Source organism: Tamandua tetradactyla, chromosome 2 (genome assembly GCF_023851605.1).
Source record: "Tamandua tetradactyla isolate mTamTet1 chromosome 2, mTamTet1.pri, whole genome shotgun sequence".
Classification (NCBI taxonomy): domain Eukaryota; kingdom Metazoa; phylum Chordata; class Mammalia; order Pilosa; family Myrmecophagidae; genus Tamandua; species Tamandua tetradactyla.
In genome coordinates this window covers 34,458,291-34,746,648 of record NC_135328.1, presented here as the reverse complement: position 1 = coordinate 34,746,648, position 288,358 = coordinate 34,458,291, and the positions used below count along the sequence as shown (strand labels likewise).

Here is a 288,358-nt window from a genome sequence, read left to right as displayed (position 1 = left end):
AGACAGACATGCTGTGACTCATGTGACAAGGACTCTCTTGGTTGTGGAAACCTTTTCAGCTTCTCATGGGTTTGAGCTCTGCTCCCCTGGCCCCTGGGGTCCTTGCTGAACTGAGCTGCGGTGTGCTGACACTTCAGGGGAGTTTGCTCTGTTAAACTCTGTTAATCCTTTAAGCAGAAAAACAGAATGGGCATCACAGTTCGCAGAGTTTATCCAAGGGTTTGGAGAGTTCCAAGGCTTCCCATCTTGGTGCTGGGGCTGTTCTCAGAGGCTTTTCATCTCATTTTAGGAGCATGATTTAGTTTCCTTACTATGGATTATCAAAGTGGACAAACATTTATATCATGACTGTATTTATGTCTGGGCATTCAAATGTGGATAGAGGTATATTATGGAGTTGGGTAGGTCATCAATCAATGTGTGGATTGCAGTTTTCAGGGCAACTCTGGTGTTTACCTATGCACAGCACCTGGGGAGGCATGTGGATTAGAATTTTCTACATGGTTAATCTCAGTTTGTACATGATTAAAGCACAGGGCCAGACAAAGGTTATTGTTATATATAGCACAGATGCTTTAGAAAAACAATGTAGGCATTTCCATAGTTTAGGCCCAGGGCAGTGTTTTGAGGATTAATATTGAGGAAAAGAGATACTTACAGAATGCTGGTCTTGCCACTTACTAATTGTTTATATATATTGTTGTTAAATATTCATAACATAAAATCATTTTAGCCATTTTAAAGTGTCCTAATTCAGTGACAGTTAGTACATTGACAGTGCTGTACCACTTTTACCACTGTCTATTTCCAGAACATTTGCAACTTTCCAAAGGAAAACTTGTACCAATTAAGCAATCACTCTTCATTGTCTTCTCCCCTAGTCCTTGGTTATTCTGCTTTCTGTCTCCATGTATTTGCTTATTTTAAGTACATAATATAAGTGAAATCATGCAGTATTGTCCTTTTGTGTCTGGAGTATTCATTCAGCATAATACTTTTGGCATTCATCCATGTTGTAGTATGTACAGAACTTCCTTCCCTTCATGTCTAAATAATATTTCATTATGTGTATATTATATGTGTGCTTTGTTTATCCATTCACTTGTTGATGGATATGTAGGTGGCTTCCACATTTTGACTATTGTGAATAAAGTGCTATAAATTTGGTATACAAATATATGTTTGAGTCACTGTTTCAATTATTTGGTATATATACCTACAAGTGAGATTGTTGGGTCATCTGGTAATTCTATATTTAACATTATGTGGGACTACCTAACTTTTTTCCACAGTGGCTGTACCATTTCACATATCTTGTCAACAATGTACTAAGGTTCTTATTTCTCCTTATCCTTGCTAACACTGTTCTTTATAAGTTTTTAAAAAGTACAACCATTCTAGTGCATGTGCAATGGTATTTCATTGTGGTTTTGATTTGCATTTCCCTAACGACTAATGATATTGAGCATCTTTTCATATGCTTATTGGCTGTGTGAATATCTTCTTTGGAGAAATATTTATTCAAGTCCTTTGCTCATTTTTAAATTGGGTTGTCTGTCTTTTGTTGTTGGAGTTTTTTTTATATATTCTGAACTGTAACCTTATCAGATATATGACTTCCAAATATTTTCTCTCATTCTGTATGTTTTGCTTTCACTATCTTGATGCTGTCCTTTGAAAAGTTTTTAATTCTGATGATATAAAATTTATTTATTTTTTCTTTTTTGTTCATGCTTTTGGTATAAAATCTATGATTCCATCATTGCTTAATGTAAGTTCTTGAAAGTATCTCTGTTTTTTTCTAAGAGTTTTATAGTATTTGCTTTTATATTTAGTGCAGTGATCCATTTTGAGATGGTTTTTATATACAGTGAGAAACAAGGGTCCAAATTTATAGCTTTGCATGTGGTTCCAATTATTTCAGCACCATTTTTCAAAAAGACTATTTTTTCCCCATTGCCCTTGTAGAAAATCAACTGGCCAAGAAATGGAAGATTTTATGCAACACTCTTAATAATGCATAGAATACCCAGACAGAAGATCAATAAGGAAATAGAAGACTTGATTAATACTATAACTCAATTAGACCTAATAGACATATACACAACACTTCACTCAACAACAGCAGAATACACATTTTTCTTAATTGCACATGGATCATTCTCCAGGATAAACCACATATTAGGCCACAAAACAAATCTCAATACATTTAAAAGTATTGAAATCATATAATGTATCTTCTCTGACAATGGAATGAAGCTAGAAATCACACAGAGGGAGAACTGGGAAAGTCACAGTCATGTGGAAATTAAACAAGACACTCTTAATCAATGGATCAAAGAAGAAATCACAAGGGAAATCAGGAAATATCTTGCAGTGAATGAAAATGAAAACACAACATATCAAAAGTTATAGGACACAGCTAAGGCAGTGCTGTGAGGGAAATTTATAGCCCTTAGACACATAAATTAAAAAGAAGAGGCTCGGGCTGGGGTCAGCTGGAAAGCTCTGGCCCCCAGGCACGGGGGCAGAAGGCAGGAGGGGGGCAGGGCAGGCGGCCGTGCCAAGGCGAGGAGACCCACCCACCAAGCCCACCGAGCTGCAGGCCCGTGCTTCAGACACTATGCTTTGGCCTAGGCCTGGGTGTGACAATGTGGACTGGGGTGAAGAGGCACTGCTGATCTCTGGGCTCATGGGCCTTGGGGCGCCGGGCTCCTCTGAAGGACTGGCTTTGGGAGTGGGCCAGGCGGCACCATGTTGACCAAGGTGTGGTTCCAGAAGCTGGAGCAATGAGAGCACCCTGAGCGTCAGGATACTGCTCGACATGCATGTCTGCCTGTGGAGTGGAGCCACTGGCCCTACACGGCTGTAAGTGTGTGGCCACATTCGGCCAAACCATTTACACAACTAGTGAAAGAAATGCAGCTTTATCGATAAGACTTTGAAATAATTAAAATAATTGGAACAAGTGATTTTGGTGAGGTTACTGTTGTAAAAATGAAGAGCACTGAAAAATTTATTTAATGAAGATCGTCCACGAGTGGGAAGTGCTTAAAAGAGTAACGATGGCCTATTTCCAAGAACAGCATGATGTCCTGGTTAACAGTGACTACCAGGGGGTCACCAAGCTACACTGCCAGGATGAGAACCACCTGTACTTTCTCATGGATTACAATGTAGGCAGTGATTTACTGACCTTGCTCAGTAAATTTGAAGACACATTTTCAGAGGACATACAAGATTCTACATTGATGAAATGGTTTTGGCTATCAATTCCATCTATCAGCTTCATTATGTACACAGAGACATTACACCTGACAATAGCCTTTTGGATGTGAATGGTCATATTTGCCTGGCTGACTTTGGATTGTGTTTGAAGATGAATGATGATGGAACTGTCCAGTCCTCTGTGGCCATGGACACTCCTGATTACATCTCACCAGAGATTCTGCAGGTAATGGAGCAAGTATGGCTCCAAGTGGAGCTGGTGGTCTGTGGGGATCTGCATGTACGAGTGCTGTATGGAGAAACACTGCTTTCTGCAGAGTTACTTGTGGAGACCTAATGAAAGCTCATGAACCACGAAGAGTGATTTCAATTCCTGTCACATGTCACGGATGTGTCTGAAGAAGTGAAGGACCCCATTCAGAGACTGATCTGCAGCAGAGAGTACTGTCTAGGGCAAAATGGGATAGAGGACAAGAAGCATGCATTTTTTTTAAGATCTAAATTGGGAAAATATAGGAAACCTAGACGCAACTTACATTCTAGATATTAGCGGTCCTTCTGACATATCCAACTTTGATGTGGATGAGAATGTGCTAAGAAATACTGAAATATTTTCTTCTGGTCCTCACACAGGCCTTTCTGGATTACATTTTCCATTCATTGATTTTATGTCCACAATGGAAAGCTGTTTTTCTCTCAGAAGTAGATAATGCAGTCTAATTAATATGCTAACCAAAGACAAGCATGTATGTGGGATTTGGAGAATAGCTTTCAAATTGAAGCTTATGACATAAGAGTATGAAGACTCAAACGAAAAATTGGAGCTGAGTAGGAAGCTGCCAGAGTCCACATAGACTATATAGGCACTTCATGGTTCAACATGTGCACTGGAAAATTCAAACTGAGATAAAGAAATCAAAAAGCTAAATGAAGAGATAGAGCACTTAGAGAATAAAATAGCAGATTCAAATCAGCTTGAAAGAGCATGAAGACTCCAGTCGTTGGCTGAAAGGACTAGAAAAGCAGTACCATGTGGTGCTGCAGGAAAAAGAAGGTTTTCAAAAGCAACTGGTTGAAGATTCAGAGGGATTAAAATCCCAGACCAAAGAAAAGATGCCCACCAGCATCAAAAGCTGGCTTTGCAGGAGTTCTTGGAGCTCAGTGAGTGCATGGCAGAGCTCTGCTGCTAGAAGCAGAAGGCATCCCAACAGCTTTGGAGAAGGAGGAGGAGTTGATGGAGGTGGCCCTGCAGAAAATGGAGATGCTGTGACAGGAAGTGCACAGATCCAAAAAGTCCAGGAAGGAGCTGGAAGTTCAGCTTGAGGACGCCGTTGCTGAGGCCTCTAAGAAGCACAAGCTTCATGAGCACAGTGGGAGCTTGTCCAAGCAAATAGAAAGTGAGCTTGAGGCCCTTAGGGTAAAGCAAGGAGGTGGGGGACCTAGTGCCACCTTAGAACATCAGCAAGAGATTTCCAAAACAAAACCAGAGCTTAAGAAGAAGGTCTTGTATTATGAAGAGGGTTCCCACGTGCTAGAAGTACAAAATGTGAAAAAAAAAGTTGCATGATTCAGAAAGCCACCAGTTGGCCCTGAAGAAAGAAATCTTAATTCTGAAAGATAAATTAGAAAAGTCAAAGCGAGCACAGCATAACAAAATAGAGAGGCTATGGGTACAATGAAAGAAATATGAGCAAGAAAGAACAATGCTATTTGAAAAAAACTATAAATTAACTGGTGAAAATGAAAGGCTTTGCTCCCTTGTAGATTAAAGCTCAAAATGGACATCTGGAAGATGAAATTCAGGATCTGGCAGCCAAGAAGGAATAGTTTGCCTAGTGGGAAGCTCAGATTGCAGAAATCATTCAGGGGTCAATGATAAGAAAGATGCATGGGAATATCTTCAAGCCCTTGTGAGGTAGTCAGATTCAGTTGTCAATTTGGCCAGGTGAAGGTGCCTAGATCTGTTGCTGTGGACATGAGCCAATGGCATGTGAAACTCATCTGTTGTTAGGAGGCGTGCCTGCTGCACTGAATGATGTTTGATTTAATTGGCTGGTGCTTAAATGAGAGAGCTCAATGTAGCACAACCAAGCAGCTCAGCATACCTCATCTAAGCACTCGCAGCTCAGCCCAGGCCTTTGGAGATACAGAAAAGAATCACCCCGGGGAAAGTTGTTAGAACCCAGAGGCCTGAGTTCTAGAACACAGAGATTGCTCTGTGCCTTCCCACATAAGAAAGAACCTCAGTTGAAAGTTAGCTGCCTTTCCTCTGAAGAACTAATGAAATAAATCCCCTTTTATTAAAAGCCAATCATCTCTGGTGTGTTGCATTCTGGCAGCTAGCAAACTAGAACAACTTGCTTTCAAGATGACTGAAGAACTAGAGACTTTGAGAGTTCTGGTTTTGGTTCCACTTTGGAAGGTCTACTACAGTCAGAAGCTAAACATGACTGTGCAGTTAGAATTGTAGTCTGTGCTGGAGACCGATATCTAGGCTAACAGCTTGTTTGGGAGGAGTTGAGAAAAGTCAAAGATACACATCTCTCCTTTGAAAGTAAACAAAAGGATTCCAAAGCCAAAAATAGAGAATTATTAGAAGAAATGGAAATTTTGAAGAAAAAGATGGAAGAAAAACTTAGAGCAAGTACTGTTTAAACCACCATATTTTCAGGATCCAATTTCAGAGTATTTCAGCACTATACCACTTGCACATGATCTGACATTTAGAACTAGCTCAGCCAGTGAGCAAAACACACAAGCTCCAAAGCCAGATGTGTCACTATCAGTTTCTGTGCCTGCAAGCTGAGACCTACAGGAAGACCTGGCTCCCCCACAGGAACCACCCACCAGGCTGCTGCCCACCACACAGGCCCTTCTCTGGTTGGACAAAAGCCCAAGGCTTATCAGTTCAGTGTCAAGTGCTTTTCTGGTCCTACTCAGTGCAGCCATTGCAACTCCCTGATGCTCAGCTGATCTGTCAAGGCGTCACCTGTGAGGTGGGTGTGCTCCTTTACTTGCCACATCTCCTACAAAGACAGTGCCCCCCAGGTGTGCCCAATTCCCCTTTCACCCACTGAACAGGCAAAGAGACCTCTGGGGTTGGATATGCAGCAAGGCATCAGGACAGCTTACAAGGGCTACCTGAACATACAGAGCCCGCTGGGGTGAAGAAAGGATGGCAGTGGGCAAACATGGTGGTCTTTAAATATAGGCTCTTTTTGTATGATCTGCCTGAGGGGAAGAGCCCCCAGACTGTTATGGAGGTGAGCCAAGTCTTGAACCTGAAAGGTGAAGATTTTTCGGTGAGCTCGTTCTTAGCTTCAGATATCATACATGCTGTATGTGGAGCTTTCCTTTATATTTAGGGTGACAGCCTCTCTCTTAGACACACCTTCTAAGATGAGCTCACTGCTCATCCTAACAGAAAATGAGAATGAAAAGAGGAAATGGGTGGGGATTCTGGAAAGCCCCCAAACTATTCTGCACAAATACAGACTTAGAAACCAGGTCATGCACATTCCACAGGAAAGCTATGACAGCATGCTGCCCCTCATTAAAGCCATCCTGACAGCTGCAACAGTGGATGGAGATGATTGTGGTGGGTTGGAAGAAGGGCTTTATGTCACTGAGATTAATCGAGAGATGATAGTCCATGCTGCTGACTGTAGGAAAGTGTACCACATCGAGCTCACTCCCAATGGGAAGATCATCGTTTTCCTCTGCAGCTGCAATCAGCATGAGCCTCTCTATCTGTGGTCTTCCTTGGACAGAGTGGAAGGTAAATTTGACATCAAGCTGCCAGAAACAAAAGGCTGCCGGTTTATACTGACTGCAAGATTGAGAAAGAGCTCTTCAACCTATCTAGTTGTCACCATGAAACGGTTGCTACAAGAATCACAGAATTAAACCTTTGCACAGAAAACTCACTGAGATGGTGGCCCTGGGAGTTGTGCCGTGGATGGCCATGTTCAAGGACAAGCTCTGCATTGCCCACACTTCTGAGTTCTCTCTGTTGACCATCCAGGGGGAACAGACAGTCCCACACCTGGTAAATCCCAATGCCCCCCTCGCTTATGTTCCTTTCACAGCAGTCTTTTGATGCCATTTGTGCTGTGGAGCTCAAAAATGAGGACTATCTGCTCTGTTTCAGCCATATGGGATTGTACATGGATGTGCAGGGCCAGAAGTCATGTGGGCAGTACTCCTGTGGCCTGCAACTCCTCTTGCCTGTAGTAGCAGCTCCTTACACATCACTGTGTATAGCGAATATGGTGTGGGTGTTTTCAACGTGAGCACCATGGAGTGGGTGCAGACCATCAATAAGATCCTTGAATTCAGATGGCAGCTTCAACCTCCTCAACTGCGAGCCTCTGTGCCTGATCTACTTGCTCAATGTGCCAGGCCCCTCAGATAATGGCAAGAAGCAGATGCTGTGAACCAGAAGCAAAGGGTAATTTGTCTTTAAGGTTCCAGAAGAAGAGCGCTTGCAGCAGAGATGAAAGATGCTCAGAGACCCCAAACTGAGCTCCAAAATGGTATCCAATCTAATGAACTTCAACAATGTGGCCCACATGGGCAAAAAGTGATGACTTGCAGGTCCTCATGGTCCTCCCCCGAGGTCTTTGCCCATGGCAGAGGAATGACCTGGCCCCTGGCTCACTGATCTGGTCCAGTAGCTCCCATCCAGGAGGAACAAGCTGTACATCTCATGGCCATCATCTAGTGAGTCTGAGCGGGGATGTAGCCGTGCCTCTGCAGAGTATGTCAGACCCAACCAGGACTTTGACCAGGAACAGGATTCAGATTCCACCACGCACTCGACTCCATCTAACAACTCCAACCCCAGTGGCCCACCTCCCCCGACCAGGGCCAGCTGCTCCTCCTGCAGTACCAGAGTCTCCTGTGTCCGGGCCAGAAGTACACTTAACCTGCCAGTTTATCCAGGAAATGTGGAATCTATTTGTAGGTACAAAGATGAAGACAAATCTTCATTATAAAAATGATTTCTGCGCAGGCTATGGTAGCTAAGTGACAGAGTTCTCACCTGCCATACCGGAGACCCAGGTTTGATTCCTGGTGCCTGCCCATGCAAAAAATGTATATATACATATATATATATTTCTATTGTTTGTGGTAGTAGACCAGCTCAATGGCCTGCACAGCCAGGAGGCAACACTGTTCCATTTGTACAGGAAGGTCTGGGACCATGTGGGGCTCTGCTCCCTGCACTCTGGAGTGATGCCAGGCTCCCTGGCAGGGACCCCTCAGGCAGAAGGCAGCCTCTGCCTGGAGACAGACCACTCAGAACATAGCCTCACTTCAGCCTCTTCTCCATTTCCTGAAAATGTTTCCTAAGACCTTAGGAGCAGCAGCAGACACAGCTCACGTTCCCCGGCTAAGCACAGGTGGGACAACTGCCCCTCACTGGCCTTTCCCTGCTCTGACTGGGTGACATCCTCGGCACTGCTGCATGGGGACTCACACTTAACCACAAGTTGGCATTGAGTGATGTGGCACCATTGGGCCAGGCCCTGCATGCCCCATCTGGCACCTGCCACTCCACTGCTGTCTGGGGCCTTTGCTGCAGCTGACACAGGCTGGGGGTTCTAGGTTTTACTTTTCAGATGTAAGTCTGAGTCTGTGTAATTACTGAATCTTGAGGGCATTTTTTGAACAATTTACCTGTCAATAAAGCAAAGATGGCCATTTTAAGGTAAAAAAAGAAAAAGAAAAAGAGCTCAAATCAGAGACCTAAACTCACAATTGGAAGAGCTAGAAAAATAATAGCAAACCAAACCCATAGTGAGTAGAAGGAAGGAAATAAAGATTAGAGCAGAGATAAAACAAAAAACAAAAAACAAAAAACAAAAAACCCAAATAGAATCAGTAAAACCAAAGTTGATTCTTTGAAAAGATCAATAAAATTGACAAAACCTTAGCTAGACTGAAAAAGAAACAGAGATGATGCAAATAACTAAACAGAAAGGAAAGGGTGGGAGACATTACTAATGACATCACAAAATTAAAAAGTATAAGAGGATAGTATGAACAATTGTATACCAGTAACCTAGAAGAGATGGACAAATTCCTGACAACACACAAAATACTCCCACAGATTCAAGAAAAGATAGAAGTATCTCAACAGTCCAATAACAAGTAGAGATTGAATCTACTTGTCAGACAAGCGAAGGCCAGGACCAGATGTCTTCACTGGTTAATTTTGCTAAATACCCCAAAATGAATTCTCACCAATCCCGCTCAAACTTTTCCAGAAAATCAGAGAAGAGAGAATACTTCCTAACACATTCTATGAGGCCAGCATTATTCTAATAACTGCACCAGATAAATCTATCATAAGAAAAGGCTATTACCGATGAATATCCCTGATGAAAACAATTATAATTGCTCAACCTTCTTGCTGGATTGAACCTTTTATAAAGATATAATGTCCTTATTTGCCTCTTGTAGTCTTATTTGCCTTAAAGTCTATTGCCAGACAATAATATGGCCCTCCTGGACTCTACTGGTTCCAATTTGCATACAATATTTTCCCATCTTTTTGCTTTCAACCTCTTTGTGTATTTGCCTCTGTTGGCGACTGCATCATGTTCCCCACAAAAGACATGCTCAAGACTTAATCCGCCTTCCCGTGTGCATGAACACGTTGTCAGTGGGATCTTTGATGACATGGGTTGTAGTGAAGATGTGGACTCATTTGTGAGTAAAATCTTCAAAGTACCTATTTAGATGAGGCTAGATTGAAACAGGATAGATATTAATCAATGTCTGAAATCCTTATAAAACTAGCCAGAAACACAGATGACTGAGCAAGAGAAGTAGAAGCCAGGAACAACAACAACAACAACAAAAAACAAAAAGAGAGAGAATGAGGCAGATTGTCTTGTGACAGAGGCAGAGATGCAAACCATGAAACCCCAAGGATTGTGGCAGGTCAGCACCGGAAGGCTATGGACTCTGGGAGAAAGCATGGCGTGTTGGGACCCTGATGTTGGACTATTCATTTCCAAAACTTAACAATAAATTCCTGTTGTCTAAGCCTACCCGTTGCATGCGATTTTTCATAGCAGTCCTGGCAAATAAAGACTGTATCTAAAGTGATTCTCTGTTGCGGAAAGCATATATATAGGTGGATCGTGCTTTTTTTAAAATCTAACCTGCCAATTCCCATCTTTTAAATTAATCCATTGACATTTAAGATGTTCATTGAAAAGGAAGGGTTTACTTCAACCGTTTAGCTATTTCTTTTCTGTATGCCTTATATGTTTTTGAGTCTTCATTTTCTCTATTACTGCCTCTATTTATGTTTGGTTAATTTTGATTCCCTTCTTTCCTGTTTTCTATATTTTTAAGTTATTTTCTTAGTGGTTACTTTTGTAATTACAATGAACATCTTAAAGTAATAAAAGCATAGTCTGAGTAATAGCATTTTAATTTCAGTAGTATACAAGCACTCTAGACCTAGACATCTGTGTTTCTCTCTTTTATATTTTTATTGTTTCAGACTATATCTTTATACATTGTTTTGCCCATTAATATAGATCTTAATTATTGTTGACTATATTGGCCTTTTAAGTCATATAGGGAATAGAGCAGATACAGACCAAAATATAACAATACAGGATTTTACATTTACCTATGTAGTTACTGTTATCAATATTCCTTATATCTTCTATGGCTTCAAGTTACTAACCTTTCATTGCAGCCTGTAAGACTCCTGCTAGCATATGTGTAGGGCCAGTCTTTTGGTGATGAAATCCTTCAGTGTTTGTTTATCTGTAAATGTATCAATTTCTCCTTTATCCTCAAAGGATCATTTTGTTAGATATAGAATTTTTGTTGACTTTTAATTTTTCTGTAAGGATTTTAAATATGGTATACTACTGCCCTCTGGCCTCCATGGTTGCTGCTGAGAAATGGCTTCTTGAATATGTATATTCATGTCTTTTATCAGACTTAAGAAGGTTTTGTCCATTATTTATTCAAATAGTTTTTTTTTGTGCTTTCTCTCCCTTGTCCTTTTGGGATTTTTATGGTGTATCTGTTGTTAAACTTCATGGTGTCCCACTGATTCCCTCAGGCTCTGTTAATCTTTCTTTATTATTTTTCTTTTTGCTCCTCACACTGGATAATTTCAGTAGTCTTATCTTGAAGTTTGCTGATCATTTCTTTTGCCTGCCCAAATGCTTCAGAATCCCTCTAGCAAGTTTTTCATTTCAATTATTTTACTTTGCAGCTCTAGAATTTCTGTTTGGTTCCTCTTTATATTTTTTGACTCTTTGTTTTATTCAGACAATGTTTTCCTAATTACCTTTGGTTTTTTTGAAGATGGTTTCCTTTAACTCATTGAACATAGTTAAGACAGTTGAGTTAATATCTTTGGTTAAAAGTTCTAATATATGAAATTTCTCAGGGTTTCGTTCTGTCAGATTCTTTTTTTCCTTCCTGTGGAGGGGTCAGACATCCCCATTTCTTTGTGTATTTTATAATTTTTTGTTGATAACTGAACATTCTGAATATTATGTGGTTTTACTCTGGACATCTAACTCACTCCTCTGGGGTCACTAGTTGAGGGCTGGCGCTAACCATTTGTGACATTTCTAAACTTTTTTTTGCTCCCAAATGGGGAAAAGAAAGAAAAACGGTACTGGTTCTTTAAGAGGCTTTTGGAGTTTGAAACAATGGCCATCACTACCAGTTCTCTGATGATGAAAAATAATGATCAGCAATCCCTCCTCAGTTTTTTAGACAAGATTCTTTCTTTCCACCTTGGCACCAACAAGTTGCACCAAGAATATGTGCTTTAGCCCCAAATATAGCTCCTGCCAGTTCAGTAGTTTTTAAGTGGTTGGACTGTTCCTGAAGCTTCCTACTCCAACATCTTCCCATAATCTCTTACTGGTTGTTTTTAACAAGTTAATTAATCTCTATATGCCTTAGTTACTTCATCTGAAAAATGAGAATAGCAACTATTTCTGATAGTGAGTGCAGAAAGAAAACTTTTATTTGAATTTTTATATAGAGGACAATATGGTGAACAACGTCCACAAAGTCTTATAGGAAATGCATTCTGCTGTTGTCCTCAGTATAAAACATTGGCTTATATAATACAGCTGTGACCTTTTTTCCCTTACTTTTGAGTTTTTTCTTTTTTTTAAATTTTAAGCTGTTAATTAAGGGTGTGCTATAGACACACACACACAAACCCTGTGTTTGTTCCTGGTTCCTCCACTTACTAATTATGTGACCTTCTTCCTTTATACTCACTCGTTCAACAAATATTTGTTGAGTGTCTTCTACATACTAAGTACTGTTCTAGACATTTGTGATAGAGCAGTGAGCAAAAGATTAAAAATATCTCTCTTTTGGATTTTATTCCTCTAATGGGGGAGAAACAGTTAATAAAATATGTACATGATAAACATATTGCACAATGTGTTAGATGACAATAATGTGAAAGAAAACCATAGAACAGGATCAGAAGAATTTGAATTGAGGAGGCTTAAAGGGATTGAGGATGTGTTATGGGAGTGCTTTAATTTATATATTGTGATCTGGATAGCCTCACAGCCTGACATTTTTTTTTAAGACAAAGAAGCCTTAGGTTTATTTTATTTTTATTTAAAAAACAATAACATCAATGTTACATTGGATTCTTTTTCACTGAACCCTGAAGTCTTTCAGTTTTCATACTTATTACCAAGTAGTTTAAGTCTTAAAGATGATTGTTACTTATACCCTGAACTTTTCCCCTTTTATCTCTTCATGGATCACCATTTCTCTCTCTCTATCATCTTTTTCCTATATCATTAATCATAGTTATCTCCTAAGAACCAAGAGCCAAAACAAGTTTTAGTCTACTGAACCACCTGTACATTATATTGGCACTCCTTAAGAAACAATTATTTAATGTAACACAAGCAGAAGACACCTGCACCTATCACTCTAAAATTGACTTTGTGCATTTTCTCCACTCGCATTTATTGATTATATCTGAAATGTAAACTTTAAAACCATGTAAATTACATTATTTGCCAGCCCATATTTTCCCCAAATTCCCCATTTCTTTTATGAGGTCCATATCAACATCCTTCTAATTCCTCAAGCTTCCCCAGAATTTTATCCTGCTATTCAGACTTCTGTATTCTTAGGTATCTCATGGACTCCTTAGGCATGCATATTCCAAGATCAAACAAATCACCTTTCTTTTTACATCTACAAGCTGACATTTAAGCAGAGATTGGAAGGAGATGAGGAGCCTAGATGGTCTGTGTCACGGAAAGCAAGGAGGTCCTGTGACCAGAGCAGGTAAGTAGAGGATATGATGCCTGAGCAGTAACTACATTAAGTTAAGACGTTGTGGACCATTGTGAAGATCTTGTCTCTTACTCTATGGGAAATGGGGAGAAATGGAAAAGTTTTACAGAAAAGTGACATGATATACTTTAAAAGACTCCTTGTGGGTACCATGTTGGGAATAGAGTGTAGGAAAGCAAGGATAAAGCAGAATGATCAGTTAGGAGGCAGTGAAAGATTATGATGGCTTGGTTAAGGGTGATGGCGGTGAAGGGGGATAGTTCGAGAAGAGAGAAACAACAAGATTTTCAGACAGATTGGTTGAGGAGTATGTAGAATGAGTTAAGGATGACTCCAAGGTTCTTGGTCTGAGCAACAGTAAGGACTGGGTAACCATTAATTAGAATGGAGAAGCCTGTGGGGGACACATTGAGAAGGCAGTGAGTATACAAGTCCAACATTAAGGGGAGAAGCCTTCTGGAGAGATACTTTATTTACTAGTGCCTCAGCTTCTTGACATGTAAAACAGAGATAATAGTACACATCTCAAAGGGCTTTGTGAGGATTAAAATATGACAATACACATAAAGCACTAAGACAATGACTGGTAAAGGTAGATCCTTTTCAGATATTTCCCTTGCTCTTTAAATACTCCTTATTTTGTATCACTGTTGTTCAGAGTTCTGTGGTTATTTGATTTCTTTGTGAAGTAATTATCTTTGTGAAGTGATTATTTTTATCATAAATTTGAAAGCTATTCTTTCCCTTCCCTGTGGTTCTTGGAAAAGCGGGAGGTGATGTGATGTATGGTGGGGCTGGTAGTAGTTGTGACATTTGTGAATAAGTGGCTATGGGGGAGTCTAACCATTTTCTAAAAAGATGGTTATTTCACAAGTTTCTGGGTGTATGCTTTACCAATCCTTCCAGATTTTGTTGTCTCAGTCAGTCCCATCTTCCCTTATCCTTTATTTGGACTACTCTGTGGCAAGGAAAAAAAAACCTGACCTATCCCAGGGGAAGAATAAAGAAAGGCTCACAAATAATCAGTTAGGTGTCCATGTTCAACTTAATAAGCTAGGGAAAGAAAAAGAAAATAAACCTGCAGAAAATTGATATGAGGAAATAATGAAGGCAGGAGTAGAAATTAATGAAGAGTAAAATAAAGATAGAATTGATAAACAAAGCTAAGACTTAGTTCTTTAAAAATGTTAATAAAATATGCAAGTGACTTGCAAGATTTCCAAGAAAAAATGGAGAAGGCATTCATAAACAATGTTATCAGCAAAAGGAAGACAATTCTGCACATATAACAATTATTTAAAAGAAAGCAAATTAAATCGATGTATTATTTAAAGTGAATACATTCTAAAACTTTCAAGAACAAATAGAAAATCAAAATAGAGCATCAACATAAAAACAAATGTTTCTTTATTCCAGTAAAGAAATGGAATCTTTAGTTACAATCTTCCCTTCAAAAATTATCAAGTGATTTCAATCAGTCGTACCAAACATTTAAAGGACAGATAAAACCTGTCCTTTGCTTCATAAATGCAAAAATGCTAGGCAAAACTGTTAGTAAAACCTAAATATAGGAATAGGTATATAATAGATAAATAGTGAATATATGTATTCACTATACATCATGACCAAGGTTGCATTTACTACAGGAATGCAAAGATAATTAATAGAAAAACATTTTAATGTGCTTCATCATATTAACATAATAAAAGAAAAATCATTTTCATCTCAAGAGATATAATAACAGTATGTGGCAAAGTGCATCTATTCATGATAAATATTCTTAGCAAATGTTCCAGTTTGCTAAAGCTGCTGGAATGCAATATACCACAAATGGATCGGCTATTATAAGGGAGGTTTATTAAGTTACAATTTACAATCCTAAGACTGTTAAAATGTTCAGATTAGGGCACCAACAAGAGGGTACCTTAATTCAAGAAAGGCCGATCACATTGAGGGTTTCTCTGCCAGCTGGGAAGGCATGTGGCTGGCATATCCTGGTTCTTTGCTCCAAAGTTGCATTGCTTTCAGCTTCTGATTCCAGTGACTGGAATTCTATGTTGACTCTCCAAGCATCTCCCAAATGTCTGTGTCTAGTTGTCTGCTCTGTGTATCATCCCTGAGCTCTTTCTCTCTCCATGAGCTCTTTTAAGAACTCTAGTAAACTAATCAAGACTCACCTTGAATGGGTGGGGTCACATCTGCATGTAAATAATCTAATAAAAGATCCCACCCACAATAGGTCTGTGCCCACAAGACTGGATTAAGAACATGGCTTATTTTGGGGGTGCTCAAAAACAGTTTCAAACAAGCTGATTTGAGGGCTTTTCTGGAGCCTGTGCCTTCCCCAGGGGAGGGGTGAAGCCCAACTCAGGTGGAATCCCTCCCTTAAGGAATATGGACACCAAGGCTTGGTAATCTGAAGCCATTAAAACCAGCCTACAACCTCTCCTCTGTCTCCACCATGCCCCCAGAAGGGAGAGTCTTCCAAAGTTAAAGATACCACATCACCTTATGCTGGTGAGACCTGCAGGCAGACAAGCGCCACATACTGGGCGAGATAAGAAAAACAGAGTCCAGAGACTTCACGGGAAAGTATTTCAACCTGCTGAATGAGTCTCACCCTTAGGGAAAACTGATGCAGGTGACTCTTTCCTCCTGATAGGAGGCCAGTCTGGTCTGGGAAAATCCGGCTGGGTCTATAATACCTAAGGAGACCCTTCTAAGGGTGGGCAGGGGGAAGGCATCATACAGGCAGGACAAGAAACTAGAAAACAAGAACTGAAAAATTCTCCTCTGTTAAACAAAACCTAAGCTAGTGGTCCAGAAAAAGCTGAAATGAATGTCAAAGAACAGATAGACAACAAATTCATCCAGCAAGAAAACCTTAGGTAAAAGAAGTGAAAGCAATCTCCAGAATAAACTAATTAAGGTAATTAAATATCTAGATGCCAGCAAAAAATAACAAAAAATTAAAAAAATAGGAAAATTGAAGATATGGCTCAAAGGAACAAACCAACAATTCAAATGAGATACAGGAGCTGAAACAATTAATTCAGAATATACGAACAGGCATGGGAAACCTCATCAAAAACCAAATCAATGAATTGAGGGAGCATATAAAGAAGGCAAGGAATGAACAAAAAGAAGAACTCAAAAGTTTGAAAAAACAAATCACAGAACTTATGGGAATGAAAGGCACAGTAGAAGAGATGAAAAAAACAATGGAAACCTACAGTGGTAGATTTCGAGAGACAGAACATAATATTAGTGAACCAGAGGACAGAACATCTGAAATTCGACAAGAAAAAGAAACTATAGGGAATAAAATGGAAAAATATGAGCAGGGACTCAGGGAATTGAATGACAATATGAAGCACACAAATATACATGTTGTCGGTGTCCCAGAAGGAGAAGAGAAGGGAAAAGGAGGAAAAAAACTAATGGAGGAAATTATCACTGAAAATTTCCCAACCCATATGAAAGACTGAAAATTACAGATCCAAGAAGTGCAGCATACCCCAAAGAGAATAGATCCAAATAGATGTACTCCAAGACACTTACTAATCAGAATGTCAGAAGTTAAAGAGAAAGAGAGAATCTTGAAAGCAGCAAGAGAAAAGCAATCCATCATGTACAAGGGAAGCCCAATAAGACTATGCATAAATTTCTCAGCAGAAACCATGGAGATGAGAAGACAGTGGGATGATATACTTAACTTACTAAAAGAGAAAAACTGCCAACCAAGAACTCTATATCCAGCAAAATTGTCCTTCAAAAGTGAGGGAGAAATTAAAACATTTCAGACAAAAAATCTCTGAGAGAATTTGTGACCAAGAGACCAGCTCTGCAAGGAATACCAAAGGGAGTATTAGAGACAGGTATGAAAAGACAGAAGAGAGAGGTATGGAGAAGAATGTAGAAAGGAAGATTATGAGTAAAGGTAAAAAGAAGGAAAATTAGATTTGACCTATAAAATCCAAAAGGCAAAGGGTAGAAGAAAGTACTACCCATGCAGTAATAACACTAAATGTTAATGGATTAAACTCCCCAATCAAAAGACATAGATTAAAAAAACAGAATGGCTTAAAATGGCAGAATGGATTGAAAAACAGGACCCATCTATATGCTGTCTACAGGAAACACATCTTAGACCCAAAGATAAACATAGGTTGAAAGTTAAAGGTTGGGAAAAGATATTTCATGCAAATAACAACCAGAAAAGAGTAAGAATAGCTATACTAATCCAACAATTAGACCTCAACTGTAAAACAGTTAAAAGAGACAAAGCAGGATACTATGTATTAATAAAAGGAACAATTCAGCACGAAGACATAACAATCACAAATGTTTTTGCGCCGAACCAGAATGCTCCAAAATACATGAGGCAAACACTGAAAACACTGAAAAGAGAAATAGACACATCCACCATAATAGTTGGAGACTTCAATTCCCCACTCTCATCAATGGACAGAACATCTAGATAGAGGATCAATAAAGAAACAGAGAATTTGAATAATACAATAAATGAGCTAGACTTAACAGACATTTAAAGAACATTACACACAACAGCAAGATACACCTTTTTCTCAAGTGCTCATGGATTATTCTCAAAGAGACCATATGATGGGTCACAAAGCAAGTCTCAACAAGTTTAAAAAAGATTGAAATCATACAAAACACTTTCTCAAATCCTAAAGGAATGAAATTGGAAATCAATAATAGGCAGAGTACCATAAAATTCACAAATATGTGGAGGCTCAACAATACCCTCTTTTTTTAAAAAAAAATTTATTTATTAAAAAAATTAAGAACAAAAAAACAAAAACATTAACATATAATTCCGTTCTACATATATATTCAGTAATTCTCAATATCATCACATAGTTGTATATTCATCATTTCTTAGGATGTTTGCATCAATTCAGAAAAAGAAATAAAAAGACAAGAGAAAAAGAAATAAAACAATAACAGAAAAAAAAGATTATACAGGGTGGGCCATGGTGGCTCAGCAGGTAACGACACTTGCCTGCCATGCCAGAGGACCTGGGTTCGATTCCCAGTGCCTGCCCATGTAAAAAAAAAAAATTATACATACCATACCCCTTACCCCTCACTTTCATTTATCACTAGCATTTCAAGCTAAATTTATTTTAGCATTTGTTCCCCCTATTATTTATTTTTATTCCATATGTTCTAGTCGTTTGTTGACAAGGTAGATAAAAGGAGCATCAGACACAAGGTTTTTACAATCACACAGTCACATTGTGACAGCTATATCATTATTCAATCATCCTCAAGAAACATGGCTACTGGAACACAGCTCTACATTTTCAGGCAGTTCCCTCCAGCCTCTCCATTATATCTTGAATAACAAGATGATACCTACTTAATACATAAGAATAACCTCTAGGACAACCTCTCAACTCTGTTTGGAATCTCTCAGCCATTGACACTTTGTCTCATTTCACTCTTCCCCCTTTTGGTCGAGAAGGTTTTCTCAATCCCTTGATGCTGGGTCTCAGCTCATTCTAGGGTTTTTCTCAATCCTTGATGCTGAGCCTCAGCTAATTCCAGGATCTCTGTCCCACGTAGCCAGGAAGGTCCACACCCCTGGGAGTCATGTCCCATGTAGACAGGGGAGAGTGGTGAGATTGCTTGTTGTGTTGGCTGGAGAGAGAGGCCACATCTGAGCAACAAAAGAGGCTCTCTTGGGGGTGACTCTTAGGCCTAAATTTTAAATAGACTTGATCTATTCTTTGTGGGGTTAAGTTTAATGTGAACAAACCCCAAGACTGGGGGCTCAGCCTATAGCTTTGGTTGTTCACACTGCTTGTGAGAATATCAAGAATTCAACTTGGGGAAGTTGCATTTCTCCCTCTTCTCATCATTCCCCAAGGGGGGCTTTGCAAATACCTTTCCACTCACTGATTGAATCACTCTGGGATTCATCGGGGCATCACTCTGGACAAACCAACAAAATCTTATGTCCTACCTGAGATTCCAAGTACTTATGGTGTTCAATCAAACTGTCTACATAAGTTATATTAGGAAATGCACTAGTCAAAATATAAATTTTGTACCAAATAAACATTTTTTGCTTTAGTCTCACACATAAGTTGAAAATTTAAAATATTAATTACCATCTAATTTCAGCACCCTGCAATAATGATATTCCTTTGTTCTTCCTCATGCAAAAACATTTTTAAAATTTGTACATTTAGTCACTATTATTATACACTCTAGGCATTCCTAGATTATACCATCTCAATCTTTAACATCTATCTTTATTTCTGATTTCATTTATGTCCCCAGCCCTCCTCCATCATTCTCACATGCAGCTTCATTCAGCATTTTAACACAATTGTATTACAGTTGGGTAGTATTGTGCTGTCTATTTTTGAGTTTTTGTATTCAGCCCTGTTGCACAGTCTGTATCCCTTCAGCTCTAATTACCCAATATCTTACCCTATTTCTATCTCCTGATGATCTCTGTTACCAACGAAATGTTCCAAGTTTATTCACTAATGTCAGTTCATATCAGTGAGACCATACAGTATTTGTCCTTTTGTTTTGGGCTAGTCTCACTCAGCATAATGTTCTCAAGGTCCATCCATGTTGTTACATACTTCATAAGTTTATTCTGTCTTAAAGCTGCATAATATTCCATCGTATGTATATACCACAGTTTGTTTAGCCACTCGTCTGTTGATGGACATTTTGGTTGTTTCCATCTCTTTACAATTGTATATAATGCTGCTATAAACATTGGTGTGCAAATGTCCATTTGGGTCTTTGCCCTTATGTCCTCTGAGTAGATACCTAGCAATGGTATTGCTTGGTCATATGGCAATTCTATATTTAGCTTTTTGAGGAAGTGCCAAACTGCCTTCCACAGTGGTTGCACCATTTGACATTCCCAACAATAGTGAACAACTGTGCCTCTTTCTCCTCATCTTCTCCAGCACTTGTCATTTTCAGTTTTGTTGATAATGGCCATTCTGGTGGGTGTGAGATGATATCTCATTGTGGTTTTGATTTGCATTTCTCTAATGGCCAGGGACGTTGAGCATCTCCTTATGTGCCTTTTGGCCATTTGTATTTCCTCTTCTGAGAAGTGTCTGTTCAAGTCTTTTTCCCATTTTGTGATTGGATTGGCTGTCTTTTTGTTGTGGAGTTGAACAATCTCTTTATAAATTCTGGATACTAGACCTTTATCTGATATATCATTTCCAAATATTGTCTCCCATTGTGTAGGCTGTCTTTTTACTTTCTTGATGAAGTTCTTTGATGCACAAAAGTATTTAATTTTGAGAAGTTCCCATTTATTTATTTATTTCTTCAGTGCTCTTGGTTTGGGAATAAGTTCTAGAAAACCACCTCCAAGTATAAGATTTATGAGATATTTTCCTACATTTTCCTCTAACAGTTTTATGGTCTTAGACCTAATGTTTAGATCTTTGATCCATTTTGAGTTAACTTTTGTATAGGGTGTGAGATACAGGTCCTCTTTCATTCTTTTGCATATGGATATCCAGTTTCCTAGGCACCATTTATTGAAGAGACTGTTCTGTCCCAGATGAGTTGGCTTGATTGCCTTATCAAAGATCAATTGTCCATAGATGAGAGGGTCTATGTATGAACACTCTATTCAATTCCATTGGTCAATATATCTATCTTTATTCCAGTACCATGCTGTTTTGAACACTGTGGCTTCATAATATGCCTTAAAGTCAGGTATCATGAGACCTCCAACTTCATTTTTTTCCTCAAGGTACTTTTAGCAATTCGGGGCACCCTCCCCTTCCAGATAAATTTGCTTATTGGTTTTTCTATTTCGGAAAAGTAAGTTGTTGGGATTTTGATTGGTATTGCATTGAATCTGTAAATCAATTTAGGTAGAATTGACATCTTGACTATATTTAGTCTTCTAATCCATGAACACGGTATGAACTTCCATCTATTTAGGTCTTCTGTGATTTCTTCTAACAGTTTCTTGCAGTTTTCTTTGTATAGGTCTTTTGTCTCTTTAGTTAAATTTATTCCTAAGTATTTTATTCTTTTAGTTGCAATTGTAAATGGAATTTGTTTCTTGATTTCCCCCTCAGTTTGTTCATTACTAGTGTATAGAAACATTACAGATTTTTGAATGTTGATCTTATAACCTGCCACTTTGCTGTAGTCATTTATTAGCTCTGGCAGTTTTGCTGTGGATTTTTTGGGGTTTTTGATATATAGTATCATATCATCTGCAAACAGTGCGAGTTTTACTTCTTCCCTTCCAATTTTGATACCTTGTATTTCTTTTTCTTGTCTAATTGCTCTGCCTAGATCTTTGAACACAACGTTGAATAAAAGTGGTGATAGTGGACATCCTTGTCTTGTTCCTGATCTTAGGGGGAAAGTTTTCAATTTTTCCCCATTGAGGATGATATTAGCTGTGGGTTTTTCATATATTCCCTCTATCATTTTAAGGAAGTTCCCTTGTATTCCTATCTTTTGAAGTGTTTTCAACAGGAAAGGATGTTGAATCTTGTCAAATGCCTTCTCTGCATCAATTGAGATGATCATGTGATTTTTCTGCTTTGATTTGTTGATATGGTGTATTACATTAATTGATTTTCTTATGTTGAACCATCCTTGCATACCTGGGATGAATCCTACTTGGTCATGATGTATAATTCTTTTAATGTGTTGTTGGATATGATTTGCTAGAATTTTATTGAGGATTTTTGCATCTATATTCATTAGAGAGATTGGTCTGTAGTTTTCTTTTTTTGTAATATCTTTGCCTGGTTTTGGTATGAGGGTGATGTTGGCTTCATAGAATGAATTAGGTAGTTTTCCCTCCACTTCGATTTTTTTGAAGAGTTTGAGGAGAATTGGTACTAATTCTTTCTGGAACGTTTGGTAGAATTCACATGTGAAGCCATCTGGTCCTGGACTTTTCTTTTTAGGAAGCTTTTGAATGACTAATTCAATTTCTTTACTTGTGATTGGTTTGTTGAGGTCATCTATGCCTTCTTGAGTCAAAGTTGGTTGTTCATGTCTTTCCAGGAACCCGTCCATTTCATCTAAATTGTTGTATTTATTAGCGTAAAGTTGTTCATAGTATCCTGTTATTACCTCCTTTATTTCTGTGAGGTCAGTAGTTATGTCTCCTCTTCCATTTCTGATCTTATTTATTTGCATCCTCTCTCTTCTTCTTTTTGTCAATCTTGATAAGGGCCCATCAATCTTATTGATTTTCTCATAGAACCAACTTCTGGTCTTATTGATTTTCTCTACTGTTTTCATATTTTCAATTTCATTTATTTCTGCTCTGATCTTTGTTATTTCTTTCCTTTTGCTTGCTTTGGGATTAGTTTGCTGTTCTTTCTCCAGTTCTTCCAAGTGAACAGTTAATTCCTGCATTTTTGCCTTTTCTTCTTTTCTGATATAGGCATTTAGGGCAATAAATTTCCCTCTTAGCACTGCCTTTGCTGCATCCCATAAGTTTTGATAGGTTGTGTTTTCATTTTCATTTGCCTCGAGGTATTTACTAATTTCTCTTGCAATTTCTTCTTTGACCCACTCGTTGTTTAAGAGTGTGTTGTTGAGCCTCCACGTATTTGTGAATTTTCTGGCATTCCGCCTCTTATTGATTTCCAACTTCATTCCTTTATGATCCGAGAAAGTGTTGTGTATGATTTCAATCTTTTTAAATTTGTTAAGACTTGCTTTGTGACCCAGCATATGGTCTATCTTTGAGAATGATCCATGAGCACTTGAGAAAAAGGTGTATCCTGCTGTTGTGGGATGTAATGTCCTATAAATGTCTGTTAAGTCTAGCTCATTTATAGTAATATTCAGATTCTCTATTTCTTTATTGATCCTCTGTCTAGATGTTCTGTCCATTGATGAGAGTGGGGAATTGAAGTCTCCAACTATTATGGTATTTGTGTCTATTTCCCTTTTCAGTGTTTGCAGTGTATTCCTCACGTATTTTGGGGCATTCTGGTTCGGTGCATAAATATTTATGATTGTTATGTCTTCTTGTTTAATTATTCCTTTTATTAGTATATAGTGTCCTTCTTTGTCTCTTTTAACTGTTTTACATTTGAAGTCTAACTTGTTGGATATTAGTATAGCCACTCCTGCTATTTTCTGGTTGTTATTTGCATGAAATATCTTTTCCCAACCTTTCACTTTCAACCTATGTTTATCTTTGGGTCTAAGATGTGTTTCCTGTAGACAGCATATAGAAGGATCCTGTTTTTTAATCCATTCTGCCAATCTATGTCTTTTGATTGGGGAATTCAGTCCATTAACATTTAGTGTTATTACTGTTTGGATAATATTTTCCTCTGCCATTTTGCCTTTTGTATTATATATATCATATCTGATTTTCCTTCTTTCTACACTCTTCTCCATACCTCTCTCTTCTGTCTTTTCGGTTCTGACTCTAGTGCTCCCTTTAGTATTTCTTGCAGAGCTGGTCTCTTGGTCACAAATTCTCTCAGTGACTTTTTGTCTGAGAATGTTTTAATTTCTCCTTCATTTTTGAAGGACAATTTTGCTGGATATAGGAGTCTTGGTTGGCAGTTTTTCTCTTTTAGTAATTTAAATATATCATCCCACTGTCTTCTAGCCTCCATGGTTTCTGTTGAGAAATCTACACATAGTCCTATTGGGTTTCTCTTTTATGTGATGGATTGTTTTTCTCTTGCTGCTTTCAAGATCCTCTCTTTCTCTTTGACCTCTGACATTCTAACTAGTAAGTGTCTTGGAGAACGCCTATTTGGGTCTAATCTCTTTGGGGTGCGCTGCACTTCTTGGATCTGTAATTTTAGGTCTTTCATAAGAGTTGGGAAATTTTCAGTGAAAATTTCTTCCATTAGTTTTTCTCCTCCTTTTCCCTTCTCTTCTCCTTCTGGGACACCCACAACTCGTATATTTTTGCGCTTCATATTGTCCTTGAGTTCCCTGATACCCTGTTCAAATTTTTCCATTCTTTTCCCGATAGTTTCTGTTTGTTTTTGGAATTCAGATGTTCCATCCTCCAAATCACTAATTCTATCTTCTGTCTCTTTGAATCTATCATTGTAGGTATCCATTGTTTTTTCTATCTTTTCTACTTTGTCCTTCACTTCCATAAGTTCTGTGATTTGTTTTTTCAGTTTTTCTATTTCTTCTTTATGTTCAGCCCATGTCTTCTTCATGTCCTCCCTCAATTTATCGATTTCGTTTTTGAAGAGGTTTTCCATTTCTGTTCGTATATTCAGCATTAGTTGTCTCAGCTCCTGTATCTCATTTGAACTATTGGTTTGTTCCTTTGACTGGGCCATATTTTCAATTATTTGAGCGTGATCCGTTATCTTCTGTTGGCGTCTGCGCATTTAGACAGATTTCCCTGGGTATTGGATCCAAAAGTTTGGAAGATTTTTCTGTGAAATCTCTGGGTTCTGTTTTTCTTATCCTGCCCAGTAGGTGGCGCTCGTGGCACACGTTTGTCTGCGGGTCGCACCAGTAAAAGGTGCTGTGGGACCTTAAACTTTGGAAAACTCTCGCCGTCCGGGAGGTTCGGTAGCCGAAGCGGCTTGAGCCGGCCCGGGGTCCGAACGCAGGGAGGGTTGCTGGCCGCCGCAGCCCGGGAAAGCCCGTCCGAATTTCCTAGTCGGCCCTGGGCGACAAGCGTGGCAGGAGGGCGCCAGCGGCAGTGGCCCGCCCGGGAGAGTGCACGTTCCCCGGGAGTCACGGGTTTGGAAGGGGCCTCCCCCACCCGTCACCGTTCTCCGCGGCCTGGGGATTTCCGATCCAATTCTCTCAGTTGGTCCGGGGGGCCGCGCGTGGTATGGGCACCAGCTGCCTTGGTTTCAGGGGACCGCCTCTCCAATTCTCCCAGCCGGCCCGGGAAGGGGGAAGGGAGTGACTCCGGCCGCTTGCCGCCCCGCCCGGTGAGGCCCGCGCGCCTTGGTGATCTCACCCGAGCTGCTTCTCTCAGCCAGCCAGCTGTTCCAGGATGGGGTATGCTGTCTTTTTTATCTCTGTTGTGACTTTGGGTGCTTTCTGTATCGTTTCTACTCCCCTAGTAGCTGTCCTGGAGAAGAAACTAAGATCCGCGCGTCTTACTAAGCCACCATCTTCCAGGAAGTCCCCCCATCCTTATATATTCTTAATATGAATGTTAGTTTTATGAATTTTGAATATCTTTTACCAATCTGCTGTCCTTTTATTCTATGTTGTCTTTTGATAAACAGAACAGAAGGACTTGATTTTAACACAGTTTATTTTACTATTCTTTTCCTTTATAGTTAGAACTTTCTGTGTCTGATTTAAGAACTATTTTCTTACTTTGAGGAGACACAGGTGTTATCATATATTATTTTCTGAAGTATTTTTGTTTTTGTTTTTCCTATGTAAGTTTATAATTTATCTGAAATTAATTTTTATATGGTATGGATTCCTAATTATCTTACCTCTGGTTATGAAAAAGTTCTCTATAGTGCTTACTGTCATAAATTAAGTGTGTACCTCAGGGCATTCTGTTGCAGTTTCATCTGGTGAAACAGGATTAATCTCTCCAGACAGAGGAGTAATGGCGGTTTTCCCAGGGGAGGTTTGCCAATTTCGTAGTCACTGAAGGGTTAGTCTCTTTAGGTGAAGGTTGGATGGCAGACTACTCAAGGCAGACTGGAAGTTGGAAGGATGATTTCTCAGGGAAGACTATTACAGGTTTGTCTAGAAAAGGCTCAGCCAAATCCTGGGTTCCAATGTCCCCACTGCCATCATTATCAACCCCTATGCCCCCATCCCAAGTTTCAGGATTCCATTCCTTTCCATTCAAAGCAGACACTTAACAGTATTTAACAGAAATTTAACAGCAGATACCATGCAAGTTTGAGAATTTGGTTTATGCTGTAAATATGCTATTCACATAGTGAGACTCTAGATCTTCTTTTCAGCCATCTCAAGTCTGTGACTACAGGAAATAAGATTTTCTTTCAGGGCACACATAGAAACTTTTGCATCATTTATATGGTGTTTAAGTTGTAAATTTGAAGCCTTCAGCTCATCCCTTTCTTTCATACCTCTCTCCAACATGTCTAAGAACAACCAGCCAACATCATTATACCTCTTAATTACACAAAACTGCATAAAGGTGGCAAAACACTTCTATCCAGAGCCTTATCTCGTGAAGAGTATGATTAGGAGAATTAAATCGTGATATTTTTGCATATCTGTATTGCCAACTCAGGCCATGGACTGTCAGTGCCATCTTGATTATTGGAAATAGAGTCATTAGTGCATTTGAATCTAATCAGAGTAGAAAACCAATTACACGAACCCATTTTTAAGATTCTGTTTCTCAAGAACCACTCCCAATACCAAGCTATATTAATCAGGGTTCTCTAAGGAAACAGAATCAACAGGAGATAATCTGTAAATATGAGAGTCTATAAAAGTGTCTCATGCAACTGTGGGGATTGCTCATGTCCAAATTCCATAGAGCAGACTATAAGCTGGCAATAAGGAAGAAGGTATTCCAAGAATTCTGCAGGAATGGCTGGCTGGCTGAAGTAGATTGGATTCTCTCTTTGTAGAAGACAGTCCCCTTAGTTGATCACAGATGTAATCAGCTACTGATGCAATCAACTGACTGATACTTTGATAAACCAGCCTTCTGGTTTATTAACCAGTCACAAAATGTCCTTACAGTAATGGTTAGGTCAGTGCTTGCCTGACCAGACAACTGGGCACCATCACCTGACCAAAGTGACACACAAACCTAGCCATCACACTAATGCATGATGTATTTCTTGACTCTCTATCCTGCGACATTAGTCTTGTCTAGTGCTCACTAACACCACACAGTCTTAACTACCAAGACTGAGTGAAAGAAATCAGACAAAAAAGGAAAATACTGTATGATTCATTCACATAAAATTCTAGAAATGGCAAAGTAATCTTGAGTGATAAACAGATCAGTGGCTGCCAGTTTATAGAGAAGAGGGATTGAAGAAGAGGCTTGTGGGAGGAATGGATTACAAAATAGAATGATGAAATCTTTGAAGGTGTTGGATATTTTCACTGACTTGGTTTTTGTGTTGGTTTCCAGAATGTATACGTATTTTAAAACTCATCAAATTGTACACTTTAAATACCTGCAATTTATTTTGTCAGTTATACATCAATAAGGCTGAAAAAACTGTAATAGAAGCTATATATAAAAATAAAACCCTATTAGTCTTTATATCAAGTAAGAAACCTAATTTTTCATTAAAATCTCACCACAAAAAACTCCTGGCAAAAATGTCTCACTGGTAAATTTTATTAATCATTTAATGAAGAAATAATACCAATTCTATACAAACTTCTCCAAAACATTGAAGAGGAGTGAATATTTCCTGTGGTAGGTTGAATTATGTATTCCAGAAAGAAACATGTTCTTAATCTTAATTGACATAGTCTGAATCCATTTATGAAAATTATTTTCCCTAATCAGCTATAGATGTCTCAGTATTTGGAATGGGAATTTTTCAGTTTTATATTGATTTTATCTAATCATTTCAAATCTTCTTTCTTGGTACAATATGTTAGGATATTTTGCCAACTTCTAAAGTAGCACATTCTTTTGGTTTGTTAAATTTAAGAATTAGTAGTAAATTTACTACATGAGTATTGTTTCTGGTTGATTTCTTATTTTTAACATTTTAAGAGTGACCATTTGTAGAATTGTTTAATCTACTAATTCCCTTTCAATGAATTGGCCGAGTCCCATGTAAATAAAGTTATACAGAGTTCGCACTAAAATGGTATTCTTAATCCCTATTAGTTTTCTCTTTCCCTTACATAGAAGATCATAGATGAAGGAAAAATACCTATGGGCTAAGGCTTGCACTTAGGGTGACTCTAGTGGTCTCTCTGTTTGGATCTAACAGGCTGGTTTCACAATCTGACTCTTGATGAGTCCTACTGGGTGCCCAGACACTGCTAGTCTCTGAGTTGTGGGGAGAGGCAAGGAGTAAAGTGCACAACCCCTATCCTGGTGGTGAATAGAACTTCCTGAGACACAAGAAGGAAATGTGTCCCCATAAGTAGAGCAGATTGTATGTATGGTTGAGAACTGAAGCTTGTGTGAAGTGGGGAAGAGAGAATCTTGGAAAGAAGCCTGTTAAAATGTCAATTTTTTTGTTAGAGTTCAAGGGGAGCAACAAAGGTGGAGTATAATAGGGTTGGTGGGTCCACTGAAATTTGAACCAGATAAAGTGTTGCTCTTTGTAGAAGGTTTAGATCTCCTTTATGGATGGTGTAGATTGTTATTAAATTCTGAATGTTTTAATAATCATTTCATTTTGTTATTAATTCAATATCCATAATTATCTATCTATAGACGTACCTGCATGCAGTTACATTTATTGGAAGATACAAAAATAATGCTAATCAGAATTAATGTTTATTGTGCAAATATTATGTGCTTTAGCGTGTATTATTCCATTTAATCTTAATGATCACATCATGATAACAATACTATTATTATCTGCACTTTTCAACTAACAAAACAAGGTTGAGGGAATTTGCTTTAATTGTTCAAAGCCAACAAATAAACACTGGTAGTATCCACACTCACTTCCGGTGTTCTCTGACCCTGTTCACTGACTACATCAGAGCAGAGGACGACTGGCTACTCCTGCTTCCCAGGTGGAACTCTGAGCAGGAAGCAAGTGGCCCAGATGTCCCCAATATCCAGTCCTCTCTGGTGACTCTAGGAGCCCAAACCCTCTGGTCCCTGTCCAGCCTCCTCCCAAGGTATGAGGGAACATTTCAGGCAATTAACCTACTTGATTATTTCCTTCACCAGGAGCTTAGGGACTAACCTGACTGCTCTCTTGTTGATAAAAAGTAACCTGCTGCCTATTTCTTTGGAGTTCGTGGTCCTACATAGGAAGGTCTGGAGGTCAGGGCTCACAGAGTCTTTTATTTACTCTTTTGTTTCTGGTGTTGCGAAGAGTCTTTTATTTACTCTTTTCTGTTTCTGGAAAGTGGATTAGAAGGTGCCTGAGGTCACCCAGGACTGGCAAAGGTCAGAATGAGCTGGGAAGTTTTCAGTAGGCAAGGTATATCTATGTGGTTATAGATATGCAGATATATTTCTGGTGGGTCTATGTGGTGCTTCTTGCATGTGTGATGTACTTGAATGCATATTTTCTTTGTCAGTTCAGTCTCTGTGTGTGGTGATTGTGTGTCTGTGTGTGTGTGTGTGCGTGATATATAATTGACTCACAGCCTGCTCTTTTCCCCTTTGACCCAGAACACACAGCTCCAAACACGGCCCGGTAGAGGAAGTGCACCACTTGTGTGCATGGTGGAGTCTCTTATTCCATGTTATTAATCCCAAACACTTAGCCTGGTCTCCTTCAGAATTCCCACTTTTTCACCATTGGACTGACATCATAGCCAAATAAATGAATGTGGAATGTGGAGGAAGACCTAGGTGCTCCCTAACTGGAGCACAAGTTTTCTGATGTTTCCTATATCCAGCATAAGAGAGAAGGCTTGAAATCTCTATTCCGTGGTGTGGGCATGTGTAATCTCTTTTTATGAGATACGTTTGTGTGTATGTGAGATGGGTGTGTGTTTGTTGATTGTGTTTGTGTACTTGCCGTTGGTTTAATTGTAGGTAGTGACTGTGTGACTGCATGTGAGTGAATGGGGCCCAGGTGACTCACACACTGCCCGCCTGCACCTGCACTGTGTGGAGGCTTGAGGGGGCTGGAAGGCCTCACCTGGAGGGAGGGTTTGACCAGGTGAGTTCTCTGTTGCCTGAATGTAAAGGGGCACATGTGTGCTATTGGTGTGTTTCATGTATGATTTTGGCGTGATGCATGTGACATGTACTTCCATTTGTTCATATGTGTGCTTTGTGTGTCTAGACTCAGGGAATGAGTTATCTATATGTCATAGGTGATGTGTGTTTTATGTGTTTTCTATTTGTCTTGTGACTGTACCAATTTTAGTGCTTGTGTGTTGTATTTTTTTCTTGTGTGTTGTATGTTCAGTTTTAAGCATTATGTATGAGTTGGGTTTACATGATAGTGTGGGCAACTGAACCACATAGTTACTGTTGACCACAGGTGGCTAGAATTCCTAAATCAGTACCTTGTGTGTGTGTGTGTGTGTAATTCATATAGTGTTTCAGGGGCTTCTGGTTGATACCTAAAAACAAATACAAAATTATGTCCTTAAGTGTCTTTCGACAGTGCCCTTTCTTCTAGGGGGAGGTATTTCTACCAGTGGGCAGGGGTCATGTTCTGGTGCATAAGAGTGCAGTGTCTGCTGTAAGTCAGTCTGGGCTCAATCTTCTGTCTCATCCTTACAAGTTTTGTACTCTTAGAGAGTCACATCAGCGCTCTGCGATTCTGTTTCCTCACTGGTAAAGGAGTGTCAACTATACCTACTTTACAATGCCTATGAGAAAATACACTTTACTCAGTACAGGGCCTGGCATATAGACAAAGAGACTGTATATATTGTTCTCTATTCAGTGTTTAGTGTATTATCTGGGATAAGGTTTATATTCAGTAATTATTCCTTGAATAAAAAAAAATGCTCCCTGGTTTCCGTGGAATAAAACTTTGTTGGTTATTGTGAGATTTTATTGCATTATTAGAGCCAAATGGGAGAGACTCGTGATTCATGTAGCAACAGTGTGAGAAATAGACATAAATGTAGCTAAAAATCAATAGTTTTATACTAAAAAGACATTACCATAATGTTATAGCCATGTTCACTATTTTTATGTCTTGACATTTCCCACTTTTCTTACTTTCCAAGAAAGAAAAGAGCAGCATGCGGATGGAGAACCAGAGCAGTGTGTCTGAATTTCTCCTCCTGGGGCTCCCCATCTGGCCAGAGCAGCAGGGCGGGTTCTTCTGCCTCTTCCTGGGCATGTACCTGACCACGGTGCTGGGGAACCTGCTCATCATCCTGCTCATCAGGCTGGACTCTCGCCTCCACACCCCCATGTACTTCTTCCTCAGCCACTTGGCCTTCACTGATATCTCTTTCTCATCTGTCACCACCCCAAGGATGTTGCTGGATATGCTAAGTAATCACAAAACCATTCCCTTTGGGGGGTGCATTTCCCAGATGTACTTTTACATACTGTTTGCTTCTGTTGACAGTTTTCTTCTTGCAGTGATGGCATATGAGAGGTACGTGGCCATCTGTCACCCGCTGCACTACTCCACCATCATGCGGGAGGAGCTGTGTGTCTTGTTGGTGGCTGGGTCCTGGGTGTGCTCCTGTGCCCGTGCCCTGCTGCACACCCTGCTCCTGGCCCACCTGTCCTTCTGTGATGACAGTGCCATCCCCCACTACTTCTGTGCCCTCTCAGCCCTCCTGAAGCTGACCTGCTCAGACACCTCCCTCAATGAGCTAGTCATCTTTACTGAGGCAGGAGTGACCTTCTTGCTGTCAGTGAGTACTATTTTGGGATCTTATATCTGCATTGGGGCCACCATCTTCAGAGTCCCCTCCATCAAGAGGATCTGCAAAGCCTTGTCCACCTGTGGTTCCCACCTGTCCGTGGTGTTTCTGTACTATGGGACTATTGCCATTGTTTACTTCTTTCCTTCATCAAACAATTCCAAAATCAAGGATATAATTGCTTCAATTATGTACACAGTGGTGACTCCCCTGCTGAACCCCTTCATCTACAGCCTGAGGAACAGAGACATGAAATCTGCTCTGGGGATTCTGAGAAGGAGGGTGACTATTGTCAAGAGACAGTTAGCCACTCAATTTCTTACATCTCCTAGTGATGCCCCAGGGATGACTCTTTGAAAAATCATGTAGGTGGTTATGGTAAATTGGAAAAATACCAAAATACTGAGCACACATTTTCACATATGGAATCTACTTCTCCATTCCTTAAATCTGGCAGGGCTGGTTAATTCCTTTGCCTAATAGATTCATTGGAAGTGATATGCCAACGGGTCCATGCCAAGGCCTCTACTGTCTTTGAAGATTTTTTCTGGCAGCTCTTGGACTTAGAGACCACCATGCGAACAAGCACCAGCTAGGATGCTTGAGAATAAGAGGTCAATGCAGGAGAAACAAGATGTCCCAAGAAGCCATCAGCCAGTTGCCAGGTGATATGGTAGGTGATTGAGAGGCATATGACCCCTCCTTACACCAGCTGAACCTGGCCAAACCAGAGGCACCATCCTGTGAGCCCAGTCCCAGCCCCATTGCTTACAAACCGAACTGTGATGTAAATAGATGATTTTTCAAGCCACTAAGTTTTGAGATGGTTTGTTGTGCAACAAAATGCAATGTCTGCCCTCACCTGTGGTACACTCCAAACTCTTCTTTTCAATGTTCCATTCCTCTTTTGGTTGCTGCTTAGGTTTTCTGCCCTGCCTAACTTTCTGGAATCCACAGAATTCAAAGCGTGCAGATTCACAGAAAATCTGTGCTAATATTCACAACCAGTTGCCTTAGCTTTAGGTGTATTCATTGTTCCTCCATCCTCGCATAATCCGCAGCATCTGGCATTGCCAGTGACTCTCATGTCCGTCAAGTCAATTGTGTGAACAATATGCCTAATCGTGTTAGGAAAGTGCCTTATCTGTTGGAAGAGATGTGAATGACTTGTTATGACACCAAAAGTACATATCCAAAATGCATATATGTCTTTTTTTAAAGGAATATGATATCAGAAATATTTGTTCCTTTTCAAAGAGGGGAACCATTTTAGACTAAGAACAGAGGTCTGAATAATATTGGATTCTATATAAGTTATATCTTTTAATTTCTCAAGTTATAAATACCATAATGAAAATATAAGTATTCTCAAACGTAATGATACCTGTATTGACATAGAAAATAATTTCAATTGGGTTCATTTCAAGATTTGGTGAGTATCATTTCAGATACCTCTCGTCAAATGGGTAATTTGAAATTTGATGATAAATCATAATGTGTATCTTTTATGTAAGTAGAATAGCAATCAGATTTTGTTTGTCTCATTGTCTTTCATTTTTTCTGGTTCAGAAAGTAAATGTACTTTCAAGTGTTTAAGGTTGTGGAGTTTCAGAAAGCTTACATTTTAAATGTATTTGCTAATTAATACAACATTTCTAATGATTTGCTAAAATATAAACATATTGCAGTGATTTAGGCTTTATTTATCTTCAAATTTGATTGTGCCTGTGAAAAGAATCCATTAGAAGTGTACAGAGCAGTCAATTCCATTACTGAATTCCTAAACCAATGTAAAATGTATTTTATCTCTATGTGAGACTTCTTAGGGATAGCCTAAAATGCTTGATAATTCTAGATTTTGAAGATGAATTATCTTTTACTGCCCAACAGCAAAAGTGTCTTTTAAGGAAGATAAAGCCAAATGTATAACTGTCATTTACTCTTTGATAATTATTAACCATATCCTTGGATATTTCTATAAATGCACCAACTGGGAGCAAACATACTTTTGCTTTGTAGAGCTTATATTTAGTGGGGAAAATTGAAAACAAACATAATACATCAGTAATAAATGAAACATTATAATATAGTAAATCATAATAATTATAAATATAGTGAATCATCATAAATATAATAAAAACATAGTAAATATGTTTTTTTGTTATGAAAAGCATAGTAATCATTGGATGTCATGGAGTTTAAGAGGTATCAAAGGCAGCAGTCTTATTTCACTCAAGGTGAGGTTATCAAGGTCCATCCCTGTTGTTGCTGGTATGAGAACTTCACTCTTTTATACAGTTGAATATTATGCCATTGTATGTATATGCCACGCTTTGTTTATCCATTCGTCTGTTGATGGACAACTGGGTTGTTTCCACTTTTTTGCAATTTTGAATAATGCTGCTATGAACATTATTGTACAGATTTCATGTTGAGCGAAATAAGCCAGACACAAACTGACAACTCTTGTATGATCTGACTTTAGGAAATACTCAAATAAATTCATAGAGAAAGAAAGTTGATTACAGTTTACTAAGGGAGGATGGGTGTGATATGTTGAATTATGTCCCAGAAGACAAAGACATGTTCTTAACCTTCATATTTCTAGATGTGCATGTATTTGTAAATCTGTATTAACAGCTGTGGTGTGGCCTCATTTGCGAATAGAATTTTCTTAACTGTTACATGTGGTGAAACCGAATGTGGGTGGGTAGGCTTTAACCTGTATTTCTGGTTGCCTTATAAAGGAGGAAATTCAGAAACCAAAATCAGAGAAAAGCTGTATTGAAGACATCCCATGTGGAAGACAGCCATGGGATAGGAGGCAGAAACACAAGACCAGGAATCCCGAGGATTTCGAGAAGCCTGCACCAGAATGCTACAGACTTCAGGACAAAGCAAGCACTTGGTGATGCCTTGATTTTGGACTTTTTACCTCCAAATTTTGTGATCCAGTAAATTCCTGTACATAACCAATCCATTTTATGGATTGTTTGTCATAGCAGCCCTGGCAAATTATGACGGGTTAAGAGAAATGGAAAGTCATTGCTTAATGGGTACAGAGTTAAGAATGGATGATGAAAACATTAGGCATGTTTGTGGTGGTAGCACAGTATAGTGAATATAATTAATATTACTTAATTGTACAACTGAAAGTGGGTAAAATGGGGGTTGTACGTACATTAGCATGAAAAACTAAAAAAATAAAAAAAACAGGTTCATGAAGACATTAGGAATTATGGGAATAAGTTGCAATTTGAGTTGTGCAATGTGGATTGGTTTCACCAAGAAGATAATATTTGAACAAAGAATTGAAGGTGAAAAGGTAGTGAGCTGTGAGGATATTTGTAGGCAAAACATTGTAGGGAGTGGAGATAATAACCTCAAAACTGCACAGATGGGTGAGTGCCAGTTATGTTCTAGGAACAGAGAGGGGGATAGAATGACTGGACTGGAGTGAGGAGATGAAAATTCAAGCTAACAGAAATGCAGGTCTATTATAAGCTTTGCAATTTGATTTTTTTTGTGAATTATTTGTGAAGTGCTTGAAGCTTCTCTCCAAATGAATGACAATTCAGCTTTAAAGAAGACTGTTGGCTGCTGTGTTGAGAATAGACAGTTGGAAAAGGGTCATGTATGAAAGCACGGAGACTATCTGAGAAGCTATTAACAATAGTGTTGTTAAGAAATGGTCATTCAGTCTGTGTTGTAAGCAGTGGGGTTGGTAATATAGTTGGAAGCTAGAACTAACAAGAGTTGCTGATGAATTAAGAGCAGTTGAGAGAAAGATAAAAATCAATGATTCCTTAGACTTTTTTTGGTTTGAATAACACAGAGTTGTGCTGAATTGTAATGACGTCTTGGCCCAACAGGGCTTTTCCAGCTGAAAGACCAAAGAAATTTCCAGGTACAGACTGAGATATGAAGTTTGTTATATAGGAGAAATCAAATAGCTCTGAAGGTGGCGGTTGAAGTGTGGAAGCAGCAAACTGCAATTAGGCGAGAATCAGCAGGGCCAGTTATAGGAGCCCAAACAAAGACATCCCATTGAGTGTGAGAACATGGATAAAGTGAGGGGCTGGCTTGGTAGGTGATGTAACATTTCGATCTTCCCAGGAACATGAGGGCCTATGTTGGCTATCTGCACATTCCTTCCTCCCTAGGGAGACTGGTTAAACTTTGGGTAACTGCCCATGATCACACAGGCTGCTGTGTGCTTGAGTTTCACAGAATCTTAGGGAAGTACCACAATCCACCCCCATGCAGCAGTCTGCGCCGATCATAGGACAGACATTATTACATCTATGGTTCACAGCAACAGTACAATATGCAATAGATTATGAACAGACTGGCACATAAAGAAAGTAGTCCTATTAACAAGGGGCGCAATGGACAGAGCAAAGAATTAAACCATTTCTACAGAGGATTTTCAGACAAATGTTCAATATTCATATATACTTTTGCATATGATGTAAAACTTGTATGGTATTTTTTTAAAATTATCAGGAATATATACCTAACATTGGATATTTATTAAAGTATGCATGTAGTGTAGTTTCTTCATTAAGCAGTGATATAGTGAAGTTTTGATTCACTAAGCATGAGTGATGTGATTGGCTAAAGCAGCTACATGTTTTTTAGTTACTATGGCAGCTCTTCTTGGAACAAATATGGCTAAAGGATAAAAGCACTAGGCGACTGCTTAATTCTATATCTGTTTTTTTTTACCATTTCCCAATTACTGGACTTGTGTGGTAGAGAGTCATAAACTCTGGCACATAAGGCTGTCCCCATGTGTATTAGCCAATCCAGTTATAGGGCAAGTAGGGCCAGCTGTTTTGCCCACAAATGCAGAGGCACCCTTCAGAGAGGGGTAGGTTCTAGTTTTGCTAACAGTATTTTGCTCACTGAAAGTGGCTGCCATTTTGCAAATGGATGGTTAACTTGCAGAGTTCAGGGCCACCTCCAAGTATGCATCCTTTAATACACTCTTTAATATGCATCCTACAGACTGGGGCCACTTTCTCTACAGTTACAGTGTCAGCAGTAAGCTATCTTAATTTATTAAAAACTGAATGCCTAAGTAAAGGCTGGCACTTATTAACCTGTTTCCAAACTAAAGAATGTATGTGTGGATACATTACTGTCTTAGAAGGCAGAGTTTCTGGTGATAGGAGAAAGAGAAGTAGTCATTCCAAACTTGTCGCTGGCTGGTATTTGGCCACGTCAGCATCTCTTTCTGCATTGTCGGTTTGGTGGGAGCAAAGGTTCCACGGAAGCTGGGTGGTGCCTGATGAAAGTAAATCAATGCATACCTGGCACTGAGATCCACTGAATGCATAGGTTACTGCAGAGGCCCACTGTAGAAATGTATTTCCCACAGCGCCATGGGTGAAAAGAAAGATGTTTATGGGGAGCAATAAAAGTAGGTCTTGGTGATCTAACAATATTCCAGTGAAGTTGTCATTAGCAGACAGAAGGGTTCCTAGGGAGGGGGTGTCATGAGGGTTTTTCAGATAACATGCATTTCCCTCCCCTGCAATTGCAAAGAGTCTTCCGGATTAAATCTATGGTCAGCCTTGGCAAAACAAGTGTCCATAGGATCATACATACAGTTCCTTAGATATGGGGACATCCCGGGTTGAATGTGCGAACAACTTTTGGCATTTTATGTGCAAACTGTGGCCTAATGCTTAAGTTCTGAGTAACCCCAGTACCCCATGGGCTTAGGAATTTCAACCAATAGGGCTGCGTTGGCCAGGAGCACAGTCAATCGACTTTATTTTCCCTAATTTCTAATGCTTGTGGTGTAGGCAAGAGCAAATTAACATCATTACCTCATTGTGGTTGTAACTCTGCTGGTCTTTTTACCTGTATCCGTAACATCTGCATGGACCCCACCTCACTGAATTCAATGCAAGCAGGAGCAACGGCTCTTTGGTTAACCTTTCCCACTGGGTAGGCTAGTAATAATCCAGGGGCTGTGTCTATGGCTATGAAGGCATTTTTTGCACCTATAGTTAAGGGAAGGGGTCCAATTTAATTTACCAGCCACCAGGTGACAAGAATCTGTTTGTGGCCCATATGGCTGTGTTGATGTGGGTGCATCCTTGGGCATCGTAATGAACAAGAGGGGCAGGCATCCATAACAATTTTTAATGGGCAGCTGGAATTGCTGAATTAGTCTCCACAGAGTATGGTATCCTCAGTGTCCTTCACTGCGATGTTTGCTTCAACCTATGAATTTATGCCAGAGCATCTGCTTCAATATTATTGGGTAAGGAATCACTATTATAGGCAGAGATGCGAAACGTGTGTTTCCTTCCCTCATAAGGGGAAGAGCCTCCAGAGTGGACTCCACTTCATTTGATCCCACTTGGCTACTGGTACCTTATTTTATTACATTGTTTTTCCTCCTTTTGGTCAGGAATGCTTTGTTGATCCCATGGTATCAGTGCTGTCTCATCCCTGGGAGTCACACCCCACATTTTCAGGGATACTTTCACCCCTGAATGCCATGTCCCATGTAAGGGAGAGCTTAATGATTTTTCCTGCAGAGTTGGGCTTAGAGAGAGAAAGGTCATATCAGAGTAATAAGAGGCTTCCTGGAAGCAACTCTTAGGCCTTGTTGTGGGTAGTCTTAGCTTTCCCCCCCAGAAATAAGTTTCATAAGGGGAAGCCTCAAAATCCAGGGCTTGGCCTATTTTCTTGGAAGTCCCCAATGGTTGAGAGGGCACCCTGAGTTTCGCAGATGGCAAAGTTTAATAGTTTTCCTTTGGACCCTCAAGGAACTCTACCAGTATTTTTTAGTTATCAGCCCACCATAGTCTGAGATGTATTCTGGTATTACATTAAACTATACAGAATTACAAGTCCTCTTTTTTATTCGAACTCTAGGAGTTTGGGTTGTTTAAATGAGATATCCAGACAGGTTGATCTAGATTATGTGGTAAAGAAAATTTAGGCTCTAAACATAGTAAATCTCTCTGCCCTTGGCCCCATACAGCAGGCAAAGGTCTAGAGTACATACACTATTATCTTTTATCCTGCACTCTAATTTACCTTAGACCCAGCCAGATTGGCTTCATTTTAAACTCTAATTAAAGCCTGATCTCTCTTTTCTTTGTTTATTTTAACTGGTATTATATATAGCTATGCTAACTTTCAAGGCTTCAGCACTCCATTTCCAAGTTCTAGTTGTTACACAGCTACTGAAAGTTCCATGGAAATACCAGCTGATATATATATATAGCTCAATGTCTCAGAATCTAGAAATACACCCACAACTTCAGACCAAATGTGGCTGCTATTAGGGGCCATGAATCAGGCTCCCATTTTCTTATAAGTATTTTCTGAGAGAGATCTTAGCATATTTGTTCTTTTGTTTCTGGCTTATTTTGCACAACACATTGTCCCCAAGGTTTTTTCAGTTCATTGTGTGCCCCTCGACATCCCTCTTTTTTGTAGCCTCACCATATTCCATCATACAACTGTATCACTGTTCACAATTGTGCTTCTCTATCATTGTAACCTTTGGTTCCCTCTGTCTATTGGGCATCATGGATAATGTCCAAAATAAGCAAACTATGTCTTACAGTACCTTCATTTGGTTATACAATTAATAGCACTCTCAATTTTAGACAATTTTCATTGGTCCATAATGACAAAGAACCAGCAAACCTAGTTTGATAGTGTCACCAACTATCAAATCAAGACTACCCCTGATCACTTGTCACCCCACCCACCCCGTTAGTTGCCCCTGGTATTGCTGTGGTACTGTTGATATCTTCCTGTTAACTATTGGCTACAGAATGCGTTTTTGTGCCCCCTTCCCCATATCCCTCTACTATTGACTCCATGTCCAATAACAAACCATTGAAATAGTTCATGCAAGAACTTATTTATAATTGTAAATTTAATCAATGGGATACATGGCACTATATATCCCCTTTCAATCATATTCACCTTCAATATGGTGATGTTTCTTACAACCCCACTATTTAGTTCCATCACGACTATCTATTCCATTGTATTTGGATTCAGCCTCTTTGGGTAGGCTTTCCTCCATCTCTAGCTTTTGTGTAATGCAAGATCGCTATATTCTACAGTGTAAACTCTGAGATTAACTTTACCAGAGTCATGATAGTGAAATCATACAGTATTTGTCCTTTCGTATCTGACTTATTTCACTCAGCATTATGTCCTCAAGGTTCATATACATTGTCATATGTTTTAGGACATGATTTCATCTTACTGCTGCATAATATTTTCCATTGTATGTATATACCACATTTTGTTTATCCACTTTTCTGTTGATGAACACTTGGATTGTTTACATCTTTTGGCAATTGTGAGTAGTGCCACTATGAAGGTATTGATGTTTGAAGCCTCATTCTTAACTACTTTTCACCATTAATATTTAATTTACACTATGGTCAAGCAACATTACAACAGTAAATAACTATTTTAAAGGGGTCCCATTCAAATACAGAACAATTTTTAAAAATACAACCCAAAGGAGACCTAGCTAGGACATCCTGAGAGTTTTCTATGGCTTGGCAACACTAACAAAATCACAAAGACAAAACATTAAGACAGGAGTTTTTCAAAGTCAACAAACATAGCATGAGCAGACTGATGAAGTGAAAACAATCACAGATTAGTGGAGAAAATATTATACACTTAGCACTGGGAAAGTTTTAACTTTAAAATCACCATCACATAAATGCAACTAGTGTCCATCCACAGCAGAAGGCTCACCTAGGATTTCCAGCTTCAGTGCTCCAAGGAAATCCCTAGGCAGCTTCTAGGTATGGAGCTGAGGGTTCTGGGAAAACTCCCATGGCCAACAGGTTATGGGTCATGATTACATTTCAGAGCAACATGTGGGTCCTGGAAGAGTTGCCAAATTAATACCACAAGCATGTCTCTTTCCACCTAAGGGCCGCTTGACCTGGTGCTTCAAAGGAGTGAAGGTGATTTATTGTAACTACATTTTGCAAGGAACTGGAAGAATCTTCCTTAAATCAGTTCAAAGTGGGGATTTGAGTTATTGTTTTCATAGGTAAGGAAAAGGGTATTACAGGAGGACTGTAGGAGGTTAGAAGTCCTGCTTTTAAGAATTTTTGGATGAGAGGTTAGATACCTTTAATGTCCTCTTGCCCTATCATGCTGACAAGTTGATACTTCTAAATTCTTACTTACACAGCACAGCCTCTTATTTAATGCATCTCTTAAGTCTGCTTGTTCTATCTGCATGTCTCTTTATAACTTAAGCTCTTCTTCTAGGAAGCAAGCCATAGTCTTTGCTGCCAAGGCCTTTTCTGTATCCAAATGCATGGCTCCTAATAGAAGCCATGTGATGGCCATGGTGACCCGATAGCTTTCCTTTATCTAATGAAATCCTCACTCTTCTGTGGCTTGCTGCAGGATAACTAACAATTTGGTGGGGGAGTTTTGGACATCCTCATACTCCTTTGGTGGCCTCAACTTATCCAGGAGGGCAGCCATCCCACCCCACCCACACATGGATGTTACAGGCCATCCTGGGATTTCCCCTGAGGAATCTCCTTTCCTGGAATTCATGTTGTCAGTGGCTGGAGTCTTTAGACTCCTGGCTGGCTCACCAATTGTCTTGGCCCATTGGCATTTTTCCAGCCAAAAACAAACAAAAAAACACCAGACACAGATTGGGACATGAACTTTATTAAGGAAACTTATGTATAGGAGAAATCAAACAGCTCTGAAGGCAACAATTTCAAGTGTTGAAACAACACCCCATTACTAGGTGAGAATCAGCAGGGCCAGTTATAGGGGTCCATACAAAGACATTCCTTTGAGGATGAGGACATGGGTAAATCAAGGGGCTTACTTCATAGCTAACAATAACATTTCAAGGTTCCTGGGAGCATGCAGGGCATATTTTGACTATCTGCATGTTCTTTCCTTCCTAGGGAGGTTGGCTAAACTTTGACTAACTGCCCAAGGTCATTCAGACTGCTATGTGCTTCAGTTTCACAGAATCTTAGGGAAGTACCTGAGCCCTGGGCTCCCACAAATGGCCATGAAACAAAAGGTATGTGTGAACAGTAGAAAGTAATGAGTCGCTAATAATAACAGTATTTAATGAAGGTTTACTAATGCCAGATAATCTAAACTTGTGATGTGTTTTCATCATTTAATCATCTCAACTGTTTTTAGAGGTAGGTTTCCCATCACCCACGCTGTGAAATTCTAAGGTAGGAAATGGTGTAATCATGTCATCTTAACTGGAAGTGCCAAGGAAGAGACACTGGCAAATATTACAGAGACACTATACAAATGATTTCCTCAGAATTCTCAGAGAATCCATCATTTTCCCTAATGCTCAAGGTAGCCTGCTTCAGGGAACATTATCAATTGTGGCCAATTTGGTAACTTCTGGTCAATTAGTTTACTGAGAATTTCTCCAGTTTTTCTTCCTTCTCCATCTGTATGAATATTGTTTCACACTTTGAAGGATAAAAGCCTATTGTTCATTCATTCTCATTTATTGCACTATTTATGTCTAGCAAACTTTAAAAGGAAATGAAGTGCATCTGTTATTCTTTTATTTTATTTAGAGAAGTTGTAGGTATACAGAAAATTTATACAGCAACTACAGAGCTTTGTATAAATCTGCATAACTTTTCTGTATAACCCACCACTTCAAACACAGTTTTCCTTATTAACAGAAGGATTACTCCTCTCCCTTGGGAATAAGACCAGCACCCCAGAAAGGAAGTGCAGGAGAGCTCCACATAGCATTGGGGCTTGTGGGAAGGTAGGGTCCAGGAAAGGTGCCAGAATCTCTTCACAGTTTTTTTTTTTTTTTTTTAGGTTGGGTTTTCTTGATTCAGCACTCCTCCAGTTACTGGAAACTTTTACTTGTTTCTGGAGTTTTGAGGAAGATTGCATTGCCACATTTGATAGTTGCTCAAATATACCTTGGGGGAATGGGTCCTTGCAGCATTTTATGCCACTGTCTTGGTCAAATGCCTGATTAGTCTTTGAAACCATTTTCCAGTGGAGGAAATATTTATTTATAGCCACACCTATAAGACCCACGGGTACTAATTGTACTTTAACACTAATATTCGTGCTCCCTTTGCTCTATAAGAATATTATAAACTCTTATTTACTCATACAATTTAATTACTTAACAAAATTAGCTCCTGTCACTGAGAAGTCCCAGTTACACAAGGAAACCTAAGGGGTTTCTGGCATAGGAAGGGATATAAGACTAATGTTTTGGATATTTCCTTATAGAGCTACTAGGAACATTTTCTTGATTTACTGAACTCTATAAAAGGTGTTATTCCTCCACAACCATGACAATAAAATCAGATAATTAGTACCTACCAGTTATATTTTTATTTCCTAGTATAAAAGAGTAAGTACAAAAAACTAAAAGAATGGAGAAAGATGTAACATGCTAACCCTAGTCAATAAATCTGGATTGTGTATATTAATATCAGGCAAATATATTTCACAGCAAAAATATTTGAAGTGATAATTAATATCATTTTAAAATGATAAAAGTATCAATTAATCAAGAATGCATAATAACTGTAAGCATTTATGCTCCAATAACAGAATGTCAAAATGCATGTAACAAAAACTCATAGCATTGCAAGGAGGAATAGAATATCTGCAATTAGAGTCAGATATTTCAAGACATCACTCTCAATTGAATTTATTGAATTCAATTTATTGAATAAATAGAACACCAGTAAAAGATGTAGAAGGTTTAAATCCTACTTATTTAGTTTACCTGATTGGCTTAAACAATAGGACATTGTCATCTCACAGGTTTGGAGTCTAAAATTCTAAAAGTAAGGTGTTGGCAGTATCATACTTTTTTTGAAATCCGTAGTGTATTGGTGGTGGATTGCTGCAAATCCACAACTCAGTCTCTGCCACTGTCACATGGCTTTCTGCGCCTATTCCACTGAGTACAATTTCTTGCTAATTAGAACCCCAAACATATTAGATTAAGACCCATCTTAAGTATGTCTTATCTTAAGTAGGTCTCATCTTAACTAGTAACAACCTCAAAGAACTCATATATAAATAGGTTCAAATCCCCAGGACTGAGGGTAGGACTTGAATAGATCTTTGTGGGGAATGTGATTCAATTCAAAATAGCCGGTCCCCTGAACTCCTAAAAAGCATGTAGCTATCATATTAAAAAAACCACACCCTACTTCCCAAAAACCTGGAAACCTTAAGCCGTGTCAGTAACAACTCTGTCACGAATCTCACCTAAATCAGTCATGGGTATGTTCCATCCTAAGTCAAAATTTCCTTCCAGCTATGGACTTACCAAAACTAGAAAACATGTTATCTGCTTCCAAACTATAGTAGTGGACAGACACAGGGTAGATCTTTCCATTAAGAAGGGAGAAGTTGGAAGGAAGAAAAGAGCCATTGGTCCAAAGCAAGTCCAAACCCCAGCAGACCAGTTCCCATTAGATGTCATAGCCTGAGAATAATCTGTGACTTGATGCTGTGTCTTTGCACCTGCTGGAGCAGCGTCTCCATCCTCTCTAAGCACCACTGCTGTGGCCATGTTCTCTCCAAAACACTGGGATGTGTCCACACAATTTAAACTCAGTGGTGGTGGCTCCTCTCTGTTCATCAAAGGCATTCTCTTCAAACCCAGACCTTGCATCTATGTTTCTGCCTATGGCCTTCGTGGTGTCCTATCTCTGTCCCTTCTCCTTCAGGCTGATATTGTTCCACTAATATAAAAACCTTAAATATCTTTTTGCTATTCAATGCAATTCATGGGGTTCCAAGCCTTTAGACAAAACGATTTCCATTGATCTTTTCAGGGTAATTACATTTCCATTTCTGACTTACTCTGTGATGATTGATTGTGATGATTGATTGGATCCATAAGTTAGACACAGTAAAGAAAGATGTTTTATGAGCAAATGATGCTGGAAGAACTGAATATCTTTCATCAAAATGGAACCATAGCTAGACCTTGCACTATTTACAAAAGGGAAGACAAAATGAGTAATACAAATAAACATAAAACCTAAAATGACAACACTTAGTAAATACTATATGAGAAAAACTTTATGATCCTCTATTAAGCAAGATGCCACAACATATCTGTTAGAATGTTAAATTTAAAGAGAGTGGCTACACCAAGCATTGGTGAGAATTAGTAGGGATTTCAACTCTAACAAGCTGTTGTGGGGAATATAAATCATACAGCAACTTTGAAAAACCCTCTGTCACTTTCTAAAAACATTGATCAAGCACTTATCACATAACCCAGCTATACTACATTTAAGTATATACCCAAGAGAAATGAAAATACATAACCACTCAAGTTGTTTATATCAGCTTTATCTTTTTTGTGTTACAATATAATTTTATAATTTCAGTTTGAACATGTATAATCATTATAACTAGAATAACTCTATAGGCAATACTTAAACATATATATATATTTATATTTAAATGTTGTATCTTAACTTTTCTCAATTCAGCTCAATCATCAAATACACTAAATTTATTTATTTATTTATTCATTTATTTGTTATTATTTATTTATTTTTTGCATGGGCAGGCACTGGGAATTGAACCTGGTTCTCCAGCATGGCAGGCGAGAACTATGCCTGCTGAGCCACCATGGCCCACCCTACACTCAATTTATTTTGATACATACTTCTGAGAAAAGTTTGTGATGTGCCATTGAAGCACATCTTAACCAATGGGAAGTGCCTTAAAAATCTTTTAAAGATGCCTTATGCTTTTTATTGCTTTAATTTTTTAAAACATTTTTTATTGTGGAATATAACAGATACAAAAAAGCAATAATTTTCAAAGTATATTGTAACAAGTAGTTATAGAACTGATTTCAGAGTTTGGTATGGATTACTGTTCCACAATTTAAGGTTTTTACCTTCTCGCTGCTACAAGATACTTGAGACTAAAAAAAATATCGATTATGATTCAGCAGTCATACTCATTTGTTAAATCCTATCTTCCCTGCTATATCTCCTTCTTCTCCTGAAGAGAGGGATACTTGGGCTATGCTTATTCTAACTTTTCCATGTGGGAAAGGGCTGTTGATATGATGGAATAAGGGGCTGGAACTAGTTGATGTTCTTTGGCCCCTCTGGGTTTCAGAGTTTATCTGGCCCAGGAACCATCTGGAGGCTGTAGGTTTCTGGAACGTAATCTTAGTGCATGAAAGCTTTGTTGATTCTCAGATAGAACCCTAGGTGTTCTTTTAAGGTTCACAGGAATGGTTTTCGTTGGGGATTGGCAAACCATGGCAATTAGGAATATACAGCTGAAGCTCACCTAAAAATAGCCTCCTGAGTAGCCTCGCAGTTGTACCTGACCTCTCTTAGCCACTGATGCCTTATTTTGTTACATTTCTTTCCTCTGTTTTGGTCAGGAAGTCATTGTCTACCCCATGTTGCCAGAAAGACTTTCACCCCTGGATGTCATGCCCCATGTAGGGTGGAGGGTCTCAAAACTTGCAGAGTTGGGCTTAGAGAGAGAGAGAGGCCGCATCTGAAGAACCAAGGAAGTTTTGAGTTTAAAAGAACTCCACTTAAAACAATCTTCTACAGGTCAGTGGAGCTGTACTTCCCCATCCAAGCACATACTATACCCACCACCCCTCACATTGCTGTTATCCAAATTTAAGTCAATAAGGAAAATTTAGTTTCACATCTAGGTCACGCCTGGAGAGCTGGCTTGCCATGCACACACATCTCTGCTGGGAGGCGGTGCTGCTTACAGGAGTACAGTATTTCCAGTGTGTGGTTCCAGGTATGCATAACACACAGCACTGCTGTCTCAGTGACCATGTGCACAGGGGAAGATGAAGCCCGGGCTTATAGAAAGCAGTCCAATGGAAATCGAAAGGACTTTCTCTTTCAGAGTTCCCCTGTCTTTTTTTGTGGAGGTTGTCCAACAATTTCCTTTTATTAGGTCACATGCTTCTGAGTCCATTCCCAAGCTGCGCTGTTGTACTTTTCTCTCTCTTTTTTTTTTGTAGATCTGAGAAATCTTAGGCACTAAAGGATCATCTGGATTGGGATCACATAACGGAGAACAGATGGACAAGAGTACTTCTGAAATAGTTAGTGCTGGAGACCACTCTAACTGTGGAATATCAAGACAAATGCTGCCACTGCTGTTAATATTTGTATAGTACATTTTTGCTGTAAATGCAACCTCAGGTGGTTTGAAGAGGTAATCTGTTGGAAAACGAATTGTCACGAAGAACACTCCACCCTGATAGAAACTGTCATTTGGACCCATTATTGTAGCTTGCCAATGGAACATTATCTCACAGGACCTGATGAACACTGCTGGGGGGTCCCATGTCAAGTCGTTCAATTCCTGTGGATTCTCTTTAGAGCTATCATGAGAGGTGGGTGGCAGCGGTTCCTGGGGCAGAAACGGGGTGGGGAAGGGACAGGGAAAGGATGAAGGGACAGGAGGTCGCCTTGGTGATTGCAGATCGGCCAGAGAAGAGGTGGTGTTTGAAAGCGCGGGCTCAGAGGGAGGGGCTGAGGACTGGGACCCACTGGGCTCCTGGGCCTGCCTCAGCAGTCACGGCATCACCCCTCGGAGGCCCCTTTGTATGTTGCCTTCCAAACCGCTGACCCTGCGGTAGCTACCTCTCCCTCTTCTACCACAACTTTTAAATTATCAGCCCACCATAGTCTGAGATGTATCCTAGCATTGCATTAAGCTATACAGAACTAGAAGGCCTCATTCTTTTTCTGGACTCCAGGAGTTTGGGTTGTTCAAATGAGCTATCCAGACAGGTTGAATCTAGATTATGTGTTACAGAAAACTTAGGTTCTAGACATAGCAAACCTCTCTGCCTTTGGTCTCAAATAGTAGATGAAAGGACTAGAGTACATATACTATATTCTTATTTACTTTAGACCAAGCCAGATTGGCTTTGTTTTGTTCTTATTGAGGCCTGATCTCTTTTTCAGTTACTTTAACTTTTATCATATATAGCTAGGCTAACATTCAGGCCTGTAGCACTCCATTTCTGGGTCTTAGGTGTCACAGAGTTACTCAAAGATCCAGGGAAATACCAGGTGATACACATATAGTCAGGGTCTCAGAATGTAGAAATACACTTACAACTTCAGACTAAGTGTGGCTGCTATAAGTGCTTACAATCTAGGCTCCAATTTTCTTATAAGTGTTTTCTGAAAGAGACCTTAGCACATTTGTTCTTTGGTTTCTGGCTTATTTTGTACAACACATTGTCCCCAAGGTTTAATCAGTGCACCTCTTGATGTCCTTCCTTTTTGTAGTCACACCATATTCCATCATATAAATGAATCACTGTTCGCCATTGTGTTTCTCAGTCATTTTATCCTTTGGCTCCTTCCATCTATTGGGATAATGTCCAAAATAAACCATGTCTTCCAGTATCGTCACTTGGTTGTACAATCAGCAATACTCTCAATTTTAGACATTTTCATTGGTCTATAATGACAAAGAATGGGCAAACCCAGTGTCACCAATTATCAAATCAAATCTACCCCTTATTACTTGTCCCTCCCCTCCTAATTAGTTGCCCCTGGTAGTGTTGTGGTGTTGTTGATGTCTTCCTGTTGAGTGTTGGTCAGGGCATTTATTTTTAGTTTTCTCCCATACCGCTCTACTATTGACCCTTTGTCCCATATCAAATCTTTGAAATAGTTCATACAAGAACTTATTTATGACTATAAACTGAATCAGTGGGATACATGGTACTATAATCCCCTTTCAATCATACTCATCTTCAATATGGCAACATTACTTATAACCCCACTGATTAGTTACCATCACTTCTATCTTCTCCCTCGCATGTAGGTTCAAATTCATGGGGTAGCTTCTCCCTCATCTCTAGGTTTTGTGTCCCTCTAGGTCTACTATATTCTACAGTGTAACTTCTGAGATTACCTTACCAGAATCATAACAGTGGAATCACACAGTATCTGCCCTTTCGTATCTGATGTAGTTCAGTCAGCATCATGTTCTCAAGATTCATCCAGGTTGTGCTATGATGCAGGACACCATTTCGGCTTACTGCTGCATAATATCCTATCTTATGTATATACCACATTTTGCTTATCCACTCGTCTGTTGATAGGCTCTTGTATTGTTTTCATCTTTTGGCAATTGTGAATAGTGTTGCTATGAACATCAGTGTGCAAATGTCTGTTCGTGTCACTGCTTTCAGCTCTTCTGGGTATATACAGAGTAGTGGTATTACTGCGTCATAGGGCAACTCAATATTAAATTTCTGAGAAGTTGCCAAACTGTTTTCCATAGTAGCCGCACCTTTATACATTCCTACTAATAGGGAATAAGTGTTCCAATTTCTCCACATTCTCTCTAACATTTGAAGTTTTCTGTTTAATAGCAGTGTGAGGTGACATCTCACTGTAGTCTTCATCTACATTTCCCTTATAGTTAATGAAATTGAGATCTCTTCATGTGCTTTTTAGCCTTCTGGATTTGCTCTTCAGAAAAGTGTCGATTCATATCCTTTCCCCATTTTATAATTGGGTTGTTTGTTTTTTGTTGTTGAGCTATATAATTTGTTTATGCACACAGGATATCAAGCTTTTATCCAATATGTGGTTTCCAAATATTTTCTCCCACTGAGTTGCCTGCCTCTTCACCTTTTGCAAAGCCCTTTGAGGCACAGAAGCTCTTGGTCTTAAGGCATTTCCATTTGTTTATTTTTTTCTGCATGGTCCAGGAATTGAACCCAGGTCTCCTGCATGAAAGGCAGGCATTCTAACCACTGAACAACCCATGCACCTTGTCTATTTTTTTACTTTTGCTGCTTGTGCTTTAGGTGTAAAGTTTAAGTTACCTCCTATTACTAGATCTTGAAGATGTTTCTCTGCATTTTCTTCTAGAAGTTTTAAAGTACTGGTTCTTATATTTAGGTCTTTAATCCATTTTCCATTAATTTTTACATAAGGTGTAAGGAAGGGGTCCTCTTTCATTCTTTTGCTATTGATATCCAATTCTCCCATGCCTGTTTATTGAAAAGACTTCTCTCTCTCAGTTCAGTGGATTTGGGAGCCTTATCGAAGATCAGTTGTCCATAGATTTTCTGGTCTATCGCCACACTCTCAAAATTCAGTTCCAATGGTAAATACTTCTATCTTTGTGCCAGTACCATGCTGTTTTTTCAACTTCATTATTGCATAGTATAACATATATACAAACAAAGAAATGAAAAGCAATAGTTTTCAAAGCACTTTTCAACAAGTAGTTACAGGACAGATCCCAGAGTTTGTCATGGGCTACCATATGATCCTCTCAGATTTTTCATTCTAGCTGCTCCAGAATATAGGAGGGTAGAAGGCTTAAATATATTTTTTTTATCATCACAACCGACTCTTTTTTCCCCTTCTTTTATGTGAAAAATAACACGTAGAAACATTTATTTAGCTCATGATTCTGTGGATCAGTGCTTTAGCTTGAGTGGTCTTAGCTGGGTTGCCCACATGTCTGGTAAGCAGATGGATGGCTTTTAGCTGAGGTCTTGTGCCTCCAGGGTCAATTGTAGCAGAGTATGCCATTCTGGTCCAATTTTCTCTCATATCTTTCCCATTAAGTTAGCCCGGGTATGTTCTTATGACAAGGCAGAGATGCCCAGGTGAGTAGCCCAATCCAGGACAAGATCATGATTTCAGACAGAACCATGGTTTGCGTCTGGTGTTTGGGGTCCTCTTCCAAGTGCACTGATTGTTGGCCAAATTCATTTCCTTTTGGTCTTAGGACTGAGGTTCCATTTTCCTGCTTGCTGGCAACTAGGGATGGTTCTCAGCAACTAGAGGTCACTGCACTTCCTTGCCACATGGCCCTTATAGGCTTTTTGCAAACATGAATGTTTGCTTTATTCCGGCTCAACAGGAGCATGTCTCTCTGATTTGCTCTTCTGCCACCTGCCATAGAAAACACTCTGCTTCTAAAGGCCTTGGGTGATTAGGTCAGGCCCACCTAGATCGCCTGAGTGGTCATATGATTTGGGATCTTGATTACATCTGAAAAATTCTTTCACAGTACTGTCTTGATTCATGCTTGACAGAATAAATAGGCAGAATAAATAGGTGAAGGTGTGTTTATAGGGCCTGTGGAATCTTGGGGGCCATCTTAAAATTCTGTCTGTATCTTTAAACAGTGGCTGCTGAAGGTATCAAAGTGAATTGCTGGCTCCCATAACAGAAAAGTCCTGGAGTGCATCAGGCTTCAGGCATAGCTGGATCCAGTTACTCAAATTATTCCTTCCAGATGCTTACTTGCTCTTGTATTCTTTCCTCATGCCCACCACCTCCAATATATTCCTCAATCTATTTCTCCCTCCTCTCTTTTCCTTCTGCAGACCCCACCTCCTTCTTCCAAATTCTTTCCGCCTTTGGGCTTTGCTTTGTTCTGTGTTGGATTTTTTCCCCCATCTCATTTCTCATTTCGTTTAATTATGTCCTCTCTCCTTTCTTCTTTGTTAGTCTAGCTAGGAGCCCATCAATTTTATTGATTTTCTTGAAGAACGAATTTTTGTTCTGTTGATTTTTTCTATTGTTTTATTGTTCTCCATTTTGTTTATTTCTGCTTTAATCTAATTTGTCTTCTTTTATTTGCTTTGGTGTTAGTATGCTGTTCTTTCTCTAAATTCTCCAAGTGTGCAATTAAGTCCTCAATTTTTGCTCATTCTTGTTTTTAAATATGGGCATTTATAGCAATAAATTTCCCCCTCAGCACTGCCTTTGCTTCATCCTGTAAGTTCTGATATGTTGTTTTCTCATTATCATTCATCTCCATACATTTACACAATCTCTCCAGCAATTTCTTTTTTGACCCAGTGATTATTTAAGTGTATGTTGGTTAATCTCCACATAGTTGTGAAAATTCTGGTTCATTGGTGATTGTTAGTTTCCAGCTCCATTCCATTGTGGTCAGAGAAAGTGCTTTGGATAATTTCAATCTTATTACGTTTGTAAAGACTCATTGTATGTCCCAGCATATTATCTATCCTGGAGAATCTCCTATGTACACTAGAAAAGAATGTATTTCCTGGTGTTTTGAAGTGGAACAATCTATATATGTCTATTAAGTCTAATTTGTTTATCACTTTGTTTAGCTTCTCTATTTCCTTATTGAGCTTCTGTTGGGTTGTTCTAGCTATAGTGAAGTGTCCCATATTATTATTGAAACGTCTACAGCTCCCTTCAGTTTTGCAATGTTTGTCTCATTTATTTTGGAGCACCTTGATTAAGAGCATAAACTATTTATGATTGTTATATCTGCTAGGGGAATTATCATTTATCAATATGTAGTGTTGTTCTTTGTCTCTTATGTTGTCTTTACATTTAAAGTTCATTTTATCTGATATTAGTAGAGTTGTTCCTGCTTTCTTTTGGTTACAGCTTGCACAGAACATCTTTTCCCATCCTTTCACTTTCAATCTGACTGTGTCCTTGGGTCTAAGATGCATCCCCTTGGGTCTATATAAACAGCATATAGATGGATTTTATTTTTTAATCCATTCTTCCAATCTGTATCTTTTAATTGATGAGTTTAGTCTCTTAACATTCCAAATTATTACTGTAAAAGCAGTTCTTGACTCTATCATCTTATCCTTTAATTTTTATTAGTCATATATATGTATTCTCTTCCCTCCTTCACTTTTTATCCTTTAAGTTACCAATACTGATACTCTTCAATTCTGTGCCCTCCTCCGGACCTCCCTTTCTGGTCGGTTTTTTTCAGCTGACAGGACTCGCTTTAGTATTTCTTGTAGGGAAGGTCTTTTGTTGACTAGTTCTCTCAGTCTTTGTTTGTCTGTGAAGATTTTAATCCCTCCCTCAGTTTTGAAGGACAGGATCAAGAATTCTTGGCTGGAAGTCTTTCTCATTCAGGATCGTAAATAAATCCTACCACTGCCTTTTTGCTTCCATGGTGCCTGTTGAGTAGTCCAAACTCAGTCTCACATGTTTCCCCTTGTATGTAGCACACATTTCTTTTCTCGTGCTTTTGGGACTTTCTGTTTCTCTTCAACCTTTGGTGGTTTGATTAGTATGTACCTTGGAGTGGTCGTATTTGGTTTTATTCTATTTGGAGGTTGTTGGCCTCTGTGATTTGTGTTTTCATGTCTTTTATAAGGGTTGGAAAGTTTTCCCCAATTATCTCTGCAACTAACTCTCCCAGGCCTTTCCTCTTCTCTTCTCCTTTTGGGACACCCGATGATTCCTACATTTGTGTGCCTCTTTCTGTGCATCATTTCCTTAGGACTCAGTTCTGTTTTTTCCATCTTTCTTGCCATTTATTCTTTTGTGCACTCTGGTTCAATTGTTCTGTTCCAGCTCATTTATTCTTCCTTCTGCTTCTTTGAATCTGCTGTCTTATGTCTCTAGCTTATTTCTGACTTGGTCTACTGTATCTTTTATCTCTATGAGATCTGCCAGTTTTCTATTTAATCTTCCAAATTCTTCTTTATGCTCTTCTTATGTTTTCCTGATAGCCTTTATTTCTTATAAATATCCTTGTGTAGTTGTTCCATATTCCGTGCTGTTTCTAAAGTTTTGATTTTGATTTGGTTGTCTGGCTGGGCTGTTTCTGCTTGGCTCTTCACATGCATTGTGATTTTCTGTTGTGTTTGGGACATTTGATTTTCTTAGTAAGGTTAGTTTACAATTTGGATTCCTTCACTTGTCTAAAGTTTTGTGTGTATTGGTTTTTGTAGTGAAATTTTCCTTTTGCACTTAGTTTATCAGTAATTCCCGGACAAATCAAGGCCCAGACTTTATGTAGGGGGTATAGGTTCTACTTGAGAGTCGCCCGGTGGGAGACCCAGACTCGATTCTTGGCCCAAGCTCCTCCATAAAAATAATAATAAAATTAAAATGTAATAAAAATATTAAAAAGAACCACACCTCAATAGCAGTAGGCCTAATGTCAGAAGGGGACACCCAAGATAAATTGGGAATGCACTGAGACTGGTGTCCAGAGAGGGGAAAGAAAAGGAAAGAAAAATAAATCAAAAGAAAATAAAACGAATAAAAAACAAAAAATAAAAGATCAATAAAATATGAATATATAAAGTGTATAAATAAAAAATAAAAATAATACTCATACTACTAATAAAATATATATAGAAAAAAGTATATTTAGAAAAAGAGAAAAATAAAAAAGAAAAAAAGCGCTAGGCGGCAAGGGACTTTGAAAGCCTGTACTTACTGCTTCCCACCACCAGGTGGCGCTCCTATGCATCGCCTCCCCTCAGGCCCGCCCCTCCTCGAGCTCAGCGGCTGGGAAGATCTAGGTTTAGCGGGATCGCTGACCCAGCACTCGGGATAGGGGAGCCGTCGGAAGCGCTTGGGAGAGCAGTAGACCTGCAACGCCTGGTGCCCGGTGGACCCGCCATACACCGTGCGCGACGGGATCCACATCCGCGGCATCCGGCTGGGCGATCGTTCCCAGCGCCCGAGGGCTATGGATTTTGGCAGTTGACGACCAGGCCTGCCTCTGGGCTCCCCACGGGCGCTGCTGGCTGAGGGCGCACTCGGGGACGTTTCCCCAGGCAGCAGCTGGGGCAGGCTGGAGCGGAGGGATGGTCAGTTCCCTTTGATTTGCATCTCCCCATGCGCGGTTGTTGGGCCCCTAGTGGGGATCACAGCCGATTGGACCCACCCTACTCTCCACATCCTTATCCCCTCCTCCCCCTTCCCCCCTCCTCCCCCCAAAACCTTGGAGAGTACTGTATGATCCCTCACCCAACTGGGATGCTGTCTTGGTCATTCTCTCCCTATCCCCTATCTTGTCCCATGGAGCAGGGGTGCATTCAATCCACCACACTCCACCACATTCCAGGAGGCTTATAATCACATTATGTGTCTGACTGAAAGATTATTATGATCAAAATTAATTTTATTGTGCTTTAGTAGGCAAAACCTCGTATAATTTTAAGTATAGCCTCATAGATGGCAATGATGTTATTGTCTACACTTTTTGGCTAAGGAAACAAGGCTGAGAGAAGTTACTTTCTTGCTCTGGGCCAATAGATAGTGAGTGACATTGTCCAGACCCAATTCCAGATTTTTCTGACCCAGTGCATGGCCTATATCAAAATCAGATGATGCCTGAGCCCTCCTTACACTGGGGACTCTGAGCAGGCAGAGAGAAGCTGGTTGTCCTTAATAATTGAGACAACTGCTGTGGTGACTCTACTAGTCCAGTCTCTGCAGTCCCTGCCCAGGCTCCTGGCCAAGGTCTGGGGGCATTTGGAGGCAATTAGCCTACTACAGTGTTTATTTGGCCAGGAGCTTAAGGACTTTCTCTGAGTCCTCATGGTTGGTAAAAAGGTAACTACTGCTCATTAATGTGGAGTCAAGGTCATATCTAGTGAGCTCGCCATATTTCACTTATTCTTTTGCTCCTGGTGTCAACAGATGCAGAGACTCAGCAGAGTGGTCTGAAGGTGTTTGAGTTCACCAAGAAGTGGGACAGTTCAAAGTGAGCTGGAAATTTATCATTTACCAAGGTATAACTATATGATGATAAATTTGCATATGTGTATATATATATATATATATATATGATGGATCTGTGTGTTTTTGTGGTGCAAGTATAATATAGGTATATGCATATTTTCTTTGTTATTTCTGTGTGTGTGTGTGTATGTGCACTTACGCAGTGGTGCCTCCGATATGTAACTGACTCATAGCCTTGTTTCCCTCCCCCCTTTGACATAGCACATAAAGCTCCAAATAAGCCCCACTTCGGGAAGTGTACCACTATGTGCATGAGTGAAGCCTTTTAATCAATGTCATTGATCCCTTGGCCTGTGATCTTTCAATAATTCCCACTTTTTCACCCTCAGGCTTGACATCACAGCTAGGAGGAAACTGGAGGAAAACTGATGTGCTGCCCAAGTGGAACACAAGTTTTCTGATCTCTTCTGTAACAAGCATATGAGAGAAGGCTTGAAATCTCTACTTGGTGATGTGGGTTTGTGAAATCTCTTTCCTATGAGATACATTTTCATGTATGTGAGATGTGTGTATTTGTTGATGGCGTTTGTGTACTTGCCATTCATTTATTTTTGGGTACTGACTGTGTGATGGTTTCTCTGATGATTGGGGCTAAGTGAGTCACACACTGACCGTCTTCTGTGCTGTGTAGAGGTCTGGAAGCCCTCACCTGATGAGGGTGTGTGTGCAAGGCCAAGTGTGTTGTTTGTTGCCTAAATGTGAAACGACACATGTATGCAATTGTTGGGTTCCGTGTATGATTTGTGTGTGATGCATGTGATAATTTATTCTTTCACATATGTTGCCTCGTGTATGTCTAGACATGAGGATGTTATAGATATCTGTTATGTAATTTGCATGTGTTTCTGGGTATTTTATATTTGTTCTGCGTCTGTTCCAGTATTTGTATTTATGCGTTGTTGTGTTGATTCTTGTGTGCTGTGTTCCAATATTTGTGTGCATTATTGTGTGTTGTGTTTATATAACTTGTGGGTAATTGAATAACAGAGTTACTGTGCTGTCACAGGCGGCAAGAATTCCTAAATCAGCAAGTTAAATTTGTGTACCTGTGAGTGTTTGTGTGTGTCTAATTCATATATGTGTCTTAGATCTATTCATATTTGGGTTTTCTGGTTGAATCTTTTTTTTTTTTTTAATTTTTTTATTAATCAAAAAAAAGAAAAGAAATTAACACAACATTTAGAAATCATTCCATTCTACAAATGCACTCAGTAATTCTTAGTATCATCACATAGATGTATGATCATCATTTCTTAGTACATTTGCATCGATTTAGGAAAAGAACTACCAAAACAGCAGAAAAAGATATAGAATGTTAATATAGAGAAGAGAATTAAAATAATAATACTAATAATATATATATATATAAAAAGGAAAAAGAAAAAAACAAAAACAAAAGATACAAACACACAAACAAACAAACAAAAAACCATATTTCAGGTGCAGCTTCATTCAGTGTTCCAACCTAGTTACATTACACTTAGGTATTATTGTGCTGTCCATTTTTGAGTTTTTGTATCTAGTCCTGTTGCACAGTCTGTATCCCTTCAGCTCCAATTACCCATTATCTTACCCTGTTTCTAACTCCTGCTGGTCTCTGTTACCAATGATATATTCCAAGCTGATTCTCGAATGTTGGTTCACATCAGTGGGACCTTACAGTATTTGTCCTTTAGTTTTGGGCTAGACTCACTCAGCATAATGTTCTCTAGGTCCATCCATGTTATTACATGCTTCATAAGTTTAGTCTGTCTTAAAGCTGCATAATATTCCATCGTAGGTATACACCACAGTTTGTTTAGCCACTCGTCTGTTGATGAACATTTTGGCTGTTTCCATCTCTTTGCAATTGTAGATAATGCTGCTATAAACACTGGTGTGCAAATGTCCGTCTGTGTCTTTGCCCTTAAGTCCTTTGAGTAGATACCTAGCAGTGGTATTGCTGGGTCGTAATCCATTCTGCCATTCTATGTCTTTTGATTGGGAAATTCAGTCCATTAACTTTTAGTATTATTACTGTTTGGATAATATTTTCCTCTACCATTTTGGCTTTTGTATTATATATATCATATCTGATTTTCCTTCTTTCTACACTTTACTCCATACCTCTCTCTTCTGTCTTTTCGTATCTGACTCTAGTGCTCCCTTTAGTATTTCTTGCAGAGCTGGTCTCTTGGTCACAAATTCTCTCAGTGACTTTTTGTCTATAAATGTTTTAATTTCTCCTTCATTTTTGAAGGACAATTTTGCTGGATATAGGAGTCTTGGTTGGCAGTTTTTCTCTTTTAGTAATTTAAATATATCATCCCACTGTCTTCTAGCTTCCATGGTTTCTGCTGAGAAATCTACACATAGTCTTATTGGGTTTCCCTTGTATGTGACAGATTGTTTTTCTCTTGCTGCTTTCAAGATCCTCTCTTTCTCTTTGACCTCTGACATTCTAACTAGTAAGTGTCTTGGAGAACGCCTATTTGGGTCTATTCTCTTTGGGGTGCGCTGCACTTCTTGGATCTGTAATTTTAGGTCTTTCATAAGAGTTGGGAAATTTTCAGTGATAATTTCTTCCATTAGTTTTTCTGCTCCTTTTCCCTTCTCTTCTCCTTCTGGGACACCCACAACACGTATATTTGTGCGCTTCATATTGTCATTCAGTTCCCTGATCCCCTGCTCAAGTTTTTCCATTCTTTTCCCTATAGTTTCTTTTCTTTTTGGAATTCAGATGTTCCATCCTCCAGTTCACTAATTGTAGCTTCTGTCTCTTTAGATCTACCATTGTAGGTATCCATTGTTTTTTCCATTTTTTCTTCTTTGTCCTTCACTCCCATAAGTTCTGTGATTTGTTTTTTCAGATTTTCTATTTCTTCTTTTTGTTCAGCCCATGTCTTCTTCATGTCCTCCCTCAATTTATTGATTTGGTTTTTGAAGAGTTTTTCCATTTCTGTTCGTATATTCAGCATTAGTTGTCTCAGCTCCTGTATCTCATTTGAACTATTGGTTTGTTCCTTTGACTGGGCCATATCTTCAATTTTCCGAGCGTCATCCATTATTTTCTGCTGGTGTCTGGGCATTTGATCAGATTTCCCTGGGTGTGGGACCCAGCTGGTTGAAAGCTTTTTCTGTGAAATCTCTGGGCTCTGTTTTTCTTTTCCTGCCCAGTAGGTGGTGCTCGTGGCGCTCGTCTGTCTGCACGGCAGTCGGCCCGGGAAACCGCGCGTAGAGGCGGGGGTCGCTGGCCGCCGCGGCTTGGGAGAGTGCTGGTCCTAATTGCCCAGCTGGCCCGAAATGCCAAGTGTGACGGGAGGGCCCCGCTATCCAACGTTCCCAGTCAGACCGGGGAGCCACGTGCGTGGAGGGGACCCCAGTCGCCAGCCGCCCCGGCCGGGAAAACGCGCGCCCCTCGGGTATCTCACCGCAGCAGATTCTCCCTGCCCGTTCAGCTGTTCCAGAATGGGGTACGCTGTCTTTTTGGTCTCTGTGGTGACTCCGGGAGCTGTTTCGTATTGTTTCTGTTTCTTTAGTTGCTTTTCTGGAGGAGGAACTAAGACCCGCGCGTCTTACTAAGCCGCCATCTTCTCCGGAAGTGTCTGGTTGAATCTTATAAAAAATATTTCTTGAATTCTCTTTTAATAGTGGCCACTTTTCTTCCAAGGGCACACGGGCTCCTGTGCCTTCCACAGTGGACAAGGCTTATATTCTCAGAGTCTGCGGTATGTCAAACTCGGGCCCAATATTCTTCCAGCCCTTACAAGCTTTGTAACCTTAGGGAGTGACATCAACTCTCTTAGATTCAGTTTCTTTATTGGTAAAATAGGGACAGCTATTTCTAACTCAAAATGCTCTCCGAGTATTAGATGAGGAAACACATGGAAATTACTCAGCACAGGGGCTGGTACACAGACATAAAGACTTTGCATTTCTTGTTCTCTAGTCAGGGCTTAGTGTATTGTATTAGTGTTAGGGTTCTCTAGAGAAACAGAATCAACAGGAAATATTCATAAATACAAAGTTTATAAAAGTGTCTCACATAACTGTGGGAATGCAGAACCCAAAATCTGTAGGGTAGGCTGTGAAGTTGACGATTCTGATGGAGGGTCTGGACAAATTCCACAGGAGAGACTCGCCAGCCAAAGCAGGAAGAGAGCCTGCCTCTTCTGAATCCTCTTTAAAAGGCTCCCAGTGATTAGATTAAGCATCACTCATTGCAGAAGACACTTCCTTTGGCTGATTACAAAAGAAATCAGCTGTGGATGTAGCCGATGTAATCATGATTTAATTCTATGAAATATCCTCATAGCAACAGACAGGCCAGCACTTGCCCAACCAGACAAACAGGCACCACCACCAGGCTAAGTTGACACATGAACCTGACCATAACATATATTATCTGGAATAAGGCTGTTATTCAATAAAGCTACATATTATCACTAATACAGCTATAATAAAATAGATAGACATTAACAAGTGTTGGTAAAGATGTAGAGAAATTGGAATCCTTAAACAATTGTGGTGGGCTTGTAATAATTTGGAAAACATTTTGGCAGTTTCTTAAAATGTTAAACACAGACTTATCATAAGACCCAGCAATTATACTTCTAGGAACCTACACAAGAGAAATGAAAACATGGACTTCATCAAGACATGTATGCCAGTGTTCATAGATGCATTATTAGAATAGTAAATTGGAAACAATTAAAATGTCCATGGCCAGATAAATGAATTAACAAAATAAGATATATCCCTAAAATGGAATACCATTCACCAATAGAAAGTAATGGACTTCTATAGAAAAAAATCTTATCTCTTACTTTCTAATTGTCAGACTTTGTAAAGTTTATTTCATGACTTTGTAAAATTTTATTGGAGGTATATAAGTTTATATGTGGAATGATTTGAGTTAATTATAATTAAGGTTAACAGTAATGGCCATCATTTGTGTCAGGCACGTGCTAACAATCTCTGTAAATCCCATAATAAGGTATGCGCTGCTATTATAGTTGTTTTACATATTAGGAAAGTTAGGTTTCTAGATGTAAGTGATTTGCTCAAGGTCATTAAAAAATTGAATAGTGATCGGGATTTGAACCCCAAGCTGCCTCACTGTGAATCCCATGCTCTCAACCTTTTGCTACACATCCTTATGTTTTGGTAAAACTATCATACATGTTTTGTCTGTCACAATCATGCATAGGATGGTTTTCCCGATGTGGATAATTTTCTATATGCATATTTTAACCCCATTATTGACAGGATTTCTTCTTCCATGTCAGAAATTGATCCTTGCTCCTGTTGTAAGAAAAGTGACCTCTCTGTGTTGTACAGACGCAGGTTTTAGAAACGTTGAATATCTATGATTGACAGGCAGCCATCAGGTGAGAAAAATCACAGTGCATCGCTGGGGTGTGTCTGGCATGTGGAGTTCTGGTGATGCACTGGACTGCAGGCTGAGGATGGCGCTTGTCTTCTGTTACCTCCTCTCCAGCAGGTGAGATGCCACATCTGAAAAGCAGCTTGTCTAACGCAGATCAGTATTCAAAAATAAGTCACTCATGAAACAGCTGCCTGGGGAATGTGGAATACAAAAAATGAGTGTGGATTTGTGTTCATTCAGTGAGAGCAGGTGTTCCAGGTTGGAGAGATGAGGATCACCCATGTAGATAGCTAGGATAAAGGAAAGTGGTTTTGGACATTGGAATCAAGAGCAGTTATTCGAAAAGCAATGTAGGAGTCTGGGAATAGAATATTTTCTTTTCTGTTGGTGAGGTTTTACTTCTTCCAAAAAATGTGCTGTGAGCATCAGTTTATGTAGAGGTCAAACTGGACTGACCTAACCTCAAAGCTGAATAGAGGTTTCAGTTGGACCTTGTGACTTCTTAATGATATATTTGAAACTATCTAGGATAAAAGAGTAAGTGCCAAACTGTTGGTGTGACCAAGCAGACGCTGGCTTACTGAAGCTCACCTCACATCCAGAGGCATTTCTTTCTTTCACAGTTTCTCTAGAAGTTGATCTTTCTTCTGCATCACATCTGCTAATTAGTTCCAAGTCCACGTCTTAGTCAAAGCTCAGCTTCCCCAAGTGTCATCCCTGAACTTCTGGGCTGATTAACAGGAAGAGGAGCAGGAATGAGTACACATCTCTAGAGGGATAGTAACACATTTCCCTGCTCCAGCCTCAAACCCTTGTATCTTTCCTAACCTCTGGCTCCCAGCATGACCCTGCTCTTCCCAGCAACACATCTCAGAAGACAGACATGCTGCAACTCATGTGACAAGGACTGTCTTGGTTGTGGCAACCTTGTCAGCTTCTCGTGGGTTTGAGCTTTGTTCCCCTGGCCCCTGGGGTCCTTGCTGAACTGAGGGAGCTGTGGTGTGCTGACCCCTCAGGGGAGCTTGTCCTGTTAAACCCTGTTAATCCTCCAAGCAGAAATGGGCATCACAGTTCGCAGAGCTGATTCAAGGACCATGAGACCCCTGAGGTTTCTCACCTAAGGTGCTCGGACTGTTCTCACAGACTCTTCATTTCATCTCAGGGCTGCTTCAGTTTCTCTACTATGGCTCATCAAAGTGGAGAAATATGTTTGTGGGTGAATGTTTTCACGTCTGGTCATTCACGTGTGGATAGAGGTATATTATGGAGTTTGCCAAATCTGTTCTAGTTTGCAAGCTGCTGGAATGCGATATACCAGAAATGGAACAGCTTTTAAAAAGGGAGATTTGTTAAGTTGCTAGTTTATAGTTCTAAGGCCATGAAAATATCCAAATTAAAGCAAGGCTATAAAAATGTCCTATCTAAGGCACCGGGGAAAGATACTTTGGTTCAAGAAGGTTGATGACGTTCAGGGTTTCTCTCTGAACTGTAAAGGCATGTGGTGAACATGGCAGCATCTGCTAACTTTCTCTCCAGGCTTCTTGTTTCATAAAACTCCCCCAGGGTGTCTTCCTTCTTCACCGCCAAAGGTCTTTGGCTGAGTGGGCTCTGCAGCTTTTTCCAAAAGTTTCCTCTTTTAAAGGATTCCAGTAAATAATTAAGACCCATCTGGAATGGGTGGAGCCAATAGCTATCTAATCAAAGGTTAATACCCATAATTTGGTGTCACATTTCTGTGGAAATAATCTAATCAAGTTTTCAACCTAGAGTGCTGAATAGGGATTAAAAAAAGGCCGCCTCCACAAAATGGGTCAGGATTAAAACACGGTTTATCTACGTTACATAATCCTTTCAAACTGGCGCAATAGGTCATCAAGGAGGAGACGTGGATTAAAGTTTTCTACATGGTTAGTCTTAGTTTGTACATGATGAAAGCACAGGGTCAGGCAAAATTTATTGTTATATATAGGAAGAGGCTTTAGAAAGATAATGTAAGCATTTCCATCATTTAGGCCCAAGGCAGTGTTTTGAGTGTTAATCCTGAGGAAAAGAGATATTTATAGGATGCTGGTCTTGCCACTTAGTAGTTGTTTATGTATGTTGTTGTTATATATACTTAACATCACTTTAACCATTTTTAAATGTAACAGTGACAATGTTGTATCAGATTCATTACTATCTATTTCCAGAACATTTGCAATACCCCAAAGAGTGACTTGTACCAATTAAGCATTAATTCCTCATTCTCTTCTTCCCCAGTTCCTGGAACAACTATTCTGCTTTCTATCTCCATTTATCTTCTTATTCTAAATACTTCATATAAATGAAATCGTACAAAATTTTTCCTTTCCTGTCTGGAGTATTTCATGTGACATAATGCTTTTAGCCTTCATCCATGTACAGAAATTCACTTCTTTCATGTCTAAATAACATTTCATTGTGTGTATATTATATGTGTGCTTTGCTTATCTATTCACCTGTTGATGGTACTTGGGTGGTTTCTACTTTTGGCTGTTGTGATAATGCTGCTATGAACATGAGTGTACATATGTCTGTTTGAGTCACTGTTTCAAGTTCTTTGGCATACATACCTACAAGTGAGATTGCCGAGTCATATGGTAATTCTTACGTAGCATTCTGTGGGATAGCCAAACTATTTTCCACAGTGGCTGCACCATTTTACATTCCTACCAGCAATGTACTACAGTTCCTATTCCTCCCTATCCTTGTCAACATTGTTCATTTCAATTTTTTAAAAATAAAAACCATCCTAGTGTGTGTTTAGTGGTATCTCATTGTGGTTTTTTTTTTCGTGATTCAAAACAAAGTACTGTGCAAATTTATTGACTTCAATCATTCTTAGTCAAGATTTAAGCAAAGTAAACAGACAATAGAACTGTGATACAAATAAGCAATGGATTAACATTAGATAGCAACCCTATTTTACTATGAATTTTCAGTCCAAAAATTTTATTCCCAAATAAAATTGAACAATGATCCTCTACTGAGACATGTGACTACAAAATATACACAAAAATTATAAAACTACTCTTTTTAACAATAAACATTCATTCAATGAAAGTTTTGAAATTTTTTATTAATGTCAATAAGAAACCATACCTTTTGAAAATTAGTATTAATCAAGTGTAACTTTGTGAAAATCTGGACAGCACTTATAAATGACTAAAGAGCACTGAATTCAATTTTTAAAGACTTACAGTAAAATACTTTGGTTCCCAAAAGGCGCTCTAAAAGGAATTTTTTTTCAAACGCCTGACATTAATTCATTTCTTTTTCCTCCAAAATCCAAGTATGGATTGTTTAGTTTTCTCCCTAGTCATGTGGCATACCAAAAGCTAGAAACACACTTGAAAATACTAAATGAGCATATTAAAAATTATGCAAACAATAAATTTCTTAAAGTACTAAAGCCACAACAGAGAAAAACCTATTTTCAAAACTTAAAGTTTAGTAGCTCGTATTAAAAGAACACTCAGTAAAGAATATAACCAGTAATGCTTTTCACAATTATTGCAAAAAAGAGTCAATGAGATACCAAAAATTGACAAACTGATTTGTAAATATTTCAACATTGGTTAAGTAGATGCAAATATATAATGAAACCTGTTATGGATGGCATCTGATTATTTTTTGTAGCAATAAAATTCAAATAATTTTACCTCGTAAAGTCCCAGATTATGATTGTATATACACAAACCCAAAATTCAATTTGAGAGAAATGAGAAGCCAACTTGGGATCTGTTTATTCTTACAACGGTGCCTGAGTGCCTTTCACCCTGACCCCGACTGATTACTGGTCTGTATAACGTAACCACCTCATGTCCAGGAGAGGGCATTTTTATTCTTTCCCATACCCTCTACTCTCATTAGCACCAATGGCGTGGCATTTGGATTCACTGATTACAAATTAAGTGCTAGGGCATATTTTTAAAAAGAGAAGGCTTGTAACAATCTATTCCAAAACAGAAAACCGGGAGCCGCATGTGTCCCCACAAAATAGCATCACTGTTGAATTGTTAGCTGTACATATTGATAAGGTTATAAATGCATAATAATTCTAACTAGTTTTAAAGATGAATATTTTATTAATCTTGAAATATTTTTACTATAAAAAATGCATGGTATTTGTTATCTCCATTGCTTACTTCGAGCCACCGATAAGTACATGTTTACATTGTTAGTCCCATCACCCTATGTCAAGGAAGTGATTCAGTACAAGTTTCCAATTAACAAAGAATATATTAAAAAATTTTACATTCTTTCCACAACTGTTTTAAAAAAAAAGCAGGCATCCCGAAAACTGGAATACTTCCAAGGAATAGTGAGCTTTCTATATTTTCAAAAATTGATTACAATCAGAAAAGAAGACACAATAACACATTTACTAGCTAAATAAGGAGGTGCAATAATGAAAGACCAACTTGTGTTACACTACTTCCCTACTGGCTGAGATAAACATTCTTTAAAAAGCTGTTTACTGTATACAGCAATTAACACGTCTTGCATTATTTTACTTCTTAATATTTAAAATGGCTACATGAATGGAAGTTTATTGTCTGACCACCAAAATAAACTCTTTCAGCCTAATGCTCTTATGGTACGGTGCAAAAAGTAATAGAAAAACCAGAATTGCATTATAAATGTTTTTGGTTTAAAATTTTATTTGCTATCTTATATTCCTTGCCTAGATAAAAATGTGAACTAACAAGACAAAACACTGGTAATTTTTAAAATCTAAAGATACACAGAATCTATATGTAGATGAAAAATATTTTTTGATGATTCACAATATTAAAAAATCTTCAAAAATGTAGCATAAAGGTTCAAGTCCTGGATACTGGATTTTTCTGCCCAGATACTGCGTACCATGGGCTCATTACACATACCCTGACAGCCATGTATGGGGTGATACCTCCCATTGTGGTTTTGATTTGCATTTCCTTAATGATGAATGATGGTGAGCATCTTTTTATGTACTTATTGACCAGGTGGATATCTTTTTGGAGAAATATATATTTAAATCCTTTGCCCACTTTTAATTGGGTTGTTTGTCTTTTGTTGTTTATTTGTATGTGTTCTTTAGATATTCTGGACTGTAAACCTTATCAGATATGTGGTTTCTAAATCTTCTATCCCATTCTACAAATGTTATTTTCACTATCTTGATACTAACTTTTGAAAAGTTTTAAGTTTTGATGAAGTAAAATTTGTCTATTTTTTTCCTTTTTCTCATGCTTTTGGTGTAAACTCTAAGACTCCTCTATTGCCTAATGTAAGTTCTTGAATATATTCCCAAATGTTTTCTTCTAAGAGTTTTATATATTTGCTCTTATATTTAGAGCATTGATTCATTTTGAGATGATTTTTGTATATGGTGAGATATAAGGGTCTAAATTTATGCTTTTGTATGTGGATTTCCAATTGTCTCAGCACCATTTGTTGACAAGATTATTTTTTCCCCATTGATTGGATGTGGTGCCCTTATAGAAAAATCATCTGGCCAAGTATAGAAGACTTGAACACACCACTCTCAATAATTGATAGAACATGTAGGTAAAGATAAATAAGGAAATATAAGACTTGAACAATACTATAATTCAACTAGATATAATGATATATACACAACACTTCGCCTAACAACAACAGAATGTAGGTTCTTATAAATTACATATGGATTATTCTCCAGGATAGATCGCATGTTAGGTCACAAAAGAAATCTCAAAAAAAAAAAATTGAAATCCTACAGTATATCATCCCTTCATTGAATCACATCTTCAAACTTCCTATTTAGATGAAGCTAAGTTGAAACAGGGTCTACCTTAATCCATATGTTTGAAGTCCCTAAAAGCTAACCAGAGACACAAGCAAGAGAACTAGAAGTCAGAAGTCAGAAGAAGCCAGGAATGAGAAAAAGGCAGATCACCTTGTGACAGAGGCAGATGTGTATGTCAACGATTATGGCAAGTCAGCACCATCAAGCTAAGGACTCTGGGAGAAAGCATGGCTTATTGAAACCCTGATGCAGGACTACTAGTCTCCAAAATCATGTGATAATAAATTCTTGTTATCTAAACCAAATCATTGCCTGTTATTTTTCATAGAAGCCCTGGTAAACTAACACAGTATCTAAAGTGGTTCTTATGGAAACCATATATATAGATGGATCACTTTTTTTAAAAAATCAAATCTGTCATTTCTCATCTTTTAATTTTTTTTATCTATTAATTTAATAGGGGTATTTTATCCATTTACGTTTAAGAAAATCACTGAAAAGGAAGCATTTTCTTTAAACTTTTAGGTATTTCTTTTCTGTATGCCTTACATGTTTTCTCCATTACTGCAGTTATTTGTATTTAGTTGATTTTTCAGATTGTAACATTTTGATTGCATTCTTCTGTCCTTTTCTCTATATTTTTAAGTTATTTTCTTAGTGGTTACTTTTGTGATTGCAATTAATATCTTAAAGGAATAGCAATGTAGTTTGAATAATACCATTTTAATTTCAGTAGTATCCAAGTACTCTATCCTATGCATCTGTTTCCTCTCCTTTATATTATTACTATTTCAGATTACATCTTTATGCATTGTGTGCTCATTAACACAGATTTCAATTATTGTGGAATACACTGATTTTTTAAATCATGTAGGGAAAAAAGCAGATATAGACCAAAATACATACAGGATTTTATATTTACCTATCTAGTTTCTGTTACCAATGTTCCTTATTTCTTCTCATGGCTTCAAGCTACTGTCCTTTTATTTCAGCCTATAGGACTCCTGTTAGCATATCTTGTAGAGCCAGTCTATTGGTAATGAGCGCCATGAATTTTTGTTTATTTGTAAATGTCTTAATTTATCTTTTTATCTTGGAAGATTGTTTTCTCAGATATAGAATACATTTTTGATGTTTTTTCCTTTAAGACTTTAAATATAATATACCACTGTTTTCTGGCCTCCATGGTTGCAGATGAGAAATTGGCTTCTTGAATGTGTACATACAGCTTTCATCAGATTTAAGAATTTTTTTTGGCAATTATGTATTTGAATAGTTTTTTCTGCTCCTTTGTCACTCTCTCTTCTCCTTCTGGAACTCCCGCGGTGTGTATGTTGGCACACTTTGTGATGTCCCACAGGTCCTTCAGTTTCTGTTCATTCTTCTTCAATTTGGTTTTCTTTTTTGCTCTGCACTGTGATAATTTCAATGTTATGATTATTACCTTAAAGTTTACTGATCCTTTCTTTTACTTGATCAAATCTGCTGAATCCCTCTAGTGAGTTTTTCATTTCATCTATTTTGCTTTTCAGCTCCAGTTTCTGTTTGTTTCCTTTCTATAATTTCCTTCTCTTTATTTTGTTCAGACAGTGTTTTCCTAATTTCCTTTATTTTTTTTGGTCCGTTGTTTGCCTTAGCTCTTTGAACATATTTAAGAATGTTATTTTAACATCTTTAGCTAATAATTCTAATGTATCAATTTTCCCTCAGACTCATTTCCTTTCCTGTGAATGGGTCATACATTCCCTTTCTTCGTGTGTTTTATAATTTTGTTGTGTTGGTAACTGGACATTCTGAGTATTTGTTGTTTCACTCTGGAAATATAACTCTCCCACTCTGGGATTACTAGTTGGCATCAAACATTTGTAATATTTCCAAACTGTTTTCGCTCCCAAATGAGGAAAAGAAAAAAAATTGGGTACTGTCTCTTAAAGACTCCTTAGTTGCTTTAGCCTTCAGGGCTTGAAACAAAGAGGTCATCCTCCCTGCTGGTCCTTCAGTGATCAAAAGTATTGATCAGCAATCTGACCACCTCCTTAGATTTTGGAGGACAAGGTCCATTTTGTTCCCCTTGGCACCAACAAGTTGCACCAGGAATGTGGACTGAGACCCAAGGTGCCTGCCACATGGTTGTGGGTTGGGGGTTGTAGCTACTACAGGGAAGGTGAAATTCAACAGGATTTACCAAAATTTAGCGGCTTCTTCATCCTGCTCTTCTCTGGGAGCTGCAGGTGTTCACTAGATTCCAGAATTCCAAAATGGGCTCCTGCCAGTTCACTAACGTGTTTTGGCGTCTGCACCGTTTCCTGGAGCTTCCCCTTCCACCATCTTCCTGCAATCCTCTTACTAGTTGCTTTTAGCAAATTGATTAACCTCCATAAGCCTTAGTTCCTTCATCTGAAAAACAAGAATAACAGCTATTCCTGGTATTGAGACCAGAGAGAAAACTTTAATTTGGATTTTTATATAGAGGGCATTATGGTGAACAACATCCACAATGTCTCATAGAAAATGCAAGTACTTTCCGCTATATTCCTCAATATAAAACACTGTCTACACAAAACATCTGTGATTTTTCCCCCTTACTCTTGAGCTTCTTTCCTTTTGTTTTAAACTTTTTTATTGTATGATATAACATATATACAAAGCAAAGAAAGAAAAAAGCAATAGTTTTCATAGCACTCTTCAACAAGTAGTTAGAGGACACATCCCAGAGTCTGTCATGGGCTACCATATGATCCACTCCAATTTTCCTTCTAGCTGCTCCAGAATATAGGAGGCTAGAAGGCTTAATTTTTTTTATCATCACAATAGTTTTTTTCCTTCTTTTTTGGGTGCAAAATATCATATATACACAAAAAAGCAATAAATTTCAAAGCACAGCACCACAACGAGTTGTAGAACATATTTCAGAGTTTGAAATGGGTTAAAATTCCACAATTTTAGGTTTTTACTTCTACCTGCTTTAAGATACTGGAGACTAAGAGAGATATCAGTTTAATGATTCAGCATTCATATTCATTTGTTAAATCCTATCTTCATGGCATAATTTCACCATCATCTTTGATCTTTCAGTCCCTCTCTTTAGGGGTGTTTGGGTTATGGCCATTCTAACTTTTTCACATTGGAATGGTCTGTCAGTAATATGGGGTAGGGAGATGGAACTACCTGATGTTCTGGAGAGGCTGGGCCCTCTATGTTTCAAGACTTATCTGGACCAGGAACCCATCTGAATGTTGTAGGTTTCTGAAAGTTGCTCTAGTGCATGGAACCCTTGTGGAATTTTAGATATTGCACTAGTTATTCTTTAGGATTGGTTCTGGTTGGGGTTTGGCAGGTTGTGATAGGTAACAATGTCTAACTGAAGCTTGCATAAGAGCAACCTCCAGAGTAGCCTCTCAACTCTATTTGAACTCTCTCTGCCTCTGATACTTTTTTAGTTACACTACTTTTCCCCATTTTGGTCAGGATGGGATTGTTGATCCCATGGTGCCAGGGTCAGATTCATCCCAGGGAGTCATCTCCCACATCACCAGGGAGACTTTCATCCCTGGATATCATATCCCATGTAGGGAAGAGGGCAAGGATTTCACTTGCAGAGTCGGGCTTAGAGAGAGTGAGGTCACATCTGAGCAACAGCAGAGGTCCTTCAAAAGTAACTCTTAGGCATGCCTATAGGTAGTCTAAGCTTCTCCGCTACCTATATAAGCTTCACATAAGTAAGCCTCAGGATCGAGGGCATGGTCTATTGATTTGGGTGTCCCTAAAGTTTGACACAGTATCAGGGGATTCCCTGATGGGAAGGTTTAATAGTTCCATAGTCTTTCTCCCATCCGTCAAGGGACTTTACCAATACTTTTTGATTTTTTGCTTAATATACTCTAAGATGTATCTGGGCAATACAGTAATCTATACAGGATTAAAAGACCTCTTTCTTATTCTGGGGTCCCTGTGTTTTAATTGTTCAAATAAAATATAGTGCCCAAAGTCCACAGTCCATTAACATTCTAAATTTTAGATAATATCATTGGTCCCAAGAGAAAGAAAACCAATAAACACACCCTTGCCAAATAGGAAATCTAAACCTCCTCTTAACACTTGTCCCTCCCCCCATTATTTACCTCTGCTGTTGCTGTGGTAGTGCTGATGTTATCCTTTTGAACATAGCCCATAGCATGCAATGCGGTTTCCCCCCTGGACCCTGGACTTAAACACTCTTTGTACATGAATTGTATCTTTGAAGTAATTCTTGCAAGAACTAATTTTCATATTTCTAGTGTTAATCATAGGTCTATACAACCCCTTTCAATCTTGTTCATCTTCAACATGGAAATATTACTTATAGACCCACTAGAGAGTCACCTTCACATCTATCTATTCCCTTACGTTGAAGTTCAACCTCATTAGCTGACGCTTCACCCATCTTTAGCTTCTGTGTATCTCTAAGTCCCCTATATTCTGTATTATAAGCCTCTGATTATACCTTTATGCAATTCATAAAAGTGGGATCATACAGTATCTATCCTTTTGTGTCTGGCTTATTTCACTCAGCATTATGTCCTCAAGACTCATCCATCTTGTCATGTGCTTCAGGATGTCATTTTGTCTTACTGTTGCATAATATTCCATCATATGTATATACCACACTTTGTTGATCCACTCCTCTGTTGATGGGCATTGGTTTCTTTCTATCTTTTGGTGATTGTAAATAATGCTGTTATAAACATTGGTGTGCAAATGTCTGTTTGTGTCATTGCTTTCAGCTTTTCTGGGTATATACCAATTAGTGGTATTGCTAGGTCATAGGACAACTCAATATTTAGTTTGCTAAGGCACCTCCAAACAGTCTTCCATAGTCGCTGCACCATTATACATTCCCACCAGCAGTACTTACTTAGGTTTCTCCACATCCTCCCCGACATTTATAGTTTCCTGTTTCTTTAATAGCAGCCATTCTTATAGCTATGAGGTGCTAACTCATTGTAGTCTTGATCTGTGTTTCCCTTATATCCAATAAAAATGAGCATCTCTTTATGTGCTTTTGACCCATCTGTATTTGCTCTTCAAAAAGATGCCTATTCATATATTTAACCCATTTTATAATTGGGTTGTTTGTTCTTTTGTTGTTGAGTTGCATGATTTCTTGGTGAATATAGGAAATCAAATCTTTGTCCAATATGTGATTTCCAAATATTTTGTCCCATTGAGTTGGTTGCCCCTTCACCTTTTTGACAAAGTCTTTTGAGGTGCAGAAGCATTTGATTTTGAGGAGTTCCCTTTTATCTATTTTTTCTTTTGTTACTTGTGCTTTGGGTGTAAACTTTAGGAAGCTACTGCCTATTACTAGGCCTTGAAGATGTTTCCCTACATTTTCTTCTAGATACTTAATGGTGCTAGTTCATATATTTAGGTGTTTAATCCACTTTGAGTTAATTTTTGTGCACAGTGTAAGATAGGGGTCCTCTTTAATTCTTTTTTCTATTGATATCCAGTTCTTCCATGCCCAATTATTGAAAAGACTATTTTGTCTTATTTCAGAGGATTTGGGGCCCTTGTCAAAATTCAGTTGACCTTAGATTTGGGGGTCTATTTCTGCACTCTCAATTCGATTCCATTGGTCAGTTCTTCTATCTTTGTGCCAGTACCATGCTGTTTTGACTACTATGACTCTATAATAGGTTTTAAAGTCAGGGAGTGTTAATCCTCCCACTTCATTCTTTTTTTAGGATGCTTTTAACTATTTGGGGTCTCTTTCCCTTCCAGATGAATTTGGTAATTAACTTTTCAAGTCTTCAAAGTAGGTTGTTGGAATTTTGATTGGTACTGTGTTGAATCTGTAGATCAATTTGGGGAGAATTGGCATCTTAACTATATTCAGTCTTTAGTCTTCCTATCCATAAGCAAAAAATGTCTTTCCACCTATTTAGATTGCTCTGATTTTTTTTTAGCAATGTTATGTAGTTTTCTGTACAAGTCCTTTATGTCCCTAGTTCAGTTCATTCCTAAGTACTTGATTCTTTGAGTTGCTATTTTGAATGGAATTTTTTCCTTAACTGACTCCTTGGTAGGTCTTTGCTTGTGTATAGAAATTTACTGAATTTTACACATTAATTTTATATCCTGCCACCTTGCTGAATTTATTAGCTCAAGTAATTTTGCTGTAGATTTCTGAGGATCTTCCAGGTATAGTATCACGTCATCTGCAAATAATGAGAGTTTTACTTCTTCCTTCCCAATTTGGATGCCTTTTATTTCTTTGTTCTGCCTGATTGCTCTAGCTAGAACTTCTAGCATGACGTTGAATAATAGTGGTGACAGTGGGCATCCTTGTCTCATTCCTGATCTTAGGGGGGAAGCTTTCAGTCTTTCTCCATTGAGTATGATGCTGACATTCAGTTTTTCATATATTCCTTTTATCATATTGATATATAGTTGCCTTTGATTCCTGTCTTTTGGAGTGTTTTTGTCATAAAGGGATGTTGAATTTTGCCAATGTTTTTTCAGCATCAATCGAGATGATCATGTGATTTTTCCCTTTTAATTTGTTAATGTGCTATATTATATTAATTGATTTTCTTGAGTTGAGCCATCTTTGCATTCTTGGTATAAATCCCACTTGGTTGTGGTCTATAATTCTTTTAATGTGTTGTTGGATTCAGTTTGCTAATATTTTGTTGAGAATTTTTGCATCTGTGTTCAATAGGGAGATTGGCCTGTAGTTTTCCTTTCTTATAGCATCTTTACCCATTTTGGTTTTAAAGTGATATTAGCTTCATAAAATGAGTTAACTAGAGTTCTTTTCCTTCAATTTTTGGAAAAGTATGAGCAGGATTGGTGTTAGTTCTTTTTGGAACGTTTGATAAAATTCCCCTGTGAAGCCATCTGGCCCTAGGCTTTTCTGTTTAGGAAGATTTTTGATGACTGATTGACTCTCTTTAGTTGTGATTTGTTTGTTGAGATCTTCCATTTCTTCCTGATTCAGTGTAGTTTGTGTGTTTCCAGGAATTTGTCATTTTATCTAAGTTATCTAGTTTGTTGGCATATAGTTGTTCATAGTATCTTCTTATGATTTCTTTTATTTCTTCAACGTCTGTGGTAACACACCTGTTCTCATTTCTGATTTTGTTTATTTGCATCCTTTCTCTTTTTTCTTCATCAGTCTTGCTAGTGGCCTATTAATTTTACTTATTTTCTCAAAGAACCAACTTTTGGTTTTATTGATTCTTTCTATTATCCGTTTGTTCTTCCATTCATTTATCTCTGCCTTAATCTTTGTTAATTCTCTTCTTCTATTTGTTTTGGGATTAGTTTGCTGTTCTTTCTCAAGTTCCTCTAGGTGTCCTCGATTTTTGCTGTTTCTTGTTTCTTAATATAGGCATTTAGGGCAATAAATTTCCCTCTCAGCACAGCCTTTGCCATATCACATAAGTTCTGATAAGTTATATTCTAATTTTCTTCATCTCCAGACAGCTACTGATTTCTCTAGCAATTTCTTCTTTGACCCACTGGTTGTTTAAGAGTGTGTTATTTAATCTCCATATATTTCTGAATGTTCTTATCCTTTACTGGTTATTGAGATCCAGCTTCATCCCATTGTGATCAGAGAAAGTGCTTTGAAGAATTTCAGTGCTTTTAAATTTATCAAGACCTGTTTTGTGCTCCAGCATATGATTATTCTGAAGAATGTTCCAAGAGCACTAGAGAAGAATGTATATCCGTGTGTTTTGGGGTGCAGTGACCTATATATGCCTGTTTGGTCTAATTCATTTATCAAGTTATTTAACTTCTCTATTTCCTTGTTGTTCATCTGTCTGGTTGTTCTATCTATAGAGGAGAGTGGTATATTGAAGTCTCCTACTATAATTGTTGAAACATCTGTTGCTCCTTTCAGTTTTGCCAATGTCTGTTTCATGTACTTTGGAGTTTCTTGATTGGGAGCATAAACATTTATGATTAGTCTATCTTCTTGATGAGTTGACCATTTAATTAGTATATAGTGTCCTTCTTTGTCTCTTTTTTTTTTGATTCTTTTTTTTTGTTAATTAAAAAAAGAATTAACAAAACAATTAGAAATCATTCCAATCTACATGTACAATCAGTAATTCTTAATAACATCACATAGTTGCATATTCATCATTTCTTAGTACATTTGCATCGATTTAGAAAAAGAAATAAAAAGACAACAGAATAAGAATTAAAACAATAATAGAAAGAAAAAAAACAAAAAAAACAAAAACAAAAAACCTATACCTCACATGCAGCTTCATTCAGTGTTTTAACATAATTGCATTACAATTGGGTAGTATTGTGCTGTCCATTTCTGAGTTTTTATATCCAGTCCCGTTGTACAGTCTGTATCCCTTCATCTCCAATTATCCCTTTTCTTTTCTTTTTTTTTTTTTTAATTAATGGAAAAAAAGAAATTAACCCAAATTTAGAGATCATACCATTCTACACATGCAATCATTAATTCTTTTTTTTTATTGATTAAAAAAAGAATTAACAAAACAATTAGAAATCATTCCAATCTACATGTACAATCAGTAATTCTTAATAACATCACATAGTTGCATATTCATCATTTCTTAGTACATTTGCATCGATTTAGAAAAAGAAATAAAAAGACAACAGAATAAGAATTAAAACAATAATAGAAAGAAAAAAAACAAAAAAAACAAAAACAAAAAACCTATACCTCACATGCAGCTTCATTCAGTGTTTTAACATAATTGCATTACAATTGGGTAGTATTGTGCTGTCCATTTCTGAGTTTTTATATCCAGTCCCGTTGTACAGTCTGTATCCCTTCATCTCCAATTATCCCTTCTCTTTTTTTTTTTTTTTTTAATTAACGGAAAAAAAGAAATTAACCCAACATTTAGAGATCATACCATTCTACACATGCAATCATTAATTCTTAACATCATCACATAGATGCATGATCATCATTTCTTAGTACATTTGCATTGGTTTAGAAGAACTAGCAACATAACCGAAAAAGATATAGAATGTTAATATAGAGAAAAAAATAAAAGTAATAATAGTAAAATCAAAACAAAACAACACGAAACAAAACAAAAACCTATAGCTCAGATGCAGCTTCATTCAGTGTTTTAACATGATTACTTTACAATTAGGTATTATTGTGCTGTCCATTTTTGAGTTTTTGTATCTAGTCCTGTTGCACAGTCTGTATCCCTTCAGCTTCAATTACCCATTGTCTTACCCTGTTTCTAACTCCTGCTGAACTCTGTTACCAATGACATATTTCAAGTTTATTCTCGAATGTCCGTTCACATCAGTGGGACCATACAGTATTTGTCCTTTAGTTTTTGGCTGGATTCACTCAGCATAATATTCTCTAGGTCCATCCATGTTATTACATGGTTCATAAGTTTATCTTGTCTTAAAGCTGCATAATATTCCATCGTATGTATATACCACAGTTTGTTTAGCCACTCTTCTGTTGATGGAGATTTTGGCTGTTTCCATCTCTTTGCAATTGTAAATAATGCTGCTATAAACATTGGTGTGCAAATGTCCGTTTGTGTCTTTGCCCTTAAGTCCTTTGAGTAGATACCTAGCAATGGTATTGCTGGGTCGTATGGCAGTTCTATATTCAGCTTTTTGAGGAACCGCCAAACTGCCTTCCACAGTGGTTGCACCCTTTGACATTCCCACCAACAGTGGATAAGTGTGCCTTTTTCTCCGCATCCTCTCCAGCACTTGTCATTTTCTGTTTTGTTGATAATGGCCATTCTGGTGGGTGTGAGATGATATCTCATTGTGGTTTTGATTTGCATTTCTCTAATGGCCAGGGACATTGAGCATCTCTTCATGTGCCTCTTGGCCATCCGTATTTCCTCTTCTGAGAGGTGTCTGTTCAAGTCTTTTTCCCATTTTGTAATTGGGTTGGCTGTCTTTTTGTTGTTGAGATGAACAATCTCTTTATAAATTCTGGATACTAGACCTTTATCTGATATATCATTTCCAAATATTGTCTCCCATTGTGAAGGCTGTCTTTCTACTTTCTTGATGAAGTTCTTTGATGCACAAAAGTGTTTAATTTTGAGGAGTTCCCATTTATTTATTTCCTTCTTCAGTGCTCTTGCTTTAGGTTTAAGGTCCATAAAACCGCCTCCAGTTGTAAGATCCATAAGATATCTCCCAACATTTTCCTCTAACTGTTTTATGGTCTTAGACCTAATGTTTAGATCTTTGATCCATTTTGAGTTAACTTTTGTATAGGGTGTGAGAGATGGGTCTTCTTTCATTCTTTTGCATATGGATATCCAGTTCTCTAGGCACCATTTATTGAAGAGACTGCTCTGTCCCAGGTGAGTTGGCTTGACTGCCTTATCAAAGATCAAACGTCCATAGATGAGAGGGTCTATATCTGAGCACTCTATTCGATTCCATTGGTCAATATATCTATCTTTATGCCAATACCATGCTGTTTTGACCACTGTGGCTTCATAATATGCCTTAAAGTCAGGCAGCGCGAGACCTCCAGCTTCGTTTTTTTTCCTCAAGATGTTTTTAGCAATTCGGGACACCCTGCCCTTCCAGATAAATTTGCTTATTGGTTTTTCTATTTCTGAAAAATAAGTTGTTGGGATTTTGATTGGTATTGCATTGAATCTGTAAATCAATTTAGGTAGGATTGACATCTTAACTATATTTAGTCTTCCAATCCATGAACACGGTATGCCCTTCCATCTATTTAGGTCTTCTGTGATTTCTTTTAGCAGTTTTTTGTAGTTTTCTTTATATAGGTTTTTTGTCTCTTTAGTTAAATTTATTCCTAGGTATTTTATTCTTTTAGTTGCAATTGTAAATGGGATTCGTTTCTTGATTTCCCCCTCCGCTTGTTCATTACTAGTGTATAGAAATGCTACAGATTTTTGAATGTTGATCTTGTAACCTGCTACTTTGCTGTACTCATTTATTAGCTCTAGTAGTTTTGTTGTGGATTTTTCCGGGTTTTCGACGTATAGTATCATATCGTCTGCAAACAGTGATAGTTTTACTTCTTCCTTTCCAATTTTGATGCCTTGTATTTCTTTTTCTTGTCTAATTGCTCTGGCTAGAACCTCCAACACAATGTTGAATAATAGTGGTGATAGTGGACATCCTTGTCTTGTTCCTGATCTTAGGGGGAAAGTTTTCAATTTTTCCCCATTGAGGATGATATTAGCTGTGGGTTTTTCATATATTCCCTCTATCATTTTAAGGAAGTTCCCTTGTATTCCTATCTTTTGAAGTGTTTTCAACAGGAAAGGATGTTGAATCTTGTCGAATGCCTTCTCTGCATCAATTGAGATGATCATGTGATTTTTCTGCTTTGATTTGTTGATATGGTGTATTACATTAATTGATTTTCTTATGTTGAACCATCCTTGCATACCTGGGATGAATCCTACTTGGTCATGATGTATAATTCTTTTAATGTGTTGTTGGATACGATTTGCTAGAATTTTATTGAGGATTTTTGCATCTGTATTCATTAGAGAGATTGGTCTGTAGTTTTCTTTTTTTGTAATATCTTTGCCTGGTTTTGGTATGAGGGTGATGTTGGCTTCATAGAATGAATTAGGTAGTTTTCCCTCCACTTCGATTTTTTTGAAGAGTTTGAAGAGAATTGGTACTAATTCTTTCTGGAACGTTTGGTAGAATTCACATGTGAAGCCATCTGGTCCTGGACTTTTCTTTTTAGGAAGCTTTTGAATGACTAATTCAATTTCTTTACTTGTGATTGGTTTGTTGAGGTCATCTATGTCTTCTTGAGTCAAAGTTGGTTGTTCATGTCTTTCCAGGAACCCGTCCATTTCCTCTAAATTGTTGTATTTATTAGCGTAAAGTTGTTCATAGTATCCTGTTATTACCTCCTTTATTTCTGTGAGGTCAGTAGTTATGTCTCCTCTTCCATTTCTGATCTTATTTATTTGCATCCTCTCTCTTCTTCTTTTTGTCAATCTTGCTAAGGGCCCATCAATCTTATTGATTTTCTCATAGAACCAACTTCTGGCCTTATTGATTTTCTCTATTGTTTTCATGTTTTCAATTTCATTTATTTGTGCTCTAATCTTTGTTATTTCTTTCCTTTTGCTTGCTTTGGGGTTAGCTTGCTGTTCTTTCTCCAGTTCTTCCAAATGGATAGTTAATTCCTGAATTTTTGCCTTTTCTTCTTTTCTGATATAGGCATTTAGAGCAATAAATTTCCCTCTTAGCACTGCCTTTGCTGCGTCCCATAAGTTTTGATATGTTGTGTTTTCATTTTCATTCGCCTCGAGGTATTTGCTAATTTCCCTTGCAATTTCTTCTTTGACCCAGTCGTTGCTTAGGAGTGTGTTGTTGAGCCTCCACGTATTTGTGAATTTTCTGGCACTCTGCCTATTATTGATTTCCAACATCATTCCTTTATGGTCCGAGAAAGTGTTGTGTAAGATTTCAATCTTTTTAAATTTGTTAAGACTTGCTTTGTGACCCAGCATATGGTCTATCTTTGAGAATGATCCATGAGCACTTGAGAAAAAGGTGTATCCTGCTGTTGTGGGATGTAATGTCCTATAAATGTCTATTAAGTCTAGTTCATTTATAGTAATATTCAGATTCTCTATTTCTTTGTTGATCCTCTGTCTAGATGTTCTGTCCCTTGATGAGAGTGGTGAGTTGAAGTCTCCAACTATTATGGTATATGAGTCTATTTCCCTTTTCAATGTTTGCAGTATATTCCTCACGTATTTTGGGGCATTCTGGTTCGGTGCATAAATATTTATGATTGTTATGTCTTCTTGTTTAATTGTTCCTTTTATTAGTATATAGTGTCCTTCTTTGTCTCTTTTAACTGTTTTACATTTGAAGTCTAATTTGTTGGATATTAGTATAGCCACTCCTGCTCTTTTCTGGTTGTTATTTGCATGAAATATCTTTTCCCAACCTTTCACTTTCAACCTATGTTTATCTTTGGGTCTAAGATGTGTTTCCTGTAGACAGCATATAGAAGGATCCTGTTTTTTAATCCATTCTGCCAATCTATGTCTTTTGATTGGGGAATTCAGTCCATTGACATTTAGTGTTATTACTGTTTGGATAATATTTTCCTCTACCATTTTGCCTTTTGTATTATATATATCATATCTGATTTTCCTTCTTTCTACACTCTTTTCCATATCTCTCTCTTCTGTCTTTTTGTATCTGACTCTAGTGCTCCCTTTAGTATTTCTTGCATAGCTGGTCTCTTGGTCACAAATTCTTTCAGTGACTTTTTGTCTGAGAATGTTTTAATTTCTCCCTCATTTTTGAAGGATAATTTTGCTGGATATAGGAGTCTTGGTTGGCAGTTTTTCTCTTTTAGTATTTTAAATATATCATCCCACTGTCTTCTAGCTTCCATGGTTTCTGCTGAGAAATCTACACAAAATCTTATTGGGTTTCCCTTGTATGTAATGGATTGTTTTTCTCTTGCTGCTTTCAAGATCTTCTCTTTCTCTTTGACCTCTGACATTCTAACTAGTAAGTGTCTTGGAGAACGCCTATTTGGGTCTAATCTCTTTGGGGTGTGCTGCACTTCTTGGGTCTGTAATTTTAGGTCTTTCATAAGAGTTGGGAAATTTTCAGTGATAATATCTTCCATTAGTTTTTCTCCTCCTTTTCCCTTCTCTTCTCCTTCTGGGACACCCACAACACGTATATTTGTGCGGTTCATATTGTCCTTGAGTTCCCTGATACCCTGTTCAAATTTTTCCATTCTTTTCCCTATAGTTTCTGTTTCTTTTTGGAATTCAGATGTTCCATCCTCCAAATCACTAATTCTATCTTCTGTCTCTTTAAATCTATCATTGTAGCTATCCATTATTTTTTCTATGTTTGCTACTTTATCCTTCACTTCCATAAGTTCTGCGATTTGTTTTTTCAGTTTTTCTATTTCTTCTTTATGTTCAGCCCATGTCCTCTTCATGTCCTCCCTCAATTTATCGATTTCATTTTTGAAGAGGTTTTCCATTTCTGTTCGTATATTCAGCATTAGTTGTCTCAGCTCTTGTGTCTCATTTGAGCTATTGGTTTGTTCCTTTGACTGAGCCATATTCTCAATCTTTTGAGTGTGGACAGTTATCTTCTGCTGCTGGCGTCTGGGCATTTATTCAGATTTCTCTTGGTGTTGGACCCAGCAAGGTTGTAATATTTTTCTGTGAAATCTCTGGGTTCTGTTTTTCTTATCCTGCCCAGTAGGTGGCGCTCGTGGCACCCGTTTGTCTGCGGGTCCCACCAGTAAAAGGTGCTGTGGGACCTTAAACTTTGGAAAACTCTCGCCGTCCTGGGGGTTCGCTAGCCGAAACGGCTTGAGCCGGCCCGGGGTCCGAACGCAGGGGGGGTTGCTGGTCGCCGCAGCCAGGGAAAGAGCCCGTCCGAATTTCCTAGTCGGCCCTGGGCAACAAGCGTGGCGGGAGGGCGCCAGCGGCAGCGGCCCGCCCGAGAGAGTGCACGTTCCCCGGGAGTCACGGGTTTGGAAGGGGCCTCCCCCACCCGTCACCGTTCTCCGCGGCCTGGGGGTTTCCGATCCAATTCTCTCAGTTGGTCCGGGGGCTGCGCGTGGTGTGGGCGCCAGCCGTCTTTGTTTCAGGGGACCGCCTCTCCAATTCTCCCAGCCGGCCCGGGAAGGGGGAAGGGAGTAACTCCGGCCGCTTGCCACCCCGCCCGGTAAGGCCCGCGCGCCTCGGCGATCTCACCCGAGCTGCTTCTCTCAGCCAGCCAGCCGTTCCAGGATGGGGTACACTGTCTTTTTTGTCTCTGTTGTGGCTTTGGGCGCTTTCTGTATCATTTCTACTCCCCTAGTAGGTGTCCTGGAGAAGAAACTAAGATCCGCGCGTCTTACTAAGCCGCCATCTTCCAGGAAGTCCTTCTTTGTCTCTTATGATGTCTTTACATTTAAAGTCTATTTTATCTGATATTAGTACAGCTATTCCTGCTTTCTTTTGGTTAGAATTTGCATGGGAAATCTTTTTCCATCCTTTCACTTTCAATCTATTTGTATCCTTGCATCTAAGATGAGTTTCTTGTAAGCAGCATATAGATGGATTATGTTTCTTAATTTTAATTGGTAAGTTTAGTCCATTAACATTCAAAGATATTACTGAAAAGGTGTTCCTTGACTCCACCATCTTATATATTTAATTTATTTGTCAGATCTATATTTTCTTTTCCCTCTTTCTCTTTTTATCCTTTAAATTACCCTCACTGGTACTCTTAAATTCTGTGCCCTCCTCCAGACCTCCTTCTACTGTCTTTTTTTTTTTTTCAGCCGTCAGAACTCCTTTTAGTATTTCTTGTAGGACTGGTCTCTTGTTGACAAATTCTTTCAGAATTTGTTTGTCTGTGAAAACTTTAACCTCTCCCTCAGATTTGAAGGACAATTTGGCTGGATACAGAATTCTTAGGCTGGAAGTTTTACTCTTTCTAGATCTTAAATATATCATACCACTGCCTTTTCACTTCTGTGGTGCTAGTTGAGTAGTCTGAACTGAGTCTTATGTGATTTCTTTTGTATGTCGTAGATTGTTTTTCTCTTGTTGCTTTTAGAATCTTCTTCTTCTCCTCACCATTTGACAGACTGATTAGTGTGTGTCTTGGTGAAGGCTTATTTGGATTTGTTCTGTTTGTAGTTTGTTGGGATTCTTTGACTTGTAAATGTCTGTACTTTGTAAGGGTTGGGAAGTTCTCTCCAGGATATCCTTAACTATTTTTCCTAGTCCTTGACTCCTCTCTTCTCCTCTGGGATGCCAGTGATTCTTATATTTGGGCACTTTGTTTTGTCTGTCATTTCCCTGAGATCCTATTCAAAATTTTCCATATTTTTTGCCATGTGCTGTTTTGAGTCTTCAAAGTCAGTTATCTTCTCTTCTGTATTGCTTATTTTTTCCTCTGTCTCTTCAAATCTGGTGTTGTGTGCCTCTAGTATGTTTTTTATTTGGTCAACAGAATCTTTAATCTCTGTTATATCCACTATTTTTCTATTTATTCTTTCCAATTCCTCTTTATGCTCTTCTACTATCTTCTTAATCTCCTTAATGTCATTTGCCATCCCACATATTTTATTAAGTGGAGTTATAGGAACATCTTTGGTTTGTTGTTCCTATGTCTGTGTCTCCTCTGGAGTTTTAATTTTGTTATTAGGCAAAGCTATATGTGTCTTCTTTGTAATATGTTTAGTGATCTTCTGTTTTTTCATCCCATGTAAATATCTTGATTGATTTACTGTGGGAGTTGATTTATTTCAGTAGTCTAACATCTTGTATTTGCAGGATGGATGTGCAGCAGGGAGTAGTGTATGGAGTGGGGCACAACAGTGCAGTGATTCATTTCAGGGCAGGTATAGGCACGGATTGGGGATGTTACACTGATGCTTGTGAATGTGGGCACCCAGCAACCAGGGGGGATGTAGCTGTGTGGGTGCACCAGTCTGGGGTAACCCTGAGGTTCACTGGTCTAGGCCGTGGGGCCCTTTGTGTGCATGTGTAGAGCTGTGGCAGCAGGTAGGTGTTATGCCTTCATTTGTTGGGGGCAGATGTGGCAGCACAGGTGAGTATTTTCTCAGAGCTGCAGAGTATGACTGAGGGCTGTGTGCATGCACTGTTCTAGGACTGCCATAAATGCAGTTCCCAGAGCTGAAGGAAGTAACTGGGGTCCCATGCACAAGCGTGGGACTAGGAGTGTTGTAAACTGATGTGCAGACCTCAGAAGAGGGCGGGGTGAGGCCGTGCGACACTATGGGCGGGGGGCAGCGGTGGCCTGGGTATGGAAATTAGTGCCTGTAGCCTTTATGCAGTGGCAACAGCCTTCAGGGAACAGGGAGGGGAAGATAGTGCTCGGGAGGGTTGCTGGAGAGTGGATTGGGCTGCATTTGGGTTGGGGGTGTGGGACAGGTATACGTGCTGGGGGCTTGTGGGGTGGGGGCGCCTGGATTGCAGGGAATGGGAGTGGGTGATGGTGTTCAGGTGCATGGGGTATGGGATGAGTCACTGGTCACGGGCTGTGCTGGTGAGGGTAGCACATTCAAGGAGCATGGCCTGGCTTACTTCCTAGTCCCCGGCTCCCATCCATGCACTCCTGCAGTCTCCGTGCCTCAATGCTAGGCTCCAGCTTTGTGCTTCTCAGTTCCTCGGCCTCTGTGACTAGGGTTGCCCTATATGGTGCAGAAGGCTCTCCCAGGTCAGTTGCACTCTTGAATCATTGTCTCAGTCACCCGCCCGTCCCTTCTCTAATTTTTCTGTGGAACAGGGCTGAACATGAGCTACTTTATTCAGCCATCTTCCCAGAAGTCTCCTCTTGAGTTCATTTTTAAAGTTTAAGCATTAAAGGTGTACTACAGACACAAAAAGCCCTGGTTGAGTTCTTGTTCCTCCACTTAATATTTATTTGACTTTATTACTTTTTATTTGTTCATGTAACAAATATTTGTTGAGTGCCTGCTTTGTATTAGCGCTGTTCTAGGCATTTATGATAGAGTAGTGATCAAGAGATTAAAAATTTTCTCCCTTATTGGATTTTATAGCTCTAATGGGGGGTAGAAACAGATAATATAAGAAATACATGATAAGTATATTGAGTAATATACTAAATGATGATAATGTGAAAGAAAAAATAGAACAAGATATGGACAATTTAAATTGAAGAACTGAGAGGGATTGGGGATGTGCATGATGGGAGTGCTTTAATTTGAATATTGTGAACAGGTGATGTCACAAGGTGATATTTAAGCAGAGATTCAAAGGAGATGAAGAGACTAGCTGGTATATTTCTGGGAGAGCAAGTAGGCCATCTGGCCAGTGGAGTTAATTAGAAGATATGATGTCTGAGATGTAACCATGTTGTTTACGTTAAGACCTTATAGGCCATTGTGAAGATTTTGGCACTTGCTGTATGGGAAATGGAGAGAAATGGAAAAGTTTTACGGAAAATGACATGATGTGGTGTATGCATTAAAGGCTCCCTATGGGTACCATGTTGGGACTAGAGTGTAGGAGGATACAAGCAGGGAGAAGGCAGTAATCCAATTGAAAGATCTTGGTGGCTTGGTTAAAGGTGATGTGGTGATGGTGGGTATTTTGTGAAGGTAGAAACAACACAATTTTCGAACTGATTGTTCTAGTATTCAGGGGAGAGGTCTGTACTGGAGAGATACTTCACATACTATTGCTTCAGTTTCCTTACATGAGAAACAGATAATAACACACATCTCATTGGGTTTTGTGAGGATTAAATTAGACAGTGCCTATAAAGTCCTTATGAAAATGACTGACAAAGGTTGATCCTTTTCAGGTGTTTTCCTTGCTCTGTAAATGATACGCCTTATTTGTATCATTGTGGTGCAGAGTTCTGTGGTTATTTGTACATGAAGTGATTACTTTTATCACTATTTTGAAATCTCTTCTTTCCCTTCCCTGTGGTTCTTGGAGAAGGGAGCGGTGATGTAATATGTTTTACTGTTGGTGGTAGCTGTGGCTGTTGGATATATGTGGCCATGGGCGGGGGGTTCTGGCCATTTTCCAAAAAGATGGCTATTTCACAGCTCCTGGGTTTATGCTCTGCCAATCCTTCTAGATTTTGTTGTCTCAGTCCACCCCATCTTCCTGTAGCTCCTTTATTTGGACTACTCTTTGGCAAATAAAGAACTGAAGATTCCCAGTGGAAGAATAAAGAAAATCCTGCAAATAATCAGTTAAGTGTCCATGTACAACTTAATAAGTTAGGGAAAGAACAAGAAAATAACCCCAAAGAAAGTTGATATGAGGAGATGAAGGGATGAGTAGAAACTAATGAAGTACAAAACAAAGATACAATTGACAAACAAGGCTGAGAATTATTTCTTTTAATATGTTAAGAAAATAGGCAAGAGATTTGCAAACTTTCCAAGAATAAATGGAGAAGGCATATTTTCTAGTTTGCCAGCTGTCAGAATGCAATATACCAGAAATGGAATGGCTTTTAAAAGGGGGGATTAATTGAGTTGCAAATTTACAGTTCTAAGGCCATGAAAATTTACCAATTAAAGCAAGTCTATAAAAATGCCCAAATTAAGGCACCAAGAAGAGGTTACCTTCACTTGAGAAGGGCTGATGAAGTTCAGGATTTCTTCTGAGATGAAAAGGCACATGGAGAACATGGTGATGACTGCTAGTTTTCTCTCAAGGATTCTTGTTTCATGAAGCTCCCAGGGGCATATTCCTTCTTCATCTCCAAAGGTCTCTGGTTGCATGGCCTCTGGCTCTCGTCATTCTCATGATTTTGCTCTGCTGCTCTCCCGTGGTTCTGAAGCTTTCTCCAGTATAATTCCTCTTTCAAAGGATTCCAGCAAAGTAATCAAGATACATGTGGAATTGGTAGGGTCACATCTCCTTGGATATAATCTAATCAAATTCCAATATACAATACTGAATAGGGTTTAAAAGAAATCGCTGTTCCACATGTTGGGATTAGAATTATAACATGGCATTTCTAGGTGACATAATCCTTTCAAACCAGCACAACATATATAAACAATATAATTGATTAAAGGAAGACAGTTTTCTCTATATAACAATTATTTGAAAGAAAACAAATTAAATCTACATGTTATATAAAGCCAATGCATTAGGAAACTTTCAAGAACAAATACAAAATAAAAATAGAGCATTAAAACCAAAAAAAAAGTTTCTTTATTCTAGTAAAGAAATGAAATCTGTAATATAATCTTCCCTTCAGAAACAACAAAGTGATTTCAACCAGTTGTATCAAGCATTCAAAGAATAGACAAAATTGGAAAATTAGAGACTGATTTCCCTTATGATCAGAAATGCAAAAATCCTAGGCAAAAATATCAACAAACAAATACAGGAATATATATATATATATAATTTTATATATATATATTTATATATATATAAAATAGCTTATATAGGTGCAAATTATGCGTCATGATCAAGGTTGAGTTTACTACAGGAATACAAAGATAATTTAATAGTAGAAAAATACATTAATGTAATTAATTCATCTTATTAATATAATAAAAGACAAAAATTATATGATTATCTCAGGAGATATAATAATACTGTTTTGGTTTTCCAATGCTTCTGGAAAGTAATATGCTAGAAATGGATTTTTTTTTTTTTTTTTTTTTGCATGGGCAGGCACTGGGAATTGAACCCGGGTCTCCAGCACATCAGGTGAGAACTCTACATGCTGAGCCACTGTGGCCCTTCCTGGAATGGTTTTTAAAAAGGGAATTGATTAAGTTACAAGTTTATAGTTCTATGGCCATAAAAATGCCCAAACTAAGGCATCCAGAGACAGATACCTTGAATCCAGAGAAAGGCTGATGTCTGTCACATGGAGAGGCATGTGGTTGTCTTCTGCCTGTCCTTGTTCCCAGTTCCATTTCTTTAAGCTTTTGATGAAAGTGGTTTCCTTTTTAAGCTTCTGTGGGCCTTTATTTATTTAACTCCCCTAGGATACAACTCTGGGTTCTGACTTGCTTAGCATCTCATGGGAAGGAACATGGCAACATCTTCTGGACTCTGCCTCTTCAAATGTCCGAGTCTAGGTGTTTGCTCTCTCTGTTGGCATTCCAAACATCTCCAAATGTCTGTGTCCCTATCAGCTCTGGACAACTGTGTCCAAGCACGTGCATCTGAAGTTTCTCAAAAATGTTTCACCTTTTAAAATGCTCCAGTACATTAATCAAGACCCACCCATTTAATCAGTGGGCCACAGTCACAATTACGTGTATCACACTTGCATGGAAACAGAAAGCCACACCCACAATTGAGTGGGTCACTCTCCATGGAAACAATCCAGTCAAAGGTCTCCACCCTAAGCAATAGGTATGGCCCCACAAGATAGGATCAGCATTACAACATAGCTTTTCTGGGGTACATAGCCTCAAAATGGCAGAAATAGCATTTGGAAAAATGCACCTATTCCTGATAAATGTTCTTAGCAAACTAGGAATGAAGACAGACTTCTTCAATCTACAAAGGTATCTAACAAAAACTTACAAACTGGAAAGTTAATAGCAAAATGTCAAAAGTTTTCTCTTTAAGATCAGGAAAAAGACAAGGATGCTCAGTTTCACTGCCTCTAGTCACTATTACAGTGCAGGTCATAGTTGGTGCTATAAAACCAAGGAAAAATGATACATCATCAGAAACAGGTAGAAAATGTATGTTTTCAAAAAATAGAATTTATAATAGCATTAAAAATTAGAAGGTACCTGAGAACAAACCTAGGAAAAATGTATAATCCTTATGGGTGAAATCATTAAAGGTTTTATTGAAATACAAATAAATTCATACTCGTTAAAAGGAAAACTCAATGTCTTCCAGATTTCAATTCTCCTCCAATTAATCCGTAAATTTATCACAATTCCATTTAAACTGAAGGAAGTTTCTATGGATCTTGACAAGCTTATTCCATAATTTATGTAGATTAACAAAGGACCATGAATATTCAAAGCACTCTAGAAGAAGGTGGGGCACTTGCCTCATATCGGTATTTACTATAAAGCTATAACAATTAACAGAGTATAATATTGGTGCAAAGATAAAGCAGAAGGTGAAAACAATATAGGAGACATCTTTGAAACATGTCCACTGAGGGATGGAAACTTGATGTGTGATGGTGTCCTATCAGATCAATAGGGAAATTATAATGATTCAAGAAGTGGTGCAAGGACGATTGTGTATCCATCTTAAAAATAATGTAATTGACTCTCTGTTGTACATAAAATACAAAATTAAAAAGTTGTGGTTAAGTTTCATAATCTGTAAAAACAGAAAAAAGTACAGGCCTCTTTTGAAAAGTATTGTATCAATATATATGAAGAACAGTTTCTGGCATATAGTACGTGGCATGTAAATGTTAGTTGTAGTTACTGTTGCTTTTGTTATTATTAAATACTTGTGTGTGAGAAACAAAACTACAAATTTTTAGATAAAAATATAGAGGAATATTTTCATGAACTTCATCAGCACTATTTCTTAGTGCTCGTCACTCATTTAAGGGAAACACTTCTTTTCACCAAAAGACAATTGAAAGAAAAAGCATGACATATAAGACTTAGACAAAATATTTGAGCCACATATTACTGAGAAAGAATTAATGTATCAGCCAGAGTCCAGCTGGAAAAAGGAAGACACTTGAGGTCTCTTAAACAGAGGAAATTTGATATAATACACTTGTTTACACAAATGATAAAAGATATGAGGTGATAAAAAGGGACTGGTGGGCCAACCCATATATTAGGAACAGCCAGAAGCCACTACCACCATGTATTATTTTGCTATTGCTGCCAGAAAGCAATATACCAGAAATGGAATGGATTTAAAAAAAAAGAATTTAATAAGTTGCAAGTTGCAATTCTGAGGCTGTGAAAATGTCCAAATTAAGGCCCCAAGATGTTACTTTCACTCCAGGAAGGCTGATGCATCAGAACACCTCTGTCAGCTGGGAGGGCATGTGGCTGGCATCTATTGGTCCTTATTCCCAGTTCGTAGCTTACACTTCTGATGCCAGTATTTTCCTCTTTAAGCACCAGTGGGCCTTCACTTGGTTCCTCCAGGACATAACTTTGGGTTCTGGCTTGCTTAGCATCTCATGGGAATGCTCATGGCAATGTCTGCCAGACTCTGTCCATGTCTAGGCATCTGCTCTCCCTGTCAACACTCCAAGCATCTCCAAACATCTGTCTCTGCACTTCTGAAGCAGCTGTTCTCCAAGCATCTGCATCTCCAAACATCTGTGTCTATGTCTGCATCCTAGGATTCTCCAAAATGTCTCCTCTTTTAAAGTATTCTAGTAAACTAATCAAGATCCCCCTTGAATGGGTGGAGTCATATCTCCATCTAAGAAAAAGTTCACACTCACAATTGAACGCACCACATCTCCATGGGAGATAACCTAATCAAAAGTTTCCACCTACAATACTGAATCAGGATTAAAAGAAATGGCTGCCCCCACAAGATTGGTTCAGGATTAAAAAATGGCATTTCTGAGGTACATAATAGTTTCAAATCAGCATATTCTATCATTGCACCCAAAAAAAGACATGTTTGTTCCATATACAAAATGCGTTCAATCCATTACAATATCACAAAAGCCTTAAACCATTTCAGGAACAATAAAAATACCATACAAAGTCAATACAAAATCTAATCAAGGTCAGTTACAGCATGGTCTGTTTTGAGGCAAGAAATTCTAGTCTGGCTGTGGACCTGAGAAACTCAGAACAAATTATCTGCTTCCAATATATAAAGGAGGGGTAGTTATAGAATACGGTTTTTATTGTCATAGGGACAAATGGAACGGTAAATAAACAGGGTTCACAGGACCCAAACAATTCTGAAAAACTGCAGAGCACTCTCCATTGGATTTCAAAATCTGAGAGTTATTTATCCTTAGGGCTATTGAAAACAGCAGTCCCACTGTTCTAGTTCGCTAGCTGCCAGAATGCAACACATCAGAGATGAATTGGCTTTCAATAAAAGGGGATTTATTTAGTTAGTTCTTCAGAGGAAAAGCAGCTAACTTTCAACTGAGGTTCTTTCTTACATGGGAAGGCACAGGGCAATCTCTGCTGGCCTTCTCTCCAGTCCTCTGAGTTCCAACGATGTTCCCTGGGATGATTCCTTTCTTCATCTCCAAAGGCCTGGGCTGAGCTGCAAGTGCTGAGATGAGGTATGCTGAGCTGCTTGGGCTGTGCTATGTTGACCTCTCTCATTTAAGCACCAGCCAATTAAATCAAATATCCTGCATTGCAGCAGGCATGCCTCCTAGCTGACTGCAGATGTAATCACCAACAGGTGAGGTTCATATGCCATTGGCTTATATCCACAGCAATAGAACTAGGCATCTTCACCTGGCCAAGTTGACACCTGAATATAACTACCACACCCACCCTTTCCAAGGACGTACTCAACAGCCTTGCCCTTTCTCCGAACTCGGTGGTGAGTTGAAACACTTGGGCACATGGAGGGGACAGCCCTTCTCTTGGATCCACCCTCTCCAAGCTTCAGGGCAGCACCCAGGATCTCTGCAATCTCTGGGGCACATGCTCAATCCCTCTAGAGCAATGGGGTGGCAGCCAGGTTCCACCAAGCCCCGGTTTATGTGCTCCAATCTTTCTAAGGCCTGGGGCGGCAAAATTCTTCCTGAGCATGAGGTGGAAGGTGCACCCTCTGCCTTTGGAACAAACTCACCCTCTCCAAGTGAATGGCTGGGTCCACTCTCCTGGCCAAGGTAAGACCTTAGCTTCCATGGTTCTGCTTTTGAACTTATTTTTCCCTCAATTTGTCCCTTTTCTGTCCCTTTTAGTCCAGACTGGCAGTGGTTCCATTTATAGAGATCCCATAACACTCTTGTTAGTTTTCTATGTAGTACGCTGGAATTATGTCCATTAGACATGAGAGCTTCCCACAGATCCTTTCTGGGTAACTCTATCTCAAATCCTCACTTGCCCTGTTATGGCTGCCTGGTTCTATGTTTGGTTAAATCCTCATGTGGGGCACCATTCTCTGGGGTCTCACTTTCTGGAAGCCCAGAATTTTCCAGACCATTAATTTCTGTTTTCTTTGTATGCAAGTGTTCAATTATCAAACTCAACTCTTTCCTCTCACATTTTACTATAAGCTACAAAGAGCAGCCAGACTGAATTTTCCACATTTAGTTTGGGAATTTCTTCTGCTGAATATCCAAATTCATCACTCTCAAATTCTGCCTTCCATGCACAAAGAAAATGGGTCAGAGCTCTAGATGAACAATTTACAGAAGAAACGCAAATAACTGAACATATGAAAGGGCATTCAACCTTAATTATATTCAGGGAATTCTAAATTCTTTATATGGTTCTGTTTCTAGACTACTTAGGTTACTTATCTGCCTGTTCCTATGGCAATACCACACTTTGAGTTTCTATAGTTTTACAGTAGGTTGTTTAATTAGGTAGGATGTGATTCATTTTAAAAGTTGTCTTTGTTTTCTTGCACATTTTCTCTTCTAGAGAAGATTGTTATTATTTTATGAAATTTAATAAATAATCCTCTTGGGTTATTGAGTATAATTGGATTGAATTTATATATTGATTTGAGGGAAATTAACATCTTTATAAAATTAGGTCTTCCAACTAGCAACTAGACTCTAGCATGTCTCTTTTTAAAATTTTAGGTTTTATTTTAGGTCCTTCAGTAAAATTTGCCCTTTCCCATCATATATGTCCTGCCCATTTCTTACAGGTTTATACTCTACTATTTTAAATTTTGGGATGATATTGTGAATGAGACAATTTTCCATTTAACATGTTTGTGAGGTTCATCTACTTTGCTATGTCAAAGTCTCTATTTCATTCACTGTTACTGCTAATTCATCCATTTTATGAATATACCACAATTTATACAATTAATTTGTTCATTCTACCATAGGTGTACATTTGAGTTATTTCCAGTTTTTGTTGCAAAACTTTAATATCTGTATTAAACATTTTTATACAGATCTCTTCTTGCACATGTGTATGTGTTTCTCTGAAATATATATGTAGGAGTGAAATTTATAAAATATATGTATCTTACCTATCATATATATAACAAATCATTTTACAAACTGATTACACCAATTTATGCTCCCAGTAGCATACAACTTTTATTGTTCCACATCCTTTTCAACCTTTGTATCTGTTCTCTGACTACTAGTTTTTTTCTATTCGATGCATATATAGTGTAGTGGTCCCCCCTTATAATTTAATCTGAATTTCACTGATTATTAGTGAAATTCAGCATCCTTTCATATAGTTATGGGTATACATTTTTTCCTGGCCTTTTCCTCTTTCATTTCTAGGGATTCTTACATATTCTTAATACGACTGTAGGTTTTATGAATTTTGAATATCTTTTACTAAGCTGACATTTGTCTTTTTACTGTATTATGTCTTTTGATAAACAGAGCAGAAGGATTTAATTTTAACCTGGTGTACTTTATTATTCTTTTCCTTTATGGTAAGAACTTTCTGAGTCTTATTTAAGAACTGTTTTCCTACCTTGGGGAGACAAAGATTTATCTTTTAGTATTTTTAGCTTTCTTTTGCATATATAAGTTTATAATTTGTCTGGAGTTAATTTTTGTATTTGGTGTGAGGCAGGGTTCTAATTTCATTTTTCCATGTGGATTCCCAATTATCTTACCTCCGTTTATGAAAAGACTGCTCTACAGAGCCTAATGTTATAAATCACGTGTATACTAATGGATAGACATACTTCTGAGCTCTCTAACTTGTGACATTAACCTTCTTGTCTAGACCTTACCAATATTACGTACTCTTAATTATGAAAATATTTAGCCTGAGTGAAAGGAATAAAACAAAAAATGGTAAACACTGTATGATTCCATTTATGTAAATTTCTAAAATGTCAAAGTAATCTCTATTAAATGAGAGCAGAGCAGTCCCTGCCTGGTTATAAAGAAGATGGAGTGAAAAGAGAATTGAAGGTGGAATGGATTACCAAGTGAAATGAAGAAATATTGTAGGGTGTTGGATATTTTGCTCACTTGATCGTTGTGTTGGTTTCCTTTGTATATGCATATTTCAAAACTTATCAAATTTTATACTTTAAATATCTTCAACTTATTGTATGTCAGTTATACATCAATAAGGCTGAAAAAACTTGAACAGAAACAAGGTAATAGGTAACTTTATTAGCCCTATATTAATTAAAGAAATCTACTTTTTCATTAAAAACCTTGCCCCCCTCCCAAAAAAAAACCTGGCAAAAATGGCTAGCTGGTAAATGTTATTAATCATTTAAGGAAGAAATAATACAAGTTCTATATAAACTTCTACAGATCAATGAAGAGGAGTGAATAAATCCTGTGGTAGGTTGAATTATATTCTCCAGATAAAAGATGCTTAATCTTAATTAACAGTGATGTTTATCCATTATGAAAAGGACCTTTAGGAGATGTTGTTTTAGTTAAGGTGTGGCCAACTTAAAGAGGATGGGTCTTAACCTGTGCTAGGAGAACACTTTATAAGCAGAAGAAACGTGGTAGTAGAAAGAGAAAGCCACGGGAAAGATCAAGAATGGAACCTGGAAGACAAAGAAGAAAACATCACCATGTGACAGAAAAGCCAAGGAACTTCAAGAATATCTAGCAGCCAGCCCAGTACACCACTTTTCAAGGGGAAAGCATTGCCTTTGTGATGCCTCTATTTTTGTCTTCTCCTAGTTTCAAAACCATGAGTCAATAAGTCAACCAATTATATGGTATTTATTTTAGCAGCTGGGGAACTCAGACTCTACCCTACTCATTCTACGAAGCTGGTATTATCTTAATGCATACACTAGATATACACTCTGCCAGTAAAGGATACTCTATCAGTCTCACATCTATAATACAAATATTCTTATACAATTTTAGCAAATTGAGTACAATATTTAAAAAGGGAAAAGCCATAAACTTCCAGATTTAATAAGCTTTTATATTTAAAAAGACAGTTCATTGAGTCTTCATGGCAACACTTAAGGGATGTTTAGATTTTGTATGAGTTGTGGATTTCTTTAGACTTCTTTAAAATGAATTTAATTTATGAAAATTGCTTTTCCTAATAAATTCTATTGATTTTAGCTAGCTTTTCAAATCTTCTTACTATGTACAGTATGCTGATATTTTGCCAACTTTTAAAGTAACACATTCACTTGGTTTGTTACATTTAGGAACTAGTAGTAAATTTACTATATGGTTATTACTTCTTAGTTGATTTCTTAATTTTAGGGGTGATCATTTGTAGAACTGTTTAATTTACTAATTTATTTTCAATGAACTAGTCTAGTTTTATGTAAAGTTGTATAGAGCTTGTATTAAAATAGTATTCTTAACCCCTATTAGTTTCCTCTTTCCCTTATGTAAGAGGTTATAATTGGAGAAAAAAGCGATGTGTGAGCTAGGACTTGTGCTTAGGGTATCGTCAGTGCTCTCTCTGCATGTTACAGGCTGGTTTCAATCTGACTCTTGACGAGTCCCTGTTATGTGTCCAGATTGTGCTATTCTCTGGGTATGAGGGGAGAGGGGAGGAATAAAATACACAGATTTTGTCTTGGTGGTGATTATAACTTCTTGAGGAGAAATATGCCCCAAATAATAGAGTAGACTGTATGCATGATTGAGTGCTGAGGATTGTGTCAAGTGGGAAAGAAAGAACTTTAGAAGAATTCTGTAAAAATATCCGTTGAGGGTGGGCCACAGTGGCTCAGCAGGCAGAGTTCTCGCCTGCCCTGCTGGAGGCCCTGGGTTCAATTCCAGGTGCCTGTGTAAAAAAAAGTCCATTGTGTGGAGTCCAAGAGGAGCAACAAAGATGGTATAAAATAGGGTTGGTGGATCTACTGAAATTTGAATCACATAAACTGCTGCTGTTTATGAACAGCTTAAATCTCTTTTATAAACGGTGTGGATTGTTATTAAATTCTGAAGATTCTAATAATTTTGTCAATTCAAGAGTAATAATTATTTATCTATAGATTTAGATGCATGCAATTACATTTTCAGAAGATACAAAGGTAATGATAATGAGAACTAATGTTTATTTTGCAATTATTATGCACATTAGCATATATTATTTCATTTAATTTTTTTTTTTTAGGTGCAATGGACCATCAATCCCAGGTCTCCCACGTGGCAGGTGAGAATTCTACCACTGAACTACCCATGCACCCTATATTCATTTAATATTAATCATCACACCATGATGACAATACTATTATTATCTGTACTTTCCAGTTAATGAAACAAGGTTGAGGAAATTTGCTTTAATTGTTCAAGGCCAACAAACAAAGACTGGTAGTATCCACCCTCAGTTCCAGTGTTCTCTGACACCACTCACCGACTACATCAGGGCAGGAGGACAACTGACTGCTCTTGCTCCCCAGGTGGAACTCTGAGCAGGCAGAGAGCGGCCCAGGGTGTCCCCAATTTCCAGGACCCTCTCTGGTGACTCTAGGAGCCCAGACCCTACAGTTCCCATCCAACCTCCTCCCAAGGGAAAATTGCAGGCAATTAGCCTACTTGGTTATTTCCTTCACCAGGAGCTTAGGGACTTTATCTGACTCCTCTCTGCTTGGTAAAAGTAACCTCCTGCCTATTTCTCTGGAGCTTGAGGTTGTACATAGGCAGGTCTAGAGGTCAGGGCTTACAGAGTCTTTCTTCACCCTTGTTTCTCGTGTCGTCCACAGAAGTGAAGGACTCTGGAAAGTGGATCAGAAGGTGCCTGAGCTCACCAAGGGCTTGCAAAGGTCACATTGAGCTGGGAATTTTTCACTGGAGAGGTATATCTGTGTGAATATAGTTCTGCAGATACATTTTTCGTGGGTCTACATGGTTTTACTTGCATATGTAATATAGTTGAATGCATATTTTCTTTGTTAGTTCAGTCTCTGTGTGTGGTGAATCTCTCTGTGTGTGTGTGTGTGTGTGTGTGTATGAATAATGGTGTGTGATATGTAATTGATTCATAGCCTGCCTTTTCCCCTTTTAACCCAGAACACACAGCTCCAAACAGGGCTTGATTAAGGAAGGTTAGCACTTGTGTGCATGATGGAGTCTCTTACTCCATATTACTAATCCCAAATATTTGGCCTGCTCTCCTTCAATAATCCCCACTTTTTCACCATTGGACGGACATCATAGCCAAGTGAAGGTGGAATGTGAAGGAAGACCGAGGTGCTCCCTAAGTGCAGCACAAGTTTTCTGACTTTTCCTAAAACCAGCATAGGAGAGGAGGCTCAGAACGTCTACTCAGCGATGTGGGTACGTGAGATCTTCTGTTCATTTATGAGATTTATGTGATGTGTGTGTGTGTTTGTTGATTGTGTTTGTGTACTTGCCATTCGTTTAATTGTAGGTAGTGACCGTATGACTGCATGTGAGTGAATGGGGCCCAGGTGACTCGCACACTGCCCACCTGCACCTGCACTGTGTGGGGCCCTGGGGGGCTGGAAGGCCTCACCTGGAGGGAGGGTTTGACCAGGTGAATTCTCTGTTGCCTTAATGTACAGGGGCACATGAGTGCAATTGATGTATATTTTTGTATGATTTTGGTGTGATACAAAAAAATATGCATACTTCTGTTTGTTCATGCATGTGCTTTATTTGTGTGTCTAGACTCAGGGAATGAGTTATCTGTATGCCATATGTGATGTGTGTTTAATGTGTTTTCTGTTTGTCTTGTGACTGTACCAGTTTTAGTGTTTGTGTGTGTTGTATTGTTTCTTGGGTGTTGTGTGTTCAATCTTAATCATCATTTATGAGTTGGGTTTATATGATTGTGTAGGTAACTGAACCACATAATTACTGTTGGTCCCAGCTGTCTAGAATTCCCAAATCAGTAACTTGTGTGTGTGTATGTAATTCATGTAGTGTTTTAGGGGTTTCTGGTTGATACCTCAAAATAAAAGTATGTCCTTAACTGTCTTGCAACAATGGCCATGTGTCTTCTATGGGCAGGCAAGTCCTTGGGTATTTCTGCCAACGGGCGGGAATCTGATGCAAAGGAGTTCAGTGTCTACTGTAATTTAGTCTCGACCCAAACTTCTTTCTCATCCTTACACGTTTTTATACCCTTAGGGAGTGACATCAGCAATCTAAGAATCTGTTTCCTTACTGGTAAAGGAAGGTCCACTATTCCTCCTTTCCAATGTCTACGAGAAAATACACGTTACTCAGCACAGGGCCTGGCACATAGATGGAGGGAATTTGCATACCTTGTTCTCTATTCAGTGTTTAGTGCATTATCTGGGATAAGGTTTATATCATGTAATTATTCCTTGGATGAAGAAAAACTGTCCCCTGGTTTCCATGGAATGAAATTTTGTCAGTTATTATGAAATTTTAATGCATCATTAGAGCCAGAATGAGAGAGACCTGATTTCATATATCATCAGTATGATAAATAAACATAAGTATAGCTAAAAATGAATAATTTTATACTAAAAAGGACATTACCATGATGTTACAGCCATGTTCACTATTTTTACATCCTTGACATGTCCCACTTTTCTTAATTCCCAAGAAAGAAAAGAGCAGTATGAGGACGGAGAACCAGAGTGTTGTGTCTGAATTCCTCCTCCTGGGGCTCCCCATCCATCCAGAGCAGCAGGGTGGGTTGTTCTGCCTCTTCCTGGGTATGTACCTGACCACGGTGCTGGGGAACCTGCTCATTATTCTGCTCATCAGGCTGGACTCTCGCCTCCACACCCCCATGTACTTCTTCCTCGGTCACTTGGCCCTCACTGATGTTGCTTTCTCATCTGTCACTGTCCCAAACATGTTGATGGAAATGCTAACTAATCATAAAACCATTCCCTATGTGGGGTGCATTTCCCAGATGTACTTTTATATGCTATTTGCTTGTGTTGATTGTTTTCTTCTTGCAGTGATGGCTTATGACAGGTACGTGGCCATCTGTCACCCGCTGCACTACTCCACCATCATGCGGGAGGAGCTGTGTGTCTTGTTGGTGTCTGGGACCTGGTTGTGCTCCTGTGCCCATGCCCTGCTGCATACCCTTCTCCTGGTCCACCTGTCCTTCTGTGCTGACAACACCATCCCCCACTACTTCTGTGCCCTCTCAGCCCTCCTGAAGCTGACCTGCTCAGACACCTCCCTCAATTATCTAGTTATCTTTACTGAAGCAGTAGTGATCTTCTTGCTGTCAGTGAGTACTATTTTGGGATCTTATATCCGCATTGGGGCCACCATCTTCAGGGTCCCCTCCACCAAGAGGATCTGCAAAGCCTTGTCCACCTGTGGTTCCCACCTGTCTGTGGTGTTTCTGTACTATGGGACTCTTGCCATTGTTTACTTCTTTTCTTCGTCAAGCAATTCCAAAATTGAGGATATGATTGCTTCCATTATGTACACAGTGGTGACTCCCATGCTGAACCCATTCATCTATAGCCTGAGGAACAGAGACATGAAATCTGCTCTGGGGATACTGCGCAGAAAGGGCATTACCTTTTTCAAGTGACAGTTCACCATTCATGTTCTTAATTCTCCTATCAATGCCCCAGGGATGACTCCTTGAAAAGTTCTTTAGGTGATTTCGATAGATTGCAAAAATACCAAAATACTTTTCCCACTTTTTCTAGTGTGGAGTCTATTTCTCCACCTCTTCCATCATGGCAGGGCTGGTGAATTGCTTTGATTAATAGATTCATTGGAAGGTGTATGGCAATTGGTCCATGCCAAGGCCTTCATTCTCTGAAGACACTTGGGCTTTGAGACTACTGTGTGAGCAAACTCAAGCTAGGATGCCTGAAGATAAAAGATCAATGCAGGAGAAACAAGATGTCCCAGGAAGCCAGCAGCCAGTCCCCAGGTGATGTGGTAGGTGATTCAGAGGCATGTGACCCTTCCTTATTCCAGCTGAGCTTGGCCAGACTAGAGACACCATCCAATGAGCCCAGCCCCAGCCCCATTGCCAACCAACAGAACTGTGATGTGAATAAATCATTGTTTAACTCACTAAATTTTGAGATTTTTATGTAGCAAAATACAGTGTCTGCCCTTGTCTATGGTGTACTCCAAACTGTCCTTTTCAATGTTCTCTTCCTCTCTTTGGTCTGTGCCTAAGTTTTCTTCCCTGCCTATTTTTCTAGGATCTACAGATTCAAAACCTGCAGGTTTACTGAAAATCTGTGATAATCTTCATAACCAATTCCCTTAACATGAGGTGTATTCATTGTTCCTCTATTCTCACATAACCCTCAGTGCGTGGCATTGTCAGTGACCCTCATTTCTATCAATTCAATTTTGTGAACATTATTCCTAATCATGTTAGAAAAGTGCCTTATCTGTTGGAAGAGATGTGAATGGTCTCCTATGACACTGAAATTCATAAATGCCTTTTTCTGAAGGAATATCGTACATCAGAAATATGCTCACCCTTCATGAACAAAAGCAATTTTAGACTAAGAATAGAGGTCACATTTTGTATGTTTTAACTCCTTATGTTACAGCTACCATAGTGAAGAGATAAGAATTCTCAAATGTAATATGATAACTGTATTGCTTTAGGTAAAAATTTTCACTTGGATTCTTACAGTTGAGTTTGTTTCAAAATTTGGTGAATATTGTTTTAGATATTGTGGTAGTTAGATTCAGTTGTCAACTTGGCCAGGTGAGCGTACCTAGTTTTCTTGCTGCTGACATGAGCCAATGGTGCGTGAACCTCATCTGTTACTGATTTACATCTGCAGTTGGCTAGGAGGCGTGCCTGCTGCAATGAATGACGTTTGACTTAATTGGCTGATGCTTAAATGAGAGACCACAATGTAGCACAGCCTAAGCAGCTCGGCATTCCTCATCTCAGCACTTGCAGCTCAGCCCATGCCTTGGGAGATGCAGAAAGAAGTCACCTTGGGGAAAGTTGTTGGAACCCAGGGACCTGGAGAGAAGGATGGCAGAGACCATCCTGTGCCTTCCCACGTAAGAAAGAACCTCAGTGGAAAGTTAGCTGCCTTTCCTCTGAAGAACTAACAAAATAAATCCCCTTTTATTAAAAGCCAGTCCATTTCTGGTGTGATGCATTCCGGCAGCTAGCAAACTAGAACAGATATATATCATAAAATGGTTAATTTGAAAGTTAATGATAGCCCATGCAAACAAAAAAGTCCATGATAAATCATAATATGTATCTTTCATATTGTGAGATAGCAATGGGATAGCAATAAGATTTTTTGTTTCACCATTACTTTGTCTTTTATTTTCTAAAATTATAGAAAGTAAATGTACTTCCAAGTTTTTAAAGTAAAGAAGTTCAGAATGCTGACCTTTTCAATGTATTTGTTAGTTAATACAGTGCGTCTGATAATTTGCTAAAATATAAATATATTGCAATGATTTAGGCTTTATTTATCTTCAAATTTGATTGTGTCTGTGGAAGAATCTGTTAGAGTGGTATAGAGCAGTCAATCCCGTTACTGAATTCCTAAACCAATGTAAAATATATTTTTTCTCATAAGTGACTTTTTGGGGATAGACTAAAGTCCCTGGTAATTCTACACTATGAAAATGAATTATTTTTTACTGCCCAACAGCAAAAGTGACTTCCAACTAAGACAAATCCAAATGTGTATCGGTCATTTATTTTTTGTAAATTATTTACCATTTTTCTGGATATTTCTACAAATGTACCAATCAGAAGCAAAAATACTTTTTTTTTTTTTAGATGGGCAGGCACTGGGAATTGAACCTGGGTCCTCTGGCTTGGCAGGGCGAGCATTCTTGCATGCTGAGCCACCATGGCCCGCCCGCAAAAATACTTTTTCATTGTAGAGCTTATATATATAGTGTATAAAACGAAAACAAAACATAAAAATTCAGTAGATATCATGGTGTTTATGCTTTATAAAAAACAGCCTTATTTCACTTAACATAATGTCATCCCTGTTGCATGTATGAGAACTTTATTCCTTTTTATAACTGAATAATATGCCTTTGTATGTATATATGCCACATTTTGTTTATCCATTCATCTGTTGATGGACAACTGGGTTGCTTCCACCTTTTGAAAATTTGAATAATGCTGCTGTGAACACTATTAAACAGATTTCATGTTGAGTGAAATAAGCCAGACACAAACTAACAATATTGTATGATCTGACTTTAGGAAATACAATAAATAAATTTATAGAGAAAGAAAACTGATTACAGTTTACTAGGGGAGGGTGAGTGTGGTGTATTGAATTATGTCCCCAAAGACAAAGACATGTTCTTAACCTTCATCCGCATTCCTGGGTGCCCATTTGTGAGTAGGTGCCTCTGTATTATCAGTTATCATGTGGACTTGTTTGTGAATAAGATCTTTTGAACTTCTGTTGCTTGTGGTCAAACTGAAAGAGGGTGGGCTTTAGTTTGTACATCTGGATACCTTATAGAAGAGGAAATTCTGAGACCAGAATCAGAGATAAGTTGAATTGAAGGCACCACGTGTGAAAGACACCCACGTGGTAGGAGGCAGAGACACAAAGACCAGGAATCCCAAGGATTTCCACAAGCCTGCACCAGAATGCTACAGACCTCAGGAGAAAGCAAGGATTTGGTGATGCCTTGATCTTGACCTTTTTATTTCCAAATTGTGTGAGGCAACTAGTGATTTTGGGGTGTTTGTCATAGCAGTTCTGACATTTATGATAGGGAGAAAAAGGAACAGGGAGTCATTGCTTAGTGGGTACAGTTAAGAATGGGTGATGAAAAACATTAGGCAATGCATATTCATGATGGTAGCACAATACAGTGAATATAATTAATATCACTTAATTGTACACCTGAAAGTGGATAAAGTGAGAAATTTTGAGCTGAACATATGTTAGTATAAAAAAGGAAAAATTGAAAAAAATTAAAAACCAAGTTCAGTGAAGACATCAGGAATGGCGGGAAGTGTTACAAGTTTAGTTGTGAAATGAGAATGGTGTCATCAAGACGGTAATAGTTGAACAAGGAATTTAAGGTGGTAAGTCAGTGAGTTGTGAGGATATTTGTAGGCAAAACATCATAGGGAATGGAGATTATAACCTCAAAACTGCTGAAATGTGTGAGTGCCAGCTATGCTCCAGGAACAGAGAGGGGCTGAGAGAGGTGGGACTGGAGTGAGGAGGTGAAAAAGCAGTTGGAGATAATTTTAGAGCTAACAGGAATGCAGGTCATGTAAGTTTTGTAATTTGATTTTTCCTGTGAATTATTTGTGAAACACTTGGAGGTTCTCCACAGATGAATGACATAATTCAGCTTTAAAAATATTTATCCTGGTTGCTGTGTTAAGAATAGACAGGGGCGGGCCATGGTGGCTCAGCAGGCAGAGTTCTTGCCTGTCATGCTGGAGACCCGGGTTCGATTCCTGGTGCCTGTCCATGCAAAAAAAAAAAAGCCAAGAATAGACAGTTGGAAAAGGGTCATGTGAGGCAGGAGGGAGAATATCTGAGAAACTATTGCAATAGCGCAGGTAATCTATGTTGGTAGCAGCAGAGGTGGTAATGTACTTGGAAGTTAGTACTAACATGAATGACTGAAGAATTGCAAGAGTTGAGAGAAAGATAAAAGTCAAAGCTTATTTCTACATTTTGGTTTGAATAACGTAGAGTTGGGCTGAACTATAATGGCTATGAAACAAAATGTATGTGTGGGCATTGGAAAGTTATGAGATATTTAATGAAGGCTTACTAAATGCCAAATAATCTAAGTAGGTGATGTGTTTTACCTCATTTAATCCTTTCAACTACTTTTAGAAGTGGGTTTTCCATCGCCTACACTGAGCAATTCTAAAGTGGAAAAATGATGTAATCATGTCTTAATCTCAACTGGAAGTGCCAAGGAAAAGACGCTGGTAGACATCACAGAGACACTCTATATACAGATGATCTCTTTGAAATTCTCCAGAGAATTCATCATTTTCCCTAATGCCCCATGTGGCCTGCTTCAGGGAACATTATCAAGTGTGCTGGTCCGAATCTGTGGTGGACCCCAGAAAAGCCATGCCCTTTGATCCTCATTCAATATTGCTGGGTGGGAGCATTTTGATTGTTTCCATGAAGATGTGACCCACCCAGTTGTGGGTGGTAACTTTTGATTAGATGATTTCCGTGGAGGTGTGTCTCCACCCACTGAAGGTGGAGTTGCTTGCTGGACTCCTTTAAAAGAGGAAACATTTGGACAGAGTCCCTTTTTGATAAAGCCAAGAGAAAGCCACCAGATACTGCCATGTTCGCCATGTGTCCTTCCGGCTGAGAGAGAAAGTTGAACGTCATTGGCCTTCTTGAACCAAAATATCTTTCCTCGGATGCCTTAAATTGGACATTTCTATAGACTTCTTTTGATTGGGATATTTTCTTGGGCTTAAAACTGTAAACTAGCAATTTCTTAAATTCCCGTTGTTAAAAGCCATTCCGTTTCCGGTATATTGCATTCCAGCAGCTAGCAAACTAGAACATCAAGTGTGGCCAATTTGATAACTTCTGGTTAATCAGTTTACTGAGCATGTCTCCATTTTTCTTCCTTTTCCATCTGTATGAATACTGTTTTAACCCTTTGAAGGACAACAGCCTATTGTTCATTCATTCTTATTTATGTCACATCTAGCAAACTTTAAAAGGAAACGAAGTGCATCTGTTATTCTTTTTTTTTTTCATTTGGAGAGTTTATAGGTATATAGAGAATATACACAAGTGCAGAGCTCCCATTTACCCTACAACTTCAAACACAGTTTTCCTTATTAACAGGGTGTATTAGTGTGGTACTTTTCTGACAATTGATGAAACCATATCATTATAAAATAATATTAACAACAGTCCATAGTTTACATTTGTGTTCACTGTTGGTGTTGTATAGTTCTGGGTTTTTTTTTTTAAAACTTTTTAAATTGCATAATATAACATATATACAAAGCAAAGAAAGAAAAAAGTAATAGTTTTCACAGCACTCTTCAACAAATAGTTACAGGACAGATCTCAGAGTTTGTCATGGGCTACCATACCATTATCTCAGAGTTTTCCTTCTAGCTGCTCCAGAACATTGGAGGCTAGAGGGAATAAATATTTTTTTTATCATCACAATCGACTTTTTTTTTTTTGTGAAAGATAAATATACAAAAGCAGTAAATTTCAAAGCACAGCACATCAATTAGTTGTAGAACAGATTTCAGAGTTTGGTGTAGGTTACAGTTCCACAATTTTAGGTTTTTACTTCTAGCTGCTCTAAGATACTGGAGACTAAAAGAAATATCAATATAATGATTCAGCAATCATACTCATTTGTTAAATCCTACCTTCTCTATATAATGCCACCATCACCTTTGACCTTTCTATCCCATTCTTTATGGGTAGTTCTGTGCTTTTTTGAGCTTTTAACTGGTAACATGTATAACCTGAAATTTCTCCTTTTAACCACATTTAAGTGCACATCTCAGTGTGGTTGATTATGTTCACAATGTTGTGCTACCATTATCAGCATCAATTACCAAAACTCTTCCCTCACTCCAAACAGAAATTCTGTACTGTAACCACTGCCTTGCTGGCAATAGTGCAGCTGAGCCCTGTCCAGGTTCGATAGTCTCATTGCTGAAAAAATTCAGATAACAAATGGGCCAGTAGAAATAAGTAGTAAAGTTTATTAAAGAGAGAGAGAGAGAAAGTACATGTTAGAGAAATTAACATGAATGTGTTCAAGGCAGAAACACCCACCAAGTGGACTGGGTTAGCTTGTTTTATAGAAAGGTTTCATTGGTAACCAGTTCCATAGTGTGCTGGTTTGAATCTGTGGTGGGCCCCAGAAAAGCTATGCCCTTTAATCCTCATTCAGTTTTGCTGGGTGGGAGCATTTTGATTGTTCCCATGGAGATGTGACCCACCCAATTTTGGGGGGTAACTTTTGGTCAGATAGCTTCTATGGAGTCACAACTCCACCCATTAATCCTTTAAAAGAGGAAACATTTTGGAGAGAGTCCCTTTTTGTAGAGCCACGAGAAAGCCAACAGACACCTCCATGTTTGCCATGTGCCCTTCCAGTTGAGAGAGAAATGTTGAACGTCATCAGCCTTCCTGAACCAAGGTATCTTTCCCTGGATGCCTTAGATTGGACATTTCTATAGATTTGCTTTAATTGGGACATTTTCTTGGCTTTAGAACTGTAAATAGCAACTTATTTAATTCCCCTTTTTAAAAGCCATTCCATTTCTGGTATATTACATTCTGGCAGCTAGCAAACTAGAACATACAGTGACCTTTGAATACTAGGTGCTTACATGGTTTGTATTAACCAGGTGCTTACAGGGCTGGCATTGTTTCAGGAAGAGATAATTATTAATGCTTGTGGCCAGCCCATCATGTATCCAAAATTTGTCTTTGAGCAGAAGTTTAACAATCTTTATAACCCCAGGCTTTCTGTTATTGACTAAAAATCTGCTTTGGGCCCATGATTTTACAAGTTTTTATGGTTTTGGGTAGGTTTTAATGATTTTAGGAGGTTTCTGGGCTTTAGTGGGAATTCTTGCTTTTAGGAGTTTGCAGTTTGAATGAATTCCTTTGGAGCTAGATAACTAGGGACTTCCTATTGTTTATTAACTGTTTTAGAGCTGAACAGGAAACCAGGAACTTGTAGTTGTCCCATTCTATACTGTTTTAGTATCATTCAAGCATTAACTTCCTAGTTCCTACCCCAGTCTAGCTCCAATTACATTGTATTCTAGCTCCAGACTCTATAAATTTGCACAATTTATTTCCTATCATTGAAATCATACAATATTTTTCATTTTGAATCTGGATTATTTGTTCAACATGATTGTATTTAAAGTTCATTGACCTTATTACTTGTATAATACCTTCATTACTTATTATTGGTGATTATTACTACATTGTATGCAATTATGGCCTTAGGAATTCCTCAACTGAAAGGGATCTAAATGTCCTTCAGAGTCCCTCAGAAGTAGTCTACCACAATCTCCTGGGTTCCCTATTGTTTGTCAGTTTTATTTAAGGGCAAGGATCCAGCATGGACTTTAGATCTTGTTGAAAGCAGCAACATCCATGGACTGCACATAATCCTCAAAAGCAGTTATCTGCTCCTCCAGCATATCTGTTCCAACTTTATCATCTTCAACCACACATTGAATCTGAAGTTTTTTAATTCCGTATCCCACTGGAACTAGTTTAGAAGAGCCCCAGACCAAGCCATCTGCTTGAATGCTTCTGACGCACTCCTCTAATTTGGCCATATCTGTCTCATCATCCCAAGGTTTCACATCTAGTAAGATGGAAGACTTGGCAACAAGTGCAGGTTTTTTGGCTTTCTTTGACTCATACTGGGCAAGGCGCTCTTCTCTTAGCCGCTTAGCTTCTTCACTTTCCTCTTCATCATCGGATCCAAAAAGGTCAATGTCGTCATCATCTTTACTATCTGTGGCTCCACTTCCTGTGGTGTCTTCCACATTAGCGGGTCCATACTTGCCCAAAGCTTTTTTCACTCCTGGCAGGCTGGCTTTTTCCTTTTCATAAGATTTGATGTGATTATACCAACGTAGGGCATGATACAAGTCGGCAGGAGGTGGGCTGGAGACTGCTTCAAATACTGCCACATCTGCTTGTGACGGCACATATCCCTCGATGTAGCTCCTGTCCGCCAAGTAATCGTTGAGCACCTGGAGGCCAGCTGTGCTTTTCAGGTCTCCGAAACCCATGGCGACGGCTGTATCCGGGAACTGGGCAGCAGCGGAGGCAAAAAGGAGCGCATGCAGTCCAACTGGAGCGCTGAGAGAAAAAAAGGCCTGGGTTCCCTATTGTATGATTTAAGTTTGTAAGCCTGTGCCCTAGGCCGCTTTGATCTATTTGTTTCTTAAAAGGTTTAGCTAGCCCCAAGTGTTTCTGACTGCAGGGCAAGTTTTGGAAGGGTGAGCTAGAGACAAGTATATTAGTTTAGTATTTCCAGCTGCCACCAATAATTGGGACAAACACACAGGCACCACAGGATGCGCAGAGCAATTACTCTGCCTCCTTAGGAACAAGACCAGGAACCCACAATGAAAATTCAGGGAAGCTCCACACTGTGCTAGTGCAGGGGTGAGGTAGGGTTCAGCAAAGGTGCCAGGAGCTCCTCATGTGTATTTTTTTTAATTAAAAAAATTTTTTTAAATTAAAAAATGTATATTTTTAAGTTGTGTTTTCTTGATCTGGCACTCATCCAGTTACTGGAAACTTTTAACTCTTTTCTGGAGTTTTGTGGAAGATTGCACTGTCATTTTTGCTAGTTGTTGAAAAATTCTGTGGAGGAATGCATCCCTGGAGCATCTGATGCTACCATTTTGGTTGAATGCCTGATGAGTCTTTGAAATCATCTTACAATGTTGGAAATACTTTCTTTATAGCCACACCTATAAGACCTAAGGGAGCTAACTGTTAGGCCTGGAGGACAGGACCTGTTCCCCCCAGTATGTAATCTACCTCTGACAAATATTTCAGAAAGCCTCTCTCACCCCAACCTATACCACCTGGCATCTCCTTCACCCTCCATCAGCTGCCCTCTTGCGATACTCTCCCATTACTCAGCCTCCACTCTCAGGCAGGTGCATTATTGAATAAACTCCCCTTTCTCACTATCCACCCTCTGGCATTTACAAACCTGCATACCTACGGCAGCGTTTAAATTTTTAACTTTACCAATGAAAAGCTGCTAACTCCTAACTTAGTCCCCTATTTCTGACAAGTAGCCAGTAGAGACCTGCCCAACCCTTGCCCCCAACTCCTTACCCCAGGCCATAAAGACCCTATCCCCTACCAGCTCGGTGCAGCCATTTCTCTCTCTCTCCTGAAATGCTGCCTGGCGGCTCTGTTTCTCCCTGAAATAAGACCTTTGCCTGAACTCCTTGTCCTGTCTCGTTCCCGGTGAGTTTGCCCTTCACTAATTGTACCTTAATACCAATAATTATGCTTCCTTTGCTCTTTGGGAGTATTATAAGCCCTTTCTTATGTACGCAATTTAATTACTTATAAAAATTATCTGCTATTACTGATATGTCCCAGATACCCAAGGAAACCCAAGGGATTCCCAGCATAGGAAGGGGTATAGCACTAGTATTACAAACAATAATTCCTTAAATATCTACAAAGAACTGTTTCTTGATTTACTGAACTCCACCCATCATGCCAGTAATATCAGACAATTGGCACCTAACAGATGCCATACAGATATATTATCTACTAGTATAAAAAAATAAGTACAAAAATTTTAAAAAATGGAGAAAGAGATACCCTGCCAAACTTAATCAATAAATATTGATTGTGTACATTAATACCAGTCAACCTATACTTCATGGATTGTAAAGAAGAACTTTTGAAAAGTTATTTTAGTGAAGGTGTGGCCACCTGAAACAGGATGGTCTTATCAGATTACTGAGTCTTTTGCAAGTAGAGGAAATCTAATAATAGAGAGAGTAAGCCAAAGAAGAAGCAGGAAGTTGAAAGTCAAGAGAATTTGCAAGAGAAAGGAGAGGGCAACTCCATGTGAGAATAAAGACAAGGACATCCAAGGATCACCAGCAGCCAGGCCCAGAGCACCACAGGCTTTTGGAAGAAATCAAGGCTGGGAAGACACTTCTACTTTGGCCTTCTCCTAGCCTCAAAATACATTCCCTTGTTTAAGCCCACCCATTGCATGATATTTCTTTTGGTTCCTGGGAACCTAAGACACTTCCTTACTCGTTCTATGAAGCTGGCATTATCCTGTTATAAGACAACAGATATGCATGCTAGCCAAGAAAAGGATATATTATCCAGAGTTATCTGGTTCAGGGACCCATCTGGAGGTTCTGCAACCTCCATTGGAGGCTAGAACATTTGGATGTTGTAGGTTTCTGGAAAGTTACCTTAGTGCATGGAGACTTCGTAGTATCTTATATATTGCCCTAGGTGTTCTTCAGGATTGGCTGGAATGGTTTGGTTTAGGAAAATGTATTTATTTTAATGAAACATTTTTCATTTTCAATTACTGATGTTTCAGTATTTGGAATGGAAAATTTTCACTTTTTAAGCGTTCCTCTGATCTTTTCAAATCTTATTTCTGTTTTCCATTATAATAGGAATATTTTGCCAATTTTTCATATAGCATGCTCACTGTCAGTAGAACATTAGTAGGACATGTACTATTATTTCCCAGTTAATTACTTAACTTAAATATATCATTTTCAGAGTGATTATGTGTGGAATTGTTTATGTAACTAATTTACTTTCAATGAGTCAGCCTGGCTATATGTATAAAGTAGTACAGAGACTTACACTAAAAGAGTGTCATAAATCTCTATTAACTCCCTCTTCCTTGACACAGACCACCAGACATGGAGAAGTGAAATGCCTTGTGAGCTAGGGCAGGGCCTTAGTGGTGACTCCAGTGTTCTCTCTGGATGTCAGGGTCTGGTTTCAGAGTCTCACAATTGATGAGTCCCTGCTATGTGTGCCATTGGTGGTATTGTTGAGTGGTAGGGGACAGGACAGCAGTAAAATATGTGATGTCTTTCCTCGTGATGATTATAACTTCTTTGGCTACAGGAAAAAGAGTTGTCCCAAAAGAAGGGTAGATTATATGTATGATTTATTCTGGATGTTGTGCACTGAAGATTGGGTAAAGTAGAGTAGAGAGAACAATGAAAAGGATCCTCTAAAGATGGCAATTTATTTAGAGTCACCAAGGAGTATAACCAGCAGTCAAGCCACAGTTGGCTCAAATAATTGTGTAAAACAAGGTAGAGTAAAATTGGAATGGTGGATACACTGAAATCTGAATCACATAATGGCTGGTTTACATGGACAACTTAAGTCTTTGTTAGGGATGGCATAGGTTGTTATTAAATTCTGTAGATTTTAATAATGAATTAATTTAGTCATTCATTCAATATCAATAACTGTATTTGTATATATGTACCTGTATAGAATTTTATTTTTGTCATATTGAAAGATGATTATAATGAAAATCAATTTTATTGTGTACTTATGTGCCTTAGTAGGCATTACCTCATTTAATTATAATGTATTTAATTATAACTTTATGGATGACAATACTATTATCATCTCCACTTTTGAGGTAATGAAACAAGACTGAGAGAAGTTGCTGTCTTGTTCATGACAAATAATTAATGCTTGGCATTGTCCAGACACAATTCCAGTATTTTCTGATGCAGTGCATAGGCTACAAGAAAGTCGGATGATGCCTGAACCATTCCTGCTTTCAGTGGGAACTTGGTGCAGGCAGAGAGAAGTGCTGGTTGTCCTAATAATTGAGACAATTTCCCTCATAACTCTACTAGTCCAGTCTCTGCAGTCCTTTCTCAGGCTCCTTCCCCATTGGAGGCAATTACCATACTAGATTGTTTCCATGGCCAGGGGTTTACGGACTTCTTTTGAGTCCTCTGAGGATTCTAGAAAAATAGGCATAAGACGTAAGAGCTTCAGTTTTGAATCTAATGATGACTCCCATGCTGAGCCCTTCATCTACAACCAGAGGAACAGAGACATGACATCAGCTTTAGGGATACTTCTGAGAAGTGGGATTACTTTTGTCAGGTGATAGTTAGTTTGCTCATCTTTTTAATTCTCCTAGTGATACCTCCAGTGATTCTTGTTTGACATATCGCATAGGTGATTATGATAGATTGCAATGATAATTACAGCATCATCAGCCCCTTCTTCATGTGTCGAGTGTATTTGGCCATGCTTTAAATCTGGGCTGGGCTGGTGAATTACTTTAACTAGTAGATTTACTGGAAGTGATAATGCAAGAGGTCCATGCCAAGGCCTTCAATATCTTTGTAGATTCTTGGACTTTGATATCACATGTGACGAAGCCCATGCTAGGCCACCTGAAGATAAGAGGCCAATGTAGGAGATACAAGTTGTCTCAGGAAGCCATCAGCCAGTCCCCAGGTAATTACAAAGGCAGGTGACCCCTTCTTAGATCTGAACCTGGCCATAGCAGATGTACCATCCTATTGAGCCTAGTCCCAGCCCAAAACACCAACCAATAGCATTGTGTTTTAAATAGATGCTTTTTGTTAAATCAAAAGTTTTGAGATAGTTTGTTATACAGATAAATATTGTGTCTGTCCTCATCTCTGGTATACTCCAAATTGTCCTTTTAAAATGTTCCCTTCTTCTTTTTGACTCTGATTAGATTTTCTTCCCTGCCTATTTTTCTAGAATCTACATAATTTAAAACCTGCAGGTTTACATATATTCTGTGATAATCTTCATAACTAAATGCCTTAGCTTTAGGTATATTCACTTTTCCCCCTCCCTCTAATAACCTTCAGTCTGTGACATTGCCAGTGACTCTCATTTCTGTCAAGTCAAGTGTGAGAATGATAAACCTAATCATGTCAAGGAAGTGGCTTATCTGTTCAAATGATATGAATGACTTGCTGTGACACCTAAATACATACATACATACCTTTTTGTGAAGGAATATGATACATTAGAAATATATGCTCCCTATTTAAGAAGAGAAACAATTTTACATTAAGATTAGATTGCATTTTGTGTAAGTTACATCTTTTTAGTCCTTGAGTCACAGATACCATAAGAATCTAAAATAACATATAACTTGTGTTGATTTACAAAAAAATGTACTTTTATTTTGATCCTAACAGTTGAGTTAATTCCAAGATGTGTTGAATACCATTTTAGATAAAAATAATAAAAACTGAGTAATTTAATGTTTAAATATAAATCATAAGATGTACCTCATGCTATCTGTTTCAGTTTCCTAATCTGCCAAAATGCAAAATATCAGAAATGGATGGACTTCTATAAAAGGATTTATTAATTTACAAGTTTGCAATTATAAGGTCTTAAACACTCTCTACCAAGGTGTACAGACAAAAATACCTTGACTCTGAAGAAAAGCCAATGTCTGTCACATGGGAAGGCATGTGACTGGCATCTGCTGGTCCTTGTTCCTGGCTCCGTTGCTTCCAGCTTTTGATTCTAGTGGCTTTCTCTCCAAGTGTCTGTGGGTGCTCACTTAGCTTTTCTGGAGCAAAACTCTGGGTTTCATCTCTTAACTTAGCATCTCCCAAAACCAGAGATTTCTTCTATTCAGTTTCAGGCTATTTCTTGAGTCCTTGCTTAGCACCCAGGGTACTTCTGTCCTGATCACCAAAAATCGTGTCTGTGTTGGTTCTCCAAGTATCTGAAGCATTCTATGCTCCCTGTTTCAGCTCTTTTAAGGACTCCAGTAAACTAATTAAGACTCACTTTGAATGGGTGGGGTCACATCTCCTTCTAATCAAAAGGTCACACCCACATTGCGTGGGTCACATCTCCATGGAATCAAAAGATCCCACACCACAATAGGTCTGCTCCAACAAGATTGGATTAGGATTAAAAGAACTTGGCTTCTCTGGGGGTACATAACAGTTTCAAATCAGCACATTCCATGCTCTGGATCCTCAAAATATGTGTTCATCCCATATACAAAATACATTCATTCCATCACAATATTACAAAAGCCTTACATCATTTCAGTAAGAATACAAATATTACACCAATTCCAAACAGTACAAAATCTCATCAAAGTCAGTTACTGGTATCATCTGTTCTAAGGCAAAAATTCCCTGGCTATAGACCAGTGAAAGTTAGAGCAAATTATCTGCTTGCAGTGTACAAAGGAGGGACAGTCATGGGCTAAAAAATATTCCCATTGCCTTAGGGAGAAATTGAAAGGAAAACAGGGGTCACGAGACCCATAGAGTTCCGAAAACCAGAAGGGCAAACTTCATTAGATTTCAATGTCTAATTGTTACTTATCCTTGGGGCTTGAGAGAGTGGTAGTCCCATTCTTTCTATGCTGATTTGAAACTGTTATGTACCACATAAAAGTCATGTTTTAATCCTGATCTAATTTGGGGGGAACAGCCATTTCTTTTAATCCTGATCCAGCACTGTAGGTTGGGAACTTGATTAAATTATCTCCACAGAGATGTGACTTGCCCAATTGTGGTTGTGACCTTTGATTAGATGGAGATGTGACTCCACCCATTTCAGGTGAGTCTTGATTAGTTTGCTGGAATCCTTTAAAAGAGGAAACATTTTGGACAGAAATGACAGAAACAACAGAGGCCTCAGAGCCAACAGAAACTTCACAGCACAGCAGATACATGGAGAACAGAGACACAGATGTTTGGAGATGCCTGGAACCCAGCAGATATTTCCATGAGATGTTAAGGAAGCCAGAACCTGGAGAGAGCCAAGGGAATCAAAGAGACGAAAGCCAGCCCTGGAGAAGTAAAAGAACAGAAGATAAAAGCAACAGATTCTAGGAGCAACAGACCAGCAGATGCCAGCCATGTGACTACACAGCTGATAAAGGTGTTCCTGACCCATTGGCCTTTCTTGAGTGAAGGTAACCTATTGTTGGTGCCTTAATTTGGACACTTTCACTTCCTTAGAACTGTAAACTTGTAACTTATTAAATTTCTCTTTTTAAAAGCCATTCCAATTTTGGTATATCACATTCCAGTAGCTCACAAACTAATATAGATTCTACCCTTTCCAAGGGTTCATACAGTGGTCCTATGCTCTCCAAAACTGGGATGAGTGTTGCAACATTGTGAGGCATGAGGGAAACCACCTTTTTATCAGCTACTTCTTGTGATGGTTAGGCTTAGGTATCAGCTTTGCCTGGTGATGGTGCCCAGTTGTCTGGTCAGGCAAGCACTGGCCTAACCATTGACAGCAAGGATATTTTACCTGGTTAATAAACCAGAAGCCTGGCCAGTTGATTGCATATGTGACTGAATACATCTATGATCAACTAAGGGTTTGTCTTCTGCAATGTGAGAAATTCACCAGCTGAATCTAATCCAACAGCTGAAAACTTTTTAAGGGAGAATGAATATTCATTTCTTTTTCAACCAGCCAGCCATCCAGCCTCTCCTGTAAAGTTCATTGAGGACCTTCACTGAAATTGCCAGCCTCGTGATCTGCCCTACAGATTTTGGACTCTTGCATTCCCATGGTTGTGTGAAACACTTATATGAATCTCATATTTACAGATATCTCCTGTTGGTTGTTTCTCTAGAGAACATTAACTGATATAGCTTGGTACCCAGAGTGGTCTTAATAAACAGAATCTTAGAAATGGATTTTTCAATTGGTTTTATACTCTGATGGGATTCAAAGGCACTAATGACCCTATTTCCAATAATCAAGATGATATTAGCAGTCCTTAGCATGATTTGGCATTATAGATATGCAAAATATCACTATTTAATTATGTTAATTGTATGCTTATATGAGGCAAGGCTCTGGGTGAGAGTGTTTCTGACACCTTAATGGAGTCTTGTGGAGTTAAGAGGTATAATGATGTTGACTTGTTCTTTTTAGATATGCTGGATTCAGTTGTGAGAGTAAGGGATGAGGTGAAGGCTTCAAATTTGCAACTTAGATGCAGTATGGAAGATGTAAATGTTTCTATGTGTGCCCTGAAAGAAGATCTTATATCCTGTGGTTGCAGGCTTGAGATCTCTGAAAACCAGACCTAGATTTTCATTGTGTGAGTAGCAGATATACAATGTAAAGTTAGTTCTTAGCCTTGCGCGGTGTCTGCCGTTAAAGTAAGGGCATTGATTGGAAATGAATGGGATTCTAAAACTTGGGATGGGGACATTTGGGTGGGTAATGATGGCAGTGCGGACATGGAAACCCTATGTTCTGCTCAGTCTTTGCTAGGTAGACCTATAATGGTCTGTTATAAGGAAACACTTCCTCACCTCCAGCCTGCCTTAAGGAAAAAGCTGCCCAATATACATCCAGCTCTGAGGAGACAGCTACTTGACCTTCAGTCTGCCCTGAGGAAAGAGCTTCCTGACCTCTAGCCTGTCTTGAAGAAATGGCTTCCTGGCCTCCAATCTACCCTGATGAGTCTGCTGTCCAACCTAAATATAAAGAGACTAACCCATCAGTGCCTGCTAAACCTGTAAACACTTCCCTTGGGGAAACAGTTCTCATTATTCTATTTGAAGTGATTAATCCTGTTTCACTAGATGAAACTGCAAATGGAATTCCCTGAGGTAACTGGCTTGAAAGACACTTCTGATTCTTTTCATGATCCATCCCCTCCATCCTTCTTTTATTCAAGAACTTTAACTAGACTAAAGTCCCAATAGGTTCTTAAAAGTAAGGTAAAGAGTGTGGCCAATGATTCATTTCCATCTCCAGGGCACATGCTCCAATCCTTCAGAACAGTGGGGTGGCAGTGAGACTCTCCCAATCCCCAGAGACTGTGCTTCACCCTCTCTGAGACCTGAGACAATGACACTCAACTGCTCACCCTCTGATTCAGGGCAAACCCACCCTTTCCACGTGGATGAGTGGGTCTGTTCTGCTGGTCCAATATTTCTTGACTGTATACCTTAGCTTCCATGGTTCTGCCTTTGAAGTCATTTTTCCTTCAATCTGTCCCTTTTAATCCAGACTGGCAGTGGTTGCATTTATAATGATCTCACCAATAATTTGTTGGTTCAGCATGTAGCACACAGGAATCAAAGTCATCAGACAACAGGAACTTCCACAAATCCTTTCTGGGAAACTCCATCTCTATCCTGGCTTGTCTTGACATGCTTGACTGGTTCCATGCTTGGTTAAGTATTCATGTGGGGCACTATTTCCTGGGTCTCACTTTCTTGAAGCTCAGAATTTTCCAGACCATCAATTTCAGATTTTTTTGTACCCAAGAGTTCAGTTCTCAGCTTATCCTTTTCCTGTTACATTCAATATCTGCTGCAAGAAGCATCCAGGCTGCATATTCCACATTTCATTTGGAAATCTCTTTAGCTAACTATCACTGCCCGTAAGTTTCAAATTCTACCTTCTATCCAACACCAGGATGCAATTTGCCAAATTCTCTGTCACTTTAAAACAAGGATCACCTTTCTTCAAGTTTGCAATGACACATTCATCATTTCTGTCTAAAGTGTCATCAGAATATCTTTAGAGTCCGTATTTCTAACAACCGTCCCTTCAAAACATTCTGGGTCTTCTCTACCAAACATATCACAATTCTTACAGAACCTTCCAATTACCCATGAAAAAGCTGTTCCAACAAGTTTTGTATTTGCAAACCACAGCACTCCACTCCTGGTACCAAATATGTTTTGATTTGCCAAAGCTGCCATAATGCAATATACCAGGACTGGATTGGCATTTATAAAGGGGATTTTTTCAGTTACAAGTTTACAATTCTAATGCCTTAAATATGTCCAAACTAAGGCCTACAGAGAAAGATACCTTGACTCTGAAGAAGGGTTGATGTCTGTCACAGGGGAAGCCACGTATCTGGCATCTTCTTGTCTTTGTTAACAGACCATTGTTACCAATTTTTGATTTCAGTGGCTTTCTCTCCAAGCATCTGTGGACCCTTTCTTAATTTCTCCAGGGCAAAATTCTGGCTTTCATCTCTTAGCTTAACACCTCCTGGAGCTGAAGATTTCTTCTCCTCAAGTTCTGACTATTTCTGTGAGTCCTTGCTTAGCACCTGAGCTATTTCTGTCTTGATGTCCAGATGTATGTGTCTGTGTCAGTCCACCAAACATCTGAATTCTCTGCTCTCTGCATTAGCTCGTATAAGGATTCCAATAAACTAATTAAACCCTACCTTGAATGGGCATGGTCACATTTCCATCTAATCAAATGATCACACCCACATTGGAAGTGTCACATCTCTGTGGAAACAACCTAATCAAAAGATCCCAGTCCATAATGGGTCTGCTTCCATGAGATTGGATTAAGATTAAAAGAACATGGCTTTTCTGGGGTTACTAACAGTTTCAAACCAGCACACTATCTTCAGGGATAACAATCAGAATTTTGGTTTCTCCATCATTTTCTCATTTATTTTCTGTACTTATGGTAAGTAAATATAATTTCAAGTGTTTAAGGTAATGGACTACAGAATTCTTACCTTTTTAATTTTTTTTTTGCTAAGTAATACATTATGGCTGATGATTTGCCAAAATATAAACATATTCAAACATTTTGGCTTTATTATCCTTTCATTGGGTTGTGCTGTGTGAAAAATCTATTAGAGGAGCAGAGAGCAGCCAAATGTATCACTAAAATCATAAACCGGGCGGGCCGCGGTGGCTCAGCGGGCAAAGTGCTTGCCTGCTATGCCGGAGGACCTCGGTTCGATTCCCGGCCCCAGCCCATGTAACGAAAACGGAGAAACAAAATACAATAAAACAAGAAAATGTTTAAAAGATGTTTCCCTTTCTTCCTCTCTTCCTTCCTTCTATCCTTCCTTCCTTCTCTCTGTCTTTCCTTTAAAAAAAAAAAAAAAAAAAAAAAAAATCATAAACCAATGTAAATGGTATCTTTTCTCTATGGGAGTCCTTAAGGATACAGCATAAATCTGCCTTCTGAATCTGAAAATGGATTATGTGTTACTGCCCAAACCACAAGATGACTAGACAATCCCACAAGTCTACCTTTTACTTACTCTTGACAACTATTTACTGTGTCTCTGGATATTTGTAGAAATGCACAAATCCTAAGCAAAAATACCTTTCCTTTGTAGAGCTTATATTTAGTGGGAAAAACAAAAACAAACATAATAAGTCTGTAGATATCATGGTGTTAAAGAAGTGTTAAACTGCTATAAAAAGTAGCAGCCTTATTTCACTCAAAGTGACATCACCAAAGTCCATCCCTGTTATTACATGTATGAGAACTTCATTCCTTTTTATGACAGAATAGTATGTCATTGTATGTAGATCTGCCAAAATTTGGTTTTCTATCCTTCTGCTAATGGACAATATTGCTGTAATAAAAAATACATTCATAGAGAATGAAAGTAGATTACAGTTAACTAAGCATCAGAGATGTATGATAGATTAATTATGTCCCCAAATAAAAAGAAGCCTGAAGAGAAAGCTAGCAGACATTGCCATGTGCCTTTCCAGCTGAAAGCAAAACCATGAACATCATCTGCCTTCTTGAGTCAAAGTAACTTTCCCTGGATGCCTTAGTTTGGGCATTTTTATAGCCTTGTCTTAATTTGGACATTTTCATGGCCTTAGAACTGTAAACTTGCAACTTAATAAATGCCCTTTTGTAAAAGCAGTCCCATTTCTGGTATATGGCATTCTGACAGTTTTAGTAAACTGAAACACCTAAAGAGAAGACACAATGGGCGAGAGATCCCCATGAGACAGGAGGGGCAGATACAAGTCCAGGAACTGCAAGGAATTTGAGAAGCCTATGCAACAGACTTCAGAAGAAAGCCTTGATTTTGAAATTCTTACCTCCAAATCTGTGAGCCAGTAAATTCCTGTAATGAATCAACCCAGGTGTAAGAGAAATAGGGAGTTATTGCTTAACAGGTATAGAATTTCAGCAGAATAGGTAGTGAAGAAGTTTAGGGTATGTATGTGGGATGGTAGTACAATATTGTGAATATAATAATATCATTGAATTGTATACCTTAAAGTGGATAAAGTTGAAAACTTTGAGTTGTATACATGTTATTACAAGAAGAGTAAAACATTACAAATTAAAAACCCAGTTCAGTAAAGAGATCATGAGTGATAGGAATAGTTGCAATTTTAAAGTAGGGCCAGGTAGAGAGTGTTGAATATATTTGTGGGTGAAATACTCCAGAAAGTATAATGGAACTCTGCAGACACCCTGTTCCAGTTTCACAGTCATGACATGAGAAAGAGTTCAGGGACAAGAAAGTGAAAGAAAACAGCAAGTTTTATTGAAGGGAGAGTACATGCTCAAGGGATTATCATGGATGTGCTCAAGAGACAGGCACACCCCAAGTGGCATGGATCTAGCTTGTTCTATAGGGAGGTTTTGCAGCAGTGATTATCCATTTTGACCTTTGAACACCAGGTGTCTTATTCTAGGAAGAGATGACTTGGTACTTGGGGAGCTCTACTATGTCCTCAAAATTTGTTTTTGAACAGATATTTAACAATCTTTATGACCTCAAGCTTTCTGTTATTAATGGACAGTCCATTTCAGGCCCATGATTTTATAAGCTTTTTGGCTGTGTGGATTTTGGAACCTTAGGGGAAATGTTTGTCCTAGGGAGATTGCAGCTGTGCATTAACTTCTTCGGAGCTGGTTATGAACCAGGGACCATAGCCTCGATGCCTTATTCAATCCTGCCTCAGGAATGAAGATGAAACAACAAAGCTACTCAGATCAGTGAGTCCACCTATGATCCAAGGACAGAGTGGACGTTAGAGTGACTGGGCAGGAGTGAGGAGGCAAAGAGCAGGTGGAAATGATTTTTGAGCTAAAGCTTTGTAATTTGAATTATTTGTGAGGTGCTTGGAAGCTTTTTTGCAGATGAACAATAAAATTCAGCTTTGAGGATTACTATTCTGGCTGGTAATGAAGCCTTAACAAATGCCAGATAATTTTTGTGATGTGTTTTACCACATTTAATTCTCTCCACTACTTTTAGAGTTGGATTTCCTTTAATCATACTGAATTAGTATAGCATGGAAAATGTTAAATAAATTTTAATTACCAAGGAAAAGACGCTGCTAACATCACAGAGATATTCTACATAGATTATCTCTTCGGAATTCTCTGCGAATCCATCATTTACCAACCAATTTAAGCATTATCTGTCCATTCCTACCCCACCTGGCCCTTTTGATCCTGTATTCTAGTTTCAAACAGTATAAATTTGCATATTCTAATTATTTCATCTCATTGAGATCATACACTATTTGTCCATTTGTTTCTTGCTTATCTATTTATTTATTTATTTATTCATTTATTCATTCATTTATTTATCTATCTGTTTGGGCGGGCACCGGGAATTGAACCCGGGTCTCTGGCATGGCAGGCAAGATCTCTGCCTGGCAGGCAAGATCTCTGCCTGCTGAGCCACCATGGCCCGCCCGTTTCTTGCTTTTTTAACACATGATGTCTTCAAATATCATCAACCTTGTAACATGTATCAGACTTTCATTACTTTTTGCAGGTGAAAAATATTCCATTTTATGCATTCATGGTCTTAGACATTTCCCATTTAAAGGGCTCTTGAGTCCCCTTGTACTCTCCTTGCAATAGGCTCTGACCACCTCTAGGGTGCTCTATTGTATGATTAAAGACATTGATTCCTTTGCCTCAGGCTTTGAATTAATTGTTTCTTACAATGCTTTATCTGTACCTAATTGTGTTTACCTGCAAGGCAAGTTTTGGGAGAGCAAGCTAGAGATAAGTGTCCTAGTTCAGTATTTTGAGATGCCACCCAATAATTGACTCAATCATATAGACACCCTAGTATGCACATAGGGATTACTCTTCTCCCTCTGTAACAAGGTCAGTATCCCACAAAGGGAGTGCAGGAAAGCTCCACAGCACAGGGGCTTGTAGTAAGGTAGAGTCCAGCCAAGGTGCCAGGAGTTCCTCATACTTTTTTTTTTTAAGTTGCATTTTCTTGATTTGACATCCATCCAGTTACTGGAAACTTTTAACTTTGTTCTGAAGTTTTGAGGAAGACTGCACTGCCACTTTTGATAGTTATTCAAACATACCTTGGGGGACTGGACCCCTGGAGCATCTTGTGCCGCCATCTTGGTCAAATGCCTGGTTAGTCTTTTAAACCATTTTACAGTGGAGGAAACATTCTGTTTATAGCCACACCTCTAAGACCCAAGGGTACTAATTGTACCTTAACACTAATAATAATGCTCTCTTTGCTCTATAAGAATATTATAAACCCTTATTTATCCACGCAATTTAATTACTAATAAAATATTTACTACTGTCATTGATAAGTCCCAGATAGAGTAGGAAACCCAAGGGATTTCTGGCATAGGAAAGTTTATAAGACTAATATTATGAAGAATATTTCTTTATGGAGCTACTAAGAATGGTTTCTTGATAAGTGAACACCATGCAAGATGTTATTCCTCCACAACCATGACAATAAAATCAGATAACTGGTGCCTGCCAGTTACCATAAGAGATAAATTTTTATCTCCTCATATAAGAGAATAAGTACAAGAAAGTAAAAGAATGGAGAAAGATGTAACATGCTAACCCTAGCAATAAATCTGGACTGTGTATATTAATACCAGACAAACTATATTGTATAGCAAAAATATTTGCAAGAATAATGAACATCACTTCAAAATGATAATATATCAATTAATGAAGAATTCATAGGGTAATTATAAACATTTAGGCTTCTAATAATAGACCTTCAAAATATGAGTAACAAAAACATATAGCATCATGAGGAGAACTAAATATATCTGCAATTAGAGTCAAATATTTGAAGACAACACTATCAATTCAACTTATTGAATCAATAGAACACCAGTAAAGATATAGAAGGCCTAAGTCATACTTCTTGAGCTTGACTTGTTGGCTTAGACAATAGGAAATTGTCACCTCACAGTTTTGGAGTCTAGAAGATAAAAAGTAAGGTGTTGGCAGTATCATACTTTCTTTGAAATCTGTGGTGTATTGGTGGTGGATTGCTGCTGCAAACCCACACTCAATTTCTGCCACTATCACATGGCTTTCTTCTCCTCCATGAAGTATAATTTATTGCTAATTAGAATTCCAAACATATTGGATTAAGACCCACCCTGACTGAGGTTGGCTTCACCTTAGCTAGTAATATCCTCAAAGAACTTGTTTATACATGGGTTCAAGTTCCCAGGACCAAAGGTTAGGACTTGAATATATCTTTGAGTGGGATATGATTCAATTCAAAACCATCTGTCCCCTGAAACCCTAAAAAGCATGTAGTTATCACATTAAAAAACCATGCCTCCTTTCCCAATAACCTAGACAACTTAAGCCACGTCAGTAACAACTCTATGTCATGTATCTCATTTAAATCAATCATGAGTATGTTCCATCGTAAGTCAAAATTTCTTTCCAGCTGTGAACTTGTGAAAACTAGAAAACCTCTTATCTGCTCCCTAACTATAGTAGTGGACAGACAAAGGGTAGACCTTCCCCTAAGAAGGGAGAAGTTGGAAGGAAGGAAAGGATCATGGGTTCAAGGCAAGTCCAAACCACAGCAAGTCAAATCACATCAGATTTCAAGGTCTGAGAGTAATCTGTGACTTGATGAGGCATCCTTTGCACCTGTTGGAGCAGCATCCCCATCCTCCCTAAGCACCACTGTTGTGGCCATGCTCTCCCAAAACACTAGGATGTGCCCACCCTCTCCAAATTCCATGGTAGTGGCTCCTTTCTATTCACCAAAAGTGGTCCCTTCAACCTAGACCTTTGCATCTATGTTTCTGCCCATGGCCTCATTGTTCCTGCATGGTGTCCTAACTTTATCCCTTCTCATTCAGGCTGAAATTGTTTTGTTGATACAAAAACCTCAAATATCTTTTTGTCATTTAGTGCAATTCAGGGGATTCCAAACCATTAGACTAAAAGATATTTCATTGATCTTTCCAGGATAGTTGCATTTCCGTTTCTGATTTACTCTGTGATGATTGATTGGATCCATAAGTTAGAAACAGTAGAGAAATAAGTTTTATGAGCAAATGATGCTGGACAAAGTGAATATCCTTCATCAAAATGGAATTCTAGCTAGGCCTTGCACTATTTACAAAATGGAGGCCAAAATGGATAATACAAATAAATATAAAACATAAAATAACAGTATTTAGTAAATAATGTATGAGAAAAACTTTATGATCCCAGGTTAAATAAGACACCACTGCCCATTTGTTAGAATGTTAAAATTAAAGAGAGTGACTATACCAAGTGTTGGTGAGATTAGAAGGGATTTCAACTCTCACATGCTGTTGTTGGGAATAAAAATCATACACCAATTTTGAAAAACCCTGTGGCACTTTCTAAATACATTGATCAAATACTTACTACATGATCCAGCTGTGCTACCCTTAGAAATAAAAGTACATAACCATTCAAAGTTGTTCATACCAGCTTTATTATTTTTCTATGTGAAAATTTAATTTTATCACTTCAGATTGAGTGTGTATAATCATTACAACTAGAATAACCTTATAGGTAAAACTTAAACGTATATTTATGTGTATATGTTGTATCTTAACTTTTATCAGTTCAGCTCAATCATCAAACAAGCTCAATATTTTATTTTGATATATATTCCTGAGAAAACTTTCTGATGTGTCATTGAAGCACATATAAACCAATGGGAAGTACCGTAAAAATCTTTTAAAGATGCCTTATGCTTTTTATTGCTTTAACTTTTTTTACATTGTTATTATGAGATATAACATATATACAAAAAGCAATAAATTTCGAAGTACATGGTAACAAGTAGTTATAGAACAGATTTCAGAGGTTGGTATAGGTTATAATTCCACAATTTCATGTTTTTCCCTCTAGCTGCTCCAAGATACCGGAGACTAAAGGAAGTATCAATATGATTCAGCATCATATTATAGTCATTTGTTAAATTCTATCTTCTCTATTATAACTCATTCTTCTCCTTCAATCCTTCTCCCAAAGTTTAAAGGTATTGGGACTATGATCATTCTAACTTTTTCATATTAGAGTAGGCTGTTGATAATATGGGATATGGGGATGGAACTAGTTTATATTCTTAGGGTAACCTCTCTGGGTTTCAGGGCTTATCTGGCTTAGGAACCATCTGGAGGTTGTAGGTTTTTGGAAAGTAATTTTAGTGCATGAAACTTTTGTAGAATCTCAGGTAGAACCCTAGGTGTTCCTTAGGGTTTGCAGGAATGGATTTGGTTGGGGTTTGGCATACCATGACAATTAGCAATATGTAGCTGCAACTCCCATGAAAATAGCCTTCAGAATAGCCGCATGATTGTATTTGATCTCTTTTAGCTACTGGTGCCTTATTTTTAAAATATTTCTTTCTCTCCTTTTGGTCTGGAAGGCATTGTCAATTCCATGGTGCCATAGCCAGGCTCATTCCTGGGGATCATGTCCAACATTTCCAGGGAGATTTTTACCCTTAGATGTCATTTACCACATGGGAGGGGGATAATGATTTTCCTTGCAGATTTGGATTAGAGAGAGAGAGAAGCCACATTTGAGCAATAAAAATGGGTAAGTAGGCTTAACTTCTCTGGTACAGAAATGAGCTTCATAAGAGCAAGCTTCAAGGTCAAGGAATTGACCTATTGACTTGGGAGTCCCTAATGTTTGAGATAGTATCAGGGGTTTCCCCAGTGGTAAAGTTTAATAGTTCTGTATTTTGTCCTAGTCCCTCAAGGAACCCCAACATACTCTGGGATGTATCTGGTATTATATTACCAGTTTTATTTTATTATTATTTTTTCATTTATTTATTTATTTATTTATTTATTTATTTATTTATTTATTTATTTATTTATTTATTTATTTATTTATTTTTGCATGGGCAGGCACCGGGAAACAAACCTGGGTCTCTGGCATGGCAGGCAAGAAGTCTACCACTGTGCCACCATCACCCCCAGCTTTATTTTTAACATTCTAAATTGGAAACAACCTGAATGTTAACCACCCACAACCTAAATGCTATCCAATTTCTGGAGTATTACTCAGCAATAGAATTGACTCTTAATAAAATACACCAACCTGAATGAATTTCACAATAGTTATGCTTACTTAAAGAAGTTACACAAATGTAGTATGTACTGTATGATTCCATTTACATAAAATTCTGTAAATGGCAAACTAATCTTTAGTGATACAGAGCAGATCAGTGGTGCCCATGCATAAAAGAATTGTGAGACAAATGGTTTACATTTCCAGGAAAACCATTTCCATGGAAGTAGTTGACGTTCTTAGAGAGGTTGGCCCTTCTGGGTTTCAGGGCTTATCTGGCTTAGGAACCATCTGGAGGCAAGGATGGTTACTGGTAAATTTTGTTAATCAGTTCATTAAGAAATAATACCAATCCTGTACAAACTTCTCCAAAACACTGAAGAGGAATGAATATTTAGTGTGGTAGGTTGAATTACGAAACCTAGAAAAATCATATACTTAATTTTAATTTATAATGGTGTGAACCCATTGTAAAGAGGAACTTTTGAAATTTTTTTTGTTATTAACATGACCACCTGAGGACAGGATGGCTCTTAATCAGGTTACTGGAGTCTTTGAAAAGGAGAGGAAATTTAGTAATAGAGATAGAAGACCACAGGGAGGATTTGGAAATTGGAATTCAAGGGAACCTGGAAGAAAAGGAGAGGACAGCACCATAGGAGAGAAAAGACAAGGACCTCCAAGGATCACCAGCAGTCAGCCCCAGAGCACCACAGTCTTCCCCTGAAGACAATGCTTTGCCATGTAAATGCCTCTATTTTGTGCTTCTCCAAGCCATTAAACAATGAATTCCCATTATTTAAGCCCACACATTGTATGATATTTGTCTCAGCACATTGGAAACTAAGACACTTCCCTACTCATTCTGTGAAGCCAGCATTATCCTAATACAAACACGAGTCATACACACTATGATAAAGGATGCACAAAAGTCTCTCCCTATATGGATACAATTTTAGCAGTTAAACATATTATATATAAAGGGAAAAACCTTGGACATTCTGTTTTTAGTAAGCTTTTATATTTCAAAAGGCTTTCTATAAAACCCATTCCATTGTGTCTTCATGATAGCATTTAAAAAGCATTTAAATTTTTGAACATTAATGGCCATAGTCTGCATACATTTCTTAAAATTCATTTATTTTAATGAAATCTTTTTTTCATTTTCAATTATTGATGTCTACATATTTGGAATGGGAGTTTTTCCAAACTTTTTTGTTTCCTAATATGTTAGGATGATTTTGCCAACTTTTCAGGTAGCATATACTGTTTTTCAGTAGAGCTTTAGTGAAATATTTATTATGTGTTCATTATATTCTAGTTAATTGCTTATTTAACTTACACTTTAACATTTTCAGAGTGACTATTTTGTAGAATTTTTTATGCAACTGTTTTACTTTCAATGAATTGACCTGGTTCTATAGGTCTAAATAGCATAAAGAATCATGCTAAGAGAGTGTCCTAAATCTCTAATAGTTCCCTCTTTTCTTGACACAGGAAGTCAAAATGGAGAAATAAAATGCCCCATGCATGAGGGCTGGGACTTAGTGGTGACTCTAGTGTTCTCTTTGGATGTCAGTGTCTGGTTTCAGAATCTCACAGTTGATGAGTCCTTTCCATGTGTGCAGATGGTGCTATTCTCTGAGTGGTGGGGGAGAGCAGAGCGGTGAAGTATAATATTCTAGGTTGATTAAAACTTCCTGGGCCATGGGAAAGAAATGTGTCCCAAAAGGAGAGTAGATGGTATGATTTACTGTGGAGGTCGGGGGCTTAGAATTGGATAAAGTCGAGAGTAGAGAACCATGAGAAGCATCCTGTAAAAATGGCAAATTTCATAGAGTCAGAAAGAAGTATAGACAGTGATCCAGCCACTGTAGTTTCCAGTGAAATATGTAAAACAAGTTGGAGTAAAATTGGATTTGTAGACGTTCTGAAATCTGAATCACATGATGCGTTGCTCTTCATGAACAACTTAGATCATTGATAGGGATGGTGTAGGGTGTTATTAAGTTCTGTAGATTTTAAAAATGAACTGCTTTAGTCATTCATTCAATAATTGTATTTGTATACAGGTATGTGTATAGAATTTTGTTTCTTAACATTTTTATTGTAAAATCCAAAATATATACAAACCAAAGAAAGAAAATACAATAATTTTCAAGGCACACTTTAAGAAGTATTTACAGAACAGATCCTAGAGTTTTTCATGGGCTACCATTCCACCATCTCAGATTTTTTTCTTCTAGCTATTCCAAAATACTGGAGGCTAGAAAGAATATTAGTATAATGATTCAGCAGTCATATTCATTTGTTAAATCCTATAACCTAATCCTTCTTTGATCCTTATCCAATGTATAGGGATCTTTAGGTTACTCTTACTCTGAGTTTTTCATGTTGAGGCTGGGTGTCAACACTAAAGGATAGGGGTATGTATTCAATTGATAATCTTTGAGATGCTGCTCCCTCTGGGTTTCAGAATTTATCTGAACTAGGAATCTTCTGGGAATGATGGGTTCCAGGAAAGCAAACTTGGTGCATGAAAACTTTATAGAAACTCAGTTCAAGCCCTAGGTTTTCTTAAGAGTCAACAGGAGTGATGTCAGTTTGGGTTTAGCAAACCATGGCAATTAGCACTACCTAACTGCAACTTGCATAAAAGTAGCCTCCAGAATAGCCTCTTGATTCTATTTGATCTCTCTTTGCCAATGTTACCTCATTTCATTACACATCTTTTCCCTCTTTTGGTCTAGAAGTTGTCGATCCTATGGTGCTAGGGCCAGACTCACCTCAGGAAGTCACACCCCACATTGTCAGTGAGACTTTCACCCCTATGCCATGTCACATGTAGGGAGGAGGATAATGATTTTCCTTGCAGAGTTGGGCTTAAAGAGAGAGGGACCACATCTGAGCAACAAGAGGTTTCCTGAAAGCAACCCTTAGACCTCATTATGGGTATATTTAGCTTCTCCCCTAAAGAAGTAAATTTCATAAGGATGAGCTTCAAAAACAGGGGCTTGGCCTAATTTGTTGGGAGTCTCCAATGATTGAGAGGACACCCTGAATTTCCCAGAAGGGAAAGTTTAATAGTTTTCTTTAGGACTCTCAAGGGAATCTACCAGTACTTTTTTCTTATCAGCTCACCCTAGTCTGAGATGTATCCTGGTATTACATTATTAAGCTATACGGAATTACAAGGCCTCTTTTCCATTCTGGACTTCAGGAGTTTGGGTGGTTTAAACGAGCTATCCAGAAAAGTTGATCTAGATTATATGTTACAGAAAATTTAGGTTCTAGACACAGTAAACCTCTTTGCCTTTGGTCTCACATAGTGGGTGAAGGTCTAGAGTACATCTACTATAATTTTTTAGCCTGTATTCTTCTTTACCTTATACCCAGTCACATTGGCCTCATTTGTAACTCTAATTGATGCCTGATCTTTTTTTTTGTTTCCTTTAACTGTTATTATATATAGCTGTGCTAACTTTCAGGGTTGCATCACTCCATTTCTGGGTCTTATGTGTCACAGAGTTACTCAGAATGCGAGGGAACTCCCACCTGATAAACATACAGCTCAGTGTCTCAGAATCTAGAAATACATTTAGAACTTCAGACTAAGATTGGCTGCTCTTCAAGCTTACAATCTTGTCTCCAATATTCTTTTTTTTAAAAATATTTTTATTGAGAAATCTTCACATACATACAGGTCATACATAGTATATAATCAGTGGCTCACAATCTCATCACATAGTTGTGCATTCATCACCATGATCATTTTTAGAACATTTGGATCACTCCAGAGAAAAAAAGAAAAAGGAAAAAGAAAACATCTGTACATCCCATACTCTTACCCCACCCTCTCACTGACCACTAGTATTTCAATCTACCCAGTGTTTTACCCTTTATCTTCCTCTATCATTTATTTTTAATCCTTGTATTTTTACTCATCTGGATAAAGGAAACATGAGACACAAGGTTTTCACAATCACATGGTCAAACTGTACAAGCTATATGTTTATACAATTGTCTTCATGAATCAAGGCTACTGGAACACAGTTCCTCTCATGACATCATATTTGACTATAACAAATAAAAATGTGACTCTTTTGGGATGCTGGGTGGCCTTGTTCTGATGTCCAGCTTTCTTATAAGTATTTTCTGAAAGAGACTTTAGCATATTTACTATTTTCTTTCTGGCTTATTTTGTACAACACATTGTCCCCAAATCCTAATCAGTTTGTTGTGTCCTTCTCGATGTCCTTCCTTTTTGTAGCCACACCATATTCCATCATATAAATGCATCACAGTTCATACCCTTTGCCTCCCTCCATCTATTGGGCATCATGGATAATGTGGAAAATAAGCAAACCAAACCAAGTCTTACAGCATCTCATTTTGTTGTACAATCACCAGTACTCTCAATTTTAGACTATTTTCATTGGTGCATAGCGACAAAGTATCAACAAACCCAGCATCACCAAATATCAAATCAAAACTACCCCTTATCACTTGCCCCTTCCCCCTCCCAATTCATTGACCCTTGTAGTGCTGTGGTACTTTTGATGTCTTCCAGTTAACTATTGGCCATAGCATGCATTTTTAGTTTTTCCCTATACTCCTCTACTATTGACTCTTTGTCTAACATCAAACTTTTGAAATAGTTCATATGAGAATATTTATAATTGTGGAGTTAATCAGTGGAATATATGGCACTATTCATCCCCCTTGAATCATATTCACCTTCAATAATGCAATGGTACTCATAACCCCGCTAATTAGTTACCATCACTGAGATCTGTTCCCTTGCATTTAGGTTCAACCTCATTGGGTAGCCTTTCCCCCTTCTCTAGGTTTTGTGTACCTCTAGGTCTGCTATATGCTACAGTGTAACCCCTGAGATTACTTTCATCAAAGTTATAATAGTGAAATCATATAGTATCTGTCCTTTTGCATCTGACATATTTCAGTCAGCATTATGTCCTCATAGTTCATCCACATTACCATATGATTCCGCATGTCATTTTGCTTTACTGCTGCACAATATGTATATACTACATTTTGTTTATCCACTCTCCCATTGAAACTTGGATTGTCTCCTTTTCATGGCAATTTTGAATAGTGCCACTATGAACATTAGTGTGCAAATGTCTGTTTATGTTACTGCTTTTAGTTCTTCTGGGTATATACCAAATATATTCCAAGGGTATATTGCTGGATAATAGGGCAACTCAGTACTTAGTTTTCTGAGGATTCACCAAAATGTTTTCCACAGCAGCTGCACCATTATACATTCCCATCAACAGTGAATAAGTGTTCCATTGTCTCCATATCCTTTCCAATGTTTGTAGTTTTCAGTTTGCTTAATAGCAGCCATTCTTATAGGTGATAGCTCATTGTTGTCTTAATTTGCATTTACCTTACAGGTAATGAAAATGAGTATCTCTTCATGTGCTTTTTACCCGTCTGTATTTATTCTTCAGAAAAGTCTATATTCATATCCTCTGCCAATTTTATAATTGGGTTGTTTGTTCTTTTGTTGTTGAGCTGTATAATTTCTTTATGTACACAAAATATCAAGCCTTTATTCAATATGTAGTTTCCACACAATTTCTATCATTGAGTTGGCTGCCTCTTCACCTTTTTGACAAAGTCCTCTGAGGCAGTGAAGCTCTTGAACTTGAGGAGTTTCCATTTATCTATTTTTTTCTTTCACTGCTTGTGCTTTAGGTGTAAAGTTATGAAGCTTCTTCCTATTACTTGAAGATGTTTGAAGATGTTTCCTTGAAGATCTTGAAGATGTTTCCCTGCATTTTCTTCCAGAAGTTTAATGGAACTGGCTCTTATATTTTGGTATTTAAAACATTTTGAATTAATTTTTGTATAGAGTGTAAGGTAAGGGTTCCTCTTTCATTCTTTCGGCTACTGATACTCAGTTCTCCCAGGACCATTTATTGAAAATCCTACTCTCTCCCAGCTCAGTGGATTTGGGGGCCTTATCAAAGATCAATTGTCCATGGATTTGGTGGTCTATCTCCCACTCTTGATTCAATTCCTTTGGTTGATATTTCTATCTTTGTGCCAGTACCATGCTGTTTGACTAGTAAGCTTTGCCATCAGGAAGTGATAGTCCTCCCACTTTGTTCTTCATTTTTTAGGATAGCTTTAGCTATTCGTGTTCTCTTTCTGTTCCAAATAAATTTTATAACAAATCTTTTCCAAGTCTTTCCATATCTCTCTCTTCTGTCTTTTTGTATCTGACTCTAGTGCTCCCTTTAGTATTTCTTGCAGAGCTGGTCTCTTGGTCACAAATTCTTTCAGTGACTTTTTGTCTGAGAATGTTTTAATTTCTCCCTCATTTTTGAAGGATAATTTTGCTGGATATAGGAGTCTTGGTTGGCAGTTTTTCTCTTTTAGTATTTTAAATATATCATCCCACTGTCTTCTAGCTTCCATGGTTTCTGCTGAGAAATCTACACAAAATCTTATTGGGTTTCCCTTGTATGTAATGGATTGTTTTTCTCTTGCTGCTTTCAAGATCTTCTCTTTCTCTTTGACCTCTGACATTCTAACTAGTAAGTGTCTTGGAGAACGCCTATTTGGGTCTAATCTCTTTGGGGTGCGCTGCACTTCTTGGATCTGTAATTTTAGGTCTTTCATAAGAGTTGGGAAATTTTCAGTGAAAATTTCTTCCATTAGTTTTTCTCCTCCTTTTCCCTTCTCTTCTCCTTCTGGGACACCCACAACACGTATATTTGTGCGGTTCATATTGTCCTTGAGTTCCCTGATACCCTGTTCAAATTTTTCCATTCTTTTCCCGATAGTTTCTGTTTCTTTTTGGGATTCAGATGTTCCATCCTCCAAATCACTAATTCTATCTTCTGTCTCTTTAAATCTATCATTGTAGCTATCCATTATTTTTTCTATGTTTGCTACTTTATCCTTCACTTCCATAAGTTCTGCGATTTGTTTTTTCAGTTTTTCTATTTCTTCTTTATGTTCAGCCCATGTCCTCTTCATGTCCTCCCTCAATTTATCGATTTCATTTTTGAAGAGGTTTTCCATTTCTGTTCGTATATTCAGGATTAGTTGTCTCAGCTCTTGTGTCTCATTTGAGCTATTGGTTTGTTCCTTTGACTGGGCCATATTCTCAATCTTTTGAGCGTGGACAGTTATCTTCTGCTGCTGGCATCTGGGCATTTATTCAGATTTCTCTTGGTGTTGGACCCAGCAAGGTTGTAATATTTTTCTGTGAAATCTCTGGGTTCTGTTTTTCTTATCCTGCCCAGTAGGTGGCGCTCGTGGCACACGTTTGTCTGCGGGTCCCACCAGTAAAAGGTGCTGTGGGACCTTAAACTTTGGAAAACTCTCGCCGTCTGGGGGGTTCGCTAGCCGAAACGGCTTGAGCCGGCCCGGGGTCCGAATGCAGGGAGGGTTGCTGGTCGCCGCAGCCAGGGAAAGAGCCCGTCCGAATTTCTTAGTCGGCCCTGGGCAACAAGCGTGGCGGGAGGGCGCCAGCGGCAGCGGCCCGCCCGAGAGAGTGCACGTTCCCCGGGAGTCACGGGTTTGGAAGGGGCCTCCCCCACCCGTCACCGTTCTCCGTGGCCTGGGGGTTTCCGATCCAATTCTCTCAGTTGGTCCAGGGGCTGCGCGTGGTGTGGGCGCCAGCCGTCTTTGTTTCAGGGGACCGCCTCTCCAATTCTCCCAGCCGGCCCGGGAAGGGGGAAGGGAGTAACTCCGGCCGCTTGCCACCCCGCCCGGTAAGGCCCGTGCGCCTCGGCGATCTCACCCGAGCTGCTTCTCTCAGCCAGTCAGCCGTTCCAGGATGGGGTACGCTGTCTTTTTTATCTCTGTTGTGGCTTTGGGCGCTTTCTGTATCGTTTCTACTCCCCTAGTAGGTGTCCTGGAGAAGAAACTAAGATCCGCGCGTCTTACTAAGCCGCCATCTTCCAGGAAGTCTTTTCCAAGTCTTTGAGGTAGGTTCTTGAGGTTTTGATTGGTATTTCATTGAATCTGTTGATCAATTTGGGTAGAATTGATGTGTTACCAGCATTTAGTCTTCCTATACATCAGCAGGGAATGCTTTTCCATCTATTTAGGTCTTTTTTTTTTTTTCTTAGCAATGTTATGCAGTTTTCTGTGTAAGAGGTTTGACATTCTTGGTTAGGCTTATTGCTAAATACCAATTCTTTTTGTTGCATTTTAATGAATTTTTTTTCTTAATTGTCTCTTCAGATAGGTCACTGCTGGTGTATAGAAACATTACCAATTTTTTATATTAATCTTGTATCCTGCCACTTTGTTGAATTTGTTTATCAGCTCAAGTGTCTTTTGTTGTGATTTCTCAGGGGTTTCCGAGTATAGGATCATGTCATCTGCAAATAATGAAAGTTTTACCTCTTCCTTTTCTATTTGGATGCCTTTTATTTCTTTCTCCTGTCTAATTGCTCTACTTAGGACTTCTAATACAATGTTAAGTAAAAGTGGTCACAATGGGATCCTTGCCTTGTTCCTGATCTTAAGGGGAATGCTTTATGTTTTGACTAGTGCATCTCCTAATATAACTTATGTAGATAGTTGGTTGAACAACATAAGTACATGGAACTTTGGGTAGGACATGAGATTTTGTTGATTTGTCCAGGTAATGCCCTGATGAATCCCAGAGTGATATGATCAGTGAATGGAAAAGTATTTGCAAAGTCCCCTTTGGGGAATGGGGAAAACTCAACTTCCCCAAGTTGAATTCTTGATATTCTCACAAGCAGTGAGGACAACCAAAGCTATAGGCTGAGTGCCCAGTCTTGGGGTTTGTTCATATGAAACTTAATCCCACAGGGGGTAGGTCAAGCCTACTTAAAATTAGACCTAAGAGTCACCCCCAAGAGAACGTCTTTTGTTGCTCAGATGTGGCCTCTCTCTCCAGCCAACACAGCAAGCAAACTCACCACCCTTCCCCTGTCTACGTGAGACATGACTTCCAGGGGTGTGGCTCTTCCTGGCTATGTGGGACAGAAATCCTAGAATGAGCTGAAATTCAGCATCAAGGGATTGAGAAAAACTCTAGAATGAGCTGAGACCCAGCATCAAGGGATTGAGAAAACCTTCTCGACCAAAAGGGGAAGAGTGAAATGAGACAAAGTGTGAATGGCTGAGAGATTCCAAACAGAGTCAAGAGGTTACCCTGGAGGTTATTCTTATGCATTAAGTAGATATCACCTTGTTATCCAAGACTTAATGGAGAGGCTGGAGGGACTGCCTGAAAATGTAGAGCTGTGTTCCAGTAGCCATGTTTCTTGATGATGATTGAATAATGATATAGCTTTCACAATGTGACTGTGTGATTGTGAAAACCTTGTGTCTGATGCTCCTTTTATCTACCTTGTCGACAGATTAGTAGAACATATGGAATAAAAATAAATAATAGGGGGAACAAATGTTAAAATAAATTTAGTTTGAAATGCTAGTGATCAATGAAAGGGAGGGGTCAGGGGAATGGTATGTAATTTTTTTTTCTGTTTTTGTTTTATTTTTCTGTTGTCTTTTTATTTCTTTTTCTGAATTGATGCCAATGTTCTAAGACGTGATCATGATGATGAATATGGGGTTTGTTCATATGAAACTTAATCCCACAGGGGGTAGGTCAAGCCTACTTAAAATTAGACCTAAGAGTCACCCCCAAGAGAACGTCTTTTGTTGCTCAGATGTGGCCTCTCTCTCCAGCCAACACAGCAAGCAAACTCACCACCCTTCCCCTGTCTACGTGGGACATGACTTCCAGGGGTGTGGCTCTTCCTGGCTATGTGATGATACTGTGAATTGCTGAGTGTATGTGTTGGGAATGTTTGTGTTTCTTTCTTGAATTTTTTTTAATTAACAAAAAATTTTTAAAAAGTCATTCATGAAAGGGCTGCCTGGGGAATGTGGAGTACAAGATATGAGTGTAATTTGTGTTCATTTAGTGAGAACAACTGCTCCAAGTTGGAGATGTGATGATCAACTCAAGTAGATAACTAGGATAAAGGTAGGAGGTTTTGGACATTAGAGTATGGAACAATTATTCATAAAGCATGGAGTAAATGTATGAGTCTGGGAATAGAATATTTTATTTTATGCTGATGGGGTTTTGCTTCCTCTAAAAACATGCTGTAAGCATCAATTTGTGGTGTAGAGGTCAAGCTGGATGGACCTAACACCAAAGCTGAGGTTTCAGTTGGACCCTATGACTTTTTAATCGATGATTGATTTGAAACTATCTGGGAATAAAAGAGCAAGTGCCATACTGTGTTGGTGTGGCCAAGTAGACACTGGCTTACTGAAGCTCACCTCACATCCAGATATTTCTTTCTTTCAACAGTTTCTCTAGGAAACTTTCTTTCTTCTGCACCACATCTGCTAATTAGTTCCAAGTCCACATTAGTGAAAGCTCAGCTTTCCCATGTGTCAAGCCTGATCTTCTGGGCTGATTAGCAGGAATGGAGGGAAGAACTAATATACTTCTCTAGAAGGATAACATATAGCCCATTTCCCTGCTCTGGCCTCAACTCCCTGTCTCATTCCTAATCTCTGGCTCCCAGGATGATCCCGCTGTTCCCAGCTCCACATCTCAAGGACAGACATGCTGTGACTCATGTGACAAGAACTGTCTTCACTGTGGAAACCTTGTCATCTTCTCATGGGTTTGAGCTCTGCTCCCCTGGCCTCTGGGGTCCTTGCCGAACTGAGGGAGTTGTGGTGTGCTGATGCCTCAGGGGAGTTTTTTTCTGTTAATCCTCCAAACAGAAAGACTGAATGGGCATCACAGATAGCAGAGCTGATCCAAGGGATTGGAGACTCCAGAGGCTTTCCACCTAGGTGCTGAGGCTGTTCTCAGAGAGTCTTCATCTCATCTCGGGGGCTGCTTCATTTTCCCTACTATGGATCGTCAAGGTGGAGAAACATTTATGTCATGAATGTTTTCATGGGTGGGCATTCAAATGTGGATAGAGGTATATTATGGAGTTAGCTAGGTTATCAAACAATATGTGGATTGCAGTTTTCAGGGTATCACTGGTGTTTACCTGCGTCTAGCACCTGGAGAGGCATATGGATTAGAGTTTTCCATATGGTTAATCTTAGTTTGTGCATGCCTAAAGCATAGGGTTAGACAAAGGTAATTGTTACATATAGGAATGGGCTTTAGAAAAATAATATATGCATTTCCACAGTTTAAGGTGGGGGCGGTGTTTTGAGGATTAATATTGAAGAAAAAGAGATATTTATAGAATGCTGGCCTTGCCACTTACTGATTGCATATGTATGTATATATATATATATAATGTGTATATATATATATATATAATGTGTATATATATATATAATGTATATATATACATACACTTGTTAAATATGCATAAGATGGTTTTAACCATTTTTTAAGTATACAATTCACTAACAGTTAATGCATTGAGAACTTTTTATCGCTTTCACTGCTATCTATTTTCAGAACATTTCCAACATTCCAGAGAGACTCTTGTATTAATTAAGCAATAATTCCCCATTCTCTTCTTCCATAATCCCTGGTAAAAACTATTCTGTATTCTGTCTGCATTTATTTGCCTAAGTACTTCATATAAATGAAATCATACAGCATTTGTCCTTTTCTGTCTGGTGTATTTCATTCGACATACTGCTTTTAGCACTAATTCATTTTGTAACATATACCAAACTTCATTCCTTTCATGTCTAAATAACACTTCATTGTGTGTATATTATATGTGTGCTGTGTTTATCTATTCACCTGTTGATGGTACTTGGGTGGCTTCAACCTTTTGCCTGTTGTGATAGTGCTGCTACCAATATCCATGTACATAGATCTGTTTGAGTCCCTTATTTCAATTCTTTGGCATATATACCTAGAAGTGAGCTTGCTGGGTGATATGGTAATTCTATACTTAATATTCTGTTGTTCTTTATATATTCCAGCCCTTAAACTTTTTCAGATATATGATTTCCAAATATTTTATCCCATTCTGTAAGTTTTACTTTCAGTATCTTGATACTGTCCTTGGAAAAGTTTTTAATACTGACAAAGTACCGTTTATCTATTCTTTCTTTTATGCTCATGTTTTGGGTATAAAATCTAAGACTCCAATATAGCCTAATATAAGTTCTTGAAGATATTTTCTAATGTTTCCTTCTGAGAGTTTTATAGTATTTTCTCTTAAAGTTAGAGCATTGATCCATTTTGAGATGATTTTTGTATATGATGAAATATAAGAGTCCAAATTTATGCTTTTGCATGTGGATTTCCAATTGTCTCTGCACCATTTGTTGAAAAGACTATTTTTTTCCCCATTGAATGGACATTGTGCCCTTGTGGAAAATCAACTGGTCAAGATGTAGAAACTTCAACACACCAATCTCAGTAATGGATAAAACAGCTAGATAGAAGATAAAAAAGGAAATAGAAGACTTAAAAATATTATAAGTCCACCAGACATAATGGCATATACACAACACTTTACCCAACAACAACAAAATACACATTCTTCTCAGTTGCCCATTGATCATTCTTCAGGATAGACCACATGTTAGATCACAAACATATCTCAATAAAATAAAAAATGTTGAAACCGTACCTGTATCTTTTCTGACATAGGAATGAAGCTAGAAACCACCAACATAGGGAGAATTGGAACATTCACAAATATGTGGAAGTGAAATAACATTCAAACAATCAGTGAAAATCACAAGGGAAGTTAGAAAATATCTTGAAGAGAATGAAAATTAAAAAAACAGCATACCAAAGCACATGGGATGCAGCAAAGGCAGTGCTGAGAAGAAAATTTAGAGCTCTACAGACTTATATTAAAAAGAAGAAAGACCTCAAATCAGAGACTTAACGTCACAACTGGAAGAGCTAGAAAAAGAAGAGCACACGAAATCCAAAGTGAGCAGAAGGAAGGATATAAAGATTACAGCAGACATAAATGAAGTAGAGGATAAAAAAATAATAGGCAGAATCAATGAAACCATAGGTGATTCTTTGACAATATCAATAAAATTGACAAAACTTTAGCTGCACTGAGAAGGTAAAAGAGAGTACACAACTAAGTCAGAAATTAAAGGGGGGCATTATTACTGATGTTACAAAAACTTAAAAGGTCTGTAAGGGGATCCTATTGTATGCCAATACCTATATGAAATGGACAAATTCCTAGCAACACACACAATCTCTCACTGACAATAATATAGAAGATCTCAACAGTCTAATAACAAGAGATTGAATCTGTAATCAAACAAGAAAAACCCAAGACCAGATATCTTCACTGGTGAGTTTTACCAAACACACCAAGGAGAATTAACACTAGTCTTGCTCAAACTTTTCCAAAAAATTGGAGAGGAACTTCTTGACTCATTTTATGAGGCTAGCATTACCTTATCACTGTAAAAAAAAAAAACAAAACAGATAAAGATATTGTAATAAAAGGCAATTACAAACCAATATTCCTGATGAAAATATGTTATGATTGTTGTTTTCTTGCTGGATTGAACCTTTTATAAATATATAATGTCCTTGTTTGTCTCTTGTAGCCTTATTGACCAAAGTCTATTTTGTCAGACAATTATATGGCAGTCCTGGCTCTCTTTTGGGTACTATTTGTATAAAATATTTTCCCATCCTTTTTCTTTCAACCTCTTTGTGTATTTGTATCTTTTGCTGATTGATTAATGCCAACCACAAAAGACATGTTCAAGTTTTAATCCATGTTTCTGTATGCATGAGCCCATAGGTGGGATCTTTGATGACATGAATTTTTAGTGAAGGTGTGGACTCATTTGTGAATAGATTTTCAAAGTTCTTAATTAGATAAGGCTAAATTGAAACAGGGTGAACCTTAATGCATATGTCTGAAAAAGTTAAAAAAAAAACAAACCAGCCAAGGACACAGATGACTGAGCAAGAGAAGTAGAGTTAGATGTCAGTGGAAGGTAGGAATGAAAAAAAAGTGAGAGACTGAGGCAGATCACCCTTGTGACAGAGGCAGAGATGCTAGACAAAGAGCCCCAAGGATTGTGGCAAGTCAGCACCACAAGGCTATGGAGTCCGGGAGAAAGCCTGGCTTGTTGGGACCCTGATGTCTCCAAAACCATGTGACAACAAATTCCTGTTGTCTAAGCCAATGCATTGCATGTTATTTTTCATAGCAGCCCTGGCAAACTAAGACAGTATCTAAAGTAAATGTCTCTTGTAGAAAGCATATATATCATGTTTTGTTTTTTTCAAATCTTATCTGCCAGGTTCCCATATTTTAATTTAATAGGAGTATTTTATGCATTTACGTTTAAGATAACACTGATAAGGAAGTATTTACTTCAACTATTTAGGTATTTCTTTTCTGTATGTTTTACATGTTTTTGGTTTCTCATTTTCTCCATTATTGAATTTATTTGTATTTCGTTGATTTTTTCACACTGTACCATTTTGATTCCCTTCTTTCTTTTCTCTGTATTTCAAAATTATTTTCCTAGTGGTTCGTTTCATGATTACAATTAAAACTTTAAAGTAATAACAGTGTAGTTTGAATAACACCAGCTTAATTTCAGTCATATGCAAACACTGTACTCCTATACATCTACTTCTCCTCCTTTATGATATTATTGTTTCAGATAGCATATTTAGACCTTGTGTGCCCATTATATAGATTTTAATTATTGCTGAATACATTGCCCTTTTAAATCATACAGGGAAAATAGAAGATGTAAACCAAAATGCAATACAGGATTTTATATATACCTTTGTAGTTATTGTTACAAATATTCCTTATTTGTTCTTATGGCTTCAAGTTGCTGTCCTTTAATTTCAGCCTGCAGGACTCCTGGTAGCATATCTTGTAGAGCCAGTCTATTGGTAATAAGCTCCATCAATTTTTGTTTATCTGTGAATGTCTTAATTTCCCCTTTATCCTTGAAGGATCATTTTGTCAGATACAGAATTCTTTGCTGATGGTTTTTCCTTTAAAGACTTAAAATATATTATACTGCTTTCTGGACTCCATGGTGGCTGCTGAGAAATTGGCTTCTTGAAAATGTACATTCATGTCTTTCATCAGATTGGAGTCTGTATTAGTTAGGGTTCTCTAGAGAAACAGAGTCAACAGGGAACACTAGCAAATATGAAATTTACAAAAGTGTCTCACGTGACTTCAGGAATGAAGAGTCCAAAATCCACAGGGCAGGCTGTGAAGCTGACAATTCTGATGGAGGGTCTGGATGAACTCCACAGGAGAGGCTTGCCAGCCAAAGGAGGAAAAGGGCCTGTCTCTCCTGAATGCTCCTTAAAAGGCTTCCAGTGATTAGACTGAGCATCACTCATTGCAGAAGACACTCCCCTTGGCTGATTACAAATGGAATCAACTGTACATGCAGCTGATGTGATCATGATCTAATTCTATGGAATGTCATCATTGCAACAGATAGGCCAGCACTTGCCCAACCAGACAAACAGGTACCACCACTTGGCCAAGTTGACACATGAACCTGGCCATGACAGTCCACCCCTTGTCAACTTGGCAGCTATATATATCACCTTAAACCATACCTAATTTCTAAATAAAAAACATTAAAACACATTTTTTTTCTTTCACCTAACAATACTCAACTGTCCTGCATATAACTGGAAACACATTAACTCTCTCCAGAATAGGGTGCAAGTCCTTGGGTAATATTCATTCTTAAACTTGATAACTTACAACTTAAATAGTATAACAGGAACAAAACAGCATTACGGTCCTCATTTCTGTAATTGATCATGTGGTCGTAGTTCATATTTATCACTACCTTCTTCCACTACCCATTCCATGTTCCCATTACCCTCAGCAAGCACTTCAGCTGGCCGTGGTTCTTTGCCTGGTGGGGTGGCCCAAATCTTCATTCCTGAAGTTTCAGAGCCATTGGTAGTCCTGCCTGGATTGTGTTGTTGCAGTTTTTCATTGATTTTAATCACAGGGCATGGTAGTACTAAAAGACGCCCTAGGGGATCTCCTATATTCCAAGAAAACTCTTCTTTACCTTCATGGTGTAGTTGCAGTCCTATTTCCCCCGATAGTCAGGGTCAATCGCCCTAGACAATAATGCAATCCCTTCTTGGCTTGTTGATCCAGGGGCATGAGTAGCCCAAAGTGACCAGGTGGCAGTCTTAGATTCCAGTTCAATAGAATCATTGTTCTTTCTCCTGGTGGAAACACACCCCCTTTTTGGAACTAAAACCTGTAGACCAGCAGAGCTCAGGGTCACAGGGACAGGAAGCAAAAATTTTCCTAGTGGATCACTAGGGGTAATAGTGAGTGGTACCACTCCCATTTCCACCCCTTGGTTCCTGGACCCATGGATCCTGGCTATGGGAGAAACAGCACCATGCAGCAGATGCTGATTCAGAGCATATATAGCTTCTTGGAGAACATTACCCCAGTCTTTCAAGTTATTGTCACCTAGCTGGTACCATAATTGCATTTTCGAAAGGCCATTCCACCGTTCTATCAAGCCAGCTGCTTCTGGATGATGGGGAACATGGTAAGACCAGAGAATTCCATAAGCATGTCCCCATTCCCACACTTCATTTGCTGTGAAGTGTGTTTCTTGATCATAAGCGAGGCTATGTGGAATACCATGACGATGGATAAGGCATTCTGTAAGCCCATGGATGGCAGTTTTGGCAGCAGCATTGCGTGCAGGGAAACAAACCCATATCCAGAATATGTGTCTATTCCAGTTAGCATATATCACTGCCCCTTACATGAAGGGAGTGGTCCAATGTAATCAACCTGCCACCATGTAGCTGGCTGGTCACCCCGGGGAATGGTGCCATATTGGGGGCTGAGTGTGGGTCTCTGCTGCTGGCAGATTGGGCACTTAGCAGTGGCTGTAGCCAAGTCAGCCTTGGTGAGTGGAAGTCCGTGTTGCTGAGCCCATGCATCACCTCCATCCCTACCACCATGACCACTTTGTTCATGAGCCCATTGGGCAATGACAGGAGTTGCTGGGGAAAGAGGCTGATTGGTATCCACAGAACGGGTCATCTTATCCACTTGATTATTAAAACCTTCCTCTGCTGAAGTCATCCTCTGGTGCACATTCACATGCAACACAAATACGTCCATGTTTTTAGCCCACTTATAAAGGTCTATCCACATACTTCTTCCCCAGACCTCTTTGTCACCAATTTTCCAATTATGGTCTTTCCGAGTCTCTGACCATCCAGCCAAACCATTAGAGTCAGTATACAAATGCACCTCTGGCCAGTTTTCCTTCCAAGCAAAATGAACAACCAGGTGCACTGCTCAAAGTTCTGCACACTGGGAGGATTTCCCCTCACCACTATCCTTCAAGGACACTCCAGAAAGGGGTTGTAGTGCTGCAGCTATCCACTTTTGGGTGGTACCTGCATATTGTGCTGAGCCTTCTGTAAACCAGGCCCGAGTTTTCTCTTCCTCAGTCAATTCACTGTAAGGAACTCCCCAAGAGGTCATAGCTCTGGTCTGGGAAAGAGAAGGTAATGTGTGAGATGTAGAAACCATGAGCATTTGGGCCATTTCTTCATGTAACTTACTTGTGCCTTCAGGACCTGCTCTGGCCTTATCTCATATATACCATTTCCATTTTACAATAGAGTGCTGCTGCACATGCCCAACTTTATGTCTTGTTGGGTCAGATAACACCCAGCTCATGATAGGCAACTCAGGTCTCATGGTAACTTGGTGGCCCATGGTTAAGCATTCAGTCTCTTCTAAGGCCCAGTAGCAGGCCAAAAGCTGTTTCTCAAAAGGACAGTAGTTATCTGCAGCAGATGGTAAGGCTTTGCTCCAAAATCCAACACAGACAAGGGTCTGTGTTGTGATTCTCCTATAGGGGCCAGCCAAAGGCTCCAAACAGCATCTCTATTTGCCACTGACACTTCCAGCACCATTGAATCTGCTGGATCATATGGCCCAAGTGACAGAGCAGCTTGTACAGCAGCCTGGACCTGTCTCAGAGCCTCCTCTTGTTCAGGTCCCCACTCAAAATTAGCAGTTGTTCTGGTCAATCGATAAATGGGCTGGAGTAGCATACCCAAATGAGGAATATATTGTCACCAAAATCCAAAGAGACCAACTAGGCATTGTGCCTCTTTTTTTCAGTCATAGAAGGGGCCAGATGCAGCAATTTATCCTTCACCTTAAAAGGGATATCTCAACATGCCCCGTACCACTGGACACTTAGAAATTTCACTGAGGTGGTAGGTCCCTGTATTTTTGTTGGATTTATCTCCCATCCTCTGATGTGCAAATGCCTTACCAGTTAGTCTAAGGTAGTTGCTATTTCTTGCTCACTAGGTCCAATCAACATGATATCATCAATATAATGGGACAGTGTGATGTCTTGTGGGAGGGAGAAATGATCAAGTTCCCTGAGGACAAGATTATGAACAAGGGTGGAGAGTTGATATACCCCTGAGGTAGGACAGTGAGAGTATATTGCTGACCTTACCAGCTGAAAGCAAACTGTTTCTGGTGGTCCTTACTATTAGCCATTGAGAAAAAAGAATTTTCCAGATCAATTGCTGCATACCAGGTACCAGGGGATGTATTGATTTTCTCAAGCAATGATACCACATCTGGAACAGCAGCTGCAATTGGAGTTACCACCTGGTTGAGCTTAAGATAATCCATTGTCATCCTCCAAGGCCCATCTGTTTTCTGCACAGGCCAAATAAGAGAGTTGAATGGGGATATGGTGGGAATCACCACCCCTGCATCCTTCAAGTCCTTAAGAGTGGCAGTAATCTCTGCAATCCCTCCAGGAATCTGGTATTGCTTCTCAATTACTATTTTGCTAGGTTCTAGTGGCTTCCACTTGGCCTTTCCTACCATAATAGCCCTCACTGCATGAGTTAGATGGCCAATGTGTGGATTCTGCCAGCTGCTCAGTATGTATATACCAATTATACATTCTGGAACTGGGGAAACAACTACAGAATGTGTCCAGGGGTCCACTGGACCCACTCTGAGATGGACCTGAGCTAAACCTCCATTGATCACCTAGCCTCCATAAGCCCCCACTCTGACTGGTGGACCAGAGTGACGTTTTGGGTCCCCTGGAATTAATGTCACTTCTAACCAGTGTATAATAATCCCCAAAATATCTGATCATTTCCTTTACCCCAATGCACAGTTACCCTGGTAAAAGGCCATCGGTCTCCTTGGGGAAGGCTTGGAGGAAGATTAACAGTATAAATCTGTGGCAGTGTAACAGGATTCTCCCACAAAGGGACCTGGCCTCCCCTTCATTCAAGGGGCTCTGGGTCTGTAAACTGTCTCAAGTCTGGAAATTTATTAAGGGACCATGACTCAGTGTTTTGTAATTCAGGTTAGACTTCTGTTCACTTGACCTAGAACTCTTTTGTTAATATAGCTTGAACAAGAATTTAGCAGACTGCCCTTCTACTGTATTTCTAGGTACCCCATGATTTACTAGCCAATGCCACAAATCTCTGTGAGTCATATAATTTTGACACGTGCTTTGGGTTTGCTGTCTATTATAATAGCCATGTCTACCCTGTCTTTGGCGACTAAGTGCTGCCACCTGACTTCTGCCAATTAGGGATCCTATCATCCCCATTGTGTTTAAGGATTCCAGTTCAGTGACAGCAGTTCCTACAGTAATATCTGACCTACAGAGAAGTGCAACTACTGAGTTCTTCAGGCATGTTGGTGCTAGTCTCATAAATTTACTTCTCACTGTCCTGGTAAGAGGTGCATCCTCCAGACATTCCTGGGGTGTAAGAGCAGGCTTTGCATGATAAATCCACTCTAACATTCCAATCTCTCTAAGCCTCTGGATCCCCTCATCTACAGCATACCAGGGCAGTTCTTGCAAATTTCAACCTCAGGTAATGTCAGCCACCTTTTGATCCATGTTTCAACCAACCATCCAAATAAACTGTTAATACCTTTTTTAACCCCTCAAGCTATAACATTGAATGCAGAATCTCTGCGTAGTGGGCCCATATCAATAATTTCAGCCTGATCCAGCCTTATATTCCTCCCACCATTATCCCACATCCTTAAAATCCATTGCCACACATATTTCCCTGATTTCTGTCTATATAATTGGAAAACTCACACAGTTCTTTTGGAGTCTAATGTACCTTCTCATGTGTGATACTTTGCAGCTCACCTTTAGGGGCCTGTTGGGACAGTTATAGGTCTGGAAGAAATGAGGGGTGGGGGGGGTGGGTCATGAAAAGAAGTATAAATATCTTTCAAGCCATTTCCTTCAGGGCATTCATTTGCAGTTTCATCTGGTGAAACAGGATTAATCACTCTAGGGGTAATCTCTTCAGGAGGAGGTTGGGTGGCCAACAACTCAAGGCAGATTGGAGGTGGGGTGGGTATGTCCTCAGGGAAGACTATTACAAGGTTATCTAGAGAAGACTCAGCATAACCTAGGGTTTCAACCTCACCCCCGACATTATTGGCAATCCATATGTCACTGTCCCATTTTTCAGGGTCCCACTCCTTTCCAATCAATGCCCTCACTTTAACGGCAGACACCATGCAACATTGAGGTTTCAGTTTACGTTGTAAAGTTGCAACCTAACAATAAGATTCTGCATCTGATTTTCAGAGATCTCAAGACTACAGCTACAGGAAATAAGATTTTCCTTCAGGATACTCATAGAAGCTTCTACATCTGTCAGACGGTGCTTAAGCTTCTCGTTCGAAACCTTAAGCCCATCCTTTCACTCCTTAATGTAGCCAGTATATCTAACAACAACCAGCCAACATCTCTTTATACCTCTTATTTCCACAAAACTCTGTAAAGGTGTCAAAAACATTATCCCTCAGAGCCTGGGTTCGTACAAGCGAAGCATTAGGAGAATCAAATGGTGATATTTTGACTATCTCTTTTGCCAAGTCACTCCATGGATTGGGAGTGTCATTCTGATTATGGGAATCAGAGTCATTAGTGCCTTTGAGTCCAGTCATAGTAGGAAACCATTCATGAAAACCCATTTTTAAGATTTTGTTTCTTAAGAACCACTCCTGGTACCAAGACGTATTAGTTAGGGTTCTCTAAAGAAACAGAATCAACATGAAATGCTTGCAAATATAAAATTTATAAAAGTGTTTCACGTAACCATGGAAACGCAGAGTGCAAAATCCGCAGGGCAGGCTGTGAAGCCGATGATTCCAATGGAGGGTCTGGATGAACTCCACAGGAGAGGCAAGGCAGGAAGAAAGCCTGTTTCTTCTGAATCCTCCTTAAAAGGCTTCCAGTGATTAGATTAAGCATCACTCATTGCAGAAGACACTCACCTTGGCTGATTACAAATGGAATCAGCTGTGGATGCAGCTGACATGATCATCATCTAATTCTATGAAATGTCGTCATTGCAACAGACAGGCCAGCACTTGCCCAACCAGGCAAACAGGTACCACCACTTGACCAAGTTGACACATGAACCTGACCATGACAGGGGTCATTATTTATTTGAATAGTTTTTCTGCTCCTTTCTTACTCTCTCTCCTTCTGCTGGGACTCCCATTGTGTGTATGTTGGCACACTTCATGGTATCCCACAGGTCCCTCAGTTTTTCTTTTGCACTGCACTCTGATAATTCCAATGGTATTATTACTATTTTGATGATTGCTGATCCTTTCTTTTGCTTGATCAGATTTGCTGCTGAATCCCTCCAATGAATTTTTCTTTATAATTATTTTACTTTGCACCTCCAGAATTTCTGTTTGATTCTTGTTTATAACTTCCTTCTCTTCATTTTGTTCCAACAATGTTTTCCTAACTTCCTTTAGTTTTTTTTTTGGTCCATTTTCTTTAGCTTATTGAACATATTTAAGAATGCTGCTTTAACAACTTTGGCTAATAGTTTTAATGCATGAGTTTTCTCAGTGATTGTTCCTGTCAGGTTCTTTTTCTTTTCCTGTGAATAGGTCATATATTCCCTTTCTTTGTCTGCTTTACAATTTTTTGTTGATAATTGGACATTCTGTCTATTTTATTGTTTCAATCTGGAAATCTAACTCTCACTGTGGGATTACTATTAAGTGCTGGCACCAAGGAGTTGTCATATTTTCAAACTGTTTTATCTCACAAATAGGGAAAGGAAAAAATTGGGTACTGTCTCTTTAAGACCCCTCGGTTGCTTTCGCCTTTGGGGCTTGAAATGATGGTCATCCTCCCTGCTGGTCCTTCAGTGATCAAAAGTATTGATCAGCAATCTGACCACCTCCTTAGTTTTTGGAGGACAAGGTCCTTTTTGTTCCCCTTGGCACCAACAAGTTGCACCAGGAATGTGGACTGAGAGGCTTTTCCAATATCTTCCTTGCTCTGTAAAAGCTACTTCTTATTTGTATCATTGTGATGCTTTCTGTTGCTTTTTTGTACGTGAAGTGATTACTTTTATCACTCTTTTGAAGGCTCTTTTTCCCCTTCCCTGTGGTTCTTGGAGAAGGGACAGGTGATGTAATATGCTGTACTGTTGATGGTAGTTGTGGCTTTTGTGGTTATGTGGTTGTGGGGAGTCTATCCATTTTCCAAAAAAAGAGATGATTATTTCACAACTTCCTGGGTTTATGATCTGCCAATCCGTCTGGATTTTGTTGTTTCAGTCAGTCCCATCTTCCCTTAGCTCCTTTATTTGGACTACTCTATGGCAATTAAAGAAGTGAAGTATCCCAGTGGAAGAATCAAGAAAGGCTCACAAATAATCAGTTAAGTGTCCATGTCCAACTTCATAAGTTAGGGAAAGAAAGAAAAAATAAACCCAAAGAGAGTTGAAATGAGGCTATAATGAAGGCATAAGTAGAAACTAATGAAATACAAAACAAAGATAGAAGTGACAAACAAGGCTGAGAATTATTTCTTTAAAAATGTTAAGAAAATAGGCAAGAGACTTGCAAGGTTTCCAGGAAAAAAATGGACATGGCATCCATAAACAATATTATCATAAAAGAGAGAAAATACTGCATATATAACAATTATTTAAAAGAAAACAAATTAAATCTATGTATTTTTAAAAACCAATATATTCAAAAATTTTCAAGAACAAATAAAAAATCACAATAGAGCATCAAAATAAAATAAATGTTTCTTTGTTCCAATAAAGAAATGGAATCTGTAACCACATCTTCCTTTCAAAATTTGTCAAGTGATTTCAACATTCAAAGTATAGATAAAATTTGAAAATTAGGGCCTAATCTTCTTTTAGTTTATATATGTAATTCATACATCATGATCACATTTTAGGTTACTACAGGAATACAAAGATAATTTAATATCAGAAAAATAAATAAATGTAATTCATCATATTAATATATTAAAAGAAAAATGATATATACGGTCATCTCAAGTGATATAATAATATTGTTTTGGTTTGCTAATGCTGCTGGAATGCAATATACAAGAAATGGAATGGCTTTTAAAAAGGGAATTTATTAAGTTTCAAGTTTATAGTTATAAGGCCATAAAAATGTCCAAATTAAGGCTTTCAGAGAAAGATATGCTGACTCCAGAGGAAAATTGATATCTGTCGCTTGGGAAGGCACATGGCTGTTATCTGCTGGTGCTTGTTTCCAGCTCCATTGTGCACAGCTTCTGATGCCAGTGGTTTCCTCTCTAAGCATCCGTGGGCCCTCACGTAGCTCATTCAGGACAAAACTCTGGGTTCTGGCTTGCTTAGCATCTCATGGGAAGGCACATGGTGAATTCTGCTGGACTCTGCTTCTTCAAACATGCATGTCTAGGTTTCTACTCTCTCTGTTGGCATTCAAAGCATCTCCAAAGGTCTGCATCTCTGCCAGCTCTGTAGCAACTCTGTCCAAGCATCTGCATTTGAAGTTTCTCAGAAATGTTTCCCCTTTTAAAGGAATTCAGTAAACTAAGCAAGACCTACCCTGAATGGGCAGAGCCACAACTACATCTAATCAAAAGAACACACCTACAATTTGGTGTGCCACATCTCCATGGAAATGACCCAATCAAAAGGTGATGCCCACAATTGAGTGGGTCAATCTCCATGGAAACAATCCAGTCAAAGGACCACACCCTAAACAATAGGTATGGCCCCACAAGATAGGGTCGGGATTACAACATAGCTTTTCTGGGGTACATAGCCTCAAACTGGCACAAATAGCATTTGGAGAAATGCACCTATTTCTGATAAATGTTCTTAGCAAACTAGGAATGAAAACAAACTTCCTTAATCTACAAAGGTATCTATCAAAAACTTACCAACAAGTTTGATAGTTAATAGCAAAATGTCAAAAGCTTTCCCTTTAAGATCAGGAACAAGACAAAGATGCTCAATTTCACTGCCTCTAGTCACCATCATAGTGCAGGTCATAGCTGGTGCAATAAAATGAAGGAAAAAAATATACACAAGCAGAAAACAGGTAGAAAATGCATGTTTTTAAAAATATATAATTTTCAATAGCAATAAAAATTATATTTATTTTCAAGAACAAATAAAAAATCAAAATAGGGCATCAAAATAAAATAAATGTTTCTTCATTCCAATAAAGAAATGGAATCTTTAACTACACCATCCCTTCAAAATTTATCAAGTGATTTCAACATTCAAAGAATACATAAAATTTGAAAATTACCTGAGAATAAACCTAGCAAAAATGCATGACCCTTAGGAATGAAATCATTAAACTTTTTATTGAAATACAAATAAATTCATGCTCGTGAAAAGAAATACTCAATGTCTTGCAGCTTTCAATTCTCCTCCAATTAATCTGTAAATTTATCACAATTCCAATGAAATCTGAAGGAAGATTTTATGGAAATTGACAAGCTAATCCCATAATTTATGTAGATTAACAGAGGACCATGAATATCCAAGACACTCTAGAAGAAGGTGGCACTTGCCTTATTAGATATTAGTATTTATTATAAATCTAAAACAATTAACAAAGTATAATATTGGTGCTCAGATAAAGTAGAAGATCAAAAAAATACAGGAGATATCTTTGAAACATACCTACTGAGGGATGGAAACTTGATGTATAATGAAGGTGTCATCAAATCAATAGGGAAATTATAAATGGTTCAAGTGGTGCAAGGACAATTGAAATCCATCTGAAAAATAATGTAATTGACTCTTTGTTGCATATCAAATGCAACTTTTAAAAATTGTGGTTCAGTCTCCTTATCTGCAAAAAAAGAAAAAACCTCATGCCTTTTGTGAGAAGCACTGCACAAATATATACGAAGAACAGTTTCTGGCACATAGTAAATGGCATATAAATGCTAGCTGTTGTATTGTTGTTGTTGTTATTAAGGCTTATATGTGAGAAACAAAACTACACATTTTTAGATAAAAATAAGGAGGAATATTTTCATGTCCTCAGTGGCAATATTTCTTAGCGCTCTTAACTCATTTAAATGAAACACTTCTTTCCATCAAAAGACAATTGAAAGCAAGACATCCAAGACTTAAGAAAATATTCAAGCCACATATAAGTGACAAAGAATTAATGTATCAGTCAGGGTCCAGCTTGAAAAAGGAAGACCCTTGAGGTCTTTTAAAACAGAGGGAATTTGATATAGTACGCTGGGTACACAGATGATAAAAGAGTTGAGGTGCTAAAACGGGACTGGTGGGCCAACCCATATATTAGGAACAACCAGAAGCCACCACCACTCTATAGGTGTGGAAGGACAATGGGCGAAGAGGTGTTAGCAGAGTCTAGAAACCAGGGCTTTCAGAAAGAGCAAAGTACACAGTGGGGATGTTTTACATGGGGAGGAGATACATTCAAAACGCATTGACTTCTGCGCTCTGCTGCTCCCATCTCCCGTTGGTCCAACCTTCCCAGAAGTCAGTTGGCAAGTGAGTCAGGGTTCCCTGTAATGTGGATCAGAGCTGGGGAAGGGAGAAGGTGGAACTGAGAGTTCCAAAGCAATTAACTGGTACAGGATTGAATTTATATTGATTTGAGGAAAATTAACATCTTTATAAAATTAGGTCTTCAACTAGCAACATGGTATGCGTTTTTTTTAAATTTAGGCCTTCTTTTAGGTTCTTTAATATAAGTTCTGCCGATTTCTTATAGGTTTATACTCTACTATTAAAAATTTTTTGATGATATTGTAAATGGGACAATTTTGCAATCAACGTACTTGTGAGATTCCTCTATTTTGTTATGTAGAAGTCTTTATTTCATTCACTTTTACTGTTAATTGTTCCAATATATGAATATACCATAATTTATGCAGTTAATCTATCCATTCTACCATAGATGCACATTTGAGTTATTTCCAGTTTTTGGCTGCAAAACTTTATTTCCTACAATAAACGTTTTTATACAAATCTCTTCTTACACATGTATATGTGTTTTTCTGGAATATATATCTAGGAGTGGAATTCATATGGTATATGTATCTTACCTATTATATATTATAACAGATTGTTTTTGAAACTGATTGCACCAATTTATGCCCCCAGTAGCATATAACTTTGATTGTTCCATATTCTTTCCAAACATTTATGTCTATTCTCTGACTTCTAACTTTTTTCTATTCAATGCGTGTGTAGTGTAGTGGCTTCCCATTTTGATTTCATTTGAATTTCTCTGATTAGTAATAAAATTCAACATCTTTTTGTATAGGTATGGGCATACTTTTTTTCCTGTCTTTTCCTTTTTGGTTTCTAGGGAGCCTTATATATTCTTAATATGAGTGTGGGTTTTATGAATTTTCAATATCTCTTACAAATCTGACATTTATCTTTTTACTCTATTATGTCTTTTCATGAACAGAACAGAAGGACTAAACCCAGTGTACTTTACTATGCTTTTCCTTTATGGTTAGAACTTTCTTTGTCTTTTTTAAAAACTATTTTCCTATCTTGAAGAGACACAGATTTTATCCTTCTATTTTCTAAAGTATTTTTTATTTTCTTTTTCATATGTAAGTTTATAATTTTTCTGGAGTTAATTTTTGTATATGGTGTGAAGTAGGGCTCCAATTTCATTTTTCCAGGTGGATTCTTAATGATCTTACATTCATTTATGAAAGGACTGCTCTACAGTGCCTAATTTCATAAATCAAGTATATACTAATGCATGGATATATTGCTTGGCTCTCTATTCTGTGACATTAATCTTCTTGTCTAGTCCTTACCAAAATTACATAGTTTTAATTACCAAAATATTTAGCCTGAGTGAAAGAAATCAGACAAATTGGTCAATACTGTATGATTCCATTCATATAAAATTCTAGAAATGTCAAAGTATTCTCTATTGCATGAGAGCAGATCAGTGCCTGCCTGGTTATACAGAAGATGGAGTGAAGAAGACAATTGAAGGAGGAATGGATTACAAAGTGGAATGAAGACATATTTTAGGGTGTTAGATATTTTTGCTGTGTTGGCTGTTGTGTTGGTTTCCTGAGTATATACATTTATCAAAACTTATCAAACTGTACATTTTAAATACCTTAAATTAATTTTATGTCAGTTATATATCAATAAGGCTAAAACAACTTGAAAAGAAACAAGATAATACATAACTTTATTAGTACTGTATCAATTAAAGAAATTTAATTTTCCATTAAAAATCTTGCCCAAAAAAGAAAAAAAAACCTCCTGGCAAAAATGGCTTACTGGTAAATGTTATCAATCATTTAATGAAGAAATAATATGAGTTCTACACAAACGTCTCCAAAAGCATTGAAGATCAGGAGTGAATGCTTCGTGTGGTAGGTTGAATTACATTCTCCAGAAAATAGCATGTTTAATCTTAATTGACAGTGGTGTGATTCCATTATGAAAAGGACCTTTAGAAGATGTTATTTTAGTTAAGGTGTGGCCAACTGAAAGAGGTTAGGTCTTAAACTGGACTTGTGGAGTCCTTTATAAGCAGAAGAAATTCAGTAGCAGAGAACAAGAATGGAACCTGAAGACAAAGGAGAGAACATTGCCATGTGACAGAAAAGCCAGGGAACCTCAAGAACCTCTGGCAGCCAGCCCAGTACACCACACTTTTCAGGGGGAAAGCATTGCCTTTATGATGTCTCTATTTTTTACTTCTCACCTCAAAACTGTGAGCCGATAAATTCCGATTGTTTAAGCCAATAACAGTATGGTAATTGTTTTAGCAGCTGGGAAACTCAGACCCTAAACTACTCATTCTACTAAGCCAGTATTATCTTAATGCAAACACCAGATATACACAAGAAAAGGATACTCTCCATCAAACTCTCTCAAATACAAAATACAAAAATTCCTACACAATTTTACTGAATTGAATAGAGTATATAAAAAGGAAAAAACATGGCCATTCTGGATTTAGTAAGCTTTTATATTTTAAAAGGCTTTTTAAAAAACAGTCCACTGGGTCTTCCTGTCAGCACTTTAGGAATGTTTAGATTTTTTATAGTTACAAGTTATATATTGCTTTAGACTTCTTAAAAATGAATTTAATTTATGAAAATTACTTTTTCTAATCAATTGTATTGGTTTTTATTTAAAATTTCAAATATTTTTTCTATGTACAATATGCTGATATTTTGCCAAGTTTTAAAGTAACACATTCACTTGGTTTGTTACATTTAAGAACTAGTAGTATATTTACTACATGATTATTACTGCCTAGTTGAAGTCACACTAAAATGGTTTTCTTAGTCTCCACTGGTTTGCTCTTTCCCTTGTGTAGGAGGTCATAATTGGAGCAAAAAAGTGATGTGTGGACTAGGGTTTGCACTTAGGGTGACTCTAGTGGTCTCTGTTTGGATGTAACAGGCCGATTTCACAATCTGACACTTGACGAGTCCCTATTATTTGTCCAGATGGTGCTATTCTCTGGGTATGAGGGGAGAGGGGAGGAGTAAAGTATACAACCTTTGTCCTGGTAGTAATTATAACTCCTTGAGAAGAAATATGCTCCAAATAGAAGGGTAGATTGTATGTATGATTGAGTGCTGAGGATTGTGTCAAGTAGAGAAGAAAGAACCTTGAGAAGAATTCTGTAAAAATGTCCATTTTTTATGGGGTCCAAGATGGACAACAAAAGTGGTGTAAAATAGGGTTGATGGATCTACTGAAATCGGAATCACATAAAGTGCTGCTCTTTATGGACAGCTTATATCTCTTTTATAGATGGTATAGATTATTACTGAATTCTGAAGATTTTAATAATCAATTAATTTTGTCATTCATTCAGTATCATTAATTATATATCTTTAGATGTACATGCACACAATTACATTTTTCAGAAGATACAAAGATAATACTAATCAGAATTAATGTTTATTGTGCAATTATTATGTGTTTTAGCATATATTATTTCTTTTCATTGAATTTAATTTTGTGGGGGGAGGGTGTGCACAGGCAGGAATCAAGCCTGAGTCTCCTGGATGACGGGCAAGCATTCTAACACTAAACTCCCCATGCACCCTATTTTCATTTCATTTGAATGATCACATCATGATGACAATACTATTATTATCTATACTTTTCAGCTAAGGAAACAAGGTTGAGGGAATTTTCTTTAATTGTTCAAAGCCAACAAATAATGACTGGCAGTATCCACATTCAATTCCAGTATTCTCTGACTTGTTCACTGACTACATCAGAGTAGGAGAGCGACTGATCACTCTTGCTTCCCAGGTGGAACTCTGAGCAGGCTGAGAGCAGCCCAGTGTGTCCCCAATTTCCAGGACCCTCTCAGGTGACTCTAGGAGCTCAGAACCTCCAGTCCCTGTCCAGGCTCCTCCCCAAGGTATGAGGGAAAATTGCAGGCAATTAGCCTACTTGATTATTTCCTTCACCAGGAGCTTAGGGACTTTATCTGACTCCTCTCTGGTTGGTAAAAGTAACCTCCTGCCTATTTCTCTGCAGCTTGAGGTCATACATAGGCAGGTCTAGAGGTCAGGGCTCACAGAGTCTTTCACCACTATTTTATTTCTCGTGTTGTCCACAGAAATGAAGGACTCTGGAAAGTGGATCAGAAAGTGCCTGAGCTCACCAAGGACTGGCAAAGGCCAGAATGAGTTGGGAATTTTTCAGTGAGCAAGGTGTATCTGTGTGATTATAGATCTGCATATATATATTCTGATGGGTCTATGTGGTTTTTCTTGCACGTATAATATAATCGAATGCTTATTTTCTTTGTCACTTCAGTCTCTCTGTGTGGTGATTGTGTATGTGTGTGTGAATAAGGGTGTGTGTGATATGTAACTGACTCACAGCCTGCCTTTCCCTGCCTTGACCCCAAACATACAGCTCCAAAAAGGGCCCAATTAAGGAAAGTTAGCACTGTGTGCATGATGGAGTCTCTTACTCCATATTACTAATACCAAATATTCGACCTATTCTCCTTCAATAATTTCCACTTTTTCAGCATTGGACTGACATCATATCCAACTAAATGAGTGTGGAATATGGAGGAAGACTGATGTGCACCGTAAGCACAAGTTTTCTGACTTTTCTTGTAACCTGCATAGAAGAGGTTTGACATCTCTAATCCATGATGTGATTACATGAGATCTTCTGTTCATTTATGAGATTTATTTGCATGTATGTGAGATTTGTGTGGGTTTGGTGATTGTGTTTGTGTCTTGCTTTTTCAATTTGCCAAAGCTTCCAAAATGCAACACACCAGAAATGGATTGGCTTTTAATAAAAGGGGATTTATTCAGTTAGAAACTTCAGAGGAAAGGCAGCTAACTTTCATCTGAGGTTCTTTCTTACATGGGAAGACACAGAGCAATCTCTTCTGGCCTTCTCAATCTAGCTTCTGAGTTCCAACAGTTTTCCCCAGTGTGATTCCTTTCTGCATCTCTGAACATCTGGGCTGAGCTGCGAGTGATGAGATGAGGTATACCGAGCTGCTTGGGCTGTTCTGCACTGAGCTCTCTCTTTTAAGCCTCCAGCAAATTAAATTAAGCATCACTCATTGTGGAAGGCACCCCTCTAGCCAACTGCAGATGTCATCAGTCATAGATGAGTTTCACATACTAATGTTTCAAGTCCACAGCAACAGAACTAGGCACCACCACCTGGCCAAGTTGACATCTGAACCTAACTACCACATTTGCCATTCATTTAATCATAGATAGTGACTATGTGACTGCATGTGAGTGAATGGGGTCCAGGTGATTCACACACTGCCCACCTGCACCTGCACTGTGTGGAGGCCTGGGGGGCTAGAAGGCCTCACCTGACTGGAGGGTTTGACCAGGTGAGTTCTCTGTAGCTTGAATGTAAAGGGGCAGGGGTGTGCAATTGGTGTCTTTTTTTGTTGTTTGATTTTGGTGTGATGCATGTGACATGTGTACATCTGTTTTTTCATATTGTGCTTTATTTGTGTGTCTAGACTCAGGAAATGAGTTATCTATGTCGTATGTGATGTGTGTTTTAAATTTGTCTTGTGACTGTACCAGTTTTATTGTTTGTGTGTTGTATTGATTCTTGGGTGTTGTGCATTCAATTTTAAACATTATTTATGAGTTGTGTTTATATGATTGTGTGAATAACTGAACCATATAAGTACTGTTCTTTATAGGTAGCTAGAATTCCCAAATCAGTAACTTGTGTGTATATGTAATTCACGTAGTATTTTAGAGGTTTCTGGTTGATTCCATAAACAAAAGTATGTCCTTAATTGTCTTTCAACAGTTCCCTTTCTTCTAGGGGCAGGCAGGTCCATGTGCATTTCCCCCTGTGGGTAGGGATCATGTTCTAGTGTGTAAGATCTAACTTTCTGCTGTGGTCAGTCTGGGCTCAATCTTCTGTCTCATCCTTAAAAGTGCTTGTACTCCTAGGGAGTGGCATAGCTCTCTGACATTCCGTTTCCTCACTGGTAAAGGGAGGCTAACTATTCCTAACTTGCAAGGCCTATTGAGGTTAAAGGAAGAAACACACATTACTCAGTACAGGGTAACCTACACATAGAGACTTTACATACCTTGTTCTCTATTCAGTGTTTAGTGTATTATCTAGGATAAAGGTTGTATTCATTAATTATTCATTGAATAAAGAAAAAATATCCCCTGGTTTCCATGGAATGAAATTTTGTTGGTTATTGTGAAATGTAATGCATCATTAAAGCCAAAATGGTGAGACCTGTGATTCATGTATCAATAGTGTGTGAAGTAAACATGAATTGCTAAAAATCAGTAATACTATACTAAAAGGACATTACCATGATGTTACAGCCATGTTCACTATTTTTACATCCTTGACATTTCCTACTTTTCTTACTTTCCAAGAAAGAAAAGAGCAGCATGAAGACGGAGAACCAGAGCAGCATGTCTGAATTCCTCCTCCTGGGGCTCCCCATCTACCCAGAGCAGCAAGGCGGGTTCTTCTGCCTCTTCCTGGGCATGTACCTGACCACGGTGCTAGGGAACCTGCTCATCATCCTGCTCATCAGGCTGGACTCTCGCCTCCACACCCCCATGTACTTCTTCCTCAGCCACTTGGCCTTCACTGATATCTCCTTTTCATCTGTCATTGTCCCAAACATGTTGATGGATATGCTAACTAATCACAAAACCATTCCCTTTGGGGGGTGCATTTCCCAGATATATTTTTACTTGCTGTTTGCTTGTGTTGATTGTTTTCTTCTTGCAGTGATGGCATATGACAGGTACGTGGCCATCTGCCACCCGCTGCACTACTCCACCATCATGCGGGAGGAGCTGTGTGTCTTGTTGGTGTCTGGGTCCTGGTTGTGCTCCTGTGCCCATGCCCTGCTGCACACCCTGCTCCTGGCCCACCTGTCCTTCTGTGCTGACAACACCATCCCCCACTACTTCTGTACTCTCACAGCCCTCCTGAAGCTGTCCTGCTCAGACACCTCCTTCAATGAGTTAGTCATTTTTACCGAGGCAGCTGTGATTCTCTTCATTTCAGTGAGTACCATTTTTGGCTCTTATATCTGTATTGGGGCCACCATCTTCAGGGTCCCCTCCACCAAGAGGATCTTCAAAGCCTTGTCCACCTGTGGTTCCCACCTGTCCGTGGTGTTTCTGTACTATGGGACTATTGCCATTGTTTACTTCTTTCCTTCATCAAACAATTCCAAAATCGAGGATATAATTGCTTCAGTTATGTACACAGTGGTGACTCCCCTGCTGAACCCCTTCATCTACAGCCTGAGGAACAGAGACATGAAATCTGCTCTGGGGATTCTGAGAAGGAGGATGACTTTTGTCAAGTGACAAGTAGCCACTCATGTTCTTAATTCTCTCAGTGATGCCCAGGGATGACTCCTTGAAAAACTGCAGTCACCAAAATAACTGACACATTTTATCAAGTGTGGACTCTATTTCTCCACTGCTTAAATCTTGGCAGAGCTGGTGAATTGATTTGACTAATGGATTTACTGGAATGATATTGCAAGTAATCCATGTCAAGGTCATCAATGTCTTCAAAGATTCTTTTCCAACAGCTCGTAGACTTTGAGACCACATGTGAACCTGCCTGAGCTAGGATGCTTGAAGATAGGAGGTCAATGCAGGATAAACAAGATGTCCCAGGAAGCCATCAGCTAGCCCCCAGGTGATGTGATAGGTGGTTTAGAGGCATGTGACCCTTCCTTATACCAGCTGAACTTGGCCAGACTAGAGGCACCATCCAATGAGCCCAGCCCCAACCCCATTGCCGACCAACAGAAGTGTGATGTGAACAAATCATTGTTTAACTCACTAAGTTTTGAAATTTTTTTTAATGCCGCAAAATACAGGGTCTACCCTTGTCTCTGACATACTCCAAACTGTCCTTTACAATGCTCCTTTCCTCTTTTTTGACTTCTACTTAGCTTTTCTTCCCTGCCTATTTTTCTAGAATCCACAGAATTCAACACCTATAGGTTCACAGAAAATCTGTTATAATCTTCATACCCAACTGCCTTAGCTTCATGTGTATTCATTCATTCCCCCCATTCCTGTATAAACCCTAATATCTCACAATCCCAGCGACTCTCATTTCCATCAATTCAATTTTGTGAACACTATTCCTAATTGTGTTAGGTAAGTGCCTTATCTGTTGGAAGAGACATGAATGGTTTGCTATGACACTGGAATTCATATATGCCTTTTTCTGAAGGAATGTGGCACATAAGAAATATATTCCCTCTTTAAGAACAATAAAAAATGTAGACTAAGATTAGAAGCCTGAATAATATCACGTTTTGCATATCTTTTAACTCCTTAAGTTACAGATGCCATAATGAAGAGATAAGAATTCACAAATGTAATATGATACCTGTATTGATTTAGGTAAAAATTTTCAGTTGGATCCTTACAGTTGAGTTTGTTTCCAGATTTGTGAATATTATTTTAGATACCCAGCATAAAATGGTAATTTAAAATTGAATGATAAATCATAATGTTTATCTTTTATGTAAATATGATAGCAATCATATTTTTGCTTTCACCATTACTTTGTCTTTTAGTTTCTAAAGTTATAGAAAATAAATGTACATCCAAATTGTTAAGGTAATGGAGTTCAGAATGCTAACCTTTAAAATGTATTTGCGAATTAAAATGGTGTGCCTGATGATTTGTTAAAATATAATTATATTGCAATGATTTAGCCTTTATTTATCCTTAAATTTGAATGTGTATGTTAGAGGAATCCACAAGAGAAGTACAGAACAGTCAATCCTACTACTGAATTCCTAAAACAATGTAAAATATATTTTTCCTCGTGAAACTTTCTGGGAATAGCATAAAATGCCTGAATGAGTAAACTTTTATTGCCCAACAGCAACAGTGACTTTCAAGTAAGAGAAAGACAAATATCATTTATTCTTTATCAGTTATTTAGCATGTCCCTGGATACTTCTATAAATACACAAATAGGAAGCAAATATACTTTTGCTTTGTAGAGTTTACATTTAGTAGGAAAAAATGAAAACAAGCATAATACATCAGGATATCATGGTATTTAAGCAGTATAAAAAGCAGCAGATTTATTTTACTCAACATGTGTCATTCCTGTTGCATGGATAGAAACTTCGTTCCTTTTTATAGCTGAATAATATGCCATTGCATGTATATACCACATATTGTTTATCCATTCATCTGTTGATGGACAGCTGGGTTGCTTCCATTTTGGCATTTTTGAATAATGCTGCTGTGAACATTATTGTACAGATTTAATGTTGAGTGAAGCAAGCCAGACACAAACTTACAGTATTGTATGATTTTAGGAAATACAATAAATAAATTCACAGCAAAAGAAAATTGATTACATTTACCAAGGGTCATGTGATATATTGAATTATGATCCCAAAGACAAAATTATGTTCTTAATCTTAATCTGAAATCCTAGGTGTGTGCCCATTTGTAAATAATACAAAAATTGTATTATCAGTTTTGGTGTGGGCTCATTTGTGAATAAGATCTTGTGAACTTCTATTACATGTGGACAAACTGAATGAAGGTGGACTTTAATCTGTATTTCTGGGTGCTTTATAAAAGAGGAAATTCAGAAACCAAGATCAAAGAAAAGCTGAATTGAAGACACAAAGTGTGAAGGACAGTCTTGATAGGAGGCAGAGACACAAGACCGGGAATCCCAAGGCTTTCGAGAAGCCTGCACCAGAATGCTGCAGACTTCAAGAAAAATCAAGTACTTGGTGATGACTTGATTTTGGACTTTTTACCTCTAAACTGTGAGTCGGTAAATTTCTGCATTCAACCAACCCATTCTGTGGTGTCTGTCATCGCAGCCATGGCAAATTATGACAGGGGGTAAGGGGAATGGGGAGTCATTGCTTAATGGGTATAGAATTAAGAATGGGTGATAAAAGACATTAGGCACGGTATGCTCATGATGGTAGCTCAATACAGTGAATATATATATATATACACACACATAGGAAGGGGTGCATGGCCTGGGAATTGAACCTGGGTCTCCTGCATGGAAGGTGAGCAATCTGCTACTGAACCACTTGTTCACTTCAATTGAATACTTTTTAGTATCATTTAATTGTACACCTGAAAGTGGATAAAATGGAAATTTTGAGTGGTACATGTTAGTATAAAAAAGTCAAAGATTAAAAACCAAGTTCATTGAAGACATTGGAAATGATGGGGATAAATTGCAATTTCAGTTGTGCAATGAGGATTGGTTTCATCAAGAAGGTAATATTTGAAAAAAGAATCAAAGGTGATGAGCCATGAAGATATTTGTAGGCAAAACATTCCGGGGAGTTGTGATAATAACCTCAAAACTGCACAGATGAGTGAGTGCCAATTATGTTCCAGGAATAGAAAGGAGGTTAGAGTGATTGGACTGGAGTGAGGAGATAGAAAAAGAAATTGGAGATCATTTTAGAGCTAACAGGAGTGCAAGTCTTTTTAAGCTTTACAATTTCATTTTTCTTCTCCATAGATGAATGACATAATTCAGCTTTAAAAAGGATTTTCCTGGCTTCTGTGTTAAGAATAGACAGTTGGAAAAGGGTCATGTGGGGCAGGATGGAGAACATCTGAAAAACTATTACAATAGCACAGTTAAAAAATGCTGCCCTAGGCTGGTAGCAGTGGAGGTGATAATGTAGTAGGAAGCTACAATGGATAAAAATTGCTGATGAATTGAGAGCATTGAGAGAAAGATAAGAGTCAAGGATTACTTCTACTTTTTGGTTTGAATAAACTAAATTACTAATGCCAAATAATCTAAGCAGGTGATGTGCTTTACCTCCTTTAATCCTCTCAGCTACTTTTAGGGGTGGGTTTCCCATCACCCACACTGAGCAATTCTAATGTGGGAAATGGTGTAATCATGCCTTATTTCGACTGGAAGTGTCAAGGAAAAGACACTGGCAAACATCACAGAGACACCGTATACAAATGATCTCTTCGGAATTCTCAGACAATCCATCATTTTCCCTAATGCCCCAGGTGGCTTCCTTCAGGGAACATTATCAAGTGTGGACAATTTGGCAACTTCTGGTCAATCGGTTTACTGAGAATGTCTCCAGTTTTTCTTCATTCTCCATCTGTATGAATACTATTTTCATCCTTTGAAGGATAACTACCTATTGTTCGTATCTATTATAGTATTTATTGTTCAGTCTCAGAAAAAGAATTTTAAGAGCGAAAGGAACTCTTGATGGAGGGATCCCTCAGCCCCTTCTGTCCCCTACCTGTCAGCTTCCCTGGCAGGTCCAGAGATGCTGGTTGGTGCTGTATTCTCCAGATGGTGGACAAAGATATCCTAGATAACTAGGAATATGGTCATAATCTGTTTCTGCTAATAACACTCCCCCCTACCAGTGTCTCACCCTGCCTGATACATGCAGCTGCACATCAGAGGAGAATAATGCATCAATACCTCAGCAATCTATCATACCCTAAGTTAACAAGCCCCCATCCAATCAGGGGACAAGACACCACTTAGTGGGCACCTTCCCCTCCAGACATCACTCTCCCTTTAAAACACTGCTTCCAGAACAAAGAACTGGAGTCATTTTCCCTTTCTTCCTGCTAGTTCCCCAGGTGGGAGCCATTTTCAGGCTCCCACCTGCTTTCACCCTTTCACTCTCCCACCTGCTTTCTCCCCTCAATAAATCTGTTCAGCTTTGACTCATTGTCCTGCATGGATTCCTTAACAACTCCGTGCTCAACATTTATGTCTAGCAAAGCAAACAAAATGCATCAGTTATTTTTTTTTTATTTAGAGATGTTCTAGATATATAAAGAATTTATACAGCAAGAACAGAGCTCCAATATACTTCAAACACAGTTTTCCTTATTAATGGCATGTGTTAGTGTGTTAGTTTTCTTACAATTGATGAAGCCATGTTATTATTTTATAGTATCAACAACAGTCCATAGTTTCCATAAGTGTTCACTATTAGTGTTGGATAGTTTTGTGGTTCTTAACATTTTTATTCTGGTAACATTTATAACCTGAAATTCCTCCTTTTAACCACATTTAAGTGCACATCTCAGTGCGGTTATGTTCACAATGTGCTACCATTCCCAACATCCATTACCAAAACTCTTCCCTCACTCCAAACAGAAATTCTGTACTGTAACCAGTGCCCTGTTGGCAATAGTGCAGCTCAGCCCTGGCCAGGTTCAATATTCTCGTCACTGAAAGAATTCAGATAATGGGAGGGCCAGAAGAAATAAGTAGTAAAGTTTATTAAAGAAAGAGAGAGAGAGCAAGTACACATTAGAGAAGTTAACACAGATGTGTTCAAGGGAGAAACACGCACTGAGTGGACTGGGTTAACTAGTTTCATAGGAAGGCTTCCTTGGTAGCAGGTTCCATAGTGACCTTTGAATACTAGGTGGTTACATGGTTTGTGTTAACCAGGTGCTTACAGGACTAGCATTGTTTCAGGAAGAGATAATTATTGATGCTTGTGGCCAGACCGTCATGTATCCAAAATTTGTCTTTGGGCAGATGTGTAACAATCTTTGTAATTCCAGGCTTTCTGTTATTAACTAAGAGTCTGCTTTGGGCCCATGATTTTACAAGCTTTTATGGTTTGGGGGAGGTTTCTGGGCTTTAGGGAGAATTCTTGCTTTTAGGAGTTTGCATGAATTCCTTTGGAGTTAGGCAAGAAATTATGGACTCTCAGTTGTCTATTAACTGTTTTAGAGCTGGATAGGAATCTAGGGACTTACAGTTATTTATTAACAGTTTTAAAGCTGGACAAGAAACCAGGGACCTGCGTTGTCTATTAGCTCTTTTGGAGCTGGAAAGGAAACCGGAGACCTGCAGCTGTCCTATTTTATCCTGGGGAGCATGAGCATTAGCTCCCCCAGTTCCTTCCCCAAACTTGCCCCGATTATATTGTCTACTAGTTCCAGACTCTATAAACTTGCATAATTTAATTATTTCATATCATTGAGGTCATGCAATGCTTTTCATTTTGTGATTGGATTATTTACTCAACATGATGTATTTGAAGATCCTCAACCTTGTTGATTATATTATACCTTCATTACTTATTATTGGTGATTAATAACACATTGTATACAATCATGGCCTTGGGAATTCCTCCATTGAAAGGAATCTAAATGCCCCTCGGGTTCCCTCAGAAGTAGCCTACCACCTTCTCAAGGGTTCTCTATTGTATGATTTAAGTTTGTAAGCATTCACCTCAGGCTGCACTGACTTATTTGTTTCTTAAAAGGTTTGGTTATCCCCATATGGTTGTGTCTGCAGTGCAAGTTTTAGAAGGGTGAACCAGAGACAATTATACTAGTTCAATATTTCAAAGTGCCACCCAATAATTGGAGCAACGTGCAGGCACTGCAGGGTGCACATGGGCATTACTCTGCCTCCTTGGGAACAGGGCCTGGAACCCACAAGGGGAATGTAGGCAAGCTCCACATTGCACTACTGCAGGGGTGAGGTAGGTCCAGCAAAGGTGCCAGGAATGCAGAAATATATTTGTTTATATATATTTATATATAGCACTAAATATTAAATATATTTAAATTAATTCATTAACTATTAAATTAATAAAATTAAATATTAAAATAAATTAAAATTAAATATCTTTATATATATGTTTATATATATTTAAGTTGTGTTTTCTTGATTTGGCAGTCATTCAGTTACTGGAAACTTTTAACTCTTTTCTGGAATCGTGAGGATAACTGCACTGCCATTTTTGCTAATTGTTCAAAAATTCTATGGGGAAATGCATCCCTGGAGCATCTTATGCTGCCGTCTTGGTTGAATGCCTGATTAGTTTTAGAAACCATTTTACAGTGCAAGAAACATTTTATTTATAGTGACACCTAGGAGACCCAAGGGTACTAACTGTACCTTAAAACCAATAATCATGCTTCCTTTTCTCTATAGAAATATTATGCACTCTTATTTCTGTATGCAATTTAATTACTTATCAAAAATTAGCTACTGTCACTGATAAGTCCCAGATATCCAAGGAAAACCAACGGATTTCAGGCATAGGAAAGGATATAAGACTAATATTATGAATAATGTTTCCTTATAAAGCTACTAGGAATTGTTTTTTGATTTATTGAACTCCACAGAAGGTTTTATTCTTCAACAATTGTTACCGTAAAAACTATGTTTTATTTCCTAGTACAAAAGACTAAGTACAAAAAAGTAAAGGAATGGCGGTTACCTAATCAATAAATCTGGATTGTGGACATGAACACCAGACAAACTATATTTCCTGAAACAGGATGGGTCTTATTAGATTACTGGAGTGTTTTGCAAAGAGAGGGAATTTAGTAATAGAGAGAAAAGTCATTTTGAGGAGCAGGAAGTTGGAAATCAAGAGAACTTAAAAGAGAAAAAAGAGGACCACACCTTGTGAGAGAAAAGACAATGAAGCCCAAAGACCACCAGCAGCCAACCCCAGACCACCACAGGCTTCTGGGAATCGGTATGGCTGGAACGACACCTGTTGGTCTTCTACTCACCTCAAAGTACACTCCCTTTGTTTAAGCCCACCCATTGCATGATATTTGTTTTAGCAGCAGGAAACCAAGGCACTTCCCTACTCATTTTATGGGACCAGCATTATCTTGATACAAACACCAGTCATACACTCTGCAAGTAAAGGATCTTATCCACCAGCATCTCTCACTATATAGAAACAATGTTCCCACAATTTTAGTGAATTTAATAGGGTACATAAAAAATGAAAAACCTTGGTGTCAGGTCTCAGAAATAAAACTTGGCACAAAGAATGGATTCTGTGGCATGGGGCCACCTTTAGTTTCTCTCCCTCAGCAGCTTCTCTGACAGGACTTGAGGTGACAGCAAGATAGGTGAGCATGAACGTGCCAACGCCCCACCCACCAGAGGCCGGACCAGATAACCAGGAGCATGAGGTCATGACCTGCCCCAGCCTGACATCTCCCAGCAGTGTCTGCAGCCACACGTCACCCCCCCCAACCCCCGTGGTGTGTTTTTTCCTTTAAAACCACAAGCTGTCAGAAGGAAAGTTGGAGCCATTTTTTCCTTTCCTTTCTCTAGCAGATTTGGCTGGCTCCCACCTGCCTGCTCTCCCTTTGCTCTCAATCTCTTTCTCTCTCTCTCAATGAACCTGTTAAGCTTTGACTTGCTGTCTTGAGTGGAATCCTTTAACGACTCCATGCTTAACACTTGGATGTTCTGGTTTTAGTAAGTTTTTATATTTCAAAAGCCTTTTTAGAAAACATGTTCCATTAGGATGTGTTTATTTAATGAAAGGTATTTATTTAATTAAACATCTTTCATTTTCAATGACTGGTTTCATTATTCAGAATGGGAATTTTTCACTTTTTTTCTTCTTCTAATTCTCTCTTTTTATTTCTTCTCTAATATGGGTAACTAGCTGGAAACTGTATATTACAGTTTGCATCTTCTTATGGACATGAAACGAAAGTAAATGAGACCAAAATGTACAACAGAATATACTGGAATGCTGTTGTACAATTAATTTTCTCATATATATACATCACTTTTTGCTTTGTTCAATGCTTTTTGTTTTACTCAACATACAAATGGTACCACAGCATACGTAGTGTATTAAGACAGCACGGGGCGGTCTTGCTTTCTCTCATACTGCCTTTGTTTCATGCTCACATAAAAATGTAAATCCCTCATATAAATAATACACACATGCTTCACCCCAGATTCAAATGTCCTCTGCATGCATCCTGCCTTTGAGTTCTTGCTTCTGAAAGGCACAGCAGCTCTTGAAAAGTGTGTGTGTGTGTGTTTGAAGGAACCACAAAGCAAACAAAGACTCTTTATTTCAGAGCTTAGGACCCTAATGATTTTCTGATTTTTTCTCTTCTGAATTGAGCTGAGCAGGGTCTGTCTCTGTCTGATTTCTGTAAACAAGGATGCCATTTTCCCGTTTAGGAGTAGAGTGAGTCATCATTGAAATCACATAAAATAAACTAACTTCTCCAAATGTCATCCTGGTTCAGAGAGCTCTCATTTATGATATAACTTGCGGCATCTGAAAGTGGCTGGTACTTGCTGTGATGTGCCCATGACAGCACAGTCTGTGTGGAAACTCACCAACCCTACATGCTGTGGACAGAAATGAAGGACCCTGGAAATGTGGATCAGAAGGAGCCTGAGCCCGCCAAGGACTGGCACAGGTCAGGGTGAGCTGGGAATTTATCAGTGGGTGAGATATATCTATGTCATTAGAGTTTTCCATATATATTTTTGTTGAGTCTATTCTAAGTGGGTTTTAAAAAAAATGTATGACATGGGTATCTGCATATTTTCTTTGTCAGTTCAGACTCTGTGTGGGGTGTGTGTGTCTGTGCATGCAATGGTGTCTCTGATGTGTAACTGACTCACAGCCTGGTTTTCCACCCTCCCTTTGACCCAGAACACACAGCTCCAGAGAGGCCTCGAATAAGGAACATATCACTTGTGTGCATGACTGGACTGGAGTCTTTTTTTTCTGCCTGGGCGGGTATCAGGAATCGAACCTTGGTCTCCAGCATGGCAGGCGAGATTAGTTTTAATCATTCCGAATATTTGGTCTGTTCTTCAATATTTCCCACTTTTTCACCATTGAACTGACATCATGGCCAAGTAAAAGAGTGTGGAATGTGGAGGAAGCCCGAGGTGCTCCCTAAGAGGAGCACAAGTTTCTGACTTTTTCTATATTCAGCAGAAGAGAGGAGGCTCAAAATCTCTACTCCATGATGTGGGCATGTGTGATCTCTTTTTATGAGATGTATTTGCCTGCATGTGAGATACGTGTATGTTTGGTGATTGTTTGTGTACCTGCCATTTCTTTAGTTGAACATAGTGACTGTGTGACTGTGCCTCTGAGTGAATAGGGCCCAGGTGACTCGCACACTGCCGGCCTGCACCTGTGCTGCATGGAGGCCTGGGGGGCTGGAAGGCCTCACCTGGAGGGAGGGGGTGTGTTGGACCAGGTGACTTCTCTGTTGCCTGAATGTAAAGGGGCATGTGTGTGCGATTGTTGGGTTTCTGTATGATTTGAGCATGATGCATTGTTCACATATGCTGCCTCTTCATGTGCATCTAGACACAATTTGAGTTGTAGATATTTGAGATGTTAGTTGCATGTGTGCCTGGGTGTTTTATATTTGTCTTGTGTTTGTTCCAGTATTTGTGCTTGTGTGCTTTGTGTCTTGTGTGCTGTGTCTAATATTTATGTGCATTATTTGTGTGTTGTGTTTATCTAACTGTGGGTAAGTGAGCCATAGTTTTATTGTGTTGTCACGTGTGCCTAGAATTCCCAAATCAGAAATTTATGTCTGTGTGTGTGTGCACATGTGTGTGTAATCCATGTATGCATTTTAGGATTTCTGGTTGATTCTTATCAAAAAAATATTTCTTTGGTGGCATGGGTGGTTCAGTGGTAGAATGCCTGCCTTCCATGCAAAAGGCCTGGGTTCAATTCCAGGACCATGTACCTTGTCCTACTTTTTTAGCTGCCAGAATGCAATATACCAGAAATGGAAGGCTTTCAAAAAGGGAAATTTAACGAGTTGCTAGTTTACAATTCGAACGTTGAGAAAATGTCCCAATTAAAACACACCTATAGCAATATCCAATCAAAGGTATCCAGGGAAAGATACCTTTGTTCAACAAGAGCAATGAATTTCAGGGTTTCTCTCTCAAGTGAGAAGGCACATGGTGAACACAGTCAGGGTTTCTCTCTTGGCTGGAAGGGCACATGGAGGGTGAACACGGCGTCATCTGCTAGCTTTCTCTCCTGGTTTCCTGTTTCATGAAGCTCTCTGGGAGGCATTTTCCTTCTTCATTTCCAAAGGTCACTGGCTGGACTCTCTGCTTCATGGTGCTGCAGCATTCTCTGCTCTCTCCAAATCTCTCGCTTCTCCAAAATGTTTCCTTTTTGTAAGATTCCCATAAATTAATCGAGACCCAATCAAATGGGTGGAGACACATCTCCACTAATCCAGCTTAACAACCACTCTTGATTGAGTCACATCTCCAGGAAAGTGATCTAATTACAGATTCAAACATACAGTACTGAATAGGGATTAGAAGAAATGGCTGCCTTTACAAAATAGGATGAGGATTAAAACATGGCTTTCTTTGTATATACATCCTTTCAAACCAGCACACACCTAAAAAAAATTAGAAGAATATTTCTTTAATTTTTGTTCATTAGTTGTCATATTTCTTCCATGGGCCGACAGATTCCTATGCATTCCACTATAGGGAAGAGATCATATTCTCAATGTCTGCCATAAGTCAGTTTTGGGCACAATTTTCTTTTTGGTACTTTCAAGTTTTATACCCTTAGGGAGTGATTTAAGCTCTATTAAATTCTGTTTCTTTACTGTTAAATAGGGACAACTTATCCTACTTCAAAATGCCACTTGAGGGTTAAATGAGGAAACACATGCAAAGTACTCAGCACAGGGCCTGGCACACAGACATAGAGACATTACATTTCTTGTTTTCTATTCAAGGTGTAGGATATTATCTAGGATAAGGCTGTTATGATGGTTGGGTTCTGGCTCAACTTGACTAGGTGTTGATGCCCAGTTGTCTGATCAACCAAGCACTGGCTTAAGCACTGCTGCAAGGATATTTTGTGGCTGGTTGATAAACTGGAAGGCCAGTTTATTAAACCCTCAGTCAGTTGATAGTAGCTGTGGCTGATTACATCTATGATCAACTAAAGACATGCCTCCAGCAACCAAGATAATCCAATCAGTTGAAGGCTTTTAATGAGGAACAGAGATTTTACACTGCTTCTTCAGCCAGCGAGCCTCTCTTGCAGAGTTTGCTGAGAACCTTCATCAGAGCTGCCAGCTTTTTCCAAGGCTGGCCCTGGAAAGTGTGGGATTGCCACTTTCTAAACCATCCAATATAAATGACTTTCAGATTTTGAAATCTAATAGAGTTTACCTTGCATGTATCTGGAACTGTTTGGGTCCTGTGACCACTGTGTTCCTTCCAATTTCTCCCTGTGGGAATGAAAACATGTATCCTAGATTGTCCCTCCTTTGTGTATTGGCACCTGATAACTTGCTCTGAATTTCAAGGGTCAACAGCCTGAGGAGAACTTTTGCCTTAGGATAGACCAAAGCTGTAGCCAGTTTTGATGAGATTTTATACTGTTTTTGGCTTTGTATTGTATTTGTATTGTTACTGGAATGGTTTAAGTCTTTCTGATACTGTAATGGAATGAACGTATTTTGTATATAGAAAAAACATATCTTTTGGGGGTCCAGAGGGAGGAATATGTTGGTTTGAAACTGTTGTGTACTTCAGAAAAGCCACGTTCTTTAATTCCCATTCAACATTGTTGGGTGGGATCTTTTTTATTAAGTTGTTTCCATGGGTATGTGACCCACACTTGTGGGTGGGATCTTTTAATTAGGTTGTTTCCATGGAGATCTGTCTCTACCCATTCAAGGTGGGGTTGCTTACTTGAGTTCTTTTAGAGGGAACCACTTTGGAAAAGAAGTTTCAGAGCCTACACAGCCAGAGACTTTTGGAGATGCAGAAGGAAAATCTTCCCTGTGGTAGCCAGTTTGAAACAAGAAGCCAGGAGAGAAAGCTAGTAGACACCACCATATGCCTTCCCAGATAACAGAGAACCCCCAAACATCATCATCCCTTTCTTGAGTCAAGGTATCCTTCACTGGATGTCATAGCTTAGACCTTTTCATGGCCTTAGAACTGTAAACTTGTTGTTTAATAAATTCCTTTTCTAAAAGTTGTTCCATTTCTGGTATATTGCATTCTGGCAGCTTTAACAAACTGAAACACAGTTGAGGTAATTTCAAGGAGTGTTGAATACTATTTTAGATAAATATCGTAAAAACTGTGTAACTTGATATTTAAATATGTCACAACAGGCACTTTTACATAAATGGGATATCAGTCAAGATTTTGGTTTCCCCATCATTTTACTTTCCATTTTCTATAGTTATAGAATGCAGTCATACTTTCAAGTGTTTAAGGGAGGAGAGGTCAGAATGCTTATCTTTTTAAATATATTTGCTAGACAATGAAGGAATTGTGCCTGATGATTTGCTAAAATATGAACATATTGCAAACATTTTGGCTTTATTACCTTACATTTGTTTGTGCTGGTGTGAGAAACCTATCAGAGGAGCAGAGAGCAGTAAAATCCATGACTTGAATCCCCAACCACTGTACAATATTTTTTCTCTCTGTGTGTCTTTATGGGTACAGCCTATATCTGTCTTCATTCTAGAATCTGAAAAGGAATTCTCTCTTACTGCCTGTGTTAGTTTGCTAATGCATCCAGAATACAATATATCAGAAATGAAACAGCTTTTAAAAAGAGAATTTATTAAGTTGTAAGTTTACAATTCCAAGCCCATAAAAATGTCCACATTACAGCATCTAGGGAAACATACCTTGACTCAAGAAAGGGCTCATGATATTCAAGGCTACTCTCTGAGCTGGAAAGACACGTGACTGCATCTGCTACTTTTGTCTCTTAGCTTCTGGCTTCAAACTGGCTTCCCTGGGGATGTTTTTCTTCTGCATCTCCAAAGGTATCTTGTCTGTTCAGCTCTCTGGGCTCTGAAGCTTTTTACAAAATGGTTCCCTCTTAAAGAACTCCAGTTAGCAACCCTTTGAATGGGTGGAGACGCATCTCCATGGAAGCCACCTAATCAAAAGATCCCACCTACAATTGGGTGGGTCACAGCTTTATGGAAAAAATTTAATCAAAAAGGTCCCACCTAACAATATTGAATCAGGATTAAATAACATGGCTTTTCTGAGGTACACAACAGTTTCAAACCAGCACATCACCCAAACCACAAAAGTGTCTTCCAAGCAAAAAAATGCTACAAGTATACTTTTCGTTTATTCTTTAACAATCATTGACTGTCTTTGGACATTTTTAGAAATGCACAAATCCTAAGCAAAAATACTTTTCCTTTGTAAATCTTATATTAGTGGGGAAAATAAAAACAAACATAATAAATCAGTAGATATTATGGTGTTTAAGTGGCATAAAAAACAGCATCCTAATTTCACTCATTGCGATGTCAGCAGGGCCCATCCCTGTTTTTGCTTGTATGAGAACTTCATTTCTTTATATGTTGAATAATATGTTGTTGTATGTATCTGCCACATTTTTTTTTGCATCCATGTGTTGATGGACAATATTGTTGTTAATAAATTCAGAGAGAAAGAAAGTAGAAATTAGATTACAGTTTACTAAGGATCAGGGGTGTGTGATAGATTGAATTATGTCCCTAGCAAAAAAGACATGTTCTTAATCTTAATCTGAATTCCTGGATTTGGCCCCATTTGTAAATAGGTCCCTATGCGGATATATTATCAGGTATGGTGTGTTCACTTATTTATGTGTGGCTCAACTGAATAAGGGTGGACCTTAATCTGTATTTCTGGATGTCTTACAAGATAAGTAATTCAGAAGCCAAAATCAGGGGAAACCTCAAGAGAAGGCACAAGGGGTGAGAGACCACCATGAGACAGGAGGCAGAGATACAAGACCAGGAACTGCAAGGATTTTGAGAAGTCTGCACCAGGATGCAACAAACTTCAAGAGAAAGTTTTGTTTTGCATTTCTTACCTCCGAATCTGTGCACCAGTAATTCCTGTAGTTAACCAATCCATTCTGTGAGGTTTGTCATAACAGCCCTGGAAAACTAAGATTGGGGGTAAGAGGAATGGGGAGTTATTGCTTAATGGGTACAGAATTTCTGAATAATGGGTAATGGACAAGTTTAGGCAATAAGTGTGGGTGGTAGCACATATTGTAAATATAATAATATCATTGAATTGTATGCCTGAAAGTGGATAAAATGTGAAATTTTGAGTTGTATACATATTACTACAATAAAAGTAAAAAATAAAGCTATAAAAACCTACTGCAGTAAAGAGATCATAGTGATGGGAATAAGATGCAAATTAAAGTAGTACAATAAGGATTGGTTTCCTCAAGAAAGTGATATTTGAATGAAGAATTGAAGCTGTCAAGATAGAGTGCCTTGAGGATATCTGTAGGTAAAACATCTGAAGCAGGGCTAAAATTAGGGCAATGGCTGCATAGTTGTGTTCTGGCCCAGACTGGGTTCAGGCAGACCATGGGCTGGGGCTGCTGTGAGACTGAAAAACATACCGGGCACAGAGCAGGCATAGGTTTATTGGGACATATGAACAGGAGAAGTTCTCGGTGGCAGCCATCCTGACATTTAGCACTCTGCAAGAGATGGAGAGAGCAAGGAGTGATAGATGATTTTAGAACAGAGACTTTCCTTATAGTATGAGGACATCAGGTCTCTAGTATAATCATTAAATGTGTCTAAAACCTGATGTTTTACTAAGATTAGTGTTTAAGGTTAAGATACTGTCATGCTATTTTACATCCATGGTATATTCTTCCCCTCCCCCAGTGAAATTGTTTACTTTCTTTACTTCGTCCTTGGTTAAAGCCCTTTGTTATGGGTTGCATAGGAGGGGGAATGGGTTCTGGGCTGCCATGAATTGTATTTCTATTTCTGATTTATTCTGTGACAGTTGATTGGATCCACAATCCAATCATATGGTGAAGAAATATGTTTTCTGAGAAAATGATGCTGGAGGAATGGAATATCCTTCATTACAATGGAATACTAGCCAGACCCTGAACTATATTCAAAATGGAGCTCAAAATGGATAATGCAAGTAAATATAAAACCTGAAAAGACAAAATTTAAAAGATAATACACGAGTAAACATTGATGATCCTGGGTTAAGCAAGACAATATCACATATTTGTTAGAATGTAAAAATTAAGATTGACCACACCAACTGTTGATCAGGATTAGAAAGGATTTGAACCCTCACACATTGTTGTTAAGGATAAAAATCATACAAAAATATTGAAAAACCTTCTAGAAATTTCTAAAATTATTGATCAAGCACTTGCCATATGATCCGGTTATTCTACCCTTAGGCATATAATTGTGAGAGGTGAAAGTACATAACCATTCAAAACTGTTCATGATGTTCACAACAGATTTCCTGTTAATAGTCCCAAATTGGAAACCCAAGAACAGCATAAATATTAACCAATTTCTGGAATATTACTTAGCAATAAAGAATAGACTCTGAATAAAACACCAACCTGGATGAATCTCACAATAATTAACTTCTTAGTTAAAGAAGTCACTCAAAATGGAGTACATACTGATTCCATTCACATAAAATTCTAGAAATGATAAATAATATTTAATGAAAGAGAACACAGCAGTGGCTACCTGGTTGTAGAGAAGAGGGTATGCATAAGAGAACTGTGGGAGGAAGGGCTCACAAAGTTCAGTGAGGAGAGCCGTAAGGGTTTTGAATATTTTCACTGACTTGTGAGGGTTTCCTGAATGTAGCCATAAGTCAAAACTAATCAAATTGTCCACCTTCAATATCTGCAGTTTATTTTATATCAATTATCAATCATATATCAATAAGGCTGAAAAAAAACAAGAAACAAGATAGTTTGAACAATTCCATACTTACTAAAGAAATTTAATTTTTCATCAGAAACATTGTCAGAAAAATCTAGGCAAAGATGGTCATTGGTAAATGTTCTTAATTATTTAATGGAGAAATGATACCAAGTCTGTAAAAATTTCTCCAAAGTACTGAAGAGGAGTGAATATTTTCTATGGTAGGTTGAGTTATGAAACCCAGGAAAACCATGTTCTTCATTTTAATTTACAATGCTGTGAACCCATTGTAAAGAAGAACTTTTGAAGATTTTGTTTTTGTTAACATTTTGCCATCTGAAACAGGATTGCTTTTAATTAGATTACTGCAGTCTTTTACAAACAGAGGAAATTTGGTAATAGAGAAAACCATGAGGAGGATTAGGAAGTTGGAAGTCAAGGGTACCTGGAAGAAAAGGAGAGGACAGCACCATGGGAGAGAAAAGACAAGGACCTCCAAGGATCACCTGCAGTCAGCCCCAGAGCACTGCTGTCTGTAGGGACAATGCTTTGCCATGATAATGTCCCTATTTTGGCCTTCTCCAAGCCATAAAACAGTGAGCCAATAATTTCCTGTTATTTAAGCCCACACATTGCACCATATTTGTCTCAGCACCTGGAAAACTAAGGTACTTCCCTACTCATTCTATGAGGCCAGCATTATCCTAATACAAACACCAGTCAGGTACACTGCAGTAAAGGATCCTATACACAAAGCCTCTCACATTTTTGACACAAATGTTTCTACACAATTTTTAGCACATTGAACACAATATATAAGAAGGGAATAACCTTGTACATTCTGGTTTTAGTAAGCTTTTATATTTCAGAAGACTTTAAAAAAAACCCATTCCATTGTGTTTTCATGATAGCACTTCAAGAACATTTAAATATTTGAAAGCCATTGGTCATAGACTGCTTAGACTTATTAAAATGCATTTATTTTAATGAAATTGCTTTTTATTTTCAATTACTGATATTTCAGTATTTGGAATGGGAATTATTCACTTTTTACTGAGCTTATCTGATCTTTTCAAATCTTATTTCTGTTTTCCAATTTATAAGGATGATTTTGCCAGCTTTTCATGTAACTCACAGTTAGTAAAATATTAGTGAAACATTTGTTATGTTTTCATTATTTCTTAATTTCTTACTTAACTTACATTTTAGCATTTTCAGGGTGATTATTTGTCCAATTGTTTATGCAACTAATTTCCTGTCAGTGAATTGGCCCGGCTGAATATATATAAAGTAGTGCAGAGACTCACAGTAAAAGAGTGTCCTAAATATCTGTTCATTCCCTCTTTCCTAACAGAGCTCAGATATAAAGAAATAAAATGACTTGTGAGCTAGGACAGGGAATAGTGGCGACTCTAGTCTTCTCTCTCTGGATGTCAGGATCTGATTTCAGAATCTCACAGTTGTTGAGCCCCTACTGTGTGTGCAGACAATGCTATTCTCTAAGTTGTGGGGAGAGGGGAGCAGTAAAGTATGCAAATGTCTGTCCTAGTGATGATTGTAACTGCTTGAGTTGCAGGAAAGAAGTATGTTCCAAAAAGGAGAGTAGATTGAATGATGATTTAATCCAGAAGTTAGGGGCTGAGAATTGGGCAAAGTGGGAAGGAGGGAACCATGAGAAGTATCCTGTAAAAATGGCATTTTCGTGAGTCATAATGGAGTATAGCTAGCAGCTCAGCCACTGCAGTTTTCAGTAAAATGTGTAAAACAAGGTGGAGTAATATTGATTTGGTGGATCCACTGAAATCTGAATCACATAATGTTGGTCTTAGTGGACAACTTAGGTTTTTTTTAGAGTCGGTTGTTATTTAGCTCTTAGACTTCAATAATGAATTAATTCAGTCATTCATTCAATATCTATAATTATTTTAGTATATATGTATATTTAAAGAATTGTATTTTGTCTGATTGAAAAATGTAATCAAAATTAATTTTATTGTGTGCTTATGTGCTTTAGTAGGCATTACTTCATTTAATTTAATTATAACTTCATAGATAACAATACTATTATTGTCTGCACTTTGACTAATGAAGCAAGAATGAGAGAAGTTGTTTCTTGCTTAGAATCAGCAGTTAATGGCCAGATTGTCCAGACCCAATTCCAGATTGCTCTGACCCATGCATGGACAAAGTAAAGTTTAGATGATACCCGAGCCACTCCTGTTTTCTGTTGGAACTCTGTACAGGCAGAGAGTAGCTCTGGTTGTTTTTATTAATTGAGATAACTTCTCTGCTGACTCTATTAGTCCAGTCTCTGCAGTCCTTGCCCAGTTTCATCCCCAGGGTCTGAAGATAAATTGGAGGCAATTAGCCTACTACATTGCTTCTTCTTTTTTTTTTTTTTTTCTACATTGCTCTTTAGCCAAGAGTTTAAGGACTTCTTCTGAGTCCTCACTAGTTGGTAGAAAGGAAACCTACTGCTTATTATTCTGGAGCTCAAGGTCATACATAGAGAGCACTAGAGGTTGTGAGCTCACAATCTTTCACTTAATTTTTTTCTGGTGTTAACAAAAGTGGAGAGTCAGGAAAGTGATCAGACGTTCGAATTCACCATAGATTGGCATAGTTCAGAGTGAGCTGGGAATTTTTCAGTTGGCAAGGTATAACTATATATTTGATGGGTCTATGTGTTTTTGTTGTGCAGCTATAATATAGGTATATGCATTTTTTCTTTGTCATTTCTGTATGTGTGTGTGTGTGTATGCATTCCCACAATAGTGTCTATGATATGTAACTGACTCACAGCCTGGCTGGTTCCTGAGCCTCCCTTCTCCCCAGAACATACTGTTTCAAATAGGCCCCACTTTGGGAAGTGTACCGTTGTGTACATCAATGGAGCCTCTTAACCAATGTCATTGATCCCAAATATTTGGCCTGTGATCTTTCAATAATTCCCACTTTTTCACCCCCACTTGACATCACAGCTAGGAGGAATATGGAAGAAAACTGATGTGCTGCTCAAGTGGAACACAAGTTTTTTATCTCTTCTGTAACAAGCATAAGAGAGGCTTGAAATCGCTACTTGATGATGTGGATTTGTGAAATCTCTTTCACGATGAACATTTTCATATATGTGAGATGTGTGTGTTTGCTGATGGCATTTGTGTACTTGTCATTCATTTATTTTTAGGTACTGACTGTGTGATGGTTTCTGTGATGAATGGGGCTAAGTGACTCACACACTGACCGTCTCCTGTGCTTTGTAGAGGTCTGGAAGGCCTCACCTGATGAGGGTGTGTGTGAGACCAAAGGTGTCATTTGTTGCCTAAATGTTAAGGGACACACGTATGCAATTGTTGGGTTTCATGTATGATTTGTGTGTGATGCCTGTGACATTTTGTTAATTCACATATGCTGCCTCATGTGTCTAGACATGAGGATGAGTTATACATAGTTGATATGGGATTTTCATGTGTTTCTGGGTGTTTTATATTTGTCTTGCATCTGTTCCAGTATTTGTGTTTACATGTTGTTGTATTGATTCTTTTGTGCCATGTGGCCAACATTTGTGTGCATTACTGTGTGTTGTGTTTATATGACCTGTGGGTAACTGAGCCACAGAGTTGCTGTGTTGTAACAGGCAAGAATTCCTAAATCAGCAAGTTAAGTGTGTGTGTGATTCATGTATGTGTGTTAGGCTTATTCACATATGGGTTTTCTGGTTGAATCTCATTAAAAAAATACTTCTTGAATTCTCTTTCAGTAGTGGGCATGTTTCTTCCAAGAGTATACAGGCTCCTGTTTATTTCCACCAGTGCACAGGGCTCATATTCTCAGGGTCTGCAGTAAGTCAAACTTGGGCCCCAATATTCTTCCAGCCCTTACAAGTTTTTTAACTTTAGGGAGTGACTCCAGCTCTCTTGGATTCAGTTTCTTTACTGGTAAAATAGGGACAACTATTCTAGTTCAAAATGCCTCTCTGATGGTTAAATGAAGATACATATACAAATACTGAGCACAGGCCCTGGCACACAGACATAGAGATTTTACATTTCTTCTTCTCTATTGTGGTCTTAGTGTATTATCTGGAATAGAGCTCTTATTCAATAAATAAAGGTTGAATAAAGAAATGGTTCTCTGCCCTCTGTTGTTATTTTAAGGTCTTAAAGCATTATTAGAGGCAAAATGGGTGAGATTCATGATTCATGCATCAACAGTATGAGAAATAAACCTAAATGTAGGTAAGAATCAGTAATTTTAAACTAAAAAGGATATTGCTATAATGTTACAGCCATGTTCATCATTTTTAGGTCTTGACATTTCCCACTTTTCTTACTTCCCAAGAGAGAAAAGAGCAGCATGCGGATGGAGAACCAGAGCAGCGTGCCTGAATTCCTCCTCCTGGGGCTCCCCATCCGGCCAGAGCAGCAGGGCGGGTTCTTCTGCCTCTTCTTGGGCATGTACCTGACCACGGTGCTGGGGAACCTGCTCATCATCCTGCTCATCAGGCTGGACTCTCGCCTCCACACCCCCATGTACTTCTTCCTCAGCCACTTGGCCTTCACTGATGTCTCTTTCTCATCTGTCACCACCCCAAGGATGTTGCTGGACATGCTAAGTAATCACAAAACCATTCCCTTTGGGGGGTGCATTGCCCAGATGTACTTTTACATGCTGTTTGCTTCTGTTGACAGTATTCTTCTTGCAGTGATGGCATATGACAGGTACGTGGCCATCTGTCGCCCACTGCACTACTCCACCATCATGCGGGAGGAGCTGTGTGTCTTGTTGGTGTCTGGGACCTGGTTGTGCTCCTGTGCCCGTGCCCTGGTGCACACCCTGCTCCTGGTCGATCTGTCCTTCTGTGCTGACAACACCATCCCCCACTACTTCTGTGCCCTCTCAGCCCTCCTGAAGCTGTCCTGCTCAGACACCTCCCTCAATGAGCTAGTCATCTTTGCTGAGGCAGGAGTGACTTTCTTGCTGGCAGTGGGTACTATTTTGGGATCTTATATCTTCATTGGGGCCACCATCTTCAGAGTCCCCTCCATCAAGAGGATCTGCAAAGCCTTGTCCACCTGTGGTTCCCACCTGTCCGTGGTGTTTCTGTACTATGGGACTATTGCCATTGTTTACTTCTTTCCTTCATCAAACAATTCCAAAATCAAGGATATAATTGCTTCAATTATGTACACAGTGGTGACTCCCCTGCTGAACCCCTTCATCTACAGCCTGAGGAACAGAGACATGAAATCTGCTCTGGGGACTCTGAGAAGGAGGATGACTATTGTCAAGAGACAGTTAGCCACTCAATTTTTCTCCTAGTGATGCCCAGGAATGACTCTTTGAAAAATCATGTAGGTGGTTATGGTAAATTGAAAAAATACCAAAATACTGAGCACACATTTTCACATGTGGAATCTACTTCTCCATTCCTTAAATCTGGCAGGGCTGTTGAATTCCTTTGACTAATCGATTCATTGGAAGTGATATGCCAACGGGTCCATGCCAAGGCCTCTACTGTCTTCGAAGATTTTTTTCTGGCAGCTCTTGGACTTAGAGACCACCGTGCGAACAAGCCCCAGCGAGGATGCTTGAGAATAAGAGGCCAATGCAGGAGAAACAAGATGCCCCAGGAAGCCATCAGCCAGTTGCCAGGTGATGTGGTAGGTGATTCAGAGGCATATGACCCCTCCTTACACCAGCTGAACCTGGCCAAACCAGAGGCACCATCCTGTGAGCCCCCAACTAACAGAACTGTGACGTAAATAGATGATTTTTCAAGCCACTAAGTTTTGAGATGGTTTGTTGTGCAACAAAATGCAATGTCTGCCCTTGCCTGTGGTATACTCCAAACAGTTCTTTTCAATGTTCTCTCCCTCTTTTGGTTGCTGCTTAGGTTTTCTGCCCTGCCTAACTTTCTGGAATCCACAGAATTCAAAGCGTGCAGATTCACAGAAAATCTGTGCTAATATTCACAACCAGTTGCCTTAGCTTTAGGTGTATTCATTGTTCCTCCATCCTCGCATAATCTGCAGCATCTGGCATTACCAGTGACTCTCATGTCCGTCAAGTCAATTGTGTGAACAATATGCCTAATCGTGTTAGGAAAGTGCCTTATCTGTTGGAAGAGATGTGAATGACTTGTTATGACACCAAAATACATATCCAAAATGCATAATGCTTCTTTTTAAAGAGGAATATGATATCAGAAATATTTGTTCCTTTTCAAAGAGGGGAACCATTTTAGACTAAGAACAGAGGTCTGAATAATACTGCATTCTATATAAGTTATATCTTTTAATTTCTCAAGTTACAGATACCATAATGAAAATATATGTATCCTCAAATGTAATGATATCTGTATTGACATAGAAAATAATTTCAGTTGGGTTCATTTCAAGATTTGGTGAGTATCATTTTAGATACCTATCATAAAATGAGTAATTTGAAATTTGATGATAAATCATAATGTGTATCTTTTATGTAAATAGAATAGCAAACAGATTTTGTTTGTCTGTCTCTTTGTCTTTCATTTATCTGGTTCAGAAAGTAAATGTACTTCCAAGTGTTTCAGGTTGTGGAGTTTCAGAAAGCTTACCTTTTAAATGTATTTGCTAATTAATACAGTGCTTCTAATGATTTGCTAAAATATAGACATATAGCAGTGATTTAGGTTTTATTTATCTTCAAATTTGATTGTGCCTGTGAGAAGAATCCATTAGAGGTGTACAGAGCAGTCAATTTCATTACTGAACTCCTAAACCAATGTAAAATGTATTTTATATCTATGTGAGACTTTTTAGGGATAGTCTAAAATGCTTGATAATTCTAGATTTTGAAGATGAATTATCTTTTACTGCCCAACAGCAAAAGTGTCTTTTAAGGAAAATAAAGTCAAATGTATAACTGTTATTTACTCTTTGACAATTATTAACCTTTACCCTGGAAATTTCTATAAATGCACCAACTGGGAGCAAACATACTTTTGCTTTGTAGAGCTTATATTTAGTGGGGAAAATTGAAAACAAACATAATACAGCAGTAATAAAAAAACATTATAAATATAAAAAAATCATAATAATTATAAATATAATGAATCATCATAAAAATAATAAAAACAGTAAATAAGTTTTTTTATTATGAAAAGCATAGTAATCATTGGATGTCATGGAGTTTAAGAGGTATAAAAAGCGGCAATCTTATTTCACTCAAGGTGAGGTTATCAAGGTCCATCCCTGTCGTTGCTGGTATGAGAACTTCACTCTTTTATACAGTTGAATATTATGCCATTGTATGTATATGCCGTGCTTTGTTTATCCATTCATCTGTTGATGGACAACTGGGTTGCTTCCACCTTTTTGCAATTTTGAATAATGCTGCTGTGAACATTATTGTACAGATTTCATGTTGAGTGAAATAAGCCAGACACAAACTGACAACTCTCGTATGATCTGACTTTAGGAAATACTCAAATAAATTCATAGAGAAAGAAAGTTGATTACAGTTTACTAAGGGAGGATGGGTGTGATATGTTGAATTATGTCCCCAAAGACATGTTCTTAACCTTCATATTTCTAGGTGTGCATGTATTTGTAAATCTATATTAACAGCTGTGGTGTGGCCTCATTTGTGAATAGAATTTTCCTAACCGTTACATGTGGTGAAACTGAATGTGGGTGGGTAGGGCTTAGCCTGTATTTCTGGTTGCCTTATAAAGGAGGAAATTCAGAAACCAAAATCAGAGAAAAGCTGTATTGAAGACATCCCATGTGGAAGACAGCCATGGGATAGGAGGTGGAGGTACAAGACCAGGAATCCCGAGGATTTCGAGAAGCCTGCACCAGAATGCTACAGACTTCAGGACAAAGCAAGCACTTGATGATGCCTTGACTTTGGACTTTTTACCTCTAAATTTTGTGATCCAGTAAATTCCTGTAGCTAATCAATCCATTTTAGGGTGTTTGTCATAGCAGCCCTGGCAAATTATGGTGGGTTAAGGGAAATGGGAAGTCATTGCTTAATGGGTACAGAGTTAAGAATGGATGCGAAAAACATTAGGCATGTTTGTGGTGGTAGTACAGTATAGTGAATATAGTTAATATTACTTAATTGTACAACTGAAAGTGGCTAAGATGGGGGTTGTACGTACGTTAGCATAAAAAATTAAAAAAATAAAAAAACAAGTTCATGAAGACATTAGGAATTATGGGAATAAGTTGCAATTTGAGTTGTGCAATGTGGATTGGTTTCACCAAGAAGATAATATTTGAACAAAGAATTGAAGGTGAAAAGAGTGAGCTGTGAGGATATTTGTAGGCAAAACATTGTAGGGAGTGGAGATAATAACCTCAAAACTGCACAGATGGGTGAGTGCCAGTTATGTTCCAGGAACAGAGTGGAGGTTAGAGTGACTGGACTGGAGTGAGGAGATGAAAAGTCTAGCTAACAGAAATGCAGGTCTAGTATAAGCTTTGCAATTTGATTTTTTCTGTGAATTAGTTGTGAAGTGCTTGAAGCTTCTCTCCAGATGAATGACAATTCTGCTTTAAAGAAGACTGTTGGCTGCTGTGTTAAGAACAGACAGTTGGAAAAGGGTCATGTGTGGAAGCACGGAGACTATCTGAGAAGCTATTACAATAGTGTAGTTAAGAAATGGTGGTCATTCAGTCTGTGTTGTAAGCAGCGGAGTTGGTAATATAGTTGGAAGCTAGAACTAACAAGAGTTGCTAACGAATTAAGAGCAGGTGAGAGAAAGATAAAGGTCAATGATTACTTAGACTTTTTTGGTTTGAGTAACACAGAGTTGTGCTGCATTGCAATGATTTCTTGGCCCAACAGGGCTTTTCAAGCTGAAAGACCAAAGAAACTGCCAGGCACAGACTGAGATATGAAGTTTGTTATATAGGAGACATCAAATAGCTCTGAAGGTGGCGGTTGAAGTGTGGAAGCAGCACACTGCAATTAGGTGAGAATCAGCAGGGCCAGTTATAGGAGCCCAAACAAAGGCATCCCATTGAGTGTGAGAACATGGGTAAAGTGAGGGGCTGGCTTGGAAGGTAATGCAACATTTCGATCTTCCCAGGAACATGAGGTTCTACGTTGGCTATCTGCACATTCCTTCCTCCCTAGGGAGACTGGTTAAACTTTGGGTAACTGCCCACTATCACACAGGCTGCTGTGTGCTTGAGTTTCACAGAATCTTAGGGAAGTACCACAATCCACCCCCATGCAGCAGTCTGTGCTGATCATTGGACAGACATTACATCTATGGTTCAGAGCAGCAGTACAATAGGCAACAGATTATGAACACATAAAGACTGGCACATAAAGAAAGTAGTCCTATTAACAAGGGACACCATGGCCAGAGCAAAGAATTAAACCATTTCTACAGAGGATTATCAGACAAATGTTCAATATTCATATATGGTTTTGCATATGATGTAGAACTTGTGTTGTATTTTTTTTAATTATCAGGAATATATACCTAACATTGGATATTTATTTAAGTATGCATGTAGTGCAGTTTCTTCATTTAGCAGTGATATAGCTAAGTTTTGATTCACTAAGCACGAGTGATGTGATTGGCTAAAGTAGCTACATGTTTTTTAGTTACTATGGCAGCTCTTTTTGGAACAAATATGGCTAAAGGATAAAAGCACTAGGTGGCTGCTTAATTCTATATCTGTTTTTTAGCATTTCTTAATTACTGGACTTGTGTGGTAGAGAGTCATAAACTGTAGCTGACACATAAGGCTGTCCCCATGTGTATTATCCAATCCAGTTATAGGGCAAGTAGGGCCAGCTGTTTTGCCCACAAGTGCAGAGGCACCCTTCAAAGAGGGGTAGGTTCTAGTTTTGCTAACAGTATTTTGCTCACTGAAAGTGGCTGCCATTTTGCAAATGGATGGTTAACTTGCAGAGTTCAGGGCCACCTCCAAGTTTTACACTCTTTAATATGCATCCTACAGGCTGGGGCCACTTTCTCTACAGTTACAGTGTCAGCAGTAAGCTATCTTAATTTATCAAAAACTGAATGCCTAAGTAAAGGCTGGCACTTATTAACCTGTTTCCAAACTAAAGAATGTATGTGTGGATATATTACTGTCTTAGAAGGCAGAGTTTCTGGTGATAGGAGAAAGAAGTAGTCATTCCAAACTTGTCGCTGGCTGGTATTTGGCCACGTCAGCATCCCTTTCTGCATTGTCGGTTTGGTGGGAGCAAAGGTCCACGGAAGCTGGGTGGTGCCTGACAAAAGTAAATCAATGCATACCTAGCACTGAGATCCACTGAACGCCTAGGTTACTGCATAGGCCAACTGTAGAAATGTATTTCCCACAGCGCTATGGGTGAAAAGAAAGATGTTTACGGGGAGCAATAAAAGTAGATCTTGGTGATCTAACAATATTCCAGTGAAGTTGTCATTAGCAGACAGAAGGGTTCCTAGGGAGGGGGTGTCATGAGGGTTTTTCAGATACCATGCATTTCCCTCCCCTGCAATTGCAAAGAGTCTTCCGGATTAAATCTATGGTCAGCCTTGGCATAACGAGTGTCCATAGGATCATACATACAGTTCCTTAGATATGGGGACATCCCGGGTTGAATGTGCGAACAACTTTTGGCATTTTATGTGCAAACTGTGGCCTAATACTTAAGTTTTGAGTAACCCCAGTACCCCATGGGCTTAGGAATTTCAACCAATAGGGCTGCGTTGTCCAGGAGCACAGTCAATCGACTTTATTTTCCCTAATTTCTAATGCTTGTGGTGCAGGCAAGAGCAAATTAACATCATTACCTCATTGTGGTTGTAGCTCTGCTGGTCTTTTTACCCGTATCTGTAACGTCTGCATGGACCCCACCTCACTGAATTCAATGCAAGCAGGAGCAATGGCTCTTTGGTTAGCCTTTCCCACTGGGTAGGCTAGTAATAATCCAGGGGCTGTGTCTATGGCTATGGAGGCATTTTTTGCACCTATAGTTAAGGGAAGGGGTCCAATATAATTTACCAGCCACCAGGTGACAAGAATCTGTTTGTGGTCCATATGGCTGTGTTGATGTGGGTGCATCCTTGGGCATCGTAATGAACAAGAGGGGCAGGCATCCATAACAATTTTTAATGGGCAGCTGGAATTGCTAAGTTAGTCTCCACAGAGTATGGTAGCCTCAGTGTCCTTTTTTCTCATGTAACTGTTCAGCAGCAACTGTGATGTTTGCTCCAGCCTATGAATTTTTGCTAGAGCATCTGCTTCAATGTTATTGGGTAAAGAATCACTATTACAGGCAGAGATGAGAAACGTGTGTTTCCTTCCCTCATAACGGGAACAGCCTCCAGAGTGGACTCCACTTCATTTGATCCCACTTGGCTACTGGTACCTTATTTTATTACATTGTTTTTCCTCCTTTTGGTCAGGAATGCATTGTCAATCCCATGGTGCCAGTGCCAGTCTCATCCCTGGGAGTCACACCCCACATTTTCAGGGATACTTTCACCCCTGAATGCCATGTCCCATGTAAGGGAGAGGTTAATGATTTTTCCTGCAGAGTTGGGCTTAGAGAGAGAAAGGCCATATCAGAGTAATAAGCGGCTTCCTGGAAGCAACTCTTAGGCCTTGTTATGGGTAGTCTTAGCTTTTTCCCCCAGAAATAAGTTTCATAAGGGCAAGCCTCAAAATCCAGGGCTTGGCCTATTTTCTTGGAAGTCCCCAATGGTTGAGAGGGTACCCTGAGTTTCGCAGGTGGCAAAGTTTAATAGTTTTTCTTTGGACCCTCAAGGAACTCTACCAGTATTTTTTAGTTATCAGCCCACCATAGTCTGAGATGTATTCTGGTATTACATTTAACTATACAGAATTACAAAGCCTCTTTTTTATTCTGAACTCTAGGAGTTTGGGTTGTTTAAATGAGATATCCAGACAGGTTGATCTAGATTATGTGGTAAAGAAAATTTAGGCTCTAAACATAGTAAATCTCTCTGCCCTTGGCCCCATACAGCAGGCAAAGGTCTAGAGTACATACACTATTATCTTTTATCCTGCACTCTAATTTACCTTAGACCCAGCCAGATTGGCTTCATTTTAAACTCTAATTAAAGCCTGATCTCTCTTTTCTTGGGTTATTTTAACTGTTATTATATATAGCTATGCTAACTTTCAAGGCTTCAGCACTCTATTTCCGAGTTCTAGTGGTTACACAGCTACTGAAAGTTCCATGAAATACCAGCTGATATATATATATAGCTCAATGTCTCAGAATCTAGAAATACACCCACAACTTCAGACCAAATGTGGCTGCCATTAGGGCCCATGATCCAGGCTCCCATGTTCTTATAAGTATTTTCTGAGAGAGACCTTAGCATATTTGTTCTTTTGTTTCTGGCTTATTTTGCACAACACATTATCCCCAAGGTTTATTCAGTTTATTGTGTACCCCTCGACATCCCTCTTTTTAGTAGCCTCACCATATTCCATCATATAACTGTATCACTGTTCACCATTGTGCTTCTCTATCATTGTAATCTTTGGTTCCCTCCGTCTATTGGGCATCATGGATAATGTCCAAAATAAGCAAACCATGCCTTACAGTACCTTCATTTGGTTATACAATTAATAGCACTCTCAATTTTAGATAATTTTCATTGGTCCATAATGACAAAGAACCAACAAACCTAGTTTGATAGTGTCACCAACTATCAAATCAATACTACCCCTGATCACTTGTCACTGCACCCACCCCGTTAGTTGCCCCTGGTATTGCTGTGGTATTGTTGATATCTTCCTGTTAACTATTGGCCACAGCATACATTTTTGTCCCCCCCCCCATATCCCTCTACTATTGACTCCATGTCCAATAGCAAACCATTGAAATAGTTCATGTAAGAACTTATTTATAATTGTAGGTTTAATCAGTGAGATACATGGCACTATATATCCCCTTTCAGTCATATTCACCTTCAATATGGCAATGTTTCTTACAATGCCACTATTTAGTTACCATCACTTCTATCTATTCCATTGTATTTGGATTCAACCTCTTTGGGTAGGCTTTCCTCCATCTCTAGCTTTTGTGTAATGCTAGATCTGCTATGTTCTACAGTGTAAACTCTGAGATTAACTTTAGCAGAGTCATGATAGTGAAATCATACAGTATTTGTCCTTTTGTATCTGACTTATTTCACTCAGCATTATGTCCTCAAGGTTCATATGCATTGTCATATGTTTTGGGACATGATTTCATCTTACTGCTGCATAATATTTTCCATTGTATGCATATACCACATTTTGTTTATCCACTTTTCTGTTGATGAACACTTGGATTGTTTACATCTTTTGGCAATTGTGAGTAGTGCCACTATGAAGGTATTGATGTTTGAAGCCTCATTCTTAGCTACTTTTCACCATTATTTAATTTACACCATGGCCAACCAACATTACAGCAGTAAATCACTATTTTAAAGGGGTCCCATTCAAATATAGAACAATTTTTAAAAATACAACCCAAAGGAGACCTAGCTAGGACATCCTGAGAATTTTCTATGGCTTGGCAACACTAACAAAATCACAAAGATAAAACATTAAGACAGGAGTTTTTCAAAGTCAACAAACAGCATGAGCAGACTAATGAAGTGAAAGCAATCACAGATTAGTGGAGAAAATATTATACACTTAGCACTGGGAAAGTTTTAACTTTAAAATCACCATCACATAAATGCAACTAGTGTCCATTCACAGCAGAAGGTTCACCCAGGACTTCCAGCTTCAGTGCTCCAGGGAAATCCCTAGGCAGCTTCTAGGTATGGAGCTGAGGTTTCTAGGAAAACTCCCATGGCCAACAGGTTATGGGTCATGACTACATTTCAGAGCAACATGGGGGTCTTGGCAGAGTTGCCAAATTAATACCACAAGCATGCCTCTTTCCACCGAAGGGCCACTTGACCTGGTGCTTCAAAAGAGTGAAGGTGATTTATTGCAAGTACATTTTGCAAGGAACTTGAAGAATCTTCCTCAAATCAATTCGAAATGGGGATTTGAGTTATGGTTTTTATAGGTAAGGAAAGGGGTATTACAGGAGGACTGTAGGAGATTAGAAGTCCTGCTTTTAAGAATTTTTGGATGAGAAGCTAGGTACCTTTAATGTCCTCTTGCCCTAGCATGCTGGCAAGTTGATACTTCTAAATTCTTACTTACATAGCACAGCCTCTTATTGAATGCCTCTTTTAAGTCTGCTTGTTCTATCGGCATATGTCTTTCTGACTTAAGCTCCCCTTCTAAGCAGCAATCCATAGTCTTTGCTGCCAAGACCTTTTCTGCATCCAAATGCATGGCTCCTAATAGAGGCCATGTGATGGCCATGGTGACCCGACAGCTTTCCTTTATTTAATGAAATCCCAACTGTCCTGTGACCTGCTGCAGGATAACTAACAATTTGGTGGGTGCGTTTTGGGCATCCTCATACCCCTTTGGTGGCCTCAATTCATCCAGGAGGGCAGCCATCCCACCCCATCCCCACATGGATGTTACATGCCACCCTGGGATTTCCCCTGGGGAGTCTCCTTTCCTGGAATTCATGTTGTCAGTGGCTGGAGTCCTTAGTCTCCTGGCTGGCTCACCAACTGTCTTGGCCCATTGGCACTTTTCCAGCCAAAAACAAACAAACAAACAAAAAACACCAGGCACAGATTGAGACATGAACTTTATTAAGGGAACTTATGTATAGGAGAAATCAAACAGCTCTGAAGGCAACAATTCCAAGTGTTGAAGCAGCACCTCATGATTAGGTGAGAATCATCAGGGCCAGTTATAGGGGCCCAAACAAAGTCATTCTATTGAGGATGAGAACATGGGTAAATCAAAGGGCTTGCTTCATAGGTAACAGTAATATTTCAAGATTCCTGGGAACATGTAGGGCATATTTTGACTATCTGCATGTTCTTTCCTCCCGAGGGAGGCTGACTAAACTTTGACTAACTGCCCAAGGTCATGCAGACTGCTGTGTGCTTGAGTTTCACAGAATCTTGGGAAGTACCTGAACCCTGGGCTCCCACAAATGGCCATGAAACAAAAGGTATGTGTGAATAGTAGAAAGTAATGAGTCTGTAATAATAACAGTATTTAATGAAGGCTTACTAGTGCCATATAATCTAAGTTTGTGATGTGTTTTCCTCATTTAATCATCTCAACTATTTTTAGAGGTGGGTTTCCTATCACCCACACTAAGAAATTCTAAGGTGGAAAATGGTGTAATTCTGTCTTATCTTAACTGGAAGTGCCAAGGAAGAGACACTGGCAAATATCACAGAAACACTATACAAATGATCTCCTCAGAATTTTCAGAGAAGCCATCATTTTTCTTAATGCTCCAGGTAGCCTGCTCCAGGGAACATTATCAAGTGTGGCCAATTTGGTAACTTCTGATCAATTAGTTTACTGAGAATGTCTCCAGTTTTTCTTCCTTCTCCATCTGTATGAATACTGTTTCACACTTTGAAGGATAAAAGTCTATTGTTCATTCATGCTCATTTATTGCAGTATTTATGTCTAGCAAACTTTAAAAGGAAATGAAATGCATCTGTTATTCTTTCATTTTATTTAGAGAAGTTGTAGGTATACAGAAAATTTGTACAGCAACTACAGAGCTTTGTGTAAATCTGTATAACTTTTCTGAATAACCCACCACTTCAAACACAGTTTTCCTTATTAACCGGGTGTATTAGTGTGGTACTTCTGTTACAATTGGTGAAACCATATTATTATGCTATAGTTTAACAACAGCCCGTAGTTTACATTAGTGTTCACTGTTGGTATTGGGCAGTTGTATGACTTCAAAAATTTTTATTCTGGTAACAGATTTAACCTGAAATTTCTCCTTTTAACCACATTCAAATGCATATCTCAGTGTTTATTACATTCACAATGTTGGGTCACCATTACCACCATCCGTAATCAAAACTCTTCCATCTCTCCTAACGGAAACTCTGTACCATTGTTGCAGCCCAGCATATCCCTGAGACCAAAGAACTCTCCAGGCAGAAAATTAGCCAAGAGTTTTAATTAGGTACCTGTGAACAGGAGAAAATTCTACCTAATGGTGGCTGGTTGGGAAATGGAAGTCAGCATTCTGTGCCAAAAATAAAAGAGAGGGCAAGAGTGACAGGGGGAGGCTAACATGGCTCTGCAGAGTCTCATGACATTTGGTTGCAGTGAGGACTTGCAGCTTTGGTTACAAAGGAGTTTCAGCAGAATCCTCTGAGAGTTGATTAGGGGAGGAGAGTTTTACATTTTTTGACCTTTAACATCTGGCCTGGTCATGTAGGTGCCTGTGTGCAGTGACTTGCTCTCAAAATGAAGGAGGGTGTGGAGCCTGGGGCCCAGGCGCTGGGTTCTTACAATCCACCCCACACAGTAGACTACATCACCCACAGGACAGCCATTGCCTTCACTAGCAGCATAAGAGATAACAGAACATAAGGAGCTCCCCACACAGAGATCACTCCACATAGTGATGCTGCCTTGGCCAAGAAAGGGAATTAAACCATTCTACTGATCATTGATAAAACCTGTGATTTCAGTCCTAACTGAGAAGATTCTTTTCAGATTTTCCAATGTGCTGAATTCTTCCAGGCCAGCAGGGTATTATTCTATACAGTCCAGTTCACAGGGGTCACAGGCCAAGGCAGGCAGCTGGAACACCTGTCATGGAAGACGCCTGCTGCAGAAAGGTATTTGCTACAATGCTAAGGGCAAAAAGAATTCAAGCTAATTTTCCATTAGTAGACAGATACCATATCTTTTCCCCCTGCAATTGCAGGGAGTTTTCTGGAGTCAAATCCACAATTAGCCTGGGCATAATAAATGTCCACAGAGTCATACTATTTGGCGGGGGGTCCTGGATTGGCTACATATACAACTTTTGGTATTTTGAGTATAAATTGTGGTCTAATAATTAAATTTTGGGTGACTCTGATACCCCATGGGCTTAGGATTCCCAACCCATGTGACTACATTGGCCAGGACCATAACCAATCAACCTTCTTTTCCCTAATTTCTAATGCTTATTGTGCAGGCAAGAGCAAGTTATTTTCATTACCACATGACCAGTGTTGCTGGTCCTTTTGCCTGAATTCACAGTGCTTGCATGGGCCGCACTATTACCAATTCAACAGAAGTGAGAGCTGCTGCTCAGGGATGTGAATCAAGGCTGATGAGGTCTGGATGCAACTGGCCTTTCCACTGTAGCAGACATTGTTTGTTATCTTTTAACTGCTTCTTTCAAAGCCCATTCATTCTTTCAATTAACCCTGATGCTGTGGGTTTGTAAGGAAAATGAAATATCCATAAGACATTAAGTTCAGTAGCCCAGGCTCGCATTAGTTGTTTGGTAAAGGGGATCCTCCTATCACTGTCCACATGTATGCAGACCTTGAAGAATGCATTTAGCTTTTGTGAGCTATGTATTTTAGCTCTTTGGTTAGCTGTCTCTACTGGGAAGGTAGATGGGCCATATCTACAGCTGTAAAAGCATATCTTGCACCTCCAGATTAAGGAAGGAACCCAGTATAATCTACTGCCATCTGATGACCAGAATCAGCTTGCAGCTGATGTGACTGAGTTGATGGAGAGGAATCCTGGGGTGTCCCAGAGAACAAGAGGGATGGGCACCCACAACTTATTTCAGTCGTTGCTTGGTGATGGGCAGCTGGAATTGCTGTACCATTCTCCACAGAGTCTGGCACACTTGGTGTCCTGTACTTCTATGCAGCCTTTCAGCAGAATCATGCAATGTTGGCTTTAAACTATGAATTTTTGTTAAGGTATCTGCTTCAATATTGCCAGGTAAAGAATCAGTGTTCTGGGCAGAGACATGAAACAAGACCCCAATCATGTCTGGGGTTTGTTTTGCTTTTGACAGGTAGTTCAAATGTGTTTCCACATTTCTTTTGCCCAAAAAGGGCAGTGACAACAGCCCATTGTTCTTGCTTCTGTGTAACCATCCACACTAAGCCCTGGTACACTGCAAAATTGTTAGCACAAGTAGTTAATGTATCTCCTAGTTCATGAACAATGGCCATCCATAGCAGCCCTGAATTATACACCATATAGTGTCTGTACTATGTTGCACAGCTACCAAATACAACAGGCAGACTTAGGTACACTGCCACATCCATCAATGGTGGGCACAGAGTTAGCCACCTCAGGAAGTTCAGCAGGGAGGGACAAGCATTGTTCTTCCACATAGGAAACTGGTCTCAGGAAAGCATGCATGTCTGCACTTAAGATGCCATTTTGGTTTTCTAAAGTTGTTGGAATGCAATATGCCAGAAATGGATTGGCTTTTACAAAGGGGATTTATTAATTTACAAGTTTACATTTTCAAGGCCATGAAAATGTCCAAATTAGGACATCAGCAAGAGACTACCTTCACTCAAGAAAGGTCAATCATTTCCAGGGTTTTCCTGTCACATGTCATCATCACATGAGGACATCTGATGTCCTTCTCTCGTAGCTTCTGGTTTCAAATGGCTCTCTCAGCTCCTGATTCCAGTGACTTTCTCTCTAAGTATCTGTGGGTCCTTACTTAGCTTCTTTGGAGCAGACTCTGGGTTTCATCTCTTAGCTTATCATCTCATAAACATCTGTGTTTGGTTTCATCTTTCTGCTCTGTGTTAGCTCTCTCCAGATTCTGGCTTTTTCTGTGAGTCCTTGCTTATTACTCTGGATATTTCTATCTGCATCTCCAAATTTCTGTGTCAAGCATTTGCTCTTTCTGTTGGCTCTCCAAGCATCTCCAAATACTTGCATCTAGGTGTCTGTATCAGCTTGAGCTCTTTCTCTCTCCACGAGCTCTTTTAAGGAACTCTAGTAAACTAATGAAGACCCCCCCCTTGAATAAGTGGGGTCACAACTCTGTGGAAATAATCTAATCAAAAGATCACACCCACAATTGGGTGGGTCACATCTCCATGGAAACAACCTTAAATACATAAACCCCTATTTCTGAAGGAATTGGTACATTAGAAATATATGTTCCTTCTTTAGGGAGAGAATCAATTTTATATTAAGATTAGAATTCTGAATTATATTGAGTATTGTTTAAGTTACATGTTTTTACTCCTTAAGTTACAGATACAATATTGAAAACATAAGAAGTCTCAAATATGGTGTGATAAATTGTGTTGATTTAGAAAAAAATGTATTTTCATTTTGATCCTTCCAGTTGAGTTAATTTCCAGATGTTTTGAATACTATTTTAGATAAACATCATAAAGCTGGATAATTTGATATTTCATTTTGTTTTTTTAGGTGCATGATCTGGGAATCAAACCCAGGTCTCCCTCATGGAAGGTGAGCATTCTACCACTGAATCAACAATTTGATATTTAAATATAAATTATAAAGTGTAATTTATGCTATCCTATGGGATAGCAATCAGAATTTTTGTTTCTCTATCATTTTTTCTTTTATTTTCTGTAGTTATAGAAAGTAGATGCACTTTCAAGTGTTTAAGGTAATGGAACACAGAGTGCTTGCCTTTTTAATGTATTTGCTAGGTAATGCATTGTGTGTGATGATATGCTATAATATAAGCATAGTGAAAAGATTTTGGCTTTATTATTCTTACATTTGTTTGTACTGGTATGAAAAATCTATCAGAGGAGCACACAGAAGTCGAACCATTACTAAAATCCCAAAGCAATGTAAACTGTATTTTTTTTCCCTCTATGTGAGCCTTTAATGGGTACAGCCTAGATCTGCCTGCTGAATTCTAGAATCTGAAAATGAATGATATCTTACTGTCCAAACCGCAAAAGTGACTTACAAGTAAGACAATGCCACAAGTACAGCTATTATTTATTCTTTAACAATTATTGACCGTGTTTCTGGAAATTTCTAGAAATGCATAAATCTTAAGCAAAAGCTTTTTTAATGTAGAGTTTATATTTAGTGGAGAAAAATGAAGACATACATCAAAATCAGTAGATATCATGGTGTTTAAGGGGTATATAAAGCACCAGTCTTCTTTCATTCCATGTGATATCATCAAAGTCTATTCTTTTCTTTATGGCTGAGCAATATGCCATTGTATGTATATACCACATTTTGTTTTTCGATTCATCTGTTGATGGATGATACTGTTGCTAATAAACAAATTCATAGATAATGAAAGTAGATTACAGTTTACTAAGGGTCAAGGATGAGCGATAGATTGAATTATGTCCCCAAAGAAAAGTACATGTTCTTAACCTTAATCCACATTCTTGGGTGTGCCCCCATTTGTGAATAGGTCCCTATGAGGAAGTGTTATCAGTTATGACGTGCTCCCCTATTTATGTGTGGCCAAACTGAATGAGGGGGGCCTTAGTCTGTATTTCTGGATGCCTTAGAAGAGAGGTAATTCAAAAGTCAAAATCAGGGGAAATCTGAAGAAAAGACGCAAGGAGGGCAGAGACCACCATGAGACAGGAGGCAGAGATACAAGCCCAGGAACTGCAAGGATTTTGAGAAGGCTGCCCCAGGGTGCAACAGACTTCAGGAGAATGTCTTGACTTTGGGCTTCTTACCTCCAAATCTGTGATCTAGTAAATTCCTGTAGTTTACCAACCCATTTTGTGGTGGTTGTCATAGCAGCCTTGGCAAACTAAGGCAGTGAGTGAGAGGAATAGAGAGTTATTGCTTAATGGGTATAGAATTTCTGCAGAATGGGTAATGGAAGAGTTTAGGAAATATATGTGGGTTGGTAGTATAATATTGCAAATATAGGAATATCACTGACTTGTATGCTGAAAGTGGATAAATTGGGAAATTTTTGAGCCATATACATGTTACAAGAATAAAAGTTAGAAGTTAAAAGATTAAAAACCCAGTTCGGTAAGGACATCATGAACCATGGGGAATAAGGTATAATTTTATGTAGTCGAGGTAGTGAGCCTTGAGGATATTTGTAAGCAAAACATTTTATGGGTTCATGGCCTTAGAAATTCCCCATTGAAAGGGCTCTTGAGTCACTTCATATTCTTTCTGCAAAAGACTCTGGCCACCTCCAGGTGCTCTATTGTATGATTAAAGTAGTTTAATCCTTTGCTTCAGGCTGCTTTGACTTAATTGTTTCTTACAATGCTTTAGCTGTACCCAGCTGCTTTTACCTGCGAGGCAAGTTTTGAGAGGGCATGCTAGCAACAAGTGTCCTAGTTCAATATTTTGAGATGCCACCTAATAATTGGCACAATCATATAGGCACCCAGTTTGCACAGAAGGATTACTCCTCTCCCTTGGGAATAAGACCAGCACCCCACAAAGGAAGTACAGGAGAGCTCCACATGGCACTGGGGCTTGTGGAAGGTAGGGTCCAGGAAAGGTGCCAGAATCTCCTCACAGTTTTTTTTTTTTTTTTTAGTTTGGGTTTTCTTGATTCGGCACTCCTCCAGTTACTGGAAACATACTCTTTTCTGGAGTTTTGAGGAAGATTGCATTGCCACATTTGATAGTTGCTCAAATATACCTTGGGGGAATGGGTCCTTGCAGCATTTTATGCCACTGTCTTGGTCAAATGCCTGATTAGTCTTTGAAACCATTTTCCAGTGGAGGAAATATTTTATTTATAGCCACACCTATAAGACCCATGGATACTAATTGTACTTTAACACTAATAATCGTGCTCCCTTTGCTCTATAAGAATATTATAAACCCTTATTTATCCATATAATTAATTACTTAACAAAATTAGCTCCTGTCACTGAGAAGTCCCAGTTACACAAGGAAACCTAAGGGGTTTCTGGCATAGGAAGGGATATAAGACTAATGTTTTGGATATTTCTTATAGAGCTACTAGGAACAGTTTCTTGATTTACTGAACTCTATAAAAGGTGTTATTCCTCCACAACCATGACAATAAAATCAGATAATTAGTACCTACCAGTTATATTTTTATTTCCTAGTATAAAAGAGTAACTACAAAAAACTAAAAGAATGGAGAAAGATTTAACATGCTAACCCTAGTCAATAAATCTGGATTGTGTATATTAATATTAGGCAAACTATATTTCACAGCAAAAATATTTGAAGTGATAATGAATATCATTTCAAAGTGATAAAAGTATCAATTAATCAAGAATGCATAATAACTGTAAGCATTTATGCTCCAATAACAGAACGTCAAAATGCATGTAACAAAAACTCATAGCATTGCAAGGAGGAATAGATATATCTGCAATTAGAGTCAAATATTTCAAGATATCACTCTTAATTGAATTTATTGAATTCAATTTATTGAATAAATAGAACACCAGTAAAAGATGTAGAAGGTTTAAATCCTACTTATTTAGTTTACCTGATTGGCTTAAACAATAGGACATTGTCATCTCACAGGTTTGGAGTCTAAAATTCTAAAAGTAAGGTGTTGGCAGTATCATACTTGTTTTGAAATCTGTAGTGTATTGGTGGTGGATTGCTGCAAATCCACAACTCAGTCTCTGCCACTGTCACATGGCTTTCTGCTCCTATTCCACTGAGTACAATTTCTTGCTAATTAGAACCCCAAACAGATTAAGACCCATCATAATTTAAGTAGGTCTCATCTTAGTTAGTCACAACCTCAAAGAACTCATATATAAATAGGTTCAAATCCCCAGGACTGAGGGTAGGACTTGAATAGATCTTTGTGGGGAATGTGATTTAATTCAAAATAACCTGTCCCCTGAACTCCTAAAAAGCATGTAGTTATCATATTTAAAAAAACCACACCCTACTTCCCAAAAACCTGGAAGCCTTAAGCCATGTCAGTAACAACTCTGTCACGAATCTCATCTAAATTAGTCATGGGTATGTTCCATCCTAAGTCAAAATTTCCTTCCAGCTATGGACTTACCAAAACTAGAAAACATGTTATCTGCTTCCAAACTATAGTAGTGGACAGACACAGGGTAGATCTTTCCATTAAGAAGGGAGAAGTTGGAAGGAAGAAAAGAGCCATTGGTCCAAAGCAAGTCCAAACCCCAGCAGACCAATTCCCATTAGATGTCATAGCCTGAGAATAATCTGTGACTTGATGCTGTGTCTTTGCACCTGCTGGAGCAGCGTCTCCATCCTCTCTAAGCACCACTGCTGTGGCCATGTTCTCTCCAAAACAATGGGATGTGTCCACACAATTTAAACTCAGTGGTGGTGGCTCCTCTCTGTTCATCAAAGGCAGTCTCTTCAAACCCAGACCTTGCATCTATGTTTCTGCCTATGGCCTTCGTGGTATTGTATCTCTGTCCCTTCTCATTCAGGCTGATATTGTTCCGCTAATATAAAAACCTTAAATATCTTTTTGCTATTCAATGCAATTCATGGGGTTCCAAGCCTTTAGACAAAACGATTTCCATTGATTTTTTCAGGATAATTACATTTCCATTTCTGACTTACTCTGTGATGATTGATTGTGATGATTGATTGGATCCATAAGTTAGACACAGTAAAGAAAGAGTTTTATGAGCAAATGATGCTGGAAGAACTGAATATCTTTCATCAAAATGGAACCATCAAAATGGAACCTTGCACTATTTACCAAAGGGAAGACAAAATGAATAATACAAATAAACATAAAACCTAAAATGACAACACTTCGTAAATATCATATGAGAAAAACTTTATGATCCTCTATTAAGCAAGATGCCACAACATATCTGTTAGAATGTTAAATTTAAAGAGAGTGGCTACACCAAGCGTTGGTGAGAATTAGGAGGGATTTCAACTCTAACAGGCTGTTGTGGGGAATATAAATCATACAGCAACTTTGAAAAACCCTCTGTCACTTTCTAAAAATATTGATCAAGCACTTATCACATAATCCAGCTGTACTACATTTAAGTATATACCCAAGAGAAATGAAAATACATAACCACTCAAAGTTGTTCATATCAGCTTTATCTTTTTTATGTTACAATATAATTTTATAATTTCAGTTTGAACATGTATAATCATTATAACTAGACTAACCGTATAGGCAATACTTAAACATATATATATTTATATTTAAATGTTGTATCTTAGCTTTTCTCAATTCGGCTCAATCATCAAATACACTATATTTATTTATTTATTTATTTTTTGCATGGGCAGGCACTGGGAATTGAACCTGGTTCTCCAGCATGGCAGGTGAGAACTATACCTGCTGAGCCACCATGGCCCACCCTACACTCAATTTATTTTGATATATACTTTTGAGAAAAGTTTGTGATGTGCCATTGAAGCACTTCTTAACCAATGGGAAGTGCCTTAAAAATCTTTTAAAGATGCCTTATGCTTTTTATTGCTTTAATTTTTTAAACGTTTTTTATTGTGGAATATAACATAGATACAAAAAAGCAATCAATTTCAAAGTATATTATAACAAGTAGTTATAGAACTGATTTCAGAGTTTGGTATGGATTACGGTTCCACAATTTCAGGTTTTTCCTTCTTGCTGCTACAAGATACTGGAGACTAAAAAAAATATCAATATGATTCAGCAGTCATACTCATTTGTTAAATCCTATCTTCTCTGTTATATCTCCTTCTTTTCCTGAAGAGAAGGGTACTTGGGCTATGCTTATTCTAACTTTTCCATGTTGGAAAGGGCTGTTTATATGATGGGATAAGGGGATGGAACTAGTTGATGTTCTTTGGCCCCTCTGGGTTTCAGAGCTTATCTGGCCCAGGAACCATCTGGAGGCTGTAGGTTTCTGGAAAGTAATCTAAGTGCATGAAAGCTTTGTAGATTCTCAGATAGAACCCTAGTTGTTCTTTTAAGGTTCACAGGAATGGTTTCACAGAGTTACTCAAAGATCCAGGGAAATACCAGGTGATACACATATAGCTCAGGGTCTCAGAATGTAGAAATACATTTACAGCTTCAGACTAAGTGTGGCTGCTGTAAGTGCTTACAATCTAGGCTCCAATTTTCTTATAAGTGTTTTCTGTAAGAGACCTTAGCACATTTGTTCTTTGGTTTCTGGCTTATTTTGTACAACACATTGTCCCTAAGGTTTAGTCAGTGCACCTCTTGATGTCCTTCCTTTTTGTAGTCACACCATATTCCATCATATAAATGAATCACTGTTTGCCATTGTGTTTCTCAGTCATTTTATCCTTTGGCTCCTTCCATCTATTGGGAATCATGGATAATGTCCAAAATAAACCATGTCTTCCAATATCCTCACTTGGTTGTACAATCACCAATACTTTCAATTTTAGGCATTTTCATTGGTCTATAATGACAAAGAATGGGCAAACCCAGTGTCACCAATTATCAAATCAAATCTACCCCTTATTACTCGTCCCTCCCCTCCTAATTAGTTGCCCCTGGTAGTGTTGTGGTATTGTTGATGTCTTCCTTTTAAGTGTTGGTCAGGGCATGTATTTTTAGTTTTCTTCCATACCGCTCTACTATCGACTCTTTGTCCCATATCAAATCTTTGAAATAGTTCATACAAGAGCTTATTTATGACTATAAACTGAATCAGTGGGATACATGGTACTATAATCCCCTTTCAATCATACTCATCTTCAATATGGCAACATTACTTATAACCCCACTGATTAGTTACCATCACTTCTATCTTCTCCCTCGCATGTAGGTTCAAATTCATGGGGTAGCTTCTCCCTCATCTCTAGGTTTTGTGTCCTTCTAGGTCTACTATATTGTACTGTGTAACTTCTGAGATTACCTTACCAGAATCATAATGGTGGAATCACACAATATCTGCCCTTTCGTATCTGATTTATTTCAGTCAGCATCATGTTCTCAAGATTCATCCAGGTTGTGCTATGATTCAGGACACCATTTCGGCTTACTGCTGCATAATATCCTATCTTATGTATATACCACATTTTGCTTATCCACTCATCTGTTGATAGGCTCTTGTATTGTTTTCATCTTTTGGCAATTGTGAATAGTGTTGCTATGAACATCAGTGTGCAAATGTCTGTTCGTGTCACTGCTTTCAGCTCTTCTGGGTATATACAGAGTAGTGGTATTACTGGGTCATAGGGCAACTCAATATTTAATTTCTGAGAAGTTGCCAAACTGTTTTCCATAGCAGACGCACCTTTACACATTCCTACTAATAGGGAATAAGTGTTCCAATTTCTCCACATCCTCTCTAACATTTGAAGTTTTCTGTTCAATAGCAGCCATTCTTATAGGTGTGAGGTGACATCTCGCTGTAGTCTTCATTTACATTTCCCTTATAGTTAATGAAATTGAGATCGCTTCATGTGCTTTTTAGCCTTCTGGATTTGCTCTTCAGAAAAGTGTCAATCAATATCCTTTCCCCATTTTACAATTGGGTTGTTTGTTTTTTGTTGTTGAGCTATATAATTTGTTTATGCACACAGGATATCAAGCTTTATCCAATACGTGGTTTCCAAATATTTTCTCCCACTGAGTTGCCTGCCTCTTCACCTTTTGACAAAGCCCTTTGAGGCACAGAAGCTCTTGGTCTTAAGGCATTTCCATTTGTCTATTTTTTTGGGGGGGTGTGTGGATGGTCCAGGAATTGAACCCAGGTCTCCCACATGAAAAGCTGGCATTCTAACCACTGAAATTTACCCATGCACCTTGTCTATTTTTTTACTTTTGCTGCTTGTGCTTTAGGTGTAAAGTTTAAGTTACCTCCTATTACTAGATCTTGAAGATGTTTCTCTGCATTTTTTTCTAGAAGTTTTAAGTTACTGGTTCTTATATTTAGGTCTTTAATCCATTTTTCATTAATTTTTGCATAAGGTGTAAGGAAGGGGTCCTCTTTCATTCTTTTGCTATTGATATCCAATAATCCCATGCCTGTTTATTGAAAAGACTTCTTTCTCTCGGTTCAGTGGATTGGGAGCCTTATCGAAGATCAGTTGTCCATAGATTTTCTGGTTTGTCACCACACTCTCAATTCATTTCCAATGGTAAATACTTCTGTCTTTGTGCCAGTACCATGCTGTTTTTTCAACTTCATTATTGCATAGTATAACATATATACAAAGCAAAGAAATGAAAAGCAATAGTTTTCAAAGCACTCTTCAACAAGTAGTTACAGGACAGATCCCAGAGTTTGTCATGGGCTACCATACAATCCTCTCAGATTTTTCATTCTAGCTGCTCCAGAATATAGGAGGGTAGAAGGCTTAAACAGTTTTTTTTATCATCACAATTGACTCTTTTTTTCCTTCTTTTATCTGAAAAATTCTTTCACAGTACTGTCTTAATCCATGCCTGACAGAATAAATAGGCAGAATAAATAGGTAAAGGTGTGAATATAGGGCCTGGAATCTTGGGGGGCCATCATAAAATTCTGCCTATGTCTTTAAACAGTGGCTGCTGAGGGTATCAAAGTGAATTGCTGGCTCCCATAACAGAAAAGTCCTGGAGTGCATCAGGCTTCAGGCATAGCTGGATCCAGTTACTCAAATTATTCCTTCCAGATGCTTACTTGCTCTTCTCATGCCCACCACCTCCAATATATTCCTCAATCTATTTCTCCCTCCTCTCTTTTCCTTCTGCAGACCCCACCTCCTTCTTCCAAATTCTTTCTTGCTTTAGGCTTTGCTTGCTTTGTTCTGTGTTGGATTTTTCCCCCATCTCATTTCCCATTTGTTTAATTATGTCCTCTCCTTTCTTCTTTGTTAGTCTAGCTAGGAGTCCATCAATTTTATTGATTTTCTCAAAGAACCAATTTTTTGTTTTGTTGATTCTTTCTGTTGTTTTATTGTTCTCCATTTTGTTTATTTCTGGTTTAATCTAATTTGTCTTCTTCTATTTGCTTTGGTGTTAGTTTGCTGTTCTTTCTCTAAATTCTCCAAGTGTGCAGTTAAGTCCTCAATTTTTGCTCATTCTTGTGTTTAAATATGGGCATTTATAGCAATAAATTTCCCCCTCAGCACTGCCTTTGCTTCATCCAGTAAGTTCTGATATGTTGTTTTCTCATTATCATTCATCTCCATACATTTACCCAATTTCTCCAGCAATTTCTTTTTTGACCCAGTGATTATTTAAGTGTATGTTGGTTAATCTCCATATAGTTGTGAAAATTCTGGTTCATTGGTTATTGTTAGTTTCCAGCTTCATTCCACTGTAGTCAGAGAAAGTGCTTTGGATAATTTCAATCTTATTACATTTATAAAGACTCATTGTATGTCCCAGCATATGAGCTATCCTGGAGAATCTCCTATGTACACTAGAAAAGAATGTATTTCCTGATGTTTTGGGGTGTAGTAATCTATATATGTCTATTAAGTCTAATTCGTTTATCACTTTGTTTAGCTTCTCTATTTCCTTATTGAGCTTCTGTTGGGTTGTTCTAGCTATAGTGAAGTGTCCCATATTATTATTGAAATGTCTACAGCTCCCTTCAGTTTTGCAATGTTTGTCTCATGTACTTTGGAGCTCCTGGATTAAGAGCATAAACATTTATGATTGTTATATCTGTTCAGGGAATTATCATTTATTAATATGAAGTGTTGTTCTTTGTCTCTTATGTTGTCTTTACATTTAAAGTTCATTTTATCTGATATTAGTAGAGCTGTTCCTGCTTTCTTTTGGTTACAGCTTGCATAGAACATCTTTTCCCATCCTTTCACTTTCAATCTGACTGTGTCCTTGGGTTTAAGATGCATCCCCTTGGGTCTATATAAACAGCATATAGATGGATTTTATTTTTAAATCCATTCTTCCAATTTGTATCTTTTAATTGATGAATTTATTCTCTTAACATTCCAAATTATTACTGTAAAAGCAGTTCTTGACTCTATCATCTTATCCTTTAATTTTTATTTGTCATATATATATATACATATATATATATGTATATATATATATATATATTCTTTTCCCTCTTTCACTCTTTTTATCCTTTAAGTTAACAATACTGATACTCTTCAATTCTGTGCCCTCCTCCGGACCTCCCTTTCTGATCATTTTTTTTTTCAGCTGACAGGACTCGCTTTAGTATTTCTTGTAGGGAAGGTCTTTTGTTGACTAGTTCTCTCAGTCAAAATCCCTCCCTCAGTTTTGAAGGACTGGATAAAGAATTTTTGGCTGGAAGTCTTTCTCATTCAGGATCTTAAATACGTCCTACCACTGCCTTTTTGCTTCCATGGTGCCTGCTGAGTAGTCCAAACTCAGTCGCACGTGTTTCCCCTTGTGTGTAGCATGCATGTCTTTTCTTGTGCTTTCCGGAGTTTCTGTTTCCTTCAACATTTGGCGGTTTGATTAGTATGTACCTTGGAGTAGTCCTATTTGGTTTTATTCTATTTGGAGGTTGTTGGCCTCTGTGATTTGTGTTTTCATGTCTTTTATAAGGGTTGGAAAGTTCTCCCCAATTATATCTGCAACTAACTCTCCCAGGCCTTTCCTCTTCTCTTCTCCTTTTGGGACACCCGATGATTCCTATATTTGTGTTCCTCTTTCTGTGCATCATTTCCTTAGGACTCAGTTCTATTTTTTCCATCTTTCTTGCCATTTAGTCTTTTGTGCACTCTGGTTCAATTGTTCTGTTCCAGCTCATTTATTCTTCCTTCTGCTTCTTTGAATCTGCTGTCCTATGTCTCTAGCATATTTCTAATTTGGTCTGCTGTATCTTTCATCTCTATGACATCTGCCAGTTTTCCATTTAATCTTCCAAATTCTTCTTTATGCTCTTCTTATGTCTTCCTGATGGCATTTATTTCTTATAAATATCCTTGCGTAGTTGTTCCATATTCTGTGCTGTTTCTAAAGTTTTGATTTTGATTCGGTTGTCTGACTGGGCTATTTCTGCTTGGCTCTTCACATGCATTGTGATTTTCTGTTGTGTTTGGGACATTTGATGTTCTTAGTAAGGTTAGTTTACAATTTGGATTCCTTCACTTGTCTAAAGTTTTGTGTGTACTGGTTTTTGCAGTGAAATTTTCCTTTTGCGCTTAGTTTGTCAGTAATTCCCGGACAAATCAAGGCCCAGACTTTATGTAGGGGGTATAGGTTCTACTTGAGAGTCGCCCGGTGGGAGACCCAGACTCGATTCTTGGCCCAAGCTCCTCCATAAAAATAACAATAAAATTAAAATGTAATAAAAATATTAAAAAGAACCACACCTCAATAGCAGTAGGCCTAATGTCAGAAGGGGACACCCAAGATAAATTGGGAATGCACTGAGACTGGTGTCCAGAGAGGGGAAAGAAAAGGAAAGAAAAATAAATCAAAAGAAAATAAAACGAATAAAAAACAAAAAATAAAAGATCAATAAAATATGAATATATAAAGTGTATAAATAAAAAATAAAATAATACTCATACTACTAATAAAATATATATAGAAAAAAGTATATTTAGAAAAAGAGAAAAATAAGAAAAAAAGCCCTAGGCTGAAAGGGACTTTGAAAGCCTGTACTTACTGCTTTTCACCACCAGGTGGCGCTCCTATGCATCTCCTCCCCTCAGGCCCGCCCCTCCTCGAGCTCAGCGGCTGGGAAGATCTAGGTTTAGCGGGATCGCTGACCCAAAACTCGGGACAGAGGAGCCGTCGGAAGCGCTTGGGAGAGCAGTAGGCCTGCAACGCCTGGTGCCCGGTGGACCCGCCATACACCGTGCGCCACGGGATCCACATCCGCGGCATCCGGCTGGGCGATCGTTCCCAGCGCCCGAGGGCTATGGATTTTGGCAGTTGATGACCAGGCCTGCCTCTGGGCTCCCCACGGGCGCTGGTGGCTGAGGGGGCACTCGGGGACGTTTCCCCAGGCAGCAGCTGGGGCAGGCTGGAGCGGAAGGATGGTCAGTTCCCTTTGATTTGCATCTCCCCATGCGCGGTTGTTGGGCCCCTAGTGGGGATCACAGCCGATTGGACCCACCCTACTCTCCACATCCTTATCCCCTCCTCCCCCCTTCCCCCCTCCTCCCCCCAAAACCTTGGAGAGTACTGTATGATCCCTCACCCAACTGGGATGCTGTCTTGGTCATTCTCTCCCTATCCCCTATCTTGTCCCATGGAACAGGGGTGCATTCAATCCACCACACTCCACCACATTCCAGGAGGCTTATAATCACATTATGTGTCTGACTGAAAGATTATTATGATCAAAATTAATTTTATTGTGCTTTAGTAGGCAAAACCTCGTATAATTTTAAGTATAGCCTCATAGATGGCAATGATGTTATTGTCTACACTTTTTGGCTAAGGAAAGAAGGCTGAGAGAAGTTAATTTCTTGCTCAGGGCCAATAGATAGTGAGTGACATTGTCCAGACCCAATTCCAGATTTTTCTGACCCAGTGCATGGCCTATATCAAAATCAGATGATGCCTGAGCCATTCCTGCTTTCAGTGCTCTGAGCAGGCAGAGAGAAGCTCTGGTTGTCCTTAGTAATTGAGACAACTTCTCTGGTGACTCTACTAGTCCAGTCTCTGCAGTCTCTGCCCAGGCTCCTGGCCAAGGTCCCAGGGGAAATTGGAGGCAATTAGCCTACTACGGTATTTCTTTGGTTAGGAGCTTAAGGACTTCTCTGAGTCCACACCGGTTGGTAAAAAGGAAACTGCTGCTCATTAATGTGGAGTCAAGGTCATACCTAGTGAGCTCGCCATATTTCACTTATTCTTTTGTTCCTGGTGTCAACAGATGCAGAGACTCAGCAGAGTGGTCTGAAGGTGTTTGAGTTCACCAAGAAGTGGGACAGTTTAAAATCAGCTGGAAATTTATCATTTGCCAAGGTATAAACTATATGATGATAAATTTGCATACATATATATATATATATATATATGATGGATCTGTGTGTTTTTGTGGTGCAAGTATAATATAGGTATATGCATATTTTCTTTGTTATTTCTGTGTGTGTATGTGTGTATGTGCACTTATGCAATGGTGTCTGAAATATGTAATTGACTCATAACCTTGTTTCCCTCCCCCCTTTCACATAACACATAAAGCTCCAAATAAGCCCCACTTCGGGAAGTGTACCACTATGTGCATGAGTGAAGCCTTTTAATCAATGTCATTGATCCCAAATATTTGGCCTGTGATCTTTCAATAATTCCCACTTTTTCACTCCCAGGCTTGACATCACAGCTAGGAGGAATCTGGAGGAAAACTGATGTGCTGTCCAAGTGGAGCACAAGATTTCTGAGTTCTACTGTAACAAGCATAAGAGAGAAGGCTTGAAATCTCTTCTTGGTGATGTGGGTTTGTGAAATCTCTTTCCTATGAGATACATTTTCATGTATGTGAGATATGTGTGTTTGTTGATGGTGTTTGTGTACTTGCCATTCATTTATTTTTGGGTACTGACTGTGTGATGGTTTCTGTGAAGAATTGGGCTATGTGATTCACACACTGACTGTCTTCTGTGCTGTGTAGAGGTCTGGAAGCCCTCACCTGATGAGGGTGTGTGTGCAAGACCAAGTGTGTCGTTTGTTGCCTAAATGTGAAACGACACATGTATGCAATTTTGGGTTGCTTGTATGATTTGTGTGTGATGCATGTGATAATTTGTTCTTTCACATATGCTGCCTTGTGTATGTCTAGACATGAGGATGAGTTATAGATATTTGTTATGTGATTTGCATGTGTTTCTGGGTATTTTATATTTGTTTTGCATCTATTCCAGTATTTGTGTTTATGTGTGATTGTGTTGATTCTTGTGTGCTGTGTTCCAATATTTGCGTGTATTATTGTGTTTTGTGTTTATATAACTTGTGGGTAACTGAATAACGGAGTTACTGTGCTGTCACAGGTGGCAAGAATTCCTAAATCAGCAAGTTAAATTTGTGTACCTGTGAGTGTTTGTGTGTGTCTAATTCATATATGTGTCTTAGATCTATTCATATTTGGGTTTTCTGGTTGAATCTTATAAAAAATATTTCTTGAATTCTCTTTTAATAGTGGCCACTTTTCTTCCAAGGGCACACGGGCTCCTGTGCCTTCCACAGTGGACAAGGCTCATATTCTCAGAGTCTGCGGTATGTCAGACTCGGGCCAATATTCTTCCAGCCCTTACAAGCTTTGTAACCTTAGGGAGTGACATCAACTCTCTTAGATTCAGTTTCTTTATTGGTAAAATTTCTAACTCAAAATGTTAGATGAGGAAACACATGGAAATTACTCAGCACAGGGGCTGGCACACAGACATAAAGACTTTGCATTTCTTGTTCTCTATTCAGGGCTTAGTGTATTGTATTAGTTAGGGTTCTCTAGAGAAACAGAATCAACAGGAAATATTCATAAATACAAAGTTTATAAAAGTGTCTCACATAACTGTGGGAATGCAGAATCCAAAATCTGTAGGGTAGGCTGTGAAGCTGACGATTCTGATGGAGGGTTTGGACGAACTCTACATGAGAGTCTCGCCAGCCAAAGCAGGAAGAGAACTGTCTCTTCTGAATCCTTCTTAAGAGGCTCCCAGTGATTAGATTAAGCATCACTCATTGCAGAAGACACTTTCCTTTGATGATTATAAAAGGAATCAGCTGTGGATGTAGCTGGTGTGATCATGATTTAATTCTATGCAATGTCCTCATAGCAACAGACAGGCCAGCACTTGCCCAACCAGACGAACAGGACCACCATGTGGCTAAGTTGACACATGAACCTGACCATGACAGGGATCATTATTTATTTGAATAGTTTTTCTGCTCCTTTCTTACTCTCTCTTCTTCTGCTGGGACTCCCGTGGTGTGTATGTTGGCACACTTCATGGTATCCCACAGGTCCCTCAGTTTTTCTTTTGCACTGCACTCTGATAATTCCAATGGTATTATTACTATTTTGATGATTGCTGATCCTTTCTTTTGCTTGATCAAATTTGCTGCTGAATCCCTTCAATGAATTTTACTTTTCTGTCTGGAGTATTTCATTTGACATAATGCTTTTAACCTTCATCCATGTACAGAACTTCATTTCCTTCATGTCTAAATAGCATTTCATTGTGTGTGTATTATACGTGTGCTTTGTTTATCTATTCACCTGTTGATGGTACGTGGGTGGTTTCTACCTTTTGGCTGTTGTGGTAATGCTGTTATGAACATGGGTGTACATATGTCTGTTTGAGTCCCTGTTTCCAGTTCTTTGGCATACATACCTACAAGTGAGATTGCCGAGTCATATGCTAATTCTTACATAACATTCTGTGGGATAGCCAAACTATTTTCCACAGTGGCTGCACCATTTTACATTCCCACCAGCAATGTACTACAGTTCCTATTCCTCCCTATCCTTGTCAACATTGTTCATTTCAATTTTTTAAAAATAATAACCATCCTAGTGTGTGTTTAGTGGTATCTCATTGTGGTTTTGATTTGCATTTCCTTAATGATGAATGACGGTGAGCATCTTTTTATGTGCTTATTGGCCAGGCAGGTATCTTTTCAGAAAAATATCTATTTAAATCCTTTGCCCACTTTTAATTGGGTTGTCTTTTGTTGTTTGTTTGTAGCTGTTCTTTAGATATTCTGGACCGTAAACCTTATCAGATATGTGGTTTCCTAATATTTTATCTCATTCTACAAGTGTTGTTTTCACTATCTTGATACTGCCCTTTGAAAAGTTTTAAGTTCTGATGAAGTAAAATTTGTCTATTTTTTTTCCTTTTTTGTTCATGCTTTTAGAATAAACTCTAAGACTCTGCTATTGCCTAATATAAGTTCTTGAAGATATTCCCAAATGTTTTCTTCTAAGAGTTTTATATATTTGCTCTTATATTTAGAGCATTGATTCATTTTGAGATGATTTTTGTATATGGTGAGATTTAAGGATCTAAATTTATGCTTTTGTATGTGAATTTCCAATTGTCTCAGCACCATTTGTTAACAAGATTATTTTTTCCCCATTGATTGGATGTGGTGCCCTTATAGAAAAATTATCTGGCCAAATGTAGAAGACTTGAACACACCACTCTCAATAATTGATAGAACATGTAGGTAAAGATAAATAAGGAAATACAAGACTTGAACAATACTATAATTCAACTAGATATAATGGCATATATACAACACTTTGCCTAACAACAATAGAATGTAGGTTCTTATAAATTGCATATGGATTATTCTCCAGGATAGATTGCATGTTAGGTCACAAAAGAAATCTCAAAAAAAAATTGAAATCCTACAATATATTATCCCTTCATTTTTGAATCATATCTTCAAACTTCCTATTTAGATGAAGCTAAGTTGAAACAGGGTCTACCTTAATCCGTATGTTTGAAGTCCCTAAAAGCTAACCAGAGATACAGATGACCAAGCAAGAGAACTAGAAGTCAGAAGTCAGAAGAAACCAGGAATGAGAAAAAGGCAGATCACCTTGTGACAGAGGCAGATGTGTATGTCAACGATTATGCAAGTCAGCACCATCAAGCTAAGGACTCTGGGAGAAAGCATGGCTTATTGAAACCATGATGCAGGACTACTAGTCTCCAAAATCATGTGATAATAAATTCCTGTTGTCTAAACCAACCCATTGCATGTTATTTTTCATAGCAGCCCTGGTAAACTAAAACAGTATCTAAAGTGGTTCTTATGGAAACCATATGTATAGATGGATCACTTTTTTTTTTTAAATTGAATCTGTCATTTCTCATCTTTTAATTTAATAGGGGTATTTTATCCATTTACATTTAAGAAAATCACTGAAAAGAAAGCATTTTCTTTAAAACTTTTAGGTATTTCTTTTCTGTATGCCTTACACGTTTTCTCCATTACTGCATTTATTTGTATTTAGTTGATTTTTTATATTGTAACATTTTGATTGCATTTTTCTTTCCTTTTCTCTGTATTTTAAAGTTATTTTCTTAGTGGTTACTTTTGTGATTGCAATTAATATCTTAAAGGAATAGCAATGTAGTTTGAATAATACCATTTTAATTTCAGTGGTATACAAGCACTCTACTCCTATCCATCTGTTTCCTCTCCTTTATATTATTACTGTTTCAGATTGCATCTTTATACATTGTGTGCTCATTAACATAGATTTCAATTATTGTGGAATACATTGATTTTTAAAATCATGTAGGGAAAAAAGCAGATATAAACCAAAATACATACAGGATTTTATATTTACCTATCTAGTTTCTGTTACCAATGTTCCTTATTTCTTCTTATGGCTTCAAGCTACTGTCCTTTTATTTCAACCACTAGGACTCCTGTTAGCATATCTTGTAGAGCAAGTCTGTTGGTAATAAGCTCCATCAATTTTTGTTTATTTGTAAATGTCTTAATTTATCTTTTTATCTTGGAGGATTGTTTTCTCAGATATAGAATACATTTTTGATGTTTTTTTTCCTTTAAGACTTTAAATATAATATACCACTGTTTTCTGGTTTCCATGGTTGCAGATGAGAAATTGGCTTCTTGAATGTGTACATACAGCTTTCATCAGATTTAAGAATTTTTTTGGCAATTATGTATTTGAATAGCTTTTTTCTGCTCCTTTGTTACTCTCTCTTCTCCTTCTGGAACTCCCACGGTGTGTATGTTGGCACACTTTGTGATGTCCCACAGGTCGTTCAGTTTCTGTTCATTCTTCTTCAATTTGGTTTTCTTTTTTGCTCTGCACTGTGATAATTTCAATGTTATGATTATTACCTTGAAGTTTACTGATCCTTTCTTTTACTTGATCAAATCTGCTGAATCCCTCTAGTGAGTTTTTCATTTCATCTATTTTGCTTTTCATCCTCAGTTTCTGTTTGTTTCCTTTTTATAATTTCCTTCTCTTTATTTTGTTCAGACAGTGTTTTCCTAATTTCCTTTATTTTTTTGGTCCATTGTTTGCCTTAGCTCTTTGAACATATTTAAGAATGTTATTTTAACATCTTTAGCTAATAATTCTAATGTATCAGTTTTCCCTCAGATTCATTTCCTTTCCTGTGAATGGGTCATACATTCCCTTTCTTCGTGTGTTTTATAATTTTGTTGTGTTGGTAACTGTACATTCTGAGTATTTGTTGTTTCACTCTGGAAATGTAACTCTCCCACTCTGGGATTACTAGTTGGCATCAAACATTTGTAATATTTCCAAACTGTTTTTGCTCCTAAATGAGGAAAAGAAAAAAATTGGGTCCTGTCTCTTTAAGACTCCTTAGTTGCTTTAGCCTTCGGGGTTTGAAACAAAGAGGTCATCCTCCCTGCTGGTCCTTCAGTGATCAAAAGTATTGATCAGCATCTGACCAATGTTTTTGGAGGTCAAAGTCCATTTTCTTCCCCTTGGCACCAACAAGTTGCACCAGGAATGTGGACTGAGACCCAAAGTGCCTGCCATATGGTTGTGGGTTGGGGGTTGTAGCTACTACAGGGAAGGTGAAATTCAACAGGATTTACCAAAATTTAGCGGCTTCTTCATCCTGCTCTTCTCTGGGAGCTGCAGGTGTTCACTAGATTCCAGAATTCCAAAATAGGCTCCAGCCAGTTCACTAAAATGTTTTGGTGGCTGCACTGTTTCCTGGAACTTCCCCTTCCACCATCTTCCTGCAATCCTCTTACTAGTTGCTTTTAGCAAATTGATTAACCTCCATAAGCTTTAGTTCCTTCATCTGAAAAACAAGAATAACAGCTATTCCTGGTACTGAGACCAGAGAGAAAACTTTAATTTGGATTTTTATATAGAGGGCATTATAGTGAACAACATCCACAATGTCTCATAGAAAATGCAAGTACTTTCCGCTATATTCCTCAATATAAAACACTGTCTACACAAAACATCTGTGATTTTCCCCCTTACTCTTGTTTCTTTCTTTTGTTTTAAACTTTTTTATTGTATGATATAACATATGTACACAGCAAAGAAAGAAAAAAGCAATAGTTTTCATAGCACTCTTCAACAAGTAGTTACAGGACAGATCCCAGAGTCTGTCATGGGCTACCATATGATCCACTCCAATTTTCCTTCTAGCTGCTCCAGAATATAGGAGGCTAGAAGGCTTAAATATTTTTTATCATCACAATAGTTTTTTTCCTTCTTTTTTTGTGAAAAATAACATATATACAAAAAAGCAATAAATTTCAAAGCACTGCACCACAATTAGTTGTAGAACATATTTCAGAGTTTGGCCTGGGTTACAATTCCATAATTTTAGGTTTTTACTTCTAGCTGTTATAAGATACTGGAGACTAAAAGAGATATCAATTTAATGATGCAGCATTCATATTCATTTGTTAAATCCTAACTTCACTGTATAATTTCACCATCATCTTTGATCTTTCTGTGCCTCTCTTTAGGGTGTTTGGGCTATGGCCATTATAACTTTTTTATATTGGAATGGTCTGTCAGTTATATGGGGTAGGGAGATGGAACTAGCTGATGTTCTAGAGAGGCTGGGCCCTCTATGTTTCAAGACTTATCTGGACCAGGAACCCATCTGAATGTTGTAGGTTTCTGGAAAGTTGCTCTAGTGTATGGAACCCTTGTGGAATCTTATATATTGCACTAGTTATTCTTTAGGATTGGTTCTGATTGGGGTTTGGCAGGTTGTGATAGGTAACAATGTCTAACTGAAGCTTGCATAAAAGCAACCTCCACAGTAGCCTCTCAACTCTATTTGAACTCTCTCTGCCACTGATACTTTTTTAGTTACACTACTTTTCCCCATTTTGGTCATGATGGAATTGTTGATCCTACGGTACCAGGACCAGATTCGTCCCTGGGAGTCATCTCCCATGTCGCCAGGGAGACTTTCATCCCTGGACATCATATCCCATGTAGGGAAGAGGGCAAAGATTTCACTTGCAGAGTTGGACTTAGAGAGCGTGAGGTCACATCTGAGCAATAAAAGAGGTCCTCCAGAAGTAACTCTTAGGCATGCCTTTAGGTAGTCTAAGCTTCTCCACTAACTACATAAACTTCACATGAGTAAGCCTCAGGATCGAGGGCATGGCCTATTGATTTGGGTGCCCCTAAAGTTTGACACAGTATCAGTGGATTCCTTGATGGTAAGGTTTAATAGTTCCATAGTCTTTCTCCCATCCCTCAAGGGACTTTACCAATACTTTTTGATTTTCTTAATATACTCTAGGATGTATCCAGGCAATACAATAATCTATACAGAATTAAAGGACCTCTTTCTTATTCTGGGCTCCCTGTGTTTTAATTGTTCAAATAAAATATAGTACCCAAAGTCCACAGTCCATCAGCATTCTAAATTTTAGATAATATCCTTGGTCCCAAGAGAAAGAAAACCAATACACACACCCTTGCCAAATAGGAAATCTAGGGCCACGGTGGCTCAGCAGGTAAGAATGCTTGCCTGCCATGCCCGAGGACCTGGGTTCGATTCCCGGTGCCTGCCCACGTTAAACCTCCTTTTAACACTTGTCCCTCCCCCCATTATTTACCCCTGCTGTTGCTGTGGTAGTGCTGATGTTATCCTTTTGAACATAGCCCATAGCATGCAATAGCAGTTTCCCCCCTGGACCCTGGACTTAAACACTCTGTACATGAATCATATCTTTGAAGTAATTCTTGCAAGAACTAATTCATATTTCTAGTGTTAATCATAGGTCTATACAACCCCTTTCAATCTTGTTCATCTTCAGTATGATAATATTACTTACAGACCTGCTAGAGAACCACCTTCACATCTATTTATTCTATTATGTTGGAGTTCAACCTCACTAGCTGACGGTTCACCCATCTTTAGCTTCTATGTATCTCTAAGTCCCCTGTATTCTGTATTATAAGCCTCTGATTATACCTTTATGCAGGTCATAAAAGTGGAATAATACAGTATCTATCCTTTTGTGTCTGGCTTATTTCACTCAACATTATGTCCTCAAGGCTCATCCATCTTGTCATGTGCTTCAGAATGTCATTTTGTCTAACTGTTGCATAATATTCTATCATATGTATATACCACACTTTGTTGATCCACTCGTGTTGTTGATGGACATTTGGTTTATTTCCACCTTTTGGTGATTGTAAATAATGCTGCTATGAACATCGGTGTGCAAATGTCTATTTGTGTCATTGCTTTCAGCTTTCTGGGTGTATACCAAGTAGTGGTATTGCTAGGTCATAGGGCAACTCAATATTTAGTTTGCTAAGGCACCGCCAAACAGATTTTCATAGTGACTGCACCATTATACATTCCCACCAGCAGTACCTAAGTATCCCAGTTTCTCCACATCCTCTCCAACATTTATAGTTTCCTGTTTGTTTAATAGCAGGCATTCTTATAGGTGTGAGGTGGAACTCATTGTAGTCTTGATCTGTGTTTCCCTTATATCCAATGAAAATGAGCATCTCTTCATGTGCTTTTGACCCATCTGTATTTGCCCTTCAAAAAGATGCTTATTCCTATCTTTAGCCCATTTTATAATTGGGTTGTTTGTTCTTTTGTTGTTGAGTTGTATGATTTCTTTGTGTATATAGGAAATCAAACCTTTATCCAATATGTGATTTCCAAATATTTTGTCCTATTGAGTTGACTGCCCCTTCACCTTTTTCACAAAGTCTTTTGAGGTGCAGAAGCATTTGATTTTGAGCAGTTCCCATTTATCTATTTCTTTTGCTGTTGTGCTTTGGGTGTAAAGTTTAGTAAGCTACCTCTTATTACTAGGGCTTGAAGATGTTTCCCTACATTTTCTTCTAGATGCGTAATGGTCCTAGTTCTTATATTTAGGTGTTTAATCCGCTTTGATTTAATTTTTGTGCAGGGTGTAAGATAGGGGTCCTCTTTTATTCTTTTGTCTGTTGATATCCAGTTCTTCCATGCCCAATTATTGAAAAGACTATTTTGTCCAGTTCGGGGGATTTGGGAGCCTTGTCAAAAATCAGTTGATCATAGATTTGGGGGTCTGTTTCTGCACTCTCAATTTGATTCCATTGGTCAGTTCTTCTATCTTTGTGCCAGTACCATGCTGTTTTGACTACTATGACTCTATAACAGGTTTTAAAATCAGAGACTGTTAATTCTCCTGCTTCGTTCTTTTTTTAGGATGCTTTTATCTATTTGGGGTCTCTTTCCCTTCCAAATGAATTTGGTAATTAGATTACTAAGTCTTCAAAGTAAGTTGTTGGGATTTTGATTGGTACTGTGTTGAATCTGTAGATCAATTTGGGGAGAATTGGTATCTTAACTATATATAGTCTTCCTATCCATAAGCAGAGAATGTCTTTCCACCTATTTAAATTCCTTTGATTTTTCTTAGCAATGTTATGTAGTTTTTGTGTACAAGTCCGTTATGTCCCTAGTTAAGTACATTCCTAAGTACTTGATTCTTTGAGTTGCTATTTTGAATGGAATTTTTTCCTTAACTGACTCCTTAGGTAGGTCTTTGCTTGTATATAGAAATGTTACTGAATTTTACACATTAATTTTATATCCTGTCACCTTGCTGAATTTATTAGCTCAGGTGACTTTGCTGTAGACTTCTCACCCATCTTTAGCTTCTATGTATCTCTAAGTCCCCTGTATTCTGTATTATAAGCCTCTGATTATACCTTTATGCAGGTCATAAAAGTGGAATAATACAGTATCTATCCTTTTGTGTCTGGCTTATTTCACTCAACATTATGTCCTCAAGACTCATCCATCTTGTCATGTGCTCCAAGTATAGTATCACATCACCTGCAAATAATGAGAGTTTAACTTCTTCCTTTCCAATTTGGATGCCTTTTATTTCTTTGTTCTGCCTGATTGCTCTAGCTAGAACTTCCAGCACAATGTTGAATAATAGTGGTGACAGTGGGCATCTTTGTCTCATTCCATATCTTAGGGGAAAAGCTTTCAGTCTTTCTCCATTGAGTGTGATACTATCATTTTTTCATATATTCCCTTTATCATATTGATATATAGTTGCCTTTGATTCATTCTTTTGGAATGTTTTTGTCAGAAAGGGATGTTGAATTTTGCCAATACTTTTTCAGCATCAATCGAGATGATCATGTAATTTTTCCCTTTCAATTTGTTAATGTGCTGTATTATATTAATTGATTTTCTTGAGTTGAATCATGCTTGCATTTTGGTATAAATCCCACTTGGTTGTGGTCTATAATTCTTTTAATGTGTTGTTGGATTCAGTTTGCTAATATTTTGTTGAGAATTTTTGCGTCTGTGTTCAATAAGGAGATTGACCTGTAGTTTTCCTTTCTTATAGCATCTTTACCCAGTTTTGGTTTTAAAATGAAATTAGCGTTATAAAATGAGTTAAATAGAGTTCTTTTTCTTTCAATTTTTGGAAAAGTTTGAGCAGGATTGGTGTTAGTTCTTTTTGGAACGTTTGATAAAATTCCCCTGTGAAGCCACCTGGCCCTAGGCTTTTCTTTTTAGGAAGATTTTTGATGACTGATTGACTCTCTTTAGTTGTGATTTGTTTGTTGAGATCTTCTATTTCTTCCTGATTCAGTGTAGTTTGTGTGTTTCCAGGAATTTGTCATTTCATCTAAGTTATCTAGCTTGTTGGCATATTCTTGTTCATCGTATCATCTTATGATTTCTTTTATTTCTTCAAGGTCTTTGGTAACATACCTGTTCTCATTTCTGATTTTGTTTATTTGCATCTCTCTCTTTTTTCTTTGTCAGTCTTGCTAGTGGTCTATTACTTTTACTTATTTTCTCAAAGAACCAACTTTTGGTTTTATTGATTCTTTCTATTATCCGTTTGTTCCTCCATTCATTTATCTCTGCCTTAATCTTTGTTATTTCTTTTTTTCTATTTGCTTTGGGGTTAGTTTGCTCTTCTTTCTCAAGTTCCTCTAGGTGTCCTCGATTTTTGCTCTTTCTTGTTTCTTAATATAGGCATTTAGGGCAATAAATTTCCCTCTCAGCACAGCCTTTGCCATATCTCATAAGTTCTGATAGGTTGTATTCTCAATTTCTTCATCTCCAGACAGCTACTGATTTCTCTAGCAATTTCTTCTTTGACCCACTGGTTGTTTAAGAGTGTGTTATTTAATCTCCATATATTTCTGAATGTTCTCATTCTTTGCTGGTTATTGAGATCCAGCTTCATCCCATTGTGATCAGAGAAAGTGCTTTGAAGAATTTCAGTGCTTTTAAATTTATCAAGACCTGTTTTGTGCTCCAGCATATGATTATTCTGAAGAATGTTCCAAGAGCACTAGAGAAGAATGTATATCCTTGTGTTTTGGGGTGCAGTGACCTATATATGTCTGTTTGGTCTAATTCATTTATCAAGTTATTTAACTTCTCTATTTCCTTGTTGTTCATCTGTCTGGTTGTTCTATCTATAGAGGAGAGTGGTATATTGAAGTCTCCTACTATAATTGTTGAAACATCTGTTGCTCCTTTCAGTTTTGCCAATGTCTGTTTCATGTACTTTGGAGTTCCTTGATTGGGAGCATAAACATTTATGATTAGTCTATCTTCTTGGTGAATTGACCATTTAGTTAGTATATAGTGTCCTTCTTTGTCTGTTATGATGTCTTTACATTTAAAGTCTATTTTATCTGATATTAATACAGCTATTCCTGCTTTCTTTTGGTTACAATCTGCATGGAAAATCTTTTTCCATCCTTTCACTTTCAATCTATTTCTATCCTTACATCTAAGATGAGTTTCTTGTATGCAAGATACAGATGGATTATGTTTCTTAATTTTAATTGGTATGTTTAGTCCGTTAACATTCAAAGTTATTACTGAAAAGGTGTTCCTTGACTCCACCATCTTATATTTTTTATTTATTTGTCAGATTGATATATTCTTTTCCCTCTTTCTCTTTTTAATCCTTAAATTACCCTCACTGGTACTCTTAAATTCTGTGCCCTCCTCCAGACCTCCTTCTTCTGTCTTTTTTTTTTCCAGCCGTCAGAACTCCTTTTAGTATTTCTTGTAGGACTGGTCTCTTGTTGACAGATTCTTTCAGAATTTGCTTGTTTGTGAAAACTTTAACCTCTCCCTCAGATTTGAAGGACGATTTGGTTGGATACAGAATTCTTGGCTGGAAGCCTTATTCTTTCTAGATCTTAAATATATCATACCACTGCCTTCTCACTTCCGTGGTGCTAGTTGAGTAGTCTGAACTGAGTCTTATGTGATTTCTTTTGTATGTGGTAGATTGTTTTTCTCTTGTTCCTTTTAGAATTTTCTTCTCCTCACCATTTGACAGACTGATTAGTATGTGTCTTGGTGAAGGCCTATTTGGATTTGTTCTGTTTGTAGGTTGCTGGGATTCTTTGACTTGTAAATGTCTGTCCATTGTAAGGGTTGGGAAGTTTTCTCTCACGATATCCTCAATGCTCTTCCTAGCCCTTTACTCCTCTCTTCTCCTTCTGGGGCACCAGTCATTCTTATATTTGTGCACTTTGTTTTGTCTGTCATTTCCCTGAGATCCTATTCGAATCTTTCCATCATTTTTGCTGTTTGCTGTTTTGAGTCTTCAAAGTCAGTTATCTTGTCTTCTATATTGCTTATTCTTTCTTCCTTCTCTTCATTCTGGTGTTGTGTGCCTCTAGTATGTTTTTTATTTGGTCAACAGAGTCTTTAATCTCTGTTATATCCACTATTTTTCTATTTATTATTTCCAATTCCTCTTTGTGCTCTTCTACTGTCTCCTTGATCTCCTTTATGTCATTTGCCATCCCACATATTTTATTAAGTGTAGTTATATGAACATCTTTGGCTAGTTGTTCCTATGTCTGTGTCTCCTCTGGAGTTTTAATTTTGTTATTAGGCAAAGCTATAAGTGTCTGCTTTGTAATATGCTTAGTGATCTTCTGTTTTTTCATCACATGTAAATATCTTGATTGATTTACTGTGGGAGTTGATTTATTTCAGTAGTCTAAGACCTTGTATTTGCAGGATGGATGTGCAGCAGGGAGCAGTGTATGGAGTGGGGCACAACAGTGCAGTGATTCATTTCAGGGCAGGTATAGGCACGGGTTGGGAATGTTACACTGATGCTTGTGAATGTGGGTGCCCAAGAACCAGAGGGGATGCAGCTGTGTGGGTGCACCCGTCTGAGGGGTGTAACCCTGAGGTTCGCTGGTCTGGCCGTGGGGCCCTTTGTGTGCATGTGTAGAGCTGTGGCAGCAGGTAGGTGTTATGTCTTAGTTTGCTGGGGACAGAGGTGAGTATTTTCTCAGAGTTGCCAAGTATGACTGAGGGCTGTGTGCATGCACAGTTCTAGGACTGCTGTAAACTGCAGTTCCCAGAGCTGAAGGAGGTGATTGGTGGCTGCGCACATGTCTGGGTGTAGAAGTGCCGTAAACTGAAGTTCCCAGTGCTGAAGGAGGTAGTTGGGGTCCCGTGCACATGTGTGGGACTAGGAATGTTGTAAACTGATGTGCAGAGCCCAGGAGACAGTGGGGTGAGGCTGTGCGACACTATGGGCGGGGGGCAGGGGTAGCTTGGGTGTGGAAATTAGTGCCTGTAGCCTTTATGCAGTGGTAACAGCCTGTAGGGAACAGGGAGGGGAAGATAGTGCTCTGGAGGGTTGCTGGAGAGTGGGTTGGGCTGCACTTGGGTTGGGGGTGTGGGACAGGTGTGCGAGCTGGTAGCTGGTGGGGTGGGGGTGCCTGGAGTTCAGGGAATGGAAGTGGGTGATGGTGTTCAGGTGCATGGGGTATGGGGTGAGTCACCAGTCATGGGCTGTCCTGGTGAGGGTAGTACATTCAAGGAACATGGTCTGGCTTACTTCCTAGTCCCCGGCTCCCATCCATGCACTCCTGCGGGCTCCGTGCCTCAATGCTAGGCTCCAGCTTTGTGCTTCTCAGTTCCTCGGCCTCTGTGACTAGGGTTGCCCTATATGGTGCAGAAGGCTCTCCCAGGTCAGTTGCACTCTTGAATCATTGTCTCAGTCACCCACCCATCCCTTCTCTAATTTTTCCGTGGAGCAGGGCTGAACATGCGCTACTTTATACAGCCATCTTCCCAGAAGTCTCCTCTTGAGTTTATTTTTAAAGTTTAAGCTATTAAAGGTGTACTACAGACACAAAAAGCCCTGGTTGAGTCCTCGTTCCCCCACTTACTACTTATTTGACTTTCTTCCTTTTTATTTGTTCATATAACAAATATTTGTTGAATGCCTACTTTGTTTTAGCGCTGTTCTAGGCATTTACGATAGAGTATTGATCAAGAGATTAAAAATTTTCTCCCATTTTTGGATTTTATAGCTCTAATGGGGGGTAGAAACAGATAATATAAGAAATACATGATAAGTACATTGAGTAATATATTAAATGATGATAATGTGAAAGAAAAAATAGGACAAGATATGAACAATTTAAATTGAAGAAGCTGAGAGGGATTGGGGACGTGCATGATGGGAGTGCTTTAATTTGAATATTGTGAACAGGTGATGTCATGAGGTGATATTTAAGCAGAGATTCAAAGGAGATGAAGAGACTAGCTGGTATCTTTCTTGGAGAGCAAGTAGGTCATCTGGCCAGTGGAGTTAATTAGAAGATATGATGTCTAGGAAGTAACCATACTGTTTAAGTTAAGACCTTATAGGCCATTGTGAAGATTTTGGCACGTGCTGTATGGGAAATGGAGAGAAATGGAAAAGTTTTACAGAAAATGACATGATGTGGTGTATGCATTAAAAGACTCCCTGTGGGTACCATGTTGGGACTAGAGTGTAGGAGGATACAAGCAGGGAGAAGGCAGTAATCCAATTGAAAGATCTTGGTGGCTTGGTTAAAGGTGATGTGGTGAAGGTGGGTATTTCGTGAAGGTAGAGACAACAAGATTTTCAAACTGATTGTTCTAGTATTCAGGGGAGAGGTCTGTACTGGAGAGATACTTTACCTACTAGTGCTTTAGTTTCCTTACATGAGAAACAGATAATAACACACATCTCATTGGGTTTTGTGAGGATTAAATTAGACAGTGCATATAAGGTCCTTATGAAAATGACTGACAAAGGTTGATCCTTTTCAGTTATTTTCCTTGCTCTGTAAATGATACACCTTATTTGTATCATTGTGGTGCAGAGTTCTGTGGTTATTTGTACATGAAGTGATTACTTTTATCACTATTTTGAAAGCTCTTCTTTCCCTTCCCTGGGGTTCTTGGAGAAGGGAGCGGTGATGTAATATGTTGTACTGTTGGTGGTAGCTGTGCTTTTGTATATATGTGGCCATGGGGGGGTCTGGCCATTTTCCGAAAAGATGATTATTTCACAGCTCCTGGGTTTATGCTCTGCCAATCATAGATTTTGTTGTCTCAGTCCAACCCATCTTCCTGTAGCTCCTTTATTTGGACTACTCTTTGGCAAATAAAGAACTGAAGATTCCCAATGGAAGAATAAAGAAAATCCTACAAATAATCAGTTAAGTGTCCATGTACAATTTAATAAGTTAGGGAAAGAACAAGAAAATAACCCCAAAGAAAGTTGATATGAGGAGATAATGAGAACGTGAGTAGAAACTAATGAAGTACAAAACAAAGATACAATTGACAAACAAGGCTGAGAATTATTTCTTTTAATATGTTAAGAAAATAGGCAAGAGATTTGCAAACTTTCCAAGAATAAATGGAGAAGGCATATTTTCTAGTTTGCCAGCTGTCAGAATGCAATATACCAGAAATGGAATGACTTTTAAAAGGGAGGGATTTATTGAGTTGTGTATTTACAGTTCTAAGGCCATACAAATGTACCAATTAAAGCAAGTCTATAAATGTCCAAATTAAGGCATTAAGAAGAGGTTACCTTCACTCAAGAAGGGCCGATGAAGTTCAGGGTTTCTTTCTGAGCAGAAAAGGCTCATGGCGAACATGGTGATGTCTGCTAGTTTTCTCTCAAGGATTCTTGTTTCATGAAGCTCCCAGGGGCATATTCCTTCTCCATCTCCAAAGGTCTCTGGTTGCATGGCCTCTGGCTCTCATCATTCTCATGATTTTGCTCTGCTGCTCTCTCGTGGTTCTGAAGCTTTCTCCAGTATAGTTCCTCTTTCAAAGGATTCCAGCAAAGTAATCAAGATGCATGTGGAATTTTCAGGGTCACATCTCCTTGGATATAATCTAATCAAATTCCAATGTACAATACTGAATAGGGTTTAAAAGAAATCGCTGTTCCACATGATGGGATTAGAATTATAACATGGCATTTCTAGGGAACATAATCCTTTCAAACAAACACAACATATATAAACAATATTATTAATAGAAGGAAGACAGTTTTCTCTATATAACAATTATTTGAAAGAAAACAAATTAAATCTACATGTTATTTAAAGTCAATGCATTAGAAAACTTTCAAGAACAAATACAAAATAAAAATAGAGCATCAAAACCAAAACAAATGTTTCTTTATTCTAGTAAAGAAATGAAATCTGTAGTTACAATCTTCCCTTCAAAAACAAAGTGATTTCAACCAGTTGTATCAAGCATTCAAAGAATAGATAAAATTGGAAAATTAGATACTGATTTCCCTTATGATCAAAAATGCAAAAATCCTAGGCAAAATATCAACAAAACAAGTACAGGAAAATATATATATATTAAATGGCTTGTATATGTGCAAATTATGCATCATGATCAAGGTTGAGTTTACTATAGGAATACAAAGATAATTTAATAGAAAAATACATTAATGTAATTAATTCATCATATTAATAAAATCATATGATCATCTCAGGAGATATAATAATACTGTTTTGGTTTGCTAATGCTTCTGGAAAGTAATATACTAGAAATGGAATGTTTTTTTTTTGCATGGGCAGGCACTGGGAATTGAACCCGGGTCTCCAGCATATCAGGTGAGAACTCTACATGCTGAGCCACTGTGGCTCGCCCTGGAATGGTTTTTAAAAAGGGAATTTATTAAGTTACAAGTTTACAGTTCTATGGCCATAAAAATGCCCAAACTAAGGCATCCAGGGACAGATACCTTGAATCCAGAGAAAGGCTGATGTCTGTCACATGGAGAGGCATGTGGTTGTCTTCTGCCTGTCCTTGTTCCCAGTTCCATTTCTTTAAGCTTTTGATGAAAGTGGTTTCCTTTCTAAGCTTCTGTGGGCCTTTATTTATTTAACTCCCCCAGGATACAACTCTGGGTTCTGACTTGCTTAGCATCTCATGGGAAGGGACGTGGCAACATCTTCTGGACTCTGCCTCTTCAAATGTCCGAGTCTAGGTGTTTGCTCTATCTGTTGGCATTCCAAACATCTCCAAATGTCTGTGTCCCTATCAGCTCTGGACAACTGTGTCCAAGCACATGCATCTGAAGTTTCTCAAAAATGTTTCACCTTTTAAAATGCTCCAGTACATTAATCAAGACCCACCGATTTAATCAGTGGGCCACATTCACAATTACGTGTATCACACTTGCATGGAAACAGAAGGCCACACCCACAATTGAGTGGGTCACTCTCCATGGAAACAATCTAGTCAAAGGTCTCCACCCTAAGCATTAGGTATGGCCTCACAAGATAGGATCAGGATTACAACATGGCTTTTCTGGGGTACATAGCCTCAAAATGGCAGAAATAGCATTTGGAAAATTGCACCTATTCCTGATAAATGTCCTTAGCAAACTAGGAATGAAGACAAACGTCCTCAATCTACAAAGGTTTCTATCAAAAACGTACAAATTTGAAAGTTAATAGCAAAATGTCAAGAGCTTTCCCTTTAAGATCAGGAAAATGACAGAGGTGCTCAGTTTCACTGCCTCTAGTCACCATTACAGTGCAGGTCATAACTGGTGCTATAAAACCAAGGAAAATGATACATCATGAGAAAATACGTAGAAAATGTATGTTTTCAAAAAATAGAATTTACAATAGCATTAAAAATTAGAAGGTACCTGAGAACAAACCTAGGAAAAATGTATAACCCTTATGGGTGAAATCATTAAAGGTTTTATTGAAATACAAATAAATTCATACTCATTAAAAGGAAAACTCAATGTCTTGCAGATTTCAATTCTCCTCCAATTAATCCATAAATTTATCACAATTCCATTTAAACTGAAGGAAGTTTCTATGGATCTTGACAAGCTAATTCCATAATTTATGTAGATTAACTAAGTACCATGAATATTCAAAGCACTCTAGAAGAAGGTGGGGCACTTGCCTTATATCAGTATTTACTATAAAGCTATAACAATTAACAGAGTATAATATTGGTGCAAAGATAAAGCAGAAGGCGAAAGCAATATAGGAGACATCTTTGAAACATGCCCACTGAGGAATGGAAACTTGATGTGTGATGGTGTCCTATCAGATCAATAGGGAAATTATAATGATTCAAGAAGTGGTGCAAGGACGATTGTGTATCCATCTTAAAAATAATGTAATTGACTCTCTGTTGTACATCAAATACAAAATTAAAAAGTTGTGGTTAAGTTTCATAATCTGTAAAAACAGAAAAAGAACAGGCCTCTTTTGAAAAGTATTGTATAAATATATATGAAGAACAGTTTCTGGCACATAGTACATGGCATGTAAATGTTAGTTGTAGTTACTGTTGCTTTTGTTATTATTAAATACTTGTGTGTGAGAAACAAAACTATAAATTTTTAGATAAAAATATAGAGGAATATTTTCATGAACCTCATCAGCACTATTTCTTAGTGCTTTCACTCATTTAAGTGAAACACTTCTTTTCACCAAAAGACCATTGAGAGAAAAAGCACGACATATAAGACTTAGACAAAATATTTGAGCCACATATTACTGAGAAAGAATTAATGTATCAGCCAGAGTCCAGCTGGAAAAAGGAAGACACTTGAGGTCTCTTAAACAGAGGGAATTTGATATAATACACTTGTTTACACGAATGATAAAAGATATGAGGTGATAAAAAGGGACTGGTGGGCCAACCCATATATTAGGAACAGCCAGAAGCCACTACCACTATGTATTAATTTGCTATTGCTGCCAGAAAGCAATATACCAGAAATGGAATGGATTTTAAAAAAAGAATTTAATAAGTTGCAAGTTACAATTCTAAGGCTGTGAAAATGTCCAAATTAAGGCCCCAAGATGTTATCTTTACTCAAGGAAGGCTGATGCATCAGAACACCTCTGTCAGCTGGGAGGGCATGTGGCTGGCATCTATTGGTCCTTATTCCCAGTTCGTAGCTTACACTTCTGATGCCAGTATTTTCCTCTTTAAGCACCAGTGGGCCTTCACTTGGTTCCTCCAGGACATAACTCTGGGTTCTGGCTTGCTTAGCATCTCATGGGAATGCTCATGGCAATGTCTGCCAGACTCTGTCCATGTCTAGGCATCTGCTCTCCCTGTCAACACTCCAAGCATCTCCAAACATCTGTCCCTGCACTTCTGAAGCAGCTGTTCTCCAAGCATCTGCATCTCCAAACATCTGTGTCTATGTCTGCATCCTAGGATTCTCCAAAATGTCTCCTCTTTTAAAGTATTCTAGTAAACTAATCAAGATCCCCCTTGAATGGGTGGAGTCGTATCTCCATCTAAGAAAAAGTTCACACTCACAATTGAATGCACCACATCTCCATGGGAGATAACCTAATCAAAAGTTTCCACCCTACAATACTGAATCAGGATTAAAAGAAATGGCTGCCCCCACAAGATTGGTTCAGGATTAAAAAATGGCATTTCTGGGGTACATAATAGTTTCAAATCAGCATATTCTATCATTGCACCCAAAAAAAGACATGTTCGTTCCATAAACAAAATGCGTTCAATCCATTACAATATCACAAAAACCTTAAACCATTTCAGGAAAAAAAAAATACCATACAAAGTCAATACAAAATCTAATCAAGGTCAGTTACAGCATGGTCTGTTTTGAGGCAAGAAATTCTCCTCTGGCTGTGGACCTGAGAAACTCAGAACAAATTATCTGCTTCCAATATATAAAGGAGGGGTAGTCATAGAATGCGGTTTTTATTGTCGTAGGGAGAAATGGAACGGTAAATAAACAGGGTTCACAGGACCCAAACAATTCTGAAAAACTGCAGAGCACTCTCCATTGGATTTCAAAATCTGAGAGTTATTTATCCTTAGGGCTATTGAAAACAGCAGTCCCACTGTTCTAGTTTGCTAGCTGCCAGAATGCAACACACCAGAGACGGATTGGCTTTCAATAAAAGGGGATTTATTTAGTTAATCTATAGTTCTTCAGAGGAAAAGCAGCTAACTTTCAACTGAGGTTCTTTCTTACATGAGAAGGCACAGGGCAATCTCTGCTGGCCTTCTCTCCAGTCCTCTGGGTTCCAACAATGTTCCCTGGGGTGATTCCTTTCTTCATCTCCAAAGGCCTGGGCTGAGCTGCAAGTGCTGAGATGAGGTATGCTGAGCTGCTTGGGCTGTGCTATGTTGACCTCTCTCATTTAAGCACCAGCCAATCAAATCAAACATCATGCATTGCAGCAGGCATGCCTCCTAGCTGACTGCAGATGTAATCACCAACAGATGAGGTTCATATGCCATTGGCTCATGTCCACAGCAATAGAACTAGGCATCTTCACCTGGCTAAGTTGACACCTGAATATAACTACCACACCCACCCTTTCCAAGGACCTACTCAACAGGTCCTTTCTCCGAACTCGGTGGTGAGTTGAAACACTTGGGCACATGGAGGGGACAGCCCTTCTCTTGGCTCCACCCTCTCCAAGCTTCAGGGCAGCACCCAGGATCTCTGCAATCTCTGGGGCACATGCTCAATCCCTCTAGAGCAATGGGGTGGCAGCCAGGTTCCACCAAGCCCCGGTTTATGTGCTCCACTCTTTCTAAGGCCTGGGGCGGCAAAATTCTTCCTGAGCATGAGGTGGAAGGTGCGCCCTCTGCCTTTGGAACAAACTCACCCTCTCCAAGTGAATGGGTGGGTCCACTCTCCTGGCCAAGGTAAGACCTTAGCTTCCATGGTTCTGCTTTTGAACTTATTTTTCCCTCAATTTGTCCCTTTTCTGTCCCTTTTAGTCCAGACTGGCAGTGGTTCCATTTATAGAGATCCCATAACGCTCTTGTTAGTTTTCTATGTAGTACGCTGGAATTATGTCCATTAGACATGAGAGCTTCCCACAGATCCTTTCTGGGTAACTCTATCTCAAATCCTCACTTGCCCTATTATGGCTGCCTGGTTCTGTTTGGTTAAATCCTCATGTGGGGCACCATTCTCTGGGGTCTCACTTTCTGGAAGCCCAGAATTTTCCAGACCATTAATTTCTGTTTCTTTGTACGCAAGTGTTCAATTATCAACTCAACTCTTTCCTCTCACATTTTACTATAAGCTACAAAGAGCAGCCAGACTGAATTTTCCACATTTAGTTTGGGAATTTCTTCTGCTGAATATCCAAATTCATCACTCTCAAATTCTGTCTTCCATGCACAAAGAAAATGGGTCAGAGCTCTAGATGAACAATTTACAGAAGAAATGCAAATAACTGAACTTATGAAAGGGCATTCAACCTTAATTATATTCAGGGAATTCTAAATTCTTTATATGGTTCTGCTTCTAGACTCTACTTGGATTACTTATCTGCCTGTTCCTATGGCAATACCACACTTTGAGTTTCTATAGTTTTACAGTAGGTTGTTTAATTAGGTAGGATGTGATTCATTTTAAAAGTTGTCTTTGTTTTCTTGCACATTTTCTCTTCTAGAGAAGATTGTTATTATTATTTTATGAAATTTAATAAATAATCCTCTTAGGTTATTGAGTATAATTGGATTGAATTTATATATTGATTTGAGGGAAATTAACATCTTTATAAAATTATGTCTTCCAACTAGCAACTAGACTCTAGCATGTCTCTTTTTTAAATTTTAGGTTTTATTTTAGGTCCTTCAGTAAAATTTGCCCTTTCCCATCATATATGTCCTGCCCATTTCTTACAGGTTTATACTCTACTATTTTAAATTTTGCGATGATATTGTGAATGAGACAATTTTCCATTTAACATGTTTGTGAGGTTCATCTATTTTGTTATGTCAAAGTCTCTATTTCATTCACTGTTACTGCTAATTCATCCATTTTATGAATATACCACAATTTATACAATTAATTTATTCATTCTACCATAGATGTACGTTTGAGTTATTTCCAGTTTTTGTTGCAAAACTTTAATATCTGTATTAAACATTTTTATACAGATCTCTTCTTGTACATGTGTATGTGTTTCTCTGAAATATATATCTAGGAGTGAAATTTATAAAATATATGTATCTTACCTATCATATATATAACAAATCATTTTACAAACTGATTACACCAATTTATGCTCCCAGTAGCATACAACTTTTATTGTTCCACATCCTTTTCAACCCTTTGTATCTGTTCTCTGACTACTAGAGTTTTCTATTCGATGCATATATAGTGTAGTGGTCCCCCCTTATAATTTAATCTGAATTTCACTGATTATTAGTGAAATTCAGCATCCTTTCATATAGTTATGGGTATACATTTTTTCCTGGCCTTTTCCTCTTTCATTTCTACGGATTCTTACATATTCTTAATATGACTGTAGGTTTTATGAATTTTGAATACCTTTTACTAAGCTGACATTTGTCTTTTTACTGTATTATGTCTTTTGATAAACAGAGCAGAAGGATTAGTTTTAACCTGATGTACTTTATTATTCTTTTCCTTTATGGTAAGAACTTTCTGTGTCTTATTTAAGATCTATTTTCCTACCTTGGGGAGACAAAGATTTATCTTTTATTATTTAGTATTTTTACCTTTCTTTTGCATATATAAGTTTATAATTTGTCTGGAGTTAATTTTTGTATTTGGTGTGAGGCAGGGTTCCAATTTCATTTTTCCGTGTGGATTCCCAATTATCTTACCTCCGTTTATGAAAAGACGACTCTACAGAGCCTAATGTTATAAATCACGTGTATACTAATAGATAGACATATTTCTGAGCTCTCTAACTTGTGACATTAACCTTCTTGTCTAGACCTTACCAATATTACGTACTCTTAATTATGAAAATATTTAGCCTGAGTGAAAGGAATAAAACAAAAAATGATAAATACTGTATGATTCCATTTATGTAAATTTCTAAAATGTCAAAGTAATCTCTATTAAATGAGAGCAGAGCAGTACCTGCCTGGTTATAAAGAAGATGGAGTGAAAAGAGAATTGAAGGTGGAATGGATTACCAAGTGAAATGAAGAAATATTGTAGGGTGTTGGATATTATGCTCACTTGATGGCTGTGTTGGTTTCCTTTGTATATGCATATTTCAAAACTTATCAAATTTTATACTTTGAATATCTTCAACTGGGTGGGCCACTGTGGCTCAGCAGGCAAGGATGCTTGCCTGCCATGCCAGAGGACCTGGGTTCGCTTCCCGGTGCCTGTCCATGTTAAAAAATAAATAAATAAATAAATAAATAAATATCTTCAACTTATTGTATGTCAGTTATATGTCAATAAGGCTGAAAAACTTGAACAGAAACAAAATAATAGGTAACTTTATTAACCCTATATCAATTAAAGAAATCTAATTTTTCATTAAAAACCTTGCCCCCCCCCCAAAAAAAAACCTGGCAAAAATGGCTAGCTGGTAAATGTTATTAATTATTTAAGGAAGAAATAATACAAGTTCTATACAAACTTCTACAGAACAATGAAGAGGAGTGAATAAATCCTGTGGTAGGTTGAATTTTGTTCTCCAGATAAAAGATGCTTAATCTTAATTAACAGTGATGTTTATCCATTATGAAAAGGACCTTTAGGAGATGTTGTTTTAGTTAAGGTGTGGCCAACTTAAAGAGGATGGGTCTTAAACTGTGCTAGGAGAACACTTTATAAGCAGAAGAAACTGGGTAGTAGAGAGAGAAAGCCACGGGAAAGATCAAGAATGGAACCTGGAAGACAAAGAAGAAAAATCACCATGTGACAGAAAAGCCAAGGAACTTCAAGAATATCTAGCAGCCAGCCCAGTACACCACTTTTCAAGGGGAAAGCGTTGCCTTTGTGATGCCTGTATTTTTGATCCAGCCCAGTAAACCACTTATCAAGGGGAAAGCATTGCCTTTGTGATGCCTCTATTTTTGTCGTCTCCTAGTTTCAAAACCATGAGTCAATAAGTCAACCAATTATGTGGTATTTATTTTAGCAGCTGGGGAACTCAGACTCTACCCTACTCATTCTATGAAGCTGGTATTATCTTAATGCATACACCAGATGTATTAGTTAGGGTTCTCTAGAGAAACAGAACCAACAGGGAACACTTGCAAATATAAAATTTATGAAAGTGTCTCACGTGACCGTAGGAACGCAGAGTCCAAAACCACAGGGCAGGCTGCGAAGCCGATGACTCCAATGGATGGCCTGGACGAACTCCACAGGAGAGGCTCACCAGCCAAAGCAGGAATGCCACCTGCCTCCTCTGAGTCCTCCTAAAAAGGCTTCCCATGATTGGATTTAGCATCACTAATTGCAGAAGACACTCCCCTTTGGCTGATTACAAATGGAATCAGCTGTGGATGTAGCTGACGTGATCATGACCTAATCCTATGAAATGTCCATTGCAACAGACAGGCCAGCGCTTGCCCAATCAGATGAACAGGTACCACAACTTGGCCAAGTTGACACCTGTCCCTAACCATGACAGTCCACCCCTTGTCAACTTGGCACACACACACACACACACACACACACACACACATATATATATATATATATATATATATATATATATATATATATATATATATATATATATCACCTTAGACCATACTTAATTTCCAAATGAAAACAAATAAGCACACATTTTTTTTTTTTACCTGACAATACTCAACTGTCCTGCATATAACTGGAAACACATTAAATCTCTCCAGAATAGCGTGCAAATCCTTGGGCAACATTCATTCTTAAACTTGATATCTTACAACTTAAATAGTATAACACAAACAAAACAGCATTACAGTCCTCGTTTCTGTAACTGATCACGTGGTTGAAGTTCATATTTATCACTACCTTCTTCCACTACCCATTCCATGTTCCCTTTCCCCTCAACAAGCACTTCAGCTGGCCGTGGTTCTTTGCCTGGTGGGGTGACCCAAACCTTCATTCCTGAAGTCTCAGAGCCATTAGTGATCCTGCCTGGATTGTGTTGTTGCAGTTTTCCATTGATTTTAATCACAGGGCATGGTAGTACTAATAGACGCCCCAGGGGATCTCCTATATTCCAAGAAAACTCTTCTTTACCTCCATTATGTAGTTGCAGTCCTACTTCCTTCTGATAGTCAGGGTCAATTACCCCAGACAATAACGTAATCCCCTTCTTGGTGTGTTGATCCAGAGGCATAAGTAGCCCAAAGTGGCCAGGTGGCAATCTTAACTTCCAGTTCAGTGGTATCACTGTTGTTTCTCCTGGAGAAAGCACACCCCATTTTGGAACTAAAACCTGTAGACCAGCAGAACTCAGGGTAGCAGGGACAGGAAGCAAAAATTTTCCTAGTGGATCACTAGGAGTAATAGTGAGTGGCACCACACCCATTTCCACCCCTTGGTTCCTGGACCCATGGATCCTGGTTATGGGAGAAACAGCACCATAGAGTGGACGCTGATTCAGAGCATACACAGCTTCCTGGAGAACATTACCCCAGCCTTTCAAGTTTTTGCCACCTAGTTGGCACCGTAATTGAGTTTTCAAAAGGCCATTCCACCGTTCTATCAATCCAGCAGCTTCTGGATGATGGGGAACATGGTAAGACCAGAGAATTCCATGAGCATGTGCCCATTCTCGCACTTCATTTGCTGTGAAGTGTGTTCCTTGATCCGAAGCAATGCTATGTGGAATACCATGACGATGGATAAGGCATTCTGTAAACCCACAGATAGTAGTTTTGGCAGAAGCATTGCGTGCAGGGAAAGCAAACCCATATCCAGAGTATGTGTCTATTCCAGTTAGAACAAATCGCTGCCCCTTCCATGAAGGGAGTGGTCCAATGTAATCAACCTGCCACCATGTAGCTGGCTGGTCACCTCGGGGAATGGTGCCATATCGGGGGCTGAGTGTGGGTCTCTGCTGCTGGCAGATTGGGCACTCAGCAGTGGCTGTAGCCAGGTCAGCCTTGGTGAGTGGAAGTCCATGTTGCTGAGCCCATGCATAACCTCCATCCCTACCACCATGACCACTTTGTTCATGAGCCCATTGGGCAATAACAGGAGTTGCTGGGGAAAGAGGCTGACTGGTATCCATAGAACGGGTCATCTTATCCACTTGATTATTAAAATCTTCCTCTGCTGAAGTCACCCTCTGGTGTGCATTCACATGGGACACAAATATCTTCATGTTTTTAGCCCACTCAGAAAGGTCTATCCACATACTTCTTCCCCAGACCTCTTTGTCACCAATTTTCCAATTATGGTCTTTCCAAGTCCCTGACCATCCAGCCAAACCATTAGCAACAGCCCATGAGTCAGTATACAAACGCACCTCTGGCCAGTTTTCCTTCCAAGCAAAATGAACAACCAGGTGCACTGCTCGAAGTTCTGCCCACTGGGAGGATTTCCCCTCACCACTGTCCTTCAAGGACACCCCAGAAAGGGGTTGTAATGCTGCAGCTGTCCACTTTCGGGTGGAACCTGCATATCATGCTGAACCATCTGTAAACCAGGCCCGAGTTTTCTCTTCCTCAGTCAATTCACTGTAAGGAACTCCCCAAGAGGCCATAGCTCTGGTCTGGGAAAGAGAAGGTAATGTGGCAGCAGGAGTGGAAACCATGGGCATTTGGGCCACTTCTTCATGTAACTTACTTGTGCCTTCAGGACCTGCTCTGGCTCTATCTCGTATATACCATTTCCACTTTACAATAGAGTGCTGCTGTGCACGCCCAACTTTATGGCTTGGTGGGTCAGACAACACCCAACTCATGATAGGCAACTCAGGTCTCATGGTAACTTGGTGGCCCATGGTTAAGCGTTCAGTCTCTACTAAGGCCCAGTAGCAGGCCAAAAGCTGTTTCTCAAAAGGAGAGTAGTTATCTGCAGCAGATGGTAAGCTTTGCTCCAAAATCCTAAGGGTCTGCATTGTGATTCTCCTATAGGGGCCTGCCAAAGGCTCCAGACAGCATCTCTATTTGCCACTGACACTTCCAGCACCATTGGATCTGCTGGATCATATGGCCCAAGTGGCAGAGCAGCTTGCACAGCAGCCTGGACCTGTCGCAGAGCCTCCTCTTGTTCAGGTCCCCACTCAAAATTAGCAGCTTTTCTGGTCACTCGATAAATGGGCCGGAGTAGCACACCCAAATGAGGAATATGTTGTCGCCAAAATCCAAAAAGACCCACTAGGCGTTGTGCCTCTTTTTTGGTTGTGGGAGGGGCCAGATGCAGCAATTTATCCTTCACCTTAGAAGGGATATCTCGACATGCCCCACACCACTGGACACCTAGAAATTTGACTGAGGTGGAAGGCCCCTGTATTTTTGTTGGATTTATCTCCCATCCTCTGACACGCAAATGCCTTACCAGTAAATCTAGAGTAGTTGCTACTTCTTGCTCACTAGGTCCAATCAACATGATATCATCAATATAATGGACCAGTGTGATGTCTTGTGGGAGGGAGAAACGATCAAGGTCTCTGCGAACAAGATTATGACATAGGGCTGGACAGTTGATATACCCCTGAGGTAGGACAGTGAAAGTATATTGCTGACCTTGCCAGCTGAAAGCAAACTGTTTCTGGTGGTCCTTACTAATAGCTATTGAGAAAAAAGCATTTTCCAGATCAATAGCTGCATACCAGGTACCAGGGGATGTATTGATTTTCTCAAGCAATGATACTACATCTGGAACAGCAGCTGCAATTGGAGTTACCACCTGGTTGAGTTTACGATAATCCACTGTCATTCTCCAAGACCCATCTGTTTTCTGCACAGGCCAAATAGGAGAGTTGAATGGGGATGTGGTGGGAATCACCACCCCTGCATCTTTCAAGTCCTTAAGAGTGGCAGTAATCTCTGCAATCCCTCCAGGAATACGGTATTGCTTTTGATTTACTATTTTGCTTGGTAGGGGCAGTTCTAGTGGCTTCCACTTGGCCTTTCCCACCATAATAGCCCTCACTGCACGAGTTAGAGAACCAACGTGGGGATTCTGCCAGTTGCTCAGTATGTCTATGCCAATTATACATTCCGGAACTGGGGAAATAACTACAGGATGGGTCCAGGGGCCCACTGGACCCACTGTGAGATGGACCTGAGCTAAAACTCCATTGATCACCTGGCCTCCATAAGCCCCCACTCTGACTGGTGGTCCAGAGTGACGTTTTGGGTCCCCTGGAATTAATGTCACTTCTGAACCAGTGTCTAATAATCCCCGAAATATCTGATCATTTCCTTTTCCCCAATGCACAGTTACCCTGGTAAAAGGCCGTCTGTCTCCTTGGGGAAGACTTAGAGGAAGGTTAACAGTATAAATTTGTGGCAGTGTAACAGGTTTCTTCCCCATAGGGACCTGGCCTCCCCTTCATTCAAGGGGCTCAGGGTCTGTAAACTGTTTCAAGTCTGGAAATTGGTTAAGGGACCGTGACTCTGTGTTTTTGTAATTCAGGTTAGACTTCTGTTCCCTTGACCTAGAACTCTTTTGTTTATACAGCTCCAACAAGAATTTAGTAGGCTGCCCTTCTATTGTATTTCTAGGCACCCCATGATTTACTAGCCAATGCCACAAATCTCTGCGTGTCATATAATTTTGATGCCTCCTTTGAGTTTGTTGTCTATTATAATACCCACGTCTACCCTGTCTTTGGTGATTAAGTGCTGCCACCTGGCTTCTGCCAACTCGGGATCCTGTCATCCCCATTGTGTTTAAGGATTCCAGCTCAGTGACAGCAGTTCCTACAGTAATATCTGACCTACAGAGAAGTGCAACCACAGAGCTCTTGAGGGATGATGGTGCTAGTCTCACAAATTTATTTGTCACTGTTCTGGTAAATGGTGCATCCTCTGGACATTCCTGGGTGTAAGAGCAGGCTTTGCATGATAAATCCACTCTAACATCCCAATCTCTCTAAGCTCTGGATCCCCTCATCTACATTATACCAGGGCAGTTCTGGCATTTCAACTTCAGGTAATGTTGGCCACCTTTTGATCCATGTTTCAACCAACCACCCAAACAAGCTGTTAACACCTTTTCTAACTGCTCTAGCTATAACATTGAATGCAGAATCTCTGCTTAGTGGGCCCATATCAATAAATTCAGCCTGATCCAGCCTTATATTCCTCCCACCATTATCCCACACTCTTAAAATCCATTGCCACACATATTCCCCTGATTTCTGTCTATATAAATTGGAAAACTCACACAGTTCTTTTGGAGTATAACATACCTCCTCATGTGTGATACTTTGTACCTCACCTTTAGGGGCCTGTTGGGACTTTAGTCTAGTTATAGGTCGAGAAGAAATGCGGGGTGGTGGGGGTGGGTCATGAAAAGAATTAGAAATATCTTCCAAGCCATTTGCTTCAGGGCTTTCATTTGCAGTTTCATCTGGTGAGACAGGATTAATAACTCTAGGGCTAATCCCTTCAGGAGGAGGTTGGGTGGCCAATTCCTCAAGGCAGGCTGGAGGTGGGGTGGCTATGTCCTCAGGGCAGACTATTACAGGGTTATCTAAAGAAGGCTCAGCATGGTCTAGGGTTTCAACCTCACCCCCAACATCATTATCAATCCATATGTCACCATCCCATTTTTCAGGGTCCCACTCCTTTCCAATCAATGCCCTCACTTTAACGGCAGACACCATGCGAGACTGAGATTTCAGTTTATGTTGTAAAGTTGCTACTCTAACAATAAGATTCTGAGTCTGATTTTCAGAGATCTCAAGTCTACGGCTACAGGAAATAAAATTTTCCTTCAGGATACTCATAGAAACCTCTACATCTTTCAGACGGCACTTAAGCTTCTTGTTTGAAGCCTTAAGCCCATCCCTTTCACCCTTTAATGTAGACAGTGTATCTAACAATAACCAACCAACATCTCTATAACTCTTATTCCTACAAAACTCTGTAAAGGTGTCAAAAACATTATCCCCCAGAGTCTGGCTTCGTACAAGCGAAGCATTAGGAGAATCTAATGATGATATTTTGACTATCTCCTTTGCCAACTCAGTCCATGGATTGGGAGTGTCATTCTGATTACGGGAATCAGAGTCCTTATTGTCTCTGAGCCCAGTCAGAGTAGAAAACCATTCATAAAAACCCATTTTTAAGATTCTGTTCCTTAAGAACCACTCCTGGTACCAAGATGTATTAGTTAGGGTTCTCTAGAGAAACAGAACCAACAGGGAACACTTGCAAATATAAAATTTATGAAAGTGTCTCACGTGACTGTAGGAACACAGAGTCCAAAATCCACAGGGCAGGCTGCGAAGCCGATGACTCCAATGGATGGCCTGGACGAACTCCACAGGAGAGGCTCACCAGCCAAAGCAGGAATGCCACCTGTCTCCTCTGAGTCCTCCTTAAAAGGCTTCCCATGATTGGATTTAGCATCACTAATTGCAGAAGACACTCCCCTTTGGCTGATTACAAATGGAATCAGCTGTGGATGTAGCTGACGTGATCATGACCTAATCCTATGAAATGTCCTCATTGCAACAGACAGGCCAGCGCTTGCCGAATCAGATGAACAGGTACCACAACTTGGCCAAGTTGACACCTGTCCCTAACCATGACACCAGATATACACTCTGCCAGAAAAGGATACTCTATCAGTCTCACTCACATCTGTAATACAAATATTCTTATACAATTTTAGCAAATTGAGTACAATATTTAAAAAGGGAAAGGCCATAAACTTCCAGATTTAATAAGCTTTTATATTTAAAAAGGCTTTTTAAAAGACAGTTCATTGGGTCTTCATGGCAACACTTAAGGGATGTTTAGATTTTGTATGAGTTGTGGATTTCTTTAGACTTCTTTAAAATGAATTTAATTTATGAAAATTGCTTTTCCTAATAAATTCTATTGATTTTAGCTAACTTTTCAAATCTTCTTACTATGTACAATATGCTGATATTTTGCCAGCTTTTAAAGTAACACATTCACTTGGTTTGTTACATTTAGGAACTAGTAGCAAATTCACTATATGATTATTCTTAGTTGATTTCTGAATTTTAAGGGTGATCATTTGTAGGACTGTTTAATTTACTAATTTATTTTCAATGAACTAGTCATTGTAAAGTTGTATAGAGCTTGTATTAAAATAATATTCTTAACCCCTATTAGTTTCCTCTTTCCCTTATGTAGGAGGTTATAATTGGAGAAAAAAGTGATGTGTGAGCTAGGACTTGCGCTTAGGGTATCTTCAGTGGTCTCTCTGCATGTTACAGGCTGGTTTCAATCTGACTCTTGACGAGTCCCTGTTATGTGTCCAGATGGTGCTATTCTCTGGGCATGAGGGGAGAGGGGAGGAATAAAATACACAGGTTTTGTCTTGGTGGTGATTATAACTTCTTGAGGAGAAATATGCCCCAAATAATAGAGTAGACTGTATGTATGATTGAGTGCTGAGGATTGCGTCAAGTGGGAAAGAAAGAACCTTAGAAGAATTCTGTAAAAATATCCATTGAGGGTGGGCCACAGTGGCTCAGCAGGCAGAGTTCTCGCCTGCCCTGCTGGAGGCCCTGGGTTCAATTTCAGGTGCCTGTGTAAAAAAAGTCCATTGTGTGGAGTCCAAGAGGAGCAACAAAGATGGTATAAAATAGGGTTGGTGGATCTACTGAAATTTGAATCACATAAACTGCTGCTCTTTATGAACAGCTTTTATCTCTTTTATAAACGGTGTGGATTGCTATTAAATTCTGAAGATTCTAATAATTAATTTTGTCAATTCAAGAGCAATAATTATTTATCTATAGATTTAGATGCATGCAATTACATTTTCAGAAGATACAAAGGTAATGATAATGAGAACTAAGGTTTTGCAATTATTATGTACTTTAGCATATATTATTTCATTTAATTTTTCTTTTTTAGGTGCAATGGACCATCAATCCCAGGTCTCCCACATGGCAGGTGAGAATTCTACCACTGAACTATGCATGCACCCTATATTCATTTAATATTAATCATCACGCCATGATGACAATACTATTCTTATCTGTACTTTCCAGCTAATGAAACAAGGTTGAGGGAATTTGCTTTAATTGTTCAAGGCCAACAAACAAAGACTGGTAGTATCCACCCTCAGTTCCAGTGTTCTCTGACACCACTCACTGACTACATCAGGGCAGGAAGACAACTGACCACTCTTGCTTCCCAGGTGGAACTCTGAGCAGGCAGAGAGAGGCCCAGGGTGTCCCCAATTTCCAGGACCCTCTCTGGTGACTCTAGGAGCCCAGACCCTACAGTTCCCGTCCAGCCTCCTCCCAAGGGAAAATTGCAGGCAATTAGCCTACTTGGTTATTTCCTTCACCAGGAGCTTAGGGACTTTATCTGACTCCTCTCTGCTTGGTAAAAGTAACCTCCTGCCTATTTCTCTGGAGCTTGAGGTTGTACATAGGCAGGTCTAGAGGTCAGGGCTTACAGAGTCTTTCATCACTCTTGTTTCTCATGCCATCAACAGAAGTGAAGGACTCTGGAGAGTGGATCAGAACGTGTTGAGTTCACCAAGGGCTGGCAAAGGTCACAGTAAGTTGAGAATTTTTCACTGGCGAGGTATATCTGTGTGATTATAGATCTGCAGATACATTTCTTGTGGGTCTACATGGTTTTTCTTGCATATGTAATATAGTTGAATGCGTATTTTATTTGTTAGTTCAGTCCCTGTGTGTGGTGAATCTCTGTGTGTGTGTGTGTGTGTATGAATAATGGTGTGTGTGATATGTAACTGACTCACAGCTTGCCTTTTCCCCTTTTAACCCAGAACACATAGCTCCAAACAGGGCTCGATTAAGGAAGGTTAGCACTTGTGCACATGATGAAGTCTCTTACTCCATATTACTAATCCCAAATATTTGGCCTGCTCTCCTTCAATAATCCCCACTTTTTCACCATTGGACGGACATCATAGCCAAGTGAATGTGGAATGTGGAGGAAGACTGAGGTGCTCCCTAAGTGGAGCACAAGTTTTCTGACTTTTCCTAAAACCAGCATAGGAGAGGAGGCTCAGAACATCTACTCAGTGATGTGGGTGCGTGAGATCTGTTCATTTATGAGATTTACTTGCATGTCTGTGAGATGTGTGTGTGTGTGTTTGTTGATTGTGTTTGTGTACTCACCATTCGTTTAATTGTAGGTAGTGACCGTGTGACTGCCTGTGAGTGAATGGGGCCCAGGTGACTCGCACACTGCCCACCTGCACCTGAGCTGTGTGGGGCCCTGGGGGGCTGGAAGGCCTCACCTGGAGGGAGGGTTTCACCAGGTGAGTTCTCTGTTGCCTTAATGTACAGGGGCACATAAGTGCAATTGGTGTATATTTTTGTATGATTTTGGTGTGATACAAAAAAACATGCGTACTTCTGTTTTTCATACATGTGCTTTATTTGTGTGTCTAGACTCAGGGAATGAGTTATCTATATGCCATATGTGATGTGTGTTTAATGTGTTTTCTGTTTGTCTTGTGACTGTACCAGTTTTAGTGTTTCTGTATGTTATATTGTTTCTTGGGTGTTGTGTGTTCAATCTTAAACATCATTTATGAGTTGGGTTTATATGATTGTGTAGGTAACTGAACCACATAATTATTATTGGTCACAGGTGGCTAGAATTCCCTAATCAGTTTGTTGTGTGTGTGTATGTAATTCATGTAGTGTTTTAGGGGTTTCTGGTTGATACCTAAAATTAAAGTATGTCCTTAACCGTCTTGCAACAATGGCCATGTGTCTTTCTATGGGCAGGCAAGTCCCCGGGTATTTCTGCCAATGGGCAGGGATCATGTTCTGATGCAAAAGAGCTCAGTGTCTGCTGTAAGTCAGTCTCGACCCAAACTTCTTTCTCATTCTTACACGTTTTTGTACTCTTAGGGAGTGACATCAGCAATCTAAGAATCTGTTTCTTTACTGGTAAAGGAAGGTCCACTATTCCTACTTTCCAATGTCTACGAGAAAATACACACATTACTCAGCACAGGGCCTGGCACATAGATGGAGGAAATTTGCATACCTTGTTCTCTATTCAGTGTTTAATGCGTTATCTGGGATAAGGTTTATATTATGTAATTATTCCTTGGATGAAGAAAAACTGTCCCCTGGTTTCCATGGAATGAAATTGTGTTGGTTGTTATGAAATTTTAATGCATCATTAGAGCCAGAATGAGAGAGACCTGATTTCATATATGATCAGTGTGAGAAATAAATGTAAGTATAGCTAAAAATCAATAATTTTATACTAAAAGGACATTACCATGATGTTACAGCCATGTTCACTATTTTTACATCCTTGACATTTCCCACTTTTCTTACTTTCCAAGAAAGAAAAGAGCAACATGAAGACGGAGAACCAGAGCAGTGTGTCTGAATTCCTCCTCCTGGGGCTCCCCATCCGGCCAGAGCAGCAGGGTGGGTTCTTCTGCCTCTTCCTGGGCATGTACCTGACCACGGTGCTGGGGAACCTGCTCATTGTTCTGCTCATCAGGCTGGACTCTCGCCTCCACACCCCCATGTACTTCTTCCTCAGCCACTTGGCCTTCACTGATGTCTCCTTTTCATCTGTCATTGTCCCAAACATGTTGATGGAAATGCTAACTAATCATAAAACCATTCCCTATGTGGGATGCATTTCCCAGATGTACTTTTATATGCTATTCGTTTGTGTTGATTGTTTTCTTCTTGCAGTGATGGCTTATGACAGGTACGTGGCCATCTGTTACCCGCTGCACTACTCCACCATCATGCGGGAGGAGCTGTGTGTCTTGTTGGTGGCTGGGTCCTGGTTGTGCTCCTATGCCCATGCCCTGCTGCACACCCTTCTCCTGGTCCACCTGTCCTTCTGTGCTGACAACACCATCCCCCACTACTTCTGTGCCCTCACAACCCTACTGAATTTGAGCTGTTCAGACACCTCCCTCAATTATCTAGTTATCTTTACTGAGGCAGGAGTGATCTTCTTGCTGTCAGTGAGTACTATTTTGGGATCTTATATCCTCATTGGGGCCACCATCTTCAGAGTCCCCTCCATCAAGAAGATCTGCAAAGCCTTGTCCACATGTGGTTCCCACCTGTCTGTGGTGTTTTTGTACTATGGGACTCTTGCCATTGTTTACTTCTTTTCTTCGTCAAGCAATTCCAAAATTGAGGATATAATTGCTTCCATTATGTACACAGTGGTGACTCCCATGCTGAACCCCTTCATCTACAGCCTGAGGAACAGAGACATGAAATCTGCTCTGGGGATACTGCGCAGAAAGGGCATTACCTTTTTCAAGTGACAGTTCACCATTCATGTTCTTAATTCTCCTATCAATGCCCTAGGTATGACTCCTTGAAAAGTTCTTTAGGTGATTTTGGTGGATTGCAAAAATACCAAAATACTTTGCACACTTTTTCTAGTGTGGAGTCTCTTTCTCCACCTCTTACATCATGGCAGGGCTGGTGAATTGCTTTGATTAATAGATTTATTGGAAGTAGTCTGGCAATTGGTCCATGCCAAGGCCTTCAATCTCTGAAGACTCTTGGACTTGGAGACCACTGTGTGAGCAAACTCAGGCTAGGATGACTGAAGATAAAAAATCAATGCAGGAGAAACAAGGTGTCCCGGAAAGCCATCAGCCAGTCCCCAGGTGATGTGGTAGGTGATTCAGCGGCATGCAACCCTTTCTTATACCAGTTGAGCTTGGCCAGACTAGAGGCACCATCCAGTGAGCCCAGCCCCAGCCCCATTGCCAACCAACAGAACTGTGATGTGAATAAATCATTGTTTAACTCACTAAATTTTGAGATTTTTTTTTATACAGGAAAATACAGTGTCTGCCCTTGTCTATGGTATACTTCAAACTGTCCTTTTCAATGTTCTCTTCCTCTCTTTGGCCCCTGCTTAAGGTTTCTTCCCTACCTATTTTTCTAGGATCCACAGATTCAGAACCTGCAGGTTCACAGAAAATCTGTGATAATCTTCATAACAATTCCCTTAACTTGGGGTGTATTCATTGTTCCTCTATTCTCACATAACCCTCAGTGCGTGGCATTGTCAGTGACCCTCATTTCTATCAATTCAATTTTGTGAACATTATTCCTAATCATGTTAGAAAAGTGCCTTATCTGTTGGAAAAATGTGAATTGTCTTCTATGACACTGAAATTCATATGTGCCTTTTTCTGAAGGAATATAGTACATCAGAAATATGCTCACCCTGCAAGAACAAAAACAATTTTAGACTATGATTAGAGGTCATTTTTTGTAAATGTTTTAACTCCTTATGTTTCAGCTACCGTAGTGAAGAGATAAGAATTCTCAAATGTAATATGATAACTGTATTGATTTAGATAAAAATTTTCACTTGAATCCTTACACTTGAGTTTGTTTCAGAATTTGGTGAATATTGTTTTAGATATATATCATAAAATTGTTAATTTTAAAGTTAATGATAGCACATGCTAACAAAAAAGTCCATGATAAATCATAAATGTATCTTTCATATTGTGAGATAGCAAAGGGATAGCGATAAGATTTTTTTGTTTCACCATGACTTTATTTTTTATTTTCTAAAATTATAGAAAGTAAATGTACTTCCAAGTTTTTAAAGTAAAGAAGTTCAGAATGCTGACCTTTTAAATGTATTTGCTAGTTAATACAGTGTGTCTAATAATTTGCTAAAATATAAATATATTGCAATGATTTAGGCTTTATTTATCTTCAGATTTGATTGTGTCTGTGAAAAGAATCCATCAGAGTGGTACAGAGCAATCAATCCCATTACTGAATTCCTAAACCAATGTAAAATGTATTTTTTTTCTCATAAGAGACTTTTTGGGGATAGACTAAAATCCCTGGTAATTCTAGACTGTGAAAATGAATTATTTTTTACTGCCCAACAGCAAAAGTGACTTCCAACTTCTTAGTTGGAAAGCCAAGTGTATATGGGTCATTTTTTTTTTTTTTGGAAATTATCTACCATTTTCCTGGATATTTCTACAAATGTACCAATCAGAAGCAAAAGTACTTTTTCATTCTAGAGCTTATATGTAGTGTGTAAAATGAAAAAAAAAGCATAAAAATTCAGTAGATATCATGATGTTTACACTTTATAAAAAAACAGCCTTATTTCACTTAACATAACGTCATCCCTGTTGCATGTATGAGAACTTCATTCCTTTTTATAACTGAATAATATGCCTTCGTATGTATATATATCACATTTTGTTTATCCATTCATCTGTTGATGGACAACTGGGTTGCTTCCACCTTTTGAAAATTTTGAATAATGCTGCTGTGAACACTATTGTACAGATTCCATGTTGAGTGAAATAAGCCAGACACAAACTGACAACATTGTATGATCTGACTTTAGGAAATACAATAAATAAATTTATAGAGAAAGAAAACTGATTACAGTTTACTAAGGGAGGGTGAGTGTGGTGTATTGAATTATGTTTCTTAACATATTAAGAAACATGTTCTTAACCTTCATCTGCATTCCTGGCTGCCCATTTGTAAGTAGGTGCCTCTGTATTATCAGTTATCATGTGGACTCGTTTGTGAATAAGATCTTTTGAACTTCTGTTGCGTGTGTGTCAAACTGAAAGAGGGTGGACTTTAGTTTGTACATCTGGATACCTTATAAAAGAGGAAATTCAGAGACCAGAATCAGAGAAAAGTTGAATTGAAGGCACCACATGTGAAAGGCACCCACGTGGTAGGAGGCAGAGACACAAAGACCAGGAATCCCAAGGATTTCCACAAGCCTGCACCAGAATGCTACAGACCTCAGGAGAAAGCAAGGATTTGGTGATGCCTTGATCTTGACCTTTTCATTTCCAAATTGTGTGAGGTAGCTAGTGACTTTGGGGTGTTTGTCATAGCAGTCCTGACATTTATGATAGGGAGAAAAAGGAACAGGGAGTCATTGCTTAATGGGTACAGTTAAGAATGGGTGATGAAAAACATTAGGCAATGCATGTTCGTGATGGTAGCACAATACAGTGAATATAATTAATATCACTTAATTGTACACCTGAAAGTGGATAAAGTGAGAAATTTTGAGCTGAACATACGTTAGTATAAAAAAGGAAAAATTGAAAAAAATTAAAAACCAAGTTCAGTGAAGACATCAGGAATGGTGGGGATGTGTTACAACTTTAGTTGTGAAATGAGGATGGTGTCATCAAGAAGGTAATATTTGAACAAGAAATTTAAGGTGGTAAGTTAGTGAGCTGTGAGGATATTTGTAGGCAAAACATCGTAGGGAATGGAGATTATAACCTCAAAACTGCTGAAATGTGTGAGTGCCAGCTATGCTCCAGGACAGAGAGGGGCTGAGAGAGGCGAGACTGGAGTGAGGAGGTGAAAAAGCAGTTGGAGATAATTTTAGAGCTAACAGGAATGCAGGTCATGTAAGTTTTGTAATTTGATTTTTCCTGTGAATTATTTGTGAAACACTTGGAGGTTCTCCACAGATGAATGACATAACTCAGCTTTAAAAACATTTATCCTGGTTGCTGTGTTAAGAATAGACAGTTGGAAAAGGGTCATGTGGGGCAGGAGGGAGAATATCTGAGAAATTATTGCAATAGCGCAGGTAATCTATGCTGGTAGCAGCAGAGGTGGTAATGTACTTGGAAGTTAGGACTAACAAGAATGACTGAAGAATTGCAAGAGTTGAGAGAAAGATAAAAGTCAATGCTTATTTCTACATTTTGGTTTGAATAATGTAGAGTTGGGCTGAACTATAATGGCTATGAAACAAAATGTATGTGTGGGCATTGGAAAGTTATGAGATATTTAATGAAGGCTTACTAAATGCCAAATAATCTAAGTAGGTGATGTGTTTTACCTCATTTAATCCTCTCAACTACTTTTAGAGGTGGGTTTTCCATCACCCTGAGCAATTCTAAAGTAGAAAAATGATGTAATCATGTCTTAATCTCAACTGGAAGTGCCAAGGAAAAGACACTGGTAAACATCACAGAGACACTCTATCCAGATGATCTCTTTGGAATTCTCGGAGAATCCATCATTTTCCCTAATGCCCCACATGGCCTGCTTCAGGGAACATTATCAAGTGTGCTGGTCTGAATCTGTGGTGGACCCCAGAAAAGCCATGCCCTTTGATCCTCATTCAATATTGCTGGGTGGGAGCATTTTGATTGTTTCCATGAAGATGCGACCCACCCAGTTGTGGGTGGTAACTTTTGATTAGATGATTTCCATGGAGGTGTGTCTCCATCCACTGAAGGTGGAGTTGCTTGCTGGACTCCTTTAAAAGAGGAAACATTTTGGAGAGAGTCCCTTTTTGGTAGAGCCACGAGAAAGCCAGCAGACACTGCCATGTTTGCCACGTGCCCTTCCGGCTGAGAGAGAAACGTTGAACGTCATTGGCCTTCTTTAACCAAGGTGTCTTTCCTCGGATGCCTTAAATTGGACATTTCTATAGACTTGTTTTGATTGGGACATTTTCTCGGGCTTAGAACTGTAAACTAGCAACTTATTAAATTCCCCTCGTTAAAAACCATTCTGTTTCCGGTATATTGCATTCTGGCAGCTGGCAAACTAGAACACACAGTGACCTTTGAATACTAAGTACTTACATGATTTGTGTTAACCAGATGCTTACAGGGCTAGGATTGTTTCAGGAAGAGATTATTATTGATGCTTGTGGCCAGCCCAACATGTATCCAAAATTTGTATTTGAGCAGAAGTTTAACAATCTTTATAACCCCAGGCTTTCTGTTATTAACTAAAAATCTGCTTTGGGCCCATGATTTTATAAGTTTTTATGGTTTTGGGTAGGTTTTAATGATTTTAGGAGGTTTCTGGGCTTTAGTGGGAATTCTTGCTTTTAGGAGTTTGCAGTTTGAATGAATTCCTTTGGAGCTAGATAAGAAACTAGGGACTTCCTGTTGTTTATTAACTGTTTTAGAGCTGAACAGGAAACCAGGCACCTGTAGTTGTCCTATTCTATCCAGTGCTAGTTTCATTCAAGCATTAACTGCGTAATTCCTACCCCAGTCTAGCCCCAATTATATTGTGTTCTAGCTCCAGACTCTATAAATTTGCGTAATCTATTTCTGATCATTGGGATCATACAATATTTTTCATTTTGAATCTGTTCAACATGATTGTATTTAAAGTTCATTGACCTTATTGCCTGTATAATACTGTTCTAGTTTGCTAGCTGCCAGAATGCAACACACCAGAGATGGATTGGCTTTTAATAAATGGGGATTTATTTTGTTAGTTTTTCAGAGGAAAGGCAGCTAACTTTCCACTGAGGTTCTTTCTTACGTGGGAAGGCACAGGATGGTCTCTGCTGGCCTTCTCTCCAGGCCTCTGGGTCCCAACAACTTTCCCAGGGGTGATTTCTTTCTGCACCTCCAAAGGCCTGGGTTGAGCTGCAAGTGCTGAGACCAGGTATGTTGAGCTGCTTGGGCTGTGGTATGTTGCGCTCTCTCATTTAAGCACCAGTCAGTTAAGTCAAACATCATTCATTGCAGCAGGCACGCCTCCTAGCTGACTGCAGATGTAAATCAGCAACAGATGAGGTTCACGTACCATTGGTTCATGTCCACAGCAACAGAACTAGGTGCCTTTACCTGGCCAAGTTGACAACTGAATCTAACTACCACAAATACCTTCATTTTATTATTGGTGATTATTAATACATTGTATGCAATTATGGCCTTAGGAATTCCTCTATTGAAAGGGATCTAAATGTCCTTCGGAGTCCCTCAGAAGTAGTCTACCACAATCTCCTGGGTTCCCTATTGTATGATTTAAGTTTGTAAGCCTGTGCCCTAGGCTGCTTTGATCTATTTGTTTCTTAAAAGGTTTAGCTATCCCCAAATGTTTCAGACTTCAGGGCAAGTTTTGGAGGGGTGAGCTAGAGACAAGTATATTACTTTAGTATTTCTAGCTGCCACCAATAATTGGGACAAACACACAGGCACCACAGGATGCACAGAGCAATTACTCTGCCTCCTTAGGAACAAGACCAGGAACCCACAATGAAAATGCAGGGAAGCTCCACACTGTGCTAGTGCAGGGGTGAGGTAGGGTTCAGCAAAGGTGCCAGGAGCTCCTCATGTGTATTTTTTTTAATTAAAAAATGTATATTTTTAAGTGTGTTTTCTTGATCTGACACTCATCCAGTTACTGGAAACTTTTAACTCTTTTCTGGAGTTTTGTGGAAGATTGCACTGTCATTTTTGCTAGTTGTTGAAAAATTCTATGGAGGAATGCATTCCTGGAGCACCTGATGCTACCATTTTGGTCGAATGCCTGATTGGTCTTTGAAATCACTTTACAGTATAGGAAGTATTTTCTTTATAGCCACACCTATAAGACCTAAGGGTACTAACTGTTAGACCTGGAGGACAGGACCTCTTCCCCACAGTATGTAATCTACCTCTGGCAAATATTTCAGAAAGTCTCTCTCACCCCAACTTATACCACCCAGCATCTCCTTCACCCTCTATCAGCTGCCCTCTTGTGATAACCTCCCATTACTCAGCCTCTACCCTCCAGCAGGTGCATTATTGCATAAACTCCCCTTACTCACTATCCACCCTCTGGCATTTACAAGCCTGCATACCTAAGACCACGTTCAAAATTTAAACTTTACCAGTAGAAAGCTGCTAACTTCTAACTTAGCCCCTTATTTCTGAAAAGTAGGCAATACAGACTTGCCCAACCCTTGCCCCCAACTCCCTACCCCAGGCCATAAAGACCCTACCCCCACCACCTCGGTGCAGCCATTTCTCTGTCTCTCTTGAAACACTGCCTGGCGGCTCTGTTTCTCCCTGAAATAAAGCCTTTGCCTGAACTCCTTGTCCTGCCTTGTTCCTGGTGAGTTTGGCCTTCACTAATTATACCTTAATACCAACAATGATGCTTCCTTTGCTCTTTAGGAGTATTATAAACCCTTTCTTATGTACACAATTTAATTACTTATAAAAAATTATCTGCTGTTGCTGACATGTCCCAGATACCCAAGGAAACCCAAGGGATTCCCAGCATAGGAAGGGATTCCCAGCATAAGAAACACTAGTATTATAAACAATAATTCCTTATATATCAACGAAGAACTATTTCTTGATTTACAGAATTCCACCGAAGGTGTTATTCCTCCACAATCATGCCAGTGATATCAGACAATTGGCACCTATTAGGTGCCATACAGATACATTTTTATCTATTAGTATTAAAAAATAAGTACAAAAATAAAAAAATGGAGAAAGAGATACCCTAATCAATAAATACTGATTGTGTACATTAATACCAGACAAACTATACTTCATGGATTGTAAAGAAGAACTTTTGAAAAGTTATTTTAGTGAAGGTGTGGCCACCTGAAACAGGATGGTCTTATCATATTACTGAGTCTTTTGCAAGCAGAGGAAATTAAATGATAGAGAGAGTAAGCCACGGAAGAAGCAGGAAGTAGAAAGTCAAGAGAACTTAGAAGAGAAAGGAGAGGCAACTCCATGTGAGAAAAAAGACAAGGCCGTCCAAGGATCACCAGCAGCCAGGCCCAGAGCACCACAGGCTTTTGGAAGAAATCATGGCGGGTAAGACAGTTCTACTTTGGCCTTCTCCTAGCCTTAAAGTACAGTCCCTTGTTTAAGCCCACCCATTGCATGATATTTCTTTTGGTTCCCTGGAATCTAAGACATTTCCTTACTCATTCTATGAAGCTGGCATTATCCTGATATAAAACAACAGATATACACGCTAGCCAAGAAAAGGATATATTATCCAGACTTATCTGGTCCAGGGACTCATCTGGAGGTTGTAGAACCTCCACTGGAGGCTAGAACACTTGGAGGTTGTAGGTTTCTGGAAAGTTACCCTAGTGCATGGAACCTTCGTAGAATCTTATATATTGCCCTAGGTGTTCTTTAGGATTGGCTGGAATGGTTTTGGTTGAGGAAAATGTCTTTATTTTAATGAAACATTTTTCATTTTCAATTATTGATGTTTCAGTATTTGGAATGGAAATTTTTCACCTTTTTAGAGTTCCTCTGATCTTCTCAAATCTTATTTCTGTTTTCCATTATAATAGGAATATTTTGCCAATTTTTCACAAAGCATGCTCACTGTTAGTAGAACATTAGTGGGACATATACTATTATTTCCCACTTAATTACTTAACTTAAATTCATCATTTTCAGAGTGATTATGTGTGGAATTGTTTATGTAACTAATTTGCTTTCAAGGAATCAGCCTGGCTATATGTATAAAGTAGTACAGAGACTTACACTAAAAGAGTGTCATAAATCTCTATTAACTCCCTCTTCTTTGACACAGACTACCAGATATGGAGAAGTGAAATGCCTTGTGAGCTAGGGCAGGGCCTTAGTGGTGACTCCAGTGTGCTCTCTGGATGTCAGGGTCTGGTTTCAGAGTCTCACAATTGATGAGTCCCTGCTATGTGTGCCATCGGTGGTATTGTTGAGTGGTAGGGGACAGGACAGCAGTAAAGTATGCAATGTCTTTCCTCGTGATGATTATAACTTCTTTGGCTACAGGAAAAAGAGTTGTCCCAAAAGAAGGGTAGATTATATGTATGATTTATTCTGGATGTTGTGCACTGAGGATTGGGTAAAGTAGAGTAGAGAGAACAATGAAAAGGATCCTCTAAAGATGGCAATTTATTTAGAGTCACCAAGGAGAATAACCAGCAATCGAGCCACAGTTGGCTCAAAAAATTGTGTAAAACAAGGTAGAGTAAAATTGGAATGATGGATACACTGAAATCTGAATCACATAATAGCTGGTTTACATGGACAACTTAGGCCTTTGTTAGGGATGGCATAGGTTGTTATTAAATTCCACAGATTTTAATAATGAATTAATTTAGTCATTCATTCAATATCAATAAGTATATTTGTATATATGTACTTGTACAGAATTATATTTTTGTCATATTGAAAGATGATTATAATGAGAATCAATTTTATTGTGTACTTATGTGCTTTAGTAGGCATTACCTCATTTAATTTTAATTATAACTTTATGGCTGACAATACTATTACTGCATGCACTTTTGAGTTAATGAAACAAGACTGAGAGAAGTTGCTGTCTTGCTCATGACAAATAATTAATGCTTGGCATTGTCCAGACACAATTCCAGTATTTTCTGATCCTACAGGCTACAGCAAAGTTGGATGATGCCTGAACCATTCCTGCTTTCAGTGGGAACTCGGTGCAGCCAGAGAGAAGCTCTTGTTCTCCTAATAATTGAGACAATTTCCCTCATGACTCTACTAGTCCAGTCTCTGCAGTCCCTTCCCAGGCTCCTTCCCAACTGGAGGCAATTACCATACTAGATTATTTCCATGGCCAGGAGTTTACAGACTTCTTCTGAGTCCTCTGTGATTAGTAAAAGGAAACCTACTGCTCATTATTTGGGAGCTCAAATCATACATAGAGAGATCTAGAGGTCAGGACTCAGAGTCTTTCACTTCATCTTTTGTTCCTGGTATCATCAACAGAAATAGAGGACTCTAGAAAGTGGATCAAAAGGTGTCTGAGCCAACCAAGGACTGGCACAGGTCAGAGCAAGCTGGAAATTTATCAGTGGGGGAGGTTTATCTGTGTGATTATATTATCTGAGATTATAGATTTTTGTTGGGTCTATTCTAAATTTTTTTTTGAACAAGCATCTCCAAAAAGGCCCCGATTAAGGAAGGTTACCACTTTTGCACATGACTGAAATCTCTTATTCTGTTACTGTTCCCAAACAGTTGATCTGTTCTCCTCGATAGTTCTCACTTTCTCACCAACAGACCAACAGCAAAGCCATGTAAATGAGCGTGGACTCTGGATGAAGTCCAATGTGCTCTGTAAGTGGAGCACAAGTTTTTTGACTTTTCCTATAATCAACATAAGAGAGGAAGCTTGGAATAACTACTATAGCAGTGTGGGTGCGTGAGATCTTCTGTGTGTTTATGAGATTTATTTGCATGTTTGTGAGATGTGAGCATTTGTTGATGGTGTTTGTATACTAACCATTTATTTATTTGTGGGAACTGACTGTGTGACTGTGCCTGCGAGGGAATGGGGCCCACGAGACTCACACACTGCCTGTCTGCAGCTGTGCTGTGTGGAGGCCTAAGGGTCTGGAATCCCTCATCAGATCTGAGGGTGTGTGTGCATGATCAAGTGTATCATTTGTTGCCTAAACATGAAAAGTCACGCATTTGCAATTGTTGCGTTTCTTGTATGATTTGTGTCTGATACAAATGACATTTGATTGGTTCTTGTATGCTTCCTTATGTGTGCCTAGACAATGAATATGAGTTAGGAAAATGTGATATGTGATTTGCATGTATTGCTGTTGTTTTATATATGTCTTGTGTCTGTTCCAGTATTTGTATTTGTGTGTGGTTGTGTTGTTTCTTGTGTCTGTGTGTCCAATATTTGTGTGCATTATGTATGTTCTGTGTTTACATGACTGTGGGAAGAGAGCCAAAAATTCTCTGTATTGTCCCATGTGGCTAGAATTGCCAAATCAGCAACTTATGTCTATGTGTGTGTGTGTGCGCGCGTGCGCGTGCATGCACGCGCACATTCCTGTATGTAATTTATGTATACGTTTTAGGGTTTTTAGTTGATTCTTATTAAAAAATATTTCTTTAACTATTGTTCATTAGTTGCCATATTTCTTCTATGGGCCGACAGATTCCTGTGCATTTTCACCTCTGGGCAAGGAACATATTCCCAATGTCTGCCATAAGTCATCCTTGGGCTCAATCTTCTTCCAGCCCTTACAAGTTTTATAACTTAGGCGCTCTTAGGATTTATTTCTTTAATGGTAAAATAGGGACAACTATTCCTACCTCAGAATTGCTTTCTGAGCTTTAAATCAGGAAATACAAATTACTTAGCACAGGATATGGCAAAAGAATAGGGAGTTTACATTTCTTGTTCTCTATTTAGGGCTTCCTGTATTATCTGGGATAAGGCTGTTGTTCAATAAATATTGGTTAAATAAAGAAAAACGTCTTCTGCTCTCCATGGAAGGAAATCTTGTTGGCTATTGTGAGGTTCTAATGTATCATGGAAGAGAAAATCTGAGGAACTTGTGATTCATGTATCGATAGCGTAAGAAATAAACATAAGTATAGATGAAAATCAATACATTATGCTAAAAAGGGCATATTCATTTGTTATAGATCCTTGACATTTCCCACTTTTCTTAATTCCCAAGAGAGAAAACAGCAGCATGATAACTGAGAACCAGAGCAGCATGTCTGAATTCCTCCTCCTGGGGCTCCCCATCCGACCAGAGCAGCAGGGCAGGTTCTTCTGCCTCTTCCTGGGCATGTACCTGACCACAGTGCTGGGGAACCTGCTCATTGTTCTGCTCATCAGGCTGGACTCTCACCTCCACACCCCCAGGTACTTCTTCCTCAGCTGCTTGGCCCTCACTCATGTCTCCTTTTCATCTGTCACTGTCTCAAATATGTTGATGGAAATGCAAACTAATCACAAAACCATTCCCTATGTGAGGTGCATTTCCCAGATGTACTTTTACATGCTGTTTGCTGGTGTTGACTTATTCTTGCAGTGATGGCATATGACAGGTATGCCGTCATGTGGGAGGAGCTATATGTCTTGTTAATGCCTGGGTCCTGGTTGTGTTCCTGTGCCCATGCCCTGCTGCACACCCTGCTCTTGTCCATCAGTCCTTCTGTGCTGACAACCCCATCCCCACTACTTCTGTGTTCTCACAGCCCTCCTGAGGCTGTCCTGCTCAGACACCTCCCTCAATGAGTTTGTCCTCTTCATTGAGGCAGCAGTGGTTATTCTCCTAACAATGAGTCCTATTATTGGCTCTTATAACCACATTGGGGCCACCATTCTGAGGTTGCCCTCCACCAAGAGGATCTTGTCCACCTGTAGTTGAACAAAGAGATTTGCAGAGATTCTGTACGATGGGATTGTTACCGTTACTTACTTCTTTCCTTCCTCAAACAATTTCAAAATTGAGGACATAAGAGCTTCAGTTTTGTATCTAATGATGACTCCCATGCTGAGCCCTTCATCTACAGCCAGAGGAACAGAGACATGACATCGGCTTTGGGGATACTTCTGAGAAGTGGGATTACTTTTGTCAAGTGATAGTTAATTTGTTCATCCTTTTAATTCTCCTAGTGATACCTCCAGTGATTCCTGTTTGACATATTGCATGGGTGATTATGATAGATTGCAATGATAATTACAGCATCATCAGCCTCTTCTTCATGTGTTGAGTGTATTTGGCCATGCTTTAAATCTGGGCTGGGCTGGTGAATTGTTTTAACTAATAGATTTATTGGAAGTGATAATGTAAGAGGTCCATGCCAAGGCCTTCAATATCTTTGTAGATTCTTGGACTTTGAGACTACCATGTGAAGAAGCCCATGCTAGGCCGCCTGAAGATAAAAGGCCAATGTAGGAGATACAAGTTATCTCAGGAAGCCATCAGCCAGTCCCCAGGTGATTACAGAGGCAAGTGACCCCTTCTTAGATCAGCTGAACCTGGCCATAACAGATGCACCATCCTATTGAGCCTTGTCCCAGCCCAAAAGTCCAACCAATAGCATTGTGTTTTAAATAAATGCTTTTTGTCAAATCAAAAGTTTTGAGATAGTTTGTTATACAGATAAATATCGTGTCTGCCCTCATCTCTGGTACACTCCAAACTGTCCTTTTAAAATGTTCCCTTCTTCTTTTTGGACCCTGATTAGATTTTTTTTCCTGCCTATTTTTCTAGAATCCACATAATTTAAAACCTGCAGGTTTACATATATTCTGTGATAATCTTCATAACTAAATGCCTTAGCTTTAGGTATATTCATTTTCCCCCCTTTCTCTCATAACCCTCAGTCTGTGACAGAGAATCTCATTTCTGTCAAGTCAAGTGTGAGAATGTTATACCTAATCATGTCAAAGAAGTGGCTTATCTGTTGGAATGATATGAATGACTTGCTGTGACACCTAAATACATACATACATACATTTCTATGAAGGAATATGATACATTAGAAATATATGTTCCCTCTTTAAGAAGAGAAACAATTTTACATTCAGATTAGATGTCTGAATAATATTGCATTTTGTGTAAGTTACATCTTTTTAACCCTTGAGTTACAGATACCATAAGAACCTAAAATAGCATATAACTTGTGTTGATTTACAAAAAAATGTATTTTTATTTTGATCCTTATAGTTGAGTTAATTCCAAGATGTGTTGAATACCATTTTAGATAAAAATAATAAAAACTGAGTAATTTGATGTTTAAGTATAAATCATAAGATGTACTTCATGCTATCTGTTTCTGTTTCCTAATCTGCCAAAATGCAATATATCAGAAATAGATGGACTTGTATAAAGGGATTTATTAATTTACAAGTTTGCAATTATAAGGCCTTAAACACTCCAAATCAAGGCATACAGACAAAGATACCTTGACGCTGGAGAAAAGCCAATGTCTGTCCCATGAGAAGGCATGTGGCTGGCATCTGTTGGTCCTTGTTCCTGGTTCCGCTGCTTCCAGCTTTTGATTCTAGTGACTTTTTCTCCAAGTGTCTGTGGGTCCTCAGTTAGCTTTTCTGGGGCAAAACTCTGGGTTTCATCTCTTAGCTTAGCATCTCCCAAAACCAGAGATTTCTTCTATTCAGGTTCTTGCTATTTCCTGAGTCCTTGCTTAGCACCCAGGGTACTTCTGTCTTGATCACCAAAAATCGTGTCTGTGTTGGTTCTCCAAGTATCTGAAGCATTCTCTGCTCTCTGTGATGGCTGTTTTAAAGACTCCAGTAAACTGATTAAGACTCACTTTGAATGGGTGGGGTCACATCTCCTTCTAATCAAAAGGTCACACCCACATTGTGTGGGTCACATCTCCATGGAATCAAAAGATCCCACACCACAACAGGTCTGCTACAACAAGATTGGATTAGGATTAAAAGAATGTGGCTTTTATAGGGGTACCTACCAGTTTCAAATCAGCATATTCCATCCTCTGGATCCCCAAAAGATGTGTTCATGTGATATACAAAATACATTCATTCCATCACAATATTACAAAGGTCTTACACCATTTCAGTAACCATACAAATACAACACCAACTCATCAAAGTCAGTTACTGGTATCATCTGTTCTGAGGCAAAAATTCTCTGGTTATAGACCAGAGAAAGTTAGAGCAAGTTATCTGCTTCCAGTGTACAAAGGAGGGACAGTCATGGGATAAAAATATTCCCATTGCCTTATTGAGAAATTGAAAGGAAAACAGGGGTCACCAGACCCATAGAGTTCTGAAAACCAGAAGGGCAAACTTCATTAGATTTCAATGTCTAATAGTTACTTATCCTTGGGGCTTGAGAGAGTGGTAGTCCCATTCTTTCTGTGTCGGTTTGAAACTGTTATGTACCACAGAAAAGTCATGTTTTAATCCTGATCTAATCTGGGAGGAACAGCCATTTCTTTTAATCCTGATTCAACACTGTAGGTTGGAAACTTGATTAAATTATCTCCACAGAGATGTGACTCACCCAATTGTGATTGTGACCTTTGACTAGATGGAGATGTGACTCCATCCATTTCAGGTGAGTCTTGATTAGTTTACTGGAATCCTTTAAAAGAGGAAACGTTTTGGACAGAAATGACAGAAACAACAGAGGCCTCAGAGCCAACAGAAACTTCACAGCAGAGCAGATATGTGGTGAACAGAGAACGGATGTTTGGAGATGCCTGGAACCCAGCAGGCACTTCCATGAAATTTTAAGGAAGTCAGAACCTGGAGAGAGCCAAGGGAATCCAAGAGATGAAAGCCAGCCCTGGAGAAGTAAAAGAACAGAAGCTGAAAGCAACAGATTCCAGGAACAAGGGACCAGCAGACGACAGCCATGGGACTACACAGTTGACAAAGGTGTTCCTGACCCATTGGCCTTTCTTGAGTGAAGGTAACCTCTTGTTGGTGCCTTAATTTGGATACTTTCACTTCCTTAGAACTGTAAACTTATAACTTATTAAATTTCTCTTTTTAAAAGCCATTCCAGTTTTGGTATATCACATTCTGGCCGCTCACAAACTAAGATTCCACCCTTTCCAACGACTTACACAGTGGTCCTATTCTCTCCAAAACTGGGATGAGTGTTGCAACATTGTGGGGCATGAGGGAGACCACCTTTTTCTCAGCTACTTCTTCTTGTGATGGTTAGGTTTAGGTATCATCTTGGCCTGGTGATGGTGCCCAGTTGTCTGGTCAGGCAAGCACTGGCCTAACCATTGACAACAAGGATATTTTGCCTGGTTAATAAACCAGAAGACTGGCCAGTTGATTGCATATGTGACTGATTACAGCTATGATCAACTAAGGGTTTGTCTTCTGCAATGCAAGAAATCCATCAGCTGGATCTAATCCAATAGTTGAAAACTTTTTAAGGGAGAAGAGAGAATACTCATTTCTTTTTCAGCCAGCCAGCCAGCCTCTCCTATAGAGTTCATGGAGGACATTCCCTGGAATTGCCAGCCTCGTGGCCTGCCCTGCAGGTTTTGGACTCTTGCATTCCCATGATTGTGTGAAACACTTATATGAATCTCATATTTACAGATATCTCCTGTTGGTTGTTTCTCTAGAGAATGTTAACTAATATAGCTTGGTACCTAGATTAATAAACTGAGTCTTAAAAATGGATTTTTCAATTGGTTTTGTACTCTGACGAGATTCAAAGGCGCTAATGACCCTATTTCCAATAATCAAGATGATATTAGCAGTCCTTAGCAGGATTTGGCATTACAGATATGCAAAATATCTCCATTTGATTTTGCTAATTGTATGCTTATATGAGGCAAGGCTCTGGATGAGAGTGTTTCTGACACCTTAATGGAGTCTTGTGTAGTTAAGAGGTATAATGATGTTGGCTTGTTCTTTTTAGATACGCTGGATTCAGTTGTGAGAGTAAGGGAGGCGCTGAAGGCTTAAATTTGCAACTTAGATGCTGTATGAAAGATGTAAATATTTCAATGTGTGCCCTGAAAGAAGATCTTATACCCTGTGGCTGCAGGCTTGAGATCTCTGAAAACCAGACCTAGATTTTCATCGTGTGAGTAGCAGATTTACAATGTAAAGTTAGTTCTCAACCTTGCAGGGCGTCTGCTGCGAAAGTAAAGGCATTGATTGGAAATGAATGGGATCCTGAAACTTGAGATGGGGGCATGTGGGTGGGTAATGATGACAGTGGGGACATAGAAACCCTAGATTCTGCTCAGTCTTTGCTAGATAGACCTATAATGGTCTGTTCTAAGGAAACACTTCCTCATCTCCAGCATGCTTTGAGGAAAAAGCCACCCAATATCCATCCAGCTCTGAGGAGACAGCTACTTGACCTTCACCCTGCCCAGAGGAAAGAGCTTCCTGACCTCTAGTCTGTCTTGAAGAAATGGCTTCCTGGCCTCCAATCTATCCTGATGAGTCTGCTGTCCAACCTAAATATAAAGAGATTAACCCATCAGTGCCTGCTAAATCTGTAAGCACTTCCCTTGAGGAAACAGTTCTCACTACTCTATCTGTAGTGTTTAATCCTGTTTCACTAGATGAAACTGCAAGTGGAATTCCCTGAGGTAACTGGCTTGAAAGACACCTCTGATTCTTTTCATGATCCATCCCCTCCACCCTTCTTTTTTTCAAGAACTTTAACTAGACTAAAGTCCGAATAGGTCCTAAAAAGTGAGGTAAAAAGTGTGACCAATGACTTATTTCCATCTCCAGGGCACATGCTCTAATCCTTCAGAACAGTGGGGTGGCAGTGAGGCTCTCCCAATCCCCAGAGACTGTGCTTCACCCTCTTTGAGGCCTGAGACAGTAACAGTCTACTGCCCACCCTCTGACTCAGGGCAAACCCACCCTTTTCACATGGATAAGTGGGTCTGTTCTGCTGGTCCAATATTTATTGGCTTCATACCTTAGCTTCCATGGTTCTGCCTTTGAAGTAATTTTTCCTTCAATCTGTCCCTTTTAATCCAGACTGGCAGTGGTTGCATTTATAATGATCTCACAAATAATTTGTTGGTTCAGCATGTAGCACACAGGAATCAAAGTCATCAGACAACAGGAACTTCCACAAATCCTTTCTGGGTGACCCCATCTCTAATCCTGGCTTGTCTTGACATGGTTGACTGGTTCCATGCTTGGTTAAATATTCATGTGGGACAGTATTTCCTGGGTCTCACTTTCTTGAAGCTCAGAATTTTCCAGACCATCAATTTCAGATTTTTTTGTACCCAAGAGTTCAGTTCTCAGCTTATCCCTTTCCTGTTACATTTAATATGTGCTGCAAGAAGTATCCAGGCTGCGTATTTCACATTTCATTTGGAAATTTCTCCAGCTAACTATCACTGCCCATAACTTTCAAATTCTACCTTCCATCAAACACCAGGACACAATTTGCCAAATTCTCTGTCACTTTAAAATAAGGATCACCTTTCTTCAAGTTTGCAATGACACATTCATCATTTCTGTCTAAAGTGTCATCGGAGGTATCTTTAGAGTCTGTATTTCTAACAACCGTCCCTTCAAAACATTCTGGGTCTTCTCTACCAAACATATCATGATTCTTACAGAACCTTCCAATTACCCATATAAAAAGCTGTTCCAACAAGTTTTATATTTACAAACCACAGCACTCCACTCCTGCTACCAAATCTGTTTTGATTTGCCAAAGCTGCCATATGCAATATACCAGGACTGGATTGGCATTTATAAAGGGGATTTATTTAGTTACAAGTTTACAGTTCTAATGCCTTAAATATGTCCAAGCTAAGGCCTACAGAGAAAGATACCTTGACTCTGAAGAAAGGTTGATGTCTGTCACATGGGAAGCCATGTATCTGGCATCTCCTGGTCTTTGTTAACAGACCATTGCTACCAGTTTTTTATTTCAGTGGCTTTCTCTCCAAGCATCTGTGGACCCTTGCTTAATTTCTCCAGGGCAAAATTCTGGGTTTCATCTCTTAGCTTAACATCTCCTGGAGCTGGAGATTTCTTCTCCTTAAGTTCTGGCTATTTCTGTGAGTCCTTGCTTAGCACCCAGGCTATTTCTGTCTTCATCTCCAGATGTCTGTGTCTGTGTCAGTCCACCAAATGTCTGAATTCTCTGCTCTCTGTGTTGGCTCTTTTAAGGACTGCAGTAAACTAATTAACCCCTACCTTGAATGGGCATGATCATATTTCTATCTAATCAAATGATTATACCCACATTGGGAGGGTCACATCTCTGTGGAAACAACCTAATCAAAAGACCCCACTCCATAATAGATCTGCTTCCACGAGATTGGATTAGGATTAAAAAAAAACATGGCTTTTCTGGGGTAACTAACAGTTTCAAACCAGCACACTATCTTTGGGGATAGCAATCAGAATTTTGGTTTCTCCATCATTTTCTCTTTTATTTTCTGTAGTTATAGTAAGTAAATATAATTTCAAGTGTTTAAGGTAATGGACTACAGAATTCTTACCTTTTTTTTTTTGCTAAGTAATACATTATGTCTGATGATTTGCTAGAATATAAACATATTCAAAGATTTTGGCTTTATTATTCCTTCATTGGGTTGTGCTGTGTGAAAAATCTATCAGAGGAGCAGAAAGCAGTCAAATGTATCACTAAAATCATAAACCAGTGTAAATGGTATCTTTTCTCTATGGAAGTCCTTAAGGGTACAGCATAAATTTGCCTTCTGAATCTGAAAATGGATTATGTCTTACTGCCCAAACCACAAGATGACTATACAGTGCCAAAAGTGAACCTTTTACTTATTCTTTGACAATTATTTACCATGTCTCTGGGTATTTCTAGAAATGCACAAATCCTAAGCAAAAATACCTTTCCTTTGTAGAGCTTATATTTAGTGGGGAAAAACAAAAACAAACATAATAAGTCTGTAGATATCATGGTGTTAAAGTAGTGTTAAACTGCTATAAAAGGTAGCGGGCTTATTTCACTCAAAGTGACATCACCAAAGTCCATCCCTATGATTGCATGTATGAGAACTTCATTCCTTTTTATGACAGAATAGTATATCATTGTATGTAGATATGCCAAAATTTGGTTTTCTATCCATCTACTGATGGACAATATTGTTGCTAATAAAAAATACATTCATAGAGTATGAAAGTAGATTACAGTTTACTAATCATCAGAGATGTATGAAAGATTAATTATGTCCCCAAATAAAAAGAAACCTGAAAAGAAAGCTAGCAGACATTGCCATGTGCCTTTCCAGCTGAAAGAGAAGCCATGAACATCATCTGCCTTCTTGAGTCAAAGTAACTTTCCCTGGATGCCTTAGTTTGGGCATTTTTATGGCCTTGTCTTCATTTGGACATTTTCATGGCTTAAGAACTGTATAAATCCCCTTTTGTAAAAGCAGTTCCATTTCTGGTATATGACATTCTGACAGTTTTAGTAAACTAAAAAACCCAAGGACAACACACAATGGGTGAGAGATCCCCATGAGACAGGATGGGCAGATACAAGTCCAAGAATTGCAAGGATTTTGGTAAACCTATACCAGGATGCAACAGACTTCAGGAGAAAGCCTTGATTTTGAAATTCTTACCTCCAAATCTGTGAGCCAGTAAATTCCTGTAATGAATCAACCCAGGTGTAAGAGGAATAAGGAGTTATTGTTTAATGGGTATAAAATTTCTGCAGAATAGGTATCAGAAAAGTTTAGGATATGTATGTGGGTTGATAGTACAATATTGTGAATATAATAATATCATTGAATTATATACCTAAAAGTGGATAAAATGGGGAACTTTGAGTTGTATACATTTTATTACAAGGAAAGTAAAACATTACAAATTAAAAACCCAGTTCAGAAAAGAGATCATGAGTGATAGGAATAGTTGCAATTTTAAAGTAGGGCCAGGTAGAGAGTATCAAAAAAATCTGTGGGTGAAACATTCCAGGAAGTGTAACAGGAACTCTGCTGACACCAGAGCCAATCGAAACCTGTTCCAGTTTCACAGTCATGACATGAGAAAGAGTTCAGGAACAAGAAAGAAAGTGAAAGAAAACAGCAAGTTTTATTGAAGGGAGAGTACATGCTCAAGGGATTATCATGGATGTGCTCAAGAGACAGGCACACCCCAAGTGGCTTTGATCTAGCTTGTTTTATAGGGAGGTTTTGCGGCAGTGATTGTCCATCTTGACCTTTGAACACCAGGTATCTTCTTGTTCCAGGAAGAGATTACTGTTGTTACTTGTGGAGCTCCATCATGTCCTCAAAATTTAGTTTTGGGCAGATATTTAACAATCTTTATGACATCAAGCTTTCTGTTATTAATGAACAATCCATTTCAGGCCCATGATTTTATAAGCTTTATGGCTGTGTGGATTTTGGAAACTTAGGGGAAATTTTTGTCCTAGGGAGATTGCAGCTGTGCATTAACTCCTTCAGAGCCAGATATGAACCAGGGACCACAGCCTCGATGCCTTATTCAATCCTGCCTCAGGAATGAAGATGAAACAATAAAGCTGTTCAGATCAGTGAGTCCACCTATGATCCAGGGTCAGAGGGGAGGTTAGAGTGACTGGGCAGGAGTGAGGAGGCAAAGAGGAGCTGGAAATGATTTTTGAGCTAAAGCTTTGTAATTTGAATTATTTGTGAGGTGCTTGGAAGCTTTTCTGCAGATGAACAATAAAATTCAGCCTTAAGGACTACTATTCTGGCTGCTAATGAAGGCTTAATAAATGCCGGATAACTTTTGTGATGTGTTTTACCTCATTTAATTCTCTCCACTACTTTTAGAGTTGAGTTTCCTTTAATTACACTGAATTATTATAGCATGGGAAATATTAAATAAATTGAAATTACCAAGGAAAAGACACTGCTAACATCACAGAGATACTGTACACAGATGATTTCTTTGGAATTTTCAGTGAATCCATCATTTACCGATTTAAACATTATCTGTCCATTCCTACCCCACCTGGCCCTTTTGATCCTATATTATATTTTCAAACACTATAAATTTGCATATTCTAATTATTTCATCTCATTGAGATCATACAATATTTGTCTATTTGTTTCTTGCTTATTTATTTATTTATTTGCTTGGGCAGTCACCGGGAATCAAACCCAGGTCTCAGGCATGGCAGGTGAGAACAACACCTGCTGAGCCACCGTGGCCTGCCTGTTTCTTGCTTATTCAACACATGCTGTCTTCAAATATCATCAACCTTGTAGCATGTATCAGACTTTCATTACTTTTTACAGGTGAAAAATATTCCATTTTATGCATTCATGGTCTTAGACATTTCCCATTTAAAGGGCTGTTGTGTCCCCTTATACTCTCTTTGCAATAGACTCAGACCACCTCCAGGGTACTCTATTGTATGATTAAAGATGTTTATTCCTTTGCCTCAGGCTTTGAATTAATTGTTTCTTACAATGCTTTATCTGTACCTAATTGTGTTTACCTGCAAGGCAAGTTTTGGGAGAGCAAGCTAGAAATAAATGTCCTAGTTCAGTATTTTGAGATGCCACCCAATAATTGGCTCAATCATACAGGCACCCTAGTATGCACATAGGGGTTACTCTTCTCCCTCCAGAACAAGGTCAGTAACCCACAAAGGGAGTGCAAGACAGCTCCACAGGACAGGGGCTTGTGGTAAGGTAGGGTCCAGCCAAGGTTTCAGGAGCTCCTCATACTTTTTTTTTTCAAGTTGCATTTCTTGGTTCAACAGCCATGCAGTCACTGGAAACTTTTAACTTTGTTCTGCAATTTTGAGGAAGACTGCACTGCCACCTTCTATAGTTGTTCAAACATACCTTGGGGGACTGGATCCCTGGAGCATCTTGTGCCACCATCTTGGTCAAATGCCTGATTAAGTTTTGAAACCATTTTACAGTGGAGGAAACATTTTATTTATAACCACACCTGTAGGACCCAAGGATACTAATTGTACCTTAGCACTAATAATAATGCTCTCTTTGCTCTATAAGAATATTATAAACCCTTATTTATTCACACAATTTAATTACGCATAAAAAATTTACTACTGTCATTGATAAGTCCCAGATAGAGAAGGAAACCCAAGGGATTTCTGGCATATGAAGGGTTATAAGACTAATATTATGAAGAATATTTCTTTATAGAGCTGCTAAGAATGGTTTCTTGATAAGTGAACACCATGCAAGATGTTATTCCTCCACAACCACAGCAATAAAATCAGATAATTGGTACCTGCCACTTACCATAAGAGATGAATTTTTATCTCCTCATATAAGAGAATAAGTACAAGAAAGTAAAAGAATGGAGAAAGATGTAACATCCTAACCCTAATCAAAAATCTTTTATACCAAACTATATTTTGTAGCAAAAATATTTGCAAGAATAATGAACATCATTTCAAAATGAAAAAGATATCAATTAATCAAAAATATATAATATTTATAAACATTTAGGCTTCTAATAACAGACATTCAAAATATAAGTAGCAAAAACATACAGAATAGCAAGGAGAAATAAATATATCTGCAATTAGAGTCAGATACTTGAAGACAGTATTATCAATTCAGTTTATTAAATTCAACTTATTGAATCAATAGAACACCAGTAAAGATATAGAAGGCCTAAGTCATACTTATTTAGCTTGACTGGTTGGCTTAGACAATAGAAAATTGTCACCTCACAGTTTTGGAGTTGAGAAGACAAAAAGTAAAGTGTTGGCAGTATCATACTTTCTTTGAAATCTGTAGTGTACGGGTGGTAGACTGCTGCTGCAAACCCACACTCAATCTCTGCCATTGTCACATGGCTTTCTTCTCCTCCATGAAGTATAATTTACTGCTATTTAGGATTCCAAACATACTGGATTAAGGTCCACCCTGATTGAGGTTGGCCTCACCTTAGCTGGTAACATCCTCGAAGAACTTGTTTATACATGGGTTCAGGTCCCCAGTACCAAGGGTTAGGACTTGAATATATCTTTGTGTGGGACGTGATTCAATTCAAAACTGTCTGTCCCCTAAAACCCTAAAATGCATGTAGTTACCACATTCAAAACACACCTCCTTTCCCAATAACCTAGACAACTTAAGCCACGTCAGTAACAACTCTATGTCATGAATCTCATGTAAATCAATCATGAATATGTTCCATCCTAAGTCAAAATTTCCTTCCAGCTGTGAACTTGTGAAAACTAGAAAATGTCTTATCTGCTTCCAAACTATAGTAGTGGACAGACAAAGGGTAGACCTCCCCCTACGAAGGGAGAAGTTGGAAGGAAAGAAAGGGTCATGGGTCCGAGACAAGTCCAAACCACAGCAAGTCAAATCCCATTAGATTTCAAGATCTGAGAGCAACCTGTGACTTGATGCGGCGTCCTTTGCACCTGCTAGAGCAGCATCCCCATCCTCTCTGAGCCCCACTGTCATGGGTATGCTCTCCCAAAACACTAGGCTGTGTCCACCCTCTCCAAATTCCATGGTAGTGGCTCCTTTCTATTCACCAAAAGAGGTCCCTTCAACCTAGACCTTTGCATCTGTTTCTGCCCATGGCCTCGTTGTTCCTGCATGGTGTCCTTTCTTTATCCCCTCTCGGGCCAAAATTATTTTGTTGATACAAAAACCTCAAATATCTTTTTGTCATTTAGTGCAACTCAGGGGATTCCAAACCATTCGACTAAAAGATATTCCATTGATCTTTCCAGGACAGTTGCATTTCCGTTTCTGATTTACTCTGTGATGATTGATTGGATCCATAAGTTAGACAAAATAGAGAAATAAGTTTTATGAGCAAATGATGCTGGATGAAGTGAATATCATCAAAATGGAATTCTAGCTAGGCCTTGCACTATTTACAAAATGGAAGTCAAAATGGATAATACAAATAAATATAAAACATAAAATGACAATATTTAGAAAATAATGTATGAGAAAAACTTTATGATCCCAGGTTAAGTAAGGCACCACTACCCATTTGTTAGAATGTTAAAATTAAAGAGAGTGACTATACTAAGTGTTGGTGAGAAATAGAAGGAATTTAAACTCTTACATGCTGTTGTTGGGAATAAAACTCATATACCAATTTTGAAAAATCCTCTGGCACTTTCTAAATACATTGATCAAGCACTTATACATGATCCAGGTGTGTTATCCTTAGGTTTATAACCACAAGAAATGAAAGTGCATAACTGTTCAAAGCTGTTCATACCAGCTTTATTATTTTTCTATGTTATAATGTAATTTTATCACTTCAGATTGAATATGTATAATCATTATGATTAGAATAACCCTATAGGTAAAACTTAAACATATATTTATGTGTATATGTTGTATCTTAACTTTTATCAATTCAGCTCAATCATCAAATAAGTTCAATATTTTATTTTGATATACACTCCTGAGAAAACTGTCTGATGTGTCATTGAAGCACATAAAAACCAATGGGAAGTGCCATAAAAATCTTTTAAAGATGCCTTATGCTTTTTATTGTTTCAACTTTATTTTACATTGTTATTATGAGATGTAACATATACACAAAAAAGCAATTAATTTCAAAGTACATGGTAACGGTAGTAGAACAGATTTCAGAGTTTGGTCTGTGTTATAACTCCACAATTTCAGGTTTTTCCCTTTAACTGTTCCAAGATACCGGAAACTAAAGACAATATCAATATGATTCAGCATCATATCATAGTTATTTGTTAAATTCTATCTCCTCTGTTATAACTCATCCTTCTCCCAAAGTTTAAGGGTGTTTGGGCTATGATCATTCTAACTTTTTCATGTTAGAAAGGGCTGTTGATAATATGGGATAGGGGGATAGAACTAGTTGATGTTCTTAGGGTAACCTCTCTGGGTTTCAGGGCTTATCTGGCTTAGGAACCATCTGGAGTTTGTAGGCTTTTGGAAGGTAATCTTAGTGCATGAAACTTTTGTAGAATCTTAAATAGAACCCTAGGTGTTCCTTAGGGTTATGAGGAATGGTTTTGGTTGGGATTTGGCAAACCATGGTAATTAGCAATATCTAGCTGCAACTCACGTGAGAGTAGCCTTCAGAATAACCTCTTGATGGTATTTGATCTCTTTTAGCCACTGATGCCTTATTTTTTTTACATTTCTTTTTACTCTTTTGGTCTGGAAGGTATTGTTGATTCCACGGTGCCATACCCAGGCTCATCCCTGGGGATCATGTCCAACATTTCTAGGAAATTTTCACTCCTAGATGTCATTAGCCACATGGGAGGGGGTTAATGATTTTCCTTGCAGATCTGGATTTAGAGAGAGAAGCTGTATCTGAGGCACAAAAATATATAGGTAGGCTAAACTTCTCTGGTACAGAAATGAGCTTCATAAGAGCAAGCTTCAAGGTCAAGGGCTTGACCTATTGACTTGGGAGTCCCTAATATTTGACACAGAATCAGGGGTTTCCCCAGTGGTAAAGTTTAATAGTTTCATATTTTTTCCTAGTCCCGCAAGGAACTTCACCAATATTTTTAATCATCTGCCCAACATAATCTGAGATGTATCTGGTATTATATTACCAGCTTTATTTTGTTATTTTTTTCTTTTTTAAATTTATTTTTGCATAGGCAGGCAATGGGAAACAAACCCGGGTCTCTAGCACGACAGGCAAGAACTCTACCACTGTGCCACCATCACCCCCAGCTTTATTTTTAATATTCTAAGTTGGAAACTACCTAAATGTTAACCACCCACAATCTAAATGCTATCCAATTTCTGGAGTTTTACCCAGCAATAGAATTGACTTCTTAATAAAACACTAACCTGGATGAATCTCACAATAGTTATGCTTACTTAAAGAAGTTACACAAATTTAGTATATACTGTATGATTCCATTTACACAAAATTCTATGGATGGTAAACTATCTCTAGTGATATAGAGCAGATCAGTGGTTCCTGGACATAGAGGAGAGGGTGTGCATAAAAGAATTATGGGAGGAATGATTTACATTTCCAGGAAAACCGTTTCCATGGAAGTAGTTGACATTCTTAGAGAGGTTGGCCTTTCTGGGTTTCAGGGCTTATCTGGCTTAGGAACCATCTGGAGGCAAGGATGGTCACTGGTAAATTTTATTAATCAGTTAATGAAGAAATAATACCAATCCTGTACAAACTTCTGCAAAACACTGGAGAGGAGTGAATATTTACTGTGGTAGGTTGAATTATGAAACCTAAAAAAATCATATACTGAATTTAAATTTACAGTGGTGTGAACCCATTGTAAAGAGGAACTTTTGTTGTTAACATGTCACCACCTGAGGACAGGATGGCTCTTAATCAGGTTACTGGAGTCTTTGAAAAGAAGAGGAAATTTAGTAATAGTGATAGAAGACCGTGGGGAGGATTTGGAAGTTGGAAGTCAAGGGAACCTGGAAGAAAAGGAGAGGACAGCACCATGGGAGAGAAAAGACAAGGACCTCCAAGGATCACCAGCAGTCAGCCCCAGAGCACCACGTTCTTCAGGGACAATGCTTTCCATGTTAACATCTTCATTTTGGGCTTCTCCAAGCCATAAAACAATAAATTCCCATTATTTAAGCCCACACATTGTATGATATTTATCACAGCACATTGGAAACTAAGGCACTTCCCTACTCATTCTGTGAAGCCAGCATTATCCTCATACAAACACGTGTCATACACACTGTAGTAAAGGATGCACAAAAGTCTCTTCCATATATAGATACAATTTTAGCAATTGAACATATTATATAAAAAGGGAAAAATCTTCAATGTTCTGTTTTTAGTAAGCTTTTGTATTTCAAAAGGCTTTCTATAAAACCCGTTCCATTGTGTCTTCATGATAGCAGTTAAAAAGCATTTAAATTTTTAAATGTTAATGGCCATAGTCTGCATACATTTCTTAAAATGCATTTTTTTAATGAAACATTTTTTTTCATTTTCAATTATTGATGTCTATGTATTTGGAATGGGAGTTTTTCCAAACCTTTTTGTTTCCTAGTATATTAGGATGATTTTGCCAACTTTTCAGGTAGTATGTACTGTTTTTCAGTAGCACATTAGTGAAACGTTTATTATGTGTTCATTATATTCTAGTTAATTGCTTACTTAACTTACACTTTAATATTTTCAGAGTGACTATTTTGTAGAAATTTTAGTGCAACTAATTTACTTTCAATGAATTGACCTGGTTCTATAGGTCTAAATAGTATAAAGAATCATGCTAAGAGAGTGTCCTAAATCTCTAATAGTTCCCTCTTTTCTTGACACAGAATTCAAATATGGAGAAATAAAATGCCCTGTGTACTAGGGCTGGGACTTAGTGGTGACTCTAGTGTTCTCTTTGGATGTCAGTGTCTTGTTTCAGAATCTCACAGTTGTTGAGTCCTTTCCATGTGTGCAGATGGTGCTATTCTCTGAGTGGTGGGGGAGAGCAGAGCAGTGAAGTATAATATTCTAGGTTGATTAAAATTCCCTGGGCCATGGGAAAGAAATGTGTCCCAAGAGGAGGGTAGATGGTATATATGATTTAAGATTTAATCTGGAAGTTTGGGGCTTAGAATTGGATAAAGTGGAGAGTAGAGAACCCTGAGAAGCATCCTGTAAAAATGGCAAAGTTCATAGAGTCAGAAAGAAGTATAGACAGTGATCCAGCCACTGTAGTTTCCAGTGAAATATGTAAAATAAGTTGGAGTAAAATTGGATTTGTAGACTTTCTGAAATCTGAATCACATAATGTGTTGGTCTTCATGGACAACTTAGATCATTGATAGGGATGGGGTAGGGTGTTATTAAGTTCTGTAGATTTTAAAAATGAACTGCTTTAGTTATTCATTCAATACAATAATTGTATTTGCATACAGGTATGTATATAGAATTTTATTTTTAACATTTTTATTGTAAAATCCAAAATATATACAAACCTAAGAAAGAAAAAACAATAATTTTCAAGGCACACTTTAAGAAGTATTTATAGAACAGATCCCAGGGTTTTTCATGGGCTACCATTCCATCATCTCAGATTTTTTTCCTTCTAGCTGTTCCAAAACACTGGAGGCTAGAAAGAATATTAGTATAGTGATTCAGCAGTCATACTCATTTCTTAAATCCTATTTTCTCTGTTATACCGCATCCTTTTTTGATGATGTATAGGGATCTTCTCCAATGTATAGGGATCTTTAGGTAACTCCTACTCTGAGTTTCTCATGTTGAGACTGGGTGTCAACACTAAAGGATAGGGGTATGTATTCAATTGATAATCTTTGAAATGCTGCTCCCTCTGGGTTTCAGAATTTATCTGAACTAGGAACCTTCTGGGAATGATGGGTTCCAGGAAAGCAAACTTGGTGCATGAAAACTTTATAGAAACTCAGTTCAAGCCCTAGGTTTTCTTAAAAGTCAACAGGAGTGATGTCAGTTTGGGTTTAACAAACCATGGCAATTAGCACTACCTAACTGCAACTTGTGTAAAAGTAGCCTCCAGAATAGCCTCTTGATTCTATTTTATCTCTCTTTGCCAATGTTACTTCATTTCATTACACTTCTTTTCCCTCTTTTGGTCTAGAAGTTGTTGATCCTATGGTGCTAGGGCCAGACTCACCTCAGGAAGTCACACCCCACATTGTCAGTGAGACTTTCACCCCTATGCCATGTCATATGTAGGGAGGAGGGTAATGATTTTCCTTGCAGAGTTGGGCTTAAAGAGAGAGGGACCACATCTGAGCAACGAGAGGTTTCCTGAAAGCAACTCTTAGGCCTCATTATGGCTATACTTAGCTTCTCCCCTAAAGAAGTAAATTTCATAAGGACGAGCTTCAAAAACAGGGGCTTGGCCTAATTTGTTGGGAGTCTCCAATGGTTGAGAGGACACCCTGGGTTTCCCAGATGGGAAAGTTTAATAGTTTTCTTTAGGACTGTCAAGGGGGTCTACCAGTACTTTTTAATTATCAGCTCACCATAGTCTGAGATGTATCCTGGTATTACATTATTAAGCTATACAGAATTACAAGGCCTCTTTTCCATTCTGGACTCCAGGAGTTTGGGTTGTTTAAATGAGCTATCCAGAAAAGTTGATCTAGATTATGTGTTACAGAAAATTTAGGTTCTAGACACAGTAAACCTCTTTGCCTTTGGTCTCACATAGTAGGTGAAGGTCTAGAGTACATCTACTATAATTTTTTAGCCGGTATTCTTCTTTACCTTATACCCAGTCACATTGGCCTCATTTGTAACTCTAATTGATGCCTGATCTTTTTTTTTTGGTTCCTTTAACTGTTATTATATATAGCTATGCTAACTTTCAGGGTTGCAGAACTCCATTTCTGGGTCTTACGTGTCACAGAGTTCCTCAAAATGCGAGGGAACTCCCACCTGATAAACATACAGCTCAGTGTCTCAGAATCTAGAAATACATTTAGAACTTCTGACTAAGATTGGCTGCTATACAAGCTTACAATCTAGTCTCCAATATTCTTTTTTTAAAAAAATGTTTTTATTGAGAAATCTTCACACACATACAGGTCGTACATAGTATATAATCAGTGGCTCACAATCTCATCACATAGTTGTGCATTCATCACCATGATCCGTTTTAGAACATTTGCATCACTCCAGAGAAAAAAGGAAAAAAGGAAAAAGAAAACATCCGTACATCCCATACTCTTACCCCTCCCTTTCGCTGACCACTAGTATTTCAATCTACCCAATGTTTTACCCTTTATCTTCCTCTATTATTTATTTTTATCCTTGTATTTTTACTCATCTGGATAAAGGAAACATGAGACACAAGGTTTTCAAAATCACATGTTCATATTGTATGAGCTATATATTTATACAGTTGTCTTCACAAATCTAGGCTACTGGTACACAATTCCTCTCATGACATCACCTTTGACTGTAACAAATAAAAATGTGACTCTTTTGGGATGCTGGGTGGCCTTGTTCTGGTGTCCAGTTTCCTTATAAGTATTTTCTGAAAGAGACTTTGGCGTATTTATTATTTTCTTTCTGGCTTATTTTGTACAACACATTGTCCCCAAGTCTTAATCAGTTTGTTCTGTGCTTCTTGATGTCCTTTCTTTTTGTAGCCACACCATATTCCATCATATAAATGCATCACAGTTCATACCCTTTGCCTCCTTCCATCTATTGGGCATCATGGATAATGTGCAAAATAAACAAACCAAGTCTTACAGCATCTCATTTGGTTGTACAATCACCAGTACTCTCAATTTTAGACTATTTTCATTGGTCCATAGGGACAAAGAATCAACAAACCCAGCATCACCAAATAACAAATCAAAACTATCCCTTATCACTTGTCCCTCCCCCCTCCGAATTCATTGACCCTCATAGTGCTGTGGTACTGTTGATGTCTTCCAGTTAACTTTTGGCCATAGCATGCATTTTTAGTTTTTCCCTATACCCCTCTACTATGGACTCTTTGTCCAACATCAAACTTTTGAAATAGTTTTTGAAAGAATATTTATAATTGTGGAGTTAATCAGTGGGATATATGGCACTATATATCCCCCTTGAATCATATTCACCTTCAATATTGCAGTGGTACTCATAACCCCACTAATTAGTTACCATCACTGAGATCTGTCCCCTTGCATTTAGGTTCAACCTCATTAGGTAACCTTTCCCCCTTCTCTGGGTTTTGTGTACCTCTAGGTCTGCTATATGCTGCAGTGTAACCCCTGAGATTACCTTCATCAGAGTCATAATAGTGAAATCATATAGTATCTGTCCTTTTGCTTCTGACATATTTCAGTCGGCATTATGTCCTCATAGTTCATCCACGTTGTCATATACTTCCGCATGTCATTTCGCTTTACTGCTGCACAATATGTATATACTACATTTTGTTTACCCACTCTCCTGCTGAAACTTGGATTGTTTCCTTTTCATGGCAATTTTGAATAGTGCCACTATGAACATTAGTGTGCAAATATTTGTTTATGTTACTGCTTTTAGCTCTTCTGGGTATATACCAAGAGTATATTGCTGGGTCATAGGGCAACTCAGCATTTAGTTTTCTGAGGAATTACCAAACTATTTTCCACAGCAGCTGCACCATTATACATTCTCATCAACAGTGAATAAGTGTTCTATTGTCTCCACATCCTTTCCAGTGTTTGTAGTTTTCAGTTTGCTTAATAGCAGCCATTCTTATAGGCGATAGCTCATTGTTGTCTTAATTTGCATTTACCTTATAGGTAATGAAAATGAGTATCTCTTCATGTGCTTTTTACTCATCTGTATTTATTCTTCAGAAAAGTCTATATTCATATCCTCTGCCAATTTTATAATTGGTTTTATTCTTTTGTTGTTGAGCTGTATATTTTCTTTATGTACACAGAATCTCAAGCCTTTATTCAATATGTAGTTTCCACATAATTTCTCTCGTTGAGTTGGTTGCTTCTTCACCTTTTTGACAAAGTCCTCTGAAGCAGTGAAGCTCTTGAATTTAAGGAGTTTCCATTTATCTATTTTTTTTCTTTCACTCCTTGTGCTTTTGGTGTAAAGTTATGAAGCTACCTCCTATTACTAAATCTTGAAGATGTTTCCCTGCATTTTCTTCTAGAAGCTTAATGGAACTGGCTCTTACATTTAGGTCTTTAATACATTTTGAATTAGTTTTGTATAGGGTGTAAAGTAAGGGTTCCTCTTTCATTCTTTCGGCTACTGATACTCAGTTCTCCCAGGCCCATTTATTGAAAATCCTATTCTCTCCCAGCTCAGTGGATTTGGGGGCCTTATCAAAGATCAATTGTCCATAGATTTGGTGGTCTATCTCCCCACTCTTGATTCAATTCCTTTGGTTGATGTTTCTATCTTTGTGCCAGTACCATGCTGTTTTGACTAGCAAGCTCTGCCATCAGGAAGTGATAGTCCTCCCACTTTGTTCTTCATTTTGTAGGATAGCTTTAGCTATTCATGTTCTCTTTCTGTTCCAAATAAATTTTATAACAAAGCTTTTTCAAGTCTTTGAGGTAGGTTGTTGGGGTTTTGGTTGGTATTTCATTGAATCTGCTGATCAATTTGGGTAGAATTGATGTGTTAACGGCATTCAACCTTCCTATGCATCAGCAGGGAATGCCTTTCCATCTATTTAGGTAGCTTTTTAAAAATTTTTTTAGCAATGTTATATAGTTTTCTGTGTAAGAGTTCTGACATTCTTGGTTAGACTTATTGATAAATACCAATTCCTTTTGTTGCATTTTGAATGAATTTTTTCTCTTAATACTCTCTTCAGATAGGTCACTGCTGGTGTATAGAAACATTACCAATTTTTTGTATTAATCTTGTATCCTGCCACTTTGTTGAATTTGCTTATCAGCTCAAGTGTGTTTTGTTGTGATTTCTCAGGGGTTTCCAAGTATAGGATCATGTCATCTGCAAATAATGAAAGTTTTACTTCTTCCTTTTCTGTTTGGATGCCTTTTATTTCTTTCTCTTGTCTAATTGTTCCAGCTAGGACTTCTAATACAATGTTGAATAAAAGTGGTCACAATGGGATCCTTGCTTTGTTCCTGATCTTAAGGGGAACACTTTCAGTCTCTTACCACTAAGTATGAGGTTGACTGTGGATTTTCGTATGTGCCCTTTAGGATATTGAGATAGTTTCCTTCGATTCTTACCTTTTGAACTGTCAGGAAAGGGTGCTGAAGTTTGTCTAATGCTTTTGCAAAATTAATCAATGTTGTCATTTGATTTTTCCCTGTTGATTTGTTAATGTGCTGTATTATATTGATTGATTTTCTTGTGTTGAATCACTCTTGCATTCCTGGTATAAATCCCACTTGGTAGTAGTGTATAATTCTTTTAATATGTCATTGGATTTGATTTCCTGTATTCTGTTGGAAATTTTTGCATCTATGTTCATTTGGAAAATTGGGCTATAGTTTTCCTTATAGCATCTTTATCCATTTTGGTATTCGCGTGGTGTTAGCTTCATTAAGTGAGTTAGGTTGTGTTCCTTTTTTCTTTTTTCTTTTTTTTTTTTGGAAGAGTTTGTGCAGGATTGGTGTTAGTTCTTTTTGGAATGTTTGATAGAATTCTCCTGTGAAGCCATCTGGTCCTGGGCTTTTCTTTGTGGGAAAATTTTTAATGACTGATTGAATGTCTTTACTTGTAATTGGTTTGTTGAAGTCTTCTATTACTTTTCAAGTCACTAAATGTAGTTAGTGTGTTTAGGAATTTGTCTATTTCATCTAAGTTGTCTAGTTTGTTATCATATGGTTGTTCATAGTAGTCTTTCATGATTCTTAAAATTTCTTCAGGATCCATGGCAGTGATACCTTTTTCATTTCTGATTTTGTTCATTTATATTTTTTCTCCCTCTCTCTTTCTCTCTTTTTTGATATTCTAGTTAAGGGTCCATAGATTTTATTGATTTTCTCAAGAACCTACTTTTTTTTGTCAATTCTTTTTATTCTTTCATTGTTCTCCCATTTGTTTATTTCTGTTTTAATCTTTTTTTCATTTCTGTTCTTCTATTTGCTTTTTATTTTGCTGTTCTTTCTCTAAATTCCCCAGGTGAGCAATTAAGTCCTCATTTTTTTGCTCATTCTTATTTTTTAATATAGGCATTTAAGGCAACATTTCCCTCTCAGCACTGCCTTTGCCACATCCCATATGTTCTGACATGTTGTATTTTCATTATCATTCATCTCCAGGTATTTACTGATTTCTCCAGCAATTTCTTTTTTGACCCAGTGATTATTTAAGAGTGGATATATTACTATTCATATATTTGTGAAAGTTCTGGTTCTTTGGGATTGTTAATTTAGCCTCATTCCATTGTGGTTAGAGAAATTGCTCATATAATTTTAACCTTATTAGATTGATAAAGACTCACTGTGTTTCCCAGCATATGATCTATCCTAGAGAATGCTCCATATACAGAAGAGAAAAATGTATATCCTGGTATTTTGGGGTGTAATGATCTATATATGTCTATTAGGTCTAATATGTTTATCATATTGTTTAGACTTCTTTGTTTTCTTGTTGATCTCTGGTTGTTCTAGCTATAGTGGAGAGTGGTGTTTTGAAATCTCCCAGTAGTATTGTTGAAATGTCTATAGCTCTCTTCAGTTTTGCCAATGTTCACCTCAGGTACTTTGGAGTTCCTTGATTGGGAGCATAAACATTTCTGATGGTTATTTCTCATTGGTGAATAGTCTCTTTTATTAAAATGTAGTGTCCTTCTTTGTCTTTTATGATATCTTTACATTTAAAGTCGATATTATCTGATATTAGTAGAGCCACTCCTGCTTTCTTTTGCTTGCATAGAACATCTTTTTCCATCCTTTCACTTTCAATTTAATTGTGTTCTTGAGTCTGAGTCATCTCTTGTAAGCAGTATGTAGATGGAGTATATTTTTGAATCCATTCTGCCAATATATTTTTTTAATTGGTAAGTTTAGTCTGTTAATATTCTAAGTTATTGCTGTAAAAGCAGTTCTTGAATCTACTATCTTATCCTTTAATTTTTTTATCCTTTAGTTTTTATTTGTCATATATATATATATATATATGTTAAGAGTCCATAGATTTTATTGATTTTCTCAAGAACCTACTTTTGTTTTTGTCAATTCTTTTTATTCTTTCATTGTTCTCCCATTTGTTTATCTCTGCTTTGATCTTTTTTTAATTTCTGTTCTTTTATTTGCTTTTTATTTTGCTGTTCTTTCTCTAAATTCCCCAGGTGAGCAGTTAAGTCCTCATTTTTTGCTCATTCTTATATATATATATATATATATATATATATATATATATATATATCCCTCTCTCTCTCTTTTCATCCTTTAAAGTACCACTACTGCTACTCTTCAATTCTGTGCCCTCCTCCAGACCTCCCTTTCCTGTCTTTTTTTTTTTTTTTCAGCTAACAGGACTCTTTTTAGTATTTCTTGTAGGACAAGTCTTTTAATGACTCATTCTGTCAGTCTCTGTTTGTCTTTGAAGATTTTAATCTCTCCCTCAATTTTGAAGTACATTTGGTTGGATTAAGAATTCTTGGCTGGAAGCCTTTCTCATTCAGGATTTTAAATGTATTATACTACCGCCTTCTTTCTTCAGTGGTGCCTGTTGAGTAATCCAAACTCAGTCTTATGTGTTCTCCCTCAGATATAGTAGATCATTTTTCTCATGCTATTTTCAAGACTTGTTGCTTCTTTTCAACATTTGACAGTTTGACTAGTATGTATTTTAGAGTATGCCTATTTGGATTCATTATGCTTGTTGGTTCTCTCTGATTTGCATATTTATGTCTTTTATAATGGTTGGAAAGCTTTCTTTGATTATATCTTCAACTAACATTCCCAGCTTTCTACTCTGCTCTTCTCCTTCTGGGGCAGCAATTTTTCTTATGTTTGCACACCTATTTCATCTGTCATTTGCCTAAGATAATTTCCATTTTTTCCATCATTCTTGCCATTCATTTTTTGTGCACTCTAAATTATCCTGTCTTCTATTTCACTTATTCTTCCTCATGCTTCTTCAAATCTGCTATCATCTGTTTCTAGTATATTTCTAATTTGATCTTCTGTGTCTTTTATTTCTGAGAGATATGACTTTTTCTATTTAATCTTTCAAGTTCTTCTTTCTGTGCTTTCTAGAGTCTTCCTGATAGCCTTTATTTCTTTATAATTATCCTTCAGTAGTTGTTCCATATTCATTGTCCTTTCTGGAGTTTTGATGTGGTCATTTGGTTAGGCCATTTCTGCATGGTTCTTCACATGCTTTCTGATTTTTTAATTGTACTTGGGCATTTGCATATCTTAGTAAAGTTGTTTTGCAAATTATTTTCTTTCAATCCTCTAAAGTTTTGTATATACTTGGTTTTGTGTTGAAGGCTTCCTTTTACACTTGGTTTATCAATAATTCTCTGCCAAACTGAGGCCCAGATCTCATGTACAATTCTACTTAAGGGTCTATTGAATGCTAGGCAGGGATGCATAGGTATTTTAGCAAGAGTACCCTGATTCAATTATCAGCCCATGCACCACCCCTAAGGGAAAAATAAAATAAAAGTATAATAAAAATATGAAAAAGAACTGCATCTCAACATTAATAGGTCCCAGTGCCAGAAGGAGATGTGTACAGTGGAGGTGCTGCTCTGGCCCACAACAGTGGACTGGCTGACCCGTGTGTGTGAGACAGAGAAGCCAGCTGCAGCTCTTAGAGGAACAGTGGATCCACAGCACCTGGTGCCTGATGGATCCACCACACCCTGTGCCCAAAGGATGGCTATTCACAGCACCCAGCCAGGTGACTGCTCCCAGTACCCAGGGGCATGGCTCTTGGCAGTGGATGGCTGGGCCTGTCTTTGGGCTACCCAAAGGTCTGCTGGCTGAGGGGCCTCTCATGAACATTTCCCCACCCAGCAGCTGTGGCAGGCTGGAGCAGAGGGACAATCTGTTCCCTCTGATCTGCATCTCCCCATGTACCTCCATCTGACCCTGGTGGGGATCATGGCTGGTTGGCCCCACCCTAATCTCCATGTCCTGATCTCCCCTTCCTCTCACCTCTGCAAGAATCCCTGGAGACCCTCTGTGATCACCCACTCAACCAGGATGCAGTCCTGCTCATTCTTTCCCTCTCCCATATCTTGTCCTATGGAGCAGAGGTGAATTTAATGTACCCCACTCTGCCATCTTCCAGGAAGCTTAAAATTATATTTATTTGTCTGATGGAAAGAATATTATAATCAGAATTAATTTTATTGTGTACTCATGCTTTAGTAGGCATTACCTCATATGATTTTAATTATAACCTCATAGATGACAATGATAATAATGTCTGCACTTTTGACTAAGGGAAGACAGCTGAGTGAAGTCACTTTCTTGCTCAGGGCCAATAGATAATGAGTGGCATTGTCCAGACCCTGTTCCAGATTTTTAGGCCCCAGTGCATGGGCTATATCAAAATCAGAGGATGCTTGAGCCATTCTTGCTTTCACTGGGGACTCTGAGCAGGCAGAGAAAAGCTCTGGTTGTCCTTAATAATTGAGACAACTTCTGTGGTGACTCTACTAGTCCAGTCCCTGCAGTCCCTGCTCAGGCTCCTTCCCAAGGTCTGATGGAAAATGGAGGCAATTAGCCTACTACAGTGTTTCTTTGGCCAGGAGTTTAAGAACTTTTTCTGAGTCCTCATCAGTTGGTAAATTAGCCTACTACAGTGTTTATTTGGCCAGGAGTTTAAGAACTTTTTCTGAGTCCTCATCAGTTGGTAAAAAGGAAACCTACTGCTCATTAATGTAGAGTCAAGGTCATACGTAGAGAGTTCTAGAGGTTGTGAGTTTGCCATATTTCACTTAATCTTTTGTTCCTGGGTTCAACAGAAGCAGAGACTCAACAGAGTGGTCTGAAGGTGTTTGAGCTCACCAGAAGTGGCACAGTTCAGAGTGAGCTACGAATTTATCAGCTGGCAAGGTATAACTACATGATTATAACTCTGCAGATACATATCTGATAGGTCTATGTGTTTTTGTAGTGCAAGTATAATATAGGTATATGCATATGTTCTTTGTCATTTCTGTGTGCATGTGCATGTATGTGTGCATGAACTCATGAGAACATATAGCCTGGTTTCCAGGCCCCTCTTTGACCCAGAACATATAGCTCCAAATAGGCCCTGGTTCAGAAAGTGTGCCACTGTGTGCATGAGTGGAACCTCTTAATCAATGTCATTGATCCCAAATACTTGGTTTGTGATCTTTCACTAATTCTCACCTTTTTCACCACCAGACTTCACATCACAGCTAGGAGGAATCTGGAGGAAACCTGATGTGCTGCCCAAGTGGAGGACAAATTTTCTTACCTCTTCTGTAACAAGCATAGGAGAGAAGGCTTCAAATCTCTACTTGGTGACATGGGTTTTGAAGTCTCTTTTCTAAGAGATACATTTTCATGCATGTGAGATGTGTGTGTTTGTTCATGGTGTTTGTGTACTGGCCATTCATTTATTTTTAGGTGCTGACTTTGTGACATTTTCTGCAATGAGTGGAGCCCAAGTGACTCATACACTGACCACCTTCACCTGTGCTGTGTAGCAGTCTGGAAGGCATCACCTGATGAGGGTGTGTGTGCGAGACCAAGGGTGTCTTTTGTTGCCTAAATGTGAATTATACTAAAAAGGGCGTGCATTTCTTACAGTTCCTGGACATTTCCCACTTTTCTTACTTCCCAGGAGAGAAAAGAGCAGTATGATAACAGAGAACCAGAGCCACATATCTGAATTCCTCCTCCTGGGGCTCCCCATTCGGCCAGAGCAGCAGAGCAGGTTCTTCTGCCTCTTCCTGGGCATGTACCTGACCATGATGCTGGGGAATCTGCTCATCATCCTGCTCATCAGGCTGGACTCTCACCTCCACACCCCCATGTACTTCTTCCTCAGCCACTTGGCCATCACTGATGTCTCTTTCTCATCTGTCACTATGAAGGATGTTGATGGACATCCTAACTAATCATAAAACCATTCCCTAAGTGGGTGTTGTAGGAGCCAAGGGTTAATAGAAAACCTGCGGAATTTATTGGGAGTGACTGGCTTCAAAGTGGCGTCAACAGTAAACTGTGGAGACTGTTATCTGTTTAACTGAAGGACAGCCTGGGAGGGAGAGAATGTTTGTTTTTTCTTAAACCCCAAGGTCTTGTTAGCTATCTCTTGTATGTAGGGAGTAATATACTGAAAAGTAGGCACTCTGTTTTATCATGAAATGTATGCATGCTTTTAGTCACGTAAACCCTGCAGTATATAAGCAGGAACTAGATAAGAATAAAGTTGTCTGTTGTCTTTACTGCTAAAGCTTCAGATACCCTGATCGCAGTCTCTCTCTCATTTTACTTTAACATTCCTTAGGGTCATAACAGTGGTCAACAGGGTGCATTTCCCAGATGTATTTTTACATACTGTTTGCTAGTATTGATTGTTTTCTTCTTTCAGTGATGGCTTATGACAGGTACATTGTCATCTGTTACCCAGTGCACCACTACTCCACTGTCATGTGGGAGGAGCTGTGTGTTTTGTTGGTGACTGGGTCCTGGTTGTGTTCCTGTGATCATGCCCTGCTGCACACCCTGCTCCTGGTCCACCTGTCCTTCTGTGCTGACAACACCATCCCCCACTACTTCTGTACTCTCACAGCCCTCCTGAAGCTGACCTACTCAGATACCTCCTTCAATGAGTTAGTCATTTTTACTGAGGCAGCTGTGATTCTCTTCATCTCAGTAAGGACCATTTTTGGCTCTTATATCTGCATTGGGGCCACCATCTTCAGAGTCCCCTCCACCAAGAGGATCTGCAAAGCCTTGTCCACCTGTGGTTCCCACTTGTCTGTGGTGTTTCTGTACTATGGGACTGTTGCCATTGTTTACTTCTTTCCTTCATCAAACAATTCCAAAATCGAGGATATAATTGCTTCAGTTATGTACACAGTGGTGACTCCCCTGCTGAACCCCTTCATCTATGGCTTGAGGAACAGAGACATGAAATCTGCTCTGGGGATTCTGAGAAGGAGGATGACTTTTGTCAAGTGACAGGTAGCCACTCATGTTCTTAATTCTCTCAGTGATGCCCAAGGATGACTCCTTGAAAAATTGCAGTCACCAAAATAACTGACACATTTTATCAGGTGTGGACTCTATTTCTCCACTGCTTAAATCTTGGCAGAGCTGGTGAATTGATTTGACTAACGGATTTACTGGAATGATATTGCAAGTAATCCGTGTCTAGGCCATCAATGTCTTCAAAGATTCTTTTCCAGCAGCTCTTCGACTCTGAGGCCGCATGTGAACCAGCCCAAGCTAGTATGCTTGAAGATAGGAGGTCAATGCAGGAGAAACAAGATGTCCCAGGAAGCCATCAGCTAGTCCCCAGGTGATGTGATAGGTGGTTTAGAGGTATGTGACCCTTCCTTACACCAGCTGAGCTTGGCCAGACTAGAGGCACCATCCAATGAGCCCAGCCCCTGCCCCACTGCCAACCAACAGAAGTGTGATGTGAACAAATCACACTTTTGAGATTTTTTTTAATGCCTCAAAATACAGGTCTGCCCTTGTCTCTGACATACTCCAAACTGTCCTTTTCAATTCTCCTTTCCTCTTTTTGACTCCTACTTAGCTTTTCTTCCCTGCCTATTTTTCTAGAATCCACAGAATTCAACACCTATAGGTTCACAGAAAATCTGTTATGATCTTCTAACCCAACTGCCTTAGCTTTACATGTATTCATTCGTTCCCCCCATTCTTGTATAACCCTCAATATCTCACATTCCCAATGACTCTGATTTCCAGCAATTCAATTTTGGGAACAATATTCCTAATCATGTTAGGTAAGTAAGTGCCTTACTTACTTACTTTACCTGTTTAAAGAGACGTGAATGGTTTGCTATGACACTGAAATTCATATATGCCTTTTTCTGAAGGAATGTGGCACATAAGAAATATATTCCCTCTTTAAGAACAATAAAAAATGTAGACTAAGATTAGAAGCATGAATAATATCACATTTTGCATATCTTTTAACTCCTTAACTTACAGATGCCATAATGAAGAAATAAGAATTCACAAATATAATATGATACCTGTTTTGATTTAGGTAAAAAATTTCAGTTGGATCCTTACAGTTGAGTTTATTTCCAGATTTGGTGAATATTATTTTAGATACCTAGCATAAAATGGGCAACTTAAAATTGAATGATAAATCATAATGTTTATCTTTTATGTAAATATGATAGCAATCATATTTTTGCTTTCACCATTACTTTATCTTTTATTTTCTAAAGTTATAGAAAATAAATGTACATCCAAGTTGTTAAGGTAATGGAGTTCAGAATGCTGACCTTAAAATGTATTTGCAAATTAAAACGGTGTGCCTGGTGATTTGTTAAAATATAACTATATTGCAAAGATTTAGCCTTTATTTATCCTTAAATTTGATTGTGTCTGTGAGAGGAATCCACAAGAGAAGTGCAGAAAATTCAATCCTACTACTGAATTCCTAAAACAATGTAAAATATATTTTTTCCTTGTGAAACTTTCTGGGAATAGCATAAAATGCCTGATAATTCTAGACTGAATGAGTAAATTTTTATTGCCCAACAGCAACAGTGACTTTCAAGTAAGAGAAAGACAAATATCATTTATTCATTATCAGTTATTTAGCATGTCCCTGGATATTTCTATAAATACACAAATAGGAAGCAAATATACTTTTGCTTTTTAGAGTTTACATTTAGTAGGGAAAAAATGAAAACAAGCATAATACATCAGGATATCATGGTATTTAAGCAGTATAAAAAGCAGCAAATTTATTTTACTCAACGTGTCATTCCTGTTGCATGGATAAGAACTTCATTCCTTTTTGTAGCTGAATAATACGCCATTGCATGTATATACCACATTTTGTTTATCCATTTATCTGTTGATGGACAGCTGGGTTGCGTCCACCTTTTGGGAATTTTGAATAATGCTGCTGTGAACATCATTGTACAGATTTAATGTTGAGTGAAGCAAGCCAGACACAAACCTACAGTATTGTATGACTTTAGGAAATACAATAAATAAATTCATAGCGAAAGAAAGTTGATTACACTTACCAAGGGTCATGTGATATATTGAATTATGATCCCAAAGACAAACCATGTTCTTAATCTTAATCTGAAATCCTAGGTGTGTGCCCATTTGTAAATAGGTCCCCCTGTATTATGAGTTTTGGTGTGGGCTCATTTGTGAATAAGATCTTGTGAACTATTACATGTGGTCAAACTGAATGAAGGTGGACTTTAATATGTATTTCTGGATGCTTTATAAAAGGAAATTCAGAATCCAAAATCAAAGAAAAGCTGAACTGAAACACCAAGTGTGAAGGACAGCCATGTGATAGGAGGCAGAGACACAAGACCGGGAATCCCAAGGATTTCGAGAAGCCTGCACCAGAATGCTGCAGACTTCAGGAGAAATCAGGAACTTGGTGATGCCTTGATTTTGGCCTTTTTATCTCTAAACTGTGAGCCAGTAAATTTCTGCATTTAACCAGCCCATTTTGTGGTGTCTGTCATAGCAGCCATGGCAAATTATGACAGGGGGTAAGAGGAATGGGGAGTTATTGCTTAATGGGTATAGAATTAAGAATGGGTGATAAAAGACATTAGGCAATGTATTTTGATGATGGTAGCTTAATACAGTGAATATATATATATAACATATATATATACACACACACAATGGAGGGGGTGCATGGCCCGGGAAATGAACCTGGGTCTCCTGCATGGAAGGTGAGCTTTCTGCTACTGAACCACTTGGTCACTCCAATTGAATATTTTTTAGTATCACTTAATTGTACACCTGAAAGTGGATAAAATGGAAATTTTGAGTGGTACATGTTAGTATAAAAAAGTCAAAGATTAAAAACCAAGTTCATTGAAGACATCGGAAATGATGGGAATAAATTGCAATTTCAGTTGTGCAATGAGGATTGGTTTCATCAAGAAGGTAATATTTGAAAAAGAATCAAAGGTGATGAGCCATGAAGATATTTGTAGGCAAAACATTCCAGGGAGTTGGATAATAACCTCAAAACTGCACAGATGAGTGAGTGCCAATTATGCTCCAGGAATAGAAAGGAGGTTAGAGTGACTGGACTGGAGTGAGGAGGTAGAAAAAGAAATTGGAGATAATTTTAGAGCTAACAGGAGCGCAAGTCTTTAAGCTTTACAATTTCATTTTTCTTCTCCACAGATTAATGACATAATTCAACTTTAAAAAAGATTTTCCTGGTTTCTGTGTTAAGAATAGACAGTTGGAAAAGGGTCATGTGGGGCAGGATGGAGAACATCTGAAAAACTATTACAATAGCACAGTTAAAAAATGCTGCCCTAGGCTGGTAGCAGTGGAGGTGATAATGTAGTAGGAAGCTACAATGAATAAAAATTGCTGATGAATTGAGAGCAGTTGAAAGAAAGATAAAAGTCAAGGATTACTTCTACTTTTTGGTTTGAATGAACTAAATTACTAAATGCCAAATAATCTAAGCAGGTGATGTGCTTTACCTCATTTAATCCTCTCAGCTACTTTTAGGGGTGGGTTTCCCATCACCCACACTGAGCAATTCTAATATGGGAAATGGTGTAATCATGTCTTATTTCGACTGGAAGTGTCAAGGAAAAGACACTGGCAAGCATCACAGAGACACTGTATACAAATGATCTCTTCGGAATTCTCAGACAATCCATCATTTTCCCTAATGCCCCAGGTGGCTTCCTTCAGGGAACATTATCAAGTGTGGACAATTTGGCAACTTCTGGTCAGTCGGTTTACTGAGAATGTCTCCAGTTTTTCTTCATTCTCCATCTGTATGAATACTATTTTCATCCTTTGAAGGATAACTACCTATTGTTCGTATCTATTATAGTATTTATTGTTCGGTCTCAGAAAAAGAATTTTAAGAGCGAAAGGAACTCTTGATGGTGGGATCCCTCAGCCCCTTCTGTCCCCTACCTGTCAGCTTCCCTGGCAGGTCCAGAGATGCTGGCCGGTGCTGTTTTCTCCAGATGGTGGACAAAGATATCCTAGATAACTAGAAATATGGTCATAATCTGTTTCTACTAATAACACTCCCCCCTACCAGTGTCTCACCCTGCCTGATACATGCAGCTGCACATCAGAGGAGAATAGTACATCAATACCTCAGCAATCTATCGTACCCTAAATTAACAAGCCCCCATCTAATCAGGGGACAACACACCACCTAGTGGGCACCCTCCCCTCCAGACATCACTCTCCCTTTAAAACCCAATTCCAGAACAAAGAACTGAAGCCGTTTTCCCTTTCTTCCTGCTAGCTCCCCAGGTGGGAGCCATTTTCAGGCTCCTACCTGCTTTCTCCCTTTCACTCTCCCACCTGCTTTCTCCTCTCAATAAATCTGCTAAGCTTTGACTCATGTCCTGCATGGATTCCTTAACAACCCCATGCTTAAAATTTATGTCTAGCAAAGCAAACAAAATGCATCAGTTATTTTTTTTATTTAGAGATGTTCTAGATATATGAAGAATTTATACAGCAAGAACAGATCTCCAATATACTTCAAACACAGTTTTCCTTATTAACTGCATGTTTTAGTGTGTTAGTTTTCTTACAATTGATGAAGCCATGTTATTATTTTATAGTATCAACAACAGTCCATAGTTTACATAAGTGTTCACTATTAGTGTTGGATAGTTTTGTAGTTCTTAACATGTTTATTCTGGTAACATTTATAACCTGAAATTCCTCCTTTCAACCACATTTAAGTACACATCTCAGTGCGGGTGATTATGTCCACAATGTGCTACCATTTCCAGCATCCATTACCAAAACTCTTCCCTCACTCCAAACAGAAATTCTGTACTGTAACCAGTGCCCTGTTGGCAATAGTGCAGCTGAGCCCTGACCAGGTTCAATATTCTCATCACTGAAAGAATTCAGATAATGAGAGGGCCAGAAGAATTAAGTAGTAAAATTTATTAAAGAAAGAGAGAGAGAGAAAGTACACATTAGAGAAGTTAACACAGATGTGTTCAAGGGAGAAACACGCACTGAGTGGACTGGGTTAACTAGTTTCATAGGAAGGCTTCCTTGGTAGCAGGTTCCATAGTGACCTTTGAATACTAGGTGGTTACATGGTTTGTGTTAACCAGGTGCTTACAGGACTAGCATTGTTTCAGGAAGAGATAATTATTGATGCTTGTGGCCGGACCATCATGTATCCAAAATTTGTCTTTGGGCAGATGTTTAACAATCTTTGTAATTCCAGGCTTTCTGTTATTAACTAAGAGTCTGCTTTGGGCCCATGATTTTACAAGCTTTTATGGTTTGGGGGAGGTTTCAATGGTTTGGGCTTGGTTTCTGGGCTTTAGGGAGAATTCTTGCTTTTAGGAGTTTGCATGAATTCCTTTGGAGCTAGGGAAGAAATTATGGACTCTCAGTTGTCTATTAACTGTTTTAGAGCTGGATAGGAGTCTAGGGACTTACAGTTATTTATTAACAGTTTTAAAGCTGGACAAGAAACCAGGGACCTGCATTGTCTATTAGTTCTTTTGGAGTTGGAAAGCAAACCGGGGACCTGCAGCTGTCCTATTTTATCCTGGGGAGCATGAGCATTAGCCCCCAGTTCCTTCCCCAAACTTGCCCCGATTATATTATCTACTAGTTCCAGACTCTATAAATATGCATAATTTAATTATTTCATATCATTGACGTCATGCAATGTTTTTCATTTTGTGTTTGGATTATTTACTCAACATGATATATTTGAAGATCATCAACCTTGTTGATTGTATAATACCTTCATTATTTATTGTTGGTGATTAATAACACATTGTATGCAATCATGGCCTTGGGAAATCCTCCATCAAAAGGGATCTAAATGGCCCCCGGATTCCCTCAGAAGTAGCTTCCCACCTTCTCAAGGGTTCTCTATTGTATGATTTAAGATTCTAAGCATTTACCTCAGGCTGCATTGACCTATTTGTTTCTTAAAAGGTTTGGTTATTCCCATATGGTTGTGTCTAAAGGGCAAGTTTTGGAAGGGTGAACCAGAGACAATTATACTAGTTTGGTATTTCAAAGTGCCACCCAATAATTGGAGCAACATGCAGGCACTGCAGGGTGCACATGGGCATTACTCTGCCTCCTTGGGAACAGGGCCTGGAACCCACAAGGGGAATGTAGGCAAGCTCCACATTGCACTACTGCAGGGGTGAGGTAGGTCCAGCAAAGGTGCCAGGAATGCAAAAATTATATATTTATATATAGCACTAAATATTAAATATATTTAAATTAATTCATTACTTTTATTAAATTAATAAAATTAAATATTAAAATATTTAACTAACTTAAATATATTTTTATATATGCTTATATATATTTAAGTTGTGTTTTCTTGATTTGGCAGTCATTCAGTTACTGGAAACTTTTAACTCTTTTCTGGAATTGTGAGGATAACTGCACTGCCATTTTTGCTAATTGGTCAAAAATTCTATGTGGAAATGCATCCCTGGAGCATCTTATGCTGCCGTCTTGGTCGAATGCCTGATTAGTTTTAGAAACCATTTTACAGTGCCAGAAACATTTTATTTATGGTGACACCTAGGAGACCCAAGGGTACTAACTGTACCTTAACACTAATAATCATGCTTCCTCTTCTCTATAGAAATATTATGCACTCTTATTTATGTATGCAATTTAATTACTTATCAAAAATTAGCTACTGTCACTGATAAGTCCCAGATATCCAAGGAAAACCAAAGGATTTCAGGCATAGGAATGGATATAAGACTAATATTATGAATAATATTTCCTTATAGAGCTACTAGGAATTGTTTTTTGATTTACTGAACTCCATAGATGTTGTTATTCTTCAACAATTGTTACCGTAAAAACGATGTTTTCATTTCCTAGTACAAAAGACTAAGTACAAAAAAGTAAAAGAATGGTGCTAACCATAATCAATAAATCTGGATTGTGGACATGAACACCAGACAAACTGTATTTCCTGAAACAGGATGGGTCTTAATCAGATTACTGGAGTGTTTTGCAAAGAGAGGGAATTTAGTAATAGAGAGAAAAGTCATTTTGAGGAGCAGGAAGTTGGAAATTAAGAGAACTTAAAAGAGAAAAAAGAGGACCACACCTTGTGAGAGAAAAGACAATGGAGTCCAAAGACCACCAGCAGCCAACCCCAGACCTCCACAGGCTTCTGGGAATCGGTATAGCTGGAACGACACCTGTTGGTCTTCTACTCACCTCGAAGTACACTCCCTTTGTTTAAGCCCACCCATTGCATGATATTTGTTTTAGCAGCAGGAAACCAAGGCACTTCCCTACTCCTTTTATGAGGCCAGCATTATCTTGATACAAACACCAGTCATACACTCTGCAAGTAAAGGATCCTATCCACCAGCATCTCTCACTATATAGGAACAACATTCCCACAACAATTTTAGTGAATTTAATAGGGTATATAAAAAGTGAAAAACCTTGGTGTCATGTCTCAGAAATAAAACTTGGCATACAGAATGGATTCTGTGGCATGGGGCCCACCTTCACTTTCTCTCCCTCAGCAGCTTCTCTGACACGACTTGAGGTGACAGCAAGATAGATGAGCATGAATGTGCCAACGCGCCATCCACCAGAGGCCGGACCAGATAACCAGGAGCATGAGGTCATGACCTGCCCCAGCCTGACATCTCCCAGCAGTGTCTGC

At 38.6% G+C, this 288,358-nt stretch overlaps 6 protein-coding genes, 3 long non-coding RNA genes and 3 pseudogenes across 13 annotated transcripts; 10 read left to right on the top strand and 2 right to left on the bottom strand.

Moving 5' to 3' along the window:
• Nucleotides 1-2,623: 2,623 nt before the first annotated feature.
• On the top strand, nt 2,624-8,256 carry LOC143655989 (serine/threonine-protein kinase MRCK beta pseudogene; annotated as a pseudogene).
• Nucleotides 8,257-31,389: 23,133 nt separating this feature from the next.
• Nucleotides 31,390-32,385, top strand: LOC143655987 (olfactory receptor 1J4-like). The gene has a single exon (XM_077127600.1). It carries the CDS (start codon nt 31,390-31,392, stop codon nt 32,383-32,385), a length of 996 nt encoding a protein of 331 aa, XP_076983715.1.
• A 14,621-nt stretch (nt 32,386-47,006) lies between these two features.
• On the bottom strand, nt 47,007-47,428 carry LOC143655981 (ubiquitin-conjugating enzyme E2 D2 pseudogene; annotated as a pseudogene).
• A 6,921-nt stretch (nt 47,429-54,349) lies between these two features.
• LOC143659661 (uncharacterized) lies at nt 54,350-279,192 on the top strand. Of its 5 annotated transcripts, XR_013163630.1 has the most exons (7): nt 54,350-54,667; nt 55,503-55,594; nt 55,934-56,057; nt 95,424-95,462; nt 96,013-96,105; nt 278,460-278,550; nt 278,866-279,192. It is a non-coding gene; the product is annotated as an uncharacterized LOC143659661 (long non-coding RNA). The 5 variants fall into 5 exon arrangements; XR_013163634.1 differs by lacking the exons at nt 278,460-278,550; nt 278,866-279,192 and adding an exon at nt 154,812-154,871; XR_013163635.1 differs by lacking the exons at nt 278,460-278,550; nt 278,866-279,192 and adding an exon at nt 96,467-97,786.
• Nucleotides 97,861-100,436, top strand: LOC143659653 (olfactory receptor 1J2-like). The gene has a single exon (XM_077132846.1). It carries the CDS (start codon nt 97,863-97,865, stop codon nt 98,802-98,804), a length of 942 nt encoding a protein of 313 aa, XP_076988961.1. The 5' UTR covers nt 97,861-97,862; the 3' UTR covers nt 98,805-100,436.
• LOC143668238 (elongation factor 1-beta) lies at nt 106,291-107,088 on the bottom strand. The gene has a single exon (XM_077142835.1). The coding sequence runs from the start codon at nt 107,001-107,003 to the stop codon at nt 106,326-106,328; it is 678 nt and encodes a 225-aa protein (XP_076998950.1). The 5' UTR covers nt 107,004-107,088; the 3' UTR covers nt 106,291-106,325.
• Nucleotides 157,111-159,055, top strand: LOC143659646 (olfactory receptor 1J4-like). The gene has a single exon (XM_077132834.1). It carries the CDS (start codon nt 157,117-157,119, stop codon nt 158,053-158,055), a length of 939 nt encoding a protein of 312 aa, XP_076988949.1. The 5' UTR covers nt 157,111-157,116; the 3' UTR covers nt 158,056-159,055.
• On the top strand, nt 178,597-179,562 carry LOC143665169 (olfactory receptor 1J2-like). The gene has a single exon (XM_077138657.1). The coding sequence runs from the start codon at nt 178,597-178,599 to the stop codon at nt 179,560-179,562; it is 966 nt and encodes a 321-aa protein (XP_076994772.1).
• LOC143659639 (uncharacterized) lies at nt 204,686-206,376 on the top strand. The gene is made up of 3 exons (XR_013163626.1): nt 204,686-204,980; nt 205,820-205,911; nt 206,256-206,376. It is a non-coding gene; the product is annotated as an uncharacterized LOC143659639 (long non-coding RNA).
• LOC143659634 (uncharacterized) lies at nt 238,814-253,698 on the top strand. Its single transcript, XR_013163625.1, has 4 exons — nt 238,814-239,163; nt 239,269-239,394; nt 252,336-252,526; nt 253,495-253,698. It is a non-coding gene; the product is annotated as an uncharacterized LOC143659634 (long non-coding RNA).
• Nucleotides 240,457-241,498, top strand: LOC143659631 (olfactory receptor 1J2-like). The gene has a single exon (XM_077132806.1). The coding sequence runs from the start codon at nt 240,457-240,459 to the stop codon at nt 241,396-241,398; it is 942 nt and encodes a 313-aa protein (XP_076988921.1). The 3' UTR covers nt 241,399-241,498.
• A 131-nt stretch (nt 279,193-279,323) lies between the features above and the next one.
• On the top strand, nt 279,324-280,653 carry LOC143659624 (olfactory receptor 1J2-like; annotated as a pseudogene).
• Nucleotides 280,654-288,358: the final 7,705 nt, after the last annotated feature.

Coding starts and splice junctions, on each gene's coding strand:
- LOC143659646 (XM_077132834.1), top strand. CDS start 157,117: ATGAAGACGGAGAACCAGAGCAGCATGTCTGAATTCCTCCTCCTGGGG.
- LOC143655987 (XM_077127600.1), top strand. CDS start 31,390: ATGCGGATGGAGAACCAGAGCAGTGTGTCTGAATTTCTCCTCCTGGGG.
- LOC143668238 (XM_077142835.1), bottom strand. CDS start 107,003: ATGGGTTTCGGAGACCTGAAAAGCACAGCTGGCCTCCAGGTGCTCAAC.
- LOC143665169 (XM_077138657.1), top strand. CDS start 178,597: ATGCGGATGGAGAACCAGAGCAGCGTGCCTGAATTCCTCCTCCTGGGG.
- LOC143659653 (XM_077132846.1), top strand. CDS start 97,863: ATGAGGACGGAGAACCAGAGTGTTGTGTCTGAATTCCTCCTCCTGGGG.
- LOC143659631 (XM_077132806.1), top strand. CDS start 240,457: ATGAAGACGGAGAACCAGAGCAGTGTGTCTGAATTCCTCCTCCTGGGG.